General features: G+C 41.8%; 16 protein-coding genes and 9 gene segments (V, D, J or C); 14 read left to right on the forward strand and 11 right to left on the reverse strand.

Annotated features, from left to right (window-relative positions):
• Nucleotides 1–2,097, reverse strand: part of LOC129192727 (Ig kappa-b4 chain C region-like) — a 5,440-nt gene extending 3,343 nt beyond the window's left edge. Inside the window, 1 exon segment of the C gene segment in view lies at nt 1,987–2,097. Coding sequence covers nt 1,987–2,097 — 111 coding nt within the window.
• Nucleotides 2,098–3,134: 1,037 nt separating this feature from the next.
• On the forward strand, nt 3,135–3,572 carry LOC129192728 (Ig kappa chain V region 3547-like). The segment is given in 2 exon segments: nt 3,135–3,186; nt 3,274–3,572. Coding segments are annotated over 2 exon segments (351 nt in total).
• Nucleotides 3,573–6,075: 2,503 nt separating this feature from the next.
• Nucleotides 6,076–7,814, reverse strand: LOC129192731 (Ig kappa-b4 chain C region-like). The segment is given in 3 exon segments: nt 6,076–6,404; nt 7,598–7,679; nt 7,731–7,814. Coding segments are annotated over 3 exon segments (495 nt in total).
• A 322-nt stretch (nt 7,815–8,136) lies between these two features.
• On the forward strand, nt 8,137–8,574 carry LOC129192732 (Ig kappa chain V region 3547-like). The segment is given in 2 exon segments: nt 8,137–8,188; nt 8,276–8,574. Coding segments are annotated over 2 exon segments (351 nt in total).
• Nucleotides 8,575–10,840: 2,266 nt separating this feature from the next.
• Nucleotides 10,841–12,578, reverse strand: LOC129192733 (Ig kappa-b4 chain C region-like). The segment is given in 3 exon segments: nt 10,841–11,169; nt 12,362–12,443; nt 12,495–12,578. Coding segments are annotated over 3 exon segments (495 nt in total).
• Nucleotides 12,579–13,000: 422 nt separating this feature from the next.
• LOC129192734 (Ig kappa chain V region 3547-like) lies at nt 13,001–13,450 on the forward strand. The segment is given in 2 exon segments: nt 13,001–13,052; nt 13,140–13,450. Coding segments are annotated over 2 exon segments (363 nt in total).
• Nucleotides 13,451–19,301: 5,851 nt separating this feature from the next.
• LOC129192735 (Ig kappa chain V region 3547-like) lies at nt 19,302–19,739 on the forward strand. The segment is given in 2 exon segments: nt 19,302–19,353; nt 19,441–19,739. Coding segments are annotated over 2 exon segments (351 nt in total).
• Nucleotides 19,740–22,232: 2,493 nt separating this feature from the next.
• On the reverse strand, nt 22,233–26,715 carry LOC129192736 (Ig kappa-b4 chain C region-like). The segment is given in 3 exon segments: nt 22,233–22,571; nt 23,765–23,846; nt 26,650–26,715. Coding segments are annotated over 3 exon segments (477 nt in total).
• A 1,538-nt stretch (nt 26,716–28,253) lies between these two features.
• LOC129192738 (Ig kappa chain V region 3547-like) lies at nt 28,254–28,703 on the forward strand. The segment is given in 2 exon segments: nt 28,254–28,305; nt 28,393–28,703. Coding segments are annotated over 2 exon segments (363 nt in total).
• Nucleotides 28,704–30,230: 1,527 nt separating this feature from the next.
• LOC129192247 (excitatory amino acid transporter 5-like) lies at nt 30,231–41,662 on the forward strand. The gene is made up of 11 exons (XM_054796050.1): nt 30,231–30,558; nt 32,107–32,186; nt 32,275–32,490; nt 36,694–36,736; nt 36,817–37,030; nt 37,097–37,196; nt 39,434–39,667; nt 39,734–39,928; nt 40,008–40,142; nt 40,226–40,373; nt 41,141–41,662. Exons 1-11 carry the CDS (start codon nt 30,394–30,396, stop codon nt 41,285–41,287), a joined length of 1,677 nt encoding a protein of 558 aa, XP_054652025.1. The 5' UTR covers nt 30,231–30,393; the 3' UTR covers nt 41,288–41,662.
• Nucleotides 41,663–42,978: 1,316 nt separating this feature from the next.
• LOC129192248 (ELAV-like protein 1) lies at nt 42,979–56,988 on the reverse strand. 2 transcript variants are annotated; one of them, XM_054796051.1, is made up of 7 exons: nt 56,721–56,988; nt 55,864–55,923; nt 53,383–53,566; nt 50,178–50,281; nt 45,825–45,978; nt 45,528–45,753; nt 42,981–44,872 (listed from the first exon to the last, which is right to left on the reverse strand). In XM_054796051.1, exons 2-7 carry the CDS (start codon nt 55,897–55,899, stop codon nt 44,563–44,565), a joined length of 1,014 nt encoding a protein of 337 aa, XP_054652026.1. In that variant the 5' UTR covers nt 55,900–55,923; nt 56,721–56,988; the 3' UTR covers nt 42,981–44,562. The 2 variants fall into 2 exon arrangements, with proteins under 2 accessions (XP_054652027.1, XP_054652026.1); XM_054796052.1 differs by lacking the exons at nt 50,178–50,281; nt 55,864–55,923; nt 56,721–56,988 and having other exon boundaries at nt 42,979–44,872; nt 53,383–53,530.
• Nucleotides 56,989–57,598: 610 nt separating this feature from the next.
• On the reverse strand, nt 57,599–76,980 carry LOC129192554 (serine/threonine-protein kinase PAK 2-like). Of its 3 annotated transcripts, none has more exons than XM_054796705.1 (15): nt 76,962–76,980; nt 68,875–69,068; nt 68,216–68,322; nt 67,075–67,222; nt 66,973–66,989; nt 66,791–66,904; nt 66,412–66,535; nt 66,268–66,331; nt 65,051–65,099; nt 62,886–62,998; nt 62,688–62,805; nt 61,096–61,195; nt 60,767–60,963; nt 60,534–60,671; nt 57,599–58,928 (listed from the first exon to the last, which is right to left on the reverse strand). In XM_054796705.1, the coding sequence occupies exons 2-15, from the start codon at nt 69,050–69,052 to the stop codon at nt 58,842–58,844; spliced, it is 1,554 nt and encodes a 517-aa protein (XP_054652680.1). In that variant the 5' UTR covers nt 69,053–69,068; nt 76,962–76,980; the 3' UTR covers nt 57,599–58,841. The 3 variants fall into 3 exon arrangements, with proteins under 3 accessions (XP_054652680.1, XP_054652678.1, XP_054652679.1); XM_054796703.1 differs by lacking the exon at nt 76,962–76,980 and adding an exon at nt 75,702–76,065; XM_054796704.1 differs by lacking the exon at nt 76,962–76,980 and adding an exon at nt 70,771–73,677.
• On the forward strand, nt 76,254–94,194 carry hltf (helicase-like transcription factor). Of its 5 annotated transcripts, XM_054796698.1 has the most exons (26): nt 76,254–76,371; nt 76,620–76,819; nt 77,868–78,034; nt 78,112–78,236; nt 79,282–79,364; nt 80,192–80,263; nt 80,874–81,065; nt 81,146–81,220; nt 81,302–81,326; nt 81,411–81,462; nt 85,398–85,465; nt 85,536–85,571; nt 85,654–85,767; nt 86,998–87,092; nt 87,187–87,330; nt 87,408–87,546; nt 87,739–87,810; nt 87,907–88,042; nt 88,237–88,416; nt 88,493–88,608; nt 91,214–91,395; nt 91,462–91,584; nt 91,672–91,784; nt 91,872–92,052; nt 93,043–93,123; nt 93,226–94,194. In XM_054796698.1, the coding sequence occupies exons 2-26, from the start codon at nt 76,625–76,627 to the stop codon at nt 93,367–93,369; spliced, it is 2,910 nt and encodes a 969-aa protein (XP_054652673.1). In that variant the 5' UTR covers nt 76,254–76,371; nt 76,620–76,624; the 3' UTR covers nt 93,370–94,194. The 5 variants fall into 5 exon arrangements, with proteins under 5 accessions (XP_054652673.1, XP_054652677.1, XP_054652672.1 ...); XM_054796702.1 differs by lacking the exon at nt 76,620–76,819 and having other exon boundaries at nt 76,258–76,371; XM_054796697.1 differs by having other exon boundaries at nt 76,260–76,819.
• Nucleotides 94,195–96,900: 2,706 nt separating this feature from the next.
• On the reverse strand, nt 96,901–106,910 carry gyg1a (glycogenin 1a). The gene is made up of 7 exons (XM_054797473.1): nt 106,769–106,910; nt 103,869–104,004; nt 101,939–102,113; nt 100,665–100,827; nt 100,072–100,198; nt 99,680–99,917; nt 96,901–97,753 (listed from the first exon to the last, which is right to left on the reverse strand). Exons 1-7 carry the CDS (start codon nt 106,908–106,910, stop codon nt 97,556–97,558), a joined length of 1,179 nt encoding a protein of 392 aa, XP_054653448.1. The 3' UTR covers nt 96,901–97,555.
• Nucleotides 106,911–108,056: 1,146 nt separating this feature from the next.
• On the forward strand, nt 108,057–123,637 carry LOC129192964 (plastin-1-like). The gene is made up of 17 exons (XM_054797472.1): nt 108,057–108,413; nt 109,689–109,983; nt 111,672–111,747; nt 113,276–113,436; nt 113,503–113,632; nt 114,425–114,557; nt 115,435–115,516; nt 116,514–116,679; nt 116,839–116,981; nt 117,067–117,159; nt 118,811–119,006; nt 119,087–119,165; nt 121,120–121,234; nt 121,312–121,445; nt 122,785–122,908; nt 122,985–123,118; nt 123,196–123,637. Exons 2-17 carry the CDS (start codon nt 109,978–109,980, stop codon nt 123,332–123,334), a joined length of 1,911 nt encoding a protein of 636 aa, XP_054653447.1. The 5' UTR covers nt 108,057–108,413; nt 109,689–109,977; the 3' UTR covers nt 123,335–123,637.
• Nucleotides 123,638–124,001: 364 nt separating this feature from the next.
• On the forward strand, nt 124,002–153,565 carry atr (ATR serine/threonine kinase). Of its 4 annotated transcripts, XR_008573414.1 has the most exons (50): nt 124,002–124,054; nt 124,125–124,191; nt 124,308–124,399; nt 125,702–125,854; nt 125,941–126,812; nt 128,438–128,580; nt 128,646–128,822; nt 128,902–129,059; nt 129,171–129,323; nt 130,216–130,414; nt 130,491–130,747; nt 131,404–131,600; nt 131,670–131,770; nt 133,523–133,694; nt 133,777–133,935; nt 134,186–134,380; nt 134,468–134,563; nt 134,658–134,747; nt 135,361–135,456; nt 136,598–136,728; nt 136,833–136,976; nt 137,099–137,192; nt 137,271–137,396; nt 137,865–138,071; nt 139,125–139,238; nt 139,302–139,417; nt 139,522–139,642; nt 140,898–141,035; nt 141,268–141,439; nt 141,605–141,771; nt 141,841–142,005; nt 142,082–142,173; nt 143,395–143,486; nt 143,953–144,130; nt 145,511–145,696; nt 145,768–145,927; nt 145,993–146,172; nt 146,242–146,384; nt 147,846–147,943; nt 148,037–148,266; nt 148,343–148,477; nt 149,282–149,482; nt 149,565–149,708; nt 150,140–150,290; nt 150,362–150,518; nt 150,576–150,729; nt 151,326–151,477; nt 152,835–152,940; nt 153,027–153,282; nt 153,394–153,565. XR_008573414.1 is itself a non-coding variant. In XM_054796415.1 (49 exons), the coding sequence occupies exons 2-49, from the start codon at nt 124,139–124,141 to the stop codon at nt 153,198–153,200; spliced, it is 7,791 nt and encodes a 2,596-aa protein (XP_054652390.1). In that variant the 5' UTR covers nt 124,002–124,054; nt 124,125–124,138; the 3' UTR covers nt 153,201–153,565. The 4 variants fall into 4 exon arrangements, 3 of the variants coding, with proteins under 3 accessions (XP_054652390.1, XP_054652391.1, XP_054652392.1); XM_054796415.1 differs by having other exon boundaries at nt 153,027–153,565; XM_054796416.1 differs by lacking the exon at nt 139,125–139,238 and having other exon boundaries at nt 153,027–153,565.
• A 200-nt stretch (nt 153,566–153,765) lies between these two features.
• LOC129192412 (endophilin-B1-like) lies at nt 153,766–159,476 on the forward strand. 2 transcript variants are annotated; one of them, XM_054796428.1, is made up of 10 exons: nt 153,766–154,117; nt 154,230–154,371; nt 154,910–155,038; nt 155,118–155,251; nt 155,327–155,419; nt 155,646–155,729; nt 155,795–155,818; nt 155,900–155,989; nt 156,154–156,254; nt 157,547–159,476. In XM_054796428.1, exons 2-10 carry the CDS (start codon nt 154,353–154,355, stop codon nt 158,025–158,027), a joined length of 1,155 nt encoding a protein of 384 aa, XP_054652403.1. In that variant the 5' UTR covers nt 153,766–154,117; nt 154,230–154,352; the 3' UTR covers nt 158,028–159,476. The 2 variants fall into 2 exon arrangements, with proteins under 2 accessions (XP_054652403.1, XP_054652402.1); XM_054796427.1 differs by having other exon boundaries at nt 153,768–154,143; nt 157,547–159,475.
• An 803-nt stretch (nt 159,477–160,279) lies between these two features.
• LOC129192415 (pentraxin-related protein PTX3-like) lies at nt 160,280–167,883 on the forward strand. 2 transcript variants are annotated; one of them, XM_054796433.1, is made up of 5 exons: nt 160,280–160,466; nt 160,612–160,732; nt 162,726–162,885; nt 165,164–165,453; nt 166,701–167,883. In XM_054796433.1, the coding sequence occupies exons 4-5, from the start codon at nt 165,339–165,341 to the stop codon at nt 167,270–167,272; spliced, it is 687 nt and encodes a 228-aa protein (XP_054652408.1). In that variant the 5' UTR covers nt 160,280–160,466; nt 160,612–160,732; nt 162,726–162,885; nt 165,164–165,338; the 3' UTR covers nt 167,273–167,883. The 2 variants fall into 2 exon arrangements, with proteins under 2 accessions (XP_054652408.1, XP_054652409.1); XM_054796434.1 differs by having other exon boundaries at nt 166,704–167,883.
• Nucleotides 167,884–170,021: 2,138 nt separating this feature from the next.
• On the reverse strand, nt 170,022–174,864 carry slc35g2a (solute carrier family 35 member G2a). The gene is made up of 2 exons (XM_054796426.1): nt 174,630–174,864; nt 170,022–172,208 (listed from the first exon to the last, which is right to left on the reverse strand). The coding sequence occupies exon 2, from the start codon at nt 172,183–172,185 to the stop codon at nt 170,824–170,826; it is 1,362 nt and encodes a 453-aa protein (XP_054652401.1). The 5' UTR covers nt 172,186–172,208; nt 174,630–174,864; the 3' UTR covers nt 170,022–170,823.
• A 14,241-nt stretch (nt 174,865–189,105) lies between these two features.
• stag1a (stromal antigen 1a) lies at nt 189,106–231,105 on the forward strand. Of its 3 annotated transcripts, XM_054796422.1 has the most exons (33): nt 189,106–189,328; nt 189,979–190,143; nt 214,174–214,352; nt 215,712–215,832; nt 215,917–216,072; nt 216,151–216,247; nt 216,316–216,392; nt 216,475–216,679; nt 216,744–216,895; nt 216,992–217,065; nt 217,904–218,027; nt 218,101–218,199; nt 218,278–218,357; nt 219,238–219,345; nt 219,414–219,528; nt 220,283–220,400; nt 220,494–220,597; nt 220,727–220,819; nt 220,993–221,286; nt 221,735–221,805; nt 221,894–222,062; nt 222,462–222,554; nt 222,629–222,803; nt 224,003–224,142; nt 224,222–224,323; nt 224,411–224,559; nt 224,664–224,792; nt 225,203–225,405; nt 225,477–225,645; nt 225,729–225,845; nt 225,917–226,031; nt 226,125–226,205; nt 228,623–231,103. In XM_054796422.1, the coding sequence occupies exons 3-33, from the start codon at nt 214,324–214,326 to the stop codon at nt 228,644–228,646; spliced, it is 3,783 nt and encodes a 1,260-aa protein (XP_054652397.1). In that variant the 5' UTR covers nt 189,106–189,328; nt 189,979–190,143; nt 214,174–214,323; the 3' UTR covers nt 228,647–231,103. The 3 variants fall into 3 exon arrangements, with proteins under 3 accessions (XP_054652397.1, XP_054652396.1, XP_054652398.1); XM_054796421.1 differs by lacking the exon at nt 189,979–190,143; XM_054796423.1 differs by lacking the exons at nt 189,979–190,143; nt 214,174–214,352 and having other exon boundaries at nt 228,623–231,105.
• On the reverse strand, nt 229,791–239,444 carry pccb (propionyl-CoA carboxylase subunit beta). The gene is made up of 14 exons (XM_054796425.1): nt 239,179–239,444; nt 238,551–238,670; nt 238,388–238,456; nt 238,259–238,315; nt 238,070–238,183; nt 236,420–236,530; nt 236,220–236,328; nt 236,031–236,151; nt 234,353–234,434; nt 234,161–234,284; nt 233,866–234,074; nt 232,968–233,066; nt 232,794–232,893; nt 229,791–232,329 (listed from the first exon to the last, which is right to left on the reverse strand). The coding sequence occupies exons 1-14, from the start codon at nt 239,425–239,427 to the stop codon at nt 232,208–232,210; spliced, it is 1,686 nt and encodes a 561-aa protein (XP_054652400.1). The 5' UTR covers nt 239,428–239,444; the 3' UTR covers nt 229,791–232,207.
• Nucleotides 239,445–239,900: 456 nt separating this feature from the next.
• msl2a (MSL complex subunit 2a) lies at nt 239,901–245,637 on the forward strand. Its single transcript, XM_054796424.1, has 3 exons — nt 239,901–240,881; nt 241,421–242,814; nt 243,670–245,637. The coding sequence occupies exons 1-3, from the start codon at nt 240,740–240,742 to the stop codon at nt 243,970–243,972; spliced, it is 1,839 nt and encodes a 612-aa protein (XP_054652399.1). The 5' UTR covers nt 239,901–240,739; the 3' UTR covers nt 243,973–245,637.
• A 2,508-nt stretch (nt 245,638–248,145) lies between these two features.
• On the reverse strand, nt 248,146–255,843 carry LOC129192414 (tumor necrosis factor ligand superfamily member 10-like). Its single transcript, XM_054796432.1, has 6 exons — nt 255,705–255,843; nt 253,741–253,878; nt 252,233–252,278; nt 252,050–252,148; nt 250,555–250,823; nt 248,146–248,482 (listed from the first exon to the last, which is right to left on the reverse strand). Exons 1-6 carry the CDS (start codon nt 255,819–255,821, stop codon nt 248,273–248,275), a joined length of 879 nt encoding a protein of 292 aa, XP_054652407.1. The 5' UTR covers nt 255,822–255,843; the 3' UTR covers nt 248,146–248,272.
• On the reverse strand, nt 253,756–272,176 carry LOC129192413 (neutral cholesterol ester hydrolase 1-like). 3 transcript variants are annotated; one of them, XM_054796431.1, is made up of 9 exons: nt 267,626–268,079; nt 267,382–267,462; nt 266,672–267,099; nt 262,241–262,406; nt 261,330–261,573; nt 261,180–261,249; nt 260,948–261,119; nt 259,690–260,315; nt 253,756–253,878 (listed from the first exon to the last, which is right to left on the reverse strand). In XM_054796431.1, exons 4-8 carry the CDS (start codon nt 262,367–262,369, stop codon nt 259,701–259,703), a joined length of 1,230 nt encoding a protein of 409 aa, XP_054652406.1. In that variant the 5' UTR covers nt 262,370–262,406; nt 266,672–267,099; nt 267,382–267,462; nt 267,626–268,079; the 3' UTR covers nt 253,756–253,878; nt 259,690–259,700. The 3 variants fall into 3 exon arrangements, with proteins under 3 accessions (XP_054652406.1, XP_054652404.1, XP_054652405.1); XM_054796429.1 differs by lacking the exon at nt 253,756–253,878 and having other exon boundaries at nt 255,847–260,315; nt 267,626–268,078; XM_054796430.1 differs by lacking the exons at nt 253,756–253,878; nt 267,382–267,462; nt 267,626–268,079 and adding an exon at nt 270,287–272,176 and having other exon boundaries at nt 255,847–260,315.
• Nucleotides 272,177–272,178: 2 nt separating this feature from the next.
• ppp2r3a (protein phosphatase 2, regulatory subunit B'', alpha) overlaps nt 272,179–284,015 on the forward strand; it is a 73,452-nt gene continuing 61,615 nt past the window's right edge. The window contains exon 1 of one of the 2 annotated variants that reach the window (XM_054796419.1): nt 272,179–272,756. The gene's annotated coding sequence lies outside the window, so the exon portion shown is untranslated. The remainder of the gene's footprint in view (nt 272,757–284,015) is intronic. The other variant, XM_054796418.1, reaches the window with a different exon arrangement.

The following is a 284,015-nucleotide window of genomic DNA, read 5'->3' on the forward strand; positions in this document are numbered from 1 at the left end:
CACCTTCTTCACAGAAGTATCGATGACGTCTCAAGAAGCCTTTCCCTCGTTGGACAACTCCTGTACGACTGAGAGCCTACACAGACACAAAGCTGAGCTGTTTTTTACTTTCAATGCAGTGCTTGACCACAGCTTACAACACTGCTCCTCAAATAGGGGTACTTGAGATTTAAAAAATAAATAAATGGAATATTTGCTTAGTTATAGAGCATAGAAAACCTGCTTATTACCTTCTAAATGCATTTGTTTAGCCCACTACACATGAAATAACACCCCCATAGTCACCTTTACACTCCTATTACCCAATATAGCAGACATCATAAGAGAGAATAAGACATTCGAGACATAAATAAGACTTGTGCTAATATGTGTTGCAATAAATGTGTTCAGGGGCTAGGGGAGTTCAATGAGTGGTGGACAGGAAGTGATGTCAAAGTTGAGTTTTATCTTGCCATGGGTTACTGCAGCAACAGTAGCCCGTGTTTTTAATATTTATTTGGGATTATTGTGCCTGTTGTGAGATCATTCAAACCTGCAATAAAGGCCTGTTGTCTGCCATTTCTCTAGTCACTTTCTTCTTTATGTCTTATCTATTTTCAGCTGAAATGGACCATAAGGACTCGAGGTCACGAGGTCATCGTTCACTAAAAAGGACATCTTTCTGACTGTGTTGGACACTGCGGATGTAGACACTAGCTAAGAAAGTCCTTTAGAGTCGGCCCTCGTGTATCGAGATTAATTGGTTCCAGGCCCGATTATCCAATATTAATACATAGAATATTTTACATGTTTATGACTTTCTTAATGTGATTTTTACCATTACTAGAGTAGTGAAATAACATCCCTATAGTCTCCTTTGTTTACACCACATGGCTCAACTCTAATGCGCAGGCTACGGGATCACTGCAGGGACACAAGAGACGGCCCCTGCTTTAATCATAGCATGCTATCGAGCTAACTAGTTAGCCTCCAATTTGTGTATTATAAACTTAAGAAAGGTTTTAAAACAGAGTGGGGAAGAAGGACAAAGTACGAAGCCAAAAACCTACCACTTCCACACAGAATGGGAGGAGAACTTTTTTCCACCTTTTTTGTATCTTTCTGCTTTGTATTTCATATACTGACACGCTAATTTGAAAATATCTGACCTAATATTGGCTGTTAATGTACGTTGCATCAGTGTAGAAATGAACCACTCTCCCATACGTCAACCTGATTTGAATAAACTACCCTGAATTTGAAAATGTGGGCCACGGGAACCTTTTAGTTGCAGCAACTACAGTTACCAGTAGGGGGTCACAAGATCTCGTGTCACGAGATCTCGCGAGATTAAAGCATAACGAGATTTCTAATTTGGAGAAAAGCTATTTCACAAGAACAGGGCAGCCAGAAGCCAATCACACTGTGAACTATGACATCGCTTCTATGAATGATAATACACGTAATATGGAAGTGGCAGCGTGCGAGGAATTATTGGAACCACACATTGCGTGCTTTACGCACACTTTAAACATTGCAATCCAACCTACCTCAGTGCTCCCAGCATCAGCGAGTGACGTGCGGCTGTCTTTTCCATCAGAGTTGAACAGCTGCATCCGTGTTCATGCCCAAGCAGAATCTGTAGTCATTCTACATTTGATCAAAGTTACTTAAGAGTTGTCAGGTCAAAACACACAGATGGTCGGACTTGTCTGCACCTTTAATCACTCAGCGGTTCTATTTACGGCAACTTCATAACACACCTCATACATACAGGAGATCCGTGTTGACAATTCAGCGTCATGGTTGCTATATTTAGCGAGTTGGGGTGCACATTAAGAGTGAAAGACTAAGAGAGTGTTTCTTGCAGACATTTATCCGGTAATTTAATACAAGGAGACAATAAAGGTGAAGCATCGTCGCGCAAGCAAGCTGGAGTGGAGCTTGCCATGCAACGCAGGTCTGAAAGCTGCATAAACCCCTCCATAATGCAACCCAACCACTTACCAGCAACAAAGCCAAGAAGGCAGAGCTTGGACACACTCCCACATCGCCTGGCAGCACCTCGTCTCGCTGGTAGAACACGCATGGGTGTCCAAAGTGTGGTACAGGGGCCATCTGTGGACCGTGGCTCGTTGCAGAAATAAAATAAACAAAAACCCTGCAACAGTGGAAAAACAAAGCAAAAAAGCATCATATAACGAGAAAAAGCTAAAATGTTGACACGAATAACTCAGTAAAAACACTAAATTAGTCTTTAAATATATGCATAAAATTAATAAACAAATAAATAAACTAATGTGGAATCTGAGACAAAAACAATGAGCTGGCATTGTTCAACTACAAGCTGGAACTATTAATTGTTGACACCCATGTTGAAAAGCCAGCATTTCAAGAAATGCTGCAAATGTTTGACAGACAGGACAAATGGCTGTGAGAAATTCCACAACTTTTCAGAGTAAAGGTGACACACACAAAGAAAATATTACATTATTATGACATATTACTGAATATGACTATATATTATCATAACAGTGGTTTATTAGGTCTATAATATCATTTAGTGTCAATTTCTGGGACAATAAACATTCAAAATGCACCTGCATTGTTTTGTGACACGATGAAATAAATATGACTGGGTGTCTCGTAACACCCCTGCTTACCAGGAACTAAAAGTTCCTGAACTTTTGGAGGAAGTTGTCCAGTTGGCTGGTCTCAGATTATTTTGGAGGTGAAGATGAACTGACATTATCAGGTGAAGATGCTTGAATGGAAGATCTGTCTTCTGTGTCAGGTGTCGTTCATACACATTACGAGTTGAGATTAGGAGTTCTTTCTGAACTTTTTTTAACGTGAACGTCTGTCACAGTAACCAGCTTGAAAGAACAATAAGGAATAAAGAACTTTTTGAAGCCCCAAGCAGTAAAGGTTGAAAGTGCAGAGTGAGAAGGAGCAGACAGATGTGCAACACAAACGTCAAGAGTTTCCATGTGATGGATCAGCAGCAGGAAGAGGTTCTGCCCATGCCTCCCTCTCACTTTCACAAAGACAGGTGCGCTCGCAGCTCATTTGCATGAGCGGTCCGCTTGGCCGCACCGCCGCGTCTTCATAAGTCTGGACTCTTTTCACACGCTGGGCTGGAAAAGTGCATCAGGATGTGGCCTGCACCAGTGCTTCTGCTCGTCCAGTCGGCTCTGCTGATTCAAGGTGAGACAAAGACTCTTTCAAGTGCTCCCTAAAGGAAAAGCCTTGTGTGTGCTGGAGCTTCATCTCATCATCGCCGTCTCGTTTCAGGATCTTTTCTGACCCAGACAGACAAAATCAAGTCTGTCAGTCTTGGTGGGACGGTGACCATCAGCGCCACAGGGAGTTCAGACGTTGGTTATGATCTCAGTTGGTACCAAGTGAAACCTGGACAGGTTCCAAAACTTCTGATCTACTGGGTATCATCCCGCTTCTCTGGAACACCATCTCGGTTCAGTGGCACACGATCTGGCTCTGACTACACTCTGACTATCAGTGGTGTTCAGGCAGAAGATGTCGCTGATTACTACTGTCTCGGTAATCATGGCGGTGGAAGGTTTACACGGTGATTGAGAGCCGTACAAAAACCTCCTTTGATGACTGGTCCACTGAACAAAGATCACCAAGCAGAACCACCATCTATCTACACAAGTCCAACACACTGACAACTTCACTTTTATTTGGTGTTTATGTGAAGGATTCATCCTTTCTTCAATAAAAGTGTCCTCCTGTCTGTGGAGCTCAGCCAGGCGTGTCCACAGTGCGGCCCACATTTTTCCATGGAAAATGATATATAAATATCCAGTGGGGAAAATAAGTATTTGATCCCCTGCTGATCTTCTAGGTTTACCCATTACAAAGATATGAACGCTACAGCAAACATGTCACAAACATGTGCATTTCAAAATAAGGCACATTTGCAAAAAAATCATGGAAATCCCCATCCCTTGGCTGAAAATAGTTTGAAAACTGGCTTGAACCACCTGTCATAATTTTAATAATGATTGTTAAGCATTTTTTTGGAAATCCTGCAAAAATGTGTTTTTAAACTAAAAATGTTACGAATGAGGAATTTGAAAAGTCAATTCTCCTTTTTATGTCCAAATTCAGCTGAGAATTCTTCAGGATTGTTCTAGAACGTAAATAACTATAATTTGATGTCTTCATGAAGAAATAATCATTTTCTTTTTTTTGGTAATGCAGTCCATCTGAAAATGCATGAATAACAATAATATCTTATTTTATTTCATTGTATTTTAGTGGTTAGCATGTTGGCCACACAGTCAGGAGATCGGGAGGACCTGTTTTCGTGCGTGGGTTTTCTCCGGGTACTCCGGTTTCCTCCCACATTCCAAAAACATGCATGTTAGGTTAACTGGCGACTCTAAATTGTCCATCGGTATGAATGTGAGTGTGAATGGTTGTTTGTCTATATGTGCCCTGTGATTGGCTGGCAACCAGTCCAGTCTCGCCCGAAGTCAGCTGGGATAGGCTCCAGCATACCCCCGCCACCCTAATTAGGATAGAAAACGAGTGGATGGATGGATGTATTTCAGCACAGGGGTGTTCAAAGTCTAGCACAGTAAGGTTGTCCTCAGCTATAACAGGGTTGGTGCCTCCCCAAAACTCCCTGAGAAACTGATTTCCTGGAGCATATTTTTTGGCTTTTTCTGCTGTAAACTCTGTTTACTCCTTCGATAAAACTCAATTTGCGCATGGCAATAAATGTGAATTAAATTAGAAATGAGATCAAATGTGATCAAATTAAATTAGATTTGTTTTAACTAATAATAGTCCATCCTCAACCACAAAACAGCGGCCGTTTATTCATTAATTACTTTGTGAAAAACCTTCATATCACGAGGCAGCAATAATCGAACCGCGACTGAAATTCACTCATTCATTTTCCCCGACTGACTTTGGCCGAGAGGCGGGATACCCCCTGGACTGGTCGCCAGCCAATCGCAGGGCACGTACAGACAAACAACCATTCACACTCACGTTCATACCTATGAGCAATTTAGAGTGGCCGATTCACCTAACATGCATGTTTTTGGAACGTGGGAGGAAGCCGGAGTACCCGGAGAAAACCCACGCACGCCTTCAGCGTATCAGTATGTGGAATTAAATGATGGGACGGACTGAGCAAAGAACTCAAACAAGTTCCTAACATGACTGAGTTTAAGGAACAGTACAAGTATATGGTGTCTGCAAAGTACAAAGAAGAAGATACTGAAGCACCGTGTCTGAGATCATTACCCTGAGCCTCATTGCTGAAGATAACATCTTCTGTACTCGTGTATCCTAAGTCAACTATAACTCCTTAGGACATAGTCTTTCATTTCTTTCATTTCCTGATGAGAGCTTCAACCACTAGTTCACAACATTCACCTTTTGGGAATTTTTCCACATTTTATGAGATACTGAAAATGATGAAGAAATGTCACTCTGTGCGTTGTGAATCTATGCAATATAAGAGGTTCGCTTTGTAAACCGAATGACTGAAATAAATGAACTTTTCAAAGAGATTGTACTTTATTGACACGCACCTGTATTTTGCCCTTTAAACATAACTGAAATTAGCTTAGCAGGTTTGGTTTTCTTTATGTTTCTTAAGCTGTTGGCGCCAGAAGACTGCATGGACGGCCTTGCCCCGTACTTTGAAAATGAGCATGAATCATTTGGTGTTCTTTTTTGTTTGTTTGTTTTTCACCCTTTTTGGATTTTATGATTTTAATGTTACGTTTCACACATTTTTATCATTTGTGCAAATAACATTGAGGACAAAGACAAGTCATGTATGATGAAATATATCATCATTCATTCATTTCCGTGCAAACTAGAGTTGGATGTGGTTCTAATCCTCATATGAGGTGTGAGCGGCTCCATTTTGAGTTCCCACTTGAGAAACCACATTTGGTTCCTGGAGAAAAAGACGCTGAGTCGTCATGATAGTCCACATTTTATTGAACAATGCTTAAATGTTGACCTTCTCCACCAAGTTCTCCAGCATCAACCAGGAAGAAACAGGAAGCAGAAGAGCAATCAAAACAACAATCGGCGTCTCAGGTTCTACTCTGAGCAGCGGCCCGGGTCCGTCAGGGTTTGGGTGACGGGGTTCTGCCCCTGCATGGTGGCCTCGCAGATCACCGAGCCGGCCGCGCTCCACCGGTCGGCGGGGAGGCTCAGGGTGCTGGTCCAGCTGTAGCGGCCGTCGCTGGTGGCCTCCTCCGAGCTGTGTGACACCCCCGAGGTGCTGCTGCTGCCCCCCACCTTCCAGCCTAGTTTCCAGTCCGGGGGGAAGCCTCCGCTGGCCACGCACACCGCCGTGGCACTGCCGGTCTGCAGCTGCTCCTTGGAGGGGGGGAAGATGGTCAGCGTGGGGGGCCGCACCTCACCCGCTGTTGGGGGGGAGACATGTTGACACAGACACTTTTAATGTTATGTATTTCATGCTTTAGGCCTGTCAATCAACATGACAACACCTCCTGAAACACTTCAAGCACCCGAGTCGTCATTTTACAACAGGGGTGGGTAACCTGCGGCCCGTCTGGTGAAATATGCCCCCCCGGAGTGTTTGAGAAGTAACTCTATAAGGGAACCATCATAAAAAATTCAAAAATTTAGCACACAATTTCTATTAAGACATAATATCTAAAATCTCTTACAGCTCCCAAAAAAGTTATCAACGTTTCTTCTGTTTATGGCGGCCATGTTTTTCAACCAATCTTGCTCAAATTTGACACACAAGTGCTCGTCAGGACCCTAAAGGTGTGGACCATATTTAGCGGTGATTCAACTAAGCGCCCCAACGCTACAGCGGGTGTTTTGTTGAGCTGTGTGAGACATTTCAACTCAATCCGACTAATGGGGTTTAATAACAGCGCCACCATGTGGTGTACTTGTTTGAAAAATAACAGCACGGGCAACACAGCAGGGGTGCACGTGTTGACACATCTTCACCCTTTTGTGTGCAGCCGCTCAGGAGTGGAAGAGTCGGCTTGCACCGGGGGTGTCCAAAATGTGGCCTGGGGGGGGACTCATTAAATTCTTTATTCTGAAAATACAATTACTAAAAAAAATAAATGGGGACGAAAAAAAGCAGAAAAGGTATAATGCAAAAAAAGTGTTGCTGCTAATAACACAAAGCTTACATGCAGGTTGTTTTGTTCTTTAAATCTATTTATAACTTCTCTGGACACCCCTGGATTACTCATGTACGGTATTCTTACAAATAGATTAAATACATTTATTTATTTTCTATTTATTCACATTATTTGAATATTGTTGATTTATGTCATTATTTTTATACTTTTTTGGTCTTTTGGAAAAAATACATTTAAACACAGAAAGTGAAGAAACTATCAGTCATGGCTGAGATATGGAGAAGGGGTAGGATTAAATGCACTCTGCTTCTTCCTACTCCTTCTCGGACGTGTTGAACATGTGATGTTACTTCATGTAACTTTGTTCAGCATGTCAGAAACAAATAAAGTCATTAGCATGACCACAACAACATGAAATACACAATAATGGCATGACAGGGAAGTTGGCAACAACACTCAGCTAAAAAATAAAAGCGTCTGGTACTCACAGCCGATGACGAGTTTGGTCCCACCGCCGAAACTCAACCACAGTGATGCAAGGTCGTGAGGTGGTCGTACAAAAACCTCGCCCTGGCAGAGAGATCATTTCCTCATGCGAGGAGGCTTTGCGTCACAGCTGACTGACGTTGCTTTGTGCTCCGCTTCCAAAATACGCAATGCTTCAAAAAGATCAAGAAACGTAACAATGACAGGTGACACTGACATGTGACTGATACTTTTTGGAGCATCAATTCTATTATTTCACGACTGAAACCTTTCAGTCAGTGCTTAAACCAGGGGTGTCCATTATTTACAAGTAAATAATACAAATAAATAAATAGATAAATAAATAATGTGCAACACAAACGTCAAGAGTTTCCATGTGATGGATCAGCAGCAGGAAGAGGTTCTGCCCATGCCTCCCTCTCACTTTCACAAAGACAGGTGCGCTCGCAGCTCATTTGCATGAGCGGTCCGCTTGGCCGCACCGCCGCGTCTTCATAAGTCTGGACTCTTTTCACACACTGGGCTGGAAAAGTGCATCAGGATGTGGCCTGCACCAGTGCTTCTGCTCGTCCAGTCGGCTCTGCTGATTCAAGGTGAGACAAAGACTCTTTCAAGTGCTCCCTAAAGGAAAAGCCTTGTGTGTGCTGGAGCTTCATCTCATCATCGCCGTCTCGTTTCAGGATCTTTTCTGACCCAGACAGACAAAATCAAGTCTGTCAGTCTTGGTGGGACGGTGACCATCAGCGCCACAGGGAGTTCAGACGTTGGTGATTATCTCAGTTGGTACCAAGTGAAACCTGGACAGGTTCCTAAACTTCTGATCTACGCTGCATCATCCCGCTTGTCTGGAACACCATCTCGATTCAGTGGCACACGATCTGGCTCTGACTACACTCTGACTATCAGTGGTGTTCAGGCAGAAGATGTCGCTGATTACTACTGTTTCGGCTATCAGGGCAATGGAAGGCATACACGGTGATTGAGAGCCGTACAAAAACCTCCTTTGATGACTGGTCCACTGAACAAAGATCACCAAGCAGAACCACCACCTATCTACACAAGTCCAACACACTGACAACTTCACTTTTATTTGGTGTTTATGTGAAGGATTCATCCTTTCTTCAATAAAAGTGTCCTCCTGTCTGTGGAGCTCAGCCAGGCGTGTCCACAGTGCGGCCCACATTTTTCCATGGAAAATGATATATAAATATCCAGTGGGGAAAATAAGTATTTGATCCCCTGCTGATCTTCTAGGTTTACCCATTACAAAGATATGAACGCTACAGCAAACATGTCACAAACATGTGCATTTCAAAATAAGGCACATTTGCAAAAAAATCATGGAAATCCCCATCCCTTGGCTGAAAATAGTTTGAAAACTGGCTTGAACCACCTGTCATAATTTTAATAATGATTGTTAAGCATTTTTTTGGAAATCCTGCAAAACTGTGTTTTTAAACTAAAAATGTTACGAATGAGGAATTTGAAAAGTCAATTCTCCTTTTTATGTCCAAATTCCACTGAGAATTCTTCAGGATTGTTCTAGAACGTAAATAACTATAATTTGATGTCTTCATGAAGAAATAATCATTTTCTTTTTTTTGGTAATGCAGTCCATCTGAAAATGCATGAATAACAATAATATCTTATTTTATTTCATTGTATTTTAGTGGTTAGCATGTTGGCCACACAGTCAGGAGATCGGGGGGACCTGTTTTCGTGCGTGGGTTTTCTCCGGGTACTCCGGTTTCCTCCCACATTCCAAAAACATGCATGTTAGGTTAACTGGCGACTCTAAATTGTCCATAGGTATGAATGTGAGTGTGAATGGTTGTTTGTCTATATGTGCCCTGTGATTGGCTGGCAACCAGTCCAGTCTCGCCCGAAGTCAGCTGGGATAGGCTCCAGCATACCCCCGCCACCCTAATTAGGATAGAAAACGAATGGATGGATGGATGTATTTCAGCACAGGGGTGTTCAAAGTCTAGCACAGTAAGGTTGTCCTCAGCTATAACAGGGTTGGTGCCTCCCCAAAACGCAGCAATAATCGAACCGCGACTGAAATTCACTCATTCATTTTCCCCGACTGACTTTGGTCGAGAGGCGGGGTACACCCTGGACTGGTCGCCAGCCAATCGCAGGGCACGTACAGACAAACAACCATTCACACTCACGTTCATACCTATGAGCAATTTAGAGTGGCCGATTCACCTAACATGCATGTTTTTGGAACGTGGGAGGAAGCCGGAGTACCCGGAGAAAACCCACGCACGCCTTCAGCGTATCAGTATGTGGAATTAAATGATGGGACGGACTGAGCAAAGAACTCAAACAAGTTCCTAACATGACTGAGTTTAAGGAACAGTACAAGTATATGGTGTCTGCAAAGTACAAAGAAGAAGATACGGAAGCACCGTGTCTGAGATCATTACCCTGAGCCTCATTGCTGAAGATAACATCTTCTGTACTCGTGTATCCTAAGTCAACTATAACTCCTTAGGACATAGTCTTTCATTTCTTTCATTTCCTGATGAGAGCTTCAACCACTAGTTCACAACATTCACCTTTTGGGAATTTTTCCACATTTTATGAGATACTGAAAATGATGAAGAAATGTCACTCTGTGCGTTGTGAATCTATGCAATATAAGAGGTTCGCTTTGTAAACCGAATGACTGAAATAAATGACCTTTTCAAAGAGATTGTACTTCATTGACACGCACCTGTATTTTGCCCTTTAAACATAACTGAAATTAGCTTAGCAGGTTTGGTTTTCTTTATGTTTCTTAAGCTGTTGGCGCCAGAAGACTGCATGGACGGCCTTGCCCCGTACTTTGAAAATGAGCATGAATCATTTGGTGTTCTTTTTTGTTTGTTTGTTTTTTACCCTTTTTGGATTTTATGATTTTAATGTTACGTTTCACACATTTTTATCATTTGTGCAAATAACATTGAGGACAAGGACAAGTCATGTATGATGAAATATATCATCATTCATTCATTTCCGTGCAAACTAGAGTTGGATGTGGTTCTAATCCTCATATGAGGTGTGAGCGGCTCCATTTTGAGTTCCCACTTGAGAAACCACATTTGGTTCCTGGAGAAAAAGACGCTGAGTCGTCATGATAGTCCACATTTTATTGAACAATGCTTAAATGTTGACCTTCTCCACCAAGTTCTCCAGCATCAACCAGGAAGAAACAGGAAGCAGAAGAGCAATCAAAACAACAATCGGCGTCTCAGGTTCTACTCTGAGCAGCGGCCCGGGTCCGTCAGGGTTTGGGTGACGGGGTTCTGCCCCTGCATGGTGGCCTCGCAGATCACCGAGCCGGCCGCGCTCCACCGGTCGGCGGGGAGGCTCAGGGTGCTGGTCCAGCTGTAGCGGCCGTCACTGGTGGCCTCCTCCGAGCTGTGTGACACCCCCGAGGTGCTGCTGCTGCCCCCCACCCTCCAGCCCAGTTTCCAGTCCGGGGGGAAGCCTCCGCTGGCCACGCACACCGCCGTGGCACTGCCGGTCTGCAGCTGCTCCTTGGAGGGGGGGAAGATGGTCAGCGTGGGGGGCCGCACCTCACCCGCTGTTGGGGGGGAGACATGTTGACACAGACACTTTTAATGTTATGTATTTCATGCGTTAGGCCTGTCAATCAACATGACAACACCTCCTGAAACACTTCAAGCACCCGAGTCGTCATTTTACAACAGGGGTGGGTAACCTGCGGCCCGTCTGGTGAAATATGCCCCCCCGGAGTGTTTGAGAAGTAACTCTATAAGGGAACCATCATAAAAAATTCAAAAATTTAGCACACAATTTCTATTAAGACATAATATCTAAAATCTCTTACAGCTCCCAAAAAAGTTATGAACGTTTCTTCTGTTTATGGCGGCCATGTTTTTCAACCAATCTTGCTCAAATTTGACACACAAGTGCTCGTCAGGACCCTAAAGGTGTGGACCATATTTAGCGGCGATTGAACTAAGCGCCCCAACGCTACAGCGGGTGTTTTGTTGAGCTGTGTGAGACATTTCAACTCAATCCGACTAATGGGGTTTAATAACAGCGCCACCATGTGGTGTACTTGTTTGAAAAATAACAGCACGGGCAACACAGCAGGGGTGCACGTGTTGACACATCTTCACCCTTTTGTGTGCAGCCGCTCAGGAGTGGAAGAGTCGGCTTACACCGGGGGTGTCCAAAGTGTGGCCTCGGGGGGGACTCATTAAATTCTTTATTCTGAAAATACAATTACTAAAAAAAATAAATGGGGAGGAAAAAAAGCAGAAAAGGTAAATGCAAAAAAAGTGTTGCTGCTAATAACACAAAGCTTACATGCAGGTTGTTTTCTTCTTTAAATCTATTTATAACTTCTCTGGACACCCCTGGATTACTCATGTACGGTATTCTTACAAATAGATTAAATACATTTATTTATTTTCTATTTATTCACATTATTTGAATATTGCTGATTTATGTCATTATTTTTATACTTTTTTCGTCTTTTGGAAAAAATACATTTGCACACAGAAAGTGAAGAAACTATCAGTCATGGCTGAGATATGGAGAAGGGGTAGGATTAAATGCACTCTGCTTCTTCCTACTCCTTCTCGGACGTGTTGAACATGTGATGTTACTTCATGTAACTTTGTTCAGCATGTCAGAAACAAATAAAGTCATTAGCATGACCACAACAACATGAAATACACAATAATGGCATGACAGGGAAGTTGGCAACAACACTCGGCTGAAAAATAAAAGCGTCTGGTACTCACAGCCGATGACGAGTTTGGTCCCACCGCCGAAACTCAACCACAGTGATGCAAGGTCGTGAGGTGGTCGTACAAAAACCTCGCCCTGGCAGAGAGATCATTTCCTCATGCGAGGAGGCTTTGCGTCACAGCTGACTGACGTTGCTTTGTGCTCCGCTTCCAAAATACGCAACGCTTCAAAAGGTTCAAGAAACGTAACAATGACAGGTGACACTGACATGTGACTGATACTTTTTGGAGCATAAATTCTACTATTTCACGACTGAAACCTTTCAGTCAGTGCTTAAACCAGGGGTGTCCAAAGCGCAGCCCGGCGCTCTCTCAAGTGTATTTCACTGGTTGAATGTCTCTGACAATAACCAACGTGAAAGAACAATAAGAAATAGAAGACTTTTTGGAACCCCAAGCAGTAAAGGTTGAAAGTGCAGAGTGAGAAGGAGCAGATAGATGTGCAACACAAACATCAAGAGTTTCCATGTGATGGATCAGCAGCAGGAAGAGGTTCTGCCCATGCCTCCCTCTCACTTTCACAAAGACAGGTGCGCTCGCAGCTCATTTGCATGAGCGGTCCGCTTGGCCGCACCGCCGCGTCTTCATAAGTCTGGACTCTTTTCACACACTGGGCTGGAAAAGTGCATCAGGATGTGGCCTGCACCAGTGCTTCTGCTCGTCCAGTCGGCTCTGCTGATTCAAGGTGAGACAAAGACTCTTTCAAGTGCTCCCTAAAGGAAAAGCCTTGTGTGTGCTGGAGCTTCATCTCATCATCGCCGTCTCGTTTCAGGATCTTCCGCCAATGAATTTCTGACCCAGACAGACAAAATCAAGTCTGTCAGTCTTGGTGGGACGGTGACCATCAGCGCCACAGGGAGTTCAGACATTGGTGCTGATCTCAGTTGGTACCAAGTGAAACCTGGACAGGTTCCAAAACCTCTGATCTACGATGCATCATCCCGCTTCTCTGGAACACCATCTCGATTCAGTGGCACACGATCTGGCTCTGACTACACTCTGACTATCAGTGGTGTTCAGGCAGAAGATGTCGCTGATTACTACTGTCTCGGCTATCATAGCAGTGGAAGGTATACACGGTGATTGAGAGCCGTACAAAAACCTCTTTTGGTTTGAGTGAAGTGAAAGTGGAGGATGAGGATGACTGGTCCACTGAACAAAGACCACCAAGCAGAACCACCACCTATCTACACAAGTCCAACACACTGACAACTTCACTTTTATTTGGTGTTTATGTGAAGGATCTGGTCTCTAAATTAAAAAAATATCTTCCCTCCTTTATCGTGGTTCCCGACCCGACCGTGACAAGCGAATTTCCAGGAAGTAGGAGTCCTTATTTATAAATGGAATATTTTTGTAGTTACAGCATAGAAAACCCGTTTACGTCCTTCTAAATAAATGTTTTGAAAATGAAATAACACCCCTTTTGCCACCGTTACACTCGTATTACCCAATATAGTAGATATAATAAGAGAAAATAAGACATGTAAGACATAATTAACAGACATAATATGTGTTGCAATACATGCGTTAAGGTGCTAGGAGAGCTGAATAAGTGGCGGACAGGAAGTGACGTATAGGGTTCAAAGTTGAGTTTCATTTTGGTGCGGGGGGCACTGCAGTAACAGTAGCCCGTGTGGGATTTTTATTAGAGATTATTGTGTTGAGAGATAATTCCAACCTGCAATAAAAGCCTGTTGTTCTGGCCATCAAGTCTGGTGCTTGTGTGTCTCATTACAGTAAGATTACTGACACCTAGTGACCATTGTAGAATGCTACATGTCATCAAAACATCTGAATGGGTCTTCTAAATGCCTTATGTTTGTATTTTAGTTCATTTAGCAAGTTTTATGCTTGGAAATGCTTAATTTAGGCAAAAAACATTTGAACACAAAAAAGCATGATTTATGAATTACTATATTTTTGAAAGATGGTGATAGAGTGAAGCCACAAAATTTGAAGCATGAAGTGCAGAGGGATTACTTTACATTTAAAAAAATTGTAGACCATTGTTTCTTCAGTTTATTCATCCATTTTAATGCCTGGTACAACTAAAGGCACATTTGTTGGGACAAATATACTGATGATAACACATATATTTCATAAGAGTTTAAGTTAAGAGCTGATATCTAGCAACTTCCATGGTTTTCTTGATAATAATCACTTAAGTTCTTACATGAATAGCTATAACACTGTACTGCCAGAAAATGTAACTCTTATGAGCTATTTTTATTGTCATCGTTATATTTGTCCGAACAAAGGTACCTTTAGTTGTATCAGGCATTAAAATGAACAAGAAACTGAAGAAACAAGGGTGGTCTAATCATTTTTTCCATGACTGTAAAAACACAGCACATTTGAATGCTAATGCTAACAGGCTAATGCTACAGCGACAATTGAATGTGTTGGTCTTATCGCCCTGAGCTCAGAACTGATATTTTGTCTTTATGTTTTGTTTTTTTTTTTACATTATTGCAGCCTTCTAGACATGTATATACAATGAAGGTAAATCATATCAAATATTCACTGTTTAGTTGTGACATGTATAACAGCAGTCGGCGACACGCCATTTGTTTTGTTACAATAGCCGAAAATACAAATGCTAATTGTAACAGGCTAACACTAAAGCCACATTTGGATGTGTTGGATGTTGTTGTTATCACCATGAGTTCAAACTGACACGCTTTGGTTCGGGGCAACGAGGACGGATCCCAGGATGCAGCACAAGGCAAGCTCAGGTATGATTCATCTCTTTTAATGAGTCTCAGAATGCAAGGAAAACAGCAACTAAAGGCGATGGTGCATAAAAAAGGAGCGGCGTGACTAAATGTACAAAGGGCACAAAAATAAACAGCCTGAGAGTCAGGCGGGCTACAGGGCTAGCAGGAGGGTGAGTTTAGCAGGTAAATACGAGTTGCATAAAGACAGCGATATGTCCACAAAATGTCTAGGAAGACATGAAAGTCATGAAATAACACCCCTATCGTCACCTTTACACGCCGGTTATTCTTTGTTTACAACGCATTGCTCAAATATAATGCGCAAGCTACGGGATCACTGCAGGGACACAAGAGACGGCCGCCACTTAAAAAATAGCATGCTACTGAGCGAACTAAGCTGGAGTGGAGCTCCACCTATGTATCGCCATGCAATGCAGGTCCGAAAGCTGCATAAACCACTCCACAATACAACCCGACCCCTAATCAGCGACAGCGGCAAGAAGACAGAGCTTGGACACACTCCTGCATCACCTGGCAGCACCTCGTCTCACTGACGAAACACGCACGGGTGTCCTAAGTGTGGCACAGGGGCCATCTGTGGAATGTAGCTCAGTGCAGAAATAAACAAAAATGCTGCAAAAGTGGAAAAATAAAGCAAAAAGGATTAATGTAACTAGAAAAAGATCAAATGTTGATATTAATAACTAATAAAAACACAAAGATTTGTCTTTAAATATATGGATCATGTTTTTAATTTATTATAATCTAAATATCAAGGGACAGCTGGACAGCCCTGATGTAAATAGACAAAGACAAGTAGATAAGACAAAAACAGTGAGCTGGCATTGTTCAACTACAAGATGGAACTATTGATGCTGGCACCCATTTTGAAAAGCGTTAGACAGACAGTACACATTGCCTTTGAGAAAATACATGTCACAAGCGCCAATTCCACAACTTTACAGAATGAAAAATGACACATTAAAGGAAATATTACATTATTATGATATGTTATTATTTATTCTTATTAGTGCTGTCAAAGTTAATGGTCAAAGTTTCCTTTGACTGCACTATTTTTTAAAAGTTTTTCTTAGATGCGAGCCGTCTTTGGGCTGATTTTTTGCTTTGAACTGCGAGCTAAAATTTGGGTTGGGAGCTGCTATTTACTGGCAGGCATTGCCGAGGACAGCTATTTGGCAGCTTGTGTCAATGTGACCACGGCTGAAGTCGAGAATGGATGTAAATAGCATTAGCAGTGCTAGCATTAGCACTAACCAGTATTGAAAGATTTTCAATACATGAGCAAAACATACATTTATCTAATTGATCTTATTATATATTGCGTGAAACAATGACAGGAACAGCATCAAATTAAAAGCACTAAATGAATAAAGACCCACCATCCACCAGTACGAGCCTGGAGTTTGTCTTTCAGAGCGGTGCACCACACAAATATGCACATTAGCATTCAATCAGGCCATCAAATCTTACCTTTATGCATTCCCACATAGTATCAGCATTTGGGCCCAAATATGAGGTGAAAGAAAAAGGGGGAAAATACACGATAGTAGTCCATCTGTACACAGTGGGAGAAAGTACGAAGGTGCGTTCAAGGGCTGTCAAATAAAGTGGGACAAATCATGTAAAAACTGTTGGATTTCTAACTGTATATTATTTTTTCAATAAAACCATGGCCCCAATGCCCAAAATTGATATCCCTTACATAAAATTTGATGTAGTTATTGTTGTACAGTCAAACTTGTCTATAGCGGCCACTAGAGGGCGTCTGCAAAAGTGGCCGCTATAGACAGGTGGCCTCTATAGACAGGTTGGCGTCCAGTTTGAATGTTGACCAGTAGAGGGAAAAAAAATGAAAAAAAGGGGAAAAAAATAATAATATTGACCAGTAGAGGGCACTGCGGACTGCGGATAAAAGTTGTACAGCACTACTAGGCTTGTTATTATCATGGTTCATGATTCATGGTTTGAATTCATCCTGAACATGCATATGAGTCAAACAGTAGCACATCACATAGTACAATTCACAATTTTGCATGTCCAAAAAGGAGTAGGAAGAAGCAAAGCTTATTTAATCCTACCCCTCATCAGTTTCACATCAGTTGCAATACATTTATTCACCTCTTGCTCTTCCAAGTGTACTTTGTAGGTCTACATGACAATGTAGTGCAATCATAGCCAAGGTTTTTACTTACTAAAAGGAAGCTAGAGGCTTAATAATAACTGATAGAATATATCCACCACCCACAGAACAAAGCTGTGCTAGTAATGTCTTACGCTTGTTTTTAATATTTTACTTTTTATACGGCAGAGTGTCATTACAGCTTTAGTTCATCAGGAAGTGACGGGAAGTGACGGTGGGCGTCCCGAGCAGGAGAGCTAGGCTCAGTGCTAGCTGTGAGTTTGGAGAGAGTTGGGAAGTGTGTTTATGTTGGCGTGGATGTAAAGTCCTGCAGTGTTCTCCGCTGTTAATAAAGCCATTAAAGTGCATCGGCGACGTGAGTCTCTCCTTCCCCACAACAAGCGGCATTACAGTATTGACCAGCGCACACCAGGAAATAAACGGTGTCATTTCTTACAGGCATTGGCTGGACAGCTATGTAGTGGGGCTTGTTTAACCTTTGCCTTGTGGGCAAGCAGGAAGGAGAGACGATGCTGAGAGATGTGTGTGTGTTCTGAGCTGCTGTCTGGTGGCCGCGTTCAGTAAATAAAGTTGGCAGAAGCAACAGGAGAAGTTTCCTTCTTTGCTTCGGAGCTGAATAACACTGACAAGTTAACAGACTAGTAGCGAACGGAAAAGAAGACTGCTTTGTTTGTGTCGAATACAGAAGATGAGGACTTTGATGGATTTGTGGATGAGGATTGATGAAAAATATCATGAGTACATTCTAAAATACTTCAATTAAGTACAACCGAACTCAGTTTTGCTCCCGCTTCTGCATGCATGCTAGCGTATGTTTTTTTTTTTTATTATTGTAGCGTCGCTGGGAGCACGTCCTGTTCCCAGCCTACTTTGCGGTAATGTTTTGGTGCAAATGCTCTTAAAGTTACATGTTTGACCAGGAAATAGCAAGCTCAAAAGAAGACGGCTTTTTTATGTGGAACAACTGACAGTTTGTGTGGATCTTGTGAATGATTGTGACTGAGCTAGGACTCAGTAATTAAAGTCTACACACGACAGCTTTATTGATTGAAAAACAAAACTTTTTTGTGCATGAAGCTTCTACTTGAGTTGGTAATTTGGCCGCTATATGCAGGCAGTTATTGACCAAGGGAGACAAAATGGGTGGCCGCTGGCCGCGTTGGACAGGTGACTGCTATACACAGGGTCTATAACATGTAAATTTGCTGGGGGGGATTTTTCAGTGGCTGCTATAGGCAGGTGGCCGTTCTATAAAGGTGGCCGCTAAGACAGGTTTGACTGTAGTTGCGTATTGAATCATTTACCACAAACAGATTTACATCCCTACTTATTATAGAAAAAAAATTCTTTCTTTCTGCGATTAACTTTGTACAGAAATTCTTTGGTTATGCAAACTGATTGTTGCAGCAGTTGTCCAGTTGGCCACTCAGACGATTTTGGAGGTGAAGATGAACTGACATTATCAGGTGAAGAGGTTTGACAGGAAGATCTGTCTTCTGTGTCAGGTGTCGTTCATACACATTACGAGTTGAGATTTGGAGTGCTTTCCGAACAGGACAGGACTCAGTTGTGTGTTTTATGGACACATAACCAGCCTGTGGGGGTCAGGATGCTTGCTGCTCAGTGGGGGATCAAATACTTATTCATCTCAATCAAATATAAATTAATTTATAACCTTCATTTGTTTTTTTAACATCATGTCTCTCTTGGTTCCAATGAACCCGGTGAGATGCCAAGTGTATTTCATTGGCTGATTGTCTCTAACAATAACCAGCTTGAAAGAACAATAAGGAATAAAGAACTTTTTGAAGCCCCAAGCAGTAAAGGTTGAAAGTGCAGAGTGAGAAGGAGCAGACAGATGTGCAACACAAACGTCAAGAGTTTCCATGTGATGGATCAGCAGCAGGAAGAGGTTCTGCCCATGCCTCCCTCTCACTTTCACAAAGACAGGTGCGCTCGCAGCTCATTTGCATGAGCGGTCCGCTTGGCCGCACCGCCGCGTCTTCATAAGTCTGGACTCTTTTCACACGCTGGGCTGGAAAAGTGCATCAGGATGTGGCCTGCACCAGTGCTTCTGCTCGTCCAGTCGGCTCTGCTGATTCAAGGTGAGACAAAGACTCTTTCAAGTGCTCCCTAAAGGAAAAGCCTTGTGTGTGCTGGAGCTTCATCTCATCATCGCCGTCTCGTTTCAGGATCTTTTCTGACCCAGACAGACAAAATCAAGTCTGTCAGTCTTGGTGGGACGGTGACCATCAGCGCCACAGGGAGTTCAGACGTTGGTTATGATCTCAGTTGGTACCAAGTGAAACCTGGACAGGTTCCAAAACTTCTGATCTACTGGGTATCATCCCGCTTCTCTGGAACACCATCTCGGTTCAGTGGCACACGATCTGGCTCTGACTACACTCTGACTATCAGTGGTGTTCAGGCAGAAGATGTCGCTGATTACTACTGTCTCGGTAATCATGGCGGTGGAAGGTTTACACGGTGATTGAGAGCCGTACAAAAACCTCCTTTGATGACTGGTCCACTGAACAAAGATCACCAAGCAGAACCACCACCTATCTACACAAGTCCAACACACTGACAACTTCACTTTTATTTGGTGTTTATGTGAAGGATTCATCCTTTCTTCAATAAAAGTGTCCTCCTGTCTGTGGAGCTCAGCCAGGCGTGTCCACAGTGCGGCCCACATTTTTCCATGGAAAATGATATATAAATATCCAGTGGGGAAAATAAGTATTTGATCCCCTGCTGATCTTCTAGGTTTACCCATTACAAAGATATGAACGCTACAGCAAACATGTCACAAACATGTGCATTTCAAAATAAGGCACATTTGCAAAAAAATCATGGAAATCCCCATCCCTTGGCTGAAAATAGTTTGAAAACTGGCTTGAACCACCTGTCATAATTTTAATAATGATTGTTAAGCATTTTTTTGGAAATCCTGCAAAAATGTGTTTTTAAACTAAAAATGTTACGAATGAGGAATTTGAAAAGTCAATTCTCCTTTTTATGTCCAAATTCAGCTGAGAATTCTTCAGGATTGTTCTAGAACGTAAATAACTATAATTTGATGTCTTCATGAAGAAATAATCATTTTCTTTTTTTTGGTAATGCAGTCCATCTGAAAATGCATGAATAACAATAATATCTTATTTTATTTCATTGTATTTTAGTGGTTAGCATGTTGGCCACACAGTCAGGAGATCGGGAGGACCTGTTTTCGTGCGTGGGTTTTCTCCGGGTACTCCGGTTTCCTCCCACATTCCAAAAACATGCATGTTAGGTTAACTGGCGACTCTAAATTGTCCATAGGTATGCATGTGAGTGTGAATGGTTGTTTGTCTATATGTGCCCTGTGATTGGCTGGCAACCATTCCAGTCTCGCCCGAAGTCAGCTGGGATAGGCTCCAGCATACCCCCGCCACCCTAATTAGGATAGAAAACGAGTGGATGGATGGATGTATTTCAGCACAGGGGTGTTCAAAGTCTAGCACAGTAAGGTTGTCCTCAGCTATAACAGGGTTGGTGCCTCCCCAAAACTCCCTGAGAAACTGATTTCCTGGAGCATATTTTTTGGCTTTTTCTGCTGTAAACTCTGTTTACTCCTTCGATAAAACTCAATTTGCGCATGGCAATAAATGTGAATTAAATTAGAAATGAGATCAAATGTGATCAAATTAAATTAGATTTGTTTTAACTAATAATAGTCCATCCTCAACCACAAAACAGCGGCCGTTTATTCATTAATTACTTTGTGAAAAACCTTCATATCACGAGGCAGCAATAATCGAACCGCGACTGAAATTCACTCATTCATTTTCCCCGACTGACTTTGGCCGAGAGGCGGGATACCCCCTGGACTGGTCGCCAGCCAATCGCAGGGCACGTACAGACAAACAACCATTCACACTCACGTTCATACCTATGAGCAATTTAGAGTGGCCGATTCACCTAACATGCATGTTTTTGGAACGTGGGAGGAAGCCGGAGTACCCGGAGAAAACCCACGCACGCCTTCAGCGTATCAGTATGTGGAATTAAATGATGGGACGGACTGAGCAAAGAACTCAAACAAGTTCCTAACATGACTGAGTTTAAGGAACAGTACAAGTATATGGTGTCTGCAAAGTACAAAGAAGAAGATACTGAAGCACCGTGTCTGAGATCATTACCCTGAGCCTCATTGCTGAAGATAACATCTTCTGTACTCGTGTATCCTAAGTCAACTATAACTCCTTAGGACATAGTCTTTCATTTCTTTCATTTCCTGATGAGAGCTTCAACCACTAGTTCACAACATTCACCTTTTGGGAATTTTTCCACATTTTATGAGATACTGAAAATGATGAAGAAATGTCACTCTGTGCGTTGTGAATCTATGCAATATAAGAGGTTCGCTTTGTAAACCGAATGACTGAAATAAATGAACTTTTCAAAGAGATTGTACTTTATTGACACGCACCTGTATTTTGCCCTTTAAACATAACTGAAATTAGCTTAGCAGGTTTGGTTTTCTTTATGTTTCTTAAGCTGTTGGCGCCAGAAGACTGCATGGACGGCCTTGCCCCGTACTTTGAAAATGAGCATGAATCATTTGGTGTTCTTTTTTGTTTGTTTGTTTTTCACCCTTTTTGGATTTTATGATTTTAATGTTACGTTTCACACATTTTTATCATTTGTGCAAATAACATTGAGGACAAGGACAAGTCATGTATGATGAAATATATCATCATTCATTCATTTCCGTGCAAACTAGAGTTGGATGTGGTTCTAATCCTCATATGAGGTGTGAGCGGCTCCATTTTGAGTTCCCACTTGAGAAACCACATTTGGTTCCTGGAGAAAAAGACGCTGAGTCGTCATGATAGTCCACATTTTATTGAACAATGCTTAAATGTTGACCTTCTCCACCAAGTTCTCCAGCATCAACCAGGAAGAAACAGGAAGCAGAAGAGCAATCAAAACAACAATCGGCGTCTCAGGTTCTACTCTGAGCAGCGGCCCGGGTCCGTCAGGGTTTGGGTGACGGGGTTCTGCCCCTGCATGGTGGCCTCGCAGATCACCGAGCCGGCCGCGCTCCACCGGTCGGCGGGGAGGCTCAGGGTGCTGGTCCAGCTGTAGCGGCCGTCGCTGGTGGCCTCCTCCGAGCTGTGTGACACCCCCGAGGTGCTGCTGCTGCCCCCCACCTTCCAGCCCAGTTTCCAGTCCGGGGGGAAGCCTCCGCTGGCCACGCACACCGCCGTGGCACTGCCGGTCTGCAGCTGCTCCTTGGAGGGGGGGAAGATGGTCAGCGTGGGGGGCCGCACCTCACCCGCTGTTGGGGGGGAGACATGTTGACACAGACACTTTTAATGTTATGTATTTCATGCTTTAGGCCTGTCAATCAACATGACAACACCTCCTGAAACACTTCAAGCACCCGAGTCGTCATTTTACAACAGGGGTGGGTAACCTGCGGCCCGTCTGGTGAAATATGCCCCCCCGGAGTGTTTGAGAAGTAACTCTATAAGGGAACCATCATAAAAAATTCAAAAATTTAGCACACAATTTCTATTAAGACATAATATCTAAAATCTCTTACAGCTCCCAAAAAAGTTATCAACGTTTCTTCTGTTTATGGCGGCCATGTTTTTCAACCAATCTTGCTCAAATTTGACACACAAGTGCTCGTCAGGACCCTAAAGGTGTGGACCATATTTAGCGGTGATTCAACTAAGCGCCCCAACGCTACAGCGGGTGTTTTGTTGAGCTGTGTGAGACATTTCAACTCAATCCGACTAATGGGGTTTAATAACAGCGCCACCATGTGGTGTACTTGTTTGAAAAATAACAGCACGGGCAACACAGCAGGGGTGCACGTGTTGACACATCTTCACCCTTTTGTGTGCAGCCGCTCAGGAGTGGAAGAGTCGGCTTGCACCGGGGGTGTCCAAAATGTGGCCTGGGGGGGGACTCATTAAATTCTTTATTCTGAAAATACAATTACTAAAAAAAATAAATGGGGACGAAAAAAAGCAGAAAAGGTATAATGCAAAAAAAGTGTTGCTGCTAATAACACAAAGCTTACATGCAGGTTGTTTTCTTCTTTAAATCTATTTATAACTTCTCTGGACACCCCTGGATTACTCATGTACGGTATTCTTACAAATAGATTAAATACATTTATTTATTTTCTATTTATTCACATTATTTGAATATTGCTGATTTATGTCATTATTTTTATACTTTTTTCGTCTTTTGGAAAAAATACATTTGCACACAGAAAGTGAAGAAACTATCAGTCATGGCTGAGATATGGAGAAGGGGTAGGATTAAATGCACTCTGCTTCTTCCTACTCCTTCTCGGACGTGTTGAACATGTGATGTTACTTCATGTAACTTTGTTCAGCATGTCAGAAACAAATAAAGTCATTAGCATGACCACAACAACATGAAATACACAATAATGGCATGACAGGGAAGTTGGCAACAACACTCGGCTGAAAAATAAAAGCGTCTGGTACTCACAGCCGATGACGAGTTTGGTCCCACCGCCGAAACTCCACCACAGTGATGCAAGGTCGTGAGGTGGTCGTACAAAAACCTCGCCCTGGCAGAGAGATCATTTCCTCATGCGAGGAGGCTTTGCGTCACAGCTGACTGACTGAAACCTTTCAGTCAGTGCTTAAACCAGGGGTGTCCAAAACGCAGCCCGGCGCTCTCTCAAGTGTATTTCACTGGTTGAATGTCTCTGACAATAACCAACGTGAAAGAACAATAAGAAATAGAAGACTTTTTGAAGCCCCAAGCAGTAAAGGTTGAAAGTGCAGAGTGAGAAGGAGCAGACAGATGTGCAACACAAACGTCAAGAGTTTCCATGTGATGGATCAGCAGCAGGAAGAGGTTCTGCCCATGCCTCCCTCTCACTTTCACAAAGACAGGTGCGCTCGCAGCTCATTTGCATGAGCGGTCCGCTTGGCCGCACCGCCGCATCTTCATAAGTCTGGACTCTTTTCACACACTGGGCTGGAAAAGTGCATCAGGATGTGGCCTGCACCAGTGCTTCTGCTCGTCCAGTCGGCTCTGCTGATTCAAGGTGAGACAAAGACTCTTTCAAGTGCTCCCTAAAGGAAAAGCCTTGTGTGTGCTGGAGCTTCATCTCATCATCGCCGTCTCGTTTCAGGATCTTTTCTGACCCAGACAGACAAAATCAAGTCTGTCAGTCTTGGTGGGACGGTGACCATCAGCGCCACAGGGAGTTCAGACGTTGGTGATTATCTCAGTTGGTACCAAGTGAAACCTGGACAGGCTCCAAAACCTCTGATCTACTATGCATCATCCCGCTTCTCTGGAACACCATCTCGATTCAGTGGCACACGATCTGGCTCTGACTACACTCTGACTATCAGTGGTGTTCAGGCAGAAGATGTCGCTGATTACTACTGTTTCGGCTATCAGGGCAATGAAAGGTATACACGGTGATTGAGAGCCGTACAAAAACCTCCTTTGGTTTGAGTGAAGTGAAAGTGGAGGATGAGGATGACTGGTCCACTGAACAAAGTTCACCAAGCAGAACCACCACCTATCTACACAAGTCCAACACACTGACAACTTCACTTTTATTTGGTGTTTATGTGAAGGATTCATCCTTTCTTCAATAAAAGTGTCCTCCTGTCTGTGGAGCTCAGCCAGACGTGTCCACAGTGTGGCCCAGGGCCCGTTTGTCATTGTTCTTCATTGGTGTGGAAGAAAAGGTTGAAATCAGAGATAAACATGTCACAGTAGTACTGATAAGTGTCTTCAATAACACAAAGCTGAGCTAACGAGGGAAAGGCTTCTTGAGATGTCATCTGTACTTCTGTGAAGAATATGTCGGATGTTAATTTGGACCCTGTGTTCAGCAGGTTACTGAGACCAAAACCCACAGCTCTTAGTCATGCAAATGAGGTGGAGCCAGGGCCGAGCCAGAACAATAGATGCTAACGAGCCAGTATCAGAGTCGTTCATACCCAACTACAGGGAGCTACACTTCCCTTTGATTGGAGGTGCTAATGGGAGGAGAGGATTAGACCACCACTCCTCCCAGTCTTAGTGTAAGGAACCAATAGGAGGAGGGCATTGGCACACCAATTCCGCCCACTCTTACTGTATTTAAGGCCTAGGCAACCAGCACTTGTTAGTTTGCTGACGAAGCTCTTCGGATGAGGAGCGAAACGTCCGACACCTTCTTCACAGAAGTACAGATGACGTCTCAAGAAGCCTTTCCCTCGTTGGACAACTCCTGTACGACTGAGAGCCTACACAGACACAAAGCTGAGCTGTTTTTTACTTTCAATACAGTGCTTGACCACAGCTTACAACACTGCTCCTCAAATAGGGGTACTTGAGATTTAAAAAATAAATAAATGGAATATTTGCTTAGTTATAGAGCATAGAAAACCTGCTTATTACCTTCTAAATGCATTTGTTTAGCCCACTAGACATGAAATAACACCCCCATAGTCACCTTTACACTCCTATTACCCAATATAGCAGACATCATAAGAGAGAATAAGACATTCGAGACATAAATAAGACTTGTGCTAATATGTGTTGCAATAAATGTGTTCAGGGGCTAGGGGAGTTCAATGAGTGGTGGACAGGAAGTTGAGTTTTAGCTTGCCATGGGTTACTGCAGCAACAGTAGCCCGTGTTTTTAATATTTATTAGGGATTATTGTGCCTGTTGTGAGATCAGTCAAACCTACAATAAAGGCCTGTTGTTTGCCATTTCTATAGTCACTTTCTTCTTTATGTCTTATCTATTTTCAGCTGAAATGGACCATAAGGACTCGAGGTCACGAGGTCATCGTTCACTAAAAAGGACATCTTTCTGACTGTGTTGGACACTGTGGATGTAGACACTAGCTAAGAAAGTCCTTTAGAGTCAGCCCTCGTGTATCGAGATTAATTGGTTCCACACCCGATTATCCAATATTAATACATAGAATATTTTACATGTTTATGACTTTCTTAATGAGATTTTTACCATTACTAGAGTAGTGAAATAACATCCCTATAGTCTCCTTTGTTTACACCACATGGCTCAACTGTAATGCGCAGGCTACGGGATCACTGCAGGGACACAAGAGACGGCCCCTGCTTTAATCATAGCATGCTATCGAGCTAACTAGTTAGCCTCCAATTTGTGTATTATAAACTTAAGAAAGGTTTTCAAACAGAGTGGGGAAGAAGGACAAAGTACGAAGCCAAAAACCTACCACTTCCACACAGAATGGGAGGAGAACTTTTTTCCACCTTTTATCATTCTATGAATGATAATACACGTAATATGGAAGTGGCAGCGTGCGAGGAATTATTGGAACCACACATTGCGTGCTTTACGCACACTTTAAACGTTGCAATCCAACCTACCTCGGTGCTCCCAGCATCAGCGAGTGACGTGCGGCTGTCTTTTCCATCAGAGTTGAACAGCTGCATCCGTGTTCATGCCCAAGCAGAATCTGTAGTCATTCTACATTTGATCAAAGTTACTTAAGAGTTGTCAGGTCAAAACACACAGATGGTCGGACTTGTCTGCACCTTTAATCACTCAGCGGTTCTATTTACGGCAACTTCATAACACACCTCATACATACAGGAGATCCGTGTTGACAATTCAGCGTCATGGTTGCTATATTTAGTGAGTTGGGGTGCACATTAAGAGTGAAAGACTAAGAGAGTGTTTCTTGCAGACATTTATCCGGTAATTTAATAGAAGGAGACAACAAAGGTGAAGCATCGCCGCGCAAGCAAGCTGGAGTGGAGCTTGCCATGCAACGCAGGTCTGAAAGCTGCATAAACCCCTCCATAATGCAACCCAAACACTTACCAGCAACAAAGCCAAGAAGGCAGAGCTTGGACACACTCCCACATCGCCTGGCAGCACCTCGTCTCGCTGGTAGAACACGCATGGGTGTCCAAAGTGTGGTACAGGGGCCATCTGTGGACCGTGGCTCGTGGCAGAAATAAAATAAACAATAACCCTGCAACAGTGGAAAAACAAAGCAAAAAAGCATCATATAACGAGAAAAAGCTAAAATGTTGACACGAATAACTCAGTAAAAACACTAAATTAGTCTTTAAATATATGCATAAAATTAATAAACAAATAAATAAACTAATGTGGAATCTGAGACAAAAACAATGAGCTGGCATTGTTCAACTACAAGCTGGAACTATTAATTGTTGACACCCATGTTGAAAAGCCAGCATTTCAAGAAATGCTGCAAATGTTTGACAGACAGGACATATGGCTGTGAGAAATTCCACAACTTTTCAGAGTAAAGGTGACACATTAAAGAAAATATTACATTATGATGACATATTACTGAATATGACTATATATTATCATAACAGTGGTTTATTAGGTCTATAATATCATTTAGTGTCAATTTGTGGGACAATAAACATTCAAAATGCACCTGCATTGTTTTGTGACACGATGAAATAAATATGACTGGGTGTCTCGTAACACCCCTGCTTACCAGGAACTAAAAGTTCCTGAACTTTTGGAGGAAGCTGTCCAGTTGGCTGGTCTCAGATTATTTTGGAGGTGAAGATGAACTGACATTATCAGGTGAAGATGTTTGAATGGAAGATCTGTCTTCTGTGTCAGGTGTCGTTCATACACATTACGAGTTGAGATTAGGAGTTCTTTCTGAACTTTTTTTAACGTGAACGTCTCTGACAGAAACCAGCTTGAAAGAACAATAAGGAATAAAGAATTTTTTGGAACCACAAGCAGTAAAGGTTGAAAGTGCAGAGTGAGAAGGAGCAGACAGATGTGCAACACAAACGTCAAGAGTTTCCATGTGATGGATCAGCAGCAGGAAGAGGTTCTGCCCATGCCTCCCTCTCACTTTCACAAAGACAGGTGCGCTCGCAGCTCATTTGCATGAGCGGTCCGCTTGGCCGCACCGCCGCGTCTTCATAAGTCTGGACTCTTTTCACACACTGGGCTGGAAAAGTGCATCAGGATGTGGCCTGCACCAGTGCTTCTGCTCGTCCAGTCGGCTCTGCTGATTCAAGGTGAGACAAAGACTCTTTCAAGTGCTCCCTAAAGGAAAAGCCTTGTGTGTGCTGGAGCTTCATCTCATCATCGCCGTCTCGTTTCAGGATCTTCCGCCAATGATTTTCTGACCCAGACAGCCAAAATCAAGTCTGTCAGTCTTGGTGGGACGGTGACCATCAGCGCCACAGGGAGTTCAAATATTGGTGCTGATCTCAGTTGGTACCAATTCAAACCTGGACAGGCTCCTAAACTTCTGATCTACGATGCATCATCCCGCTTCTCTGGAACACCATCTCGATTCAGTGGCACACGATCTGGCTCTGACTACACTCTGACTATCAGTGGTGTTCAGGCAGAAGATGTCGCTGATTACTTCTGTTTCGGTGCTCATGGCGGTGGAAGGTATACACGGTGATTGAGAGCCGTACAAAAACCTCCTTTGGTTTGAGTGAAGTGAAAGTGGAGGATTAGGATGACTGGTCCACTGAACAAAGATCACCAAGCAGAACCACCACCTATCTACACAAGTCCAACACACTGACAACCCCCTTGAATATTCAAACTGTCAGCCTCTCTCTGTGGACATTCAAAGTGAAACTGAACAGTGGAGGAAGGAAACAGCCAGTAATTCATCGACATTTAAGAACGATCATTTTCACAGCAAAAGCTACTAATAATCATGACTTTTTCTTAAAAAAGGACAAAAGACTCAAACACGATATATGTGTTTGTGTAAGCTCACTCTTCTACTCCTGAGCAGCTTGAAACAAATGGATGAAAATTTGTCAAAACATGCACCCCTACTGCATTGCCCGTGGCATTACCTTTCTAAAAAATACACCACATGGTGGCGCTGTTGTTAATGTGGGATTGAGTTGAAATTTGTCACACAGCTTAACAAAACATCGACAGTAACTTTGGGGTTGTTTGCCAAATCACCATAATATTTGATAAACACCTCTAGGTGACTGACGAGCACATGTGTGTAAAATTTGAGCAAGATTGGCTGAAAAACATGGCTGCCACCAAGCAAGGCGTCTTAGCAATTAATTGTCCAAAAGTCATTGAGGATTTGTCAAATGATGATAAAACTTATGAAATTCAGTTATTACTCTGTATTACATGTATGCTAGCATGTCTTCCAAAACATTTTAACCACAACCCTTAGGAGGCGCCACAAATGTAATTCATGTTGGTCAGTAAAACACACACACACACACACACACACTCACACACACACAGCAAAAAGCAGGACTGCAGACTCCTCCTCTGGGGTTTTTTGGGAGTAGGTTTATAATGTTGTTCCAATCGACTTGTGTCACATGCATTGTTCCCAACGAGGATTAAATGTTATTGGATTGGTCAGCAGTGACGTGGGCGGACACTGCCAGAGAGGCCAGTTTAGGTTTAGTTGCCGGGTCAGGGAAGGCAAAGCAACATAGGAAGACTTAATAAGACATGCCGCGGGGATAATGGGGATTGCCGAGCGCGACGACATGTAATGAATGAATGAGCCCATGCTGAATTTTATTTAAATGTATTACCTGCTGGCAGTGTGTAGTTTATCATAAAAAACATTTAAACTTTTTATCCAAAAGCTAAGCAGTTTTGCATCCTCAAATGAACCAAATTGTGATCTTAAAACCGAGGTATGTACTGAACTGTGACAACGGCATCCCCTTACACCACTAGTGTCTATAGTATAGTACACTGACAAAAGCCTCCGTGTACATTTAAGTCAAAGTCGTTGGTGTAAGAGCTCACAGACGTCAACAAGCCGGCCTGTCTCTTTGTGAATGGAGAGGATAGAAGGTTGGGGTGATTGAACTCTCTAATGATCTATGAATGGAATCAGTCCTTAGCCCTCTTAAGCCTGAGCGTCGGCAAAGGAAGGAGTCTCTCTTGGCATGGAATGGGGATAATCCCATGAGGGAACACTTTACCTGTAATGAGCCAGAGAGAACACTTGCTGTCTTGAGACTGAATGAGCACATCACTGTCGAGAGCAGACAACCAACGGCAACTGTCGTCCCTCTTGTCGACTCTAGTGGACGGCGGCTCTCGCTCGAGGGGACGCAGAGGGCGGGGGTCCCTGGTGGGTCGGGATGGAGTTGTGTAAGAAAATGTTGCCCAACGTGATACCGATGAAGATCAGAGCGTACGTGAACGACTACTGCAGGAGGAACGGCCTACTGACTCTCTCTGTGTTTGCGGTGGTGACGGGCTGCGCGCTCGGATTCATCCTGAGGTCACTCAACCTGTCTACACAGGTAAGGATGGATGGATGGACTGCTGGACAGTTGGACAGATGAACGGATGTCTAGATGTATGACGGATGGATGGTTGATCTGGTGGATGGAAGGCAGTTATGGCGGACGGGAGTGATGAATGAAAAGATGCATGATTGACGGACAGAAGGATAGATTGATGAGAGTATATGCTGATGATGGATGGAAAGATGGATGGTTGGATTGACGGCTGGAATGGACAGATTGATTATGGGCTAAAGGGTGGCTGTCCAAATTTTTGGATTTATGGATAGTAGATGGTTCAACCAAAGGATAGATGGATGGATGAATGCACATGCAGCTGGTTGGTAGTAGTAGAGCTGGTAGTAGAGGTTGATGAGGATCCTTTGACAGACAAACGGACAGATGGATGGGTGGGTTGACAGATAGGATAGATAGAAGGATGCCAGTGTTGGCTGACGGATGGTAGGAGGTATAGATGAATGGAGGGATTGATGGATCAATGGACAGATGAATGGCTGGACAATAAATGAATGAACGACTGGATGAAGACATGGATGGTTGGGCTGACTGACAGGCTGGATGTTTGAACTAAAGCAGCGATTCTCGACCCAAGAGTGGGTCGCAGAGCAATTTTCAGTGGGTCACGGGTTTTTGTCCTGGGCAAAAATATATATATATATATACATAATTTCCTTTTTTCTGTGCTATTCGCTTGCTACGCCAATACAAGGTGGGTGCCATGTTTATGGGCGACTTTGGCAAGTTTGAACAGGAGAGGAAGGACAATGAGTTGGGGACTTAACATGCCTTCTGTCCGACACACAGCTGCAGATATCTGCTGGAAATGAGCGCACCATAAAGAGGGACACAGGGTCTCACCGCTGCAGCTCATGTTGTGTTGTCACAGTCCCTTTAAATATAAGATGTTTGAGAAGGTTGATTTGAAAAATTCCCACAGTCTTGCCATTGAGGGGTGATGGTGGGTCCTGCAGCCAAACCAGTTAAGAAACACTGAACTAAAGAATGGATGCGTGTTTAGGCCACTAGATGGCCAGAGACATGGATGTACAGAGGGCCAGATGGATTACAGGACAGACTAAAGATTGAGACTGATGTACAATAGATGGTTTTACCGATGAACAAATGGACACATCAATGGATGGTTGGACGGACGGAAATTAAATGATGGAGGGGCAGAAGGATGGATAAATGGTCAAAGAGACCAAGGATCACTGGACAGACGAATGGATGGATGGATTGGGCTAGGTCAATGGTTGGACAGTAAGTGAATGAATGACTGGACGGACAGTTGGATGTTGGATGGCTGGTCTTAAGGATAAGTGGATGGAAAGGTGGTAATATAGTTGGATTCATAGGAGCATGGGTTGATAGATCCTTGGACAGACGGATGGACAGACAGTGGTTAGAGCCATGGATCGGTGTTACAAGAGATGGACAGAGGTGGAAAAATGGAAGGCAGTGTTTACTTTTCCTGTCCTTTTTCTGCCTCATTGAGATGTGCCATCAAAGATCAGTTTCATTTTCTGGTGTTTCTCCCTTACACAGGCCAAGATCTACTTCTCCTTCCCTGGGGAACTGCTGATGAGGATGTTAAAAATGCTGATTCTGCCTCTCATCACGTCCAGGTACAAGACGGTCTCTCCTGGATGTCTTCAAAGCGTCCAACTTCCAAACCTCATTCCTAACCGTGCGCCTCCCTCATTTGCACTCCAGTCTTATGTCCGGTTTGTCAGCCATGGACACGAAAGCCAGCGGTCGTCTGGGGGTCCTGACCATCACCTACTACCTGTGGACAACCTTCATCGCCGTCATCGTCGGCATCGTGCTTGTCCTCATCATCCACCCGGGGACAGGCGCTGAGAAGGACGGCCACCACTCGAGCTCGGGTCCTGTTATGACTTCAGCTGATGCTCTTCTGGACCTCATCAGGTAAAATATCTTTGGTTGTCTTGGCTACAGGGCCATAGATCGTGAGAATGGCTCAGGTTCTTACGTTCTTTTGCAAACAGTGTTCACAAGCCTACAGATACAGTATTGCTTGTTTTCCCACTTGTTTTTTAATATAAAAGATAAGAATAATTGTGGAGGGTCCCACCCTGGTCCCTAGCTTTGTGAAAACGTGACCTCCAGAACAATTTAGTTGATTAGCCCTGGTCTATACAAGCCTCCATCTCACCCACAGTACAGGCTCTACTCAAGATATGCCCATTTTTATCTTTTTAAACGTGAGTCTTTGCTCTGTAAGACCCACTAAACGCCTGGAGGCAAAACAGTGCGGCCCAATTAAATCTAGTCCAGATCCAGTTCAAACCTTGTGAACTCACTCTGCCTCAGGATCAGGAAGCGGTCTAATCTTCAGGGATCATATGGATCCCAAGTGCTGATCAGAAGTTACGGGGGACTATGATCTCGTCTTGAACTCTTGCTGCATGCTTTGAATAGGAAAAAGTAGCGCCATCTGATGCACAAACATCAGCTTTTTAAATCGAAAGACAGTATTCCAAATGGAAATTGGAATACGAAAGCTTAGTTTCGTTTATGTTGAGATCAAAGTGGGATTAAAGAACTGCAAATGAGACATTTTTTGGCATAATCATCAAACGTGTCATCTTACGTGTAGCTTAGCCATTTTACATTTTTGCTAAGACAAAAGTGTAATAAAAAAAATGAAATTTTGAATAGTTTTCAGTTGTTACACAAGTTAATATAAAAGTGAGTTCAGAAACGGCATTTTTAACAGATTACAATGTTGCGAGGAACGAAATTTTTGCCTTTTGTGTAGCTTCGTCATTTTCTGTTCCTGTTAATATGAAAGTGTGATCAAAAACAGAATTTCCAACGGATTTCAATGGGAGAGTTTTTGTCACGTGGAACAAGTGTGTTTTTTGTGTAGCTTTGGCATTTTAGCCTTAAGTTAAGATGAAAGTGGGATCACAAATAGCACTTTCATCAGTTTACCGTGGGGCATTTTTTGTCACAAAGAACAAATGTGCCGCTTTTGTGTAGCTTTGTCATTTTAGGTTTATGTTAAGATGAACGTGTGGTCTAAAACGGCATTTCCGAGGGATTTCAATGGGACATATTTTGTTGCGATGAACAAATGTGTCAGTTTTTGTGTAGCTTTGGCATTTTAGCTTCAAGTTCAGAAGAACGTGGCATCAAAAACAGCATTTTCCATAGTTTACAGTGGGACATTTTTTTGTCACAAGGAACAAATGTGTTGCTTTTTATGTAGCTTTGCCATTTTAGGTTTCTGTTAAGATGAAAGTGGGATCAAAAAAAGCCTTTCCAATGGATTTCAATGGGCCATTTTTTGTCACGAGGATCAAATGTGGTACTTTTTGTGCAGCTTTCCCATTTCAAGCTCGTGTTAAGAAAAAAGGGTGATCAAAAATGACATTTTTAACCATTCAATGAGCAGATGATTATTTTATTGTTTTTATGAATATTCTATGGAAACTGTCACATACGGCTAAAAAAACGAAATGGCACAAAATGTCCCTTGGTTCTTATAAGTAAAATAATTGCAGTGTCACGTCCCGTCTAAGAATAGAAGGCCACTTATTGGTGATCTGTTAATCCTGCACTTTCTCTACAGTGGCTTGTGCGGCGGTATGCTTGCTATAGTCCCTGAGTGTGTGTGTGTGTGTGCGCGCTCTGGCTTACGGCAGCACCATTCATGGAAGAGCTCCACTAATAAACTCCTCCGTCTTAATCTGGTTATTCAATAGGTGCTGCGATTGGCCGCTGGGTGCGCGTCCGTCTCTGCGAGCCAAAGGTCAGCTTGTCTTCTTGCTTGCGTGCTGGCCTCGCCGTCACTGATGTCCTGTCTTTAAATACGGTCCTGGCACCTGATGCGGTTTGGATCTTTGCGAGCACCTCGCCTCGTCCCCCATTGCCGCATTTGAACTCGGCGAACGTTCCTGCTCCCGTTCTAAATAAATCAACCAAATCATTACCATTAACATGTCATTAACTTAGCCATGTTGTACTGAACGGACAAGACAGAAATGTCTGCAATGGTTTCTTAAAAACACCATAGCGCTCCTGTCACACAGAGAGGATCTTTGACTTGTGTTTTTGCAGTCCATACTTTAAAACAGCAGAGCACTCCTGTCTGTAGAGGATCTTTGACTAGTTTTTGCAACAGGTGCTTTAAAGCAGTAGAGCACCACTGTCACATATAGCGGATCTTTGACTTGTGTTTTTATAGTCGATGCTTCAAACCATCAGTACACTCCTGTCAAATAGAGGATCTGTGACTAGTGCTTTTGCAATGGATTCTAAAAAAAACAGTAGACGAGTGCTCCTGTTAGGTTCTGAACAGCAGAGTCTGTCAGATATAGAGGATCTTTGACACGTGTTTTTGCCAAAGGTGCAGAGAATTCCTGTCATATAGAGGATCTTTGACAGCAGAGCATTTCTGTCATTTAGAGCAGGGGTCTCAAACTCGCGGCCCGCGGGCCATTTGCGGCCTGCCAAGTCCCGTTTTACGGCCCGCGACTTGACAGGAAAGACTACTGTAAATGCGGGCCGCAAGGTCTAAATTAAGCCAGTGATGCTCACAGGGTTGCTAGATATCAGCTCTTAAATTAAACTTTAATATAAGAGCTGATAGCTAGCAACTTCCATGGTTTTCTTGATAATAACCAAAATTAGACGTATTTCCTGCACCATACCCGATATCGTTATAGATATTATCGTTATCGTGAGTCTTACTCCCAATACTTGATGAGGCCCAGACTCTACCTCCAGTGGCCCCCGGGTAAACTGAGCTTAAGACCCCTGATTTAGAGGATCTTTGACTAGAGTTTTTGCAATGGGTTCTGAACAGCACAGTGCTGCTGTCAGATATACAGGATCTTTGACAGCAGAAAATATATGTCATGTAGAGCAGGGGTCCCCAACCACCGGGCCGGGGCCGAGTACCGGTCCGTGGGCGGGGCCGAACTTGGCCGAGGAAACCTTTCAGGTGAAATGATAAAAAAAAAATACACACACAAAAAAATACTTTGTAAATAAGTAAATACAATTTTAAGTAAATGCATATAAATTTGGGAAATATGAGCCATCGTTTTATTCAATTATTATTATTATTGCATGTTTATGTTGTTGCTAGTGTCCCACTTTGTTTGACAGTCCTTGAACGCACCATTGTACGTGCTCTAGCCTTCTCCCACTCTGCACGGATTGTCAACTATGCTGTATTTTTATCGGGGGTTTTTTCACTTCATATTTGCTCTCAAATGCTGATACTCTATGGGAATGCATAAAGGTAAAGTTTGATTACGTTATTGAGTGCTAATGTGTATATTTATTGTGTGAACAGGTTCTAGTTCATTCATGCTAGCACACTGCTTGTTAGCACACACGTTAAGCAGCGGCGCTGTGGATGGTGGGTCTGTATTCACTAGGTGCTTTTAATTTGATGTTGTTCCTGTCTTAGTTTTACACAATACATACTAAATGACATAAATTACATCGCGATACGACCCCCACCACCACCCCACCGGTCCGCGGAGATTTGTGGGAACACGAACAGGCCCGTGGGTCCAAAAAGGTTGTGGACCACTGATATAGAGGATCTTTGACTAGAGTTTTTGCTACGGGTTCTGAACAGGGAGTGCTCCTGTCACTTATAAAGGATCTTTGAGAGCAGAGCGCTCCCGTCACAGGATCTTTGACTTGATTTTGCAGTAGGTACACAATGCTTCTGTCACATACAGGATCTTTGAGAGCAGATCATTCCTGTCACGTATAGGGGATCTTTGACTAGTGTTTTTGGAGTAGGTCCTTAAAAACAGCACAGCACTCCTGTCATATGGAGGATCTTTGACTAGCGTTTTTGGAGTAGGTCCTAAAAACCAGCACAGCGCTCCTCTCACACATAGAGGATCTTTGAGAGCAGACTCCTGTCTCATTAAGAGGATCTTTGACTGGCGTTTTTAGAGTACGTCCTTAAAAGCAGCACAGCACTGCTCTCATAGAGAGGATCTTTGGCCCGTGTCAACATTGTTTGTGTTTTCATTCATGACTGCTGTCTATTATGCATTTGGTCAACATTTGAAGGTATCGCAGAGCCTTGCGTTGACGTGGTTGATGTGTGAAACTGAGGTTTGTTGTGTCTTACAGGAACATGATCCCTTCCAATCTCATCGAAGCAACCTTCCAGCAGGTCAGCAGATAGTCTGTGGCTTGTTCCTCAACTTGCAGTAAAAAAAACCTCAATCCAGCGCTCTTCTTGTCCACCAACAGTACCGAACAGACCTGGTACCCATCGTGCAGAGCTCCAACATCAAAGAGTCGCAGGCTAACTACGTGTACGTCATGCCCGACTACCACAACCCTCGCCTGGGCCACCCGGTCTTCCTGGAGATCACCCCGGCCCCCGACATCAACTACAAGATTGTTCCCAGTACCAGCAAGGGCATGAACGTCCTGGGGATCGTCATCTTCTCAGCCGCCATGGGTGAGGACGAGAAGGAGTTGGTGGACTGTGCGACACGGGGCGTGACCTTTCCTGCGTGTTCCTCAGGTCTGCTGCTGGGGAAGATGGGAGAGCGAGGAGCCCCGCTGGTCAACGTGTGCCAGTGCATCAACGAGTGCGTCATGAAGATCATTAACGCAGCCATGTGGTGAGGTCACACTCTTATGCAAGGACACACAGCGGTGAAAATTAAACCACAGCCAGATTACTTCTAAAGATAAACGTCACACAGCAGCTCAGCAGCACCTGAAGCGTCTCTGCCAGGAAGGAAACAAGATGTCTACCTTTATGAGAACCATTTTAAAGAGCTGAAAAGTCAATGCGGAAATAACAGGACCTTCCATTCATCCGTTCCAGGGTCAAACCGGAGCTATCGTAGCGCTTTCATTAACAGTGCTGGCATTTTAACACTTGGAACAGTCATACAAGTGTAAAAATAAGTTAACCAGTGTGTTGACACATTGAAAACCATATGGCCATGCGTGACGCTAAAAGTTGTCGCTTTTAAACTTTCTTAACTGTCATACGAGTGCACTTTCATTTCCTGTTTTAGGGTCAAGAAAAAATGAAATATCATGTTTGCTTCAATTATCATCGCTGGTCAGTTAACCCCCCGTAGTTGCCGGGTGTGTGGTCTACAAAAGCAAAGCAGTGCTGGGTCAAAAAACGTCAACAGCTGTAGGCAACCTCCTGATGTGTGTGTTTTTTCAATCCGCTCCACAAGATTGCTGCATTTGAAGTACCATGAGTGGTCCGCCTTTAGCAGCTTTATCTACCTCTGCATGTGCTTTAAAATGTCCATTGGCACTACGCAACTGTCTGTGTGAGTCCTGCATGTTATTTGCTTACAATCAGCTCATCGGTGCTACTAATGCTGGCTGCGCAGTTTGCTCCTTGCCGCTATTACAACATTGGTTCTGTTGCTGTTGTGCAGTATACGTACTCATAAATGACCATGTGGTCAAAGAGAACTAAGTTTTCTTTTCTAGTTTCTCATGCACTCCAAATCATTATTAAAGTGTAACAAATGCACAACTTATATTATGGAACCCGCTTTAGTCGGTCCTGTTTATGACGACAACCCGTCTATGTGGACCAACTCATCAAGTTCTGGTCCACCGTGTTCTTAGTGCCCGCTTAAGTCAACAATGACATCAAATTAGAGCGCCAAAGAGGTCGTTCTCTCTTCAGACTCCTCGTTGCGGCTCCCACACCGAGTTCTGTGATTTTTTTTTTTTTTTAACACCAAAGCAGAGGAAATGTGTGTTTCTGAAAAGAGTAAAGTATCCGCTAGTCCGCGAATGCATCTACACTGCGTTCTGACTGCTGATTGGATGAGCAAGGGAGGGGGGAAGGGGTCAGTTTGAGTGCTACCCCCGCGGTAAGATGCCCATAACCATGAATACGTCCCGAAAAAGACAAATATATGAAGAAAATAAGAGTTTCATTCTGAATAGATAAATTCCTTTGCCTTCACTGCCAATGACGCTGGCGAGAAATTAGCAAACAGAAAACTGACTAGATAGGCTGTCCTATCTAGTCAGTTTGTTCCACCTAGTCATTGGATATGACCTGATGACTAAGGCTGTCCTACCTAGTCAGTTTGTCCCACCTAGTCAGAGTATGACCTGATCACTAAGGCTGTCCTATCTAGTCAGTTTGTCCTACCTAGTCATTGAATATGACCTGATGACTAAGGCTGTCCTACCTAGTCAGACCCAGTCAGTTTGTCCCACCTAGTCATTGAGTATGACCTGATGACTAAGGCTGTCCTATCTAGTCAGTTTGTCCCACCTAGTCATTGAGTATGACCTGATGACTAAGGCTGTCCTATCTAGTCAGTTTGTCCCACCTAGTCATTGAGTATGACCTGATGACTAAGGGTGTCCTATCTAGTCAGTTTGTCCCACCTCGTCATCGAGTATGACCTGATGACTAAGGGTGTCCTATCTAGTCAGTTTGTCCTACCTAGTCATCAAGTATGACCTGATGAGTATGGCTGTCCTACCTAGTCAGACCCAGTCAGTCTGCCCCACCTAGTCATTGAGCATGAATTGATGAAGTCAATCCAGTTGCGATCGATGTCCTGCGAAGTCAACAAACTGCTGTTGGTTGAAAAATCCTTTATTATCTTCGATTCTCATGTCTCTGGCCTAAGTCACAGTTCCATGTTTAAGCAATGGCTACTTTTGGTTAATGCCTCCTCTGTGCGGATTCGGTAAATACGGAGCATTTTCAGTGCATTTGTGATGTGTCATGAAAGTCCCATGAGATGTCCTACAGAAAAAGAAAGTGTACGGATTTTTTTGGGGTCAAATTGAGTGACTTGATGGACACACTCAAACTGCAGGAACATTGCAACACTGTGGTCCTTCTCTGCCGCAGGTACTTCCCTTTCGGAATCGTGTTCCTGGTGGCAGGGAAGATTCTGGACATGCATGACCCGGCTCACTTGGGGGAGAAACTGGGCATGTACTTCATCACGGTTCTGTCTGGCCTCTTTGTGCACGGCCTCATCTTGCTGCCCCTCTTCTACTTCTTCTTCACCCGCAAAAACCCCTTCACCTTCATCAGGGGCCTGCTGCAAGCTCTCGTCATCGCCTTGGCTACCTCTTCAAGGTGAGCCGTCCGACCAGGGGACCCGTGGTCCGATCGCCCATTCCTGACATTATTCTTATCTTTCAGCTCGGCCACTCTGCCGATCACCATGAAGTGTCTGTTGGAAAACTGTGGTGTGGACCGGCAGATTGCTCGCTTCGTTCTACCTGTGGGGGCAACCATCAACATGGACGGCACGGCCTTGTATGAGGCGGTGGCGGCCATCTTCATAGCTCAAGTCAACGAGTATGACTTGGACTTTGGTCAGCTGGTCACCATTAGGTACCTGGAGTTAAACCCGTCAGATCCATCCATGTTTGGACTTTTTAGATGTCTCACATCCCGGCTTCTTGATCCGTAGCATAACCGCCACAGCAGCAAGCATCGGGGCAGCAGGAATACCTCAAGCTGGTCTGGTGACCATGGTGATAGTCCTGACCTCTGTGGGGTTGCCGCCTGCTGACATCTCTCTGATTGTGGCCATTGATTGGGTTCTGTGAGTCCGCACACCACAATGCACTTTGGATGACAAAGCATACTGGGCTGTTTTTTTAGTCTGGTCTGTTTTTCGGTTTCCAGCGATCGCTTCAGGACGATGATCAATGTCCTCGGCGATGCCTTAGCGGCCGGAATCATGGCGCATGTATGCAAGAAAGACTTCGAGAGGGCGGCAGCTACAGCCACCACCGCCTCGTCCGTTGTCAGTAACGGAGGAGGATCCAAAAGGGTAAGCTTGAGTTTTGGATTCTGAGTTCGTCTACCTTTTGAGTCAAGGTCATGGCTCTAGTTAGGTTAGATCAAGGTTGCCACACAGAGAATGGAGTTCTGAGCGTCTGGTCTGGTCTCTGGGTTTGGGCTCAGTACTCAGGAGTTAGCTGAGGGTTTTGAGTCCAAGTTCCAATGAAAGTTTGGCATTCAAAGTTGAAAGATTGGCAAAAGTTGGCGTCGGTGAGACCTAGGGTCCTGGAGGAAGGTAGTTCTGTGCTTGGGTCTTGGGGTAGGAGTTGTAGGTCAAAGTAAAGGTCCTGGATTTGGACCTTAGGGTGGTTTTGGCTTTGGGTAGTTCTAGGGCTACGTCAGGTCATGGGTAAGAGTTTTCAAATTCGAGGGCATGATTTGGCGTTTGTGGGTGTGCTGGAGGTCTCAGTTGGGAGAAGGTAGTCCTGTGGGCGGGTCAGGGTTGGGGGGTGGTCTTCTCGGAATAGGGAAGGGTTTCTTGGGTCAGTTTTAGGATTTAGGTGAGGGTTATTGGTGTGGCATTTTACAGGTGAGGTTAGGGCTCTCATGTAAAGGGAAGGTAGTTCTGTGCTTGGGGAAGGAGTTCTAGGGCTAAGTCAAGTCCTGGGTTAGACTTTTAGGTGCTTGCGGTAGGCGTTCTAAAAGAGGAGTCAGGGTTCAGAGTAAGACATTAAGGGTTCTGGCTTTGACCTTTTGGTGTTTGGATCTTGCCCCACTTTTTTCTACTTGTAAAATCCGCTTGCATCTTTTCACCAGAGAGACACAGTGATCTCGGTGGGTAACCAGAGCGTGACGCTGTCTGACGCGCCCCTGATGGCACACCGCTGCGACTTTGTATTTGAGGTGGACGGGGACAACATCCTGGAGAAACCTGTGACCTGCTACAACCTCTGCCAAGTCTAGAGACACCTACTCCCGCCAGCGGGGCCCTGCCACCGACCAAACACCCACCTGAGACCCAAGCTTTCGCCAGTGCCTAAGAGAAACCTTCACTACTTCATGTACATTTTGCTGTCATTGCACTGCAATTGGAGGATAGTCATTGAGTTTTACGCTTTCACTGTAGGGAGTTTCCTAGTTAGACTCCAGTCAAGTTGCCTTAAAGTGATCTCACTCATACTGAGACCGCAGCAGCTGAATGACAAGCAGTAGACCTAGAACAGTCACAAAAGTATACAACAAAAACAGCAACATTTTCCTAGTCAAGACTGTTTTTATACCAATGGTTGTTTTTTTGTGCGTATGTTTTCCAAATAAAACTTGCCTGACTCAACCTGTCAGATCATGCTTTCAATTTTTACGACTGTTTAGGCAAAATGTGTTTTATTTCAGGTCATCTACACCTTGATTTTATTAACTACTATGCAAAAGTGACTTTTAATGACGTTCTATCAGTAATGTGTCCCCAGAGCCTCGTTATGAACACAAAACATGAGAAAAACAACACTCCTCTCCTCGTTTGCTCCACTTTTGAGAGAAGAGGTGGTAAGTTGGTAAGGCTGTTGAAGTTGCGGCTTTTTGTGATGTGATGAAGGAAAACCCTTCCGTTATGGTCACACCACGTGACCCGCCCCGAGCTAGATGAGCATGCCATGTGTATACGCCATCACTTCACTATAAAGCAGGCTTCACTAAACATCTTAAAACAAAGCCCGGAGGTCTGCCAACTGATCCGTCAGTCAGCGGTGACGTTCATGCTTGCTGGTTGTAATGAACTTCTTTGTTCAAATGGTTTGCCTCATCGGATTCTGCTTCATCATCATCTTCTAGTTTGGGAAGATGGAAGGCCTAAATACACGTCAGGGGCGGGGCAGCAGCCTCGCTCAGGAGCGATGGCACACAGCAGAGCGAGACAGACCTCGTATCAAGATACAAGACAACAGCGCAAAACCAGTCTGAATGGATATGAACCGTATGTTTGTTTTTGACCGAAAACTCATTTCGGCCACTTGTACCCACATTCTTGCCCTTTTGATCATGACCATAAATGAGGGTAGGAACATAGATCAACCGGTAAATTGAGAGCTTTGCCTTTCGGCTTTGCTCCCTTTTCACCACAGCCGATGCAGAGTTCGCACCAATTTGCCTGTCGACCTCACGTTCCATCCTTCCCTCACTCATGAACAAGACCCCGAGGTACTTAAACTCCTCCACTTGGGGCAAGATCTTATCCCCGATGCGGATGTGGCACTCCACACTTTTCCGGGCGAGAACCATGGACTCACAGACTTGAAGGAGCGGATTCTCGCACACAAACATTTACATACAGTATAGTTAAAGGTAAAGCTTTGTGTTATTAGTATCAACATTTGAGCTTTTTTCTTTACGTTGTGCCCTTTTGCTCTATTTTTTCCCCATTTTTGCTGTTTTTTACTGTTCAATTTTTACGATGTTCCGCGGGCCAATAATAAATGACTGCCGGGCCGCAAATGGCCCCGTGGGCACACTTTGGGCACCAATGCCATAAATGATTTTCCTTCAGTGAACAGGCTAACCGAGCATGTTGTTGTAGCACACTGCTGCTAACAGTTGTCTTTTGTACAGAAAGCAGTTGTAATGTAGTTGCAGTAATAAACTATATAAAAATAAATATATACACCCCCCTGAAAACACACACGTTCATGCTTTCAAATAAAAGCCACCATTGTTTTATTGAAATGATCCAACGTTAGAAGACATCGAGCTCCAAGAGGTCGAACATTTTACACAAACACGTCAATAACTGTGACCGCGCACATTAATAAATACTCGGCATACCTCCACCAAGGAACAATACGCCGCATCCTCATTAAATTAAGGTCAAAAGCTACTCCGTAAAAATCAATCACCCCTAAATAAAAAACATTAAGCAGTGGCAGCTGTCAGTAGAAAAAAGGAAAATATATAAAAAAAATAAAGATGATTAAAGTACAACAGGAGATATCGCTTACCTGCTTTGGGCAAGTCAGCACATATTGCACACGTTTCAAGACTACGAGGGGAAAGAAAAAAAAAAAAAAAGACTGTGGCACTTCTCCTTTCGGAAGCAAAGCTTGATTCGCGGGAAATGTGGAGAGTCGCTGCTTGTTGCCGACACAAAAATGTTTAAAACATTCCTAAAAAGGCCCAGAGCACAGCTTCATCTCACACATGTATTCATCCACTTATAAAGGATTTGGGGGGAGGGGGTTGTTTTTATAAATGTATCTATACATGAATCATGTTTAACTATTCACTTTGTTTGGGCCGAAAAAGCAACTAAAACCACAACGTAAAATGTGAAAAGAAACAAACCAAAGCAAAAGTTTCACCAAACAAAAGTAAATTTAATGGTTTAAATTGAAAGGGAAACAACTGAAAGAATCAAACTCAGTAACAAAGGCCATTAATTTCACTCCAAACTTGAGATGAGCACTTGTTAAAACAACAAATTAAAACCTGTCTGCCTCTAGAAAGAAATAAAAAAAAAAAAAACAAAGTAGTGACAAAACAACACAAACGAATGCGTTCAGTCAGTTTGATAGCTAGATCTTAGTACCGCTCTCGAAAAGGAACAAAAAACAAAACAAAAAAGCAAACTAAAAGCCAAAAATCAGTTTACCAACTACTAATTAACCGCTTTTGGTCCGTCACATTTCCCTCCTCGTTGACTTTAGCACAGATAACGATAATAATCCTACAAAGACACACGGAGAGGGTTTCTGGTCATGTTTCAGTCTGCAGGGAGGCCCAGCAAACTTCACATCCAAGACTGATTGATATTTAGAGCAACCGAGAAAGGAAAGAGAAAGTGCTTTGCTCTGGTGGATTACAATTGAAGGCCTCTACGTCTGCATGTGACAAAGATCAGGACCGTGTGCTGCTTTTCCATGAAGCAACCACACCGCCCACAGCCAAACACGGCGCCACGCTTAGACGATAAAGGCCTGCGTGCGCACATTCGCCAAAGAAATGTGGACACAATTGACTGCTTCCTGTACGCACGCATTGCCAGAGGTAACTTTTTGTGTGTTGGGATTTTTGACGCCCGTGCTCCAAATGTGAAAACCAACAACAAACAACATGAAGAGTTCCGAGACACTTTTAGACAAGGTGCAGAAGAGTGAACATCTTAACCGTGTGAAACACCGACCAGACTTGCAGACAACAACGGCCTATTCTCTGCTTGCTTCTCCACACTCCCATGTCCCGCTTCCCCTCTACTTGTGGCCCTTGCTGGTCTTGAAGGACACTTGCAGTGTCTTGTCTCCGAGCCGGTAGCCGTTGAGGCTGGCGATGGCCATGGCCGCCTCCTCGTAGTTGGTCATGGTGACGAAGCCGAAGCCTTTGCACTTGTTGGTGTTGAAGTCACGGATCACCTTGACGTTGGTGACGGCACCGAAGGGCCCAAACATCTGCCAGAGGACGCTCTCGTCGGCATCCTGGTTGAGGTTATAGATGAAGATGCACCAGCCGGAGGCGGGGTTGCCGGGGACACCGCCCATGTGGTCCACGCTCATTGGGGAGAATCTGCAAGACATAATGAGCAACACAAGTTACATTTTCACCTGCGTTTGCAGGTTAGACTACACTATTATTGGTCAAAAACATGCAGATTTAAGCACATTTTACGCATAGGTGTGTAGAAAGCATTAAATCAAACAACCTGCAGGCGAGGGCTATGTGCGTTTTAATGATACGTAATATTCTACACTGGTCACTAGGTGTCAGTAAAGTTACACTGATGAGACGATAGCCACAGCAGAAAGTACTCTGATAATGTGACTGTCACAATGTTAATACATTGGGTAACATGAGTATAAAGGTGACGATAAGGTGTTATTTCATGTCTAGACGGCTTCTAATAATAATAAATAAATAAGAAAAACTGATTTAGAAGGTCCTAAACAGGTTTTCCATATTCAGGTTCCATATTCCATTTACAAACAAGGAATCCTACTTTGCGGAAGCTCACGTATCACGGTTGGGTCTGGAACCAATTAACCACGATAAATGAGGGACAACTATTTAGGATGTTCTGTGCTGTCTCAATTTGCACACTTCTGTATTTACGCTTAGTCTTGTGAGGGCATAAGTGCGTTAATAATGAGCTACAGTGTGCGTCATTACCCACCTAATTGATCATTCATTACCCCACGTACGGCGGTGAACATCAACAACTCACCTGAAGCGCTGGGCCTGGTGGTGCATGGGTCCAGGAAAGCGTCTGGACTGGTTGTGGTAGAGATGAGAGATGATCTGGGTGTTCTTCACCTGATTGGGGTTGGCAGCAAACCTCACCGCGATGGGGTCCGAGGACCCGTGCGGCTTTTGACCGTTGAGGTTTTTGACCGCCTCCTCGGCCTCTGTCCGCTTGTCAAAGCGGATAAACGCCACCCCACGGGACATGCCTACACCGGAAAGGGCAAAGGGGGTGTAATAAGCTTGTGAAACTGCAGCCGGGAAGGACTTGCCGTCATACCTGTGGTCTGATCAACGAGCACACGGGAATTTATGATGCGACCGTAATGCGTAAACATGTCCTCCACGTCCTTTTGGGTCATTGACCTGGGCAGGCCGCTGATATACAGGTTGGCATCCTTGATCGTATCAGAACTGGGCCGTGCATATGACACCTGCAACAGGAAGCAGCGATGGCACAATGAAACCTGATTGATATCTGGAATGCGAGCACTAGCATTTATCAAAGATGTTGCTTGTATTGTATTCATAAGCGCGTATAGCGTAAAGTCTTCAAACCCTCCAGAAAGAAATTGTTAAAAAAAATGAACAAAAGTGTAGCTGTAAGGTGTTTTTATTTATTTATTTTTTAAAAAAGGCATGACGCCCTCAGACTAAATAAACATTTGCACGACGGAGCAAACTAACTATGGCAACAAGTGAGCATGTGGTTAACGGTGCAGTGTTTCCCACGAGACTACAACCTATTTATGTGGGTGTCTTGTCTAATTCACATAATTGGCAGTGATGCATGTGCATGTGATGCTTATGGATGCTCTGGGAGACAAAATGTGAGCAAAAATCACAAAAAGCTAAACATATGCTTAATACATATACATGTCACTTCTTTTCTGTGTGTTTTTTTTTGTCACTAGCAAGACGGAGCCCCCTGTGTTCTCATGTTAGTCTCCACAAGGGCCCAATAAGACCAGAAAAGGGTGGTATTCTGCAAAGAGTTTAGTGGGTTGGCAAGCTGTGCTGAGTGGAAAGCCGGACTTCAGCTATGGTAGTGGTATCACCATGGTAACTTAGGCTAAGCTCATAGTCTGGTTGAGACCAGGTTATGACCAGGCTTTCAGCTTACAATGGGCTATGAAAGTGCCGCTGTTTCAACTAAATCGGAGATGGCGTCACCATTTATTGAGAACCTATGAGGTTCCCGTGGGGGCATGGAGAACATTTTTTTAAAAGAGCATTCGCTGATGATATTATCCATCTATAAGCGAGATTGACTTTCAGCCGAGGGAATTCACTAGATATGCTCATGCAAGCACCAGGAATAAAATGCAATATGAAATATTAATTAATGTTAGCAGATTTAAATGTCACAAGATTCCTTGCCTGAGTACTCAGACCATTAGTCATCTTATGTTACAATATTTGCTCGAGGCATCAATCAATTGTATGAAAACACTTGTTTTATTATAAAAAGGGGGAAAAAATTTAAAGTCGCCACAAAACGCGTCACACGCAAAACACTGTCATCTAGTGGTCACAACGAGGCACAGCAGATTAAAATAGTTCATAAAACTATAACGTCAAAAACCGAAGTGGTTGCTCCAATGTATTTTTTTTTTTTTTAGAAAAGGATTAAATGTTAAAGATAAATGAAAAGACTAGCAGGGTATAGTTTTTATAATAATCAGCGTTAACTTGCGCACTCACACACTGCATGCAGGAATGCCAGCAGTCCTCCCTCACTGTATTGGCTGCAACAGTGTTGCTTTTAGCAATAGTCATAATCTCCTGAAAACTCCTCATAACGCTCCATAATTATGTAGTCATTTTTTGTAAAACACACTGGCTGGTCTCGCTTCACTTTTCAGCCAAAGTAGAATAATATGACATTCATGTGAACGTGCCCAGAGCCAAAAACCTGACTTGACAAAGTAAGTTGATAACCACCGTCGCGGGACCACTTAAGTCTGATTGCGGATGTTAAGTTGTTTTGTAGAGTTGCATCTTGAGCACAAAGCCTGCGTTTGCGGAGCCACTTTGGCCGTGTACCCCCAAAATCTTTAGATTTGTCGCTAAAATTTGTTGCTAATCACTTTTTTTGGAAAAACAATCTAAGGTCTGAAAACTTTCTAAATTTGCAACACTGATCCCTCTTGCTACATCTTCTTACTCTCTGGCCAGTGCGTATTCGAAATAAGCAATATACAATAAAAACGATATAAATTCGGACGATGATGGCATCATGATAATGCATATTGATGGGGCTACCTAGCCGTGTCGCAAGCACGGCAAAAGTATGTTCGGACCCGCTCCTCGCCTCCATGGCAGCAAATAAACTTACTTTCTTGCAAGCATCATTACTACTAAAAGAGGACGAGGAATAGCTAAGATCGGACATAAGCCCGTAACCAGCTATGATCAGGAAATTAGCACGTAGATCAATGAGAGTCTAGAGAGCATAAAACTGCAAGTAGAAAGACGAACTACACTGCAAACGCGGAACACGTCAAAAACTAGTGATGTGCGGATCAATACTGAAATATCGATTCTTCCGATACCAGCTGTTCATGCTCCAAAATCGATTCTCACGTTAAAATATTGATACTTCTTAAATTTGATACTTCCGTCATTTGCAATAATGTTTGTCTGTTGAAAGTGTAACTGGTCATAAACAGAGCCACATGTGAATTGTGAATAAAGTTTTCATTCTTAGTTCTTACTAGCGCTGGGCAATAGATCAATAGTTAAAATATAGATATTTCTTTCAAGCACAGTACCGAAAACAAATAATTACATTGACTGGATTTGCGCGGTTCTCTTGTGCCTTGTATCTCTTGGCAACATATTTTCTCAAAAGTGACGAGCGACAAATCTAGCTACATTTTCTGTGGACGTTGGCGAGTTCTCTGGTATTTGGGAACATAAAAGTGATACGAAAGCTCCCACTGCACAATGTAGTGGGAAACCACGCATCCTCGAGGTGCGATGTCGCCGGGGTGGACCTCGCTGTTTTACAGAGTGGGATATCAAACTAAAATGTTTCTTGATCTTCATTAAATGACTTCTCGTTACACTCAAGGCTCATTGGGACTCTGCCACTTACCTGTCAGCGTGTCAGAAGGTGTGATGGAAGAACGATGTGTGATAAATAAATAAGTAGTCCCAACTACAAGATAAAAGGTGGAGGCTGGAGACGAGTCCAAATGTAATTATTATGGTGTCTAGACTGAGTGGCACTAGCCAAGATAAAATTTTAAAATTTTATTTTGATAAAAGGGATGGCCAATTTTAAATGAACAAACTAACAATGAAGTTTATTTGTAGCTGTAAATATATTGCTGTTTTTACGCACTAGTTAGTCTCTGCTTTCTAAGATAAATAATACCGTTCAAAGTAAATTATTTTTGAGTTGCTACTGACATTTAAACATTTCCTCTTAAACGGGGCACTATTTCATATGTTGTTCGTTTGTGCTTTTGGTATTAGCTGAGGATTTGATCACAGCTAAAGGGTTGTTACAAAGAAGACTGATGTTATATTTGACTTTCTGTATTTATTTAAAAAAAAGAATTGACTATTTTATATTAGCAGCTGTTTTTCTATAAGATTTTTGGAATTTTACTGAAACATCTTCACATGCATATTTGTCTATGACTTTGTCTAAACTCACTTTGTGGAAAAAATCTTAGGATATTTATGGTATATCGATATTCAACAAATACATCGGGACATGAGTTTTGGTCCATATCGCCCAGCCCTATTTCTTAATAATTAATGCTTTTTTTAAAATAGTTTTATTGTTTGACTTGCTTTGTTTATTGTTCAAAATACCATTTTCAAATATTTTATTATTTGATTTTGTCCTGTTTTTTCTGTTGTATATTTGCTTGGCTGTATTGTCAATACATGTACAGTATATACTACCTCTATGTACTTCAGGGTTTAAAATACATAATGTATTTCAATTAATAAACGAGCTTAACCAAAAATGTAATTAATTTCCTTGTATTCTTTATGCAATGATATGAGGTATGCAACTTTTTAAAATTTACCAAACAAATTATATGAATTTGCACAAAGCATTGGTATCAGATCGGTATTGCCGATAGCAGCCTGAATTTTACTCTGTATCGGATTGGAAACAAAATCATTGGTATCACAAAATCTAATCAGAAATGATGCACTACGTTACTGCCTACGTCAGCAGCCAAAGAGCCGACAAGCCTTTATAATCTGCAGAAGCGGTCATATGTATCGCCACATATAACATACATGGGCCATATTGCTCATCCCTAGTGTGTATGAGGTGTGTTAACAGGCAGTGTTACAACGCCATCTACTGTACTGTAATGACAAGCTACATTCACAGACAGTCCTTTATAATGTTTGAGTGATATATAATATATATGCTGGCAGTCCAAAATCATTCATGGCCGGCCGCCACAAATGAACGCATGGTGAATGAATGTATGGAAAACATGAATGTGTGGGAAACACTGCAGTGTCACTTCCTGAGTCTGACACGTACTAGCTAGCTAGTTAGCGCCCAGAGCTGGAACCATAGGTGTGTGTTTGCAAGACATGACAAATCGATGGCATCTTTTTGACAATTGTAGAACACCTTAGTGCACGTTACCTTGATAGTTTTGGACTGTAGCCTTAGTCCGTTCAGTGATTCGATAGCTCTGCCTGCATCACTAGGGTTAACATAGTTAACAAATCCGTACCCTAAACTGTGGCCTAGAGAAAAAAAAAAGGAAAACAATAAAACAAAAAAAACGTGTAAAGTCCCAACCCTCCCCCAAAAAATCTGCAAACAAATATTTTTAAAAACAAAAACAAATCTTGACATTGCATGCTCAGGGCTCCAGACTAACGTTTTTTTAGGAGCACAGTGGCCCCTAACCTACAATTTTTGGAGCGCAAGCAGAAAATTTAGGGGCGCACACTGAAATTGATTTGCAAAGTAAATATTCACAACCTCTCATTTTCACTGCATTACTGATGAATACTCAAACAAATGGCAACCGTCTTCTATAGCCACCCCGTTTCTGTCCCGAGCTTCTGGAGGGCCTCATTGGTGGCTTTGTTTACATTAGAACTCCAATACCGCCCTCTTTCCTTCTTCTTTGGTGTTTGTATACTTTCTTCCTCTTTAGGTGTTAGTGTGGGTTGGCAAACTTCTCATTTGTGCATTACTGTCAACTACTGGGCTGAAGTGTGGAGCACAAGTTTGTCAGCAACAAAATAATATTCAATAATAAAAAGAAAATCAGCAGACTAACTGGTACGGTTGCCAACTTATGGAAAAATAAATACTGTATGTGGACACATTGTTGGCAGGGCCAATAAACTGTTTTAGCCAATGCTAACGGCAGGCTCCGAGGCCTGCTTTGCAGCTAGGCCGCGGAACCGCCTCTGATTGTTTTTGCCTTTGTGTGAAACATGTGTATACTGCTAAAAAAAAATTTAAGGAACACTTCAAAAACAAATCAAATCTAAACTGGGGGAAAAATGATCTTGAATATCTTTCCTGATAATAAGTGGGTGATGTATTAGTAACAGATGCCACATAATTTGATAGAAATGAAAATGTTCACCCTATAGAGGGGGGAAATCAAAGACAGCCTAAAAATGAAAGTGAAAAAATGATGCAGCAGACTGGTCCATTTTGCTAAAATGTCATTGTAGCAACTCAAAATGATTCTCAGTAGTTTGTGTGGCCCCCACGTGTTTGTACGCATGCCTGACAACGTCGGGGCATGCTGCTAATGAGACTACGGATGGTGTCTGGGGGATCTCCTCCCAGATCTGGACCAGGGCATTCATGAGCTCCTGGACAGTCTGAGGAGCAACCTGGAGGCGCCGGATGGACCTAAACATAATGTCCCAGAGGTGTTCTATTGGGTTTAGGTCAGGTGAAGGTGGGGGACAGTCAATGGTATCAATTCCTTCATCCTCCAGGAACTACCTGCATACACTAGCCACATGAGGTCGGGCATTGTCGTGGACCAGGAGGAACCCAGGTCCCACTGCACCAGCGTAGGTTCTGACAATGGGTCCAAGGATTTCATCCCGGTACCTAATAGCAGTCAGGGTGCCATTATCTAACCTGTAGAGGTGTGTGCGTCCTTCCAGGGATATGGCTCCCCAGACCATCACTGACCCACCACCAAACCGGTCATGCTGAATGATGTTGCAGGCAGCATAACGTTCTCCACGGCATCTCCAGACCCTTTCACGTCTGTCGCATGTGCTCAGGTTGAACTTGCTCTCATCAGGGAAGAGCATAGGGCACCAGTGGTGTAGTTGCCAATTCTGGTGGTCTATGGCAAATACCAATCGAGCTCTACGGTGCTGGGCAGTGAGCACAGGGCCCACTACAGGACGTCAGGCCCTCAGGCCACCCTCATGGAGCCTGTTTCTGATTGTTTGGTCAGAAACATTCACACCAGTGGCCTGCTGGAGGTCATTTTGTAGGGCTCTGGCAGTGCTCATCCTGTTCCTCCTTGCACAAAGGAGCAGATACCAATCCTGCTGAGGGTTGAAGGACCTTCTACGGCCCTGTCCAGCTCTCCTGGAGTAACTACCTGTCTCCTGGAATCTCCTCCATGCGTCCAGGTACCGCAGTGATTCCCTGGTCCAGATCTGGGAGGAGATCCCCCAGGACACCATCCGTAGTCTCATTAGGAGCATGCCCCGACGTTGTCAGGCATGCGTACAAGCACGAGGGCCACACAAACTACTGAGAATCATTTTGAGTTGCTACAATGACATTTTAGCAAAATGGACCAGTGTGCTGCATCATTTTTTCACTTTCATTTTTGGGGTGTCTTTGATTTCCCCCCTCTATAGGGTGATCATTTTCATTTCTATCAAATGATGTGGCATCATTTTGTTACTAATACATCACCCACTTATCAGGAAAGATATTCAACATCATTTTTTCCCCAGTTTAGAACTGATGTGTTTTCAAAGTGTTCCTTTAATTTTTTTGAGCAGTGTAGTATTTGACACACACCTGAATTGAATTTGATGCCTGATTTAGAGTAATGCTTATACATGGGAAGTTAATTGTTTGATAATGTATTTTTTAGTTAAGATACTTTGACAAAAAGAAAGTAGAGGGGAACTATTTGTGTTTAGTGACTGACATTTCAAACTGTACTTTATTTACAAAGCACATCTCCACTCATTGCTCATTGTCTTTATGCTATTTTGTGCTCATTTGTCATTAAATACAGGCATCATGTCTGAATTGAAGCGAACGTGACAGCCTTTGTAGATTCCCTGTGGGACAAAAACAAGCTCTGAAAGAACTGCATTGCTTGTTTTAAAGACGAAATGTCACTTTTTTATTTTTATTTTTTAAAGGAAGTCCATGGACCAGAGGCTGCCACCAGGGTGGCAGTGGAGCCAAGCAAAATGTGTAAACAAATATGGTTGAATAGTCTAACTGCAATGCGAGTCAAACGGGAGCAGTGACACACACTGGCATCAATAGGCAATGTTTCATACTTTAGTCTCAAAATGCGGCCATTCAGTCGCAGTCTGGAGCCCTGATGCTAGTCTAAAACAAACAAACAAAGAAAATGTTGACAGGTTATCAGGGCTGTTAGAATGAATTACGCTCGGGGATGTTCTTTCTTGAAAAAAAAATAATCAGCCAGCCCCTTGAGAAAGTGAAGAACAAGTTCTAGATGGAGCGAGAGGTAAGATACGTAAATGAAGCTGACCTACAAAGGGCATATTCAGCGATCCCCGCTTAATCATTTCAAACAAAAGCCTGGGGTTTATTGGTGGTGCCCCCCTCCCCCCTCCCCCGGACGGCCCTCACGTACCTCCAACTTTGTCTCGAATGAGCTTGGCTGATTCCACCTCGCCGACGGTGCCGAACAGGTTGCGCAGGTCCTCCTGCGACATGCTCTGGGGCAAGTAGTTCACAATCAGGTTGGTCTTGGCATCTTTGGCGTCCTCCCCCGCCATGTGGTCTTCGTAACCGTTGGACATGTCGTACACCTCCTGCTGCTCGCAAACAAACATGAGGCAAGTCATAAGCCACACCTTGAAGGAATGCTGGCCTTCGCTGACTTCAATAATTAGCTTAAATGCGCAAATTAACACTGCAATTCAATTAACCGCATCGTCTCCTAAAGTGGTGTTGGTGCTTGTGTGGTCTATAAAAAATAAAATAACCACGGAGGGTCCTTAATTTTCCTTTAAAAACATTGCAATTAACACCTGTGGCTGTAGTTTAAGTAACTACAGTCATCCCTCGTTTATCCATTTTGTCCCCTGCAAAGCAGGCTTCCATATTTACATTGAATATGAAAAAAGCTCTTCAAAGCAATAAAAATAATGCAACCAAAGTATTGCTGAATTTACTTTTTTGTTACACAGCATGACCAACAATATTGTTTGGCTTTTGTAACAAACCTGTGAGTCAGGTCCCTAACCCAAAAAAGCATCCAATAAAAGATAACATTGGAAAAAAATAGGTGTGCAAAAATACTTTTAGGGTAGTACTAGTCATTTCAAGTGGTTATAGACCAATTTGTGGTGTGATTTACAATATGACATTTTTAACAAACTCTCTTCAGCGCCATAGTAATTTATTGATGGTCCCTAGTATAAACAACCAGCAGCTAAAGCAACACTTCCCGTGCGAGCAGTGGCTGAGCCAGAAATTTTTCATCGGGGTGGCAAAGGTGAGACCATTATTCACATAGGGGTACCGATAAGATGATACCTGAACTGTCTAGATGGCCAGAGGGGTGGCCAGAGAGGGACCAAGCTTAGCCGTAGCGACCGCGTAACTCCACCACTGCGTGCGAGCTCCCCGCACAATGACACAGCAGTCCGGGCAGTGAGGGGGAACTACCACTGTAGCTACGGAGCCGAATATCCCACGTCCATCGTGAAACTAACTTCATCACGGTACACCACCAACATGTCTGCATGGTGGTGTTGCCTTTTCTTCTTCTTGCAGGTGGCGGGAGTCGAGTGCCAACCAGCTTTGAGGCGCATTACCGCACCTACCATGTTGGGGTGTGGCCCGCAGTTATCAACGTGATACGGCAACCGGATCGGCCCAATCTTGTGGCGGAAGCTGATATTATCCAATCTTCAAAATACAACAGGTTGGCAGCCGATCCCAATCCTGAAGATCAGATGTGGACATCCCCAATAGAAATCCTATTTACCTTCTAAGTACGTTTTATAGCACTATTAGAGCCCTTTAGACATTAAATAACACCCCATAGTCTCTTTACACTCCTATTACCCAATATAGGAGAAATAATGACAAAATAGGTCATAATATAGACTCACACGTTAGCATTGAGAGATTTTTGGTTTATTATACTTCCAGTACTTCCTGCTGTGGCGATTGTCTCATCTATGCAATATTGCTGACACCTAGTGACCGCTGCACATACCACACCTTGTCTTTCAACGCTTTCTCTGACCGGAAATGCTCAATTTAGACCAAAAAATATGTATATTTTGCTTACACAAGCATATTTTTTCACTAATAGGCCATAGTCAACCACAAAACAACCATCAATTATTTTACATATATTTTGTAAAACCGTAATAGAGTGAAGCCGCCAAATTTGAACCGCGATGTGGCAAGGGACCACTGTACAAGACTGCTGTGTGAGTATCGTGAGTGGTCAGCAGTCATCCGCTTCATCTAGCTCTGCATGCACTTTAAAATGCCACGACACAGCTATTGACGGGAAAACTCATGCCGTACAATGAACTCCTTTGTGGTTTTAATGAAGTGTCAGTCATTTTGCGGCCCACCACAAATGCATTCGGCGGCACCATTCAAAAGGCAATGAAGCTTATTATTACGATTATCACTTCAGTTCTGACTTTGGGACAGCACTACATTGTCAAAAATTACATGCTCAGGATCCAAGTAGACTTACTGAAGTGTACAGAAAAGAATTCATTTGAAACACAGCACTGTATTCGCGTCTAGGGAAGGAGACAGTGGGCTTCGAACCAAAGCAAGTCCTTAACTTATGTATATTTCTCCCCCTTTAAAACTCTTGTGACTAAACCGTGCATGCAAAGTAGGCAGATTTGTGTGAATAGGTTTGCTGTTAGCCGGCACACAATGAGGCCTGAGAAGAAACGCAGCCATGTCACGAGGACAGAGCTCCATTGAGGAAAGAGAAGGCATTTCGCTGGGAAGCAAACCGACTCGACGGTCACATTCGTCCGTCTGGTGACTCCTACATAATCGTCTACCTTTCTTTGCAGATGCTTTGATGGACAGGACGTTTCAACCTTAAAGAGTACTGTCAACTTACATCCAAGTACTGAATGTGTCCTCTACGCACTGCCATGAAGACACTTCACTGCTCCAGAGGCTGAATCAGGATAGGATGAAATCAATACAAGAGCGTCAGACATTCTCACTATTGAGCCAAGATCCAAACAGTATTCAAGGCTGATGCGATTAAGCCAGCAAACATAAAAGGCATGCAGCAATGTTAGCAGCAAGAGTCGAATGTTATGTCAGCAGCACTTGCGGTAAAGTAAAGGAAATAAATATGCAGCTACTCCGATGAAGTGACTCTGCCAAGCTGAGCCATCTTGTTTAATTCCATTCATACCACTCTGACTAACAATTATGTGTACTAGCATCGATAGCCGTTATGTACTACTATATATACATTGCTAGCTCGTCGCAATACGAACCTCTCACAACTGACTCTATATGCATGACAAATGACAAATAATAGACAACAACATTGTTAACGAATCAAATTATTTAAATGTATTCGGAGCCATATTATGTCACAGAATGACTGGGAATGGAAGAACGTAGCCACTTACTAGCATTAGCAACGATGCTAACATTTTCTGTGCATGCTGGTGAAAACTCATTTTAACGCATTTAGTGCGTCACAAAGGCGCTTAAAAATAAACGATGCATTCGTTGCGTAAATCGTTTTTGGCTGTACGCACCGGGGGCTCCATTTCGGTGAGCGGCGGACAGAGGCGGTTCCGCGGCCTAGCTGCAAAGCAGGCCTCGGAGCCTGCCGTTAGCATTGGCTAGCTTCAGCTAGCTCGCGACGTTCACGCGTACACGCCGTTAAAAACACACACACAAAGACTGTCGATAAATGTTAAATAAATGCTGATAAATGGCGTTACAGCTTACCAGTTTTTTTAGGATGTGTTTCAACCTTGTTTTTAAAAAAAACAAAAACTTGCCCCTTCCACGGCTCCTTTCGATCCAGTCAACGTTCTCCTTGCCTCCAAGCTGGTTCTCTCAAGGACCTTGGTGACGCGGCCCACCACGCCCACTCAGCCCGCCTCTAACTGTTGGAGGACCCGGTAGGACACAGAAAACGTCCGCCGTGCTCCACGCGTGTATAGACGTTTGGGAATAAACGCAACGTCGCTTGTAGTATACTTAAACGTGATGTGTTTTTTGTATACTTGTGATGACGTTTTGCCAGGATGGTGAAGTAGACGTCACAGTGCCTGAAGAAATTGCGTGTCACGGTAGACCGATCCCAATATCGACAGTTTCAATGCCAAGGGTAGTATCAGTATCGGCTAGGTACCGTACTTGTCTATGTTCACAAATATCTGCGTTTTGTTGTGTTCTTGTATACAGTATGGCAAAAAGCCAAAGGGTTTTGATGAAGGAAAGTAGTTGTTTTTTATTTTATTTATTTTGCACTTACTACACATTACTACCCCCGATTTTACATTTACAATTTACAAAAGAGAATAATGGTAATATTATATTGTTAAGCAGTTCACAAATAAGTGTTGATGCGTTTGTCTGAAACCTGTCTTATGTGTGAAAGCATCAGTACACTGGTTCTGTATTTACAGTACAGTACTTGGTATGGATTGACATTGTGTCAACGCTAAGTATGCCCCCTAATGGCGATGGGTTATATTTACAGACCGTATTGACCCGACTATGAGATATTCGTGCCAATACGGTATTATACTGTGGTACCGAATACTGCCCTCTAGTGGAAAAAAGGATAAAACAACCAATCAAGACGCAACACAATGCAATTCAGTATTAATAATTTACCAAACGTTTTATTCCGCTCCAGTCACTCGTTTCATGATAAACCACTTATTTTCAATTACTCAATCAGTATACACATAGAAAGACTTTGGTCCATAGCCTCATACTGTGAGTTAATGTGCAGCTTTTTACTACATTTTGCTTCGTTTATCAAAACCTAAATCCGTGGTTGTCCAAACTGACAGGAAGATGAGGTATTTTCAGGGCTAAATTGGTCTAAATTTGAGCAGATAAAATGACACGTATTTGTCAGTGTTTTGGGACACAAACACGCTCACACTGTCTTCTGTGATGTTCGCTGTAAACCAAGTTGTTGTCCGTTACGTAATATACATACCAAAAAATCCAGTTCAGAACATACAATTTGACAAATCTGAATTCCACAACACATCTCACTGTAAGACAAACAGAACTTTTGAAGTTTTTTTTCCTGGAAAGTATTCAAACGGTTGGATGTTTGCATAGTTTGCACGGCTCCTGATTATGGTGACACAAATGACTAGAAAACTAAACATTTAAAAAAATATGCAATGGCTTAATTTAGCACCAAAGCAGCACTGACACATTGCTGCTGTCATGAAAAGTTCGGAGTGTGTCCAATGTATGGCCCCGGGGCCAATTCCGGCCTGCAACTTATTTTTTTTGTCCAGATTCTGAAAATTAAATGGCTGCTTTATTAGATATTAATTACACTAATTTGCTTTGTCACCTGGAACAAAAATCTTAGATGTCAATGTTTTTTTTATGTGCAAAATGTATCAAAGTAGCCCCCACATCCTTTCATTTTTCTGTGTGCAGCCCTCTGTGGAAAAAGTTTGGACACCCAGTCTACCTTGTTTCCAATTGTCCTCATTGCTTTGTGCATGTCATCTGACACCAATGAATCAAATATAACCCGTGTGAATGAGTGAGGGAGGGCTCTGGAGGCCATTAAAATGTGTAGTTCAACTTTGTTCACTGCACAAGTACTGTATGTGTGCTGGTATTTCACCAGGTTTGATCCCGGATATGATGACACGTGTCAGCGTGGCTGTGAAGCAGGGTTAAAACCAACAAGGCACAGAGGTGATGTGAGTTCAACCAGCGGGAGATGAACACTGGCAAAAGTAAAAAAAAACAAACAAACAAAAAACAAAACAGTGTCGCTGATGCTGGTCCTACAAAGAAAAGGAGGAGAAGTCAGCGGATTTAGGGCGTCTTTGGCATAGCCTCCTCTCTGACGTCCACTTAGCGGTTGCTCCTCATGGCCTCCTTGGCCGCCAGGATGAGGGGAGTCATGCTGGACAGAGGCTTGGCCAGCTTCAGGAAAGGATGCTGCAGACACAGATGCAAATATGCTATCTTTTATGGATGGGCATGATTTTTTTTTTTTTTTGTTTACGTTGATTTATTGCATCTTGAAGTAACTGTGACAAGCCGGGGTGCATTACTTGGCTGCAACCAACAGAGGCGCTGCTGATTCAGCCTCAACTCATTTGCTATGCAGTCGGTCCTCGGTTTACAACGTACCATGTTCAGTCTTGATTTAAGCAGTCAGGATCGTAAATGCGAGAATACGTAGTGGCACATACTGTACCTACACTGAGGAAGGACAACAATGATATAAAGGGAAGGAATTGTCTCTTTTTTATTATTACTGTTTTGTTTCATTTTTGTATGTAATCTTTAAGTCGTTGGTAAACCGAGGGCCTATTGTATAAAGAAAAACACCTTAAAAAAGAGCATTTGAGGTTTCATTGTTAAAACAGCTGTTGTACAAATATTAAATAGTAAAATAAATACATACATTAAGAATAAAAATGTAAAAAAAAAAAGGTAGAAAAATGTAATAATTTAATAAATACACAAAAAAAGCATTTTTAAAAATGAGACAATATTTAAAAAATTATAATAACACAATAATTTAATTTAATCGTCAAACTGATGATGTTACTTATTGAGTCTGATCCAAAACCATCTTTATTATCCTTTGCTGGAGGGTGTGTGGTTTTTGACGTAAGTAACGCAACAACACACGTCAGCGGTGAAGCAGACTGGAGAAGGAAAAAATGCAACATTTAAAGGTCCCCTATTATACAAAAGTGACTGTTCTCAGTCATTTGTGTCCCTAGAGCTTGCTAACGAGCACCAAATGGGAGAAAAATCGATCATCTCCTTCACTTGTCTGCTCCACTTTTCAGAGAAGAGGCTCTCAAACGACATCATGAAGGAAAAAAAACCTCCTTCCTCTTGGATGGGCAAACTGCAGCCCGTGGGCCACATCAGGCCCGTCAAGCGTCATGATCCGGCCCACCATTTCCTACTGCACCATGTGGGCACACAAACAGCTATGCGCAAAAAAACACCCATATATTCCCGCCGCAAGGCATGCTAGGTAGCTTGTGGTACTCTTCCCAACATTTAGCCGTGTTTGTCGCATTTTTGCTAGATTGAATATGTTGAAGTCGCCAGACAAGGAATCAAGGAGGAGTTAACATAATCTTGATCTCCAGTGTTTTATTGTGCATAGTTCATATTGTTGTTGCAGCTGAACTACCTAGCATGCTTTGCAGGCATTTGGAACAGAAATTTTAAGTTGTGTGTTATGTTTAGCGCTTAGTTATTGATTTATGTGATGCATTAACTTGCTGTGGATGTGATGTGCGGCCACCACTCGGAGGACATCTTAGTCAACTTTACCCAAAAACAATAATAAAGGCTTCGCTATACATCTAAACATAACCAGTCAGTAAAGTACACAATAGCGCTTCTTGGAGACATGCACATTCTTAGACATGGACTGCTGATTAGCATTAAAGCTTCAGACAGACAAAACGCACACAGAAAATAGTATAATATGGCAGGCACCTTTAATTTCTTAGTCAGTACTCCTTATTTGGTGTGTGCAGTGTTTTATTTAGTAAGCTTCTGCCGTCATACCTGTAGCAGTTCTCTGCCCGATCCTCTTTTCTCCACGTCCATCTCCAGACAGCGGGACAGGAAGGACTTGAAGACAGGGGACAGCTTCTCTGGACTCTGCAGCTCAGGAGTCCCGTTGGTGGCGATTAAATACAACGCCTGAGTGCAGCACAGCGGCGGCACGAGTAAGGAATCGGGCCAAACGAAGGACATTTGCTCAGTAACAAACACACGGACGGCTTCCATTCACTCACCCTGAGAGGGTTCTCGTTGAGATACGGGGGCTCTCCCTCCACCATCTCTATGGCCATGATGCCCAGAGACCAGATGTCCACTTTGGGTCCGTAGGCTTTCCGGGTCACCACCTCTGGAGCCATCCAGTATGGAGTGCCTACCATGGTGCTGCGCTTGCTCTGTTCCGGCGTGATCTGAGCGCAGAAGCCAAAGTCAGCTGGAAAGGGACAGAAAGAGACACGGTTTAAGATGCAGGTCCTATCAACCGTGTGCTCCACAGTCTGATACAAGACCCGTATCTAAAATTCTGCCTTTACAATAATACACATACTATCTTGTGTGTGCTTACTAAGTTTGACTGATCCATCCATTCCCAACAGCACGTTGTCGCTCTTGATGTCTCGATGGATGACCTGATTGGCATGAAGAAACTCCAGAGCCTGGAGGACCTGGATTCAAAGACGTGACACTAATTCATCAATAACCAATCAGACGGATGATCTTCTCCATGTCAGACTGTCACAGCACATGTCGGAAATTTACCCCAATGAACCGCACCTCCCCAGTGGCGGCAGCCCTGGACCCTGACGCTACCACCACCACTCTTGACAGTAGGCAAGACACAATTATCTTGCTCACTTATGTTACCGGTTATTTAGGACAATAAGGGATGTGTGCTGATTTTCAGTGGATGGTAAATCTATACTGCTACACAGGCTGGACACTGACTACTCTAAAGTATATCCAAAGTGACTTCCTATAGCAGGGGTGTCCAAAGTGCGGCCCGGGGCCATTTGTGGCCCGCAGCACATTCTAAAAATATAACTTAACAAGAAAACAAAAAAGAAAAAAAAACCCAACAACAGCAAAAATGGAAAAATCAACAGTACTTTTACAAGACTAAAGTCCAAATATTAGGAGAAAAAAGCTGTAATGGAACGAGAAAAAGTTGCAAACTAAACAAAATAAAGTTGTCATTTTTGACAAATGAGGTTGGGGAAGAAGTTATAATATGATGGGAATAAAGTCAAAATATTATGGGAATAAAGTCATAATTGAAAGAAGTAAATTTAAAAGAAGAAAGTTGAGTAGTGGGAAATGTTTCAACAAAACAGCGGAAATGGGGGGAAAAAATAGCTGTTATTTTATGAGAATAAAGTCAAAATATTAAGAGAAAAAAGTTTTATAAGGACAAACTCCTAATATTATTTAAAAAAAATAATGTAGCAGAGAATTAACATATTAAAGAACAAATACATTATTTTTACAGGTTGTGATATTATGAGAAACAAGCAAAAGAAAATAAAGTTGTAATTTTTGAAACACTAGGTTGGGGAATAGGTTATAATATGATGGGAATAAAGTCAAAATGTGGGAATAAAGCTATATTAGAAAAAGACAATTTGCAAAGATTATTGGAGAAGAAAGTTGAAATATTTGGAAAATTAACAGCAAAAATGGGAATGAAGAGCAGGTTTGTACCAATAATAGTCTTTTTCACATATATTACAAAGCTGAGATGATGTTTTTTCTTGAAACACAGTATATATTACTTCTTTATCATCTTTACAAAATCTCAAAGTGGCTTTTGCATCCTTTCATTTTTCACTTTGTGGCCCTCGCTGGAAAACGTTTGGACACCCCTGTCCTAGAGTCACTGTATAAAAATGCTTGGGGTGTACTGTGCTGCTTCTGTTTGAACTAAAAACAGGCAATGTGTGTGTGTGTGTGTGGAAAAAGAAAGCCACTGACAGCGTTTCCATGACGACACTGAACCGCTGTGGTTACCAACGGAAGACAAAGACTGCTTTGAATCACTGACACGGAGGAAGACGCTCCACTACTGGAGTGAGATCATTTTCCAGCAGCTTTGTGCTGCTTGCGTTGGCACACGCCAACTTGCAAATCAAACTTTCCTCTATTCGTGTGGGTATTGCAAACCTCTCTGCACACGGCGGCGATCTGGGCCTCGTCCATGCACGTCTCCGTCACCACGTCCGTCAGGGAGCCGCCGGCCAGGTACTCCATCACCACAAAAAGCTCCTCCCCAACCAGGAAACTACAAGACACACGTACACACATCACCAAACAGCTCCAGCCGCACGCGTGGTGGCTGCTACTCTGGATGTTTTTTTCAACCTGTCTACAAAGTTGACTATGTTGGGATTCTTCATCTCCTTCATGACCAGGATCTCGTTGATGATGAGTTCTTTCTTTGGCTGCTTCTGCAAGTTGATTTGCTTGATGGCCACCTGCAGAGAAGAGCAAACACCTTTAGAGCTAAAGTGTTAAGAGGACAGGGCGTTCATTGGAAGCAAAAATTGGAGAAAGGGTGTTATAGTATTCTCTTCTAATTAGGGTTTTTAACATTATTAGAGACCTCTGGACATGAAGTAACACCCCTATAGTCACATTTACACTCGTATGATCCAATATAGTAGACATAATAAGAGTAAATAAGCAATTTAAGACATAAATAAGACTTGTGCTCCTGTATGTTACTAGAAATATGTTCCGTGTGGAGGACAGGAAGTGACATTGTGGGTTCAGAGTTGAGCTTCAGCTTATTATTATTATTATGTTATTATTATGGTGCTAGCTGTGACAAAATTCAAAACTGCAATAAAAGCCTGTTGTTCCGGCGATCAAGTCTGGTGCTTGTCTCACCGAACAATTAGTGACCAATGTAGAAAGATCAAGTCTGGTGCTTGTTTCACCGAACAATTAGTGACCAATGTAGAATACTTCATTCACAATCTCAATGGTGATCTAGTTGGCTTTAGGCACCTTTATGCTTGAAAATGGTTCATTTAGGCAAAAAACACCTACAATTTGCTTAAATGTGCATATTTTTGTAATAAAAATAGGTCACAGTCAACCACGTAACAGCAATCACGCATTAATTCATTTTTTAAAAACTGTGCTAGACTGAGAGAGCGATGTTCGAACCACGATGTAGCGAGGGATGACTGTATTTCCCACATTTGAACACTGATATTTTTTTTACTCAAATAATTCTTGGAGTACAGGAAAAAGTGGAAAGAAAAACACAGCTTTCTTTGACCACATTAACTACATAGTATGCTGGCAGCAACAGAGCCCATGTTGTACTAGCGGTATGGCGCAAACTGCTCAGCCAGCATTGTCAGTGCCTTTTCAGTGGATAATGTTGAAATTATAAAGAAAAAAGACATTTATTTTCTAAAGTCGTAATATTATGACAAACATAGTATGCAGCACAACAGCAGCAACAGAACCAATGTTGTAATGTAGGTATGGTGCAAACTGCTCAGCCAGCATTGCTAATGCTGGTGTTATCCAGCAACAGGTAATCGAATTTATTATCAAACGTTACAACGACGTTAGGGTTACTATGCACCAATATCTATATCAGCCACCTGATGCCACCGTCGCTTCCGTCACCATTGTTAACTACGACACAAGCTAAATAGCTAGTCAGCGAGAGTTGTGGTTGCTCACTGCAATGATCACTTTCCCTGGTAACTAATTACATTGAACTAATTCCATTACTTTTTTGGGAAAGTAACTAGTAACTATAAGTACTTTTTAAAGTAATTGTAAGTGTCATGCACATGAATTTCATACAAACAGCTGAATAGCACATACCAACATTTTAAAGCGCATGCAGAGGTAGATCAAGTTGCTGGATGCTGACATATCAAAATACTTCAAAATGAAGTATCTTACTTTAAAAACTACATCAAAAGGTTGCCTGCAGCCACAGCGACCCAACACTAGTTATTACCTGCCGTCGAGTGGTTAATTGACTAGAGGTGTCAATTTGGAGCATTTACAGTACTCGTATAGTAATGTTTTATAAGTTAGTTGAATTTTTTTATATACTGTACAGTGGGGGAATTAAGTATTTGCTGATATATTTAAGGGTATTTGCTTACAAAGAGTGCAACGGTATGTATTGTAATTTTAATGATAGGTTCATTTTGACAGTGAGAGACAGAATATCACCAAAAAAAGTCGGATAAGGCATTGTATGCAATTTTGGAATTTATTTGCATATTTTTGAGACATTGGAGTCTAGTTGTTTGGGTGTGGACAGGTGTCTTTTACGCAGGTAACAAGGTGGGCAGGTGTATTTGATGTAAATAATTTATTGGGATTGGGGGTGTGTCTTACAGGAAGACTAACTGGCTTGTGGGAGCCTGAACACTTCCTGTTTGGTAATTACTTATTTCTCCCACTGTAAAGCACCAGTTTCTCATTTAATAGTACGAAGAAATGTGTCCAAACTTTTGACTGTTAGAAAAAGAAGAAAAAGGCCATACCTCTTGTCCTGTCGCAACATCTATGGCAGTGTAAACAGTTCCAGACGCCCTGGAAGTTAAAAACAACGTGCAATACTATGAAATATCAACGACTAGCACAATTTGATGGTCATTAAGACATGGAAAGACCTTCAAAGTCCATACCCAGAGCTTAGGTTCTTTTTAACGACCACCAGAGAAAGGGTGGCTGTAAAAGCTGACAAAAGAAAAACATCTATTATAATTCTATTAATCTATTAAATGTCTGCGGTCCCTTTCATTTCCTACCTGTTGAGGCCCCTAGAGGACAGAAAAAGTCTACTCCCAAAAGAACTCTCAATCAACTTAAGTTCTAATAAAAAATACCAAATGTGTAATTATTATACAATTATGATTGTATTATTATTATTATATTTTTAACCTGCTAAATACCCCTGCTTAGAAAAATAGATACAAACTGAGTTATTTTCCATATAATAAATGTTAAGGAGCTGGGACACTATGTCTAAGATCAGGTTTAACTATACGTAAGTTTAGTACTGAAACTGATTTTGATGCTTTGTTGTTTTTTTTTTTTTGCAGGGTCAAATTCCAAATTTCCTAACCCTCATTGACTTCCAATTTTCACCACATTGTAATTAGACAATATAAACATGCATTTTTCTACTTTCAGGGTTTCATTTTGTTGAAAAATAGTCCAATCTGCACAATTTTCACATTGTCGGAGAGTAGGCCTGTCACGATAATCAATAAAACGATTCTTCGAACGATAGAAAAAAACGAGGTCGATAATTTTGACGCCTCAATAAATTGACATGTGCGTATGCCTTTTCCATTTCCTCATGTTGCTGTAGCGCACAGGCTGGATGACAGGAGGGTTCACTTTGCTTATGTCTGAGTGCATCAGTATAGTCAAATGAAGGGAAGTTTTCTTCTTGTTGGGATTGTGCAACAGTTTCTCTTCGTAGGCACAAATGGAACTGTCATTGCATGGGTCATTTTTTCCTCTAAGGTACAATCTGCCCCTGCCTGTCGCCCGAAGTCAGCTGGGATAGGCTCCAGCATACCCCCGCGACCCTAATGAGGATAAGCGACATAGAAAATCGATGGATGGATACAATGTGCCATCAAAGCCAAACAAAAAGCACGCCGCGTACAAGGAGGGTTTGAACTCCAAAGGCAAAATTCGATTAAAACGTGGGACTAGTTTAAATCTCAAAGAAAATATTCCATCTTACCCTTGTCCGATCTTCTCGTATCGCGTGTACTTCTTCTTGGGATCTCCAACGCTGACGATAGTTCCTTTAACGCACACACACACAAATTAGTTAGGATTCATGAACTATTTAGGCGTTATTTCAAAATGAATCTGGGACACTTACTGAGTTTCTCCATGATCTCCTCATCCGTCATCTTGCCTCCTTTCTTCTTCTGTCTGTCGGCTGCCTTGGAGGATGCGTCTCCCTCAGGAGGCGGCAGCGGGTCAATCACCGACCTCGTGTAAACCTGATGAAAAACCACAGGAAATTTAAATCCTATATTTACTTTTATTAACTAAAAAAAGTGGCTGTTTCAATGACTCATCATTGTAATTAATATCACCCCCAATTTATTTTAACTATCGAAGTACCGCTCATTTAGGATGTCCTTTTACTTTTTACATTTACTTCCTAGTGTTAGTGAACTAATTATATTATTATTATTAAATAATTATTAATAATAATTATATTATTATTATTAAATAATATAATAATAGCCCACTGATTTTGTGTGCTCCGGCCTCGGCGCCACAACTGGCGGCGGCGCATCGTCGTCATCATCGTCGCCGCCATCTTTTCTCCCTGGCGAGGTGGTGGTTGCGCTCTGCTTGTCCGGCTGCAGCAAGTGAACACATGTTGTATAACTGACCAATGAGAGCGCGGGAAATGAGTTGGACTACTCACCGACTGAGAATCTTTATCTGAAAGTAAACGAGGCAAACGAGTGAGACGGCGCGTGTGGAAGTTCCGAACACGTGACGTGTGTACTTGGGAAGGAAAACCGACCTGAGGCAGAGAAACTGAGGTACTTCTGCTTCCCGCTGGTGGAGTCGTAGAACTTGAGGATGTCGAGGACCGCCTGGGGGTTCTGCTTCTGCTCTGATTTGCTGATGTTGGAGGTTTGAAGGAGGCGGGCCCACTGCTCCGGCATGCCCTGGACAAACACACAAGACTCACAGATCTCATTTCAAGAAAGGGGTGTCCAAAGGCCGGCCTGTGGGCCATCTGCAGCCCGCAAGTCGTTGATATTTAGCTGCTTAGCCTACGTTCACCTACACTGCATTGTTTTTTCAGCACGGAATTAAGTACAGAATAGGTGAAAAAGATCACATAGAGTGGAACCCGCATATTATCATTATTAGCGAAAAAGCGCCCGCTTAAGTCGACATCACTTTTCTCGACATAAAATATGCGACCCAAAGGGGTCATTTCTTCCGTTCACATGATCCCTGCCGAGCTCCTCTACTGTGGATTACAGATGCAATCCACAGCACATTGAAGTTTGTGATGACATTGCCACACATTCTGTGGGGATACCTGAAGGAGAGCGTGTACTGCAACAACCCACAGACCATTGAGGCCCTGAAGACCAACATCCATCAGCAAATTCGGAGAATCCCTCTTAAGATGTGTGGCAATGTCATCACAAACTTCAATGTTCATGTTGCAGCTGTAATCCGCAGAAGAGGAGCGTGGATTGAACATGTCATCAATTATTGAACTGTGTAGAAAACAAGAGAAAAAGTGGGAAACCTTAGGTATCAAATGTTAATTTGATGCTTCTGTTACAAATCTGTAAATACAATTTTTGAACAAGTTCTCATTTCAAAAACTTGTGTATAATTAAAAAGTGGTAAAGTTTTATTGGCCCACCCTGTATTATGAATACAATATAATTAATATTAATATTATAATGAATATTTTCACAGTTAGAACATAGAAAACCTGTTTTGGACCTTGTAAATACGTTTTTTTAATGTTATTAGAGCCCCGTAGACATTAAATAACACCCTTTTAGTCACCTTTGCACTTGTATTACCCAATATAGTAAACATAATAAGATAATACTATAATAATAATTTAAAAAAAAGCATTACGATATAGGAAAGTTAAAAAGAAGACATAGCTTTCAAAAAATGTGCCTTACTGTGAACTCTCCAGTGACGGCATCAAATCCCACGTGGATGGTATGCTCAAAGTCGGACGGGGAAGAGATCTCCGGCCTGTCCTTGTCCCGGTCTTTCTTCCTGCCTCCTGCAAAGCAGTGTTACATGTGAAAGGTTCCCTCTTGTGCAAAAGTGACATTCTAAGAGTATTTGTTTCAAAAGCAGGGGTGTCTTGGGGGCCATTTGTGCCCCGCGGCTGTTTTTTCATTGGCACAGGTATAGATCAGTTTGTGGTTTGATTTAGAATATATGACATCTTTTTAACAAACCCTCTTAGGGCCCGATGAAATCAGTTTCATCTTTTTAGAATTAAGTTTTTTACCTTTGTTTGTGCGCGCGTACACACACACACACACACACACACACACACACACACAGCTGAACTAGCTAAACTAAGCGAACCCCGGAAGCTTTCAATTCACTCGCCGTAAAAGAGGAGTTTCCAAGGTTTTTCGCTGCCGTTTCGACATGTTTAGTAATGTTTGTGCTGCCTCTATTATAGCACCATTTAAAAATAGGCTTTTTCACCTAAATGGCAAAGCTGGGATACAGTTTTTTCTTGAAATAGATATAACTTCTTAGCATATCTACATTCGTTGCTTTACAAAAAAAACAAAGTGTGTGTCTTCTCGCTGTTCACCTTTCTCAGAGGCAAACATGGAGATGATCTTGTTCCTGGACTTCCGCTCCTCCGGCACGGACGGAAGCGGCCGAGAGCTGTGGTTGGTCGACTGGGGGTCCTTGACTCCTCCTCCTTGGCTGCTCATCCTGACAGGGGGGGCTGGGGGCTTGTCCTCACACACTCCGCTGTCGCACATCTACACACACTTGGACCTGAGGGGAGGCAAACAAACACTTAAAAGCTTAAAAGAAAGCGCTAGATCCGCATAAACCATGTACAGGAAGCACGCATCGGGGCGGTTCGGGCTACTAATGACGAGTCGGGTCTCGTTCACGGCGGCGAATGAATGAGGAAGGAAAGACGACAGTCTGTAGCAGTCTGAGGACGGTGCACGGGATGCAAAAGTGAGCTAGCCTTGATCAACAGACACCAGGAAGTGAGACCTTTTTTAAAGGAACTTAGACTTTTCAGTATTTCTATAAAAAATATAGCGCTTTGTGATAGGGACAAAACATTAGGTCAATACAATACCGGGAAGACGCGTTCTGTCTGTTTGTGTGTAGCTTTAATGCTAATGAGCTGTGTGTGTGTGTCAGACAAGCGCTAATTTGTACACTGTAACTCCGCACTTGTAATAAATGCCATGTATCACATACACCAACGTAGCATTAAGGATTAGCAACATTAGCATAGCTATGGGATGCTAGTGTGATGCTACACTCACATCATGCTCGGTTAGCCTTTTTGCTGAAGAAAAACTAAATGATTCAACTTACAGCTCCAACATCTGTAGCTAACAAGCGGAGTTAATTTAAAAACGTAACTTACATTTTTACATTATTTTATATTATTTTTTATATTGTTGATTTATATTTTATATATTAGAATATTTAAACTATATACTGCTAAAATGACATTATTTTTCTTAATAATCTCCTAAAATTGTGACTTTTTTTCTCATTAAACCATTTTCTCTTAATATTTGGACTTCATTTTCATGAAATTACACCTGTCTTTTTCCATTTCTGCTCTTTAAAAAAATGTTTGAATAATTTTGTACACTATAGCGCTCTAATTTATCTTATTTGTTATGTATTGTGTAAAACTAAGACATGAATAACATCAAATTAAAAGCACAAAATGAATGCCGACCCACCATCCACCAGTTCCAGCCAAGTTTTTCCAGAAAGATTATTACATGGCTGTTTGACGTGTGTGGTAAAAGGCAGTGCGCTAGCATGAATTAACTTGAGACAAATGTGCACATTAGTAGCAATAAGTCATCAAAACTTACCTTTATTCCCACAGAGTATCAGCATTTGACACCAAATATGAGGTGAAAGAAAAATGGTAAAAATACAGTAGTAGTCTATTTGTGCGGCATGAGATAAAGTTAGCACACGCACAATGGACATGCGTCAAGTGAGACGGATGTAACAGAGAATCTGTCCACTTATCAAAATAAAACATTAAAAAAATGAAATAATGGAAAAAAAAAATTTCTGTGCGGCCCAGTACCAAATGACCCACGGCTTGGGGACCACTGGGCTATACAGTATGATGCCAACTAAATAGAGGTGCTGCTGTAGGGAAAAGAGGCAAAATAAACATGCTTCAACCATGTTTACCATATTCTTATGCCGTTATCACCACAGGGAGTGTTTTACACAATAAAACACAAGGATCGCATCTTTATGTCAAGACACTATATGAGTCAGAACCCTCTTATGACCCGCAGCCTTCTACTGCGTGACATCACAGACAGGAAACAGGAAGCACTATGCGGCCAGTCACGTAAAAAAAGGCTTTCATTCCACCTATGTCGATTCCGGTACGTTCTCTTAACACGCAGTCCAATGAGCCAAACCGTGACCACCCCCCCAGATGTTCTTCCACCTCGTACCCCACACTCACCTGTCTGCTGCCTCTTCTGTGCCTCACAGAAGACCAGGAGCACGCAAAGAAGAGTTGTCGTCCAAGCCAGTACGCGCGATCCTGTCTCTCACCTGCATTTGCCTCCGAACCGAGTCAGTGCTCTCCACCACCCATCCCCCCACCCTATGTCGGCCTTTTCAGGGCAGGTCTGAGCCGGCTGCCTCATTCCTCAGCGACGGTGCGTGGGACATGTGTATTCTTGCCCAGGCTGGATAAAATGAGTCCCACTGCAGCTTCCCTTCATGTGGAATTTCAAAGCCACAGTGTGTGTGTGTGTGTGTGTGTGTGTGTGTGTGTGTGTGCGCTGGCCAAGCTGGGACACGTTGTCTCCCAGTATAGGAATTTCACAGCTGCAGGGCGATTGCTGCTACCGTTTACTTCATACATGGATATTCCCTCTAATAAAATCCAATAAATATAGATACAGGGTAAATTACAATAAAGTTTAACACATACGCAGAGTTAAACAGCTGCATTAACACCTCCCTCATCGCCGTGCTGGTAAATAAACACTTAGCACAAGCACAGCTTAGCCTAGCCTTTGCGTAGACACTAAAAGGGCATGGTGCTGGGGGTCAGGGGTGTCCAAACTTTTTCCAGTGAGGGCCATTTTTCTATCTTGCCAAGCAGCACAAGTAGATGCGCTCAGAAGTTAGATATATTTCAAGAAAAAAAACTACATTTCAGCTTTGTCATGTAAGTGAAAATGTCTATTCTTAGTAGAAAACATTGGTCTTTCAACTTTCTTCTTAAGCTTGGTGCATTTTCTTTTCGTGACATTATGACTTTATTCCCATAATATTTGTAATATCTTTATTCGCATCATATTAGAAGTTTTTCCCCACAACCTCAATTTTCAAAAATTACAACTTTGTTTTGTTTCGTTTGTTTCTTGTATTATGACTTTCCAATTATGACTTAAAAAAATTTACTTATTTTTTCTTATAATACTTTATATAATTTTTTTGATTATATTCTTGTTTTTATTATAATATTTCAACTGTATGCTGCTAAAATGACATTCTTTTTCTTAATAATCTCATAAAATTGTGACTTTTTTCTCATTAAAATACTTGTCTTAATATTTGGACTTTATTCTCATGAAATTACAGCTGCTTTTTTTCATTTCTGCTGTTTTTCTTTTTAATTTTCCAACTATTTCTTCTTCTTCTTTATTCTCGTAACATTATACATGTTTTTCAGCAAACAAATTTTTCCAAAACTACAACTTTATTCGTTGTTTTATTTGTTTATCATAATTTTCCAATTTAAAAAATAAACATCTTTTTTTTTATATATTGAAACGTTACACTACTAAAACACCGTTATTTCTCCTCATAATATTACAATGTTATTTTTGTAAGATTACTCTTAATATTTAGACTTTATTGTTGTAAAATTTCTATAGGTTTTTCCACTTTTACTGCGTGTTTTTTTTTTTTTCCATTTACTTTTACCTTTAGAATACGCCTATAATAGTCATGAGTTGTCCGTCTGGTGTTTCGCTGCTAGTTCACGTCTTTGGGAACGTTCACATCAAGAATCATGTCTTCACTGAATGTAAAAGTAACCTTAAATGTTTGTTTGTCCCTTTCATTCATCAATTGTATGCATTTACATTTATTTTATGCATGTAAAAGTATAAAAACATATTTTGTGTGAGAGTCAGCCACTGACGACATCATAGACGGGCGACGTAGCTGACTTCCAGTTCCGGTTACCATTTTGTTAGTAAGCTAGCTTCTTTGATAGAAGATACCGGAATCGCTCAAATTCCAACGATGCCCAACCCTAGTGGGCGCTAAGAGAGGTTCCACTGTATTTACTACTTTTATTTTGACTGTTTTTTTCCCCTCTGACTCTGTCTCATGTTTCATCATCATCACTGCGCTTTCTATTCCACCCCCATGTGGGCTGGCGCTCATCCAAGGAAGCCCACTTCCTCAACACCGCACTTGTGAAAGGGGGTCAACTACCCGGAGCACCACACACACACACACACACACAGACTTACTCTAAGCTGTTTACAGGAAGTGGACGGCAAGTCTTTTGTGTTCAGCTTCTATAAAAGGAAACTGTGTGGAGGTCTTCCTGGAAGGAGTGACGATGGGACCCACCCCCCCAGACAGAAAGACACACAGCGTGAGCTCCTCTGACCGCTCCAGTGATGTCTGGCGGTGAGCGAAGCGTAAACACACCTTCACTTCCTGTTATTTCAACGTGCTGTCGCTGTCAAAAAGAATTTGACATTTGGGATCATCTCCCACACTGGCAAATGCGCCAATTAATTGCGTTACGGAGGTCAGAGGTCACCAGCTCATAGTCAATAATTACGACTCAAGGGCAACGCCCCCAATCTACTACTTTACTGATTGAGAGGTGTGTGCAAGTTAACGGCGACTGGCGTACAAACAGGGTTTTCCCATACATTCGTTTGTGGTGACCCGCCACAAATACTGCCTGTTCGCCCTCACTCATAAACACACATTATCACGGGACCGTGTGAACGTATCTTCTGGTTACATGGCTCCAAAACACACTTACACGAATCAGAAGACGTAGCTGGCAGGATCAGCGTTGCCAACTTTGAACGCATATTCAGACCCCTCTGGGTTCTGTTGTTCCAAAAACCGATTTTCGACTTTTGGAGAGTCTAACATGAAAGCACGTATCACTCTTCTCAACGAGCAGCACTCACCGGGAGCTCTGTCCTGTGACATTAAAAAACACACACACACACACACAAAGCGACTTAAGAAAGTTTTGTACAGGCGTCCCTCGCCACTTTGCGCTTCGGCTTTCATGGATTCACTCTATTACGGTTTTTCTAAATATATAATTGAACAAATCATTGCTGTTCCGTGGTTGACTAAGGCCAAAACAAATAAAAAAAAAACATATTTAAACCAATTCAAATCGGCAATGAAAGCCTGTCGTTCCCAGCGATCAAGTCTGGTGCTTGTCTCACCTACCAATTACTGACACCTAGTGACCAGTGAACAATACTACATTCACAATTTGAATGTCTTCTTCATGTGTTATATTCGTATTTTACATCATTTTATGCTTGAAAATGCTTCATCAAATATGCATATTTTTAACTATTAATAAGCTGTACTCAACCACAAAACAGCATGATTTATTAATATATGTTTGAAAAAACGCGATAAGAGTAAAGCCACGAAATTCTAACTGCGATGTGTCGAGGGACGACTGTAAGCGTGTAGTAAGGGTACAGTATTTAATGAAACGAAGCATGTGTCTCTGCACACTGGGGTGTGCATGTGAGAGTTTATATTATGTCTTATTTTCTGTTATGTAAAGGTGACTATAGGGCAGGAGTGCCCAAAGTGTGGCCTGGGGGCCATTTGCCGCCAGCAGCTGATTTTTTTTATTGGCATGCGGCCAAATATAATTTAACGGAAAAATCTGCAGAAATTTTACAAGAGTAAAGTCAAAATATTATGAGAATAAAAAAAATGTCATCAAACAGGAATATGTAAATGTTAAGAATAGAGTTGTACAATTATGAGGAAAAATAACATCATTTTGATAGCATAAAGTGGAAAATTAAAAGAGAAAATAATAAATAATAATAAAAATAATAATAAAATTTTTTAAAGGTCGTGATATTACAAACAAAACAACAAATAAAGTTGTCATTTTTGGAAAATTAAGCTTGCAGAAAAAAGTTAGCACATTGGCCAACACAGTAACAGCCTGGAGATCGGGAAGACCTGGGTTCGATTCTCCCTTGGGGCATTTCTGTGTGGAGTTTGCATGTTCTCCCTATGTGCGCGTGGGTTTTCTCCGGGCACTCTGGCTTCCTCCCACATTCCCAGAAACATGCAGGTGATGTTAATTGGCGACTCTAAATTGTCCATAGGTATGAATGTGAGTGTGAATGGTTGTTTGTCTATATGTGCCCTGCCATTGGCTGGCGAGTCCAGGGTGTACCCCGCCTGTCGCCCGAAGTCAGCTGGGATAGGCTCCAGCATGCCCCCGCGACCCTAATGAGGATGAAGCGGTATAGAAAATGGATGGATGGAATTGGAATCGTGGGAAAATTAAAACAAGAGCAGAAATGGGAAAAACAGCTGTCACTTTACAAAAGTAAAGTCAAAATGTTGAGGGGAAAAAAACTCATCTAACGAAAAAAAAGCTGTAATTTCGCAAGAATAAAGTGACATGTGAAAAAAAAAATTAAGTGATAAAGTTTAAATATTAAAGAAAAATAGTTTTTTTTAAGTTGTAATATTATAAGAAACAAACAAAACAAAGAATAAAGTTGTAATTTTTTAAAAATTGCATTCGGTAAGAAGTTATAATACTATGGGAATAACGTCATAACATTACAAGAAGAAATGTTCTCCAAATAAGTTCAAATATTTGGAAAATATTTTTTTTAAATCAACAGCAGGAATTTTAATAAAGTCAAAATATTAAGAGAAAAAGTAATATTCTACTGAGAAAAAAAGTCATAATTACAAAATTACGAGTTCAAATAGTTAGAAAATTCAAACACTGATATAAGTGTGTTATTATTTTATTTCCATTACAAAAACTGTCATATTGCAACATGTTTAAACACAGGAAGTCAACCGACCAGCTAAGACACGGAGAAGACGGTAGGATAAATACGCGCTGTTTCTTCCTACTCCTTTTCGGGCATGTTGAACTGTAAACATGTCATGTAGTTCAATGTGACTTTTGTAAAGCGTGTTGGAAATAAGCTATACTATTGCCATTGGAGCAATGATTGGGGTTGTGCTGCTCCAGTGGTTGAACTGGGCAAACTTGACGATGACAAAGGTCTAAAAATTATCTCGCTGATGCAGCCGTGTCACAAAAAGCGCCAAACACACCAAATCAGCATCTTGTGAGGAAGAGAAAGACTAAAGGGAACTCACCCGTTTAGGTGTCAACCACAAAAACAAACGGGGTGCGCTCCAAGGAAACTCCGCCCCTTTTTTGCCCCCAGACACGGAAAAGAAAGTCCAGACGAGATTGATGCCCAGAAGGTACAGAAACAACACAACACGCTGTCTTCAACACGCTTCTTGCTTCCGGCTTTTCTCCCCCGACCTCTCCCTGCTGCCTGGCAATACTTAGCTCAGCCCGGGTGGGAGGAATTAGTGCGAGAGGAAGCGGAATGTCGTACAATGTGAACGTAGAGGCTTCCGTAGAAGCAGAATCGGCGCGTAAACACACACAGTGGCGTTCAAACGGCGTCTGAAAATAACCCACACTGTTAGCCACAGGCCGGATAAGATTTTCAAATTAAACGCACGAAGCCATACACTATAAAGACAATATCCTTCAAAACCTCCCACTTAATGAAGTCAGTAAACCTAATCACCGATACATCACACTTCAAATTAAAACATTACTTGCCGAATACATATGGATCTCGTGATTGTTTCCAAATGTTCATAACAAAATGTGTATTGCGAAGTTTGTCGGCGGAAGTGAAAGTCTGACGGTGACGTACACACGCAAACGCGAAAAGAAAGACCCTCCATCATCACCCACGTCGATGCCGCTTTGAAAGGTCGACTGTAAGCCAGGGGGAATACAAAAGTAGGAAAGTGTTCATTACAAACATGCCGCACACTTTATCGCCAGCTAGTCAGACGCCCTGTGAGACGTGCGCGTAGGGCCGCTAACCAAACCCGCAGCTAAGCTACTGCTGCTACTGTCTTGCCTCCACCTCCATCAACAAAGCTTCTAGCTAGCTTGGACTTAACCGTTTCTCCAAGCCATAACCTGCACTCGGTTTGTCCCCTTTCCCCTACATTTGTCAATTTACTTTGCAAACATTCGTGCAGGCGTAATGGCCTTCCGGAGGAGCTGGTTCAGTTGGGACCGGTACAGCGAGGTGGATCTCTTCACCGACCGCTTCGACCAGAACAGCACCCTTTCCCAGGCCATCAGAGCCGCAGCATCCGAGGAGCCGGACGCCGATGGCAACGTGCTCTTCGGCCAAATACAGGGCACTGTTGTCGGCCTCAAATATTACAGCGGGGTGGTGAGCATCTAAAAGATCCACCATCTGTCATCCAATGCACTTAATCCCCACTCACCTAAACCTGCGGCCATTGTTCCAAAATGCTCACAATTGCCTGTGGCAACACAAATCTGTGCTAATCAGTTCCAAAGACTGTACTGACCCGAATATAAGAAGGACACACTTTTCTGTACTGCTTGTCCTCATGAGGGTCACGAGTGAGCTGGAGCGTAGCCCAACCGACTTTGTCATCAGTCAATCGCAGATAGGGTTGCCAATTCCCGAAAAAAGAAATAGGTGACTTCTTGCACACAACTAGTTTTTGGATCATTATGATAACAAGTGAGCACTGTTAAGACGACGCACATACCTATTAAACATGATAGCGACTAGTAGCTTCCCCATAGCACAAAAACAAGCTCCGAACTAACCTAGCATTGCTTGTTTGTTTTAAAGACAAAATATCACTGTGGTAAAAAAAAAAAGACATATTTGGCCACACAAGAATCTCAGCAGATAGCTCTAGTTAGCTAGCCTGCTGCTGTCAAAGTGTATCAACAAAGACACCAGAAAAGGCGAACGGCAATGAGATTGATAGGTTAGTAATCAGACAAGCTGGGATAGATTGGCTTAGCCTCGGACAAGCTGTTATCAATAAAGCCCGCATTTTACAGGCGACAGAAATTTTAATTCTCACGGTAATAAAGGACAAAGTACGTCCCTTGTCAACGCAATACTTTTATTTGTAAATATTGGACGATTCTGTTTTTCAAGGGAGAGTTGGCAACCCTAATTGCAGAACACACATAGACAAACAACCATTCATCCTAATGGACATTTTAGCCTAACATGTAATGAAAGACCTGTCTTGAGACTAGTATTGTCTTATCAGGTTATTGTCTTAAGTCAAAACTGAGTCTCATGTCAAACTAGCACCCATGTTAATTTGTGCAGGCATGACTGCATTTTTGTGTGGCATATATCCCCCTAAATTGTGGTTGAACAAAGATTCTTACATAAAACACTGGCTGCTTTACAGTGTGCTAACATGATGATGTTCTGTGGACAGGTCAACCAAGGCGAAATGGTCGGTTTGGTGCGTGAGCCCCACAATCCGTACGACCGCAACGCCGTCATGGTCGCCAACATTTACGGCAGTCAAGTGGGGCACATCAAGCGGGAGCTGGCGGCCGCCATGGCCAACATAATGGACAACAAGCTGGCTAAAGTGGAAGGGTGAGATATTTTGGTACGAGGTTTAGTCCACGCATTCTAACCCCGCTGACAACCTAATTGTCTTCTTGTTCTGTCAGGGTGGTGCACTCTGGGTCAAAAAACAGATTTTCCATGCCGGTCATGTTGTCCTTCTGGGGGAAAGAGGAGAACAAAAGTGGGGTGACTCAGTGTTTGGCACGCCACGGGTATAAACTCAATACAGGTGGAGTTAGAGCAAAAACTACTAAAAACACTCAACACAACTACACAAAAAAATACACGTAGACACTGGCCACTTGATGTGCATTAGGTACACCTGCAACAATGCATATGTTTTCTAAGCTCAGCATTTTTTCAGATATTGGATCTTAAAGGGTCTACGTTATACGATTTTTCAACAATTTAAGGTAAGTCACAGATGAAGTGTTGTCCAAAATGTAGATAAAAAAAGTGATTTAAGTAAGCTCTTTTATGTCTACTATATCGGGTAATCCGTATGTAAAGGTATAAGGGTGTTATTTCATGTCTAGAGGGCTCTAATAATGTTAAAAACCATATTTAGAAGGTTATAAACAGTGGTTCTATGCTGTATGAAAATATTCCATTTATAAATAAGGAATCGTACTTTGGAAATTCACTTATCACAGTCGGGTCTGGAACCAGTTACCCGAGACAAAGGAGGGATTACTGTATACAGTACACACTGTAGCGCTGCATGTCGTAGATGCCATATATCACATGTAACAATGTAACATTAAGGAGTGGGACAGGAGGGGACACATGTTAGTAACACGAGTATAGCTATGTGATGCTAAAGAGCTAACATTACACATTTTGACAGCTGTCATGCTAGGATAGCCTGTTCGCTGAAGAAAAGCAAAACAATCAAACTCGCAGCTCCCGCGACTGTAGCTGAGCGACACGTAGTTGGCAGAGCTCTGGGCTTTTTTTTGATGCGCAGCGAAGCCTCTTTTTTTTTTTCTCCAACAAAGCTATTCTTAGTGAAGTGGTGAATGTATAAACATGGACAGTTTTGCCTCCATGATGTCATGAAAACCCGCAACTTTCCAAAAGTGTCCGTTCGAGCGCTTCCTTTTTCAAAAGTGTAGCATCTTCATCATCTTAAGCAGGCTTCAGGGACACGCAGTACTGTGAGAACATCATTAAAAATTCACGTTTGCATAGGAGATTGTGCAGGTGTACCCAGTGCTGTGGCTGGTGACTGCGAGTCCATTTGTGACAATGAATTATCTGTGTGTTTAACTCAGGTGCAAGTCAGAAGCCATACAGCTTTGGTGCTGGGATGGCATCAAATAAAAGAGGCGTGACTGTCCCGCTCACGGCAGAGGAGGTAAACCACTTTAATACAGGTTTCACTGCTGATTTATTGATGCTACAACAGGGGTGTCCAAACCTTTTTCCATCAAGGGCCACATACTGAAAAATTAAAGGATGCAAGGGCTGCTTTGAACCCGCGTAGATAAGCTAAGAAGTTATATGTGGTTCGAGAAACAGCTGCTTCTCAGCTTTGTGATGAAAAAGCCCTTTATGTGGATGAACTTTGGTCTTTGCTCGTTTTTTTCCCCCATTTTTTTATTTTTCCAAATATTTAGACTATCTTCTTAAATACTTTTTGTAAATTTTATTTTTGTAATTTTATGACTTTATTCCCATAATATAAGTTTTCCCCTGACTTAATTTTCCAAAAATTACAACTTTGTTTTGTTTTGTTTTTTTTCTCATAATATTAAATCTTGTAAAAAAAAAATGTAATTTTTCTTTAATATTTCATCTCTATGTTTAAAAAAAACACATTTTTTGTTTTTGTTTTTATTCTAATAAAAGTTTAGCTGTTTTTTCCCCATTTCTGCTGGGTTCAGCAATCGTGACTTTGTCATAATAATATAACTTTTTCCACAAGCTAATTTTTCCAAAAATTATAACTTTTATCTCTTAATATTTTGACTTTGTTTTTGTAAAATTACTGCTGATTTTAAAATTTTTGCTGTTGTTTTTTTTTTTTTTTTTTTATTTTTCTTATGAAATAATATATAATAAAAATAGCCACAGGTCAGACATGGCCCCCGGGCCGCACTTTGGACACCCCTGCGCTAGAACGAATTGCAGCGTGTTGTCTGTTGTCATGGCCGCTCAACTCTCGTCTCTCTTCTATCGCAGCTGAAGAACGCCTTCGACAACCTCTTCGAAGGCTTACTGGAAAGTAAAGATGGTGAAAAAGAAGCAGCTGAAGTACGTACATATGTTTGGTTTGTTATGGTGTTTTCATAGGAGAAAATATTGGTAAAGTACGCTGCATATAGATAGGTCATATATACAAGTCCCACTCTCTGTACTGTGGTGTACTAAATGTACAAAAAACATACCTTTCAGCAACTAATGTGACTTTGTTATTGGTCGGTCATATAAGGCCACTTGTTGCTAGGCAGGATTCATGGTTGTGCCCCACAGCCTCGTAAAACCACACCAATCACACTCACATTCGTGTCAAGTTAGATTAGAGGCCTCTTCTGGTCCATACAGCAAAGAAAGGACAGGGAGAGTCGGCCGGAAACAGGAAGTCAGACACACACACACACTTGGGAAATTACTCCAACAATTGTAGAATAATGTTGGAAAGTACTCGGACAACAGTCGTACAATCAGCATTAGATACTTAAAGATTACGAGACAAGTATATTTCCTCACATTCACCAATTCGATCACTGCTTTATACCGAATAGACACGTGCAAAGTCCCTACTCGTCGTTGTGAAAATTCAACCTCCCCGCCTTCTCCACTGAAATACAACATATCCCGTGGAATCTCAATTGATCTGAAAGCTTCCCTCTTTTATCCTCAGTCTGTGGCCACGCCCCTCATGCCCCACCAGAGGCAGGCGCTGTCCTGGATGTGTGCTCGCGAGAACAAGTGCGCCCTCCCGCCCTTCTGGGAGAAGCGAGGCGAGCTGTACTACAACACCCTGACGTGTTTCTCCGCCAAGGAAATCCCAGAGAGGGTCCTCGGGGGGATACTGGCGGACGACATGGGACTGGTGAGCGGCGCCGTCCAACGCCTGCTTCATACCAGTAAACAACTAACATGTAAATAATCCTTTTGGTTTTTTATTTCCAGGGGAAAACGCTGACAACCATCGCGCTGATTCTCACCAACTTCCACGAAGGAAAGCCACTTCCTGTGTACAAGCGTGTAAGTGTACAGGAAACAGTGCGCATACCGATGAAAGGTCCAGATGAGTTGTATTAAATGTTATGTGCTTTCTGTGTGCAGGTGGAGCAGTCTTGGCCTGGAAAAGGTGCTCACACCCTCCCATCGGACTTTCACGAAAGAGAACATAATTAACCGGAGAGTTCATGTCTGTTCTTATATCTCCTTGCAGGTGACGGAGCCGGGCCGAGTGGCACAGCAGCTCACTGTCGACGCTTTGACCCGTACGTATCACGGATACTATTCAATTACAGTCAAACTTGTCTATAGCGGCCACTAGAGGGAGTCTGCAAAAGTGGCCGCTATAGACAGGTGGCCTCTATAGACAGGTTGGCGTCCAGTTTGAATGTTGACCAGTAGAGGAAAAAAAAGGGGAAAAAAAATAATAATAATGTTGACCAGTAGATGGCACTGCAGACTGCTGATAAAAGTTGTACAGCACTACTAGGCTTGTTATTATCATGGTTCATGGTTTTAATCCTGAACATGCATGAGTCAAACAGTAGCACATCACATAGTACAATTCACAATTTTGCATGTCCAAAAAGGAGTAGGAAGAAGCAAAGCTTATTTAATCCTACCCCTCATCAGTTTCACATCAGTTGCAATACATTTATTCACCTCTTGTTCTTCCAAGTGTACTTTGTAGGTCTACATGACAATGTAGTGCAATCATAGCCAAGGTTTTTGCTTACTAAAAGGAAGCTAGAGGCTTAATAATAACTGATAACTGATAAAATACTTCAGTTAAGTACAACCGAACTCAGTTTTGCTCCCGCTGCCGCATGCATGCTAGCGTATGTTTTTTTTTTATTGTAGCGTCGCTGGGAGCACGTCCTGTTCCCAGCCTACTTTGCGGTAATGTTTTGGTGCAAATGCTCTTAAAGTTACATGTTTGACCAGGAAATAGCAAGCTCAAAAGAAGACGGCTTTTTTATGTGGAACAACTGACAGTTTGTGTGGATCTTGTGAATGATTGTGACTGAGCTAGGACTCAGTAATTAAAGTCTACACACAACGCCTTCATTGATTGAAAAACAAACCTTTTTCGTGCATGAAGCTTCTACTTCTACTACAGGGTCTATAACATGTAAATTTGCTGGGGGGGATTTTTTAGTGGCTGCTATAGGCAGGTGGCCCTTCTATAAAGGTGGCTGCTAAGACAGTTTTGACTGTATATGAAAAGTCGTTCACGCATCGCAACATTCCCACACAGTTTCCTGGAACATCCGAGAACATTTTCCTATGTTGAATCCCTTTAGAAACCATGTACCCAATAAATACATGGACGTGTTTACGTGGAGCAGACGTGTCTGTAAAGCTGCCCTTTTATGAGTTTCAAAATTTCAACACTGACCCAAAAAAAATATACAGTGGTCTCTCCTTTATCGCAGTTTATTGGTTCCAAACCCAACTGTGATAAGTGAATTTCCACAAAGTAGGATTCCTTCTTTATAAATGGAATATTTTGGTAGTTAGAGCATAGAAAACCCTCCTAAATATGTGTTTTAATGTAGAGTCCTCTAGACATGAAATAACACCCCAGTGACGTTTACGTGCCTATTACCTAGTATATACAAGTAATAACAGGAAATAAGACATTAAACATAAATAAGACATAACATAGAGTAGAGCCCGACCGATATGGGATTTTTGGGGCCGGTAACCGTTATATCGGTGGATATATGAAATACAAGCATCGATATATACTGTACATGAACATACATTCTTATGATATCCTAAATATAATTCAAGTAACCGATATATCGGTGGATATATGAAATACAAGCATCGATATATACTGTACATGAACATACATTCTTATGATATCCTAAATATAATTCAACACAAAGAAGCAGAAGACTAAATTAAAATAAGGAACTTTTACTTTTAGGTGTTGTCACAAATTTGCTTTCCTTGCTTTGCTGGTGCTGGAAGCCCTGGCTAACTTGCACACTGCACATGTTGTATCTAATGTAACGCTTGTTAAGTTTTTTGTCAAGTGGCTCCACACCTTACTCTTCCCCTCTGCCTATGAAATGAAAATATATGCATGTAGTGCATTTTGGTCATTAGCCTAGAATTTGATACTATACTTGGCCATTTGAAAATAAAACAAGTGTCTGCATTCAGCTGAAAGTGATAATAGATAGACTAATGTGAGGCTTTTAAACTAATAAATAATGTGTCTATAAAAGCCTTATTCACAAAAATGTCTTTCTAATATCAATTAGTCATATTTACTAGCTATTGAAAAGTTTCATCCGCAGCCACTGGGTATTTGCGAACAGCTCCAAAACTAATGCTGAAGCAGATATTAAAAAGTAAAAAAATAAATAAAATTGACGACAAACAAAATAAGAAATAATCAACACATCATGTTACGAGACTGAATGCAAGCGCCGAAACTACATTTTATGTAACAATGTAGCTGCTCTCAAAACATGCAATGTGTAGAAATAAAACTAAATACATTACTTGGAATCTTTTCAAAGTGATTTTTCCCTGTAAATCCTGAATGGAAGTCTGAAGTGAAGTGGGCCGCTGTGTAGTAATCTTATACATGATGGACAAGTAACAGTTGCATATGTCTTTATAAAATGATGTAGAATTGTCTTATATTAGATAATGGTGCACATATGGATTAGCAGTTGCATCTATCTTTGTTTATCTTACAAAGATCATTTATCAACTTTATACGCTTTTAGAAACTTGCATGAAAAAAAAACATTCTCCTTGATGGGCCCCGACAGCGTGGCGCTAAAGTGTCGTGTTATATGACAAAGTCACAGCTTGCCACGGTGTTGTTTCGCCGTTTCTCCCGTCGTATTCTCGGCTGCGGCCGAGTGAGCTGTGTGTTTGTGTTTGAGGGGGAGGGGCCAGGTATTCGGGCGCAGCATAGAAACACGCAGGAGCGGAGTGACAGAATCTCCACACAGCAAAAAAAAGTGAATATATCAGTTACATATTCACCAATGCGGCCCGTTGATAAATTGGTCGGGCTCTAACGTAGACTCGTGTGAGCGTTGGGGGAGGTTTCTGTGCAGCGTACTTCTTGCCGTGGCTATTGTCTCATCAGTGTAACATTGCTGACACCTGCTGACCAGTGTAGAATGCTACATATTACGTCTTTGAATGCATCTTCTAAATGCTGTATATTTGTATTTTTGTTCATTTAGCCATTTGTAAGCTTGAATATACTTAATTTAGGCCCAGAGTGCATCAAATTTGCTTCAGTTTGCATATTTTATGACTAATAATTTGCTGTAGTCAACCACGAAGCAGCGATAATTTTCTAATTTATTTATTTTGAAATACCGTGATAGAGTGAAGCCGTGAAATTCGAACCACGAAGTGACAAGGGACAATTGTAACTATATAAAATAAAATATAATTTAAAAAAATATATATAAAATATAAAATGTGTAAGTGTAGATAATTGTAGTCATGAGTCTTTTATTTTTTGAAATGTGAAAACATTATATATAACAAGTTCATTTTTAAGTTATAATAATGATTTGGAGTGCATGAGAAATTAGAAAGCAAAACCTCTTTTTTGTCCACAATGTCACTTGTTAAAAGTGTCTCGTACAACACAGCAGCAACAGAACCAATGCTGTAATAGCAGTAAGGAGCAAACGGCTCAGTCTGCATTAGTAGCACTGATGAATTGATTGTAAACAACAGTACGGAAACGGGAACACGTATGATTTTCACACAGGTAGCTACATTTTAAAGCGCATGCAGAGGAAGATGCTGACCTCTCATAATACTTTAGACAGCAGCAATCTTGTGAAGTTAATAAAAAAAACTACAAATGGAGGCTTCCTATAGCCACAAGTGTTCACGTTTTTTTAATTAGAGATCTTGACGGTTATTTGCTTTTGTGGAGTATTCACTCCAATTTATTCACTCCTAAGAAACACCTAGTGCTCTTTGCAGCTGAGTAAATACCCATGTCCCATGTCCGGTATATTGCATTTTTGTGGGCATGTATTTCAAAGAATACAAGAATGTCACAGATTGGTTAAAGCCTTAGAACTAGGAGCTGATCCCTGAAAGCCCAAGATGGGAAGACTGAGTCCAATGTTGGCCATCTTTTAATCCGTACTTTAAAGGACGCTGTGATCTAAACATGACTTAATTCTATGTGTGTAAGGACCCACATGGAGCAGCTGTTCGCCCCCATGTCCAATGTAGTGGGTACAGCAAAGATGTCTGAGAAAGGTAAGAGCATAAAGTTTCGTTATCCCGGCTGCCCTGCGTGGCTGTGTCACCACCTTCTCGTCTCTTTCAGGCAAGAGAAGTACCAAAACTAGCAAGAGAAAATTCGGTAAAGGGGATATTGTTTAGTGTACGCACCCATGTCATTATATATGTAATTTTTGTAACCAATCTCATCTCCGACGATGCAGAGTCCTCGCTGTTGCTGGAGGATGCAGACTTTGCCTCAGCGTTGTGTGGAGGCCCGTCATCACCTGCACACTCTTACAAGAAGAAGAAGAAAAAAAAGGCCAGCACAAGTCAAGGTGAGTTGTCACTTCTTCACACACTACATTACTGTGCATTACAAATATTTCAGTAGGCATAAAATATGCCCTCAATCAGCTGCTTGGCTATTCAAATAAATTGATGGGGATGTCGAACTATCCCTTTAAGAACGTACTACAAAAACAATACTCAAAGATCCACTATATGACAGAAGCGGTCTTCTGTCATAAGCTAATACAAAAATACTACTAAAGATTCTCTATATGATAGGAGTGCTCTTCTGTGTTAACAGTCTTTGACAAAAACACTAAAGATCCTTCATATGATAGGAGCACTCTTCTGTTCTTAACAAACGTCTACAAAATCTCTACTCAAAGATCCTCAATATGACAGGAGCACTCTTACACTGTAATAACAACTTACACCAAAAAGCCTAGTCAAAGATCCTCTATATAACAGGAGCGCTCTTCTGAAAGAGCCTTTTTATTTAAGAACCTAACACAAAAGCAACACTCAAAGATCCCCTATATGACAGGAGGGCTTTTCCATGGTTAAGAACCTACTGCAAAAACACTACTCAAAGATCCTCTATATGATAGGTGCGCAACAACCTTCTGCAAAATCACTACTCAAAGGTCCTCTATATGACAGGAGTGATTTTCTGTAGTACGAATTTACTACAAAAACATGAGTCAAAGATCCTCTATGTGACAGGAGTGCTCTGCTGTTTTTAAAAGGCTGACTACAAAAATACTACTGTACTCAAAGATCTCCTATATAACAGGAAGCGCTCTTCTGTAATTAGAACTAACTACAAAAACACTAGTTGAAGACCCTCTATATGACAGGAGCGCTCTTCGTTATTTAAGAGCCTAACCGCAAAAACACTAGTCAAAGATCCTCTGTATGACAAAAGCACTTGGTCGTTTTTAAGGACCGACTACAGTTGAACTAGTCAAAGATCCTCTATATACCAGTAACAATCTGTTGTAGTGAAGGGAGCTCCACAAAAATGCTAGCCAAGATCCTCTTTATGACAGGAGCTCTCTGCTGTTTGTCGGGATCGACCAGGGAAAATAAAAACCTAGGCAAAGATCTTCCGTAGTTTGGAACTGCCCAGGCGAGCCAGTCTGCTGTCCTTCTTCCCCTTGGGAGCATGTTTGCGTTGCTATCTGGGGGTTGCTATGACATGCTGTGATTCCTTCACCGGTGCTGTATTCCTCAGTTCATATCATTTGAATATTGATGATGGTGTTTGTATTGAACAGCCGCTGAATCCTACACCACTGACGGCTACGGCGAGTCTTCATCAGCAGCAGCGACTCTGATTGTGTGTCCGCTGTCAGTGCTCAGTAACTGGCTGGTAAGGTGGCGCATCACCAACGTGTGTTGTTGTGTCACCGGTAAAGGCCATGCAGGTGATTTCACATTTAAAGCGCATGTGTGCATGTTCTCAGGACCAGTTTGAGGAGCACGTGCGAGCCGACGTGAAGCTGAAAGTGTACATGTACCACGGCCAAGACCGCAACAGGAGCACCAAGTTCCTCTCCTCTCAGGATGTGGTGCTCACCACCTACAACGTCCTCGCCGCCGACTTTGCGGTGAGTTTTCTGCGATTGTAGTTAACCTCACGTGAATAGGAATAAACGGTGCTTTAAGTATGTTCTTTCCGATTCAGAGCAAGAACAAGAGTCCCCTGCATGAGATCAAGTGGTTGCGGGTGGTGCTCGACGAAGGCCACGTGGTGCGGAACCCCAACACGCACATGAGCAAGGCCGTGCTTGACCTCAGAGCTGAGCGCCGCTGGATTCTGTCCGGTACACCTGCAGCCACACACACACACACACACCAAACATCAGACTTAGGCATATTCACAATTACCTTCGCCAAGTTAGTTTGCTGCTTGAGCCATTCAACTGTGTTGTCGTCAATTCCACACAAATTGTTACTAATATGTGTATACTGTGTATAACATGTAATAAAGGATGTTCAAAATAACTTTTTTTCAGCTGTACTTTGCCGAGTATTCTTTGACTTGCTAGACAGACAGCCACGTTCTGGATTTTTCCACCTCGGCGGAGGTCTGCGCTCGCCTTGAGTGCCATTGTAGATCTCAGCTGTCACGACCGTCGACAATTGCCATTAACTTACTGCTTGGGTTTTCCATGTTGGTCCAGGCACGCCTATCCAGAACAGTGTGAAGGACCTGTGGATGCTGCTGGCCTTCCTGCGACTGAAGCCGTTCGACGTGAGGGAGTGGTGGAACCGAGTCATCCAAAGGCCTGTGACCCACGGGGACAGGGCTGGTCTACAGTAAGGCATCTTTATTTGAATATCCACACACTATCCACTCTGTGAGCTACTTGTCAATCATTCAGGCTTTATTTATACATCATTTTAACGGAGCCGCTGTTTGTGTTGGTAAATGTTTGAGTGAAATGTAATAACATAAGTACACAAAATCATGACAAACATCAGCTTAAAAAGACGACTATACTGTGCGGCAGGAACCTTCAGACCCTGGTGAAATGCATCACTCTGCGGCGCACGAAGAGCAGCGAGGTGAACGGGCGCCCCCTGGTGACGCTGCCCGAGAAGAGCGTGTGCGTGGAGCAGGTGGAACTGAGCGCCTCCGAACGGGAGGAGTACGAGCTGGCGCGCAACGAGGGGCGACACATCATTAGCAGGTGCGCAAACAAACACACTCACGCTCCGATGAATACCGGACGCCATTGCTTATAGTTTTGTCTTCTTTTTGACTAGATATGTTGCAGAGGGGACGGTGTTGAGGAATTACGCCGACGTCCTGGCTATTTTGATGAGGCTCCGACAGCACTGCTGCCACCCCGACCTGCTGGCAAAAACTTCCGCAGATTCAGGTACGCCTTAAAAAAAACATGCAGTCCTCACATATTTTTACTGAAGACTATGGATCAAGTCATTAGTGATTGGCTGTCTTTTAGCTGGAAAGCGGTGAAAGACTATAAGAAAGTGTGTTCATTGACAATTATATTCAAATAAGTGTGTGGCTTTCATTCTTTTTGTACATTTTGAGAAGATTCCACACCCCTAAACTGTCCCTAGTCTGTCAATACATTCCGAATGTACAGTTGATGTTCTAAATGTTCAAAATTGGTCTTTTTTCACTCAAATATCCTACAAATAACAATTCACTTCATTCACTCAAATAAACTGGCTAGGGTATAAATAATTCTATAATGCTTGAAGTTGTAGTGTGAATGTGAACGGTCTGCATGGGGCGGTCCGGTGATTGCAGGTGGTCAGTCCGTGGTGCAACCCCGCCCCGTTGCCTTGAATCCAAGTCAAAACTACAGATTTGACCATCAATGCTCTAATTATACCCGGGGCGTTTTTTTACCCAAACTGCAAGGAGGGCTGAGCTCATTGTATGCCAAAGTCATTAATGATGATTTAGAGTGCATGAGAAAGCGGAAAAGTAAACGTAGCTCTATTTGACCGTGTGGTCACTTAAGAACAAGCATCATGCAAAACAGAACCAATGTTGTAACCGCGGTAAGGCGCAAACTACTGGATTTTACGGGCTATAAGTCGCACGTTTTTCATAGTTTCAGGTGCAACTTACAAGATTTGTAGCATTTGCAGTGATTTATTGAGCTTGTTGTGATGCAGTTAGCACACAAGGCACACAAACTGAATGATCAGATGATCAGAGCAGTAGTTCCCAAACTTTTTACAGTCGCATAAGGGCAGTTGAAAAATTGCAAGAATTTGCATTTTGCACTTTTGCATCTTAGTTCTAAGTTGAGCTTGAAATGCAAAAAGAAGAAACGGGAGTGACTAAGCAAAAGAACATAGCCTTTAAAAGCCAAAATCTTGGCAAAAATGTGGATTGGATGTCATTTAGTGTCAGGTATTCACGCCGTCATGATCTCTTGATGGCAAAAGCAAAAAAGCTTTCTCTCTTTGAACGCGGTGGGATTGTTGAGCCGCATAAGCAAGGCCCCTCACAGCACGCCATTGCTGCTGAGGTTGGACGCAGTAAGACTGTCATTTTTAAACTTCTTCAAAGATCCTGAGGCTTATGGAACAAGTGGTAGTCCCCCCAAAAAATGTCACCGACCCTGAGCCAGAGGATCACATTGGCTGTCCGTCAAGACACGGGACCAATGAAGGTTGTTACCGGTGCCAAGTGCAGTCCAATAACCGTCAAACATCATCTGCAAGAGAAGGCTTTTAAGAAGAAAAACATCTTCAAAGGCCTCGTCTCCTTCAACGCCACAAAATTGCCCATTTGGAATTTGCACGAGTGCACCAAACATGGGACATTGAAAGGTGGAAGAAAGTTTTATTCTCTGAGGAAAAAATGGAACCTTGTTGGTCCTGATGGCTTCCAACGTTACTGGAATGATGTTTTTCCACACGGCACAGTGGAGGGGGCGCCATCATGATCCTTCAATGGAACAATGGAGCTTCAGGTTGTGCAGGGGCATCAAAAGGCAGATGGCTTTGTGGAGATGTTGCAAGGGTGCATCCCTCATGACTGAAGACGAGAGCGTCTGTGTGGTAATGACTGGCTTTTTCAACAGCACAACGTTGCACTTCACAAAGGACTTCTTCCAGAGGAATAAGCTCACTCTTGGACCATCCTGCATGTTCCCCTCATCAAAATCCAACTGCCAACATTTGGGGATGGATGGCAAGGGTAGTTTACCAAATTGGCCATCAGTTCCAGACAGTGGATGTCCTCCGTGAAGCCATCTTCACCTCCTGGAGCAACATTCCCACGAGCCTCCTGGAAACACTGGCATCAAACATACCCAAACCCATTTTTCAGCTGATTAACAAGAATGGTGCAGATCATTACTGAGTGCTTTTTTGAACATTTTGTTTCTATTTTAGGGGGGGTTTTGGGATTGTTTTTTTTCGCCATGGTCTGAAACGTTTGATCAACTGATGAACGCAATATGCAATAAATTGCTTACTCAAAATGTTTTTTTGTCTCACTCCCATGTTTCTTTTTGCATTTGGAAGCTCTACTTAGAACCTCCTTTAAGCTCCAACATTGCAAAATGTAAATTCTAGCGATTTCTCAACTGCTCTTAAAATTTTGATCAGGAGTGTACATGACTGAGAGAGGTTGTGTTTTAGTTAGGACACTTAGTATGTGTGGTTTGGAGATTGTAGCTGCTGTGCCAACCAGTGACTAACAAAACACACACATGTCATTTTCAGCCTTTTTTCATTCAATTTGTCGGTTTGTATTATTTTATTCTTGTTCCTACTTTACCTCTATAAATGAAAGTCAAGTCATTTCCCCAAAAGGTTCAATAAAAGAAAAAAAACATAAAAATCAGGTAGGTTGCCTACAGCCGCAGCTGTTAATGCCAGTGTTTCTTTCGTTAATTAGACACCCCAACACAAATGCTTGCTTTTGTAGACTACTAGAGGTGCTAATGTGAGCGTTGATGGTAACCGCCATTTTTTTCTCATCAACATCGTTAGGCATTGCGGCCACGCCCGCCGAGCTGCGAGAGCGCCTGATCGAGAAGCTGCGCATGGTGTTGGCCAGCGGCTCGGACGAGGAGTGTTCCGTGTGTCTGGACTCCGTCCGCCTGCCCGTCATCACGCACTGCGCCCACGTCTACTGCCGGCCCTGCATCGCCCAGGTCATCGGCACGGAGCAGGTGAGCCCAGCCGCCTCGCTGCTCACTTTCCTCTCTCCCTGCTAACTTGTCATTTGTGACACACAGGAGAGCGCTCGCTGTCCCCTCTGTCGGAGCGACATCAAGATCAGCGAGCTGGTGGAGTTTCCGCAGGACGAGGCGGGGGAGGAGAGCGGTGGAAGTCCTGGGAAGTGGAGGACCAGCTCAAAGGTCACCTTCGCAGTCCACGACGCATTCACGCAACGTGCCCTGACAATCTCGACATCGTTTCAAGTGTCAACCGTTTTGTCTGCGCAGATACAAGCTCTGATGGGAAACCTGCTCAGGCTGCAACGGGAAGACAGCAGCATCAAGTGTTTGGTCGTCTCGCAGTTCACTCGCTTCCTCACCGTACTGGAGACGCCCCTCAGGTAACACGCACGTACGCGCGCACGCAACGACCTAGCAAAAATGACCTGATGTGACATCCACACTGACCCACATCTCGTCCCTGCCAGGGAGCAAGGCTTCTGCTTCGTGCGCCTGGACGGCACCATGAGCCAAAAGAAGCGCACCCAGGTGATACAGGAGTTCCAGAGCACCGCCGCCAGCAGCCCCACCGTCATGCTCCTGTCGCTCAAAGCCGGAGGGGTGGGGCTTAACTTGACGGCCGCATCCCACGTCTTCCTCATGGACCCGGTGAGTTCAGACCTGACCTCCTATACCACTGCTGACATATTTCCTCGAACGCTATGGAGGATGTTCTTTTCCACGTGTGCCAAAGTGAAATCAGCATCAAGCCGATGAAACAAATCATTTCTTACATGCCCATTCATTGAATGGGGAATTGGTGGTTTTGATATTTATTTTGTTTCAATTATTTGATTGAATTTTGATTTATGATTTTATTTTTCTTACAAATAAAATATGAACTACATAGGTACATTTTTTAATTAAATTGGTAATTGGTGGTTCTGACATTTATTTAGTTGAAATTATTTGATTGAATTTCTTTTTTATTATTTTCCTAATTATCTTTTCCCTATAAATAAAATACAAACTATATGATTAGATTGGTGATTTTTTTTTGGCAATTATTAATTAAATTGGTACGTTCAATATGAAATAATCCAATTAATTTAACTGACCTTGTATTCATTCCATTTTTATAACTGTTTTTGTAGAAATAAAATATGAATTATTTAATTACACTTGTGATTTTTAAAAATGGTACATTAGTTAATAAAATTGGAGGGAAAATATATATATATATATGTATATATATTGTAAATAAATTATGTAATTGGCTTTCTATTATATTTGTATGGCTTTATTTTTCAGATTTAATAGGCTTTGGATTTATTTTGCTTTTGCACATACATAAAAAAACCTCATCGGATGGTGCCTGCATATTTTTATTGTGCTACATTATTGGATATTAATATTATTGCAACTAATTGTACTTTTTGTAGAAGTTGCCTTCTCTTCTGGGAATTCAGTAGTGGGATTAAAGAATGCATGTTTTATTTATTTTTTTTACATTTTTGGATGCTTTGTGGATTATTTTGAGTTTTTCCTTGAAAATTGAGCTGCAGTAGCCACGGTTTCGACTGTAGAGGGCAGCATCTTTCGAAATGTATTTTCTAAAACGTCCACGTTGGTGCTTTATTTACATATTTGTTCTTCCAGGCGTGGAACCCAGCCACGGAGGAGCAGTGTATCGACCGCTGCTACCGTCTGGGTCAGAAGAGAAAAGTCTTTGTCACCAAGGTATGAAAGTTGACCTTTTTAGAGATTTTTTATATATTATATATAAATTATGTATATTTTATACCATCTGAATTATGTGCGTGTGTGTGTGTGTGTGCGCAGTTTATCGTGAAGGACTCTGTGGAGGAGAACATGGTGAAGATCCAGAAGCAGAAGCAGGACCTGGTGGAGGCAGCGTTCGGCTCCATCGGCACAGACCGGAAGACGTCGCGCATCAACGACATCAAGGCGCTGATGGAGTTGTAGTTTTGTTTGTTTTGGGTTTTTTTTTTTTTTTTTTTACAACTTCTACGCATTTTAAATCTGTTTGGGAGTTCTTACGTTTGTGTTTTAGGATCAAGCCTGCTCCAGTAAATGTTTTTATTTTTCCATTCATTAGGGCAGTGGGATGGGCAACCTGTTCATGGTAAATGGCTTTTCGCTTGTACAGCGCTTTTCCACCTCCAAGGCACTAAAGTGCTTTGACACTGATGACGCAGCATGAGGGGCAGTGATACAGGAGTTCAGTACTTGCCCAAGGACACTTGGACACGGTCACGGGAGGACGGCGGATCGAACCCACAACCCTCAGGTTGGTAGACGACCACTCTACCACCTGAGCCATGCCGCCAACATGCCCAATAACCCAACCTGCCAATTACGGCCAGCGACAGCAACTCATCACATTAATCTGCCATGACATTTCGGAAAACAAGCAAAACCTCACATTTTTTTCAGAGCCTGGTAGGAAAAGGGTTGCCCATCCCTGCTTTTGACACATTTCATCAATTACTTTTTACACTCTGCCCTTCAGAACAAATGTTGAGACCAAATGAAACTTGTGTATGGATGTAGTAAAATGACATCTGTGTGTTTTACATAAATGTTGCTAGATGAGACTTACTTTATTCACCATGACAGTCCATTTGGAGATCTTTAAGAAACCCCCCCGCACAAGAGGATGCACTCGCGTGCTCAGATAGTCGCTTTTGTTTCTTTTTGACAAGATTCCAAATGTTACAAAACATCATTGGAAAGACTTCATCTCTTTTCAGGAACAAAATAATAAATGAAAAAAACAACTAATGTTTGTTTTCTAACTTTATTAATATTCCACACTTTTAAACGTTTCACACACCAGCAGGCTCACAAGGAAACAGAATACAGCAAAATAAGGCAACACCGATAACACACGACTACCGGTAGTAAAAAGTGGAAAGCGAAAAACACAAAACATTCTCACCTAAACTAAACTTGCACTCTTAACACAAGTGAGTTGCATCCATCACTTTCTGGGCCTGCACGAGTGCTGCCACCAATGGGGGGAGATGTTCATTGGAGGAACTCGTGTGATGGAATTACTTGCAAGGCTCTGCTACGTGAGATCTCGTAAGGACAAGCAGCTTCTTGGCGGAGTGGCGGCCTTTGACATACAGCGGTGTGGGAAAAAAAGTGTTTGCTTCCTTTCTGACTTTTTTTGGGGGGGCATGTTTTTCGCACTTAAATGTTTCAGATCATCAAATGTAAATATTAGTCAATGACAACACAATTGAACACAAAATGCAGTTTTTATATGAAATTAGTCAATAACAACACAATTGAACACAAAATGCAGTTTTTATATGAAACTTTTTATTAAGGGAGAAAAAAAATCCAATCCTACGTGGCCCTGTGTGAAAAAGTCCTTCCCCCCTCCCCCTGTTAAAACATAACAGATTAATTGAGATCTATCAGTCTGGAAAAGGTTATAAAGCCATTTCTAAAGCTTTGGGACTCCAGCCAACCACAGTGAGAGCCATTAGCCACAAATGGCAAAAACATGGAACAGTGGTGAACCTTCTCAGGAGTGGCCAGCCAATCAAAATGACCCCAAGAGCGCAGCGAAGACTTACTAAGACGTCACAAAAGACCCCACAACATCCAAAGAACTGCAGGTCTCAGTTAAGGTGTTGCCTCAGTTAAGGTCAGTATTCAAGACTCCACCATGAGAAAAACGCTGGGCAAAAACAGCCTGCATGGCAGAGTTCCAGGACCAAAACCACTGCTGAACTAAAAGAACATTAAGGCTCGTCAGGAAACATCTTGATGATCCATTGTTTTCAAGCATGAATGACCATATTTGGACACTGACGTGCTAGGTGGATGCTAAGGTCACTTGGGTACAGGCTTGAAATGATGAGTGCTGTCGAGGATGACACCCGGACTCCTGAGCAGGGGGGAAATTATTGTATTTGTTAACATGAAGAAACATCACATGACTAGATTCAGTCATTTCAACATACCCGAAAAGGAGGAGGAGGAAGCAGTGGGAAAGACAGTAAATGTAAACCTCGTTATGTGAATCTCACCAGCTTGTCTGCATCCATGAACACACACTTGTTGTACAGTAGTCCATGATCATCCAGCAGTGCAGGGTAATCAGCGTCCCAGGTGGGGCAATGGTGTCCACCAGGTGTACTTGATTGACGGTGAAACATAGCGCCCATGTCCCATGTTTGGTGCTCAGGGCCGGTGACATTTGTTTGGGGTCTACCACTTGACTTTTTTGTTCCATTACCCTCAGTTTGCATGTTCTCCCCGTGCGTGCGCGGGCTTTCTCCCACACGCCAAAAACATGCATGTTAGGTTCACTGGACACTCGGTCACACTTTACAATAAGGTACACAAAAATACAGTAGTTACTGAGGAACTAATGACTAAGGCACGTAAATTTAGACTAGTTATTGAGGAACTAATAAGTAGAGTATGTTACTGAGGAACTACTCATTAGTTCCTCAGTAACTAGTCTAAATTTGTGCCTTAGTCAGTTTTTCATTAGTTCTTCATTGAGTAGCTACTGAGCAACTACTCATTAGTTCATTAGTTCCTCAATAACTAGTTTAAATGTGCCTTAGTCATTAGTTCCTCAGTAACTATACATTTATGTGCCTTAGTCATTAGTTCCCCATTAGTTCATTAGTTCATGAATAACTACTGTATTTTTGTGTACCTTATTGTAACGTGTTAGCGGAAACTCTAAATTGCCCATAGGTATGAATATTACTGTGACTGGTTTGTCTATGTGCCCTGTGATTGGCTGGCGACCAGTTCACGGTGTACCCAGCCTCTCGCCCAATGTCCGCTGGGATAGGCTCCAGCATACCCCCTTGACCCTTATGATAGACAGCATAGAAAATAGATGGATGGATGCTTATGAAGTCATGTCCTGCAAAAAGAATGGTTCAGGTCCATTAGCAGCTGCCCACATGGACAAAACAAACCCCTGATGGACAAACCTTTTGCGGTCAGACAGAAAAAAAAATATTCAGCCATTTGGCCGCAATGACAAGATTCATGCTTGACTGGCTTCTTTTTGTGCTCTTACTGAGAATGTGTTTTGTTTCTTACACAGACAAGCTCAGGAAGTATGTTTGGAGGTGGAAAAGGTATACAAAAAACAAGGAGTTTTTTGTTTTCTTCTTGGTTCTTTATTATTCTTAGCAACACAATGATACACTTGTACACTTTTTGGGTGGTTTTAGCACACCGACAAGATCAGAAAGCTGAACACTTTCCCTCGGATCCTGCAAGCGTGGAGTGCATCAAGTGGCGGTTAGGTCAAGTGAGGTGTTGTAAACAGTAAATACGGCAATGTAAGGCAGCTGGTCGGGACAGGAAGTGCAACACGGGACGTGACACAAAAGCGGACGCCAGAGAGGAAAGGACGTACATGCATGTGTGTGTGTGTGTGTGTGTGTGTGTGTGTGTGTGTGTGTGGTGGTGGTGGTGGTGGTGGTGGTGGGGGGGGGGGGGGGGGGGGGGGGGGGGGGGAGCTGCACTTTCGTGTTTAACGAAAAACGACACCCGAGACGGAACTGGACGTTGAAAGTGCAGCAGGAAGGGGTGCACATTGACAGGTTAAAGCAGAAAGAGGAAATAGTTGTGCTACCGTTTGGCAAAAAAGTGTGCAGGATGACATTTTCGGAAGACCGAGGAACCCAAAACACTTCACAGGAATGCATGTCATTCTTAACTTTCTAAACCCCCACCCTCTCCCCCTTACTGTCCTGAACTTATTCCCCTTCTGAGCAGTTGCCAGGCAACCAACCAAAAACTAGCTCAGCACACAGTGCCAAGAACAAACCCAGCATACATGACCCCCGCTCCACTCCAGCCCATTCTGTGTGAGAGTGGCCTTTATCAAATTTCCTACTGTATCCATCCAGTGCTTTTGCTAAGATGCTAATGCTAACTAATTTCAGTTAACAGTGTTTATTTTTCCTTGAAAACACATGCACTCTCATACACACGCACACTGACAAGGTGCAGTTAGTGATGCTCAAAGGCACCGGGAAGGCCAATCTTCTAATTAATCTTCAGTGATTAGCCATGGGGTGGGTGTGTGTGTGTGTGGAGGGGGAATCCATCCCTGAAAAGGCCCCTCTGTCCGTTCAGGCCCTGCCATGCTTCGGCGCTACTTGAGGAAAGCATCCAGCTTGCGCTCGATGTTGACAAAGGAGTCGTCGCCCATGTAGTCGATCTCGCCCGCTTCCCAGCGCTGCTTCCTCTCCTCAGAGGAGATCTGGTGGGGAATGGGAGTGTCCGACGCGGCGCCTGCTGCTGCTGAGGCGGCGGCGGACGGCTGCTCCCCCTTGTCCTCCCGGAGCTTGTCCTGCAATAACAAGGAAAAGTTCTTTTTTTTACTACTTTATAAGGAGTTGTTCCTCAGAGGCTACGCAGCTGGAATCGCACCCTCACCCCCCCCAAGCACATTCCCTTAGGACCACTTCCTGTATGTGCAGGCATTTCATCACAAGAGTCAAAGTGCGAGTGCACATTTTGCAACAGATAAGACGCTGTGATGAAAGTCCTTTATGGGCAACGTGTCGAAACGGCTCTTCAAAGTACAAGAGTTACTCAAGGTGATGCCTGACAAATATAGACGCCCCCTTACGGACTGACGCGCGCAAATCAGCCAAGACCATGCTCAACCCTCGACTGACGTGATAAGGTTTAGCACTGCAAGACTGCACCGCGTCGTCATCCGTTCCTAATAATCTGACACCTTATGTAGCAAAACGTGCCAACCATAATATTAGGGCAGCTCCGGGTAAGATGCGGCGCAGTTATACGCCACCCGTCAGAGACTACATGCTCTTCTTATGAGTGAATCCTAGCGACATTGTGGTTCGAACATCGCTCTATTGTGTGTTTTTTTTTTTTTTTTTTTAAATCAGAAATGAATAAATGATCTGTGTTTCATGGTTGAGTATGGCCTCTTAGTCCAAAAAATATTGTAAGACGAGTCATGTCGTATTCTGGTCACTGGGGGTCAGTAATGTAACATTGATGAGACGTTACGTTACATTACATTACCTCAACAGTGCGTGGAGTCATCTATGGCGTGTCCGACATGATAGAGTGGAAAAACGTTTGTTCGTGTTAAGTGATAGGTTTTTACCATCTTACTTTGTCCTTCCTCCCCACTCTGTTTGAAACATTAAGTTGAAAACAAATACACTGGAGGCTAACTAGTTAGCTCGCTAGCTTGCAATATGCTATGAGCAGCCGCCGTCTCGTGTCCCTGCACTGATCCCGCATCCTGCGCATTAGTGTTGCGCAATGTAGTGTAAACAAAGGATAATAGGAGTGTAAAGGTGACTATACGGGTGTTAATTCATGTCTAGTAGGCTCTAATAATGGTAAAAAAAAATTAAAAAAAAAACCCTATTGAGAAAGTCAAACAGGTTTTCTACGCCTCAACTACGAAAATATTCCATTTCTTATTATTGAATCATACTTCGCGGATTTCACTTATCATGGCCAAGTCTGGAACCAATTAATCCAACTGTTATTTTTTAATGCCCATGGTTTGATGCACTGTTAGTGTAATTTGTAAGCCATTAATAAAGGTGATTGGAAAAAAAAAAAAAAAGAAGTCTGGAACCGATTAACCACAATAAACAAGGGAGGACTACTACTATTAATACTATTAAGAAAATTGTGCATAAAAAAAAAGTACCTGCCTCACACCATTTTTTGTTTGCTACAGTAGCAGACTTGCTTCTTTTCCCGATTTACCGCTCATGTGTGCGGAGCCACTTGTTGCGAGGCAGAATTCACAGGGCTCACACGTGCGCCCACGGGCACGGGCACCCTCCTCTGTCAACTTTTCTGTACGAATGGCACCGACTTGTGTGTGACAGAGGCTTTTTGAGGCTTTTTGAGGCTTAATCGACGTCTTAAAGCCGGCAATGTTGCGTCCTTTTACCCCCGTGTCTGTGTAAAAAGCATTTACACAAAAAACCCCAGAATTCGCTGGCTCTGGAGGTAGTTTCAGAGCTGTAGTATAGCCGGGATGGCACTTGTGTGTTAGGGCAACAAAAGGTGTAACATGCTTCTCCTGCCATGTTGTGTTGAAAGTAATTCTCACATTAATTATCGGATATAATAGAATCCCTTCACCGGGTTCTGTGTGAAAATCACAACTGTCGGGTCTACTGTTGGGAACATTCTGAGGCATCTCACCATGAACGAGGCATGCCACGCAGCAGATAAAGGACAGGGAGAGTCAGCAGGAACAATAAATTAAACTCACGTCCTCTCCAGCCTCCACAAAGCCGCTGTCGAACGGCTCGTCCCCATAGGCCCGCTGCAGCAATGGCATCACCGAGGCGGCGTACAGCCGCCACCACGCCCGCAAGAAGTTTGACTGCAGGCGGCCCGAGTCCGGATCGTCGGAGCGGCCCACCACCTCGCCGCTCTGGGCGTCGTACGTGTAGTTCCAAGGCTTGGTCTTGCCCAGGAAGTGGACCACCTTGGCGTCGCGGCCGAAGCTGTGCGTAGGTTGTAAAAGGAAGGTCGCATCAAGGGCAGCTAACATTGTGACACAACCAGACCACCTTTGAACTGAGCTTAGATAGGCCCCTAACACGCAAACACACTTAATGGCTCACCGCACTACACAAGTGTGTGTGTGTGTGTACTGACTGTTTAACAGCAGGCAGGTAGGAGTAGACGGCGCTGCTGCTGAGGTTGTAGATAAAGGGGAGGTGCTTGGAAATGTCAGCTGTGGCCCACGTGTTGAAGAAACTGTTGAGCACCCCCTGATCTCCACCTGTGGACACCAATGTTTCTGATCAATTCAATCAATTGAGGCCTGATATGAGAAAAGGCCTTTTTAAAAAAAAAAAAAAAAAATCTATACAAGCAAGTAAGGAACCAGTGTGTGATACTAAGTTGACGGCAAAGAAGTACGAGAACAGTCTAAAATCTAAAGGAGTCTGGAATGCGGAGGCTTTACTAAATGGAAGTTGAAGAAAAGCATTCGTGTTGTGGTCATTTACCGTTGCTATGATTAACAAGGTTTGTGCAGGGGCACCACAGGTTACACGTGTGACCTGGCTCAAGGGTCAGAGCGCCCCCCCCTCCCGCCCCAGTAGGGTCAAGGACAGAGTCCGTCACAATGCCACCCACCAAAGTAGCACGCTCAGTTCAACGCTACCGAATGTACCACCATCCAAAATCACAGCAACGACATTAACTTTGCCTTGTTTTATCGGACCGATTTCGGGGACTCTCACCGTCAAAGCTGCCGTTCTCGTCGCAGAACGCCAGCAGCTTCTCGTGCGTCTCGTTGGATGGCCGGAAGACAAACACCCCCGAGTTGAAACAGTCCGGCCAACCGGGATCTGGCGCTGCTGATAGCTCCTCCCGCTCAAAGAGATCGTCGATGTTGGTGAGTGCCTGCATTTGGTCAAAAAAAAAAAAAAAAATCCACCTGTTAAAAAAAAATTATGTTTTGATATGTTCTCACGAGCAGTAGAGTAACGAACATGATCATTTTTCAATATTAAAGAAGACCTATTTTTTCCCCCCTTTCTTTTTTCTTACCTATAAATGCTACAATGTTGTATTCTTGTGTTAAACGATGCCAACACGTCAAATAATGAGGTTTGCACATTTGGAAGGGAGACCTGGAAGCAGTTTTGGATGGCTCTGCAAGCTGTGTCTTAGTTTGTTGGGTTTTTTTAAACCCCGAGTTCCACTGACATCAACGCAACCTGGACTTCCTTATATGGGCAATATATGAATATATTTGTGTTTTTTTTTTTTTTTTATTCTGTAAAAATACAAAAATATACTTCCTAATATTTTGGTTGCCCCCATTTCTGCTAAACGTACTGAAAAGTATAACCACAATAATAAACCAGATTTTAAAATTGCAACAACAAAAAAAAAAGCCCTTTAGAAAAAGAACACTATTTAGAGTTATTTTAAAACATGTTTATTATTGTGGTTATACTTTTCAGTACATTTAGTAAAGTATAATATTTTGTATTTTTATAGAACGAAAAAAAATGCACAATATTCATATGAAAAAAACAAAATTCCCAGTAAAGCGAGAAATAAAATTTCTAAACAAAGTCCTAGAAAGTTGGATTTTGATTTATTTTATTTTATGAATTACAATATATTCACATAAAACACTGAAAATATAAAAGAAAATGTTTGTTTTTTCCAAAATATTTTTAAATAAATAGTAATTTTTAATTATTAAGCAAAAATTAGACAACCAATGTTTGAGAAAGTAGTGATTCTTTAAGAATACATACTGTTACCATTTAATATATATGTGTGATATGTGATATACATAGTGGTAAGTTTCAGTGCATTGCTAAACTATTAGAAAATATACTCATGTCTATCTAGTTTCTATACACACACACACACACACACACACACCCGTTTAAAACGTTTGATTTCAAATCTCACAGTATTCCTACATGTCAAACATAATGCAATGTTTTAACAATAGAACGGCAGGAAGTGTGAGTTATGGCTCGTGCTTTCTCACCAGTGTGTCGGCGTCCATGAACACACACTTTGTATACTGCGTGAGCGTCCAGCAGTGCAGCTTGGTCAGCGTGACTCCCAAGTCGGGTCTCTTCATCAGGGCCAGGTGGGCCACGTCACCAGAGTCCAAGATGTCCACCAGGTGCACCTCATCGAAGATGGAACGCAGCACTTCTCTACATTCAAACAGTGCAATTACAGAAGGTCTTCCCAAGGGACAATGCTATAGAAGGTAAACGAGCTACTTCTAAACTGGCCAAGACCCAAAGAAAGAAATAATAGGAATGGAAAATTGTCCATGGTGACAGCTTTAATCTTACTCTTGAGTTCAATGAGAAGGTTCCCCACCTCATCCCAGACACAGCCTTCTGGCGCTTTCCTTTTGGCCGAGATCGATAGATAAACACTTAATGTATTGCGTCCAGTTAAACATCACAGATTTACAATAAATGAAAATGATTAAGACAATGCCGCCGAAGTCAAGGCAGCATATTAAAAAGGCTTCAGCAACGGGCACACTTTCCAATTAATCATGAAATTATAGTTCAAAAAACGGAAGTGTAGAAAACACACGTTTTCTATAGTGGAGTTCAGAACGTGAAGCAAAGCCAAACAATTCACTTTTTGGTAGTTACTGAGGAACTAATGAGTAACTAATGAGTAGTGGTTAGGAAGGTTCGTTCCTCATTAACTACCGTCATTTTTATGTACCTTATTGTAAAGTGTTAACCACTTTTCCCCCTACGTAAAGTAGCTGCTGCAAATGTATAACTTTCGTTATTGATATATGCATTTAACTGCTGAGTTAGTTTATCCGTAATCAGAATAATAAAGATGAAAGTTGCATCTCTATGTGTGGCTTGAGACGTCTGTTCACCATTGCCGCGGCGAGAGCACCAGCGAATCAGGAGGGGAGCTCAACGTCAGCTGACCAATGTCACATGACATCTACAAAGTGACGTTTATGCGATCGACTGATAGCATAATGGGCACCCCTGGTCTGGAGCACTGAGGGGACACATCAACTCCAACTAGGGATGCTCCGGTCGATTGGCCACCGATCGATATCGGCCGATTTCCGTGATAAAGCATGTGATTGGCATATGCAGACAAATGCCTTTGAACGCCCATCACAAAAGCCGATCACCTCTGGCTCATACTATTGCAGCATGCAGCCTCCGTGCCCACTTTACTTCACACTGCGCAGGCGTGCCAAACCCCAAACAATCATGTTTGCCGTGTGTAACTTACCTGTCGTTTGTGCGACTAATACAACATTTTGCACCCTGCAAAACATGTCACAAAAAATATCTCACCGGGGTAGCGCATTAAAAAGCTTCAATTTAATACGGCATATGAAGAACAAACACTTGACGGAGTACGGCGAGTTTTCGAGGACCAATGGCAGCCAATGGAGCCAACGCTGGACAACACCGCCCCCCCGCCGTATGTGCACGACAGAAGTCTAAAGCAAATAACCGAATTCATGGGACTAGATGACCAGCCTCTCTCAGTGGTTTGCAGACTGCGCTCTCACTGGGAGCTCCGCCGCACGGTACCTGGAAGTGTCCGGCTAGAACGCCATCAAACTATGCACTCTCACATCCAAAGTCTCCTTGAAGAAGGCGTCTCATCCTCTGTCAAATATGTTTTTGTCTAAATGAAGGTGATTTTATGGTTCCCTTTTTCATATCCTTTAGCAGGGGTGCAACCAGGATTTCTGGTTAATGAACTACCTATTTTTTGGGCCCCGGGCAGTCAGGGCACCTTGGAATTGTCCTGACTTGTCCCCTTTATACGGCACCCCCCGGTCAATAGCAAATTTTGAAATTTACACTTAATCTATGTGATTGGTCACACATGGATGATTGTATGGGCAGCATAAAACCCTTAATCATCCCTGATTCCAACATATGAAGTGATGGAATTACCTGCAAGGCTCTCCCACATGCCGTCCGATGAGGACGACCAGCTTCTTGGTAGTGTGGTGTTCTCGTAACGACTGGCCGAGAACCATGGCTCCTTTTGCGTAGTTATCATTAGTGGCCAACGTCACGAAGGCTTCGTCTGAGGAGATTTCAAAAAATAAACACTTATTTGAACTGTTATGGGTTCTTTTCCTGGATGTGACCATATTTAGAAAAGAGCTACTTTACAGGACTTGTAGAATACATTTCATGTATTGAATTGCTTTTTTGTTAGTAAAATATTGCAAAATAGACATTTGACAGTTTTTTCCTTCATGGTTATCTGTCTTATGTTTACTGCTGGTCATAAGAGTGTGAGATCTTTATGACCATTAAGTGTAAAGGAACCTCATTGCCGCAGTATAGCCACTACTCCCAACTTCTTTACTTAATGAGTATGTACACTTAAATAGTATATTAATTTATAACATTTCTTACTCATGTCCGTATTTATTTCATTTTTATCAAGTGTGAAATGAGTAAGGTGGCGGTGGAGACATGTCGCAGCGGCGGTGATGCAACAAGAGCCATTTCCACTTGTGTAACCATGAACACTTCCACCTTGATGATCGGTGCTTCTTGGTTCCCGAATAGATCACAAATTGGCATCTTCATTCTGGATTATTCACTCCTGATCAACATTGTAAGACCAGTTAAAAATAGCAAAACATTACGTTGAGGACTGTTGTCTCGTAAGAAGGTTGTAAGTAGAGCTTCAAAATGCAAAAAGAAGAAATGGGAGTGAAACAACAACAAAAAAAATGGACTGAGCAATTTATTGCAAACAAGCATTAAAGTGAAACGGGCTGTTCGTCAGCTGATCAAAAGTTTAAAACCATAGCTCAAAAAACCCTGAAACCCCCTAAAATGGAAATCAATATTCAAAAATAGCTATGCCATTCCTGTTAATCATCTAAAAATGGGTTTGAGTATGCTTGATGCCAGTGTTTCCAGGAGGCTCGTGGGAATATTACTCCAGGTGGTGAAGATGGCTTCACCGAAGGCATCCACTGTCTGGAACTGATGTCCATTTTTGTGCACTTCCCTTGCCATCCATCGCCAAATGTTCTCAATCGAATTTTGATGAGGGGAACACGCAGGATGGTCCAAAAGAGTGAGCTTATTCCTCTGGAAGAAGTCCTTCGTCAGGCGAGCATGGTGTACTGCAGTGTCGTCCTGTTGAAAAAGTCATTACCACACAGACGAGGGCCTTCGGTCTTGAGAGATGCCCCCTGCAACATCTCCACAAAGGCAGCTGCAGTTTGACGCCCCTGCACAACCTGAAGCTCCATTGTTCCACTGAAGGGTCATGATGGCACCCCCTCCACTGTGACGTGTAGAAAACATCTCAGGTGGGATCTCCTCGTCATTCCAGTAACGTTGGAAGCCATCAGGATCGTCAAGGTTCCGTTTTTTCCTCAGAGCATAAAACTTTCTTCCACCTTTCGATGTCCCATCTTTGGTCCTATCGTGCAAATTCCAAATGAGCAATTTTGTTCCGTTGAAGGAGACGAGGCCTTTGAAGACGTTTTGTGTTCTTAAAAACCTTCTCTTGCAGATGGTGTCTTTTGGTTATTGGACTGCACTCGGCACCGGTAACAACCTTCATTTGGGCCGAGGATGGTCTCGTGTCTTGACGGACAGCCAATGGGATCCTCCGGCTCTGGGCCAGTGACATTTTTTTTGGTGTCTTTTTTTTTGTTCCATAACCCTGAGGATCTTTGAAGAAGTTTCAAAAGGACTTACTGCGTCCAACCTCAGCAGCAATGGCCCGCTGCGAGAGGCCTTCCTTAGCCAACAGCATTCAAACAGAAAAAGCGATCTTAAAGAGATCTTAGCTTTGAAAGAGATTTTGGCTTTTAAAAGAGTGTGCTCAAACTTTTCATCAGCTGCTGAATAGCCTACTTCACTTTAGTGCTTGTTCGCATTACATTGGTTACTCAAATATTTTTTGCTTCACTCCATCTCATTTTTTAAGCTCTACTTTGAACCTCCTTAAAATCCAACAGTGCAAAATTTTAATTCTTACAATTTTTCAACAGGTCTTCAAATTTTGGTTAGGAGTGTATATGAGAAACTTTCCTTCACTGTAGACATGTTTTAAGCTTGGTGTGACAGCAGTAAATCATTTCATTACAATGTCCCCCCACCCCACTGGATAGTAGATGTTAAGAGGGGACGGACAACGGCAAAAGGAGACAGGAATAAATCACTGTTAAAAAAAAAAAACAAAAAAATCACATGTAGAAAAAAAATGTATACAACATAAAAAAAAAATAAAATTAGAATGAAGTTATAAATGAGCAAATATATGCAGAAAAACATGTCAGGATTTGTGTTAAATATTTGTACAACTCTTAAAATAAGTCAATGTTTCCACATGCCTGAACTCGACCATGCCAGAGGCTGCTGCAAAAGGCTCTGGGAGCCATTTTGTTTCAGGCTGTTCTGAAAGTTTTGGGCTTTGAGTATTCAAACGGCAGAACGTTCACATAATACGGTTATTTTATTGTGAAGCGTTTTTGCGGGCCAACACTAGTTGCCAGGTGAACGCTTTAACTTTGAAAATCCTCCCAGGAAGTAGTGCGTTTAATGGCGGACAACTTCACTCTAATCCAAACCGCTGCTGCGGCAACTAATCAGAGCAACCATGCGTACGAAACGCAGCACTTTTCCTAGTGGAATATTCATCTTAAATGTGTCATTTTCTTGTACACTAATTACTTAAATCCCTCCTATACTGCAGGTGGAATATTTTAAAATAACGGCTTCAAATGGTAGAACGGAACCTGTCCGGCACAGCTAGCTAGAACCGAACCGGGTCGAACTTGTGGAGCTATGTGACGCTCGACGCCGGGACTTACCCGACATGGTGCACTCGAGGGAGTCCGCCCGGGGCTCGGGGGTGTTGACGGGGAACACGGCGAGTTTGCACCGCGAAGGGCAGCGTCTCAGCAGCTGGGAGCAATCCAGCACAGGAATTAAAGACCACATTTTCCGGGTCATGTGACCTATGACGCAGGACACGCCCCCTCCACGCTGTTTAAACGAGACGTCAAAAATGGCGTCCTCGACTGAAACAGTTAGCAACATTTCAACGTAAACGCAACACTTTACATATATAAGTACAAAAATTTATATATTGTGTAAGTAATTATATTTATTCGGATTAAAGGTCGTTCGGGTCACCACCTCCCACTGCTTGGGTGTGACATGCGTGACCCTAAGGTAAGGTGGTTACTTTGCGTGATTAATTAGCTTTATTCAACCAAAAAGTGAAAGTTATGGGTCAACAGCGTTGATTTACCGGACACTTTATTCCTAAAATACATAGACACAGGCAACTGGGAATTAAAAACGCTACGAGACGTGGCCTTTATGATGTAAAATGTGAAATTGGACCAAAAAAAAAAGGAAAAAGTCCAAGTTAGTAGCAGGTGTCACGTCAATCCAACACTGTCCCCCAGTGGTCGGAAGTGCTCACTACAGCTGCCTATTTTTTCTCAACATTTCTGTACGCCGTATAAGATATGTAAAGAAATAAAACAAACTGAAAAAAGATTGCACATAGTGAACTGCACATAAGAGCTGCCATACTGCCTATTATCACATGCACGAAAGAAGGTATGAAAGTAAAATTTTAAATTTTTCCTAAAACTTATATAAGGTAAAAAAGGGAAGACTGCGCATAAGAGCTGTGAAGCTGCTTTATAAAATGCCGATGAATGAATGTGTAAAGAAGATTTAAAAAATCTATTAAAATTAAAAATATACTAAAATAAATGGAGCAGTTCCTATATTTTTCTAATATTCAAAACTTGATATAGCCGCAATTAGATCCGTTTTTTTAATAAATAAACTATACAACAACGAGAATAATACTATTTGATTGATTATTAGCAAAATTATGCTAACACTACGAAAAAAATGACCACTTTTTATTTTTGGAGAGGTGGGGAATATTGCCAAAGAACCCCAAGTTTGTGGGTCCAGGATATTTTTCAAGATAGTGACATTTTTTGACAAATTGACCTTAAATTTTCAGTGAACGAATCCTAATAAAACAAAGTGATTAATATAACCAAACTATTAACAACCTCTTTATGGGCAGGTCTGCCTAGTTTTGTGACCAGTGAGTGCACTTCGTAATAATAGATCTGTAAAATATGCATATTTAGAGCATTTACAGTACACTCAATATGTGTACTTCTGTCCACATGCGCATGTGCTCCAGGGTGCCCGTGTGAATAATGCAAGCAGGCTCGTACCAACGTCTTTGGCCTGCTGCTGCTGCTGCTGTTCTACTTCCACATAAACTGATCTGGGTTCAGAACCCGTGGCTGGTGCCACCATGCTCTGGCGGGTGTAGCACTGTCCCAGGACCAGTCATTGTTGCGGAACGCCTGGTAACCGGAGAGCAACTCTTCGAACAAAAAGAGCTGATCGTGTGTCCCACAAGGAAGAGAGGAGCTGAAGAGGAAACATGGATGGCTTGGAGGAAAAATGGAGGTATGAAAATGTGTATGTGTATGTGTGTGTGTGTGTGTAAATGCAGGTGACTGGGCAGTGGACTTTGTCATGTAGATTGTGTATAAGCTCCTTAATGGAGTAAGCATCAGGCGTAATGCTGAGTGTGAAAGAATTCATATTATTAAGCAAAAAAAATCAAAAAAAAAAAATTAAAAAAAAAACTGTCAATTTAAAAAACATAATTATAAAAATATATAATTATATACAATTACAGTATATATATAACTAAATGAATATACAACATATATAAAAATGTTATTGGTCTATATAGTATTTGGATTATCATATATTAATTTGAGATTACATGATTTTATAAAATAAATTTAATGTCTACATATTAATTTCGGCTTTTATTTTAAAAGTTAAAAAACAATTATTGAGAGAAATGTACAGTAATCCCTCGCCATTTGAATTTCGCCGCTTTACTCTATCACGGTTTTTCACAAATATATTAATTAATGAATCATCCCTGTTTTGTGGATGAATATGGCCTATTGTTGGTTAAAAAAATTCATATATTTACGCAAAATTTATGTATTTCTTGCCTAAATTAAGCATTTTCAAGCATGAAAATGGCTAAATGAACTAAAATACAAGTACAGGTATAAGGCATTCAGAAGACGCATTCAAAAACGTGATCATATGTGGTATTGCTCGCTGGTCACTAGATGTCAGTAATGTTACTGTAATGTTCGGTGAGGCACACAAGCCCCAAACATGCTCACCTGAACAACATGCATTTATTGCAGGTTTGAATCGTCTCACAACAGGCACAGTAATCCATAACAATAAGATGAAACTCAACTCTGAACCCATGACGTCACATCCTGTCCACTCAGCTCCCTTAGCACCGTAACATTTACAGCAACGCACACGAACACAATGTTAGCATGTGTGAGTCTATAGTCTTAAATGGCTTATTTTCTGTTATTATGTCTACTATATTGGGTAATAGGAGTGGAAAGGTGTCTATAGGGGTTTTATTTCTGTCCCGAGGGCTCTAATAATGTTAAAAAACATATTTAGAAGGTCATAAACAGGTTTTCTGTTTTGTAAATACTGTGTTTGTCTTTGTTTTTGTGTGTTGTTAATGATATTTAACTGAGTAGCATATCTTGACCGACATTGGAGTGTTTTAGCGTGTTTTAATAAGCACACGTCAAGAATAGCAAGGCGACTCTTGCAAATTTTGGACACGCCTGCTTTCAGTGTAGTCGTCATCCCTTTTTCCCCCTTCTCTTCTCTTGACCGCAGGTTTACGACACATCACACGATCCGATGCCATCACCTCTCTCTGTAGACTATAGCATCGCCGCACAGGTGGCTGCGAGGCGTTAAATGTTAACCGCGTAGTCGACGCCCGTCCCAGGGTCCAACAAGACCAAAGGTCTGCAGATTTGTGAACTCCTTCTCGGAGAGAGATAAGCTCCTCTCTGGGTTCCAGCTTCCTGTCTCAGCGGGCTGAAGCCTGGTCGGGCTGCGGAAGACACACTTGGAACCGGCGGGCGGTGGATTTTTTTTATTTGACCTCACGTCGCCGCCGATGAAGGTAAACGCTTGTCTTTTGATTATTTTTTTTATTTTTTATTTATTTTTTGGCTTAGCCTGGTTCTCCAGGAACAACAATGAAAAAAATGACTAGTATTCACATTAAAAGAGTCAAAGGTGTGGTTTTTAAAGGACCCAAGATGAATGGAGGGTTCACGCAAGAAACCTTTTCATTTCCACCCTTATTTGTCCCGAGATGTTAGCTGAAGTCAAAGATCAGGTGAGGTGGTGATTGCTCAGTAATCCTCCTCCAAACACTTGGTGTCCGTAGTGCAGCCCGGGGGCCATAATCAGCCCGCACCTCATTTTTTATTGGCCCTCGGAATATTGTAAAAAAAAAAAAAAAAAGAAAAATTTATAAGTACTAAGTACTAAAATTTATAAGTAGATGTCAGGGGTTCTCAGATTTCAGGTGAATGAACCTTAAATGCACCCGTGATGGGTCATTCGCGAACGATCCGCCTCTTGTAGTCGGCTCTCTGAAGTGAACCGACTTTTTTTCCTGTTAAAGCCTCCCGTGATTTGTCAAAAATAACACTACAGTTGGCCCCCACCACATCGCGGTTTGAACATTGCTCCCACACTCTATCACGGTGTTTCAAAATTAATTAATTAATTAATAAATGATTGCTATTTTGTGGTTGAATATGGCCTATTATTAGTAAAAAAATATGCATATTTAAGCAAATTTTACTTATTTTTGCCCTAAATTAAGCATTTTCAAGCATAACATTTGACACTTTTTTTTTCCTCTACGTAAAAGCAAGAATCCTAATGGTTGTAATGCTGATTGGCCCAAGGAGGCTGAGTTCAGATCAGGAAATCAGTTCTGACCATCCATCCATCTTCTATGCTGCTTATCCTCACTCGAGTCATGGGTATGCTGCAGCCTATCCCAGCTGACTGTGGGCGAGAGGCGGGGTACACCCTGGACTGGTGGCCAGCCAATGGCAGGGCACATATAGACAAACAACCATTCACACTCACATTCATATCTATGGACAATTTAGAGTCTCCAATGAAGCTAACATGCACGTTTCTGGAATGTGGGAGGAAACCGAGTACCCGGAGATAACCCAAGCACGCACGGAGAGAACATGCAAACTCCACACAGAGATGCCCCACGGAGAATCGAACCTCTTGACTGTGTGGCCAACATGCTAACCACGAGGCCACGTGAGGCCCAGTTTTGATCAATGCACTTTAAAACGTAGACAATGATTGACCGGTATCACAGCAAGAACCCTGTTGATTTGAAAGAATACTGATCCACAAGGACTGAGGTAGGTGAGGTTCCACGTCAGATCAGGAAGTAAATTTCCTGCAAAAACGTCCAGAGGTCATTGCATGACGTCAAAGCAAGAACCCTGTTGATTTTAGGGCTATTTGGCGCAAGAGCACCGGTGCAGCTGAGGTCACACCTCAGACTTGGATCGACTCTGACACTTTTTGTCCAAGCGAGAATCCTGCTTATTTTGAAGGGTTGATTGACACCTGAGATGTGTGAGGCAGCAGAGGTGAAAGGTAAGATCCATTTCCGCAGGTGTGCTGAGGCCAAGCTGGTGACTCTTTGGTCGCGGTTCCACCAAAACAAGCTGACTCTGTATTTGATCCTCCTCATAGCTGCTGTGGCTCTAAACTCACTTCCTCCTGATTTTTAAATATGGTGTGTGCATGTGTGTGTTGCAGGCCGCCATGGACAAACACGTCACCCACATTTCCAGAGAGGACCTGGAAGAGCTCCGAGAGGCGTTCAACAAAATCGGTCAGTTCCTCCAGCTCAATCTGATCCCTCTGCTCAGTGGAGTTTTACAACCACTTGTAAAGTCAGGACTGTTTTTTTATTTTCTATTTTTATTTTTTTATTGCTTGGCGTGCGTAGAGACGTGTACTTTCCTTCCAGATGCAGCCAGGCCTGCTGCCAATCAGTTAATCATCAATGGAAGGGATATTAGGAGACTTACTGGATGCTAGTGACCATCATGTGGTGCTGCATGATACTTACGCCCTACAAATATGCAACATTCTGTACAATAACGGTAATGACCGCACAGGAAAAGGAGTGGCGGAAATCATGAGTACACGTTGATTTAAACGTTATATATTTAATATTTTTTACGCCAAGAAACATGTAAAATAGTGTCACTGTTTTTTTTTTTTATTATATATGAAGGTCAAACTTCACTAAAACAGTATTAAACTAAATGATTATATTATTATTATGTACATATGCTATTTTTTAAGAAGTGTAAAAATAAGTTTCTCGTGCCGATTTGTTAGCATTTTGAAACATTGTTTTCTCATAGGAAATATTGCCAACAGAAATAATCTGTTCCAATGTCAAATTGTCACCATCATAAGTGTCGGCCTTTGTTTTTATAAAAAAAAAAAAAGAAGGAATTATTTGGGTGTAGTTGAATGTGATGTGTGCCGCCATTGTCTTTTTCATTAATTGACTTTTTTCTTAAATAATTCTTTTTTAAAAGCAGCCTGATAGAATTGCTACCCATACAATTAAGATTGTTTTTTTATTTTATTTACATTTTTAAATGTCATACAAGAGTAAAAATAAGCTAACCGCTCTGATTTGTTTCTCTTGAAACATTTGTTTTCTCATAGGAGTGAATGGCAATAGAAATCATATGTTTCGTCGTCTTTATTTTCATTAGTTTACTTAAAAAAAAAAATGTAACCCAAAAATAATTCAAACTGTCAGAATGATAGAACATTTAACTATTTATACAATTTTAAAACATTTGTTTTCTCATAGGAGTGAATGGCAATCAAAGTCATATGTTTCGTCATCTGTATTTTCATTAGTTTACTTTAAAAAAACAACAACTTTTTAACCTAAAAATATTTAATACATGAATGATGTACTCAGAGATGGGTGGAGTAGCCCAAAAACCCCCAACTGTACTCATTTAAGAGTATTGTTATTTTACAACCATTTTACTCAAAAAAAAGATATGTGATGATATCGGAATCGTAAATTGAGAGTTTGACAAAAAAGCCAATATCGGACATCCCTGACATGCTTAATTGCCATAGAAAATAAATCCATAAACAATAAAATTGTCAAATATAGAGAGGGTCGTTTAACATGAGTTTGCTGGGGGTTGCTAGCAATAAAGTAGGTACACTACTGCAATTATTAGATAATCAAGCATACAATATTGATTGGTAAATATTGACCAATCGGCTTCATATTTGGCCCGTCAGGTTTGTATTTGTGAAGCAAACTTGACTCATGTGTGCTTTGCTTTGCACTGCCTGCGTTGATTCGCTCCCAGACATCGATAACAGCGGCTATGTGAGCGACTTTGAGCTTCAGGAGCTCTTCCGGGAGGCCAGCTTCTCTCTGCCAGGGTACCAAGTGCGGGAGATCATCGAGACATTCGTCGCCGGGGACACAAATAAGGACGAGAAGATCAGCTTTGAGGAGTTTGTCTCTGTGAGCTCACGCCTCGGTCGCTCATGTCTGAACGTCTCGACTCACCTGCTCCGGTCTCTTGTTTAGATCTACCAGGAGCTGAAGAGCAAAAAGTTCAGCGAGACCTTCCGGAAGTCCATCACAAGGAGAGATGGCATCCGTTCTTTTGGAGGGATGTCGGGAATATCCAGCGTGGGAACGCAGCATTCCTACTCAGGTGCACAAAATCACACTAAATTCACTTAAAATTTACACGCAAATTTATTTTATCTTCATTTGAAAGGATTTTTGACTTAAATGTTTATGTTAGATGATAGTTATGGTAAAAGATCAAAACAGGAAGTATGAGAAATGCCACAATTAGTCTCCTATACCAAATAACCACCAGGGTTTCTAATTAGCGCTGAGTCAATAAACACAAGCATTAGCAGCTGTGGCTGTAGGCAAACTCCTGATTTAGTTTGTTTTTTGTTTTTGTTTACAAAAAAATGAACTCCACAAGATTTTTGCATTTGAAGCATCATGAGTGGTCAGCATCCAGCAGCTTCATCTACCTCTTCATGCTCTTTCAAATGCCTGTTGGTGCCACCCGGCTGTCGGTGTGACAGTCATGCGTGTTACACTTCATGTGTAACAGTTTGCTCCGTGTAACTATTACAACATTGGTTCTGTTGCTGCTGTGTTGTGCAATATACTTGCTGTTTTTCCAACAGAACTCAAAGCAACAAAGGTGTCAAGTTAAGTGAGTTAAGTCATCATTTTTATGCATGTAAAACTATAAAAAGGTGTTTTGTGTTGACATTCTTGAGAGACAGACGCTGATGACATCATAGACGGGTTACGTAGCTGACTTCCGTGGCAAGCTAGCTTCTTTGTTCCACGCTAAGGACGTTTTCTGACTGACACTTCAAAACCTCCATGAATGATGACCCGATATTAAACCAAGAACCTCCACTTTTCTTACAAGATGTGACCTTTTGCGGTCTGTGTGTGTCTACGGTGTGTGTAGACGAGGAGAAGGTGGCGTTTGTCAACTGGATCAACAAAGCGCTGGCCAAAGATCCTGACTGCCGGCATCTGCTGCCCATGAATCCTGACGACGAAAGCCTCTTCACCTCCGTCCGTGATGGCATCCTGCTTTGGTTAGACACACACACACACACACGCACACACACACACACACACACACACACACACGGGCTCACATATAAACATACATTTAGGGTGCGTTCACACTTGCTCATGTTTGCTTCGGTTTAAAGCAACTCTGGCGGGTTGGCTCTGCTAGTGCGGCTCCCAACCCTGGTGTGAGAGATGGGTCTCAGCCCGCTTGCAAGTGAACTCTGGTGCGTTTTGGCTCACTGGAACTCAAAAGCGAGTGTTGCATGGTCAGTGTTAAAACGGCCGCAAAAAACATGCAGAAATGACAAATATGTACAAGAAAATGCGTCGCAAGTGCTATCTCGATCTGCTTTGCTGTGTGGCGCTCTTTACAAGTATATTTTAGCAGCTTTTGGTGAAATCTAAGCTGGAAAATAAAGCAGTATATGAAAATTAGCAACATATTCAACCTAGCAGATAATGTTTTGGTTTGGAATACCTGAGTTCCGTCATGTCACGAAAGCTCTTTAAAGGTATATTTTAGAAGCTTTTGGTGCAATATAAGCCGGTAAATGCAGCAGAATATGGGTATAACCAACATATTCAACCTAGCACACGGCATTTTGGTTTTGAATATTTGAGCTATGTCACGTAATATGTCATGAAAGCTCTTTAAAAGTATATTTTGGAAATCAAAGCCGATAAATATAGCAGAAAATAACTTATGTATCACAAGTGTGGTTGCAGTCTGCAGACAGCACATGCAATATCTGTGAAGCTCGGTTATGCTGTTACGTACAGTGGATTGGTTACCACAGATGGAAGGGAATAGCAAAATAAAAAAAAAAAAAAAGGAGTCCAGAACATGCCAATAAAGATCTTATCTTACTGTGTTTTTTTGTGCTCGCCCACTTGCAGCAAAATGATCAACCTGTCTCAGCCTGACACCATCGACGAGAGAGTCATCAACACCAAGAAGCTCACCACCTTCACAATGACTGTGAGTGCGTGCCGCCACACGCCAACCAACACAACAACACGCATGAAATCTTGCAATGATTATCTTCCTTTCACACCGTGCAACTCTCCAAAGCACAGTCAGCTTTTGATGCACCGCATGTCAACAACAACACAATACCCGTTACGATAACCGTGACAGACATCAAGCTGGCATCTGCAAATAATACTGTTGCTGATGGTTTAATTCTGACATTTGTAAAATTAAATTAAGCAACGTAGAAGCAAAGCAAGGTAAGGCAAAGTAAGGCAACGTAACAGAAAGCAATATAATGTAAAGTAACAGAACGTAAATGTTATTATTTAATTTTGACATTCCCATCTATAAAAGCCATTTTGTCATTTTGTGTACATACTCTTAAGATTTGGTAGTGGAATAATCAAAAACAGCAAAAGAACTGTGGTAGATGCAATGAAATGAAATGAAATAATTACATTTCTTGTATTAAATTAATACCTATGGACAATTTACAGTCTCCATCCATCCATCATATGCTGGAGCCTATCCCAGCTGCTTTCGGGCGGGAGGTGGGGTACACCTTGGATTGGTCCAATTTACAGTCTCCAATTACTAATTTAATTCTCACATTTTCATATATAAAAGAGTGATTTTTTGTGCACACTGTTAAGTTCTGGTAGTGGAATAATCCAAAACGGGAAAAAGGAGAGTGGCTATTGACATTCAGTTAAATTCAACTCCTGTGAGCAACTTAGAGTTTCCAATTATGAATTGAATTCTGACATTTGCAACTGCAAAACAGTCATTTCAGATGGATCTTCTTAACATTTGGTCATGAAAAATCAAAAAGAGTAAAAGGAGGGTGGCTATTTATATACCATCAAAACACATTCACACCCATGCGCAATTTATATTGTATCATGAACCTAATATGCATGTTTTTAGACTGCGATAGTATCTGCATTTATATCAATCACTTGATTTTATTTTATTTCATTTGCTTTTTAAATGATTTTTTTAGGAAAATCTGGTCCTCGCACTGAACTCCGCCTCGGCCATCGGCTGCACGGTGGTGAACATCGACGCCCTTGATCTGATGGTTGGGAAACCCCATCTGGTTCTGGGATTATTCTGGCAAATCATCAAAGTTGGCCTCTTTGCTGAAATCGAAATCAGCAGGAACGAAGGTCAGCGAACACACACACACACACACACACACATACACACACACACACACACACACACACACCTGTTTAGACTGTGTGTAAAGTTTCAATCTTCAACGTCAGACATGGTCCAGTGATGGATCCATGTTTGTGATGCATGTGACGCTTGTGTGTTTGTAGGCATGATTTGCCTCCTGACAGAGGGAGAAAGCCTGGACCATCTGATGTCTCTCTCTCCCGAGGATTTGCTGCTCCGCTGGGTCAACTATCACCTGCACAACGCCGGCACAAAACCCATCAGCAACTTCAGCGAGGACATCAAGGTTCCTCTTAGAGCGCACACCCTTTTACACACACAAGTGGCCGTGTTGGAACTGAGCCTTCTTGCCTGTGTTGCACCGCTTGCAGGACTCTCGAGCTTACTTCTACCTGCTGGACCAGATTGCTCCCCATGGAGAGCACGACTACAGGAGCGTCAAGATTGACATGAGCGGACTGAATGTGAGTCACAAAGCCTGCACAAACATGAGTCCTCAACTGGTGGGTCGGGACCCAAAAGTGGGTCGCGGATCCATTCTGAGTGGGTTGCAGACAGCGAGTCAAAAATTACATGTAAATATGCAATATACAACCAATGTTTGAGATGTCTGACTTTATTTTAAATGTAAAATTCTGCAATATTTTAGTCAACTTCCTGTATGGTATATATTCATTGCACAGTTATACGCAAAATATGTTATTTTGTGGTCTTATTTAGTGCAATTTTGATATTTAATTTTAATTATTTGTTGCATGCAGTTATGTTCTTCCTCATTTTCTTGACAAAATGCCGTAATAAATTCCTCTGAAATGCACTTCGGACATGTAATTATGGGTATATGTTCTTTCTCATTTTCTTGACAAAATGCCGTAATAAATTCCTCTGAAATGCACTTCGGACATGTAATTATGGGTATTAATGCATCAAAAGATAACACTGGCGATTTCAAAGAACAAATACGTTTGCTTGGTTTGACTAAAAAGTATAAATAAATTGAATAAATACATAATAAAATAATAAATATTAATACATAATAAAGTATATTCATAAAAAATAAAAATATTCCTAAATAAAAGTGTAAAAAGTAACTAAAAATTGTAAATAAAAATGACTTAATAAATGACTTAAATTAAAAAATAAATAAATACAAATAAATACAAATAAAAATGATTTAAATAAAAGTGACTACAAAATGACTATTGAAAAATGTGGGTCCCGGCTGAGACCAGTTGAGAAAGGAGCACTTTTTAAGACCCTGTAAAATGCAAGAGAAGTGTCTTCTATATAACAGAAGTGCTTAGCTATTTTTAAGGTCCTACTGCAAAATGCAAGTCAAAGATCCCTTATATAACAGGAGCACCCTGCTGTTTTCAAGCATCAAAAAACACTTGTCTAAGATCCTCTAATTGACATGAATGCTCGGCTGTTTTTAAGGACTACTGCAAATATCCTCGACCTGACGGGAACACCCTGCTGTTTTAGGGAATTTGCTGCATAAACACCAGTCAAAGGTCCTCCATATGATATTATAAATTACAAGAATGCTCTGCTGTTTTTAGGAATTTGCTGCAAAATACAAGTCTAACATCCTCTACATACTGTACAGGAGTGCTTAGGTGTTTTTAAGGTCCTACTGCAACATGCAAGTCAAAGATTCCCTATAATGACAGGAGTGCTCTGCTCTTTTTAAGCACCTATTGCAAAAACACTAGTCAAAGATCCTGTAAATGACATGAATTCTCTGTTGTTTTTAGGAATTTGCTCCAAAAACAAGAGTCAAAGATCCTCTTGTCAGTGATATTAATGCTCTGCTGTTTTTAAGGACCTACTAAAAAAAACACCAGTCAAAGAGTTCTGTATATAACAGAAGCCTCTGCTGTTTTGAAGGACCCACTACAAAAATACCAGTCAAAGATCCTCGGTATGACAGGAGCCTTTGCTCTTTTATAGGACCTGCTGCAAAAATGCTCGTCGAACATTTTCTAAATGACAAGAATGCGCTGAAGTTTTTAGGCATCTGCTGCAAAAATGTTAGCCACTCCCAGCTTTTGCACGGAACCCCGCTGGCGGAATGGTCCTAACTTACGGGGTCGGCCCTTGTGCACGTCGTAGGAGCGGGACTTGAACCAAAGGGCCGAGCTGATGCTGCGTCAGGCGGCCCGTCTGGATTGCAGGCAGTTTGTGAGCCCTCAAGACGTCACGTCCGGGAACAGCAAACTCAACTTGGCCTTCGTGGCCAACCTGTTCAACTCGCACCCGGCTCTGCAGAGGTCGCAGGTCAACGGCATGGAGGCCGCTCATCTCGAGCGTGAGTCCACGTCATGCTGATCAGTTGTCGCAGCTTCATGTGCAAACAGATGCCAACATCCTGTCTTTATGTCTTTACAGCCGAGAGCAGAGAAGAGAAGACCTTCCGCAACTGGATCAACTCTCTGGGTGTGAATCCATACGTGAACCACATGTACCAGTAGGTCATCATCACCATGGCTATTTTCTCACTGCAACTTTTCTTATTCCAACTTATTTTTATTTTATAATTATTGTCATTAATTCTGTTTACGCCAGGTGCACTACTTTTTATTACATAAAAAAAGTATTAAAGAAAAAAATTAATTTTTAAAAGTTGTAATATTATGAAAAAAATATCAAAGCAACAAATAGTTGTCATTTTTGGGAAATTAGGTTGCAGTCAAAGTTGAAAGAAGAAAGTTGAAATATTTGGAAAATTTGAAAAAACAACAGCAAAAATGGGACACAAAGAGTGAAGTTGACACTAATAATAGTATTTTATATACAGTGGTGTGAAAAAGTGTTTTTCCCCCCTTCCTGATTTATTATTTTTTTGCATGTTTGTTGCACTTAAATGTTTCAGACCATCAAAGAAATTTAAATATTAGTCAATGACAACACAACTCAACACAAAATGCAGTTTTTAAATGAAACTTTTTATTACTAAGGGAGAAAATAAATCAAAATCTACATGACCCTGTGTGAAAATGTGATTGCCTCTGTTAAAACATAACTTAACTGAGATTAATTGAGATCTATCAGTCTGGAAAAGCTTATCAAGCAATTTTTAAAGCTTTGGGACTGCAGCGAACCACAGTGAGAGCCATTATCCACAAATAGCAAAAACATGGAACAGTGGTGAAGCTTCCCAGGAGTGGCCGGCCAACCAAAATGACCCCAAGAGCACAGCGACGACTCATCCAAGAGGTCACAAAAGACCCCACAACAACATCCAAAGAACTGCAGGCCTCACTTGCCTCAGTTAAGGTTGGTGTTCATGACTCCACCATAAGAAAGACACTGGGCAAAAACCACCTACATGGCAGAGTTCCAAGACCAAAACCACTGCTGAACAAAAAGAACATTAAGGCTTGTCACAATTTTTCCAGAAAACATTTTGATGAACCCCAAGACTTTTGGGAAAATACACTGTGGTCTGACGAGACAAAAGTTGAACTTTTCTGAAGGTGTGTGTCCCATTACATCTGACATAAAAGTAACACCACATTTCAGAAAAAGAACATCATACCAACAGTAAAATATGGTGGTGGTAGTGTGATGGTCTGGGGCTGTTTTGCTCATTCAGGACCTGGAAGACTTGCTATGATAAATGGAACCATGAATTTTGCTGTCTAGCAAGCAAAAACATCCTGAAGGAGAATGTCCGGCCATCTGTTGGTGACCTCAAGCTGAAACCAACTTGGGTTCTGCAGCAGGACAATGATCCAAAACACACCAGCAAGTCCACCTCTGAATGGCTGAAGAACAACAAAATGAAGACTTTGGAGTGGCCTAGTGAAAGTCCTGACCTGAATCCTACTGAGTTGCTGTGACATGACCTTAAAAAGGTGCTTCATGCTGGAAAACCCTCCAATGTGGCTGAATGACAACAATTCTGCAAAGATGAGTGGGCCAAAATTCCTCCCCAGCGCTGTAAGAGACTCATTGCAGGTTATCACAAACGCTTGATTGCAGTAGTTGCTGCTAAGGGTGGCTCAACCAGTTATTAGCTTTAGGGGGCGATCACTTTTGCACACAGAGCCATGTAGCTTTGGATTTTTTTTTTCTGATGATCTGAAACATTTTAAGTGTGACAAACATGCAAAAAAAAGAAATCAAGAAGGGGCAAACACTTTTTCACACCACTGTATGTTTCTGTTGTATGTGCAAAATGTGCCGTATTTGTTTCTGAAGCAGGATGTATTTGTTTGATAGGTGCGTTAGTTTTTTTGTAAGGCCAAAATGCGATAGTTTGTGTATGATTTTTTGTATTTGCAAACCACACTGAGTTTGTTTGTGACTCGTTGGGCGTGAGGGAAACATGTTCTGTGTGTTTGTGAGGTTTGGCATGATTTTAACAGCGTACATGTCTGAAACAAACAAACCATTCATCCATCTCACGCTCCACACAGTGACCTTTGCGACGGCCTGGTGATCCTGCAGCTCTACGAGAAAGTCAACGTTCCCGTCAACTGGAAGAAAGTCAACCAGCCGCCTTACCCCGCCCTGGGGGCAAACATGAAGAAGGTTAAGACAACGCTGATGTCTAATTGGAGCGATCACCAATAAATGAGAGAGACATTGTTTTGTGTTTGCTTCTGAAGCTGGAAAACTGCAACTACGCCGTGGGCCTGGGCAGGAACGTGGCTCACTTCTCTCTCGTTGGCATCGGCGGGGAGAATTTGAACGAGGGAAGCCCCATGCACACCTTGGCGCTGGTTTGGCAGCTCATGAGGAGGTGTGTACACTCCGGCCACATGTTGAGAATTGTCTGCGGTTGCGTGGCAAGTTTGTTTTTCCTCAGGGAGACGTTTTTACGATTGGTTTACAAATTTTTTGTTTGTTTTTTCAAATAGTGGACGGATCTTAAGTTAGTGTCATTTCCCACCTCATATTTTAGCTTAATTTAGCAAATACAAACAGTTTGTGTGTCAACATGCCCTTTTTTTGCCTTCTGTGTTTTGGCCTTATGCTTGCCTCTTTTTTTTTGTTACAAAAGCTTTACATCCAAACCCTCCAAATACAGAAATGTTCCAAAACCAACACAGGAAAATGCTGCAGATTAAAAACACTTCAATCTGATTTGAATTTGAATTAAATGTAATTTTAATTTTAATAGCATAAGCTACAATTACAGTATTAAAGATTTGTTTTTTCTTTTAAAAGTCATGCTATTATGAAAAACACACAAAACAACGAATAAAGTTGCCATTTTTGGGAAATTTGGTTGCAGACAAACTTACAATGTTACAAGAACAGTGTCAAAATGTTATGGGACTAAAGTAATAATTACAAGGAGGGAAGTTGAAATAGCTGGAAAATGTAAAAAAAAGAAAAGAAATGAAAACAAAATAGCTGTAATGTTACAAAAGCTCCAAACACAGAAATATGTAAAAACACCATAGAACAAAATGCAGCAGGAAAATACTGCAGATTAAAAACACTGCAATCACATAAAGGCTACAGGATCAAAAAGAAATGCAAAAGAAAATTGCTGTAAATGCCAAAAACTGGGGCTGTCTTCCACGAGGGATTTTTATAGTGGAATCTCATTTGTTCGATTTTGTCCATAGTTGAAACGACAGCAACAGCAAAAATGCACAAATCTACTCCGGTTTCCTCCCACATTGCGTGTTAGGTTAATTGGTGACTCTATATTGTCCATAGGTATGAATGTGAGTGTGAATGGTTGTTTGTCTATATGTGCCCTGCGGTTGGCTGACGACCAGTCCAGGGTGTACCCCCCCTCTCGCCCAAGTCAGCTGGGATAGGCTCTAGCATACCCGCAACCCTAGTGAAGCGGCATAGAAGATTGATGGATGCACAAACGGCCCTATCTTGCAATGTTAAAGAATCCTTTAAAAAAAAAAACAAATCCTGGATCCAGACAGTGATCCAGATGACCCTCAAAATTGAATCAATACTTCCATGTCCCGTTTCCGAAAATTCTTGAAAATTTCATCCATTCAGAATTTTAGTTATTTTGATCACAAACAGATAAACGCCGGCAAAAACTTAACCTCCTTGGCGGAGTTAATAAAAAAGGCTATACAGTACATTTTTTTGTTTTTTCACAGATACACAATGCTGGTGTTGTCAGACCTGGGTGATGGAGAGAAAGTTGGAGAGCAGATCATCCTCAACTGGGTCAACAACACCCTGAGCCAAAAACACAAGGATACTCAGATCAGCAGCTTCAAGGTGTGTGTGTGTGTGTGTGTGTGTGTTAAAGTCCACTGTGTGAGCATGTATGATGGCCGCCATTCTGTTTCCTCAGGACCTCGACATCAGCACCAGCCTGCCGGTGATCGACCTGATCGACGCCATCGCTCCGGGTACGGTCAAGTGGGACATGGTGAAGAGACCAGAGAGAGGAGTGCTGAAGAATGCCGACAAAGTCAACAATGCCAAGTACAAGTTGCAGTTCACACAACTGTACTAACGTCATCGTCGTCATCACATTAATCTCTTTTTTTTCCTTGTTGCAGATACGCAATCTCATTGGCTCGCAAGATCGGAGCTCGCGTCTACGCTCTTCCAGATGACTTGGTGGAGGTGAACCCCAAGATGGTGTTGACGTTGTTCGCCTGCCTCATGGGCTACGGTTTAAAAAAGGCACACCGCTGAACCCACCCAGAAACATCTACTGAGATACATTTCCTCTCAATTTGCCATTTCTGCTTTGATTTATTTGAATAGTTATAAAAAACAAACATAAACCTACACTGCATTATTAAAATCATGTCTCATCCATATTTTTTCATTTTTCATTCCTGTAATTTGATGACAATATTTGTGATTGTTTTTTTTGTCAGTTTTATTTACTGTAATTTGAATTTGAATTTTACAACAGTGTTTATTTACTTGAACATGGGCAGATAAGACAAAAGCAGATTTAGACTTTTGCTGGTGAAGCATTATGTCCTTAAGTGTTGAACATGGCATAAAAAAAAAATACACACAATAAATTATACAAAAGTACTATGTTACTTATTGTTATTTTGAGTGGAATTCTGTGTCAGTAGTAATATTTATTTACATTTCAGTTCTAAGATGTTTGTTTAAACAAAAAAAAATATTTAAAATAATATAGTGTACAGTAGAAAGAGTTATCTATCTGTTTGAAAAAGAAAATATTATAAAATAAAAAGGAAGCAACATAAGCAAGGAAGCAGCATATATACTGCTCATATACACCTAAAATTATTTAATTCTTGCATTATTATGGTGTGACGAATTGTATACAAATAGAACTATGCCTTTGCCATACCTTTTTGACCCTCGGCATTTGCCGTAGCAAAACAGAAACGTCATTATGGAGCGGAACTTTTGACAGCCTCGGTCCAGGTATGCTCTTTCAAAGTCCAATAATTCTTGAATATGACGTCCTAAAATGAATTTATTGTGCACAAAACAGTTGTATTGCCGACAATGGAGGGGCTAGAGATGTCTGCCATGATACCGGCTCTCCAGGAGCTTGCGAGGTAAACTCACCGGCTGGTGGCTAACGGCTATGCTAGCTAAAGCACATTCTCGAATGTCGGAGTGAACAAGTGTTGAAAGTGCGTTTGAATTGCGAATTGCGTTTGTATCACTTCAGTGCCAGTGCGGGTGAATACGACGAAGCGGTGCAGAAACCGCGACAGATCCTGTGTCAGTTCATCGACAGGATCCTGACCAACGTGGATGCAGGTGAGTCCGAATACACTCAACCTATATTGGCTTTATTGTCTTCCGTGGGCTCTGAATGGCGATTATTTGTCATGTTAAGGTACCATAGTTGCACTTTTCGGGATTAGTTAAGTCTACAAAATACCTGTTAAAGTTGTGACGTCTTCCTGGCGCCTAATTATGACGTCATATGTTGGTTTTCGTCACAGTTTGTTAAAGGTTTCCATTTCATTTGTTTTATGACATACAGCAGGCGTGACCAAACTTTTTCCAGCGAGGGCCACATAGTGGAAAAAATGGAAGGAAGCAACTTTGCCACTTTGATATTTTGTAAAGCAACACATGTAGATATGCTAACAAGTTTTATATACAGTATTTCAAGACAATACTGCATCTCAGCTTTGTGATGTAGGTGAAAAAGCCTATTATTAGTGTCAACTTCATTCTGCTCTATTTTTCCCAGTTTTTGTTGCTGTTATTTTTTTGTTTATAATTTTCCAAATATGTAAACTTTCTTCTTACATAATCTTAAGAACTTTTCTTTTTGTAATATGTCTTTATTCCCATCATATTAGAATTTTTTCCTCAACGTAATTTTCCAAAAATTACAACTTTATTTTGTTTTGTTTTTCCTAATATTACAACTTATAGAAAATAACATATATATACAGTATTTTTAAAAAAATTTCTACGCTACTAAAATAACTAATTTTAAAAGTTTATTTTTGTAAAATTGCAACACTTTTCCCATTTCCGTTTGTTGTTGTAATTTTCCAACTATTTCAACTTTTTCTTCTAAATTTTTTTCTCGTAATTGTGACTTTATTCCCAGAATGTTATGACATTATTCTCCTGCTATTATTACTTTTCCCCCAACCTTTTTTAATTTTCCAAAAACTTTATTTGTTGTTTTGTTTGGCTTTTATAATAATTGCAACGTTAAATGTTTTTATTTTTTTTTCTTTAATATTTCAATTTTATGCTACTAAAATTCTGTTTTTATTTCCACGTATTACAATGTTATTATCGTAAATATAAGACCTTTTCACGTTAGATTACAACTTTTTGAAAAAATATTTTGACTTGTAAAATTACTGCTGATTTTTCCATTTTTGCTGCTGTTGTTGTTTTTTTTCCACTGTATTGACTGTTATTAAAAATTACTCAAACAAATAAAATATTTCAAATAATTTTCTGCAAATACATTTAATTTACAGGATTAATTTACAGGAAAGACAATTCGGCTTTCTATTCTTGCGCTCCTGGATGCCTCTTCACACATGTCAACTATTCCTTGGGGGAACCATGTTTGTTCCTTTTCAGTGTCTCTGGGGCTGAACAAGAAGTCCACGTCAGAGCCCGCATGTGTTATGCTGCTGGACTTTGTGCAGCACATCATCAAATCGTCATCGCTTATGTTCACCAACCCCGCCTGCCAGCCTGCCGAGTACCCTGACGCCACACAGAACTGCACTGGTTGGAGACCCGCTCTTCAGTTTCAGACAGGACTAATAAATAAGGGTAATCGGTGACGTCCACTCCTATTTCCTTTTTGTCTCCAGATTTCAGCAAGTGGGTGGCAGTGCGTTTGCTGCGCGTGGCAGCCGCTCCCGACTGCGATGTCATCCACAGCCGCGTGTGCGCCGTGCTCTGCTTCTTGATGAACTCTCTGAAGTTCAGGGCTCCGTTCATCTTTAGCCGCCTCGCACGGGAGCTCATTCTCCTGGCGCAGAACCTCAGTGACATCCTGTCCGCTCACGTCGCCTCCCTCACCGGGAATCGCACGCCCAGCCGATGGCCCGCGGCGCTCTCCGCCTTCGCCCTCTCGCCAGTGTGCGCCTACCTCACCCCTTCGCCTCTCATACTCGACTCACCTTCGGCCTTGGAGACTCTCACCGCCGCGACAGTGAGCGTTTTGACCGACGCCGTGAGGGGAGTCATTTCCCCTGGCGACCTCAGGGCTGCCTGGGAGACCGCTTGCTCCATCCTGGCCAACGGCACCATCCGGCTGAGGAAGGTCGCCATGGTGACGCTGAGGCAGCTGGTGGAGCTGGGGGGTTTTCCAGAGGTGCAGGGACACGAGTTCTTCGCCGCCTTCCTTCATGTGCTGGAGACGAACATGTGCATGGCGAGTGGTCAGGAGCTGTACGACGGAGAGCTGCTTCTCCTGACACGATGCGTGTTTCGCTCACCGGGTAACACGCGCACGAACTTTGAACCCATCTACCTCGCACAGCTCTTTGAGTGCGTGTGCGCCCTCGGCAAGGAGGGCGCCACCCTGGGGACGGAGGTTGCCCAGTCGCTGTGCCACTTGTTCGATTTCGCGCTGTCCGTCACGGTGGGATACGAGAACGGCAGGCTGCCGCAGAGGCAGCGGGTCGCCGAGGTCTGCGGGGTGCTGGCACGCACCGTGGGCACAGAAAACCAAGCTGAGGTATAGTTTCTTCACATTTAGTTATTACTAGGTATGTACTGTAACGCTACATGTATTCGTAACTGGTGCACCGCTTTCCTTTTTTAAAAAAAATAAATTTATTTAATCAACAAAAGAAAGAAAAAAAGAAACAACCCAAAATATACAAAATACAAATACAAAAATATACACAAAACAACCAAAAAGAGAAGACACACAAACACACCAACAAAAAACTAACAATAACAAAAATGATAATGATGATGATAACAATAATCACAACAATAATAATAACAAATAATAAATGATATAATGATAACAATAATAATATCATATTTTTCCCTTTCAAAGCATTAAACCAACAGTCACAAGCCAAAAAAGTCAATTAAAAAAAATTACAATCTTCATCATTATTAACGCCTATAAATGTTACCATCACCACCACTAAGAGTGACAACATCAACACTGCTTTCTGACACGGTTCAGATTAAAAGTGAGGGACAGGATGAGCACCTCCACAAGCTCGGGGAGTGCGCCTAAAAGCGGCCGAGTTCTCGAGATTGATTCTTGCAAATCAGCAGCTGATGCTCGTAGCGTATAGTAGAAATTGATAGAAATTGCCCCGACGTTGTCAGGCATGCGTACAAGCACGTGTGGGCCACACAAACTACTGAGAATCATTTTGAGTTGCTACAATGACATTTTAGCTGAATGGACCAGTGTGCTGCATCATTTTTTCACTTTCATTTTTGGGGTGTCTTTGATTTCCCCCCTCTATAGGGTGATCATTTTCATTTCTATCAAATTATGTGGCATCATTTTGTTACTAATACATCACCCACTTATCAGGAAAGATATTCAAGATAATTTTTCCCCCAGTTTAGATCTGATGTGTTTTCCAAGTGTTCCTTTAATTTTTTTGAGCAGTATGTGTGTGTGTGTATGTGTATATATATATATATATATATATATATATATATATATATATATATATATATATATATATATATATATATATTTTATCTTAAAACATGTTTTTCCAAAAACTGGTCTTGACTGAGAGTTGTCCTATATTTGTGTCAGTACGGTATTGTCATTTTTTTTAAAAATTTGATTGTATTTTACATTTTTATTTTCAAATAACAGTAATAATAACAAATATAACAAATCTTTTTCATACTGGACAAATATCAACATTTTTTAAGAAGCAATTACAACTGAAAAATGAACAATTTTAACATGTCGTGATAATGGAGGAGATAAATAGTGTAAATATTTAAAATTGATAAATAAAAGTTAAATTGTAAAGATAATCGTGTAAAAGAAACTAATTTTGTAAAAATATATTTATAGAAAAAGATTTTTAAAAATTCTGTCGTACTCACAATAGCAATTTACATAACATGATGCCTATTTTTAAATGTTATTTCATATAAATATATGATTAAAAGACATTTGATTTTTGTTTCAAAGAGTGGTTCTCAATTATTTCCTCTTATGCCCCCCTCTAGGGTACAGAAATGTATTCACATTTGTTTGTATGAGTTGCTGGTACCACCCACGGGTCTCGCCCCACTGTTTGAGAAGCACTGGTTTCGAACCTTTACTCTTTTATCTTGCTTAAACGTTTTGTACATGTCTCGCAGTGCGCCGAGGGTTTTCTCCGAGCTGCGCTCAAAGCCGAGGTTGCCGTGGTGACGCGGCAGGTGGACGACGAGGAGCTGGTTCCAAGGAAAGTCTGCAAAGTTGCCACCAATGCAGCCAGGAAGCTGGCAAAAGCGTCATCAAAGTGAGTTGAATGGACCTTTCTGGGGAAGGAAAGTCAAAGTAAAGTTGATGTTTGTGTCGAGGTAGCAAGGTGGACATGCGTGCTCGCAGTCAGGTTTGGGCTGTGGTCAGCAGTCGGCTGGAGGAGCTGTTAACGCTCTTGAACTCTGACTCCGGTGAACCTGAGCCCACGGAGATTCTCTCTGCTCTGCGCGGTCTGGCGCTCATCCTCCATCTGGCGGCTGTCTGCTTTTCACCCGACCGGTGATGCAAAAACAAGCACACACATGACCGGCTCATCAGCAGACTCTAACCATTGTTTTACGTTCCTTGAATCACTCAGACCTCTCCTTTGGGTGTCCGCTGAGAACCTGGGCAGATCGCTAAAGAGCTGCCAGTCAGTGTTGGAGGGTGGAATTAAGTCAGTTTCGAACCAGAACTACTACGAGTCTGCTATCCAGATCACTATCGGAGTTCTTGACTGTATCATCTACCTGACTAGTAAGCATACAAACACATTGAACGTTACTATCTTTATCAAGAAATAATTTCTATTGATGGCTTTCGATTGTGTACCTAATGAAGTGGCTGTCCTGGGTGTTTTACGTGTAGGATGCAGCCACGGCGATGACGGCCTTTGGCGTCGTACATGTGCACTTTTATCGCTCCCATGGGTGCCAGACCTCAAGTCGGCCTCGGCCTTCAAAAGTTCCGGGTTCCCCTCCTGGGTGCCCGTCTTGGCACAGAGGCTCCACTCCTGCTTCTGTGAGTACAATGTGGTGATGTCATTAATTGATAATACACTCCGGATCAAAATTTTAAGACGAAAAAATTGCAGGAATTTACATTTTGCATTGTTGGATCATAAGGAGGTTCTATGTAGAGCTTCAAAATGCAAAAAGAACTAATGGGAGTGAGACAAAAAAACGCTTTGACGAAGCATTTTTTTTTTTTTACAAACAAGCATTAAAGTGAACTATGCTGTTCATCAGCTGATCAAAAGTTGAAAAGCTCAGCCTTTTAAAACCAAAATCTTGTCAGAAGTCCAGGGTGTACTCCACCTCTCACCTGAAGTCAGCTGGGATAGGCTCCAGCATACCTGTGACCCTAGTGAGGATAAGATGATGGATGGATGGATGGATGGATGGATGGATGGATGGATAATCTCTTGATGGCAAAGGCAAAAAAGCTTTCTTTCTTTGAATGCGGTCGGACTGTTGAGCCATTGCTGCTGAGGTTGGATGCAGTAAGACAGTCATTTGAAAATTCTTCAAAGATCCTGAGGGTTATGGAACAAAAACGTCAAGTGGTAGACTATCCTCGGAAGGTTGTTACAGGTGCTGAGTGCAGTCCAATAAACGTCACACGGCATCTGCCAGAGAAGGGTTTGAAAAACAAAAAGGTCTCATCTCCTTCAACACCACAACATTTCCGTTTGGGGAAAAATGTTCCACTTTCTGTCTGATAGTTATCATCACACTCTTCACTGCTACCTTCTGTGCTGACATCGACAATTTTAAATTTACTTTGGAGGCATTTTTATGTGGAAAATATAAGTTGAACTCTGAATTATACCACTTTTGGTGGTGGTCTGTTGTATTATTGTGCAGGTTTGTCTTATACTGTATATGTTGTGTGTGTGTGTGTGTCTTTCCAGCGAGCGAGGTGCAGACGCAGTGTGTCTTGCTACTGGCCCGCCTATGTCCCGGTGTGTGCGAGGTTTGGCGCGCCTGTGTCTTTTCTGCGGCGCTGCAGGGTCAAGATGAGGCGGTGAGAGCGGCGGCGGTTAGAGCCTTCCCTCTTCTCCTTCACCACCTTGGAAGCGCCCACCAGAACCTCATTGACACCGCTCTACAGTACGTTTGTGTGTGCTTTTAATTCATTGGCATTAACCATCCAATTACATAAGAACACATCTGTGCCTATCTGCAGTCCCAGGTTGGAAGATAGTTCGGAGCAGGTGAAGAGGGAACTTGCCAGGATCGTTGGTCAGCTGAGCTGCATCCAGTCTGGCCTCTCGCAGCTCGACGACACGTGCGCCAAAGCGACTTGTACGGAGGAGCTCGTCTGCGTCCGCCTGGGTCTCGCCGCAGAGCATGCTGGGAATGGTCTCCCATCCCTGAAGGCGTCATTTTTGAAACCCTTTCTTCCTCTGCTCCAACCACAAGCCGCAAGTAGTGTAAAACGAGGTGCTTCACGGACAATTCCACACACGACACCTCCAAATCTTAATGCTCCAACTGTCGCCCCTCTTCAGTTAAATGCCAGGTGCACCGTCTGCAAACGCAAATAACCACCGTGGGCTCTGAGTAGTGCAGAGCCACAAAACCTTAGCAGTAACAGCTGTGGTTGGAGGCAACCTCCTGATGTACTTTTTTTTTTTTTTTAATCAATTCACACAAGAAGGCATTAGCTGCATTTGAAATACAGTGAGCATCCAGCAGCTTTATCTAGCTCTGCATGCGTTGCACTTGCTGCACTATTAATGTTCGTAGAGCAGTTTTCTCCTCACTGCTATTACAACATTGGTTCTGTTGTTGCTGTGGCTAAATAGTTATAGTTAGGTAATATAGTTAGTCAATTACTGTTTGGTCCTTACCACTTTCTCATGCACTCCAAATCATTATTCACGTAAAAAAAAAAAATTGTTGTTTTAATTTATATATGTAATGTGTTTCAAATTTGGTATATACTTGTAACAGTCTCTCCAATTAGCGCCACATCCTCTTTCCGGTTTAGGTAAATAAACGCCCGGTTATAATTACAGCATTCACGGTATTTATAAATGAAAGGGTTTGGCTACTTCCCCTGAGTATTAATGTGTTTGTTTCTCCGGCATGTATAGCATTCCTGGAAGCGCTTCCTCACCTTTGCCAACATGTCAGTCTGGCCGGCGACCACAGCGACTCCCGGGAAGTCCTCTGCGCCCTGATTGGCCTCATGGAGGATTCTGACCCGGGGGTCCGAACCGGCTTCAGCCGATCAGTGCGCTTCCTGCTCACAGAGCCCACGCAGAGCTCCAGTGACGGCCCTGCAAGTGAGGTAAGACCTCCAAATATGTACGACTTTGCTTCTTTGACCAAATGCGTGTGGCCCCTCTTGCTGTTTTAGCTCCTGGTTGCTAGTCTCCAAGAGGCCTTCAACAATGCAAAACTCAAACAAGATGAGGACCTGCGCCACACGCTCATCCTCACCACAGGGGAGATCGGCAGGTACACATCATATTGACATATTGATGTTTATTGATGAGACTGAGGTGGAAAGTGTCCTTACCACCTCCATCACTGTTTGGTACGGTAACTGTACAACACGTGATAGGAAGGCACTCCAGCGGGTGATCAAGACCTCACAGAACATTGTTGGGGCAGCCCTCCCCTCACTGCAAGACATTTATAAAACTAGAGTCCTACGCAGAACACACAACCTCATCAAGGACAGCACACATCCACAACACTCATTATTCACACTCCTACCGTCAGGCAGACGCTACAGGAGTTTGAAGTCCAGGACCACAAGGCTCGTTTCACTCGCACACGCCGCACGCAACACACGCACACACTCATAGCACTTTATTTATTTATTTATTTATTTATTTATTTATTTATTTATTTATTTATTTATATCTGTATTAATGTCTCTTCTGTTGTTGTTGCTTAATTTATTGGTATATATGTTTATGTTTCTTATGTTCTTATTCTTTCTTGTGTTTTCTTTCTTTTCTTGGGAGAATGAACAGAATAAGATTTTCATTGCATGGTATAACTGCTGTTTTACCATGCACATGACAATAAAACTCTCTTGAATCTTGAATCTTGAATCTTTAATCTTGAATATTGGAACAAACACGCCAAGGTGCTGAAACCAGTGCACAGAGTGAAGCCTCTTCCTGCCTGTTTTTTTAGGCGGGAGACGAGGAACACGCATGCACATGGCAATATATTGAGGCTGGCAAAATTAGTAGTTATTGTGTGATTAATTAATTTAATTTATTATCGTCCTAGGCCTAGTGCCCATGAGATGTTTTTTTTCTGAACGAGAAATGTTATCACGTTTTATCCTTGCGAGATCTTGTGACACAGAAAGTGACGTCGGGAATACAAGGTTGAGTTTTAGCTGGAGTATGGCCACAACAGTAGCCCGTGTTATGATAATGGTGGTGATGATTGTTATTATTAAAATATTATTATTGTGCCTGTTGTGAGATAATTCCAACCTGCAAAAAGCCTCTTGTTCCAGAGATCAAGTCTGGTGCGTGTATTACTAGTATCACTTGGTGTCACTAGTGGCCAGTGTAGACTACAGCTCATCAACGTTTTTTAACGTTGAAACTGTATTTGTATTTTAGTCCATTTAGCCATTTTCATGCCTGAAAATGCTTAATTTAGGCCAAGAATACGTAGCATTATATTTTTTGACTGGCTGTAGTCAACCATGAAACAATAATTTATTTATTTATTCTCGAAAAAACACAATAGAATGAGAGTGTGATGTTCGAACCGTGAAATGACGAGGGACGACTGTATATTTAATATGTAAATTTTATATTTTTATATTAAATGTATAAATATTTTTAAAGAAACAAACTGTTCCAGGTTAAATCTGTAGATGCCGAATATAAGACGACCTGTCTTTTTTTTGTAATATTTGAAAACTCATTATTATCATTTTTAATGAACTTGAATCATGATTTGGAGTGCATGAGAAAGAGGAAAAGAAACCATCGCTCTCCTTATTGACCACATGGTCATTCTATTAACAAGTATATTGCACAGTGCAGCAGCAACAGAACCAATGTTGTAATAGCGGTAAGGCACAAACTGCTCAGGTTCAATAATCTAGATCTGGAAGACAAGACAACCTGTCTTTTTCAGACTTTTTACCCCAAGGAAAAAATACACAATGAATGCCACCAAATGTCGCATCTTTGTGTCTTCACTTTCTATCTGTCGCTCTTCCTTCTTCAGAGCCTCTCAGGGTAGTCTGGTGTCCTTCTCCCTCCTGCGGCTGCTCCACTGTTTGCTGTCCAAGTCGTCGCCGGTGTCAGTTGCTGCCTACACTCAGATCAGAGCCCTGGCCTCTGCCAAAGGCCTCAAACTCCAAACTCTCTTTAGTCAGTACAAGAACCCCATTTGTCAGGTAAAGACTTTTGTGTGTATTTACAAACATCAGCAAGTAGATCCGGCTTCATCATGCTCCTCCTCCTCGCATATGCGTTCAGTTCCTGGTGGAGTCGCTGCACTCGCGTCACGCCTCGGCCCTGCGGAGCACACCGGATCAGATCGGCAGCGAATCGGCCAATCAGAGGGAGCTGGCTCTGGACATCCTGGCTCAGATTGCACACGCTTTTGACTTCCCGGACCTCTACCTCTTCCTCTCTGTACGTACTTTAAGATGTAGGAAGTCTCACTCCAACACGTATTTCCTCAAATAGTGGCCTCCACTGTAATGGATGCCGTGTATCCTCCACTCATATACTGTAGGGCCAAATGCTTAGTACAAATGCCTGGTGCTCTCTGTAGTTGAGTAATATCGAGCCTGGCCACGATATGAGAAACGGCTCTGTATACTTAAAAGTATGGTTGTTTGACGTCATAATTTAAAAGGAATGCTGCGGTGTGTATGTCTAGCGGACGCTGCAGGTACTCCTGCCCTACTTGGCCGCCAAGGCCAGTGCAACAGGCTCCGTCCTCATCCGCACCCTGGCCAATGAGCTGAAGGCAAACAGGAGGGAGATCCTGATCAACAACTTCAAGTACATTTTCAGCCATCTGGTCTGTTCCTGCACCAAGGAGGAGCTGGAGAGGGCCTTCCACTACCTACAGGTAAAGAAAAAATGATATACGCTCACATTAGGTGCACCTGCACGCATCATTGAATTCCTCGCGTGTAACCCTTGTACTGTACCTAAGAGCGAGACCGATATCGAACTGGGCTCCCTTCTGCGTCAAGACTTCCAGGGTCTTCACAACGAGCTGCTGCTGCGCTTGGGCGAGCACTACCAGCAGGTTGACGTATCTGTTTTCTTCTTTCTTCAAAATCTTCCCAAAGCTTGAATGACTTACTCACTGAAATGGTGTGCTGACACACATTTCCACGTAGGTCTTCAACGGCCTGGCCATCCTGGCTTCCTTCGCTTCAAACGACGACCCCTATCAGGGCCCCCGTGGCATCACCACCCCGGAGCGCATGGTACAAAAACATATTTTTGCCTCTTTTTTCAAATCAACCTAATAATAAAAATGTTATTAATTTCAATAGTATTTTTATTAATTTTTTAAATTATATTAATTTTTTTTCATTCTATTCTTGATCAATTATTAATACAAACTGTATATTTATCATTTATTTACTAGGACAACAACTAGAAAATCAGTTGTGTGGCCTACACAATACAAATTTTATTAATTGCAGTATTATTTTTATTAATTGAAATATTTTATATATTTTAACATTTATTTTTTATTTTTAAGATTTTGTTATAGAAATATTTTATATTTGTCATTATATGTATTTGCAAGGACAAAAACTAGAAAATCAGTTGTATAACCTACACAATACTAAAAACAAGCAACCTAATAATAAAATGTTATTAATTTCCAGATTTTTTTTTTTTTACAAATTTTTTATTAACACAATTATTTTATTAGAAAAATAAAAAAAAGAATGTTGTAATTTTAGAAGAAGAAATCCTAAGTATTGTGAAAAATCAGGAAAAAAATTATACTTTATTATATTAAGAATATGCTAAATTATTGTAGATTATTTTTTCCCTTCATTTCTCATGTCTCTTTTCTACCTGTAGGCAGACTACCTGCAGCCAAAGCTCCTGGGAATTTTGGCCTTCTTCAACATGCAGCTGCTCAGCTCCAGTGCAGGAGAGAAAGACAGGAAGAAGCTGGTGAGCAAGCAAAAATATATACCCTAAATGCTCAAGTTATAGCCTGGGCTTGGCGGTGGAGTGGTACCTTTCGCACAGATGGCACACATTCGATTCCGGGCCCCAACACCCAACTGTTGGAGATGTTCAGTAGCTGTATAGGAGCCAGTTCAATTGGATAATTGGATTATTTCCAAAATGTCATCACTAATTATAGATAACGAGTTCATTTTTTTTAAATTCAGATAATTGTTTGGAGTGCATGAGAAATTGTAAAGGAAAACATACAGTAGCTCTCTTTAACACTTATGAACACGTATACAGTGTTCCCTCGTTTATCGCGGGGGATAGGTTCCCAGCATAGCCCGCAATAAGTGAAATCCGAAAAGTAGCCAACTGTATTTTTGCATAATTAAGTGACTCACACGTATTCACTCCTGATCGTGGCTTATTATTATATGTTATATTCCTCCTCCTCATCCTCCATGAACCGAAGATTAATTTACAGTATTACAGGTGCCCTACAGCCGTGTAACTTCTGCCTTCATTCAGCATGTATGATCACTAGCAACAGGAAATAGGCAGTCATGCACGAAGGAGATTGAGTGACAGTGGTCTACAGCTAATCAGAACGCAGAACATAATGGGCGGGTTCTCCCTTAGCCAGTCATGACTGTTGTGGCTCTATATTTACTGAGACTAACCGGACACATCTTCAACTCTCACATGAGTATACAACACTCTCTACTGGTAGCAGTAGTAAATACAATAACAGACACATGCAACTGAGCACCTATACAGCACTCTAGCACTGTATTGCACAACACAGCGGCAGCAGAACCAATGTTGTAGTAGCGGTAAGGAGCTAAACTGCTCAGCTCACGTTAATACCGATGATGAGTTCATGGTAAATGACAGTGCAGCCAGTGTTACACACATTGCTGGATGCTGACCGCTTGGAATTTTTCTAATGCAGCAATTTTGTGGAGTTAATTTAACAAAAAAACTACATCAGGAGCTTGCCTATAGCTGCAGCTGTTGATGGCCATGTTTTTTCACCTATTGCTTTTGTAGACCACACACCCGGTGGCTGTAGAAGACTAAATTGGAGCATTTAGGTACAAGTATTAGAGGAGCTATAAGTGTATTTTTGCGTGCGCAGGTGCTGACCAGTGTGATGGCTTTGATTAAACTCATGGGCTCCAAACACATCAGCTCAGTCAGAGTGAAGATGATGACCACCCTGCGCACGGGCCTGCGCTACAGAGAGGATTTTCCTCTGCTCTGCTGCCAGTCAGTGCTTTTTATTTATTTTGTTTACATGTCAAACCAAAGCCTTTTGTCCTTTTTTCTCTGAGTGTGAACCAGTTCAATGGTTTATGCAACATGGTCCACAGAGCGTGGGACTGTTTTGTGCGGAGCGTGGATCCCGCACATCTGGGACCTCTCCTGAGTCATGTGATCGTGGCGCTTCTCCCGCTGATCCCTCTGCAGCCCAAAGAGACTGCCGCCATCATCTGCTTCCTGATACTGGACAACAGGTTAGCTCATCCGTTAATTGACTCGTGGCCTCCACTGTACTACTACAGTATAGTATGTGATGTCATGTAATATGATGTAATTTAATCCAATAAGTGCTCAGATTTACCACCATCCCTCACAGGGAAGAAGTCAACGACTACCTCCATGAGATTTACTTCTTGCCGGACCACCCTGAGCTGAAAGACATACACACTGTCTTGCAGAACTACAAAAAGGTACACACCTAATTGGGATACACACACACATAAACTAACACAGCAACGCTTGTTGTTTTTTTTTTTTCTTTTTCTTAGCTGACAGCCAGCAACAGTGACCTGGCATCCATCCTGCAGCTGTCCATGAGAGCCGTTCAGCATGAGAACGTCGACGTCCGCATTCATGCGCTCACCAGCCTGAGAGACATGATGCACAGCAACCAGGTTCCAAATAACTTTACTCTTTTCTTGCATTTACCGACCTGACCTCATGAGTTTTGACAACGACAGCGGCGTAAAATGGGATTTTCCAACTTTAACTTGCCTAACCATAAGGCAGGTATGAGGTTGTAAATGGCACTCTTAGCGCCCCCTATGGTTGGTGGTCAAAATGCTTTGGAAGACATCTTAGCAAACATGTTATACAGATATCTTCAATGTTTTATAATAATTAGACACGTGCTCGATGATTTATGGGCAGTTACCGTAATTTTTCTGGACAATAGCATACCGGCATGTAAGCCACACTAGTTGTTTTGCTTGAGCTATGCTCTTCATCACGCGGTACTTCAGCCTTTCAAAACTAGTTGGTCATAGAGGACGGTTGGCGGTGAAGCTCTATTCCCATCAATGCATCGCAAGACTTTGTACTGAGCTTCAACTGTCTTTTTGTTTTTGGGTTTGGACTACCAGGACTGGCTTCTGAGGCAGGTTTGCGCCAGTGAGGCGGTGGAGCCGGTCATCTCCAGCCTGGTGTCGGTGCTGCTGAAGGGCTGCCAGGACTCGTCCCCAGAGGCCAGACTGCTGTGCGGTGAGTGTCTCGGAGAGCTGGGCGCCGTGGACCCCGGGCGCCTGGACCTGACGCAGTCCCACACCCACGGTGACCGCAACACGTTTGTGGTAAATAATCCTCCATGTCATTCATTTTTTCATTGGCCCGCAGCACATTGTAAAAATATAATTTAACAAGAAAACCCCCCAAAAAAGTAACAGCAGCAAAAATGGAAAAATCAGCAGACATTTTACAAGAATAATGTCAAAATGTTAAGAGAAAAGTTCTAATCTAACGAGAAAAAGTTGTAATTTTCCAAAAATAAGATCGTAATATGAGGAAAAATAACAGAATTTTAGAAGCATAAAATTGAAATATTAGAGTTTAAAAAAATAAAAAAATAAAGTTTTAATATTATTAGAAATAAAACAATATTGGAACTTTAGGTTGGGGGAAAAAGTTATAATATTATGGGAATAAAGTCAAAATATGGGAATGGTCTTAACTACGAGAAGAAGATTAACAAGAAGAAAGATGGGGGAAAAAAACTACAGCAGAAATGTAAAAACAGCTGTAATTTTACGAGAAGAAAGTCAAAATATTAAGAGAAAAAAGTTGGATTGTAACGAGAACAAAAGCGGCAATTTTACGAGAATAAACTCGAAACATTCTATAATTCTATATCTATTCTATATCCATAGTGTCATTTTAGTAGCATAGAGTTGAAATATTAAAGAAAAAAAATGTACTTTTAAAAAGTTGTAATGTGAGAAACAAAACAAAATAAAGTTGTAATTTTTGGAAAATTGGGTTGGAGAAAAGTTAGAATGTTATGGGAATAAAGTCAAAATATTACGAATTTATTTTTACAAAGAATGTTTATAGACAAAGTTGAAATATTTGGAAAATAAATTTTTAAAAAAAGGGGGAATTACAAATTTAGAAAATGGGAAGCACGTCAACACAGCAAGTGAACGCAATTTCTGTGACAAAATATAAAACATATGAATTATTAAGTGTCAAGATAGTGTTAATGAATGATCGGTAGTAGAGATGGAGAAGGGGTAGGACTCTAAGCTCTGCTTCTTCCAACTTTTTTTTTGACCCGTTGAATGCTGTTTGTGATTTTACTTGTTAAGAATGTCCCAAAACAAATAAACCGTGCCCTTTACCATAACCAGAGTGGAGTTGAAGACCCAAACTTCGCCTATGAGCTCCTGAATGAGCTGACGAGAACTTTTCTAGCTTATGCCGACAATGTCCGAGCGCAGGATTCAGCTGCCTATGCCATCCAGGTATGCTAATCCCCCCTATTGTGTGTGCTTATGTTTTTAACGTGTACTGTATTGGCATTATAGGAGCTGCTCTCCATTTTTGAGTGTCGCGAGGGTCGCCTCGATTCGCCTGGGCGCCGCCTGTGGAGGAGATTCCCGGAGCACATCCAGGAGATACTGGAACCCCATCTCAACAGCAGGTTTTAAAAATAAATAAATAAAATTACTTATCACTTCCTCTATCTCCTCATCTATTCACAGTTTAAACGTCACTTCTTCTACTCCCTCCGCCTCCATGGTGCAGGTACAAGAGCAGCCAGAAGGAGGTGAACTGGTCCAAACTGAAGAAGCCGGTCTACCTCAGCAGCAAGGGTAGCAAGTTTTCAGATTGGTCCGCCACATGGGCCGCCTACCTCATAAGCAAAGTAAGTTGCCTTGTTTTTAGTATGCTTTTTGTCAGTTTTGCCAGGATTATCCAATAACAATTTCACTGATTTTCACCAAACTCAGTGGAGGCTCAGTGTTGTTTTAGACCAAGGAAGCACAGATTACATTTTGGTCCAAATCTGGGTAAATGCGCAGCTGTAAGGGTTTTTTACAAGCTTGGAACATGAAAAGAAATACAGCAATATAGATAGAAAGTTGCAGGCACGGAATTAAAAAATTGTATAACCCACAAAATGCAAAACAAAATCAACCTAATAATAAATGTGATGTCTTAAAATTTCAATAATACTTTTATTAATACATTTGTTCTTTGTTTTAACATCTATTATTTTTGTAATTAAGGAATTGTTATTAATGCAAATATTTTATTTTTACCATTAATCATGACAAAAATGACTAAATCAATTAATTCTATATTAATTATAACCTACAAAAAATGAACCTAATAATTAAATGTTATTAATTTCAATAATATTGTTAATAGTTTTATTAATCGAAATATTTTATATGAATTATATTTACTCGTATTGTCTTTATTTTTTAAACATCCTTTATTTATTAATAAATTGTTATTAATATAAATATTTAATTTTGTAATTAATTTTATGTAGTCATAAAGGCAAAAATGTGAACATCAATTGTATCTACAAAGTACAAAAAAAATCAACCAAATAATAAAAAATATTAATTTCAATGTTTTTATTAATACAGCCTTAATAGGAATGGTTAATAGAAATATTGTATATTAATTATATTTACGTATTAACACAGATATTTTATATTTACAATTAATTATATTTCATTACAAGGACAAATCTAGAACATCAATTGTGCAACCTACACAATGCAAAAACAAATCAACCTAATAATAAAAATGTTATTAATGTCAATAATATTAAAAAAAACATTTTAATTAATACAAATTAAAATTGAAAAATAAAAATGAAAAAAGTTGTAACATTTCAATAAGAACAGTCTTGTAAAATCCATTTATTATTTAGCAAGAAAAAAGCCATTATATAAAAATTATCCAAATCAAAAAATGTATAATAAAAACAAATCATCAGTAATTCAAATTCAGTTTTTATTTATTTATTTATTTTTGAGAACAATATGACCTAAACCCTCAAAAAACATTATGAAAATGCCTAAAAGGAGCAATATTAAAGGGCTCTTTTTTTTTTTTCAACCTTTCTGTTTGTTCACGAGAATGAAAGTGAGAACGTGTTCCAGGTGCGACATGAGCTGGCCAGCCGAGTGTTCACCTGCTGCAGTTTCATCATCAAGCACGACTACAAGGTCACCATCTACCTGCTGCCTCACATCCTGCTCTACATGCTGCTGGGGTGTACTCCTGCAGAGCAGAAGGAGGTCAGGCACTCATACGCGTACAACGATGTGGGAGTTGTATTGTAAATATCGTCTGTTGTTGTTGCTTAATTTATTGGTATTTATGTTTCTGATGTTCTTATTCATTTTCTTGTGTTTTTTTCTTTCTTTCTTTTTTGGGAGAATGAACAGAAAAAGAATATACTTAGCAGAACCACCAGTTTTACTGTGCATATGACAATAAAACTCTTGAATCTTGAATTGAATCTTGTAGGTGGCAGAGGAGATCCTGACGGTGCTGACGGATGGGGAGATGCCTGGGGCGGGGCGTGGCCAGGAGACGGCCTCCAGCCTATCGCAGCTCAGCACTCAGACCGTGTTCAGCATGTTGTCTCACCTCACCCAGTGGAGCCGCCACATCCTCTATGCCAAACCCAAACATAATGGTAATAACACCTTCCACTCCGGTCCTGTGGGAGGCAGTAATGCATGTTACACTTTAGCCTGCAACAGCTCAACAGACGAAGGAAAGGTCAAAATAATAACGTGTCCTTGTTGTTATTGATGCCGAGTGATTTATTTTTTCGTGGGGAAATGAAAATGTCCTGCAGAAAGCGGCGAATACCAGCGTGTGGTGGCCTTTCTCAAGGGGATTCCTCAGGACGTCATGGCCAAGGCCTCGCTGCGCTCCAAGGCGTACACTCGGGCACTCATGCACTTTGAAGCCTTCATCCTGGAAAACAAGGAAAACATCCAGGACCACCTCACATTCCTGCAGGTGAGACAGACAAAGAAAATGCTGCTTTCCTGGTGATGATATTTGACTATTCTCCACATATTGCCTCAGACACTGTACGCTGCCATGCACGAGCCCGACGGCGTGAGAGGGGTCAACGCCCTGAGGAGGGAGGAGCCGTCGCTACGGGAACAGATACTGGAGCACGAGAGCATCGGTCTCCTCCGGGATGCCACCGCCTGCTACGACCGCGCCATCCAGCTGGAGTCGGACCAGGTTCTACGTCTGATTTGGAAATATTCCTTCTGTATTCAATGTGCACCTGGCTTATTGTGATCGTCTTCACCGCCAGATCGGTCATTATCACGGGGTCATGACGTCTATGCTCGGCCTGGGCCAGCTGTCCACAGTCATCACGCAGGTTAATGGGGTGCTGGCCGACAAGTAAGTGCTGTTACCTCATTTAAAAACATGTAGATGGAGGTATGGACATTATATGCGGGTGGGAAGGACGCAAACGGCTGACAGGAATATCATGGTTTTGCATCCAATAAAATGATTTGCAGTGGAAGTCATTATTGATGTGCTGTTTGCAAAATACGCACACAATTTCTGCTACATAAAGAATAACAACCATGTACAGGAGCTCTGGAAATCCAATAACAAACCTTACCTTTTGCGTCCACCGCCATCACACGTGTTGGCGTAGGAAGCGTCTTTTGTTTTACTTCCAGCTGCAAAGCTCCAAATGACTTCACATGAATAAAATGCCATTCAGTTCATTATGGATATTAACAATCATGTGGTGTCCAATCATCACGACTGTTACCACCGACATGAATGTTTTGTGCGTGCAAGGGTATTATTTGTCGCTATTTTTCATGAGCTTGTTTTTTATGATGTGGCGGTGGTCGAACACTGCAAATAATAAGCACGTTTTGGATGTCATGTACAGTGGAACCTGCTTATGTCGACGCCTCTTGGGCTGGCCTGCTGCCGTCGACATAACCGAGATCAAAACTAGCTATAGCTTTACTGTTCATTTTGCCCAGAGACATATTGGCATTGGCCGATATTCAAGGCTGCAATATTGGTATTGCATCGGAAGTGAAAAAGTTGGGGCACTCGTAATATTTTATACTCTTATTTAACAGAGCTGCTGTGCTAAATTGGCTGTACAAATGATGATAAAGTTTTTGTACATGCGCAGATTGTTCTTCCAGTGACTAAAAAAAAAATAAAAAATTATTAAATGGTTGAATTTTATAGTTGCTGTGGAGGATCCAGGTTATTACTGCCAAGCTTTATTGCAAATGGGCGTGTCCTGATACAATACATTACAATTATTACACTACATTAGCAATGTGGTGTAAACATAAAATCTAAAGGTAACTATGGGGGTGTTATTTAATGTCTAGAGGGCTCTAATGATGGTAAAAAACGTATTTTGGCTCTAACTTTTATGTTGACAAAAGCGGTCAACCATGTATGTTGATGGCAACTTGAGCAGAAGAAGACCAGGGTGGACCAGGACTTGATGAGTTGGTCAACATAGCCGGGTTGTCAACATAAACAGGACCGACTTTTGCGGGTTTCACTGTACTCACTGGACATCGATGAGAGACACCATAGTGATAAACATATTTTTAATGTATGCACATTTAGACACCAGTGGACGTCGGAACTGAACACGTACAGAGTGGAGGCCGCCTGGAAGCTGGGCAAATGGGACCTGCTGGAGGACTACTTGAGTTCGGGTAATCAAATGAGAGCGGCAACAAACTGAAGATATTTACCGTAAAACTTAACTTTAACTTTATTTGATTAACCGCCAAGTCTTTTATAGTCATCGAGTGCGTGGTCTACAAAAGCAAACAAACCCCCAGGATCTCCAGTTAGCGCCTAGTCAAAAAAAGCATTAACAACTGTGACTGTAGGCAACCTTCTGATGTTTTTTTTTTGTTAACTTAATATAAGGTTGCTGCAGTTTTATTACAAGTGGTCAGCATCCAGCACCTTTATCAGCCTCTGCGTGCGCTTTAAAATGTCAGTCGCACTAGTGGTGAAACTTGTTTGTGTTACATGTGCCGCACTGTTGTTTACAATGAAGTCATGAGCGCTGTTAATGTGGCTAAGCAGATTGCGCCTTACCGCTGTTACAACATTGGTTCTGTTGTGCAATATACTTGTTTCAAAAAGGCAGCTGAGTTTCCCTTCTTCCAGACCTTCAGTCTAGCACATGGGGAGTGCGAATGGGCCAGTTGCTGCTGGCCGCCAAGAAACAAGATGCCGGTACCTTCTATGAGAAGCTGAAGCTGGTCAGGAAGGAGCAGGTGGTCCCTTTGTCTGCCGCCAGCTATGAGTGCGGAACCTACCAGAGAGGATATGAATACATCGTCAGGTATGTCAGCTTCTCCAGGAAGCGCTATTGTACACTTCATCCACTTTCTGCACTTGTCCAACATAATAGATGCCGTATATGACATACAACAACAGAATAGTCGGGAGTGGGACTGGAGGGCAAAAATGTTAGCAACTCTAGCAGAGCTCTGTGATGCCGCAGTGCAAGCGTAGCCTATTTGCGGAAACCCCCCCCAAAATGATCCAACTTAGCTCTCTCATCTGTCATGACAGGATAGTTGGGAAAGGGCCAGGCTTTGGTTTAAGATGTGTTTTTTTTATTTTTTTTTTTATTTTGCAAAGCTGCCCACCATGGTGGACGTCCACTCATGTTTGGTGCTCATAAACAGGATTCTAGGGGACACATATTACTGTTGAAATGATATTTAAGAAGTCAGCTTTGCAGAATGGTTGTTTTTATATACAGTCGTCCCCCCACCACTTTGCGGTTCCGAAATCGTGCCCTCACTCCATTCGGGTTTTTCAAAATGACCACTGTTTCGTGGTTGACTATGGCCCAATATTAGTAAAAAAAAAAAAAAAAAAAAAAAAATGCACATTAAGCAAATTGTTTGTATTGTTGACCTAAATTAAGCATTTTCAAGCATAAAAATGACAATGAACTAAAAGTACAAATTCAGTTTAAAGGATGAAAGGACTTGGATGAACTGTAATCTACGCTGGCCACTAGGTGTCACTAGTAACACACGCACCAGACTTGATTGCAGGAAACAAAAATTACTGCAGGTATGAATTATCTCACAACAGGCACAATAATAATCATAATCATAATAACAACACGGGTACTGTTGTGGCTGTACTCCAGCTAAAACTCAACTCTGTCCACACGTCTGGAAAACATTTATTGAAACACACACAAGCACGAGTCTTATTTCTGTCTTAAATGGCCTATTTTCTCAGATTATGTCTACTATATTGGATGATAGGAGTGTAAAGGGGACTATAGGGGTGTTATTCTATATCTAGAAGGCTCTAATAATATTAAAAAACGTATGTAGGTGGCTGTAAACAGGTATTCTGTGCTCTAGCTATGAAAATATCTGCAATTAAAACCTGTCGTTCCGTGGATTAAGTCTGGTGCTTGTGTGTCAGTAACGTAACTGACACCTAGTGACCAGTGTAGAATACTACATATCTGTCACAACATCTTTTGAATGAGTCTTCTGAATGGCTTGTATTTGTATTTTAGTTCATTTGCAGTGCATAAATTGTCCTTAAATATGCATATTTTTTTAAATTAATAATAGGCTGTATTTAACCACGAAACAACATGATTTATGAATTCATAAATTTTTGAAAAACCGTGAAGCCACGAAATTGAAAATGGCGAGGGATGACTGTAAACCGTTGTCATGATTAGATTGCACATGCTGAGTGAGATGGAGCACACGTTCACAGAGCTGCAGAAACAGGAAGAAGGCTCCGCCCCCAGCCTCAGACAGCTTCCTTCTCATTGGTCGGATCGGCTTGAGATGACTCAGAAATCCTTCCGGGCCAAAGAGCCCATCCTGGCCCTCCGTCGCGCCCTGCTCGGCCTGCAATCAAAGTAAGGATGCACAATTTGTGTATTTAAGTACAATCTGGTTGACTGTTCAAATCCTCTGAATTTGTGTCCAGGCCTACGAGCCAGGAGCTGGTAGGTGAGTGCTGGCTCCAGAGCGCTCGGGTGGCCAGAAAGGCTGGCCATCATCAGACTGCTTTCAACGCACTTTTGAATGCGGAGAACACACACCTGGCCGAGCTGGTCACCGAGAAGGCCAAGTGGCTTTGGTCCAAGGTGAGACACTGTTAGGCAATGGGACATCTTGGAGAACCATCACATTCAACTCTTGTGTCTCTCAGGGAGACGTACACCAGGCCCTGATCGTGCTGCAAAAGGGCGTCACCCAGTGTTTCCCCAACGATCACCCCCAGTCGGACCCTCGCAGTCTGCAGACCAAAGGCAGAGCCATGCTGCTGGTGGGACGCTTCATGGAGGAGACGGCTAACTTTGAATCCAACGCCATCATGAAGACGTATAAGGTGGGACCAGGCGGGGGCATACTGGCATCCAAGGAGTCCGTGATGCTTAATTCTTGCTTACTTCTGTAGGATGTGACCAACCTTCTACCCGAATGGGAGGATGGCAACTTCTACCTGGCTAAATACTACGACAAGGTGATGCCCATGGTGACCGACAACAAGCTGGAGAAGCAAGGCAACCTCATCAGATACATAGTCACCTACTTTGGAAAGTAAGACTTTGTGTATCCGTCGGAGATAAACTTTAGTGGTTCTTTCCTTTTAAATGGATGGCACTGTGTTATTCTTCACTGTCTTGTGTATTAGCATGCAGAAATGAATCCAAAATAGCTGAAGACACGCTTCACATCTCATAACCCTTTATATTTCTGTTTTTTAATGTGGCCCTGATTCTCCATGGAAATATTCTGTTGTGGACCATATTTTCATTTTTGGAATAAGCCACAGGGCAATAAATAAACAAACTGCAGCCTGCAAATGGCACCTGAGTCAGATTTTTGACACCCCTTTGGTATAACATCAGCTATGGGAAGGCTCAATCCAACACTGGCATTTTGAAACAGGAGTTCATCTATGATTCATGACGTCAAAAAGCATTTTCAAAGATAAGATGATTAATGAATTAATCATAAATGTATCAATTTTCTGTTCCATCATGTAAATTTAGTTGAGTGCTCATCCCTAATTTCCTGTCCACAGCTTTTGATATATAAACCTATATTTTTATTAGATATTATTCCGTGCATGTTCCCGTTCAATTTTGTTCAGAATCCACACATTGATGACATAAAAAATTATATTGAAATTTTCTTTTGTAAAAATAATTTCTTTGTAACATGTAAAAAAAAAAAATCTTTTTTTTTTTAAAGTTAGAAAAATATATATAAATGTGTTGTATTCTTATATGTCATTATTCAAAATAAAATAAAAATGTTTAAAGGATAAAAAAAAATAACAATTTAGAAAAAAAATACAAGTTGATGATGTCAGAAATTGTCTGTCTTAGAGTAAAAATGTAAAAAAATATATATATGCGTATATCCCTGTCAATTCTAATCAGATTTGAAGAAAAAGTTACAAAAGTATATTAAAAAAATATATTATGTATATAATTATATCCTGATATATCATTATTATAAAAGATAAAAGGATTAAACATTGTAAAATTTACTAACGTGAATAAAAAAAATAAAGTGCTGAATAAAAGTGGTGAGAATGACAATGTTTAAAAAAAAAAAAAAAAAAAATGTACAGAAAAACGTTATATCCCTGTCAATTCTGATCAAATTTAAAGAAAAGGTTAGAATAATATAATGAAAAAATGTGTTACAATATCCTGCTATGTCATATCATTCTTGGCAATGTAGTTCAAAGGATTACAAATGTTGAAAAATGTAAGAAATTTCAATGAGTGTCTATGGTCAGTTCAATTAAAATGTAAAAATTTAAACCGCTAATAGGCTTATTTATGTTAGATCTAGGTTGTTATTCGTGTGGCAGTTTATTTCATTTTGTACATAAGAATAGAAATACTGTAGTTAGAATTCATATTTATATACATTTATTTATATAAAAAATTGTCAACCTTGATAAAATGTTACCTCAAAAAAACAAATCCTTGATCGTAGCCATCCACTCATTTATCACTGTATCCTCCTATCTTTCCCACCCAGAGCCTTGCAGTTTGGGAACCAATACATCTACCAGGCTATGCCTCGCATGCTGTCCCTGTGGCTTGACTTTGGAGCCAAAGTGTGCGAGTGTGAGAAGGGTAGGTGCCCAGTATTGTATATGTACTGGTATCATTGCAGTTTGCTGTACGCACGTACTGTACATACTGTAACACTGTCGTTTCCGTGTGTAGCCGGGCGGGCCGACAGGCAAATGCGCCAGGAGCTGTCCAAAATCAACACGGCAGTGAGCGAGCACTGCGCTAACTTGGCGCCCTACCAGTTCCTGACCGCCTTCTCGCAGCTCATCTCCAGAGTATGCCACTCCAGCGACGACGTCTTCACCGTCCTCATGACCATCGTGGCCAAAGTTTTCCTGGCATACCCCCAGCAGGCCATGTGGCTGATGACGGCCGTGTCCAAGGTACTAGAATGCCTCCGCGCTTGTAGGAGGACTTTTAGTAACACGTTCTTTGGATGCATTTTGTATCCCCCCCCAGTCGTCCTATCCCACTCGCATGAACCGCTGCAATCAGATCCTGAAGAAGGCCATCAGCCTCAAGCAGTCGCTGGAGAAGTTCATCGGCGACGCCAACAGGCTCACCGACAAGCTGCTGGAGCTCTGCAACAAGCCGGTAGGCACCAAATACTCACAAACCCCTCCCGTTACGGGAGGGGTTGTACAGCGTTCAAATTTTCATTTATTCATTACAACCATGTTCTAATTTAATGTAAAAAAAAAAAAAAAAAAAAATCATAAAATTATTCATAGACACCCTCCATTTTCTATACCACTTCATCCTCATTAGGGTCGCGGGGGCATGCTGGAGCCTATCCCAGCTGACTTTGGGCGACAGGCAGGGTACACCCTGGACTGGTCGCCAGCCAATCGCAGGGCACATATAGACAAACAACCATTCACACTCACAGTCATACCTATGGGCAATTTTGAGTCGCCAATTAACCTCACCTGCATGTTTTTTGGGAATGTGGGAGGAAGCTGGAGTGCCCGCAGAAAACCCACGCGCACACGGGGAGAACATGCAAACTCCACACAGAAATGCCCAGGGGAGAATCGAACCCAGGTCTTCCCGATCTCCAGGCTGTTCCTGTATTGGCCAACATGCTAACCACTAGACCACCGTGCGGCACTCATAGACATCAAATGAACTACTAAGTTCTAATAATAATAATGTTCTATTAAAACTAATAATTATATTTTTTTTTGAGCATCAACAGTCAAATTAAAAAATAATTAATAATCGTGAACCTGCGCAAGATCTCAAATTTGAAAAGATTTTTTTCTTTACATTTTTGCCCAAACAAAGGTGTGTTTTTTTTTTTTTTTATTATCCAACATATGGATTCTCACCAAAACTTCATGGGAACAAATGTTTTGTATTATTATTAAGATGATGTATTTCAAATGGGTTGTGCAGGTGGACGGTAACTGCACCACCCTGAGCATGAGCGTCCACTTCAAGCAGCTGAAACGTCTGGTGGAGGAGCCCACCTTCAGCGAGATCCTGATCCCGCTGCAGTCTGTGCTCATCCCAACGCTGCCCTCTACCGGCGGGGCAAACACGGAGCACGACGCCTTTCCGGGACACTGGGCCTACCTGGCCAGCTTTGAAGATTCTGTAAGGAAAATAACATGAATGAATCAAAGTGGTGTCTGTATTTGTACATTTTAAAATGGTAGCATGATGTGTTTGCATGTAGGTGGAGATCCTGGCCTCCTTACAGAAGCCTAAGAAGATCAGTCTGATGGGGTCAGATGGGCGGAGCTACACCATGATGTGCAAACCTAAAGATGACCTGAGGAAAGACTGCAGACTTATGGAGTTCAACTGCCTCATTAACAAGGTGCCACAACTTTTAAAACAATGTTGCATATTCTCATATGTGGCGGATTTTTTTTTTTTTTTTTTTACTCAACTGCAGTGAGTACCAGGTCTATGCTAATAATAAAATTATACATTATTGTATCTTTTTTCCCCCATATGTAAATAACAATATTAAATTGCAATCATATACTGTATATTACAGTATGATATGTTTTGTGTGTCACGGTCATGCTCTATTTCAGGTGCAGCGTTTATTGATGAAGTGGATGGACAAACAAAGTTCATTTGCATTAAAGCTACAGACACATAAACTTCCAGTAGGGGTTACCAAAAGTCTAAATTCCGGCAGGCCAACACACTGTTGTGGGATGTCTGACACTTATTCATAATTGTTGAAAATACTACAATAGCGACCTTTAAGCGCTATTTACTGTTTTGATGTGCGCTTAGTGCTTACGGAAAGACGCAGAGTCGCGGCGGCGGGAGCTCCACATCCGCACTTACGCCGTCATCCCACTCAACGAGGAGTGCGGCATCATCGAGTGGGTCAGCAACACAGCGGGGCTTCGGCACATCCTCACCAAACTGTACAAGGAGAGAGGTAGGCTTCCAGGACATAAGCTATGAACGAACCAATGAATGAATAAAATTTGCCGTCTGCGCGATGTTCAGGTGTCTACTTGTCGGGCAAAGAGCTGAGGAAGCTGATTCTGCCAAAGACGGCCCCCTTTGAGGAGAAACTTCGAATACACAAGGAGGTGCTGTGCGTTCGACACCCTCCCATCTTCCACGAGTGGTTCCTCCGCACCTTCCCCGACCCGACGTCATGGTAAGAGTCTTTTATGTTGTATACACTCCGACGATATTTAGCATATTTATTTAACAGGTACAGTAGTCGCTCCGCATACTGCCGCTCCACAGCGGTGATGTCCATGGTGGGCTACATCCTGGGCTTGGGGGATCGCCACGGAGAAAACATCCTCTTCGACTCCTTAACGGGGGAATGTGTGCACGTAGACTTCAACTGCCTCTTCAACAAGGTACGCATTGCTTGTTGGGGGGGGGGGCTATGATACTTTGATGTCTTAATAATAATAATAACATAATAATCATAATAATAAATACAAACAACACTGGCTACTGTTGTGGCTGTAATCCAGCTAAAACTCAACCCCGACGTCACTTCCTGTCCACACGCCCGGAAGACATTTATTGCAACATACACAAGCACCAGTCTTATTTATCTCTGAAGTGGCTTGTTTTCTCTGCTATATTGGGTAATACGAATGTAAAGGTGATTATAGGGGTGTTATATCATGTCTAGAGGGCTCTGATAATGTTAAAAACCATATTTAGAAGATCATAAACAGGTTTTCTATGCCGTAACTACGACAATATTCCATTTATAAAGAAGGAATCCTACTTTGCGGAAATTCACTTATCACAGGAACTAATTAACCGCGATAAACAAGGGATTACTGTATATGCTAAGATAGGTCGCAAAGCAAATTAGTGTAATTTCTAATAATATATCTCATTAATAATGAATTCATTTTATTTTTACAATATGTTCAGGGCGTGAACTTTGGACACCCATTGAAATTGATGAAACATCTTTCCCATCCTTCTCCACCAGGGGGAGACATTCGACGTCCCCGAGGTGGTTCCTTTCCGACTGACCCAAAACATGGTCCACGCCATGGGGCCCATGGGCACAGAGGGCCTCTTTAGGCAGGCCTGTGAGGTCACACTGAGGCTGATGAGGGACCAGAGGGAGCCGCTGATGAGGTACCAACACATCCAAACACAAGCATATTTGTGAAACGGGCTACATATTTTAGGCATCAAAACACATAGATGTTCGGACTTGTCTGCTCGCTTAATCACAGAGCGGTTCTGTTTATGCTTGTTACCTTTGGCAGAGCACCAACTCTACAAGCTCCGGCGATCACCGAACACGGTCGCTATATTTAGCGAGTAGGAGGGTGTGCATTAAAAGTGAAAGACAGGAAGTGTTTCTTGCGTCATTCGTTTATTCGGTAGTTAAATACAAGCAGTCAACAAAGATGAAGTATCCACCGTGCAGGCGAGCGACTGTGGAGCTCCACCTACGTACCGCTGTACAATGCAAAGTCTGAAAGCTGTAAAAAACCCTCCACAATGCAAACCAAACCGCTGACCAGCGACAGAGCCAAGAAGGCAGAGCTTGGACTCACTCTTCCATCGCCTGGCAACACCTCACCTTCCTGGCGAAACAGACATGCGTTCCCAAAGTGGCTTATTGCAGAATTTTTTATTTATTTATTTTAACAGCAAAAAGACACAATGTAACAAGAAAAAAGCTCAAATGTTGATAATAATAACTAAAAAAAAACACACACACAAAGGTTTGTCTTTATATATACTGTATGTGTAACATTTTTTTAAAATTATAAATATTAAAGGACAGCTGGACAGCCCTGACGTGAATAGACAAAAACAAGCAGATAAGACAAACGCTGTGAGCTTCAAGGTAGAACTATTAATGCCAACACCCCCATTGAAAAGCCAGCATTTCAATCAATGCAGCAAACGTTACAGTATGAATTGCGTGTGAGAAAATTCATGTCACAAACGGCAATTCCGCAACTTTACAGAGTGAAAGATGACATATTAGAGGAAATGTTGCATTATTATGATATTATTTATAATTATTATTATATATATTATTGTAACAGTGGTGTATTTCGTCTCAAAAAATGTTGACAATAATATTGCTTAGCGTCAATTTGTGGGACAATAAACATTTCAAAATGCACCTGCATTGTCTGGTGACTGTTAAATTAAAAAAAGGTTGTTTGTCCAGTCATATTTTCTCATTGTACTTTTTTTAAATGAATGTTCTCGTGGATCCAATCTCATGCATTGTCTCGTGAGTTGGGTGTCTTGTGACACCCCTATTTACTAGAATATTTTTTCATCTTAATCAAAGCATTATCCTTACTAGAGGCTCGGTATTCTCTGCAATTGTGTAAATAACATCCTACCATTATATGAGGAAACGCTGATGAAGTATTATTTAAAAAAAGAAAAATTAATAATACTATAAATGTTTTTTTTTTTTTGGCAACAGATAATTACTTTTCCATTTTTTTCTCCTTCTCAGTGTACTGAAGACCTTTCTGCACGACCCTCTGGTGGAGTGGAGCAAGCAAGGCAAAGGACTGTGCAAAACGCAGGCTAACGAAACTGGAGAGATAGTAAATGAAAAGGTGCAATTTGCTAACCTCATCTCTGCATGCGCTACCACAGTACATTTTCATTATCATTTTTCTCTATCATCTGTTCAACTTGTCAGGCCAAAACTCACGTGTGTGACATTGAACAGCGTCTTCAGGGCGTGATTAAAAGCAGGAACAAAGTGCTGGGGCTGCCATTGTCCATCGAGGGACACGTCCACTATCTTATTCAGGAATCCACAGATGACAAACTGCTGTGTCTGATGTACCTCGGCTGGGGGCCTTACCTGTAAAGTGCACTTACACATTTACAAATACCATACTTTGACGCATTAGAGTTCAAACAGCCCTCAGTTATCATTCACCTGTTTTCTGGTAAGCAACATTCATGTACATGTTTTTGTAATAAATAAGGATTATGTTTTGTATGCTTTATGCCATTTTGTGTGTGTGTGTATGTGTGTGTATGTGTGTGTTGTTGGTCAGAAATGTGCCGTCTAATCTCTTTAACCCTCCTTTAGAGTCAGACTGTCACCTAGTTTAGTTTAATCCCCTCACAAGCACCAGTTGGAGTTAACGGTTGCAGTGCTGCAGTTTTGTAACCCGACATGACTTTAATAACCCAGAAAGTGACTGTATTTATAGTCATTGCTTTTCTACTTTTTGTTAATGCATGGCTTGTGCTCAAGCTCTGTTTCTGATTTGAAGCTGCACCATGTTGAGGAAAAACTTGTTTTGTTTTGTTTTTTTAAATGGGTGCAAAAAGAACATCTCTCCTGGACATTACAAATTTGACATTTTCTAACAGACAATGTCCAGTAATACAGCACTTCCGCATACGCTTTTATTTTTTAGGTTAAAACCGGAAGGGGATGTCACAATCAGATGCGTCATCTTGGAGCTGTCAAACAGCAACGAGCGAAAGCTTTAAATGTAACATTTATATTTTCCCACATAAATGTAGTATTTGTAGCCATTTAATAGCAACCTCACCGAAGTGAGCAAAAATGGAGGAAAGCTAAACTGACAACACGACGTCGTCATCCTCGTGGGGTTGGTTTGGCTCATTTGACCCATGGCGAGGTCAGCGGGCGGCTCACCTAGCTCGGTTTGCGAGTAGTCTGTCCAGTAGCACCGCCAGTGTCGACCGACAACAAGCTCGACCTTGAGGACGTCGCCATGGATTTGACGCGGTTGGCAGTGGACGCTGGTCAGTTTATTAACCGGGCCGTCCAGGTGAAGAAAAAAAGCGACCAGAATGTTATTTGGGAAGTGAGCGAGCAGTAGTGCGTTAATTTGTTATGTTTCCTGCTGTGCTTTAGTATACCGGAGAGAGTCTTGGCCAGGCCGACAAGACTGAGTTGGACCCCGGTCTGGAGGAGCTCCTTACCCGGGCGGACGCCACCAAGACCTGGACGGACAACATAATCTCACAGACGGAGGCCATGCTGCAGCCCAGCCCAGGTGAGTTTGTTTCCACTACCTGTTCTTGTCCGAGCAGCTGGCTCGGAAAAGCCAAGCCAATCCAGCCCTTGATGAACCCCGGAACTCGCGAACCTAGACTCACTTGCCAACCCAGCATGAGGGTGCCGACAAGTGAACCGTGAACTCGAGTACTCGATTTACTAGTGGGTGACTCTTAAAAACTCGAGTACTTGTTGAATGTCCTGGAAGGTCACTAAAAATGACTTTGTTAGACATACAAATACACTTATATTGATAAACCTATAAATTCACAAGTGCACTTGTGTTTTTGTATCTATCTACACATAGGTAGTTATATATTTTAGGGTAGGGGATTAAAAATATATATTTTTACAGTTTTTGATTCGATCGGGGTCTTGGAACATCACCTCCATGAATAGCGGTGACCTATCCTGCGGGGCATCCTTTTTTTTTTTTCTTTTTTTTTTTTTTCTTTTTTAATGATGCATTACTTGCGCCATAATAAATATCCGGTTGTGCCTCTAAAGTTTGTTTGTATTTATTTTGTAATGAGCAGCAGCACGGCTGGAAGACCGACTATATGAGCATCTGGACTGGCCCGCCCCTCTTCGCCCCCATGCACATGATGTCCTGGGAGACCAAATGACTCAAGCCGGATTGGAGATGGGGACCAACACACCTTACGGTGAGTACCCCATCCAGTTTCTTACCATCTTACCACCCTACTGTGAATTTGAAAGGTTGCGTTTGAATATCTTGCTCAGGAACGGCACTGCTCAGGTGTGGCGAGGCTCAGAAGCAGCTTAGCGAGGCCCAAAGACACTTTGTCCAAAGCACCAACATCCACTTTCTCACTCCACTCCGCCGCTTCAGCGGGTGTGAATACAAAGCCATACAGGTAAAACATCCATGACCACACAGACCTGAAACTGTGTGTTACAGTTCTGCTTCTGTACACATTATATGCCTTTAGGATGAGCGCAGAATGTTGCTGAACAAGCGTTTGGACTTGGACATCGCCAAAAGCAGACTGAGGAGAGCTCACGAGGCTGAACAGGAGTCCAGAGTGAGTCTTAAGTCTGTATTTTTTTCCTAGTGGGATACGTTGTGGTCCAACCATTCATTTCCAGCCCAGGGTTGCAGTAGAACAAAGGATAGGAGAACTTATTTTGTTCCAGCTTCTGAGGTTCCACTGGACTGCTGTTTTGGTGCTGTCATGGTTACCATGGCCAGTGATCATATTTTTAGGTATTGGCATGATTTTAATGGACTGTGTCCTCTTTTTGTGTCAGACCCTGAACTCAAACCAGGTGGAGAACGACTACTTGTCCCACATGTCCTACATGTTGAGATTCGTGCGTGTTCGCTGGCTGAAGGTGAGTGAGCGTCTCATTCGATATCACGGATTCGTCCTCATCCTCTGTCTCTCTCGTCCAATCAGATGTGGGCGCAAGAAATCTCTCAGGTGAGGGAATCGTGTCATGTTGCTGTTTCCTAAACAGTTCAAGGCAGAACTAAAAAAATATATATATTTTGTGTTTTTTAGGCAGAGATGGAGCTGAGAATCTTTCAGTCTTTGTTTGATCGTCAGTCGGAAGTCACGCGTCAACTTCTCGGAGAGCTCAACCACACCCACGTATGTACAAACACACCGTAAACACAATGGAAGTCACACTTGCTGCAGTCTTTCCATATTATTGTGAAAGATGAACACAGCACGTGTTGCCCAGAAACGCCATTGCGTGTCCTTTTTAGTCACGCGCCACCTTGTTTATTTCTTCGTGTCTCCCCGGCCCTTAGAGCAACCACATGCAGAGTCTGACCGACTTTGTGGACGCTCAGACGTGTTACTACGCCCAGTGCAAGCAACACGCCCTGGAGCTGCAGAAACAACTGGCCAGGTTTGTATTTGCACACTGTCACATGTGTACTTCACATTTGATCAAATATGCCATCTGAAAAGACTATGGTGGATTTCTTTGCCACATTTTTCATGTTATTTTTTTCTCTTCTAATTTTGATTAGGACTACAAAGTGGGCAAAAGTAGTTAAAATTAGAGTCATTATTTCAGTCACTCATAAGTTGTTTTAAAACACATTTTAACCTGAATTTTTATGCTGTTTGAAAAAATTGAGGTTTTTTTTTTTGCCTAATTTTATGAATTTATGTACTTTTTTAAAATATGAAAACACTTGTTATAATTTTGATGGGTTAAAAAAATAAACCTAGAAAAAATATTTTTGAAAAATTATGTAGTCATTGTTTATGTGTTAATTTAAAAAAAATAATTCTGTTTATACAGTGGAAATGAGCATTTTAAAAATTTGGGGAATGTTTTTATTTGCTTTTTTTGCTTTTAATTTTAATTTGGATTACTAAGTGGGGAAAAGTACTTAGAGTCATTATTTGTATCAATAACATGTTGTTTTAAAACATTTTAACCTGAATTTTTATGCTGTTTGATAAAAGGTGTGGTGTTTTTTTTTTTTTTGCCAGATTTTGTTACCGTAATTTATTTACTTGATATGAAAACCTTGTTTTAATTTTGATGGGTTAAAAAGAACGCTAAAAGTAAGTTTAATTAATACATTTGCAAATTAGGCAGTCAATGTGTTTATGTATTGATTAATTATTGTTTTGTACATTGGAAAGGATCATTTCAAAAATGTGGGTGATTTTTATTATTATTTTTTTGTTTTTTATCTTAGTAAAACAATAGCTAGACATTTATTTATTTGAGAGTGACATGATTTTTTAAAAATTCAATGTAAATGTTTGAACAATTTATTTCTAATTTATTTTTAAATATCATTTTAAAATAATTTTATTATAGTTTCTTTTAATTATAGTTTATTGCATATGTACTGTTGTACTTTTTGTTAGGATTTGGAATAATATCCTCATTGTTGTTTTTTTTATTTTATTTTTAATTTTTTAATTTTTTTATTGCTATTAATTATTAAGGTGTATATTATAATATTTTATATTAATATATTTATTATGCAATAATAAAAATAATACATAATATATAATTATTTAACATTATACAAATTATACATATATATTATATAATACAGGAACCGTTTTTTTAATTTATATTATTAATGATTTTTAACACAAGCACGTCCTACAGAGTAAAGACATTTCTTGGGGACCAAAGCACAGCAAATATGTGTGGCCTTTTGCTTCCAGCATTCCAGCAGTCTTGTGCTCCAGCAAGTGGCAGTCATCAATTACCAATGGACTTATTATCAATAACAATGAGGCTTCAGCAGACAAGCAAGCTGCAGGCTTAAATCATGTCTCTCCGGTCTCCGTCGTCGTCCACCACCTGCCGGAATTTGACCAGGACTCTTGGACAGCAGAAGCTGCGGCAGCAGCGCCAGCGCCTGAAGAGAAAAATAACAACAACAGCAACAACACACAGGGACCTACGCCAGTGTATCAGCCTCCATCATGCCACCAAACTACCAAAAGTGGTACCAACGAAGACACCCCTGACCCTCCAACCTTAAGCCGGACGTCCTGCGAAACAGCTGCAGTGATCGCTTGCACATATATGGCGCCTAACGACGAGACGTTTAATGGAAAAGATGGGCCAGGTGGTCGGGATGTGACGCAAACGGATGAGGGCGACTGCAGCCAAGAGGAGAAGATGGATAATCATGAGTAGATGTGCTATCGTTGCACAGTATAGCTTTTAGCCATAGCTGTGCTGTATGTCTACATGCCAACTGTTGGTGTCCTAATATGCATTTGTCTGTCCTCTTGTGAGTTTTTTTTTTTTTTGCATTAGCCTAACAAAAAACTACACACAAGACAAGACAAGGGATCCAATACAAAAGCTCTATTAAAAAAAAAAAAGTCTGCATTTGAAGTAAAAATCGCAATGCTCAGTTTCATGTTTTGGTAACATTATTTAGCTGCCTGAGAGGGTTCAAACATCGAAACAACTCTCAGCAGGGTGCCGCAAAGTTCTACGTCACTTTAACTGCAGCTAAAACAACAAACGTTAAATTGGTACAATCAAAACTGTGATTTACTTGTCTCTCTAAGTGCAGATTTTTTTTTAATGTAGGTTTTGTATTGGATTGTGCAGGTGCAGCGAATGAAGGGTATGTGATGCCCATTCTGGTTGAGGTCATTTTTCATTGTGTGTGTGTGTGCGTGCGTGCGTTTGTGTTTAGATGTCAAGAAGCCAAGTGAGGTGAAAAAGGATCATTACACACATGCACATGCATACACACATATCACAATCTCGCCCCCCTAGTGCTCCCAATAGGTGAAATGGGTCTGAGTTTCCACATCCAGATGGAGTTAATTTTCCCTCATAGAGGCAGTTTTGTAGTGTGGTTCCGCTCTGGGGACGCATGCATGGAAACGCATACATGCACATGATGTCATGTTTCTGCAGCAGCTCTACATCATGTAAAGACGTACGTGTGTGTGTGTGTGTGTGTGTGTTTGTATAGGCCCGCTTGTACAACGTAGCTGATGTCAGCGCCCGCTCGGCTGGCATTTGTAAAAGTGGAAATAAATATGCAAACAGTGACGTCAAGCCCTGCAGTTGTCCAATTTTGCGGCACTTGTGTTACATTTGTCGTTAGTTTGCTGGTCCAGATCATCTCAGACCTTCTGACCTCGCAATTGTCTCACGTAGGTTTAAGTTAGCGGAGAACCTCCTTGATACACTGCAAACATTGTGGTTAAGCAACCAATTATTATTAGTCATGGGAGAAATGAATACCGTAATAACCATGAATAATACAAAAGTCATCTTAGTTCAGTAATTAAAACATTCGGTATATATAATGTTTATATAATAAGAATAATCAATTTAGATATTTCATAATCACTTCAACAATTATTAAATATTTTTAAATAAACGTTATAGTTATTTTTTTCTAACATGAATGCAAATAAATTAATTGTATAATATGTAATAAAAATATGAATAAAGTTAATATGAAATAAAGTTTAGTGAAAACGTAAGAAGCAACATAAGTTAAATATAAATATATGTAATTCACACATTTAGCCATTAATATGCCAAGCAATGTAATTAGTTGAAAATAAATCTAAGAATATATCATTTTGCATATTTACTTGTTGGTCACATAATTAATATACAGTATTGTACAGTAAAATATATTAAATATGAATAAAAATAATATGAAATAAAATTATTGAAAAGGTTAATGTAAAATAATTATGAATGTGTAATCAATTTACATATTTAACAATGTCATTCATTAATTGGAAAATAAATAAATAATATATATATATATATATATATATATATATATATATATATATAAATAATCATTTTTCATATTTAACCAAGTCGTTAGCGTGTTGGCCACACAGAATCTCTGCTTGGATATCTCTGTGTGGAGTTTGCATGTTCTCCCCGTGCGTGCGTGGGTTTCCTCCCACATTCCCAAATCATGCATGTTCGGTTAATTGGCGACTCTAAATTGTCCATAGGTATGAATGTGAGTGTGAATGGTTGTTTGTCTATATGTGCCCTGCCATTGGCTGGCGACCAGTCCAGGGTGTACCCCGCCTCTCGCCTGAATTCAGCTGAGATAGGCTCCAGCATACTCCCGGGACCCTAATGAGGATAAGCAGCATAGAAAATAAAGTAATAATAATAATAATCTATACTATTATTAATTACTACTTGCCTAATCTAATAATTTACCCAAATATTGGTAGGGGACTCAACCACAGATAGTATCAGGCGACTGTTCGAGTGATAAAAATGTGATAAAAGTCTTTCCTGTGACTCAGCAAAACCAGAACTGGTACACTTCTAAAATAGATCTCCCTGAAAGTGTTCCTGGTGATTGTGGAACACTGCAGCGACATTTCCTGGCCCACGTTTGTTGTTACGTTCATGTCTTTGCAGGCCTACAGAGACATGATGCTGCTGTGTGATGACACGGGAAGGATGGAGAGAAAAAAAACGCTATTGACTGAATTATAGAAGCGGATGGAACAGAATAAAAAAAAGTTGCTGTGTATACATTGTCATCGGAGGTGGTTCATTTATCGCGTGCAAGAAGAAGACCTTCATGAAGCACACAACAATGGCTGCAACTGTCATCAGGTACATTCACGTCCTTATCCTGCATTTTAACCTTTCGTCACACATTATTAGAGATCTTACCGCATTCATGTTGTACATTAAAGATGCAAAAAGCAATATCTAATTGTATATCTCATTAATAATGTTTTTTTTTTTTTTAAATGAGCTGTGGGCCAAAGATGGCCCCCGGTTGACGCTTTGGACCGCATTGTCTTACTGGAGTCCACCCAAGTAGGACATGACATAGTGCTGGCTGGCTGGTGTCAGTGTTACTATGTGCTTTCTCCGTGAGTAAAACCATGTTGCACTCTTTCTTTTCCATTGTCCTATTTTCCGTCCCCCCATCTACCCCCACACGCTTGCATTTCCACCAACGTCACAGCCAAACACAAGGGAATGGTTTAGAAATGTATTTGCTCTCCAAAAATCCCGCTTTCATCACCTCTTCTCCCGTGGGTTCCCCGTTTAATTTTTTTTTTTTTTTTTGTCAGCAGGGAGTGTTTTTGTTGGAGGTTGAAATGTAGGAGTGTCCTACAGGTGTCAACTCAGCGACACTGGTCCGTTTCACCGACATTACGGGTGTCCAAAGTGTGGCTTGGGGGCCGTTTTCTACCAAATGCTTGGTTTTTATTGGCCCTCAGCATCGAGAATGCAGGGCAATGCTGTGCGTAGGGCCCCCACGATTCATGGGGGCACATTCACGGCACAAATGCTATGAGGCATAGAGCCCGAGGCAGGAGAGAAAAGAAGGGAAGAGTGATCTGACATCGCATTGCCAAAGAACAGAATTCACTCGTTCACCCTTCAGTCTAAGGTGGTGTAATGGTACAGCTGCTACCTTTTCAGGCAGAAGGCAATTTGTTATTTTGCATTTAAAACAATGTATTGAACAGTTAGATTCCCATGTATTCTTACTTGAAAACGTGCACCTAGCTAAATTCAGGCACACAACAATCCCACAACAAACAAGTGTGACGTGGCGAAGGACGGCTGTCTTGTACAAATCAAATGCATTATTAGATGACGCTGTAATTAGCTTTGTCACTTATAACACAAAGCTAAGATATTTTGCTCACATACTACGGGTGTCACAAGATCTCGCCAAATTAAAACTTCTTGTTCAGAATAAAAAGTCTCGTGGGCACTAAGCCTGTGACAATAATAAAATTATGAATTAATCACGTAATAAATTAAATGGACTCGATAAGTTTGCCGGCCTCAATCTGTTGCCATGTGCACGAGTGTCTGTTTTCCTCCTCTCCCGCCTCCCAACAGGCAAGAAGAGGGTTCACGCTGTGCATTGGTTTCAGCACCTTGGCACATTTGTTGCATAGAACAACGGCATGAACGGAGTCGGTCCTTGTTTGTCAGTTATACAGTCTCTTTGTCTCGACGGGTGGAGGACGGGGCGGCTAGCATACACACAGACTGCAGAAGAGTGTAACGTAGTAGAATTAAATTTGTAGATTGCAATATATTGTCATATATTTTAAATCTTTTTTCATTGTACTTTTCTTAAAGGTAAAGGTAACATCTCATCTCGTCTTGCTCTCGCAGACCCAATCTCGTGTATCGTTTCATCCCGTGAACCGAGTATCTTTTGATACCCCATCACATAGCTTAGCATATATTCTCCACCTACAGTACACTGGATTCATTTTAGCATCTTTAACATAAAAAATGTATCAAATGAATTAAAACAAATTCATTATGAATGAATATTATACCATTATGTGTCTCCACTAGGCTTACATTTTCAGGAATATACGGTTTGTGTCCATTATTCCATTTGATTTGACTAATGTTCGTTAGAACCATGCACTAACATACGTATGTATTTCAGCTAAGGTACACATTCTAGTCACACCGACTTGCTATGATTATCTGCTCGAGGCTATGAGGCCTCTTGTCTCCAAAACAAGTCCTCCACATGCTTCTCACCTGATTCAAATAGCTTTGGGTGTCCGGGCATGTGAGTCCGTTCTTCATCCTCTCTGTCCCTCACATTTCTGTGTTGTTTCCCTGCACGCTGCATGCTACTAAATTTGTTAAGTTTTGTGAGTGAACAGACCTGTCCGGTGGGGATTTTGTTAAGAGTCAAGAATGAATTCAACTAAGTTGATACCATGCAAAAAAAAAAAAAGAGCATTTCCTTTGTGGACATTCTTGACCTCCTTTGAGAATTCACTCTTCTTCTTCTTCTGCCTTTGTGTGTTTTGTCGTCCACTGACCTTGACTTTGCAAACGCTCAAAGAGGGCAAATTTTATTTGTTGTTGCAGATGAGGGCCCGGGGTCAACAGGTGTCGGCAATGTCAGGAAAAGCACCTCCACCATCCTGTGTGGGGGCGTCAGCCAGTCAGCAGAGGAGCACGTGGTTCACCCTGATGGCAGCTTGATGTCAGGAAGACCGACACCCTGCACAGAAAAACAAGGACAAAGGTAAAAGGTATTTAATTTAATTTTATTTAATTTAATTTAATTTTAAAAATGCTGATTAAAGTGTTACAATAATTACAAATAATTAATAACTTTTTTAACATTTATATTATAATTTCATTACGACTTATATTGTAAAAAGGTGTGCTAAAAATATTCATAAAAATACAATTAACAAATACAATACAATTAAAAAATAAATAAAATAAAATAAAAAACAATAATGATATTATTCTGTTCTACACAATTAAAAGGGTAACAGTAATGGTTGAATTGATTTTGAACATGCATACAGGTTACGCTGGAATACATTACATAACAGAATTCACATTTCTATCTGTCCAAAAAGGAGTAGGAAGGCGCAAAGCTTATTTAATCCTCCTCCCCATTTGTTTCATATCAATTGCAATGCATTTGTTCACTTCCTGTATTCCAAATGTACTCTTTGCCAGTTTAAATACAAGGAAAATGATAAGGTAGTATAACAATGTGATAAATAATCATGATTGATAATAATGAATATATAATAGTGATAACTGATGAAAGGTTAATAGTTGACAGAAACATAGTTGGATAATGTGCAAGTACAAAGTACAGGCAATGTACCCACAAGGAAAACAAAAAATAAATGAATAATAATAATAGATCAAATTAAAAAAACAAATAATAATAAGAGTCAGTGTAAGTGTGATCAGACATAGCATTGTATGTGCACGGTAATGGTAATGGTTTAATTCATACAGTGGTTCCTTGTACTTTGCAAACATCAACTGCTTGTAATGTTTCTCAAAATGGCTCATTTTGGTGCATTGTTTGAGTTCCCTGCTCAATCCGTTCCATAATTTGATTCTACATATGGTATAATAAGGTCATATTTCTCCTCTCTTGCTGAGAAGAGTTGAATAACATTTTGGGTAGCAGGCTATCGTTTGTTTTATGCATCATTTTAGCTTGAAAATGTACTTTACTTATTTTAATAACTGCGATTTTGGAAAATGAGGGTTTGTATGTTCTCTCTAAGCGGCATTATGGATTACCCTAAATGATCTTCTTTATTAAATGATTGTTAGTGAGTGAAGTGTACTTTTATAGTTATTTCCCCATATATAAGTTAGATATGGCAATACCAGAGAACAATAGCATGGAGTGATTTTCCGTCCAAAACAGATGTAGCTTTTTTCAGTATTGAGGTATTTCTTGCCACTTTATGTTTTATATTTTTAATGTGACATTTCCAGCTCATATTATCATCTATTATGACCCCCCCCCCACACACATTTGTTTCATTCACCCTTTCAATGTCCACGCCGTCAGTTTGTATTTTGCACATAAGTATCCTTTCTGCCATTACCAAATAGCATTATTTTAGTTTCACTTAAGTTCAAGAATAGCCATTTTTTTAATCAAACCATCTTTTATGTTTATGTGTGACTTTTGAGCTTTTTGACCATGAGGTCTTGTGTGCTTTCACCGGAACAAAATGCAGTAGTACCGTCTGCAAGTAATACTGGCTTTAGGTCTTTCGTAACTTTTCAGATGTCATTTATACGGACGGTGTATTTAGGTTGAACAGTTTTGGTCCCAGTATTGACTCCTGGGGTATGCCGCACAACATATTTAAACTAGCAGATGTGTATCCTTCTTCCTCAAATATGACCTTGATCCAACTTCAACTTTTTCACAATATAACAAGTATAATATAACAATATAACAAGTTGCCATGACTATGTTAAGTGAAGTTATTTTTGTTGTGTGTGTGGAGTGTAAAAATGCATGTACAATGAAAAAACAAATAGATACAAATCAAATTTAGGATGAATTTACAATTGTGCATTTTGTACATAAAATTTGACAGAAAAAGATTAGTTTTGGATTACTTTTTCCAAAAAAAGACAATTGGACTTTTTGCACTTACATGCCAGTTACCGCTGCTAAAATGTTATTAAAAAAATGTACCTGTGTAGTCTTTATAAGCTTTATGATGGCGAAAGTTACAACATGACATACATATTTATTCTATTTGCATTATTTCATATGGGAATGGTTTGAAATACGGATTGTCGAATTGCATTTGACCATACTGGGTAGTGTAGTTGTTCACATGGCTGACTTTTATGCAGCTGATCATGCAGTTCCAAGTCATGTGACGGGAGAAATGAATGGATGTGGTCCATCAATGTTTAAGCCCCAATTTCCTCTTCTAGTTACTTGGACTTTTTTGACATTGCCTCCACCGAAGCATTACTCACTTTGCCCCCCTCCCCCACCCCGGTCCATGCAGCTCTGTCACACCCCCGTGACCTCCCCCCTACTTCCGCCGCTCCAGTTATAAGGCAGCATGCGCAACATTGGCTCACAGTGAATAGTTTTTACTGAAAGCAAGGCGCTTCAGGACCTGCTGCTTGCGTACTGAAGAAGTTCTGTGGTCGCGCTGACAAACGCTCCTCAGCTCCATCATGGATGCGTTGAAGGTGTGGCAACTTCTGTGTGTGCTGGGCTGCGTGGGTGCATCACTACATTTGAACCAGGTGGACTACGTGGACGTCTACGACAACGAGGTGCCTCAGGAAGGTAGGTTCTGTCGTCTACTTGTCCACTCATCATTTTTAGTAAGACCAACTTATTTATTCTTTGTCTACTGACCCTAATCCTATTGGTGCAAATACATTTTTTTAAATATAAATTATTATATACACTTATATACACATATTTAATCATAACATAACATTTGTAAATGATCCTTTTAATATATTTTACTGTAGAAAATTTGAAAATAATTTTACATGTTTTATTTATAAAAACGCATTGGTAAAGAATAATTTTAACAGATTTTATTAATAGAAAAATACATTGCATTTTAACAGAAATGGATTTTAACATATTTTATTAATCAAAACACATTTTGAAATCATAAAAGAACAATCTTTTATTGAAACGCACCTTTGTATATTCCTTGAAACATATTTAGATTAAAAGAAAAGCATATTTGAAGAGTAATTTTAACACACTATTGTAATAATAGGAAAACATAAAATACTTTGAACATATGAATAGAAGTGCATTTTGAAATTAGAATTTGAACACATTTTGAAATAATAATAAACAAAATTGTTTTTAACTGAAATGCATTTTTAAATGAATATTTTTGATGTGTTTTTATTCAGTGAAAAGCATTTTTAAAGACTCATTTGAACATATTTTATTCATAGGATCGAATTTTTAAATCACCATTTTAATAGAAATACATTTTTAAGTCATAAGTGGAAGAGATTTTATTGATACAAAACATTTTAAATAAGACATTTAACGTACTTTATTAATAGATAATTTGAGCATATTTTATTAACACATATTTTTAAGAACAATTTTAACATATGGTATTTTATGAATAGAAAACTATTTCAAAATAATAATTTGAATGTTTTATTAAGAGAAATGTGTTTAAATAATAATTACATATTTTATTAATGGAAATGCACTTAAAAAATAATAACTGTGACATTTTTTATTAATAGAAATTCATTGAAAAATAATAATTTGACCATATTTGATAAACAGAAATGCATTTAAAAATAACAGTGTATTTAATTTAAAATAAAAATGTGATATATTGTTTTCATAGAAATGCATTTTAAAAGGCATTAAAAAACATATTACAGTATACAGTAGATATACTGAAGTTAAATTCTTGGAAACCCACACTACGTCTTGGGTGTGAGCTAGTACTTTTGTGGTAGTGCTTTATATCTAGAGTGTTTTTGGTTGAGGAACGTCTTCATTCATTTGACTGGACTTACATCTGTGATTGTCATCCTCAGAAGAGTCCCAGCAAACGCCATGCCTGGCTGCAGAGCTGACTCGATGGGACAAGCTCTTCATCGCCCTGGAGAACTCTCAGATGAGGCAGAACATGCTGCTGGAGTCCTCGGAGAAATGCTGCGGAGGAATGGTGTCCCTCAGGGCGCAGGTGGACCACCTAGCCAGGGCGACGTCCCGTCAGTGCTCACCCTGCCTGGGGCAAGCAGAGCAGGCTACACTGAAGATGCTCCATCGGGGCCTGGCTGAGCTCCGCGAGGAGGCGGCGGAGAGGGAGAGGAGGGTCAACACCACCTTGCAGAAGATCCTGGACAGTTTTCCCGAGGAGGACGGCGGCAAGGAGGGACACCTTCCAACACGAAGACCTGAGGGTAGCTTGGCGGCGGTGCTTGGATTGGGGATGAAGCCTTTCACGTCTGGTCTTAAGGAGCAGGAAGTAACTTCACCTCTGGACATGGCCTCAGTGGAGAAGGCCTTAGTTGCCATAGCAACTGAGCTGCAGCGGGTTCACGTGCAGCTGAGCAGAGCGATTGAACAAGCGGGCACGTTGAAGAAAGACAGAGGAGACACATGAAGATGCAAAATAACACAAAAATGACACTCCAGCCTTGATGCTTTTGCACTTCATCCTGTTTAAGGGGATCTCCTTTTCAAAGACATGTTTTTTTGTTTGGACTATCAGTGTACTTTCATCAATAAAAACACATGGCGACAAGACTCACTACGCCCACACAGCCCATAAGTCCTTTTGTCCAAATCAGACACAGGCCCGCCTCCTCTCATTTGTACCTTGTCAGAGGCTGCTCGCTGTGTAAAATTACATTTCTGTATTTGTTTGGCGCATCACTCAAAGTATTGAAGAAAGCCAATGTTATTTCTTTTATTTTTATTATTTTTTTGTCATTTTTATAACATTTTATTTCATTTATTACATTTTTAAAAAATCATATAATATTGAACATAAAAAATAGTAACATGATCAGAATAGAAATAATTATTTGTATTAAAATTATTTGTATTTTTTTTTAATGAAAGACATTAAATCTTTTTCCTAAAAAATATTTAGCAAAGTTGATGTTTAATTTTTTTCTAAAGTTTTGTTTAATTCAATTTCAATTGAAGTTTTTTATTGGTGTTTTTACATTTTGTTTATTTCTTAACTTCATTAGGATGATCATCACAAAAGTAAGATAATATGTAATATAAAAATGCTTATCGTGACAAAAATATTCATCCAAAGAATTATCCAAAAAATATTTTGTGTTAAATAAAAATTCAATAAATGTTTGTCATAAAATATATTAAGTGACGTCAATGTTTTATTTTTGTTAACATAATATAACATGTTAACATAATATCTAATATGCAAAATATTATTGTGAAATCATCCTAATCTGAAAAAAAATATTTTCCTGAAATTATTAAATTTCAAGAAAAAACATTACCGTAATCAAATGTTTAGTTTCCGAGAGCTTGACTCCTTTTATGTACGTCAGTGTTGCACATATAGCTCATTTATTTTTCACGTCTTGTTATCTTTATTTGGTTATGTTGCAATCAAAGCCAAAATGACCTTGGTGGAGTTAAAAAAAAACAACAAAAAAACAGTGAGAAGCAAATGAAAAAAGTGGAATGTAAGCTTGATTATGGTCTTAAAAAAACATTGCCTGTCCACATTCTTTAATAACAAGAACACGTGTGTGTGTTTGTGTGTGTGCGTGTGTGTGTGTGTGTGTGTGTGTGTGTGTGTGTTTGCATCTCAACTGTGTGAGTTGTTTTTGTCTTCACCAAGGTCACAACTAATGAGATGCTTTGGTGAATGGAGGCTTTGTGGTGTCGTTGCGGTGTTGATGCTTTAAGCAGCTTGCAAGAGACACGCGGATAATGAGAAAAAATTAAAAAGTATGTGGCTAACTAATGATGAGGAAAACGCTGGGGAAGAAGCACTTATTACACATAATCATTGCATGCTTGGTCTTATTTTTTTCCCCATTTTGTCACCTAGCTGCTCCGATCTGTCACTTCTGAGCTACTAGTCATCACTCTTTTTATTTATTTGTGTTTATATTTTATTGTGTCCATTGATCCTTGTTGACGTCAATGGCCGTGATCATTGCTGACTGCGATCCTCGATGGCGTGGATCCGTAATGGGGTAGGTCAGTGATGATGCAGTTTTTTGTCGGCACCGTTCCTTGATGGCGATGATCCTTTATCCGGTCTATTCTTGATGGTGCTGATCCTTGATGGCGTCAATCCTTGATGCCGACAGTGCTTGATAGCATGATTCCTTGATGACGTCAGTCACTGATGGCGCGGTTCCATGACATCAATTCTTGATGGCATCATGTCATGTCATGGATTCTTGATGGCACTGATCCTTAATGGTATCAATTCTTGGTGATCTACGACGTGGATTCTTGATAGTGTCAAACATTAATCCCTGGTGGCGTTGATGCTTGATGGCGTTGATTATTACTGATGTCCATCCTTTATGAGTGGATGATGGTGTTGATGTTGTGGATCCTTGGTGCCGCTGATCCTTGATGACGTTGATCCTTGATGCCATTGCTGACAGCGATCCTCAATGGTGTGGATCCTTAATGGGGTAGGTCACTGATGATGCCGTTTTGTGTTAGCACCATTCCTTGATGGTGACAATCATTGATTGTGATGATCCTTTATCCCATATATTCTTCATGGCGTCCATAATTGATGGCGTGGTTCCATGATGTCAATCTTTGATGGCGTCAATGGCTGGATCATTGATGCCTTGGATTCTTTATGGTGCCGATCCGTAATGGTGTCGATACTTGGTGATCTATGACATGAATTCTTGATGGTGTTAATCCTTGATCCCTTGATCCTTGATGGTATCGATTGTTACTGATGTCGATGCTTGATGTGTGGATCATTAATGATGTAGTTGCTGTGGATTTGTTGGTAATCTGTGATGTGGATCCTTGATGGCGCTGATCCTTGATGGCACGGATCCTTAATGGTGCTGATGCCATGGATCTTTGGTGATCCCTCACGTGGATCTCTAACATGGACCCTTGATGGCACCGATCCTTGATCCTTTCTGGCACTGAACTTTGATGGCGTGGATCCTTGACTTGATGGTGCCAATCACTGATGACGTGGATCCTTAATGGTGTGAATCCTTGATGGTGGCGATTCTTGATTTCATGGATCCTTGATGGTGCGGATCCTCGATGACGTGGATCCTTGACAAGCCAAAGGCTGAGCTGTCAGGGTGAGTGTGAAGTGATGAAAATCCTTCTTTTAAGAAGTAATGATTGATCTGACTTGGAGAGCCAAGCTGTTTGCTGGTCAGCCATACTTTAATGTCACAACATCAAGTGGTAACACACGACAACCAAATGGCACTTTTCCCCACCCCGAGAAATAAACAAAGAGGACGCGACAAATGAGATGAGAATGGCACTCAAAAGTGGAGCAAATACCTCCACCAAGGCCAAACTGTTAAGGAAAAAAAGAATAAATTGCTATGTTTGCAGGCTACTTCCTGGTTCATGGAGATTGCCATTTAGAGTCTGGGCTGGACTGTACCACTCATGACTTAGTTCAGGGCTATTCAACTGGTAAAGGACATCAGATCGGTCGCGAGTGGGGCTGACTTTTACAGTAGATTTCTAAGAACAACTTCTACTGTCACATAGAGCATCTTGGACTGGTGTTCGTACGGTAGGTCTGCTGTCATTTAGAGGATCTTTAACTAGAATTTTTTTTCAGCAGCATCATAGGACGGGTGTTTGAATAGTGGTTTTGCAGTTGGTCCTTATAAACAGCAGAATGTTGCTGTCATCTAGAGAATCTTTGACTAACATTTTTGGCAGTATGTTCTTAAAAACAGCAGTTGTCACATCTTTGACTAGTGTAAACATTGCTTGTGTCCCCTAGAATAATTGAGTTGAATCGCCCCGCCATTGTCATTCAAGTGATGAAAGGTGTGAATTGATCCCTCCAAATGTTTTTCCTTGGCTCCCCTTTTCAAAGTTGCATTGAACTAGCCAACAAACAAACGTAAACATTGTGCTTGGCAGAGGTAATAAAGCTCCAATCAGCATCTAGCAGTTGAAATATACAATAGAGTGTAGAAGTGTCTATTTAATGGGTGAGTCCAGAATCTCCTCATACTCCTCCCGGTGGCGCCGCCCTGCCCCGCGTGAGGGAAGCAGCTTCACGGCCACCAACCAGCCGACGCTCAGCATCACCATCGCGTTCCCGACCACCTCGGCAGCCGTGGGCGCCGTCGGCAGCAAGGCCAGATGCACTATCGTGGCGAGTGCCACCTCCAAGCTTTGGCAGGCCGACACCAGCGCCGGGTGGAGGCGGGTGAGGCCGTGTGTGACCCCCAGGAAGGCAGCGGCTGAGCAGGCCACCAAGCCCAGGGTCAGGCCCCATTCGGGGGTGCTCTCTGGCCAAGACCAGCCCTCCCGGAGCAGAGCCAGTGTCGCCGGGGTCAGCAGGCAGCCCGTCCAACTCACTGTGAACAGAGCAGTGGCCACCCCCACTCTCTCCTTCAGGGAGCGGTACCCAACCAGCGCCAGGGCCATCCACAGCCCGGCAAGTGCAGCCAGAGACCACCCAAAGGCACCCCTCCAGAACACAACCGGGTCAGTTGGTGAATCAGAATTGCTCTCATCTGCAGCAGGAAGTAGCAGAACTCCCAAACCGCACAGCCCCGCCGCAAGAGTGATGCCATCCACCAAACCCAGACGCTCCTCTAGCAGCAGGAAGGCGAGGGTTGCCGACAGCAGTGTGGTTGCTAGGCGCCAGGTGGTGGTGGCATTGTCAGGAGAGACGAAGGTCAGCGAGGAGTAGGCGCAGCAGAGGGAGAGTGAGTAGGCCACACCATAACATGTCAGACGGAGTCGGTAACCTTCTGGTCCAAAGGGATTCTCCCCCTTGTGGAGTGGTACGGCCACGGACAGGAGCTGCACAATGGACCGTACTAACAGAAGAAAGAGGGGACCCAGACTGAAGTGCTCCGAGGCCACACGAGTCAGAATAATCACGCAGCCGTTAGCCAGCGCTGCCCCCAAGAGTCCAACCCAGGTGAGTCGGGACGCGGACACAGACGCCTCCCCAAAACTAGCAAGCTGTTCCCCAACCCCTTTCCCAGATCCCTTCGCAACCCTGGCTCCCCCGTCGCCACCATCGCCACCCCCCTCCGCCTGGGGTTTTGGGGTGGCACCCTTGTCCTTGTCTTTGGCACCAAACAGAGTCAGAGGCCACCTCTTGGGCTCCGTCAGCTGCTTCCTGTCTGATGTCTCCTCCAGGAAGGAGCCGAAGTCTTCGAAAGACGGCGCCTCGTCGTAGCCCTCATCACCGGGCTGAGGGAAGTGTGTGTGGACGCCGGGCTGTGGGGAGTAAGGGGCGTGCGTGGCATATTTGGCGGTGACGGTGTGAGGGTGGATCTTCACTCGCTTCTTTGCGCCACTCAGGAGGTGGGTGGACTCCATCGTCAACGTAGGGCAGATGACACCTGCCAGATGATAAGGAGGATCAGCAGTTATCATACTTTTGATACCGAGTACCACCTCAAAAAGATTTTACTTTGCAAGTACAGGAATCTCTTGTTTTTGTGGTTAATTTGTTCCAGACCCGACCGTGATAAGTGAATTTCAGCAAAGTAGGACTCGTTATTGTGTATGTTGCTATGAATGTGCTTCCTACGGTACCTGAAAGAGAGGTGGACAGGAAGTGACGTTGGGGTTCAGAGTTGAATTTCAGCTTTGCGTGATCAACGACCACAAAAGTAGCCCGTGTTTTTATCAGAGATTTTTACTAGGGTTTTTATGCTTGTTGTAATAAAAGCTGGTGATCAAGTCCGGCGCTTGTGTGTCTCACTGAACATTACAGTAGCATTACTGACACCTAGTGACCAGAGTAGAATACTACATTTCAACAACATCTTCCTTTGACTGCATCTTTTCAATGCCTTATATTTTTATTTTACTTCATTTAGCCATGTTTATGCTTGTAAATATTTCATTTAAAAAAAAAATATGTAACATACTGTATGAATACTTTTGGACCAATAATAGGCTGAAACAGCATGATTTATTAATTCATATATTTTTGAAAAACCGTGATAGAGTGAAACTGTGAAAGTTGAAACGCAAAGTGACGAGGGACGACTGTACCACCCTTTTTGCTATCCATGCTATCTACGCATGAGGAGAACATTTCAGCAAATTTTTGGTTAGTAAATTTGTATTTGCATCACTTTTTTTTTACACCCGTATATGTTTTACTTTTTTTAAATATTTTATTTTATTTTTTAAAGTCTAGTGAGTACCACCAGGTGACGCCTGTGTACCACTAGTGGGACAGCCTACCAGCAGCGGTGTCCAAACTAATCTTTTAATCTGCAATTGTAATTAAATCAATTAATTATTCTTAATTATCCAATTTCCATGGACAAAATACTGTACAAGCCAATACAGTTTTTCTATGTTTTTTTTTTGTTTTGTTTTTTTTACAGTTAATTCAAAATTATATTGGACTTGGCTTCTAACACAACTTCGATAATTTTAATTGTACATGATGATAAACTATGAATAAATGTTTTTTTTAATGTAAATAAGTTACCAAAGTAGCGCAAACATCTTATAATATACTGCAGAAATTTTCATTTTTTATTTTCATCAAATCATACATAGTAAAACTATTAACTAAAAATATATTTAAAAATTTTATTTTCAAATTGTGAGTTACAAAAGTAAAAAAAAATCAGTAATAGTCATCTTAATCATACATAATGAAATATTGATACAAAAATATGTTTTAAATACGTTACCAAAGTAGAACAAATGTCTTATAATGTGGGACAGTAATTGTAATCATACATAATCAACTATTAATAATAAAAATATTTTTTTAAAAATATACATAAGTTACAAAAGTAGAAAAAAATCTCTTAATTTACTGCAGTCATTTGAATCATTTAATTATTATAAAGTATTCATAAAAAAATGAGAATAAGTTGCCAAAGAAAAATGTTTTATAATGTATTACAGTCATATTAATCATACATAATAAACTATTCATTAAAACATATTTTAAAAATGTCAATAAATTAGCAAAGTAGAAAAAATATTTGAGAATTTACCGCAGCAATTTTAATCATACATTTAAAAAAATTAATTTAAAAAATATTTTAAAAATTTGAAAAAAATCTTATATCACTGTAATTTTAATCCTACATAATGTAATATTTAAAAAAAAATGTTTTAAACGTTTAAGTATTTTTGCAATATTTTTTTAATCAAGTTTTTGTGCTTTCGATTGACATGAGCGGAACAACGGCTGATGTTCCTGCTGATGCCGTTTGAAAGGACCTCATCCGTCACCTGGTCTCCTTCAGGGATGGGTGCCTTCCTCTTTCATTCTTGCTATTATTGTGCTCTACATCTGCAATAGCGCTCCATCCGCCCCTTAAAAGGAGATACATAGAGATGCCGGCTGATATTGTGCGCGGTAAACATCTCTTGGAGGACAGGATGTTGGCTTTAGTACAATTTGTATGGTGTTTTTTGTGGTCTTTTACGGGTCTATATCGTATTATAGCAGCATCTTCTGCGCGCATGTGTGTGTGTGTGTGTGTGTGTGTGTGTGTGTGTGTGTGTGTCCTTATGTAAATGTGTGTCTGTCTGACTGGGTCATGAGATCCTCAAGGTTATTCTGGTTGCACCCTTGTAACAGCGGATGCTGTGATGATGACCAGTGCGTGCTTTTATATTATAATATGAAGATCATTTGCATGCAAGCGAAAAGGTGACCTCTGTTGTTATGCAGCAAGCATGTGACCCATTTATGAATGGAGACCAGCACCCCATAGGTGTCCCAGTTATCGCCTGCAGCATTGTCAGTAGGTTTATTTCAGTTGGAAGATCCCGCTTACCTGAAAACTCTACGCCGTTGGTTCATTCACCGAGCGTCCCCGCCGCTCCATCTTCGCCTCTTTTCCTTCCCATTTTCACTCCACCTTCTTGTTAGCCCGCCCTCCTCCTGCATGCAGCGACTGGAATCACCTCAAGGGGCCACCCGGGCAGGGACTAGACCGTTGCTGAGACTGCCGATGTGTGTTTTATGGTGACCCGCCGCTCTTCCATCACTGTCTGATGCAGAGGATGCTCCGCCTCACTAGAGAAGGAGAGGGAGAGAGAGAGAGGAGAAGGGTGGGTGTAGCGAATCACAGAGTGTGAGCATGCGTCAACACGAGCAGTGCAAGAAGCTTGGGTCTTCTTTTGGGTGCAGCGTCTGTAAAATAGACAGAAAAAACAAAAGCAAAGAATGCTTATTGTTATCTGCACAATATTGCGGTGGTATATTTATTTTAGTTAAATATACATTTAAATTATTATCATGAATACATAAGTAGTATAAATACGGTCTTAACTCTGAAGTCTGGTATGATAATAAAACATTTAAAATTAATAGAATGTAATTAAATATATATATGAGTGAAATGATTCTGAATACAAATTTAATACAAAAAATATATACATATATGTCTTCAGTTCTAATTTTGTTTTTATTTCTAAATGCTTTGATGAGAAAGGTAAGGACTGTAACAGGAAAAAAAATTCAGATATATTATTTTTCTAAGTAAATTGATGATTTACAATCCAAAGAAAGTGAGAAAGTCTGGAAGTTTCACTATTTCACCATACGGTAATATCAAAGAATGGAATAAAAATATATACTGCATACAAATAAAAAGTTATAAATACACTTTTTCTGCAGTTACAAATTTTTCTCTAAATATTTTGATGAGAGTCGTAACGCTCATAATGAAAAAAAAAACAACCTTATATTATTCCGGTATTCATTTTCTATGCCGCTTATCCTCATTGGGGTTGCGGGGGTATGCTGGAGCTTTGGGCAAGGCCTATGATTGCACAGCTGTACCTAATGAAGTGTCCTGTAGCTCAGACGAGGGACACCATCTCTATCTTAAAACCATCTAAGTATACAGTATAACCATTCTAATGTTGCAATTTTACATTATCCATTCTTATTGTGTAAAAATTCCAGTTTTTTTGTGCGACGGCATGCAAATGTCTGCAAAAAATGGAAGCAAAAAGCATTCATTTTCTGACTAGAAAGATGCTGTTATGCACATTTTGTTCATGCGAAAGTGAGGCCGGATCAACACTGGATGTTAGAAACTGGTTCAGCCTATTTTGGTTTGACATCCTTGCTCACGTAGTAACCTTTATGAAATGCAGCAGCCTCTCTGCTGTTTGTTCACACCAATGAGAAGCATTACGCTCAGGAGCACTGCGGTACCATCCCCGGAATCACACAGTTAGAAAATACACTCAGTGGCCGCTTCCAACGGAGGTGTGGGAACAGCCGTCGGTTGGCGATGATGACAGATGGCGATGGCGAGGAGGCGTGCGACAGAGGAAGTGATGATATTTAAAGGACAAATCAGCGGACGATAGTCAGATGGTCAGAAGGGACTAAAAAATTGTGAATGATGGTGTGTGTGGGTGTGTGTGTGTGTGTGTGTGTGTGGACCGACAGGATGTGATAAATATTCACAACAGAGCCTTCAATATGAAAGAAGCTATTACATTTCAGTTCAAATCCAGACAAAAATGCACTCTTTTCGCCATTTAAGTTTCCTCACGATATTAAGACTTTTGTCATCGTTTGTCAACATTCTTATAGTTTATTGGCATACGTTTACAACGTTTTCCTCGTGATTTTAAGTCTTTTTGTTGAAATGTATCCACTTTTTTCATTTAGACTTTTTCCAGATTTTTTTTTAGCAGGCCTTTTTTCCTAAAATTTCTAAAATTTGGTTGTGACATTATTGGTGTAAATGTAAAAATATATGTTTTTTTCCCCTCATTACCGTTGTACCCTTTTTTTCATGATTTTTTTTTTCAGAAAAGAGAGTTCTATTCTTTGAAACGGCTTTTTGTCATTCGACTTAATTGACATGAACTTTTTTCTTGTGATAGTAAAACTGTTGTTTTTTCAACTTTCTTCTGGTCTAATCACCGCCTTTTTGCTATAGCTGACACATTATTGCTGTAAATTTACAACATTTTCTTCACAACTGTCATACTTACTTTTTTTTCGGGACGCCTTGCTCCCACCCCAGAGTCCTATCCTTCAAAACGTCTTTTCGTTATTCGACTTAATTGACGTGAACGTTACAACTTATTCTTAACAATATTAAGACAATATTTGCCACTTCTTTCTTCTACAGTTACGACTTTATTGACGTACTTTTATGAGTTTAAAGACGTTTTGTTGTAATTTTTCTCAGTCTGTTTTTGGCATTTTTTTTTAGCATTTTGGTTGGTGTGGTGGTTCACCTAAGGAAGCGAACGGTGGTGACGTTGTTGCATAATGATCGCTTGTCTTACTGAAAATAAGAGCCTGACAAAAACCTCCCATTCCCCCTCTGGTTCCTTTCCATCCTCTCCTTCATGCATTCGCTTCAGGAAGATCTAGCTCGCGTTTCCATGGTGATGGCGGAGAGGAGAGGGGAGGAGAGCGCTGGCCGCTGGCTATTTAGAGCGCACTGGTAAAAATCACATTGACGACTCTGCAGCCAGCCTGTTTGTGTGTGCGGAGGGAGTCCATATGCAGGCAGCCTCCTGAGGGGGTCTTGATAAGACGCTATCGGTAGAAGGGAATACCGTAATTATGCAATACAAAGGGCAGCAAAAACTTTTGGACTATGGTGTTAAAGGCGGTTAAACACAGGAGGATATTTTTTTTACCTACTGCACAAATGTACTGTAGCTCTCCTTGACCACATGGTCATTTATGCGCAAGCATATTTGTGCAACAGAACAGCAACAGAACCAATGTTGTAAGAGCGGTAAGGCGCAAACTAGCATTAGCCAGCAATTTATAGGTAAACAACAGTACATGCATGAGATTCAAAGCAGTGGCTGAGTAGTGCCAACCGACGCTTTAAAGCGCATGCAGAGGTACATAAAGCTGGTGGATTCTAACCACCCGTCATACTTAAATGCAGCATTAAAGGAACTGCATTAAAATGCACTCTACCCTGTTTTTATATCTTAACCCAACCGGTCGAGACGCAGAGCCTGGGTTCTGTTCAAGGTTTCTTCCCCAGAAGGGCTTTTTCCTTGGCTCCGTCGCCAAGTGCTTGCTCATGCGGGGTGTCGGTTGGTTCTCTGTTTTTCATTTATGAATGTGACCTCCATGTGTGAAGTGCCACGAGATAACCCTTGTTGGGATTTGGCCCTATATAAACGATTGATTGACTGATTGATTGATTGACTGATTGACTGATATATGATGAAGATGGTTGATGAGGGATCTTCGGATGTTGGAAGCATTCGCCTTAAAAGCCTCACGGTGAAGCGCAATCCAGCTCATTTATCACAGGTTTAGGAGGGCAGAACCAAGGCCAGGAAGCATTTCAACGGAGAAGATTAAAACTGGGCACACATCACCTCCCTAAATGGAGTGTGTGTGTGTGTTGGAAAGAAAGGTCAAGACGCACCATGGTACCCTGCAACCTGCAATGTGCCAACCTTCATTACGTAACTCCTAAATACAGACAGAAGGTTTGAAATGAGCCAGTGCAGCCCTCATTAAAAAGATAACCGCCCCCCAGGCCTGTTTTGTCCCCATAGAGCCATGTTTATCTTCTCTATAATTGACTTTTTAGACCTGTGTTGTGATGTCTAAAAAAAAAATGTGTGTGTGTGGGGTGGGTGTTGCTTCGCTCCTGTGCTGATGCTTATGTTGCCATGGTTACAGCCTTGGCAAAAAAAAAACCCACACAAACGTCAGATGGAAGATATGCCAGACGGGTTAAATGTGTGTGATTTTTCAGAATAAAAGAGGCTTTGAAGGATGCCACGCTCCGGCGCTTACGTAACTGCGCACTGCAGCATGGCGGACGCAAAAATGAAGACACTGCCCAAATGTCCTCGCTGGAAGTCACATGACGTGATGATAGCCAAAAGGGAGAATCAGATGCTGGACAGCAACACTGCATGGTTGATGTTGAGTCTGATGTTTGTGTGCATTTATGACTGAAACAATATTTGTACTGTGGCTGTAGTTTGCAGTGATGCACTGTATCGTGTGCGTCATGCTGAAACATATAACTTTGCTCCTGAAACATATTGTCAACATACAATAGCCAGATATTGCTAAATTCTATTAAAACTAAGCATTGTTATCTTTGTGAAGGCGGAATTTTTAGTAATGTACATATTATATTATTATAGTATTAATTCTTATTTTACTATTACATTCATTAGAATTATATTCATATTATGATATTATTACAAATATTAATTATGTATTTTAATTGTAGAAACCAATTAATTTTGTTTGGTATTTAATGTAATTGATTTATATTTTTCATAATTATTACTGTTTTAATAATAGCTATGTGACATATATAAGTATTTAATAGAACATTTTAAATGTTAAATTATTTAATTAGTAGTTAAAATTATATCTATAAATGTGTTTTATATATTATATTAGGGGTGTCACCAGATGAGATTGGGTCTATGAGAATGAGACAAGACGAGATTCATAAAAAAATATATAATATTGCAATCTACTCATTTAATTTCTACTAAATGTGTTTTATATGTTATATTAGGGGTGTCACCAGATGAGATTGGGTCTATGAGAATGAGACAAGATGAGATTCATAAAAAAATATATATTATTGCAATCTACTCATTTAATTTCTACTACGTGACCTTGCAGTGTTCCTCACGAGGCTACGCTTCTGCACTGTGTGTGTATGTGCTAGCAGCACCGCCGCCACACATCGAAACAGAGACTGTATGGTCGACAAAAGGGCTCACTCCCTTCATGCCGTTGTTCTGTGGAGCAAGCTCGCCAAGTTGCACAGGCTGAACCCTCAGGGAAGGCACACACATGCAGCCACATGGCAATATATTGAAGCCGGAAGCATTTCATTTTCATTTATTGTGTGATTGATTCATTTATTTGTTATCGTCCCAGGCCGAGTGCCCACGACGCCATTTTTTTTCTGAATGAGAAATCGTGTGACACCCTTATTAAATATACTTTTAAAATATTTATTTTTATAATTATTATATTTATATTAATTATTTTACTATTTTATGAATATTAATTTTTATTAACTAATTTAAGCATTTTAACTTAATTTAATTATCTATGATATTATTATTATTACTACATATTATTATACTTTAACAATGTATCTGCATATGTATTTATTTCTTATATATTTGAATTAATTATAAATTGTTTTATTTATGTTATTATTCTCACTTTATTTGATCATTTGCCATGTTTAGATGTTATTCTTTCATGTGCTCGTCGCTTTGAGTGGGAGACACAGCCGACTGCAAATTGCAATCCATGTAAACATCCAGGCTATTTTCATCAACGTGTGCCAAAACATGATTAACATCGTGTGGATTAACAACACAACACAACACAATTATTGCAGGGGAAACATTCTGCAGGGAGAGGATGCAATTACCGCACCTGCCGGAAAGTAACAATGTGAACAAAAACGTTGCAAAAACACAAACTGCATTTTGCCTATTATCCTGGAGTGTACACAAGCGCTTCTAATACAGGTAGTGTAGGGTATCGACTACTACACACTGTAGCGGTAGTTGTTGTAGTAGCAGTAGCTGTTGTAGTAGGAGTAGTTGTTGTAGTAGGAGTGAATCACTGCAGCGGTGCAGAACCTCTGCCGGTGGCTGTGAATTATTGAGGCTTTCCCTCCAGTGACCTTTATTAAGGGGCTCCTTCAGGGCGGCCCCAGCTGGTCTTCAAACATACTGTGGTGTGAAAAAGTGTTTGCCCCCTCCCCGAGTTCTTATTTTTTTGCATGTTTGTCACACTTCAATGTTTCAGATCATCAAACAACTTTCAATATTAGTCAATGACAACACAACTGAACACAAAATGCAGTTTTTCAATGAAAGTTTTTATTATTAAGGGAGGAAAAAAAATCCAAACCCACATGACCCTGTGTGAAAAAGCCATAATAACTGCTTGGCAGCAACTGCAATCAAGAGTTTGCCATAACTTGCACTGAGTCGCTTACAGCGCTGTGGAGGAATTTAGGTCCACTCAACTTTGCAGAATTGTTGTAATTCAGCCACACTGGAGGGTTTTCCAGCATGAAGCGCCTTTTTAAGGACATCCCACAGCATCTCTATTATATGATGCTTGTTTCTTATCCATAAACTTAACAGGAGAGAAGAAGTGGCAGATGAGTGAAAACTTTAACCATAACAATTATTACATTTTCAAGGTTTTTTTTCTGTTTTGTATTTTTGGAGGAAGTCCAGTAGTGCACATCATCCCTCAGAGCTTTACAGGACATACATTCATTAAACAAATGTTCTGTCCACTCAATACCCCCATCACAAAATAAGCAAACATTATTATCAACAGCAAAACCGTGTCTACTCATTTGGACAGTCGAGCCTTCCTCACACTTCGTGCTCATGTCACATGTTCTCATCCTTACCATGACGTCACGACGGGGAAATATTAAGGGAACAAACAAAATGTGTATATGTCTGTTGTAGCCAACTTCATATGTATACAAATGTCACATCTTTATATCAGGTCAACATTAAAAATATCAATGGACTCAGGAGCTAAAAGTCAGAAATAAAGTAAAGTTAATATTATTATGGCGACAATGTAGGTGGAACTCCATCGCTTGTGGCTGGGGGTGATGATGTAGGTGGAACTCCATCGCTCGTGGATGGGGGTGATGATGTAGGTGGAACTCCATCGCTCGTGGATGGGGGTGATGATGTAGGTGGAACTCCATCGCTCGTGGATGGGGGTGATGATGTAGGTGGAACTCCATCGCTCGTGGCTGGGGGTGATGATGTAGGTGGAACTCCATCACTCGTGGATGGGGGTGATGATGTAGGTGGAACTCCATCGCTTGTGGCTGGGGGTGATGATGTAGGTGGAACTCCATCGTTTGTGGCTGGGGGTGATGATGTAGGTGGAACTCCATCGCTCGTGGATGGGGGTGATGATGTAGGTGGAACTCCATCGCTCGTGGCTGGGGGTGATGATGTAGGTGGAACTCCATCGCTCGTGGATGGGGGTGATGATGTAGGTGGAACTCCATCGCTCGTGGCTGGGGGTGATGATGTAGGTGGAACTCCATCGCTCGTGGCTGGGGGTGATGATGTAGGTGGAACTCTATCGCTCGTGGATGGGGGTGATGATGTAGGTGGAACTCCATCGCTCGTGGATGGGGGTGATGATGTAGGTGGAACTCCATCGCTCGTGGATGGGGGTGATGATGTAGGTGGAACTCCATCGCTCGTGGATAGGGGTGATGATGTAGGTGGAACTCCATCGCTCGTGGCTGGGGGTGATGATGTAGGTGGAACTCCATCGCTCGTGGATGGGGGTGATGATGTAGGTGGAACTCCATCGCTCGTGGATGGGGGTGATGATGTAGGTGGAACTCCATCGCTCGTGGATGGGGGTGATGATGTAGGTGGAACTCCATCGCTTGTGGCTGCGGGTGATGCTGTCGGTGGAACTCCATCGCTTGTGGCTGCGCAGCAAAAGGTCAGCCCCATGACAAAAGACCGCAGCACAGACGTCATCACAGGACCTTTTGACAGGAGGTTTCTGTAAAATAAAGGACACGTTATGTTGTCTTTTATGTCTTCACCAGCTCAAGTCCAGGTATGACCACTTCTGTGTACAACTAGCAAGACAGCAGTAACACAAGGGTTTGTCTGGGACAGGCGTGTCAGCCATCATCTGTCATCTGCGTTTTATCTGTTTTTTATCTGCTTTTTATCTGGATTTGTTCAAAGCAAACCCTAATTTCACTAATTGGACTAATGATTTTAAAAGTCATTAAGTCAAACATTAAAAATAGCAAAAACCCTTAAATGATGGTCTTTATTTAATAGGTTTCATTTGGTTTAGACAAGCCCTGTTTGATGGTTTTTTTTTTGTTTCCCTTTTACTTTCAATTTTAGCAACTGTCTCTATTGTTTGTTATCCTTATCTGTGTAGGTTGTATGGTTTTAGCTTGATATTGAATTTAGTGAAGATATTGAATTGATAGTGCTTTTTTTGTTGTCTATTCACTTGTTCATTCATTTGTTTTTTAACTACTGTCCACATTTCCTTTATCTCTTTCTACGCCATCTCACTGAGGCTGGCTCTCACCCAGCATGCACAACGTCACTGCCCTCTGCTGACCACACCCTGAACAGCAGCTCAGAACCACACAATTCTCCCGTCTATACACTATCACAGATATTTTAAACTTAGATTAAAAATCTAAATAATACAATATTAAACACAATAACTACAATATCATGATTCTATATGCTAGCTCATTGAACCAATTGATGAGTTTTCAGGCGGTCTAAAGGGAAACAGTCTGTGAAGACCTTGCGCGGCCATTTTCCGATTGGTCCTAGTGCTCGTCGTATCTCAATTCACAGTTTTTCTCCATTGGTTTGGCAAATTTTTGAAAAATAAATTACATTTTCAAAACTCTAAGATCATTAGGCCCAACAATCTTACAGTTGAGCACAACTCCTGAGCTCACTTGCAAAAGCTCATATCTCTCTCAAAACTGTTCACTCAATGAATAGTCAGTACCACCAAAATGCAAAGATCCTTCTCAATTACTTTGGAACATTTCCTGACTTTCCCAACTTCCTCAACACTCTTGGTTGTTTTAGCAAAATAAATTAGATGGTTCAGCAAAAGTTCATATCTCTCCCAAAACACTTCACTTATGTGTCAAAACTAAATTGCTTCACCATATAAATAGTCAGTCACCCCAAAATGTGACTTTATGGCAGAGGACCATTGAAATATCCCTCATAGTCTAAGCCCAGTCCTTCCCTGGCAATTGTTGTGGTGGTCATTTTTTGTCTAACTAACAGAATACCATTGTGTATAATTGTGGAAGTTACTTTATGTGTGTGAATACAAATTTCCTTGGCAGCATGAGTGCAATGTGTGATGTCAAACTTTGTTTATCCCAAGAAGAGATCAGTCGGACAGTCTTTTCAGTCTTTTCAATCCTTAGTGAAGCAGTTGTCTGGAAGACGTCACAAAGCTCAGCGCTGGACTTACAGTCCCTCCCAGAAGACAAGTGAGAGAAGCAGAAGGACGACTCCTCGAACTAGGAAGTTACTACTCTGTTATGCTGGTCCGAGTCCCACCCACGCAGGGGCGGTACCCTGTGTGGGTATGTGTCTGCATCTAACTGGCACCAGCTTGTGTCAAGTCCAGGGTGTAGGTGCGTACCTTCTACGTGTGCCAGTTGTAATGGGCAGATACGGTTGCCAAGCAACCTGTCTACACTACTTCTATTGATTAATCCTAGCCAAATCTAACAACTGTTACACTTAAATCCTTTTTTTCTAGATTTATGCACAATTTTATTGTTAGCTAGACAAAAAATAACCATTGTGAAGGAAGGACTGGGCTAAGACTATGAGGGATATTTCAATGGTCCCCTGCCATAGTGACAAAGCATGGAAACCTTTTGACTTGCATTGACTTGGCAATGCATTTTGGGGGCACTGACGATTTATACAGTCAAGGAATTTAGTTTTGACACAAGTGAAGGGTTTTGGGAGCGATATGAACTTTTGCTGAAGCATCCAAGTTGTTTTGCTAAAAGAACCAAGAGTGTTGAGAAAATCTGCTTCGTTTCAGGAACTGCGCCAAAGCAATGGAGAAAAACTGTAATATAGAATAGCGTTGTTTTTGGGGACCAGTTTGGGGACCAAAACTGACTTGAAAAGATTCAAATTAAAATGACATCCATGGGACTTTGAAGTCAAAGGGCTACCGATTTTGCATTGGTGACAAACATTGAACAGCATATTTTCAAAAAAGGTGTACTTTACCTGCTCGTCCTGAACGATGAAGGAAGCCTCGGTTGGATGATTCTTTGATATGAACTCCAGCAGCAAACACATTCAATCCACAATGCAACCAACCAGTTAGCCAGTAGCCAGTAGTGAGACGGGTGAGGGTAGGTTCGTTCCTCATTAACGACTGTAATTTTGTGTACCTTATTAGAAAGTGTTACCACTACTCATTTAAAGTGTTACCACTACTTGTGTGCGCTGACCTGCCTAGCTGGCCTTCAGTTCTGACGGCCGGAATTAGAATGTTTCTGCTTGGCAGAGTAGCAAGCAAGGTCGCACCTGACTTTGTTTTACTGATGAGTGAGGGTAACGGAGGACGTTTCCACTGCAAATACTTCAGAAAGACACTTTAGCGGGGAAAAATACCAAGAAGTCGGTTGGTGTAGTCAGAGATGCTTATTTACATTTGTAGTATTGTCTCTTGTTCTGACAGATCATAGACTGATAACAGTTGTGGGAGTGTGTGTTTGGGTTAGGGAGTTGTCCTTGAAGGATTTGTGCACTGCCAAAAAAATATTTTCCATTCTGTTGTGCTGTATGTAATAGTTTTTATGTTTATTTATAATTATGAGTTTTATTTTTGTGACAGTGTATAATGTTGTGGGGTACGCATGGGGCCGCCCACGGCGCAATTCAGGCCAGAACTGCCACTGAGAAGACACTCCTGCTTCCGGAGGGGGGCCAGCTGGGAGCTAGCGCGGACAGGCCAACGGCAACACATCGAGCTCGGTGCGATAAAGATGAAACAACCATGAGAGGTGAAAAGTTCACACAAAAATAATTGCAACAAAACAGAGCAAAAGTTCATAGAGTGGAAATATTTATTTTGCCACTGCAAGGACAAACTGACCGATCCTCCGAGGGGCTTCAGGAAGGACTGAAGAGGTGAACTGCGGCCCTCTGTCGGAGGCTAAGTCACAGGGAATACCGTGATTGCGAAACACGTCTGATGAGCAATCAAGCCATCTCCAACGACGAGGGGAGCGGGCAGTAACGTGACCATGCTACCTCCACAAACTGGAAGTCCAAGGCGACTTGAGACCAAGGGCGGGCTGGGATGGGGAGTGGATGGAGGAGGCCAGCAGGAGGGCGAGGAGAAGGCGCAGACAGAGCAGGCGGAAACAAACTCCTGAACATCCTTCACCATGGATGGCCACCAGGGCTGCTGCGACATGACAAATGACGTGCGCCCTGCACCCGGATGGCCAGCGCCCTTGAATGATCTTGTCCTCATGTAGCTCGGGATGGGGCCAATGCGATCCAGTAGCAAGTAGTTTCGGGTTCAGATATCACCGTAATTCACGTACAGCAGTCCCTCATTTATTCCAGACCCGACTGCGTTAAGCGAATTTCCGCAAAGTAGGATTCAATATTAATGAATGGAATATTTTTGTGATACAGTATGTAATATCTGTGCTATGGCAAGTGACGTGTGGGACGTCAGCTAGCTAGAGTTGCTGAATGTTGGCGCGGTTAGCATTGTGCAGAGTGCCAGTGACTGGCATGAGTTGTGGCTGACAGCAGCTCCTGTGTGATTGTTCACTGCATATGTGTTCAGTCGTATTCTACCACACTGGCCACTAGACTCTCATAATGTTAAACATATTTAAAAGGGCTTCAAAAGGTTTTCTATGCTCCAACTATGAAAATATTCAATTTATAAATAAGGAATCCTACTTTCCTACGGAAATTCACTTATCGCGGTCGGGTTTGGAACCAATTAACCATGATAAACAAGGGGTGACTGTATTAGCGCCCTCTAGACATGAAATAACACCCCTATAGTTCCATTCCATTCCATTTTGTTACACTTATCCACCTCCTCCAGTTCCACCAGGAGAACACCAAGGCTTTCTCAGGCCAGCTGTGAGACATAATCCCTCCAGCGTGTTCTCAGTCTTCCCCGGGGCCTTCTCCCAGCTGGGCATGCCTGGAACACCTCACCAGGGAGGCGTGCACTTCAACTGGCTCCTCTCGATGTGAAGGAGCAGCAGCCCTTCTCTGAGCCCCTACCGGATGGCTCTCTTAGAGTGAGTCCAGCCACCCTATGGAGGAAACTCATTTCAGCCGCTTGTAGCCGTGATCTCGTTCTTTCGGTCAAAACCCAAAGATCATGACCGTAGCTGAGGGTGGGAACAACGATGGACTGGTAAACTGAGAGCTATTCCTTCCAGCTCAGCTCTCCCTTCACCACGATGGTCCGGTACAGCGACCGCATTACCGCAGACACTTCTCCGATCCGCGTGTCGACCTCACGCTCCAGCTATCTTTCACTCGCGAACAAGACCCCGAGATACGTGACCTCCTCCACCTGGGGCAAGACCTCATTCCCAACCCGGAGGGTGCAATTCATTTAGCCATTTTTATGCTTGAAAATGCTTAATTTTAGGCCAAGAATGAGTACAACTGGCTTAAATATGCATTTTTTTTCCACACCAATAATTTTTTAATTAATTAATTTTTAAAAAAGAGTGAGGGCGCAATATTCAAACTCACGATGTAGCGAGGGATGGCTGTCTTGGAACTTGCCAATATCTCTTGTGAAATTTGCTCCAGCTGCTATCCTGCTGGTAAACAAGCTTCCATATGGAAACGATTGAAATCATATAGAAAATACATTTACAATACGCTTCAGTGGACAATTATTCATCCTTATTTTATGTTATTTTTCGTTTTCGTATTATTCATCATGACAAGCGAGGCTTTCCATATTCCAAAAATTCCACAAATTCGTAATTTCACATTTCCCGGCCCCCAAAATTTCCTATTAAAATGAATTTGTCAGCCGGTTCAAACTATTCCAATGTCAAATTCTTCTTCTCATTCGCGGCATTCTAGCCACCAAATTTCCACATTCTTAAAATATGTTATTCATTCAAGCAAACAATTTTACTCTTTCTTTTTTACAATTTTTGTCTATTTTACAGATTCACAAAAATTCCCACTTTTTTAGTAAGTTGACATTTTCCGTAACACAGATTCCATTTGAACTGGAAAATGTAGGCAACCTCCACATTTCTCGCCGATTCAAACCATCTCCAACATGAAAACATTCACCTCATTTGGGACATTCAAGCTAACAATTTCACTTTATTTATTTTATTTTTACAATTTTTATCTATTTTCCACATTCTGAAAATTCCCACTTTTTTAGTAATTAGACATTTTCCATAACACAGATTCCCTTTGAACTGGAAAACGCACACTTCTTCCACATTTATCACCCGATTCATTCCCTTTCCAACGTCAAAACGTTCAGCTTTTTTTTTGGACATTCGAGCTAACAATTTTAAATTTCTTGACAATTTTAATCTATTTTACATTTAAAAAATTCCACAAAAATCGTAATTTCACATTTTCTGGCCCTGAAAATGTCCCATTAAAATGAATTCAAACCATTCCAATTCCAATTATTCTTGATACTTTCCCATGATTCCACTTTTTCTGCAACACAAAATTTTCTTTGAAAGGGAATGGACAAAATTAACTTTTTAATTTTACTTCCACATTTCTTGCCCAGTTCAAATCATTCCAGCGTCAAAACACTCAGCTCAGTGGGGTAACAATTTGCCTCATTTCTAAAACTCCCACCCTTTCAGTAATTCTACATTTTCCATAAGACAGATTCCTTTCGAACTAGCGAATGTGCGCTACTTCCACATTTCTCAATTGAGTCAAATCATCTCCAACTTCAAAACATTCAGCTCATTTACGACATCTATTTTTGATATTGCCACGCCCCTGAAATTTCCCATTAAAATGACATGTTTTGTAAAACGGTTCAAATCATTCACTTGTCAAATTATTCCTCTCATTCGGGACATAAAAAAAAACACTTTCCAAAAATTCCATGTTTTCTACCACAGAAATTCACTTTGAAAAGCACAAAATGCAATTGTTACCCTTTTCTCCCCCAATTCAAACTATTCCTACTTCAGAAAACAGTCAGGTCAACCTGGACGTTTAGGCTAACAATTTTACACATTCCAAAATTCCCCACTTTTGCCATAATTCCACAGTTTTTGTAACACAAATTCCCTTTGATCTTAAGAATCCTTTCTACTTCCACTTTTCTCAACCGATTTAAATCGTTCAAACGTCAAAACATTCCACTCAATCAGGAAGTTCAGGCTAAAAGTTTTCCACATTCCAAATATTTGCAGTTTTCCCGTCTTTGTACAGTAGATTTCCTACAGATTTTCAGTTCAGCTTCAGCTCCATTGCATTTTCTTGTTTAACTTAACATGTACACTTAACTATCGATAAGCTTTCAGTTATGTGCACGATTGTAAGTGGTTTGTAAAATGGCCTGGAAGAGAAAAGGAGCAGAGGGGAAGTGAGGGTTGGGGGGCTAATGCGTCTCTGGCGGCGTGCTCGTCCCCGCCAGAGTCACGTCCCCCTCCCAACGAGAATGCGCGTCTCCCTGGCTGGCCTCTGCGCGGAGTGTCCGCCAGGGGGCAGCTGCGTCCCGGCGTGAGGCTGCGCCTCTCCCGCTGCACCGCAGAGAGGAAAATACCACCAGATGGCGGTTTAGGATTGCTGCTCTTCTCTACCAGGCGCGGCTCCGCTCTTACGGCCAAATTTTTCCAATATAAAAACACGCCAAATAATAAAAAAGGGATCGATTTGTCGCTTCGGGAGGTGACGCTCGACCCGGGGATGGTCGTTAAAGGTGAGTGCCTGGTGATTTTTGTCGTTGTTTTGTGAGGCGGGAAGAGAGGAGGTGGAGGGGGGGGGGAGAAGAAGACGCACAGATTCAAGATGGTGGACGCGGTAAAAGAGGGAAGGCTGCTGCTTGTGCTGTGCTGTGCTAGGTTACGGGGGGGGGATGGGCGCAATATTGGCTAACGGAGGCCGATGTGCTTTCCCTCCTCCTAGCCTAGCCGCGCTAGTTAGCCCATTAGCTAGCACCACTCTCCGAAAGCACAAAATAACCACTATGGAACTCTGCTCAGTGACCGCCATTGTCCACCTGTCGCTGGAGTTGTCAACAAACACAAACAAGCCACAATGGTCTTTTCCTGCTCCCTGTCTCGTGCATCGCCTGTTCTCATTTGCAGTGTGTCGTGTTTTATAAATGCACACTGTATCGCTTCTAATGTCATGTTTTTTTGTTATTGCTGCTGCTAGGCTCACTGACTGCTGTGTCCCTAAATGTGTTGCTTCCTCTGTATGTCAACATCAGCAGCATCCCAGATCTTTACCTTCCAATCCAAGTTTGCTTCTCACTCTCTTAATGCACACAAATAATGAGAAAGAGGTTGGTTGTCTGTTTGCATCACATGCCATGTGAACATTTTTATTTTAATGTTATCGTGGCAGGTTGTCTCCTCATCCCGCCCCCATCTGTGCAGGGGAAACATGAGTCACATCAGGGTCTGGGGGGGGTATATGGATGGATGGATGCATGGATGGGTTCCTCCAACCAACCTGTCAGCTGCTTGCGCTGCAAACCTCCTGTATGACCTGCATCCGTGTTGATAGTGGGTCAGTGTATCTCTTGAGTGTTGCATAATGGCTTTGTTTACACTCAGCCATGTGACTTTTTATGTTGGCTGACATTCACCTGCCTTCTTTATTTTGACACAGAAAAAAAACTTGATTGAATGAGAAATGTGTTCATTTGGTCACAGGATTTTTTTTCTCTCCCCTTTGCCCTGAAAATGGAGCATATGCATATTTTGTGCTCAACCCAGACTGTTTACATGTTAACTGGCAGAACTACAAATCAATTCATTTTGACCTTTGAAACATAACCGGAGTTCGGTTATTAAGTTTTCTGCCACCTCCCTGGGTTTGCGTAGGCTTGCTCCTCCCCCTCCACACCCTCCTGCGTAGCGTGATGTACACCTCCCTAAAAAAATGTACCTTGTGGTGTGAAACGTAGAGGCTGTGATTGGTCGGCTTGTGCTACATTACTTCCTGTCTGTCGGTGACTCGTTCACCTTCTTTCATTAATGTTCTATGCTGCTTAATCATCATTAGGGTGGCAGGGGTATGCTGGAGCCTATCCCAGCTGACTTTGGGCAGGAGAGATAGGCACAAACAACCTTTCACGCTCACATTCATAGCTATGGACAATTTAGAGTCGCCAATTAGCCCTAACATGCATGTTTTTGGAGAAAACCCACGTACGCATGGGGGGAACATGCAAACTCCACACAGAGATGTCCAAAGGAGACTCGAACCCAGATCTCCTGACTAAGTGGCCAACATGGTAATCACTAGGAATTAGGACCAATATTTGCAATAATAGTTCCAGCTCCAATCGCACTCTCCTTTATCTTTAATTGCCATTGGCTGCTTGCGAAGAAGGAAGCTAATAAATAGCTGTTGAGTGTCAATGGTTGCTGACTGAGTTGACTCTCCAGAAAACGCTGCCGTTTGGCACAGAATTGCATGTCACTCGCTCAATCCAGGCAAAGAGCAATTGAAAGCATACCTCTCAACCCCCGTATTTTGTCCTTCTTCCCTGTTGCCCTCCCTTTTTTTTAAATCATTTTTCATATATTTCCCTTTCCAGTCGTCCCTTGTTTATAGCGGTTAATTGGGTCCAGACCCGACTGCGTTAAATTAATTTCCGTGGAATATCATTCAATGTTAATAAATGAAATATTTTCATAGTTAGCATAGAACCCCTGTTTATGACTTTCTAAATATGTTTTCTTAACATTATTAGAGCCCTGTAGACATGATATAACACCACTATAGTCACTTTTGCACTCCTATTATTAACTGTTTACGACACATTGCGCAACTCTTATGCTACAGGGACTCAAGATGGCTGCTAGCTAGCGAGCTAACCAGTTAGCCTCAAATTTATTTCCTCTGAACGTAAGAAGCCAAAAATGTACCACTTCCACACGGGACGGGAGGAGAACTTTTTTTTGGCTGTATCATGTTGGGCCTGCCTTGGCTGACTTCATGAAGTGTTAAGGTAAGGTAATGCAAGGTAATGTCTCAATGCCGCCTAGTGACCAGAATACTACATATCACTTGTATTTACTAATAATACTAGACTAATAATAGACCAGTCTACCGCAAAACAGCATTTATTGATTATTTAATTTCTGAAAAAAAACTCACTATAGTGAATGAATCGCAAAAGATAGATGGATAGATACTTTATTCATCTCCAAGAGAAATTCACAGCTCTGCAAAAATTATATTGCGAGGGGCGACTGTACTTGAACTCTGGTACTGCAGGTGACAATGGTGACACATACAGACACCAGCGGGATTGTATTTGCACAAGCACAATGCAGTGGTGCAACGCAGACATGTCATGGAATACTGACCACTTGTTAGGCCTGTCACGATAACAAATTTTGCTGGATGATAATTGTCCTACAAATTATTGCCGACATCAATGATTGTCAACATTCATTTGAGGCAATTTTTTCATTAATGTCATGACAATATATTGCATAAAAATGCAAGGACACCGTATCAAAAGCAATAAACTTTAATTTCTCAAGAGTATTTAACATTTGAATTAGAATGTCAAGAGCTTTTAAATAAAATTAAACTGCATAATAAAATAAACAGAAAAGGCAAAAACAACCCAATGAAAATAAAAGTGTCTCTTTTAGCAAAAGAGACAATCCCCCAAGTTCTCATTGGGTGTCAATGCAGGCGTGAGCTCATTTGCATTTCTGTGTGGGATACGCTGTTTACGTTGAATGAGGTGTAACGTCTTGTTGGAGTTTGGTCAAAGTGCATATTTTGGATGCAACGAAATAAGTTTCACCGTTTTGTATTATTTCTTTCACTGTCTTTGTCACAAACCTTTTCATGTCACAAAATGAGGATGCACAAACGCACTGAAATTGACATCAGATGGTGTTTTATACCTGGGGTACGTTCGCTCGCTCATGAGCGCATGCGCAGCATCGACAATCACTGCGATTGTTACTCCCGCCAGTTATTAACGATAACCAGCCACCTGGCATAATAGAAATAAACGCATCCACTCAAAATAGTCCACAGTCAGGAAGTCATATTAATGTGCTGTTGTTTTGGTGATGCCACGCTCAAACTGGCCAAATTTTGAAATGCCGTAGACCAGTGTGAGTGCCCTGACTGGGAGTGGAATGGAAGTTTCAGCACCACAAATGGATTTGGCCCTACCTTTTTGCCCTCGCTCATCAACATATTATAATGGGAGCGTCCGTGAATGTATCTTGTCGATCCAATGCCATGCAGTAGGTGACAATATGCATCTTAAATGCGCTTCTTAACACACCTCATACACACCTGGTCTGCCAGAGAATAAGAGGATGTAGCAGGATGGATGGATGGATGGCGACTTAGTCGCTGTATTTAACGAGCATTCAGAACCCTCGAGATGCTCTTTCCAAAACGTGACAAATATAGTGACTTTCCTATTGTAAGCTTGAATTAACGTTTTGCTCTTCTCATCGGGCAGCGGGTGCTGCTGCGGGCACCTCCCCATCTAAAAACACTCTCAGGCGGCTCCGTCTGGTTTGTGACATTTGGGGGGGAAAAAGACAGAAAGGGTCAACAGGGAAAGTACATTTTGTTCTGTTTTGACTCACCTTTTTGTCTCCTGCCCAACGTTATTCCTCTCACCTGCAGCGTCCGTTACAATTACATGTACACGCATCATGGCCATTAGACTGTGGCGGACTGAAACAACACAGCTATCCAGCCGTTTCAAGTGGCCATACCAGTTTGAGGTACTTCCAGCTGTGTAAGCAGTGCATTGGAAGTTATTGAGCAGCATGTCGCCCTCATGCAATCCTGTACTACACTTGGGCCGCTTGTTACCTGCAGCAGGGACTCACAAGTGTTGGCTTGATTCGGGCCAAACGTCTGGCTGGTAGTGCATATCTTGGCAAGTCCAAAATAGCTTTCAGGACGCTTCCTGTTTGCGGAATATGTTGCAGTTTGCGCCACTGCTTGGGTGATAGCCAATCTCAGGCAGCAACCCCTGGCTTTATCATATGGCATCATATGCCACAGTTTTAGTTGAGTTTCATAAGTAAGTGTGCAATGCCATGTCTGAAATCTCTCTTTAATAGTTGCTTTCCTTTACCACGGCTGGTCCCCACAAATATTTTGCTGCATAAGCTGCCTGTATGTGTACTTGTGATGAAATATGGTTCGCGCCAGTTCAGATTCTTCAAATAATGGTGCTATAGTGATTTAATGATGGATAACAGTCACTCGTTAACAAGACAAACGTGTCGTCCCGGCCATCCGTCATTGGTTTGCAACTGGGTGGCGCTCCAAAATGGACACCCCACCCCTTAGTAGAAAGTGGCTATTGTATCTCATTACAGGGGTGTCCAAACCTTTTCCAGCGAGGGCCACATAGTAAAAAGTGAACGAATGCAAGAGCCACTTTGATATTTGTGAACCAATCCGGCTTTGTGATATACAGTAGATGAAAAAGTGTATTATTTCTATGAACTTTACTACTTGCTCTTTTTTCCCCCGTTTTTGCTGTTTTTTTCCCCAAATTATTATTATTCTATGTATTAAAAATCACATGGAATACAGGAAGTGAATAATATGTACTGCACAAGATGTGGAACGGATGGGGGGTAGGATTAAATAAGCTTTGCTTTTTCCTACTCCTTTTGGACATGTGGAATTGTGAATCGAATCTTGTGATATATTCCATTGTAATTTGCATGTGTGTTCAAATAAAATTAAACCAAACCAAACCAAATATTTCAACTTTCTTCTTAAATAATGTTCGTAAATGTTCTTTTCCGAATATTATGACATTATTCCCAGAATATTTTGGCTTTTTTTTTATTAGTGGGTATGCTGGATTCTGTCCCAGCTGTCTTCTGCCAACAGGCGAGGTACATTCTGGACTGGTTATTCATTATTTTGTTTTTCATAATATTATGACTTAAATTTTTTTTTTTTTTTTAGTATTTCACCTTTACGCTGCTAAAATGACATTATTTTTTCTCAATATTACCGTGTTTTTCTTGTAAAATTATGACTTTTTCTTATTAGATTACAACATTTTCTCTTAATATTTTGACTTTATTCTTGTAAAATTGCAGCTGTTTTTCCATTTCTGCTGTTGTTTTTTTGAAATCTTCCAGCTATTTCTTTTTGTACATTTTCTTCTCAAAATTATGACTTTATTCCCGTAATATTTTGACTTTATTCTCGCAACATTGCAACTTTTCCAGCAACCTAATTTCCCAAAAACCACAACTGTATTCCTGCTCTTGTTTTTCATATTTCAACTTTAAAAAAAAATCATGCTGCTAAAATGACGTTATTTTTCCTCATAATATTACAACATTATTCTCGTAAAATGACTCCTTTTTCATGTTAAATTACAACTTTTTTTTCTCAATAGCTTTACTTTATTCATGTAAAAATTACTGTTGATTTTTCCATGTTTTAGTTTTCTTGTTAAATTTTTAGAATGTGCCACGGGCCAGTAAAAAAAACAGCTACGGGATACACTTTGAACACCTCTGGTCTATTAGATTTATTAATGTGATGCTCCCACCGCACACTTCCACCTCTTTACTGTTATTGTGTGTCTTCTGCCTTCAGCTGTAAAGCCAATCCATTGGTATTTTCTAAAGGAATTATGTCATTCCTGTTATACAGCCATTGAAGGAGGTGTGCGTGTGTGTGTGCATGCAGCTCGGGTTTGCAGACAATTAGTCGCTTGTGTAATACATGCCTGAGAGAGTGTTAAGGCTGTTTTTACATGAGTGAATCTATGTCGATGTAATCCTCTTCAGGAGGCTCCAACAGATGTCCTTAAGGGGGAAAAAAGAGAAGCACTAGCAATCGCACTACGTGCAGGCGAGATTTGTCACTCTTGGTGCGTTGTGCAGGGTGTGATAATGTGTGTTAAGTTGACACACATTCTCACAAATGTTTGGCCACGACTTAAGCAGCTTCCCGCAGCAAAGTCGACACTCGAGTATTCCAAATGCAAACACGATTCACCATCACTTCTTTTGCAGCAGTCACCGTCGCTTCTGTCTTAAAATAGTTTTCAGTCAAGAAAGAGATGCCTTTTTTTATGACCGGCTTCAAGCAACGTGCCTCAGCATTCGCTTCGCCATTGGCTGCGTGGGTGTCTTTGCCAGTCTGTGCCTATTTGTGTTGCTCTTACTTTTTAATATTAATGCATTCACCTGCTGTCAGCGCTCTTTTTACAGAGAAAGTAATGGGAAAAGGATGTCAGAAATGATCCGTCATATGTCAAACTGCTGCCATCATGTCGTCTATTTTAAGTAACACTTTATGCATTAACATTCTTGAGCGTAAAAAGAACCAACGTAAAATACAAAAAAAAACAACAAAACAGTCTACCCTTGCATAACATGGCTGGCTTTACACTACCAATGCCCAATTCCGATTTGATACCTAATTCCCCCCCATCTGCAATAGGGGCGTCAAACTGTTTTCACCATGGGCCACATTGCAGTTATGGTTACCCTCAGAGGGCCGCCTGTAACTGTGAAACCATATCAATGTATAATCACTCGGGATGTCCCGATCCACATTTTTTGGCATCCGATCCGGTACGATCCCTTTTTTTAAATTATTATTTTTTTAATAATAAGCTTTTGTTAAAAACATGAATTTGTGTAATTTAATATGGTTATGAAAATAGCTCTTCAAAGTATTACAAATAATGCAACCAAAGTATTGCTGAATTTACTTTACGCAGTATTATCAACAAACTTCTGTGACCCTAATCCAATCCAATAATCCAATAAAAGTCCATCCAGTAAAAGATAACATTGGAAAAAATGTGCGTGCAAAATACTTTTACGGTAGGACTAATCCTTTGACATGGTTATAGATCAATTTGTGGTGGGATTCAGGAGTATATGACTTTTTTTTTTTAACAAACGCTCTTCAACGCAATAGTAATTTATTGACGTTCCCTAGCGTATACAACCTGTCCGTGGCGGAACCAGAAATTTTTAATCGGGTGGCCAAGGTGAGACCATTACTCATAGGGGTGGCAATAAGTTGATACCGGAAATGTCGAGATCTCCAGTTGGGTGGCCACAGCCACCACGTAGCTCCGCCACCGCTTCCCGTGCGAGTTCCTACTGTGCAGTCCAGGCACAATGAGGGGGACGTACCACTGTAGCTAAGGAGCCGAATATTTGACTAACTTCACCACATTACACAGCAGACATGTCTGCGTGGTGGTGCGTTTTCATTTTCTTGCGGGTGGCGGGGTCGAGTGGCAACCAGCTTTGTGTTGGTTTGTGGCCCAGAGTTACGAACGTTATACGCCAACCGTATCGGCCCAATCTTGTGGCGGAAGCGGATAGATATAATCGGATCTTCAAAATACAGCAGCTCGGCAGCCGATCCCAAAAATCAGGATCAGGACATCCCTAATAATCACCTCATGATATTGTATATTTGATAGTGATCATTTTCATTTTTCATTGTTTTACCAACAGGTGCCAAGCAGAAACTTGAGTCCAGTCGTCCCTCGCAATATTATAAGTACACCATATAAAAAGCAATAAACTTTATTTTCTCAAGCGTATTTAACATATTTTTTTCTCGCTCACTAGCCTGTCTTCTGCCATCCGCCATGCTACGTTTGTCTGCTGGCGTGTGGTGATGATGTCACCGACAGGCAGACTGAATCGAGTAATGTTTATCGTCTTCATCATTAAAAGTGCATTCACATAAAGCCTGCTGTGCTTAAATCCAATGCTTTATTTCCTAGTATTGATGGAACTGGTTGATTACCTTTTAAACGATGTTGGCAACTTGCTGAACACAGATTGATCACAGGAATATAAATCGATACATCGATGTAGTAGATGAATTGTTACACCACTACTATGGAGCTCAAATCTGCCAGTTTATGCTGCAGACGTGTTGATTGTCATGCACTGGGGTAGGATTAAAACTGCTTTGCTTCTTCCTACTCCTTTTCAGACATGTTGAATTTTGCACATGTAGTCATGTGATGTGCTTCAACATCATTTTGTTATTCATGTTCCAAATAAACTAAACCGTTACAACATTTGTAAGGGGCCTGGTTCCAATCCAGTTGTCTTTTTCTCTTTACACCACCATGACAAATTGGGCCATTTGGAGGCAAAGCAATGACAACGGTGTCTTGAAGCAAATCCTGCCTGCTTTTTGAATACTTCAGTGTCACTAAAACAGCCATAATGGCTGTCAGTTGCATTGTAGGGCAGTACCATGTTGGGGAATGTTGTTATGCAATGTTTAATTAGCTGTAATGTGGTGCACTCAATCAAGCAACAAATTAGTTTGTTGCGGATGGACGACACTGTGTCACATGACGTCGGCTATTTTGTTACTGACTTTTATCGCACGTGTCCTTGCAACCACAGCAAAGCAGGTTCTTTTGCGAACTTTGCCACATGTTAGTGTCGCTGCATTTCTTCCTTGTTGTCTCGTCTTCCCAGTTGCGGCTGACATTTGCATACCCTGCCTTCCCCCTAGTTAAGGCTCTCCCTGTGATTCCTCGACTTTGTTTGTTTTGGGTGCCGTGGTCGTGCAACTGACTGCAACCGTGACACTGCTTTGCTTTGACAGCCATGCTCACAGTAGCTCCAAGTTAAGTCCTTGATGTTCTGTTGGTAGTAACAATGGTGCTCTCAAGGTCTTTGTGTGTGTGTGTGTGTGTGTGGGGGGGGGGGGGGTGGTATGCGTGAGAGCGAGAGAGTGAGACAATCAAGCCAAGGTGAGAAAGGAAAATGAGACTGAACAATGGGTCAAACCAGTATTTCTCCTCTTGATGCCACACATTTTCCCTGTCTTCACCACCACCACCACCACTTCCCCTTGCAGCCCCATTTTCACCATCCTTGCTGTCTTACCTTGTCTTTCCCCCCTTATGATGTATTTATTTTTAATTGGCAGACACAGTCCTCCAGAGGTAGGTGTGTGTGTGTGTGTGTGTGGAGGAGGGGGAGGGAATCCATTTTTCAGCACAGATCTTGTCACTTAGTGCAGCATCCCCTCCTCCAGACTTTGCGCCTAACAGAAGAAATGACTGCACAGTCGTGGTTTGTGGCACCAGCAGATGGCTGTGTGATTATGTGTCTCAGTCCGTGTTGGATCGCTGATCTCCCTGTGCGACACGGCCATAATCTTGTTAAAGTAAGGCGGCCACAACAGGCCTCCGAGGCGTCCGTCTCGCCGCTGCACAATATAAGGACATTGCTCTTTGCTCTCAATATGTGTGCAGGCTGGCAGCGTGATGAAAGGGCAATGATTGTCTTGATGGCCTCGCCGCCCAGCGGTGGTTCACGATCTCCTAGTAAAGCTTTATTTGGCCATTTTTACGTGAAAGGCTGCTACTTAACACATTTCTGCAAAATCACTTTTGTACAGGAACAGATAAGCAAGTGCAAGTGGATATATTTAATTTCATTCCAAGTGTGTTGGCCTTGTCTTGATGCTGGAATTTAGAGAGTTTAATATGTTGTCCTTTTGTGCCTTTAGCTGTAATTCTAATGAGCTGTGTTTGTCCACGACTATCTCTGACAGAGAGTGTGTCCCTACTTTCTGCACTTGTCCAATGCAATAGATTCCATAAATCACACACACAGCATTAATGAGTAGGACAGGAGGATGCAAACATTAACAAGTAGAGCTTCACAAATTAATCGATGATTCATCGATTATCCAATTAATTGACAACATTTTGGTATTCAGTTAATCATTTCTTAATTTAAAAATGTAAATATCCTCTCAAATGTGAATTGTACATTATAGCGATCTAATTTATCTTATTATGTATTGTGTAAAACTAAGACATGAATAACATCAAATGAATGCCGACCCACCATCCACCAGTTCCAGCCAAGTTTTTCCAGAAAGATTATTACATCCCTTTTACCGTGTGTGGTAAAAGGCAGTGCACTAGCATCAATTAACTTGAGACAAATGTGCACACTAGCACTCAACAAGTAATCGAAACTTACCTTTATGCATTCCCACATAGTATCAGCATCTGACACCAAATATGAGATCAAAGAAAAATGGTAAAAATACAGTAGTAGTCTATCTGTGCGGCATGAGATAAAGTTAGCACACGCACAATGGACATGTGTCAAGTGAGTCGGATGTAACAGAGAGAATCTGGCCACTTTTCAAAATAAAACATAAAAAAATGAAATAATGGAAATTATTTTTTCTTTCTGTGCGGCCCCGTACCAAATGATCCACGGGTTGGGGACCACTGCTCTAGGGAACACATTTAATATGACACTGCTCGGGCAGGAGTTTTATTTACGTCTTAAAAGGCTTATTTACTCTTATTCTGTCTACTATATTGGGTAATCCGGGTGTAAAGCCCTTCAAAGCCGCAGGGAAGTACGCTGTCCAGAAAAAAAAAAAAAGGAACTGCTGTCTGAATGTATGTTATTGTATTTATGTCTAATATGTCTTATTTTCTTTGTTTATACAGTAGCTACTATATTGGGTAATACAAATGTAAAGGTGACCATAGTGGCGTTATTTCATGTCTTCTGTCATACTTAGAAGATTGTAACAGGTTTTCTATGCCGTAACTTTGAAAATATTCCATTTATTCATATTGAATCCTGCTTGGTGGATATTCACTTATCGCGGTCGGGTCCGGAACCAAGTAACCGCGATAAACGAGGGACAATTGTTACAGTCACGTTTTAACAGCAACATCATGCTAGGTTAGCCTTTCTGCTGAAGAAAAACAAAATGATCAAACTTACAGCCCCCGTGTCTGTAGTTGACCAATTGATCAGGCTTTATTTTCAGATGTGTAGTGAAGCCTGTTTTTTTTTTCTATGTTCATAATAAAGCTGTTCTTCCTGGGATGGGACTGTAGTATTTCTTTAGATGCGTCTGTGTAGGCTCTCAGTCGTACAGGAGTTGTCCATCGAGGGAAAGGCTTCTTGAGACGTCATCTGTACTTCTGTGAAGAAGGTGTCGGACGTTTTGCTCCTCATCCGAAGAGCTTCGTCAGCGAACCAATAAGTGCTGGTAGCCTAGGCCTTAAACTCCAGAGGATCATATGGCAACACAAAATTCCTTCCTATTTCAAACCAGTAAATACCCTGAGACAAAAATTAGTGCATCCTAAAGACAAGGCTCCAAACCAAAAACAGAGCAATGTGGTCTATTCCATCCACTGTAAAGATGAGGAATGCAAAGAGCACTACCTTGGGGAAACCAAGCAAATGCTCCAAAAAAAAGGCTTTATCAACATCGCAGGGACAATTCTAGTGGTCCTCAATCAGCAGTAAATCTACACCTTAAAGCAACCAATCACTCTTTTGAGGACAGCGAGGTAAAGATTTTGGCCAAAGAAAACAGATGGTTTGAAAGAGGAGTAAAGGAAGCTATTTTTGTCAAACAACAGAACCCATCATTGAATCGGAATGGTGGTGTGAGGTTTAATTTGGACCCTGTGTTCAGCAGGTTACTGAGACCAAAACCCACAGCTCTTAGTCTTGCAAATGAGGTGGAGCCAGGGCCGAGCCAGAACAATAGATGCTAACGAGCCAGTATCAGAGTCGTTCATACCCAACTCAGGGAGCGACACTTCCCTTTTATCGGAGGTGTTAATAGCAGGAGAGGATTATACCACTACTCCGCCCAGGCTTAGTGTAAGGAACCAATAGGAAGAGGGTGTTGGCACACCAATTCCGCCCACTCTTACTGTATTTAAGGCCTAAGCTACCAGCACTTATTAGTTTGCTGACGAAGCTCTTCGGATGAGGAGCGAAACGTCCGACACCTTCTTCACAGAAGTACAGATGACGTCTCAAGAAGCCTTTCCCTCGATATTTCTTTAGCTGTTTCTTTGACTCCCCAGATCAATATAGCGCAAAGGTCACTTGTCTCATCACACAAAATTTGGAATGGTCTTTATATTCATCACTGCCAAACTCAGCTCCGCACCATTTGTCTTTCTTTCTTATGCACATGAATAAAACACTTCTTTCTATGCTGTTGCGCCTCGCAGACTCAACGTAATAGATAAACGGCATCAAGCTGTCGGAGATTGTGTTGCAGGGAGCCGTGCTCAGTAAAAGCTTAAATCACAGCGCCGTTAAAGTGACACAGACATAACCAGAAGTAATGTGTCGGAGGTAAACGTTGACCTTTTTCCTTAAGTTTGCAAGCCTTTTGCAGCTATATGTGAAGCGTGCTCACACTTGCATTTTGCCCTCTGTGATATTTTTTCCCCCTTCTGATGCATTTTACAGATCTGAGCTGTGAAACAGCTGCGCTCCTCTCCTGCAGTGAGAAACCCAATAAGTGCATCCGTATGTGATCCAGCAGTGATTGATGCTGTTGTAGTAAAACATAAGCAGGCATCACATGACTGGGAGAAACGTCTGGGACTTAAGGGGCTGTTAACATGAGACCATTTTTAAATGAAATGTGTTGTCTCCATATACAACATTGTTGTAGTAAAATAATTGTTCATGCTAATATACTTCTCATATACTTAATGTGAGGCACATTTTGCAAGTCATAATTTGCAGTAATTCGCCTATAGTCGTTGGGTGCTTGGTACTTTGGACTACAGGGTTTCCCCTCGGATTTTTTGAAGCTGTGGTGGTGGGCTGCATGGGAGGGCGGACTGTGTTATGCTGCTGCTGCGTTGCTAAAGAGCACCGCCAACATTTAAATGGCACTTAATTTACAAAGCACAAATCCACTCAGTGTGCTCATTCGTCATTAAATACAGGTGTCATGTTTGAATAGAACGCTTACAAAATACAAAGAGGTGAAGCAAATATTCTTTGGTGAACTACTCAGTAGTAGCTGGTGAGCTATTGCTAGCATACGAGCTACCTGTTGGAGAAAGTGCTGTGATAGCTCATAGCGTCACTGTCAAAGCTGTACACACTACGTGTTTCTCTTGCACAACTTCATTAAGTATTGTAATGAGAACAAGAGAGCAAGATTGTGAAGTGACACTTCAAAAAAGTACTTTGTGATGATAATCTGACTAATGTATCCCATGAAGGCAATAGTCAAGTGTAGCGCCGAGCTAGCTAGATGCGCCCAGCCAGGCATGTAAACAAAGATGCCAGAAAGTGGAATGAGATTGAAACGTGAGCGATCACACACGCTGGCATAGATAGACTTAGCATGTGACAAGCTGTCGTCAATTGTCTGCACATTTTACGGGCTATTGTTCATTTGCCCGATAATAAGAAACGACGTGAAAGCCAACACAGGACGTGTCGCCTATCTGGTCACATGCGCAAGTGCCAGCAAGACAGACAGGCGATTCCGGTGAATTCTTATCAAAATAAAGCACAATGAAACATTTTTAGGATATTTTAAGTCATTTTCAAAATAATTGTGGTCAATATGTGCGTAAATAATAATCTATATATTTATCCATATAGCATATACAGTATATCCATTCATACAATATATGACTTAAAATTGTTTTCGAGTTTTTAAAAAAATCATTTTTAAGGTGTGGCAGCTTTTATTTTGTAGTGGCGCACCGCCACGATCAGTTACATGTAGCGGAAACCCTGGACTGGTAATGCAGGTAATGCTAAATTCATATCTGGGAATGATGAGCTCCAGTGCTGAGCGTGCAGCCATGACATCTAATTAATATAGTTATTGCAGTCGTACCTCGCAATAGTAGATTATTGGTTTGATTATCACTCCCTCGCTATATCGTGTTTTTTTCAGAAATTAATTAATTAATTGTGGCTGTTTTGTGGTAGACTTTGGTGTACTATTACATTAGTGACAACATATTGAAATACCAGTAATATGTAGTATTCTGGTCACCAGTCGGCAGTAATGACACAAAACACAGAGACACTACCTTCAATTACATACCTTACAGGGTTTCCCCTAGGATTTTTTGAAGCCATGGTGGTGGGCTGCATGGAAGGCGGACTTTTTTTTTTAAAAATATTTAAATTTTACTGTCGGTAATAATGTCAACATTAGGGTCGGTTTCACAGGCGTCAACAACAAATGCATTTATTAACTTTAAACACCTTTCTCTCTGCCTTTTCTTCCACTCCTTATCTGCCAAGGGAAAGTGCCAACAGGGCAGACGGGTGATTCCGGTGCATGTTTTTCAAAATAAAGTGCAGTGAAACGTTTTTATGATATTTGATAGATATCTTATTTCAAATTAATTGTGGTTAATATGTAAATAATAGGCTATCCATGTATCTATACAGCACACGGGTGCTCACACCTTTTCAGCCTGTGGGCTACTTTGTCCCAAAGATCTACCTCCCTCTACAAACATAGAGGAAAAAAGCACACACACAATATATATATATATATATATATATATATATATATATATATATATATATATATATATATATATATATATATATTTGTGTAATAAATATTAGTATTTATGTACATTGTACGTGTAGGGGGCACACAATCAAAATGATGTACCTCTTCTTATAAAACATATAGCATATATAAAATCTAACCGGTAAACTTTGCAACTACTATACTAAATACTAATGATTAGTATTTCACATTCACAATTTCAAGGTTTATAGGTCATCAGAGTAATTGGTATCATGCAGTAATTCCCAATACAAATCAATATGCAATAAAGATAATTACACATACTTCCTCAATAGTTGTATACAGAAACGGAGTAATATGTCTAATATGCTACGTAGCGTTCATCACGTATTACGTCCAGTTAGCATTTGCTATACGAGATTACAGATACTGTATGTACGAAATTAAAAGGATTACGCAAAAGACAATGCAGCCGTAGTCTAAGCAACATATTAAAACGCTTTCAGCAATAGGGCACATTTTCCAAGTCATCGTGAAATAGTCGTTTAACAAACAAACTTGGAGAAAACGCATAGAGTAGTTCATGGCTGCGAAGCAAACAACTGCGCTACAAGTGAACGGATAACTTTTGTTATAGATTTAGGCATCTCTCCGCTGATTTAGTTTGTCCATAATCGGAATAATAAAGATGAAAATTGAATTATCCGTGTGTAGCTTGTTCTCCACATCTTTTATGCCACTACCGCGGCACGAGAGCGAATCAACACTACCTTCACGATCGCCGTAATGGACACCCCTGATAGAGCATATATGTCCATCCATACACTCTATTACTTAACATTGTTTTCACGTAAAAAAAAAAAAATCATTTCCAAGGAGTGGCGGCTTTTACTGAGCCATGGCGCCCCGCCACGATCCATCACTTGCAGCGGAAACCCTGCCTTAACACTGCATGAAGTCAGCCATGGCACGTCCGACATGATAGAGTGAAAGAAAGTTCTCCCATTTCGTCTGCAAGTTTTTGGCTTCTTAAATTTAGAAGAAATACATTTGAGGATAACTGGTTAGCTCGCTAGCTTGCTAGCTAGCAGCCGTCTCAAGTCTCTGCAGCGTCAGTTGCTCAATGTGATGTAAACAAAGAATAACAGGAGCGTAAAGGTGACTATGGGGTGGTATTTCATGTCTACAGGGCTGTAATAATGTTACAAACCGTATTTAGAAAGTCCTAAACCGGTTTTGTATGCTCTAACAAAAAATATTTATTAACACTGAATCCGGTGTTGCGGAAATTCATTTATCGCGGTCAGGTCTGGAACCGGTTAACCGCTATAAACGAGGGACGACTGTATATATTTGACTATGTATATTTTTTGTGAACAAGAAGTACTGTTTCTATGCGTGACCTTTTAAACATTGTATGCTAGTGGTTTGCGTTTTGACACTCCTGGCCATGGGCCTGCCCACAGACCCTTCCACGTCACTCGTGTTGCATGTCATGTAACCGTCCCGCAGGCCAGGATGTCGACCGAGGCTCATGTTAACTGTATCTATTTAAATCCATACATCCAGCCCAGTGCTCTCCCATCAACCCCTTCACCTCATAGACAACACAGCCTTCCTGACAGTGCCAGAAAGTGTGCTTGTTAAAATAAATATAAGCGAGGAGACAGCAAAGTATGGTTTAATTGCTTCCAGAACCATTGAAATGTCCCCCCCATGAAAATAATACATGTGGCAAATGACAGGTAGGGGGGATACATAATTTGAGGTCTGCACAGGGCTTGTCGCCATGGAAACCTTGCTTGTAAAGTGCCATGTGGCAATGACACTCTTGACTTTCTGTAACATTTGTCTAGACTTTCTATGCGTCGTTTGGTTGGTAATAATGGAACCTGCGCTCATGCACAGGTCGACTTCAGTGTGACTGGATGTAACATTACCTTTGGCAGCCGGATAGTGATAATATACAGAAGGCATTAGCTTGTGTAAGTCCCCTTTAAGCACAGCAGGAATGCACTTCTGCCAGGCATATGGCTGTTTTGTGCAAAGTACATTGAAGAGGTGTTGAAGCGTAAATTCTCTGCTGGCATGCGCGGTTATTTTCTGTTTCTGCAACCTCAGATATAATGTAATTGCTGCTGGCCGTTATCTTTTACAACTGCAAACATTTCGGCCCATTTGGATGAATGTGCTCATTTGGACCCTAGACAACTGTCAGCATGAATAGCTAGAGTCTATTAACTTAGCCATGAAGCTGTGCTAAATATCAATACAGTGCATTGATGTCATTGTGAGCTGTGTAGAAACGTGCAGTGGAGACAAGCACCAACCACTCGTTATTGTTTATCATATGCAACAGTATTCATGGGAGGGCGCTATGAAATCCGTTTTATTTTTTCCCAAATTCTGATTTTTAATTTTTTTTTTTTAACCTTGTACACTTATTTTACCAGCATAAAATGTGTACTTTTGTGACAGTAAATAAAATGTCCGTTAATTAATTCCCACTCACATTCATACCTACGGACAATTCAGAGTCGCCAACTTGAATGTGGGTGGAAGCCGGAGTACCCGGAGAAAACCCACGCACGCACAGGGAGAACGTGCAAACGCCACACAGAGATGTCCAACGGAGATTTGAACCCGGATCCAGATTGCCTGATCACCGTCCGCTAATTAAATGCAAAAATCATTACATTGATTGATGCAATACATCATTGGCCAATTTTGCCTGGCATTTCAGAAACGGATGTAGCTTGGCTAACGTTTCTAATACCATTTCAGCCTCTACACACATTGCTACAAAATCCTCAACAAACTGTAATGCCCGTGCTTGTAGTTAAGGAAGACGTAGTTGCCGATGCAATTGTAATTTCAGTACTGATGTAAGATATTTTTTTATGACACCCTTATTTTGTTTACACAGTTAGACGGTAAGTGGCGAACCGAACAAAGCTCTTATTTTGATGGCTGGAAGTGTATTGTGTGTTGAAAATGTCTGCTGGGAGCAAGATTGAATGTGCCTCCCGTCCTTATTTCACTCAGAGCTTGCATGATGTCAGTGGGAATCGTAAAACACTCGCTGGCATTAACAAGCGGTAAAACACAACACGGTGTAAACGCAATCATGCAGCCTGAGTCGCACACACCAGCCGCACTAGCCTGCGCTGCTAAACTAAGCTGACAATGCTAGCTTCCATTCACTCTCGGTAAGAATGGAGTTTCAAAGATTTAGCTCACGCTGTATAAACTTAAACATATCAAAGCATCCAACTGTATTGTATTGCAGTTATTGTGCAACATTCTTCACATGTAAACCATTAACTGCAACTACTGCACGTGATGTTTTTTCTTAATAATGAACAAATTCAAACATAGCTCTACCTCCTCTTATACCTTTTAGGCCCTGTCCACATGGGAAGCCTCCTGAAATTTGTTATGGTGGGGTGAAAAAAATCTGCGTCCACACTGTGCCGGATTAGTAAATAGTTGCATCCAGATGGGAACGGCTCACTGAGTGAAAATGGTGTAGTACATAAGGCACGCCAATGTGTGGCGCTGTGAACACCCACGCAAACGGAACCACATGACATACCAAACCATAGAAGACAGGGTTTCCCCTAGGATTTTTTGAAGCTGTGGTGGTGGGCTGCATGGGGAGGGCGGACTGCCGCCGCTGTGTCGTGCTGTTGCTGCGTCTGCATTTTTTTTTTTAATGACAAATGGCAATTTTTTAAGAATTATTTCTAAACTCTGCCGCAAGATTAAACTCACAAACACAATCAGTCACTTTTTGTGTTTTCCAGCTTTATTAAAGTATGGCAACATAGAAAAAGTGCCATTCCAATACTTTTGTTTTGTTTGCTTTTTGAGTGATGTAATACATTCCCAGAAGTAAATAAATCTCCTGAACATTTAAAGTGCTGCTGATGCTGTGCAGCACATGATCTGCGTGTTTTAGCACCTAGCATCGCTAGAGAGATGAGAGCAGATGAGTGTCCTGAAATAACTTTGCCTGTGAATGTCTGCAAGTCAGATTTTTTTTTTTATTTTTTTTTATGAAGCAGTGATATGATCTAGCCTCTTACAAGACCACCACCCCTCCTTTTCTCACTTTGGTCCCTCCTGCCTCTATTCCACCCAATCAAATAAGCCGTAACCGCTGGGCTTATGACCCAGGCTGGTTGCTATAGCAACGTAGGCCTGCCTCCCTGAGAACATGTCATGCATGTTAAGTGCTTCTCAGAGGCTTCGCTCGCTGTCTCTCCCCTTCTTGTACTGTCTTCTATGCACACTAAAGACAGTTGTGAGGGATTACAGCAGCCTACACTCAAGACAGGTCCTATGTCTGTTTTTGTTGGGTTGTGCTGAGAAAGATGAAGGACGCAGGCACACACTTTTTTTTGGCAAATTACATTTTGAGTCATGTTTGGGTTTTTTGGGTTTTTTTTTCATTATTTACAGTAGCGTGCAAAAGTGTTTGCCTCCTTCCTGATAAATTTGTTGTCATGTTTATCACACTTAAATGTTTCAGATCATCAAACAAATTTAAATATTAGTCAGTGACAACACAACTGAACACAAATGCAGTTTTTCAATGAAACTTTTTATTATTAAGTGATTGCCCCCTAAACCTAATAACGGGTTGGGCCACCCTTAGCAGCAACAACTGCAATCAAGCATTTGTGATAACTTGCAATGAGTCTCTTACAGCGCTGGGGAGGAATGTCGGCCCACTCGTCTTTGCAGAATTGTTGTCATTCAGCCACATTGGAGGGTTTTCCAGCATGAAGCCTTTTGAAAGTCATGTCACAGCATCTCAATAGGGTTCAGGTCAGGACTTTGACTAGGCCACTCCAAAGTCTTCATTTTGTTTTTCTTCAGCCATTCAGAGGTGGACTTGCTGGTGTGTTTTGGATCATTGTCCTGCTGAAGAACCCAAGTTGGTTTCAGCTTGAGGTCATGAACAGATGGCCGGACATTCTCCTTCAGAATTTTTTGGTAGACAGCAGAATTCATGGTTCCATTCATCACAGCAAGTCTTGGGGATCATTAAACTGAGACGAGCCTCATGTTTTTTTTTTTGTTGTTCAGCAGTGGTTTTGGTCTTGGAACTCTGCCATGCAGGACATTTTTGCCCAGTGTCTTTCTTATGGCGGAGTCATGAACACTGACCTTAACTGAGGCAAGTGAGGCCTGCAGTTCTTTGAATGTTGTTATGGGGTCTTTTGTGACCTCTCGAATGAGTCGTCACTGCGCTGTTGGGGTAATTCTGGTTAGCTAGCCACACCTGGGAAGGTTCTCCACTGTTCTGTGTTTTCGCCATTTGTGGATAATGGCTCTCACTGTGGTTTGCTGGAGTCCCAAAGCTTGAGTAATGGCTTGATAACCTTTTCTAGAGCTCAACCTCAGTTAAGTTATGTTTTAACAGGGGGGGGCAATCACTTTTTCCACACAGGGCTTGTAGGTTTGATTTTTTTTCCCTCCCTCTTTCATTTAAAAACTGCATTTTGTATTCAGTTGTGTTGTCATTGACTAATATTTAAATGTGTTTGATGATCTGAAACATTTAAGTGTGACAAACATGCAAAAAAAAAGAGAAAACAGGAAGGGGGCAAACATTTTTTCACACCACCGTATATGAATATGGCAATATATTTGATTAGGTTTGCAAAAATGAAGGAATAAGTGAAGAGAATTGTGTGTAAATGATTTGCCTCCATTATTAAGTTACATTGCTGTCTTTTCAAAAGAAAAAAAAAAATGTACCGAGCGGGTGTCACCTTATTGAGAGTCGGACGTTTTTGCCTAGTCAGTCATCTGAGGTCATCGTCATGGACTCTGCTGCTGTCTGTGTCGAACATAGATGAATTCATCTGCCGCCTGAATGATGTGAGGGAAAATCACTGAGATGAATCTTAACCTGGGACAGAAGTTCTGTCAAGACCAGCTTGCGTCAAGACGCTTAACATTTCATTCAGGAATCTGCACTAGATCGTGTTAAATTGCTGGAAATATGCCAGGATCTGGCCATTAATACACATATACAGTGTTTCTCCTACCATTACATACAGAAGGTCAAGTTAATCTGTAAACACATATTCGTCATGCAATGTTAAGTCAGATTTATTCATCGAATTACTTATTTGTATCACTTTTATTTGGACTAAACTCAGTAATTACATGTATCTTAAACCAATCCAATGTACTGGAGAGCAACATATGCTAATTTATCTGAACAAACATTTTAGCTTTGTGTTGTAGAGGTGACAAAGCAACCTATTGTAATAGATGATAATATACCTCATTAATAATGCATGCATGTCAAGAGACAATTAAAAAAAAAGAGCTGTAGGCCAGAAATGGCCCCTGGGCAGCAGTCAGGCATTAATTGATTAAGACGTCTTTAATTCCATCCAGGAAGCCATTGGTTTTGATTTACTTGATTACAGTGGAACCTCGTTTAGCGTTTTTTTTGGTTAGTGTTGAAAATTTATGCCCAAATTTGGCCTTTGTTTGCGTACATTTTCCGGGAACAATATGGTGCGTGTCTGTTATTAATACACTGCATGAGTCCAACTGTGTTCTTAATGTATTTTTTTTTATCACAAATGTCCTTGTTAGCATCCTTAGCTTGCTAACAAAATGGCAACCGGAACGGGAAGTCCGTTACATCGCACCATCTATGATGTCATCAGCGGTTCACTCTCAACTATGTTACCACAGAACATGTTTATTTTTTACAATTATAGTTTTTTTTTACATGCATAAAACAATTCTAAATGCATACAAATGGTGAAAGATAGGGATAAGCGAACATTTAAGGTTGCTTTTGCTTTCATTGAAGACGTGACTGTTCCCAAAGACACAACGTGGCAGCGAGATCAACACCTTCCTCTTCGGTGCCACCTTTCTGTTTTGTTATGAGTTATTTCTTGAATTCAATAGTGTTTCCCACCTTCGTTATCCAAATGCTGGCACTTGCAACTTTGTTTGGCTCCATTTTGGGTTACTGAGGTGAGAAACATTCAAGAAATAACTCATAGCAAAACAGGAGACTGGTGTTGAAGAGGAAGGTGTTGATTTCGCTGCCACATCATGTCTTTGGGAACGGTTGTCTAAAGAATCACATCGTCATTGAAAGTAAAACTAACCTTAAATGTTCATTTATCCCTTTCATTCATCATTTATATTTGCAGTGTTCCCTCGCTATAACGCAGATTTTTTGTGTGTGTGTGCGATTTTTTTTTTTTTTTTTACAGTGTAGCATGCATTTTTTTTTTTTTTTTTTTTTTACAGCGTATGAACGCATTGTGTTGTGCGTCCTGATTTGCTAAGGGAGAACCCGCATTGTCTTCTGCGTCCCGAATCTGGCTAATGGCTAATCAATCTCCTCCATGCCAGGTGTCCTGTACAGTACAGAATGCGTTCAGCGTGCCTAATTTACATAATTGTTCAATCACCAGCAGTGTGGCTCTTTAGTGCCGTGTGTTTGCAAGTTTTCTCCCCGACAAAACTCACAATGTCGACTAAACGCACAGCACTGACAAACGCACCTGCAGTTGCACCCAAAAGGCAGAGGAAGATGCGAACCATTGCACAAAAAGTTGGAATTCTGGACATGCTGAAGGAAGGTAGAACTTACGCAGCTGTAGAGCGCCATTACGGAATAAATGAATCTTCGGTTCGTACCATAAAAAAGGAGGAAAATAACACAAGGACGACAGCAGCGATAAATTTTAACAAGGATGCAAAAAAGGGCTATAAATGTCTGCAACAAGACCACGTTGAGGCCGCCTCTGCGGATGCCGGGGCCGAGGCATCCGTGAACTAATTTAAAGCCATTATATGCCCCAGAACAAGTTTTTAATATGGATGAGACAGGATTATTTTAGAGCCAAAGCGTGATCCGCGCTTTCAGGGCCCTCTGTATGTGCAACATATACATTTACTCATGTCTGAGAAAAGTGTAAGAAGTGTGTGACGAGGGGTTTTACAGCCTTAAAACATATATAATAAATGAAAAAACATATACTGTAAATGAAAAAAACATGCACTGTAAAGGGAAAAAAAACATGTATAATAAATGAAAAAACATATCCTCTAAATGAAAAAATATGTAATGAACGAAAAAACGTAAAAAAACGGGGGGAAAACTTCTACTCCACGAAATTCACTTAGCACTGGTATTTTTTTGGAACCTAACTAACCTGTGTTAAACGAGGGAACACAGTATTTACATGCATTTTTCAAAATTGTTTTCTGCATCTCAAACTGTAATTTGTAAAGCTATAAAAATGTAGTTTGTGTTAAAATTGTTGGCCTTCTGGAACGGATTAATAGGATGTATAGGATTTCTTAGGAGAAAAATGGATTTGGTTAGCATCCGTTTTGGTTGGAGTCGGACCTTCTGGAAGGAATTAATGACACTAACCAAGGTTCCACTGTATTTTGGAGTCTTTCTATTGATTTTAGTTGTGAAAGGTGACAGTTATTATTGCATCACAGTCATTTTGTGACGCTTTCACTCATCTACATGTACCCTGCGATTGCCTGGCGACCAGTCCAGGGTGTACCCCACCTCGTGCCAGAAGTCAGCCTGGGTAGGCTCCAGCATGAGAATAAGCGACATAGAAGATGGATGTAGCAGAAATGGAGGAGTGGGAATAACAAATGATTACATTTGTAGCAATACTAATATATAATAAGTACTTTAATTCACCGTGTAATAATATTACATAATGGTTCGATTCTCCCCTGGGCATTTCTGTGTGGAGTTTGCATGTTCTCCCCGTGTGTGCGTGGGTTTTCTCCGGGTACTCCGGCTTCCTCCCACATTCCAAAAACATGCATGTTAGCTTCATTGGAGACTCTAAATTGTCCATAGGTATGAATGTGAGTATGAATGGTTGTTTGTCTATATGTGCCCTGCGATTGGCTGGCGACCAGTCCAGGGTGTACCCCGCCTGTCGCCCGAAGTCAGCTGGGATAGGCTCCAGCATGCCCCCGCGACCCTAATGAGGAAGAAGCAGTATAGAAAATGGATAGATGGATATTAAGAATAATTACCCCGTTTTTGCTGAAATTTCTATTCCTTGTAAAGCCACTATTTTTTTTCCATAAAATGTATATATAAATATTTATATATGTCTAAGGAGGCTGGAGCTTCTCTCATAATCTGCAGCTGGAAATAAAAGAAGCCTGAAGGTCAACTCCAATTTAACAGTAAAATTGCTCACATTTAATCTCACATTTTCCCCCTGAGTTGGTTTGGATGGCTATGTGAGTAGTGCGTGCGTGCGTGCGTGCGTGTGTGTTTCTCACTCCTACTCTTGCCATTCCTCACCACAGTGTGCGAGACAGTATTTAAATACATACTCTCTTAGCCTGCCCCCTACTGTTGCCCAGACCTACTTTCAAACACACACGCATGCACTCATACGCACTGTGGGTAAAAACAAGTGTTATAAGCCATCAGAAACACACTAGAAGTTTTCAAGGCGTTTAATTCGTGTTCTAGGATTTTTTAAAAACCCATTTGCTTTCCAATTAACCCCCAATTATGCAGTTCGTGCTTTAGGTGAAAGATTTTGTGGATCACACTGCCTCAAGTGGTTGTGCTCTGTCACTGCAACAGCTTGGCACTCATTACCATATAAACAAGTAGACAGTCAATGTGGTCTTCAACTCAGTTGCTAGTCTTCTGAATTAGCTTCACTGTTAGCTATAGATTGTATGACTGAATTATCTACACAGTTGGTGGAGGAATTGAGGTACATCTTTTTATTAAAATGTAGAAATAGTCACTTTTTTACCTTTTGTTTTTCATTGGAGAAGTTTATTGACGTATGGGTAACTCTTGACATGAAGATGATGTTGTCAAAAGTGTTGTTAAAAAAAAACAACAAACCGTCCTTTATCGCAGCTTCTTTAGGTGCCCCAGAATTATTCTGGCTGTAGTTCCTAAAGTGGCCAGTTGGTGTCATCGTTTCGCCTTTTTCATCCTTTCATACTTTCTGTAAAAGACTGAACTGTCCCTCTTTGTGGTTAGTGGCAAGTTACAGACACAATGGCTTAATTATGTTGGAGACATACCCATTATTAATTGATCCTCTATCAGTAAGCAGTCAATAACCAGTCAACCCATTTTAGCTTGAGAAGAGCTGCTATCTTAATTGTTAAGTGATATTTTTGATACCCACGTTCTTAACGTCCTCTTATTTGGTTTTCCTCCAGGAACAGAAGAAAGTTAAGAGCCAGAGCGCTGTCAGTCGTGGAGACTTTCTGCCCCTCCAGATATCCCTTCCCCCCCCATCCAAGCATCAGACCTGTTCCATTGAAACCTAAAACGTACACATTTGACAACCTCACCCCTACACTACCAGGATGATCACCTCAGAGCTTCCTGTTCTCCAGTGAGTGGACCTTACAATATCATATCACCTTAAAAGTCCTATATTAGACTATTTTTTTTTAGCAATTTTGAATAAGTGTCATAGGTCCCAAAATGGTGTATTGGAAGTGTGTTGGCCAAAGTCCAGTCTTTATGCTGGAATTTAGACAATTTTAAAAGTGCTTATAGTAAGCAAATAAGCTCTTTCTTTTTTTTATTTAAAAAAAAAAAAACAACAACCAGAATCTCAACTTTGTGTTATCAGTAACAATGTGCATTATTAGTGTGAACCTTTTCTCCGTACATGACCCTTTCTTTCTGTTTTGTTTTTAATTTTTACAAACATTCTTAATTATTATAATAGTATGATTTTATTCTCAGAATATTTTGGCTTTATCATAGTATTGTAACCTTTTACCAAAAATTGCAACTTTATTTTGTGTTTTGTTTGTTTCTCATATTACAGCTTTTTGTACTTAAATTTTTCAAATTGATGCTATTTTTTTATTTTATTTATATAATGACTTAATTCTCCTAAAATGTAATCTTTATTTTTGTAAAAATCACTGCTCTTTTTTCCCATCTTGGCTGTTTTTAAAATTCTCTAGTTTAATTGTATCTTAGAATCTAACGAGGGTCAATAAAATAAAAACACCACAGGCTGTAAATGTCCCCCGGGTCGCACTTTAGACACCCCGCCCTGCTGGGAACATGCCAACTTGTGTGTGTGAAGCTTTAACCCTGACAAGCTTTTGTGCATTTTAGCACTTTCGACATATACACTGTAACTTTGCTCTTGTCCAAAGTATTTCACATACAACAACGTAATATTAAGCAGTGGGGACAGGAAAACACAATGCTAGCATAGCATGTGAGCTAAAGTGGTAACATTACAGTCAAATTTTAAGAGCAACATCATGCTAGGTTAGCCAATTCACTGAAGAAAAACAAAATGATCAAACTCACAGCTCCCACGTGTGTAGCTGATTCAGGCTTTATTGTAGTATGTGTAGCAAAGCCTGCTATTTTGTCCTTTCCCGTGAAGTGGTGGGCGTATTCATGGGGCGGGTCACAGGCGGTGTCACGTCCATGAGAGGTTTTTCCCCTTTCTGACGTCATTAAAAGCCCCAACTTCAAAGGCACCTCTTCCCTCAAAAGTGGAGCAAACAAATGAAAGAGATGATAGATTTTTTTTTTTCACATTTTTGTTCTCAAAAGCAGGCTCTACAGACACATTAAAAAACAGTTTGTTTTACGTAACAGCGGACCCATAAGTCCTATATTTAAGCCTTCTGTCGCATAAGAGGTGCAGGTGATGAATGTATTTTGACATTTGTCCAACTATTTTACTGAAGTTCATTGTCATTCATTGTGTTTCCAGGGACTCGTCCAATGAGTCCGGAGCAACAGACGCAGTAGGCCTCAGCATGAGCATGGGAGACATGGAGGACCCGGAGGTGAAGGGCAAGAAGAAGAGAGGGAGGCCTGGGAAACAAGCTGCGGTAAGAGTCTACTTTTGTTGAGAAAGAACCGTTGACACATTTGTACAAGTAATTCTTATGTTATATCACTGTCCCTCTCTGCAGACAGCCAATAAGAAGCCAAGGAAGTCGCCAGCAGAGAAAGGTATGGGCGGGGCCAGAGGGCGAGGCAAAGCCAACGGCGTGGCGCAACACAATGGAGACGGCATGGATCCCATTACCCTGTTTGAAGTTGTCAAACTGGGCAAGAGCGCCATGCAGGTTCAGTCTGATTGAAGCTATGCTGCATGATAGCTTCCCACGTTGGTAACTGACTGGAATTTGTTGTTGTATGTGCAGTCTGTCGTGGACGAGTGGATCGAGTCGTACAAACAGGACAGAGACTTGGCCCTGCTGGACCTCATCAACTTTTTCATTCAGTGCTCTGGTTGCAAAGGTAAAGACAACTCCAGTCAAACCTCGGCACACAAAGTCCACAAACGTCATACTTGTTGTTTTCACCAGGCACGGTCAGGATCGAGATGTTCCGGAACATGCAGAACGCCGAGATCATTCGCAAGATGACTGAGGAGTTTGACGAGGTATCTCCTCGCCCACGCTACGCTGCAGTGAAAGACGACGGCAAGGCTTTTGGTTCTCTTAACGCAACGTTCGTATCAACAGGACAGCGGCGATTACCCCCTCACCATGCCGGGCCCCCTGTGGAAAAAGTTTCGCTACAACTTCTGCGAGTTCATCTGCGTGCTCATCCGCCAATGTCAGTACAGCATCATCTACGACGAGTACATGATGGACACGGTCATCTCCCTCCTCACCGGACTGTCCGACTCGCAGGTCCGAGCCTTCAGGCACACGTCCACGCTAGCGGGTAAGGAGAAATAAAAATTCCCAATGTACGATTTTAAAGTATAACTTCAACGTTCTCGTCGTAGCCATGAAGCTCATGACGGCGCTGGTGAACGTGGCTCTAAATCTGAGCATTCACCAGGACAACACGCAGCGACAGTACGAGGCGGAGAGGAACAAGATCGCCGGCAAGCGTGCCAATGAGAAGCTGGAGCTGCTGCTGCAGAAGAGGAAGGAGGTATGCAAAAAAACACAAAAAAACCCTTTCGTTACGTTCGTTTTTACAGAGAGCGTGTGCAGAGTGTAAAATGTCTTTGTGTTTGTGTCTGCGCAGCTGCAAGAAAACCAGGATGAGATCGAGAACATGATGAACTCCATCTTCAAGGGCATCTTTGTGCATCGCTACAGGTGCCAATCTGTCCACATACACAAAAGTGCATGGACAAATATTAACATTCTTCACCTTTTGCATATTAAACATGATAAAACAAATCCAATAAGTCAAGCGCTCAATTCTATACCCTCGCTGGGCCAATCATACCGTGCATAGGCCACTTCACAGCTAAAGTCAGGCACGTTGGGCTCGTGTGAGCGCTCGGATTCACGATCAAACACGGCACGACTGGAAAAGCTGAGCCAGGGCCCGGCACGATTCCAAAGATTGTTAATGCTAACTCAGCGCATCATAACAAGCCAGATGGGAATTAGCTGCCAGCACTAAGGCCGGCTACTATGGAGCATATTAGAGAGCAAATGTGGATTGACTTATTGCTACCTTGGCACGCTTTTTCACAGTTGAACGTCTTTGAGGTTTGGACTTTTTTCCATCTGCAAGGCAGTGTCGAAACATTTGTCCCATGAAGTTTGCCGATCATCTGACGAGGTGAATGGTGTCTTTTAGAAATATGAACAAGCTTAATACGTCTCCTCAAGTGTCCCAGCAAAAAAGCGGGCATAAAATAAATAAATATATACTGTAACAAACTCACCGAAAACTGGAGCATAATAACAGGCAAACACAAGTTCCGGTGTGGGCGTCACTTGTGAATTAAAAGTCAATTTTTTAAAAATGGTAAATATTTCAGTAAAAATTAACTGCAGGCTGCAGATGGCCCCTGGGCTCCACTTTGGACACCCCTGGCTGCTCGTCATAAGAATATCATCACCGCTGACTTTGACTGCGTTTGCTTAGTTCCTTTCTTTCCTTCTTTGGTATGACATCGTTCTTATGATCCTTGCTCCCCAGAGATGCGATTGCCGAGATTCGAGCCATCTGCATCGAGGAGATCGGCGTGTGGATGAAGATGTACAGCGATGCCTTCTTAAATGACAGCTACCTGAAGTACGTCGGATGGACGCTGCATGACCGGGTGAGCTCAGTAGAAAACACTGTGTTGTTGTCATATGTTGCAATGCTTGAGTTGTACCACTGTCTTATTTTAGCAAGGCGAGGTGCGTCTCAAGTGCCTAAAAGCTCTGCAGAACCTGTACACGAATCGCGACTTGTTCCCCAAGCTAGAGCTTTTCACCAACCGCTTCAAGGTAACGACAAAACAGTACAGCCAAGCAGCAAAATTAGTAGAATTCCTATTGATGCCGGCTCTTCCTTTGTCATAACAGGACCGTATCGTATCAATGACACTTGACAAGGAGTATGACGTGGCTGTAGAGGCCATCCGACTGGTCACTCTCATCCTACAGTAAGTAGTTATTAACTCATTCAATACCAAAGACGTATTTACACGTCTTTTACGTTTTTGTGCGCGAGAGGCAGAAAGAGGTGGTGACGCAACTGCACACTAATAGAAGTCACTGTCACTGCACTTTAAGTCATAAAAATGGCCACAAGGTGGCAGAAGTGCATTTGATAAGAGCTTGGCATGGATCTTTTGCATGTACAGTATATACGCACTCGACAGCAAGTAGGCAGTGGAAGCGCATGGAGGAGTGTAGCATGCAGAAGGTTACGCATTGTAGGGAAATTTTAACGCATGCACACACACCACGTGCACGCACACACGCAGTTTAGTTCCAAATGTTAAATTGTAAATAGTTCATGGTGTTATATTTGTAAATAATTTGTTATTTCAACATAAAACAACCCTTTTTTGTGTTGTTTATGTTGCGGTGTAATTTAGATACTTGAGCTGTCACAAAAGCAAAACGTTTGTGTCAAAGTGAAAGATCTGCTTGAAATGTATCTATGTTTTTCTCCCTTTTCTTGTTGGGAACTGATATGTTCCTGAAACTTACCTATGTTCTACTGCTGATTACTAAAGAACGGAGAAAGATAGAAACAGACTTTTTTTCCTGATGAAAGACGAGAGTCTAATCTTTCTTTTGGTAGCTTCCATGTTTATGTAGCCATACAACACAATATTCCGTGTGCCCTGAAAAATCTGTCAAAATCGTCTAAAATGGCCGGTACTGAAGGGGTTGTGATTGAATGAGTTAAATATTCATGCACCCTTGGGATGTTATTAGAATTTGGTCTGACACAGAGCTGCGGTATTCCCAATATTACCATACAGAAAGTGCACTACACTCATTTGAACGCTGTTGTGCTCGTGTTATCTGCAGGGGCAGCGAGGACGCTCTGTCCAACGAGGACTGTGAGAACGTCTACCACCTGGTCTACTCTGCCCACAGGCCCGTGGCCGTGGCTGCCGGCGAGTTCCTGCACAGGAAGTGAGTCCGTGTCAAATAATGGGATCTTGACAGTCTAACTCACAGACGGCTTTCCCCGTCTTTTGCAGGCTGTTTAGTCGTCATGACCCGCAGGCGGAGGAGGCCTTGGCCAAGCGCAGAGGCAGGAGCAGCCCTAACGGGAATCTCATCCGCATGCTGGTGCTTTTCTTTCTGGAGAGTGAGGTAACGGTTCAGCCTGTCCTGATGTCAGAAAGGCTTTAAAGTGGTGATAACAACAGTATGTTGTGCAGAACTGCACTGCATCATACAACAACCCTTGTCTGTCATTCATTAAAGGGATAGTTTGGATTCTTTGACATGAATTTGTATGACATCCCCATCAGCAGTGACTTACCACCACATTTGGTCCCACAAGTTCTGATCTGGTCGGTATGTGATGAAGACGCTCGCATCTTCTTCTGCTGTGGAACACACGTAAACAAGATGGCCGCGGCTCCCCGACGCAGATGAAGATGCGAGCACCTTCCCCACATCCATACAATGGAGAGGCGACAGTGCGCGGGGACACGGCGGGAGACAAATATAACGCCGAGCAATTTGTGAGGTCTGATTTTTTTGAGGAGGCATTTTTATGATGCAAATGTATTACTGTTTTGAACCATATCGTTTTGAGAAGCGTAACTCTTTACTTAAATCACCCAGCACCTAAGCAGAACTACATTCCTCTTCACGGGAATCCAACCAGAATTGGACTCACGGGACCAAATTGGGGGATAAGTCACTGCTGATATAGTCCACTGCTGATGGGGATGTCATACAACTTCATGTCCAAAAATCCAAACTATGAAGCGGTGCAGTTGCAAATGAATACATTTCTGACTGCATAAAGTGCATGTTTTCCCCACAGCCTGCTTGCATGGTGACTGTTATTTGTGTGTGTGTGTGTGTGTGTGTGTGTGTGTGTGTGTGTGTGTAGCTCCACGAGCATGCAGCCTACCTGGTGGACTCCCTGTGGGAAAGTTCTCAGGAGCTGTTGAAAGACTGGGAGTGTATGACTGAGCTGCTGCTGGAGGAGCCCGTGCAGGGAGAGGAGTGTAAGACAACCCCTCGACACAATTTGCACTCTTTATCTCGCTCTTTTTTCAATTTTTTTGGGACATTGGGACTATTAATGACCTTCTCTGCAGTGCTTTCAGACAGACAGGAGAGCGCACTAATAGAGCTGACGGTGTGCACCATCCGACAGGCAGCAGAGGCCCATCCTCCTGTTGGCAGAGGCACTGGCAAGCGGGTGGGTTGCATTTTATAAGAGAAACGACTGCTATCAGGATGTTATCATCATTTTATTTTGTATCCTTGGTTTTTTACCCTATTAGTCCACTCATGCTGACAGTGATGTATTGTGTTTGTGTCTGTCCAGGTACTTACAGCAAAGGAGAGAAAGACCCAAATAGACGACAAGAACAAACTGACAGAGCATTTCATCATGGCATTGCCCATGCTGTTATCCAAGGTAAGGGGCTTCTTCACTCAAGGACAATGACACTAAAATGTTATTCAAAAAATAGTCTGTGCAGTATTAAAAAGGTTTCCATTATGTCTCATGGGGGAAATTAATTTTGTGGACCCATCCTGCTTGAAATATGTGAGAGAAGGCAATTAATCGCAACTTGTTCCTCCTGACAGTACCAAGCCGACTCAGAGAAGGTGGCCAACCTCCTGCAGATCCCCCAATTCTTCGACCTGGACGTGTACAGTGCCGGACGCATGGAGAAGCACCTGGACGCGCTGCTGAAGCAGATCCGTCATGTGGTGGAGAAGCACATTGAGACGGACGTGCTGGAGGCATGCAGCAAGACCTACAGCATCCTCTGTTCGGAGGAGTACACCATCATGAACCGCGTGGACATCGCCCGCTCGCAGCTTATCGACGAGATGACCGACCGCTTTGCGCACTCTGTGGAAGAGCTGCTACAGGAGGTATGAATGTGGAAATACCATAAATCCTACTATACTAATACTTTTAAATGGGGTGCGCGATGCATGATAATTATCAAACTGTTAATTATCAGGCTATGAGTGAATTATGACATCACACTGATAAATCCAATAACGTTAAAAATAGCTCCGATAACCAATAATTTAAAAAAAAAACACGCTCCAATGAGGCGAGACTACTCGTACTGTGCTGGTGAGCAAATCAAGCGCTATTTTTTTGTTTTGTTTTTTTTCCTCCTGACTGTGACGTTAATGGCCTGTCGTACTGTAACTTCCCCTGACCTCCCTTGTAAACAAACATTCACTTTCCTAGGATTTTGTGTGCTAATTGTACCAAATGCTTTGTGAGGAGAGGAAAAAAAAACCCATTGAGCACACAAAAAACCTGAAATGCCAGTTTTTCCAAGAACTTATGCTTATGAAATCACAGGCTGAGGAGGCAGACGATGACGATATCTACAACGTCTTATCCACCCTCAAGAGACTCACAGCCTTCCACAAGTATGACTCTCTCTTCCTAGAAGATAATTGAAAGTGTCTCCTATATCAAGTTTTTGTGTAAAGATGTTCTCTCCTCCGCTTGCTTCAGTGCTCACGACTTGACACGCTGGGATCTGTTCGGAAATTGCTACCGACTACTGAAGGCGGGCATCGAGCTGGGCTCCATGCCTGAGCAGATAGCCGTGCAAGCGTTGCAGTGCTCCCACTACTCCATCCTCTGGCAGCTGGTCAAGATCACAGAGGGGGCTCCCAGCAAGGTGCTCCACAATGCACACACTTCACTGATAGCGCTGAGAGAGTCGACTTGGAGATAAATCAAATATGTGATATCTCAATGGATAGAAGAGAAAACTCCGAACGGTATAGTACAAAATCACCAACACATCATACTCCAAGGGGAAATGCATGCCTGCTTGATTAACGAGGCACTTTATGGACTATTTATACAATTGACTTGTCTCCAAGTCATTTGGCAGACGCTACCTGAGGGCAGCAAGTAATTTGATTAATTATCCTGCCGCTGTGAAGTCGCTCAATAATGGATTGACATCAAGTGTGATTATCTACACACGCACTCTGGACCTTTTTACAGCGATTAATTCCCTGATGGAGTGGTTAGTATTTACAGCACTAACTGTGCGTGTGTGTACTTGCAGGATGACTTGTTGGCCCTCAGGAGAGTAGTGAAGTCTTTCCTTGCCGTGTGCCAGCAGTGCCTGTCCAATGTCAACACGCCCGTCAAAGAGCAGGTAAGGGCACAACGCACCTCGGTTTTGTTGTTTCCATCTTGTCCAAACGTCTCTCATGTCGCCTCTTGGCTCAGGCCTTCATGCTTCTCTGCGACCTGCTGATGATCTTCAGCCACCAGCTGATCTCCGGCGGGCGAGAGGGCCTCGAGCCGCTGGTCTTCAACCCGGACGGCACGCTGCAGAACGAGTTGCTCAACTTCGTCCTGGACCACGTCTTCATCGACCAGGACGACGAGAACCAGAGCATGGGTGAGATTACAGAGGAGATTCACGGTATTTTTTTATTTTGTTTGTGTCAAACTGGGGTGTCCATAGTGTGGCCCGACCGCCGTTTGGAGGCTGCATCTTGTTTTTACTGGGCCGCTGCGCATTCTAAGAATACCATTAAAAAAACACGTTACATTAAAAATAAATAAATAAATAAATAAAAACAGCAAAAAGTAAAGTAACAAGACAAAGTTGAAATGTTGATAATAATACACTTAATGCAAAGCTGAGATGCAGACATTGTGTAAACAATGTAAATGATATTAATTATATGTAATTATATATATATATATATATATATATATATATATATATATACATACAGTGTATATATATATATATTTGGTTTGGTTTGGTTTAGTTTATTTGAACATGAAGGTTACAATGGAATACATCTCGTGAATCATTCTTTGACAGTTCCACATGTCCAAAAGGAGTAGGAAGAAGCAAAGCTTATTTAATCCTACCCCCCATCCATTCTACATCTAGTACAGTACATGTAGTTCACTTCCTGGATTCCATGTCATGTTTTCAGTGATAGTCAGGATAACACATAATAGATAACGGTGAGATATATATATATATATATATATATATATATAAAATAAAAAGTCTGTTAGCATGCCTACGTTGGATTGGTTTTAGCCGACTATAAACAACCAACAAAAATTGGCCCTCACATCTCTTGATTTGTCAGTATGTGGCCCACATTGGAAGACGTTTGGTGTGAGCTAACACTGAACTGCGGCACATAAAACGGTGAAAATGTGCCAAAACATGCACCCCTGCTGTGTTGCTTGTGCTGTTATTTTTCTGACAAATACTCAGCTCAATGCACTCTGCAGAAGCACCGCTGTAACTTTAGGGTGTTTAACCCAATCACCACAAAATTTGGTACACGCCTTCAGGGGACTGACAAGCACATACAGTATCTGTAAAATTTGAACCAGATTGGTTGAAAAACATGGCCGCCATCAAGCAAACTATTTATCTAAGTATAAAACTTTGAGGGTGTATATGTTACATATATGTAAGCATTTTTACGACAGCCCACAGGAGCACCACAAATGTAATTTACAGCCATGAGAAATAAATATGGCTAACTCTAAAAGGACCCCCACAGCACAGGAAAGCCAGCTGTATGTCAAATAAATGGTATTTCTCTGTGTGACGACTCGCAGAGGGGGATGAGGAGGACGAGGCCAACAAGATCGAGGCCCTGCACAAGAGGAGGAACCTGCTGGCAGCTTTCTGCAAGCTCATCATCTATGACATCGTCGACATGCCCGCTGCTGCCGACATCTTCAAACACTACATGAAGGTAGCTGTTCAGTCGGTCTCCCTGCATCTTATATCACCTCAGTCTGCTTCCTTATACACTTCACATTTCCGCCCTCCAGTATTATAACGACTACGGCGACATCATCAAGGAGACTCTGAGTAAAACGAGACAGACAGACAAGATCCTCTGCGCCAAGACTCTCATCCTCAGTCTGCAGCAGGCAAGGCCGTGACACTAAATGCATCACATACAAGACCATCTGCACCCATAAACACTTTGCTAACTGGTTAATTTGCTTGTATTGTAGCTCTTCAATGAGCTGCTGCAGGATCAGGGCCCCAACCTGGACCGCACGTCATCCCATGTCAGCGGCATCAAGGAGCTGGCGCGCCGCTTCGCCCTCACCTTTGGCCTGGATCAGATCAAGACCAGGGAGGCGGTTGCCACGCTGCACAAGTATGTTCACAAGCGGGTTAAAAAGTCTTGTTAAGTGTCTGAAAAGTTACATTTTTATTCATTTTGCTGACAATTCTTTTCTGTCTTTCTCACTCTCGTGTCAGAGATGGAATCGAATTTGCCTTTAAGTACCAGAATCCTCGCGGACCAGAGTTTCCTCCGATCAACTTGGCCTTTCTGGAGGTCTTGAGCGAGTTCTCCTCCAAACTAATCCGCCAGGACAAAAAGACAGTGTAAGTACCTCCAGCCCTTATTCTTCATACTACCATAAATACTGTAATTATAGCTGGAGAGAGGCTGTTATTGGCCTCAGTCAGCATCAGTAGTGCTGATGAGTTGATTGTAAACAACAGTACGGCAAATGCAACACACAATAGTTTGACACCGAAAGCTGAGTTGCCACACTTTAAAGCACATGCAGAGCTAAAATAAGTTGCTGGGGCCTGATCGCTCATGCTACTTCAAACCCAGCAACTGCCATCTTGTGGAGTTTGAAAAATTACACCAGGATGTTGCCTACAGTAACAGTAAAGTTTAACAGCAATGTTGTTTTCATGAATGGAGGCATTAGCATAATTATTATATGAACATTTTAAGCAAATACTAGGGAAGTGTTGTAGCTAATGCACGTGTGTCTCACCAGGCACTCGTACCTGGAGAAGTTCATGTCAGAGTCCATGTCGGAGCGCCGGGAGGACGTGTGGCTTCCGCTGATCTCATACAGGAACAGCCTGCTGACAGGCGGAGACGAGGACCACATGTCAGTCACGTCGGGCTCCAGCAGCAAGACAGGCTCGGTCCGCAGCAAGAAGGGACGACCGCCGCTTCACAAGAAACGGATAGAGGGTGAGCATTCCATCACCATGGAATGCCGTGTTTGCGAGCGCGGTAACAACTTTCTTTTCTGGCCCACGCAGAGGAGAGCAGCGTAGAGGGCTCGTGGTTGATGCGTAATGACACCTTACAGACACCGGGGGCGCTGCAAACTCCTCAGCTCACCTCCACAGTCCTGCGAGAGAACAGGCCAGCAGAACACATGCCAGACCCGGATTCGGAACCCGGATCGGAAAACGACTACGTGCACAAGTACGCACACACCGCACGTCCACATTGTTTTTGCTGCACCTCCATGATCTCACACAGAATTAACAGGAGCGTGTGTCTCGCAGCCCTCAGATGCAGATGTCATGGCTCGGCCAGCAGAAGATGGAGGAGGTGAGCAGGAAAGACCGGACGGCCATGAACTACATCAAGTCACGCAGCAATCAGGGCGTCAGGCAGACCGTGTAAGTTGGACTTCCAGAGACACGCGTACGTTTCTGAGAAATGAACATGGCTTACAATGGACTTCTCTCAGGCGCGGGCTGATGGAGGATGACGCGGAGCCCATCTTTGAGGACGTGATGATGTCGTCGCGGGGCCAGCTGGAGGACATGAATGAGGAGTTTGAAGACACCATGGTGATCGACTTGGTCAGTGAGGTTGCCCTCATCTGGAGCCACATTTGCATTGTGTCACATTTCTTATTCTTCATGCAATGTTTGTATTTTTAATGTTCCTCGCAGCCGCCATCGAGGAACAGACGTGAGAGAGCGGAACTGAGACCGGACTTCTTTGATTCTGCAGCCATGATCGAGGATGAGTCGGTAAGGCAATAACAAGGCTGGAGGGGGCGTGGCCTACTATTAATAACATTCAATGTGACCTTATAATGGCACTATCAGAGATATCCACCAGAAATTTGTCACTGAGAGTCCTGCGTTATTCACCATTCATAATTTATGGAAAATTTAAACGATTTCATCTATGTTGAAGTTAATATATAGTGTAAAATATTATATTTCAATATAATAATCAAATATTATAGTCAAATAAACTCATATTACTCTGGTATGTCACTACTATAAATATAATAATAAAGTTTACAGATTTTTTTAAAATGATGATAATGTTCTGGGTTTATTTTATTGTAAGTCAGTGACCTATAAAGTGTTAAGAATAGTCATGCATTGAGAAAATTAATATTTTTGCGGGGTCAGCAGCCTAAGCAGGGAAGCCCAGACTTCCCTCTCCCCAGCTACTTTGTCTAGCTCCTCCCAGCGAACCCCGAGGCGTTCCCAGGACAGTTGAGAGACATAGTCTCTCCAACATGTCCTGGGTCTTCCCTGAGGCCTCCAACCGGTCGGACATGCCCTGAACATTTCCCAACAGAGGCATCCGGGAAGCATGGCTAGGTCCTGCAGAGGAGCAGCGGTTCTACTCCGAGTTTCTCCCGGATGACAGTGCTTTTCACCTTATCTCTCAGGGAGAGCCCCGCCATCCTACGGAGAAAACTCATTTCGGCTGCTTGCAACCATGATCGTGTCCTTTCAGTCACTACCCAAACTTCATCACCATAGGTGAGGGTAGGAACATAGGCCGACCAGTAAATTGAGAGCTTTGCCTTTCGGCTCAGCGCCTCCTCACCACAATGGACCGATGCAGAGTCGGCATCACTGCATACACCGCACCAATCCACCTTTTGATCTCACGTTCCATCCTTTCCTCACTCGTGAACAAGACTGAGGTACTTAAACTCCTCCACTTGGGGCAGAATCTCATCCTTGACTCTGAGATGGCACTCCACCCTTTTCCGGGTAAGAACCATGGACTCGGCCTTGGAGGTGCTGATTCTCATCCCCAGTCGCTTCACACTCAGATGAGAACCAATCCAGTGAGAGCTGAAGATCACAGCCGGATGAAGCCATGATCTGTAAAAAGACCCAATCCTGAAGCCCACCAAACCAGAACTCCTTAACACCCTGGCTGCAGCTAGAAATTCTGTCCATAAAAGTAATGAACAGAATTGGTGACAAAGGGCAGCCCTGGCACAGTCCAACTCTCACTGGAAATGAGTCTGAATCATTGCCGGCAATGCGAACCAAACTCTGACACTAGTCATACAGGGAGCAAATTGCCTAAATTAGGTGGTCCCGTACCCCATACTCCCAGAGTGCTCCCCACAGGATTCCTCGAGGAACACAGTTGAATGAATGCCTTCTCCAAGTCCACAAAACACATGTAGACTGGTTGGGCAAATTCCCATGCACCCTCAAGGACCCTGCTGAGAGTGTGGAGTTGGTCCACAGTTCCACGACCAGGGTGAAAACCACCCTGCTCCTCCTGAATCCGGGATTGAACTGTCCGACGAATCCTCCTCTCCAGAACCCCTGAATAGACCTTACCAGGAAGGCTGTGTGTGAGCTCACAATAGTTGGAACACACCCTCCAGTCTGCCAATCCAGAGGCACCGTCCCTGATGTCCACATGATGCTGCAGAGTTGTGTCAACCATGACACAACCACAGCATCCAGGGCCTTAAGGAACTTCGGGCAGATCTCATCCACCCCAGGTGTCCTGCCACTGAGGAGCTTCTTGACCACCTCGGCAACTTCAGCCCCAGAGATAGGAGATCCCACCGTGGAGTCCCTAGATACAGCTTCCTCATTGGAACACGTGTCGGTGGGACTGAGGAGGTCCCTCCACTGGTCCACATCCCCTTGTGCCAAAGTCAGCAGCACACTGTCCCCACCATACACTGTGTTGACAGTGTACTGCTTCCCCCTCCTGAGACGGTGGATGGTGGTCCAGAATCTCTTCAAAGCCGTCCGGAAGTCATTCTCCATGGCTTCCCGGAACTCCTCCCACGTCTGAGTTTATCTATATAAGGCAATAGTCTTTTACATTAGATAAAGTGAACAGAAGTGAATAAAAAGGCACTGTTTGTTTTGTTTGATTATATATGATGTAAAGTTAATGATTACATGTTTTTAAAATATATTACTGTAATGTGTTTATTGTGGCCACACAAGTGGGAGAGAAAAAACTCTGTAAAATATAGTTTAAAAATTATATTTTAATAAATATATGCAAAATCTAAAAACATTACAACAAATGTTCCAAGTCTAAAGGTTATGGAGTGTAGCAGGTTTTATTATGTAACCCTGTAGCCAAGGCTAACCATGGCTACAATGCCATCTAGTGGCTGTGTGAGGAATTACATCACCTTCTCTTCTCTTTGCAGGGGTTCAGCATGCCCATGTTCTGATGTGGGGGGGTGAGATTGAAACCAACAATCCTTAACAATCCGGATCCTAATCAGGCGTAAACAGAGGTGATGGTGGTGGGGAGGGTGGATGACCTGTCAATCACTCCTTTCAGAAGAAGCAGTTGTCCTTCACTCGTCCTTATAAGAGACGATGGAGGCGCCACGTGTGGACACTCTGGAGCTTCACGGTGCTCCTCGCCAGTTGCTCGGCGCCAGGTTTGGGAAAAAAGTGTTCCACAGGTGTTCCCTTGCTAAAACACACTCTGTACAGCCCCGCCCACTTAACCCCAGAACCCCTTCCCTCCCTTCTTCTTCTTCTGGTGTCGCACTTTGGTCCATCCGCTTCAGTTGAAACATAAAGAGCGGTTTTCAGCTCTACGTGTTCTGTCTTTTGCTCTTATGACCACCAGTTCTAGCCAGTTCCAGGGAAGGCAAAAGGTCCACATGGAAGACGCAACTGCGCCCTCTTGTGTGCAGATAGGGACTTGCCCCGCCCCGCCTCAGCTCTATTCTGCACCCTCCCAATATAGCAGTTTTTTTTTTTATATTTGTTTTTTCTTAAAAAAAGACATTTTGATTAGTAGCTTTAGTATTAAAGGTTTAAATCCAGTGTGCTTTTTGTTTGTTTGTACAGTGTTTTCTTCTCGAATGTGTATTCTTGTTTGTTGCCAAATGGTGGCCTACATACTTCTCTTCCAGATCTTCTGGCCGTCACGACTCACTTTTTCTTTCGTTGTTGTTCTTTTCTTCACTGCTTCCGTATTTGCAGCTTTTATCTCCTCTCTGTCTGTGTGCCACTCAGTCGGCCGCGCACTGTTGTTTGACTCGTGTATTGATGCGTTATTACGTATTTGTTTGAATGTGGTTTGAATGTGTCTTCTTCTCTCGCCGTTCACCGTTTGTTTTTTTTCTCCTGTAAATATCCAGAGACAGTCGCATCTTTTCTGCAGAGCCCTAAAACGCTCTCTCCCCCCTCTCCCCCTGTCAACCTTAAATTGTTTTTAAAGAAAATAAAATCTGTAATCAGTTGATGGACTTAGACTTTTAATTGTATTTTGCACATTTAAAACGTCCCAGCTTACTAATTAGTACTTTCAAATTATTGTAATATTAGCACTTTTTTTGGTTTCTACAATTATTTTTATTCATTCAAAAATACCTTCAATCAAAATGTAGGCGATAGTTACCATGCTGTAGACTTTCAGGCCCTGTCCACACGGAAACGTTTCTGCAACATTTTTTTTTGTTGAGTTGGAAAAAAATTGTGTCCAGACTGTGCCAGATTAGTAAATAAATAGCTGCATCCACACGGAAACAGATCACTGGACGAAAATGGTGAAAACACAAGGCATACCTGCGTGTGGTGCTGTAAACAGACACGCAGACGGAACCACATGACACACCAAACTATAGAACATCGGTCTTCAATTCAAATTGTGTAAGGTCCGTTTATGCAATTTTTTTCAAAGCCAAGGTCTGAACCTTATTTTGCCTAAAATTGCATCAAACAGACTAGCTTATGGGAATATCAAATGTAACGAAACCCTGCACATCACCCAACACCACAATTATTTGGGCACCTTAATTGCATTTAAAAGAAAACGGGACCAAATTTCACATCAATAATAAAACGTTTGCACAAACACTGAACACAGGAGACTTCTCTTTAAGTTAAAAGAAACTGCACCGGTTTCTCTGAAAAAATAATAGTTAATGTTTTACTCCAATATCCATACAATCCTTAGTGAAGACTCATTTGCACGTCGATGTGCTGTAAATGTGTTTGCTATGACGCTCGTAGATTTTTCATACTGGAATATAAGCGTTATTTTCCGCGCACCTACATCAGACGTGGGAGGATACTTCCCCTCGAATGATGTGTGTGTCGTCAAGTTGTCGCGTCACATTTGTACTTTTGAGCAGCGCTAGTTTAAGAGAAATGTAAGAATATGAGAAACAGCAGTTTGGCATTGAATTCTGGGGAAATGAACACATATATTGGTCCCTCCGTTCACTTTTAATGTTCACTTTTTTATAAACTTTTCAGCAAGCCGTGGTTGTCATTCGAGGATTAAGGGCATAGAAAGTGGAGGGATTGTTCTCATTCACGCGGCAAGTAAACAAACGACTTCATTGGCTAATTGTTAGTGACGTCATTGCATTCGCTTTCACGTAACCGTAATAACTTAAGTAATTACGCACGCAAACAGCCGCCGCGATCGGTCCGCGAGCATGTTTGTATATTATACTTCCCATTCACTTTAATTGGTCACGGGTAGGCAAAGGGCCATCACTGGGTCCGGCTCCAGACCGAGGTCTGCCATTTAGCGTCACATATAGAAGAAAGAACGTATGCGCGTAAATCCGTCGTTTTATGCTTTCTAAGGCTCATCTATACTTGGGAGGAAGTGGAATTATTTCTACGAGTCATTTTGGAGAAAAAGACAACAAAATATCAGGAGAATGTTGACTGGGGTGAGTCATGCCAGTCCACATATTAAGAGAGAGGTTGGATTGTCAAAGCTTACTTCTGCTCACGTGATGTCATCGTTTTTATAAAGCAGCGGTTTGCTTGTCTACACGGAAATGACAAGCTGGCATTTTCAAATTTTCCCACTCTGGAAGCTGTTTTCAAAAAATATCATTTCAGCGGACCCAGAACGCCATTTTTGTGTGGATGAAAGGCTGAAACGATAAAATACGTATGACCTGAAAATGTTTCAGTGTGGATAGCCCATGTGGTAGGCCCATGTGATCTCTCCCAGCCAATCAGTAAATTCCAAAAAGTCTGAATTTCTAATAGCCACTTAAGTTGTTCAAAAATCTAATAGTTTCACAAAACATTAATTAGCATTGTCCAAAAAATCTAACCCTGCTCAAAATATTTGTCCTCATTTTGTGATACATGAACCTGAATTTTTTATGGAACTTGCCATTTTTAAAAATGCCAACAATGTGAGAATTCACACATTGATGACATTAAGAGGAAATTCGTATATTATAATGAATGCTATCAATTCATTCAAGAGGTTACTAAAGTTGAAAAAAACTATTGTAATAAAAAATGAGTTTAGTGAGTGCAATATTGAGTAAAGGAGTATTTTCCCATTTATTATATTTCATACTTTACAGCCTAATTATCTCCAGTTATTCTAAAAAAAAATCTAGATAACTTAACTGAAGTGAGTAAAAAATGCAGTTTTTTGTAATTTGATTTATTTGACTTAAAAAGGCACCGTTTCTGCTTGTGACAATCCTTGACCTAAAAATGTGAGGAGTGAAGCTATTTCACACGAGGAGCCTGAACACGACACAAAAAAAAATATGACAAGTACATGACTTTTTGGATTTGCATTGAAATGTAGTAAATTGTTGCATATAATCACCATTGTATTGCTTCATCAAATGCAATCGTGATGATGATGACGATAACCACAAACATGGGCGCCAAGTATCAAAGCATCCAGGGATCACCCACTTTGCAGCTTAAACAGGCTGGACCGGAGAATCCCACACCACGGACACACACAGCGAGAGAGACCGAGAGCGCCACAGGATGTTTCACAGAGGAATGTTGGCGTGCTTCTTCCAGGGGTTGACCTGCTTCTTGCTGGCCAACACTTCCAGGTCTCTGCAGATCTTCTTGCGAGTGGTCGCCGGCTCGATGATGTCGTCCACAAAGCCTTAAGAGAACGCGTCAAGTCAATATTCACCTAAGCAAGTACAGACATGCTTTTAACTAACTGTGCTTCGTGAAATGTGGCTTTTCGGAAATCCTTTAATTAGTGTGTGCGTCCAAAGGTCATCCATCCATTTGCGGCACGTAGCTAATTTTTGTTGGCACGTGGCATATTTAAAAAATTAAAAGAGCCTGCATCAGAACATTACGCACACACTAAAAACTATTAAAAAGGAAAGTTTTGCTATGTAAAATAAACATTGGCCTTAATAATTTAAATAAAATTGTAATTTTTAAACTACGTAGTAATTTTTTTTCAATTGCTCAATTAAATTTAAATTGTAGATTAAACTTTTTTTTTTTAAAGCAGATAATCAGGAAAAATATTAATGAAATTGTTACATTTATTTTTTAAAAAGGCAGCCAAGCAAAGAACAACCATGCAAATGTGTGTTTTTTTTGTTTTACCTCTGACTGCAGCCGGGAAAGGGTTGGCAAACTTGTCCACATATTGCGCCTCTGCCTCAGCCTGGTTTTCCTTCCCTCTGAAGATGATCTGAACGGCTCCCTAACAGGACACACGACCAGACTGAAAGCTTGGATGATGGAGGCGGGAGGAAGGAGAAAGGGTCATCGTCCTACCTTGGCACCCATGACGGCAACCTCAGCTGTGGGCCAGGCGTAATTGATATCTCCCCTGAGGTGTTTGGAGCTCATCACGTCGTAGGCGCCACCATACGCCTGAAACACACACACACGTAAGTATAATGTAGCTATTTCATCTACAGTGCTGCTTTTTCAACATTTAAAAACAACTGTCAAAAGTGACCTTAAAATATTTATTACCTCACCCAAGGAAATTGGATTCAAAAGGATTCAAGGGCCTTATAGTTATGTGCATTGATTATTTTATATATATATATATATATATATATAATTTCTTTTAATAGTCAAAAAATACAATAAAATAGTTCAAATATAAGTCTTCTACTCAAAATAATTGAATTATCACTGACAAATGATTTTTTGGTGAGAAATTCCACAAATATTAATTTGTTTGAAATTACAATTGTCAAAAATCATCTAATAAAGTGCCCCAAAATATTAATTTGTCATGAAAGCCCCCCAAAATTTAAGGACATCGTGAATTATTAATATTCAATTGTAATTGCTAAATAAAATCAAAATTGTTTTAAAATGACCATTGTCTAATAAACAAACAATACAATTCCCCAAAACATTTAATTATAATTGACCCCAAAAATATATGTATCAAGTTCTAAAATATTTGATATTTTGGGTATTAGATTTTTTAAAAAGTTACTTGGATTTATTTTTTATGAGTGTACCCAGGAATTTAGCAAAGTATAATCCCATCAAATGTTCATACATGAATGATGAAAATATTTTGAATGATCCCATCAAAATATTTTGTAATATTAAATCAGCTGCGCTTCTTCCTACTCCTTTTCAGAAACAAACGTAATCCTGTTGGAATCAACTAAATGGTTATGCAGTGTTGGACGCTGTAATGTCCCACCTTCCTGGTGATGACGGTGATTTTGGGCACGGTGGCCTCCGCGAAGGCAAACAGCAGCTTGGCTCCGTGTCGGATGATGCCGCCGTACTCCTGAGATGTCCCCGGCAGGAAGCCCGGCACGTCCACGAAGGTGATAATGGGAATGTTGAAGGCGTCGCAGAAGCGGACGAAGCGCGCTCCTTTTACGGACGAGTTGATGTCCAGACAACCTGACGTTGGACACGGCGTCAATCAAAACCTTTGCGGACTGACGTCTTGCGATGTACTTAATGTTGTGTCCAGAGGGTGTCCTCACCGGAGGCCACTTTGGGCTGGTTTCCCACGATGCCCACGGTGCGTCCGTTCATGCGGGCGAATCCCACTACGATGTTTTTGGCGTAATTGGGCATGATCTCAAAGAAGTCCCTCTCATCCACAATCTGGACAGACAGGAGACAGACAACCACTTTTAGACTCACTATTGTCCCCATTTTAATCAATGTCTTACCGCGTGGACGATGTCCAACATGTCGTACGCTTTCGTGGACTCAAAGGGCACGATGGTGTCCAGTGACGGGACCAGGCGCTCGCTGAAAGAAAGGACAAAGCAGTCAGACGGGAGCAGTGTCCAACCACATCCAGCAGATGGCACTGTAGTAAACAGAATGGCATCTCAATGTGGAGATAAATGTCAAGCGTGTGGCCTCCTGCTGCTCTCCCTGTCCTTTCTTTGTTGCATGAGGCAGCAGAGCACTCAAGTTGTTGAGGAAACAGCATAGTAAGCATGACTCCAATAATCCTTGTATTGCTGTTGTTGGAGTACCGCAATGTCCCGGGTGTGTGTTTGAGTGGAGCAGGGGTGTCCAAACCTTTTCCACCGAGGGCCGCATACTGACTGAGAGGGCAGTCCGAGCCTCCCAGCTTAGGTTGCTGCCCCTGCGACCCTACGTCGGATAAGCGGAAGATGGATGGATAAAATCTTTTTTTTTTTTAAACGCCATCTCAGCTACCTCTTCCAGTTCCACCAGGAGGACCCCAAGGCGTTCCCAGGCCAGCGTGACATAATCCCTCCAGCGTGTCCTCGGTCTGCCAGGTGGTGATCAGTTGACAGCTCCGCCCCTCTCTTCTCTCGTGTGTCCAGAACATGCGGACGCAGGTATGATGATACAACTACAAAGTTGGATCATAGACCTGCGGCCTAGGGTGTCCTGGTGCCAAGTGCACTTGTGGACGTCCTTATGCTCAACATGGTGTTTGTTATGGACAAACTGCGGTTCGCACAGAAGTCCAATAATAATGTTATCTTCATTTTCATACAAATTACTGCTTTTTGCCATTTTTGCTGTTTTTTTTTTTTTTATTCCTCTGGTTTAACTGTATTTTTAGAATGTGCTAAGGCCCCCGGGCCACACTTTGGACACCCCTGGCCAAAAGTACAGGCCAAAAGCTTGGACACACTACAACCCCGTGGTCCCAACCCATTAATAAGGCAAGACATGCCACTGAGTAACCCTGACAAGGCACACCTGTGACGTGCAAACCATTTCAGGTGACTACCTCATGAAGCCCTTTGAGAGAACACCAAGGGTTAGGGTTAGGTTATCATAAAAGCTACTCTGAGAAATCTAAAATATAAGACATATTTAGAGTTATTTCACACTTCTTTAAGTACATAATTCCACGTGTTTATTCATAGTTTTGAGAATCTACAATGTAAATAGTCATGAAAATAAAGAAAACGCATTGAACGAGTGTGTCTCCAAACTTTTGGCCTGTACTGTATGACTTCCTGTTCCGGCCGGCTGTCTCTGGCCTTGATCTGCCGTGTGAGGCAGCAGAGACATCTAGTTGCCAAGGAAACAACACAACGAACAGGCAGGCTTCTTTGGGGCCATTAATTCTGGCTAGCAACAAGTCAGAGGAGGACATTGAATAGATCGCCGATCAGACAGGAGATGCAGGGATCGTCCTCTTGGGGCAGGCGGGGGGAGTTCCATCCCACATCCAGCAGATGGCGCTGTAATAAACTTTATACGTCCTTGTGTGTTCCTGCCGACTCTTCTTGTCCTTTCTCTTCTGTGTGAGGCAGTGGTGCCCAATTTCAATTGGCCTTTGGGCACAAATTCTGCCCAGCAAGTTGTCAAAGGACATTTTGTACGTTTTATCTGAATTTCCAGCTCGTCTACCTGGAGTCGTGACACTCCCTGACGGGCGCGGGATCCTGATTGCTGAGCGGCAGGAAGTTGAAGAACTCGCGTAGGTGCAACAGGGCCTCCACGTCGTTCTCGAACGCCCGGTGCGCCACGCCTGAGGAGGACATGAGGGTTGCCGCCCGCTCTTGGAAAATCTCAAAACTGGTGGCATGGTCGGCTGACCTGAGACGGTGGTGTGCGTCTTGGCTCCCCCCAGCTCCTCCTGAGTGACGTCTTCGTTGGTGACGGACTTGACGACATCCGGACCGGTGATGAAGAGGTACGACGTGTCCTGTGTGTGACAACACCTTCTCTCACTCGCGCTGAAGTAGACAAGAGCGCATGTGTGCGGTTTTAGGGTTAATGTAGCACATTGCCCTCACCTTCACCATGAAGGTAAAATCTGTCAGGGCGGGTGAGTAGACGGCGCCCCCCGCACACGGCCCCATGATGAGAGAGATCTGAGGGACCACCCCTGAAGCCATCACGTTCCTCTGGGGGGGTAAAAAGGAGAATGCTGCCCTTAAAAAAAAATGGAAATCACACAAATGATCTACTTTTTCTTTTTTTTTTTTTTTTAACATGCCCCCTGGGACATCAGGATTATGTCATGCATTCCCAGACACAAGCAGATGAAAGCATACTTAAGAGTGTTTGCTCTACCTAGTGTTGTTTCTCCGCTCCAAGCACAACTTATTTCCTCATATAGCGTCCTGGGACATTTATTTACTCAACTACAGAGACTACCAGGCATGTGTTGGGGGTCATTTGTTTATTGTGAAGTGGCCTTGATTTGAACAAATGCATTTTTGTAACAATATCATATAATGTTATTATTGTTGGACAAAAACTAATAAATATTAAATATATACCTATGCAAAAAACTAAAATTGGACATAATGTTAAATTCTGTTTTACACTATTATACTATTCAATTTAAATAAATGCTGTTTAAAGTAAATATGAAATTTTTTAGCATTTTTTCTACAGTACATATGAATAATGATAAAATACAGATACAAAAATAGAATATAACATACAAAATACAATTACATTTTAACAAATGCATTTTAGAATATTCTATATTTTCAGAATTTTTTTTTCTACACTTGTGCAACAATAAATATGATTTATATGGCTACAAGAAATTATATAAAATATAATACATACATGAGCCGCACTGTGGCCGAGGGGTTAGCATGCTGGCCACACAGTCAGGAGATGTGGAAGACTTGGGTTTGAATGTCCACTTGGGCATCTCTGTGTGGAGTTTGCATGTTCTCCCCGTGTGTGCGTGTTGTTTTTACTCCGGTACTCCGGTTTCCTCCCACATTCCAAAAACATGCAGGTGAGGTTAATTGGTGACTCTAAATTGTCCATAGGTATGAATGTGAGTGTGAATGGTTGTTTGTCTATATGTGCCCTGCCATTGGCTGGCGACCAGTCCAGGGTGTAACCCCGCCTATCGCCCGAAGTCAGCTGGGATAGGCTCCAGCATACCTGCACAACCCCAGTGAGGATAAGCGGCATAGAAAATAGATGGATGGATAATTACTTCATTGCATGAACTACGAAACAATCCTTATTGGTTGCCATACTCAAAATAAATAAAGTACTTTTAATATGTATGAAATAATTACTAATTAATTTTTCCATTTTCACGTGCATTTTACCATCATACTTGTGATAAAATTACTACTTACCTAACATATTTTCATCTAAAATTTTATAGAAGGAATGATAAAATGTAAATTGCATACAGTATACGGCAGATAGGAGAAAATACAATAGAGTGACATGAGTCTATACGGTAATCCCTTGTTTATCACGGTTAATTGGCCGACCATGATAAGTGAATTTCCGCAAAGTAGAATTCCTCTATAAATTTCATATTTTCATAGTTAAAGCATAGAAACCCTGTTTACGACCTTCTAAATAGGGGGTTTAACATGACAAAAGGTATTGTGTCATGGCCTCCGTCCCTTGCTTTATTACTTTTTATAGGACACTAACTCTGTTGTGCTTGTTCTTACCAGGAATATATCTGCATATCCCGCCAGAGACTCCACCCCCTCTTGGATGCGAGCACCTCCCGAGTCATTGAGCCCGATGACGGGGGCTCCCACCATCATTGCCTGGTCCATGATCTGTGCACAAACGACAATTAATGGAGGTAAAAGGCGACCATTGCTGTGCATTTCTAAGCACTTTGTAATGTTTACCTTGCAGATCTTCTGTGCATGAGCTCCTGACAGGCTGCCACCAAACACCGTGAAGTCCTGAGAGAGACAAACATCACCTTAAACAGCTGCTCGGCATAATCAAGTCATAGGCCGCACCCATGTTTGTACCTGACTGAAGACGTAAACCAGGCGGCCATTGATCCTGCCTCGTCCCGTCACCACGCTGTCACCCGGGAACTAACGACAGAAGACAGGAAGCGACACAGTGACGTCACATACCAAACAGAAAGAAGCACCTTGAAGGGAAGCGGCCAGAAAGCTGGCGGTTGACCTTGTTGTTATCCTGCTCCATGCCAAAGTCGGAGCAGCGATGCTCCACAAACATGTCCGACTCCACGAAAGACTCCGGGTCCAGCAGGAGGGCCACGCGCTCTCTGGCGGTCAGCTTGCCCTGCAACACGCACAGCGAACATTTACATCAGTATATGCCCATGTTCATTATTAAATAATTGTTCAGTTCTCCTCTATGTTTATGTTCACAAACTATTCAAATTTGAATTTGAATAGTAGTTTTTGCTTTTGTTTTGTTATTTTGCACTACTGACTTTATTTTGGTTAAATAAGTGTAAGTAATATAAGGGAATAATTGTATTATTTTGTTGGTATTCTTACAGTGACTTATATTGTTGTATTTAATTACTGTTAAATGTTCACAAATTAGTTTGGTCATTTTTGCAGTATCACCAATACCCTCAACGTACCTTGTATGTACTTGGTATCGAATAGATACCAAAATGTCCAGTAACAGTTTGTATGCTAGCCTGCTAACTGTATTGTTAATGAACATACGGGTATTTCAATGACAACTAAACAAGAGGCAACCTAATTGTCGCTATATTCGCTGTAAGCATGTCGTCACAACATCACGAGGACGTAAACAAAAGTTATCCAAACTTCACCCGTTTGTGTTGTGCATCAATCCTCTTCTGACCTCCCCCGATTAACGCCGCCTTGCGTTTCTTCTCGATCCTCTCTTTAACGGACAGGTGGCTGACACAGTACCAGCGGCCGGACGGGTGCAAGCTCGTCTGGGGTATTGTCGCAGCTGCTGCCGCGCCATGTTCGACTTGGGCCAAACTCCGAAACGACGGACGCAAGCTACTGAATAGTCTGCAGCTGCCTCTAGCTACACTGTAGGCCGCCATCATGGTAGCGTCTGTTCTCAGGTGACAGAAAGACGATAAAAAGAGAGGCGGGCATAAGAGCCAATTGCAAACAGGGGGCGTTTTCAAGTAACCAATTAGCTTGAGGATGTCACCCAAAAGAGGCGGACCTTGTGCTATTTTCCAACTGCTCAATTTAACATGGCAACGTTGTTACCCGATTTTAGCCTGTCAGGCATAACTTTTTTCGTTTTGATGTAAACCGAGTTGAATGTTTCAAGTCCAAACATATACTAATGACTTTTCATAATGAATAGTTTGATTTTAAGCCTTAAAAAGTTGCTCATTTTGTGACAAGTATCGTCCTTACTCCGGTAAACCGCCACAACTTATTGAATCAAGTCCTACGTTGAGCCTTGCTCCCATTGTGTGTGTTGACTGCTGCGTATATATGTGGGCACAAATCACCTAGATTGGGCGCTGTGGCGAGACAAAAAAATGACGGTAACCACAATAACACGACGAAATATCGCGTGACTTCCATTACCGTCGAGAGGGGTTGATGCGAGGAAGTGGAAATCAAAATGATTGATGAAGCTTTTTAGAAAAACACATAACAAGCGATGTTTACTTTCACCAACTGTCGACCTATCGAGTAGAACGCGAGAGAAACAACCAAGCCATACGCTACCGTTCGGCTACCCCCAACGAGCACGGTATAAGGCAGCCCAAGGGAATTTTTACATTTCCGATAGCTGTTTTTGCTAAATATGCTAACGCTAGCGTTAGCTTTGTTTACATCAAGCGCGCGCCAGGGCTGACTTGCTAGCTTACTTGCTAACCAAGCAATATATCCACTTTAGTAAAACTCCGACGTATATATTATTCAACAACAAAGAGTCATCTGGAACGTGACTATATTAATTCCATGGCCGTGTTGAGACTTTCGTGCGAAGCGTTTAGCTGACACCGCGAGCTAGCTACGCAATGCCAACCGTCCCTTTGACGATGGCTCCGTTTACGTTCGCTGTTAATGTCGAGCGGCGCTACGGATAATGTGAGCTAATTATGACAACATCTAAGTGACTTCAACAGGTACTTTTTTGCATCAGAAGGATCTCTTGAAGCGAAGCTCAAATAAAAGGGGGACCGGCGATGCTAACGCTAAGCTAGCCACCTGCTGAGCTAGCGTGCAGCGATCACCGCGTTAGCATGCTAGTTCCCACACGATTGTGACACGAAACGCTCAAGTGAGTGCCTGCTGTTTATTTTTTTTATTTCTTCCCATCCACCCCGATACTGGACTAGCTTTAAAGCCGGCAGTGAGTGTGTGAATATTTGACTTCCGGAGGTGGCGATGAACCCAGTCAACGCGGCCGCCCTGTACGTGTCCGCCAGCCGGGCTGTGCTGCAGTGTGACCCGCGGCAGCCGCACACTTTCTCCGACATGTACACCCTGCTGCCCTTCTTCCGCCAGTCGCTTGCATGCCTCGTCTGTGGTAAGCGCCATTTATAATGTCATGCATGTGCTGTTTTGTTGTTTGCCTAAAGGCCACCGTGGAATATTAACCGATCGGTGGGTGGGCGTGTGTTTGTCATAATTAGCCGCGTTGGTCTCCTTAGCAACCGGGGCCATCTCTGCAACCGTCCTCCTTGTCGAGACAGATGACTCCGCTGGTGTGTTGTTGTGTGACATGTGTTTGCTATTCAAGCTTTTATTTACAACCTCTTCCTCGGCTTCGCTCAGAGCTGTTAGCAATTAGCATGCTGGCACACTAGTAACGCTACAGTGTTATTGACATCAGTCATGTTTTTTTTTTTTTTTGCTTTTATATTTTTCTCCATAATTTACTCAGACCCAACAGTGCGTTGTTGTTAAAATTTAGCCTTGATCCTGGAATTTTAACAGTTTTGTGTTTCCCATGCATTCAGTTATTTGTGGTGGTCCGCTGCAAAATAGATTTGGCGCTAACTTTTGCATAATCGAAGGCTTTAAGTAACTTAACTCAAAACTAAAATATTTGTTTTTGTGTACCAGGTAAGCTGCTGCAGGATCCCATCTCTCAGATGCATCCCGAGTGTCAGCATTATGTGTGTTTGGGCTGCAAAGGCCAGAAGATGCAGATCAGGCCGTCGTGCAGCCGCTGTAAGGACTATTCCGGCTTCCAGGAGAACAAGCAGCTCTCCCTGCTGGTGCAGCTCTACAGGAAGCTCTGCTTCTATGTCACACACTCGCCTCTGCTGCAGTCCATCAGTAGCCACGCCGGCGGCAACCCCGAGGTCATGGCCCTGCTGGAGGAGGCACTCACGTCGCACGACCAGGAGATGGAGGACGCCGGCCTGGATGAGCCAGATCACTCCGCTGTGGAGTCCCTGACCCCCACGGAGGCGCCGCCCGTTCCCGCCGAGCTCTCGGCTGTGCCGCAGAGCTCCTCGTCTGACCCGCCTTTCTCCAACGGACCGCAGGAATGCAACGGAGAACTCCTGGAGAGCCTGGATCCCTCCTCTCCTGAGCTGGAAGTGTGCGAGCTGATTGAGGAGCAGCCCCCGGTGGGACTCTCCGTGTCCGACACCGCGACCCTGGAACTGAGTCTGACCACTGGACCCTTTGCCCCCACTACGGGCACCGTGTGCTCACTCAGGGATGGGGACTTGGGCAGCAGGGAGCTGGAGGAGGGCGAGGTGCTGCTCCTCAGCGTGGAGGAGGTCCTACAGACGCTAGATCCCCTGCAGCCCGGCCCCGACGCTCCTCACGTGCCGCCACAGAGGACACACACTCACACGCACATATCCACGGACAGAACGCAAATGTACCTGCAGCTGGAGCCAGCGCACAACTACACACAGGTGCAAACAGATAGGACTCACAGCCACGGAGCCCCCGCATACTCCTCTGCCTCATTTGCTCCACCTGTGGCTTGCAAACCGCCACCCGTGCGCCTTAAACGCAAGCGATCGCGGTCAGAGAGCGACAGGGAGAAGGTGAAGCCCCTCCCCATCGCCTCCATCCTGCAGGGCTCGTCCTTGCCCGTACCGACGCATCACGCCACTCACGCCCTGCACGCTCAGCACCCCCCTGCCACGCCCTCCTTAATCGCACCAGCGCACACCTACTCCTCCCTCCCGCTTAACGGGGCGCCCCCCAAGAGCAGCCGACCCGCCCAGAACCACAACAAAGGGCCCCGCAAGCACGGCGACCTGGGCGGCAAGAAGCCGCACGCAAAGGCGCGCTCCAGCGGCGGCGCCAAGAGCAAGGAGCGCAGCAAAGACCAGCGACTGCAGCTGTCCAGCTGTCTGGTGCCCCCGGCCCAGGTCAGGCCCCCCTACAAGAAACCTGTGGAGAAGAAAGGCTGCAAGTGTGGCCGCGCCACCCAGAACCCTTCTGTGCTCACCTGCAGGGGGCAGCGCTGTCCTTGTTACTCAAACCGCAAGGTGAGACGATGGACATCTTTTGTTTATTGATGGATGGAGGTTATCTGGTTCATCATGATTGTCCAATGGCAATCTTGAGAATTAGGGTTCCGTTCCATGTGGTCATTTCTCCAGACAGGTTATGGCTATTTGTATTTATTGTACTTTTCACTTGAGCTCAGAGGCTCAGAGGTGTCATGTTTATTTATTTTTCTTCATCCCATAGAAGCTTTTATTCAGATGAAGCCATTATTTTTTTCAGAATTTTTTAATAAATTTTTATTTTATCCCATAAGTTGATAACAAATATTTTTTAAAGATTTTTTTTAATGGTTTTTATTTCATACTGTAGAATTTATTTATTTTTTTTCAGATTTTTTTTTTGTTTTAGGCATAGCTGTTTTGTCTGTTAAAAAAAAAATCTTTAATTAAACAAAATCCTATACATAATTTTCAGATATATGTCGTTAATTTAGCCAATAATTTATGACTTTTTAGTGTAGTGCATAGAAGCTGTTTTCCTGGACATAGAAGTTTTTCTTCTGTTTCCTTGCCATGTGAAGTAATGACATGTATGTCGTTTAAAAAGTAATGACAAGTATGTCGTTTAAAAAGTAATGACAAGTATGTCGTTTAAAAAGTAATGACATGTATGTCGTTTAAAAAGTAATGACATGTATGTCGTTTAAAAAGTAATGACATGTATGTCGTTTAAAAAGTAATGACAAGTATGTCGTTTAAAAAGTAATGACATGTATGTCGTTTAAAAAGTAATGACATGTATGTCGTTTAAAAAGTAATGACATGTATGTCGTTTAAAAAGTAATGACATGTATGTCGTTTAAAAAGTAACGACATGTATGTCGTTCTTCCCAGGCGTGCTTGGACTGCATCTGCCGCGGCTGCCAGAACTCCTACATGGCAAACGGCGAGAAGAAGCTGGAGGCCTTCGCCGTGCCCGAGAAGGCGCTGGAGCAGACGCGTCTCACGCTGGGCATCAACCTCACCAGCATCACGGCAGCAGCGGCGCTCCGCAGCCCGGCCGGGAGCAGCATCCGGGCCAACACCCTTCTCAACGTCGCCACGGCCACCGGCACCCCCGTCACCACCGCCTTCCTGTCACCCAGCCCGCCGCGGGACCCCTCCTATGAGGACAGCCTGGAGCTGCTTATCGGCTGAAAGGCGGGGGACTCCTTTGTTTTTTTTTTTGTTTTTTTTTAAACGGGAGAACTCTCGGTGCTGATTGAATGTTACTTACACAGCCTGCACCTCCCCTCCCTGCCTGAAGGGGGCGTGGGAGGCATCCATGGCAGCTATGGCTTGTCCTGTCATCTGCTGCTCTTCTTCTTCTTCTTCTGAGTAGTGAGACTAGCATGGGTGTGCCAAAGCCTCCTGTATTGTGCCTGTGTGTGCGTGCGTGCGTGTGTGTGTGTGTGTGTGTGTCGTCTGTAGTTAATGGTTATCCTAGAGGTGCTTTAGTTTTCTTTTTTTTTTTTTTTTTAGTTTTTTCTCCTCACAGGCTACCGTAGGAGGCAGAAGGACCCTCACACCAGGTGTCATTGTAGGGCTGGACTTTTCCAGTGCATCCATGTCATCACAGCACTTGACTGACCCGCAAGCACTTATTGTCATTTATTATAACGAGCATTGGTTACCAGAGCAATAGCAACACACACACACACACACACACACACACACACAGCTGTTTACAGTACTTGCCTCTAAATGATTACACTGCAATGTTTTTTCCAGCACGAGATTGTACACCGCTGTGTGTCTGTAGATTCAACTCAAGCCATACATGAGTTAAGACACCGCTATGTTGTTGCGGCACGGCCGTAAGACCGCCACATGTTTTTTTTTTTATGTCTGCCAAGAGATTTGGTACCATTTTTCTGTTTTAAAGCACCTCCAGGTTGTTTGTTTGTGTGTGTGCGTCTTGTCGTCTTCACTGTAACCGCTACATGTGACGGTCCCAAAAAAAAAAAGACTGTAAATGAGCGACAGAGTGAGGACTCTTGCTATAGAGCATCTTCGTTCTCTACTTACAAGACGTAGCTGATCAGCAGATTTAATGTAATCTACCCATATGTGTGTCTGTGTGTGTGTGTGTTTGTGTTTCTTTTTGGGCATTACTTGAACCCCCACATCCCCCCAGGTTTAGTTTTTAGATCTTTTTTTTTTTATTGCTAAAAACTCTTTTTGTTCAAGGAGTGCTGAAACATTCACTGCCATAATATGGAAACATGTCATGCAAACGGGAATTAAATGATAGTTTTTTACTTTTTCAGTCGAGCGTCTCTGTGTACACGTTGTTTTCATGCGCAGCACACAGGTGCGCATTTGCAAAATGAGACCTAAACACCACACCTCAAGTATATAGTGATAATAGCAATAAATGTCTACATTCAAAGAGACCGGAGAACATTTGGTGACCGCTAAACATGCTTGTAAAAACTAGTTTGATGCCATGCCTCCGTTAAATCTCTGCATCCATTTGAATGAATAAATGCCGTGCCTCAAATAGATGCGTAAATTGCCCATGTGTAAATTCTAAAACATTGGAGAAAGGTTGGTGACCACTAAACATTGTAACACTGCTCTAATTGATGCCATACCCCACACAAATCTGTGGATACATCCATTTGAATAAATAAATGCCACACCTCTGCTAAACATGGTGGATAAAAAATAGAAAAGAGGTCCTTAATTGGTGGCCTCAGCTCTGTTAGCGCCACGCCTCAATTAAATGGTTGTTTGCATGCATTTGAATCAAACACTGCACCTCAAACAGGTGTGTAAATTGGTCATGTGTAAATTTAAAAAACCTGAAGAAACGTTGGGGACCACTAAACTAAAAATGCTGATAAAACGATTGTTATAATGTGACCTCCATGAAATCACTGTATCATCTGCTTATCCCCATAGTGATTGCTGTCCATGCTTCAAATCGCTGGATGCATCTATTTGAAAAAATAAACACCATCCATCCATTTTCCTCCGCTTATCCGTGCTCCAGACTTCCCGGTGCCCGGCCACCTCCTCCAGCTCCACCGGGAGGACCCCAAGGTGTTCCCAGGCCAGCTGTGTGACATAACCCCTCCAGTGTGTCCTCGGTCTGCCCCGGGGCCTTCTCCCGGCTGGGCATGCCTGGAACACCTCACCAGGGAGGCGTCCGGGAGGCATCCGGACTACATGCCCGAGCCACCTCAGCTGGCTCCTCTCGATGTGAAGGAGGGTGAGGGTGGGAACATAGATCCATCGATAAATTGATAAATCTCTTCACCATGACGGTCCGGTACAGCGACCGCATTACTGCAGACGCTGCGCTGATCCGCCTATCGACCTCACGCTCCAAGCTTCCCTTACTCGTGAACAAGACCCCGAGATACTTGAACTCCTCCACCTGGGGCAGGACCTCATTCCCAACCCGGAGGGAGCAATCCACCCTTTCCCGACTGAGAACCATGGTCTCACATTTGGAGGTGATGAGTACCATCCCGGAAGCTTCACACGCAGATGCAAACCTTCCCAGTAAACGCTGAAGGTCACAGCCCAATGAGGCCATCAGGACCACATCGTCTGAAAATAGCAGAGACGAGATCCTAAGGCCACCGAGCTGGACTCCCTCGACACCTTGGCTGCACCTAGAAATTCTGTCCATGAAAATTACGAACAGAATCGGGGACAAAGGGCAGCCTTGGCGGAGGCCAACATTCACCGGAAACAGGCTTGACTTACTGCTGGCAATGTGAACCAGGCTCCTGCTCCTGTTGTAGGAGGACCCGATGGCACGTAGTAGCGCCACCAATCCCGTACTCCCGGAGCACCCCCCACAGGACACCGCGAGGGACACGGTCGAATGCCTTTTCCAGGTCCACAAAGCACATGTAGACCGGTTGGGCAAACTCCCAAGTACCCTCCAGTACCCTTGCAAGGGTGTAGAGCTGGTCCAGTGTTCCGCGACCAGGACAAAAACCACATTGCAACGGTCGTACTCTCCTCTCCAGCACCCCGGAATAGACTTTCCCAGGGAGGCTGAGGAGTGTGATCCCCCAATAGTTGGAACACACCCTCCGGTCACCCCTCTTGAAAAGGGGAACCACCAACCGGTCCGCCAATCCTGAGGTACTGTTCCCGACTTCCACGCAATGTTGAAGAGACGTGTCAGCCAAGACAGTCCCTCAACATCCAGAGCCTTGAGGCATTCAGGATGAAACTCATCCACCCCTGGAGCTTTGCCACTGGGGAGCTTTTTGACTACCCCAGATACCTCAGCCACGGTGATGGAACTGTCCGCGTTGTGTCCTCAGTCTCTGCTTCCTCTATGGAAGGCATGTCAGTGGGATTGAGAAGGGCCTCAAAGTATTCCCTCCAAGTATTCCAAAAAATAAACAACCCCCCTCAAATGGAACAAAATGAGTAACATGCGTACATTCAATAACACATTAGAGAAAGGTTGCTTGAAAAAAACAAAGCTCCTTAAATAGCGTCCTCTGATCTAATCAACGCCATGCCTCAATTAAATCACTGGGTCCATCCATTAATTTAAGTCGAAGCATCGCCTTCACCTTTACTGAACACGCTGATTAAAAAAAACATAGTTCCCGGCATGGAGCCTTAGCTCTCATACTGTAGATGCCTTGCCTCTACTCACACCCTTGAATAAATGCCACGCCTTAAATAGAGGTGTGAATTACCATTAAAAGTGTAAAATAAGACATTGGAGACCAACATTGGAGACAGGTTGGTGTTTGGTGGTCTCCGCTCTTATAGACACCATGCTTCAATTGAATCACTAGTTGCATCTGTTACGAAAAAAAAAGAGTAAATGAAAAAAAAGAGTAAATGAAAAAAAAAGAGTAAATGAAAAAAAAAGAGTAAATGGTAAAATCAGGAAGATTGGTGATTATGGTGGTGAGGAAACATCCTTAAATAACAGCGTAGCTCATCAGTGGGTGCATCGTCCACTTAAATAAATAAAAAACTACATGCCTTTGTAGAAATAAAAGCCTCCCCCTTGATAAACGCCTTACCCCTAATAGAAGTGAAATACAACAGGCACGACATGCAATAACTTGACCTCATCAAATTCGTGTTAAAGGCTTGTCTAAGTCCAGTCCAGTCACCATGGCAACCACGGTACAGCATTTCAAGGTAAGCTACACGTCCGAACAGCAGGGGGAGCCCTGGAGCTGATTGGCTGCACATTTCATTCCAGCTCTGCGGTTTCCCCTGAAAGCCACAGTGGAGCGTTGAGTCTCGTCAACCTCAAGCGTTGCCACATGTCATTTTTCAGAGAGAGTCATGTGACCGACGTCATTGTTGTCAACAACGGCAGATACTCCCAACTTCTTCACCATCTTCAGCTACGTAATCCACTTTTTGCGAGTGCGAGCAACATTTGGGACTATCCCGCTCTTCTGGTTCTGTTTACCAAGGCCGGGGCGGCCTCCTTCTTGGAAGCTTCTCGTAGCTCCTAGCCCACAAGGAAGGCTCCAAAGTAGCTGGCCCTGCCGTCCATCTCCATGGCGCTGGCGTTGCTCACCGTGATGAAGAGGCGGTCCGTGGGCTGGAGGAAGGCGGTGCCCGCCTGGTTGAGGGAGAACAGGCCGGGCTCCTGACCCCGGGGCCAGCAGGCACTCCTGGACGACTTCATGAGCAGGATAGGAACTGTGTAGGAACTCATCTACAGGGAAATCAACAACGATACTACATTATTATTAGTTCCCCTTCAGGGGAGGTGGCGCAGCTTCAGAAAAACTAAGAAAAACAACATTTTTTTTTCAACTTTTTTTTACCTGCCAAACTATCGCAGCTATGATAAAGACATCGGGGACCCAGATGTTGAAAAAGAAACACAAAAGATGCTCTAGCACTCTCAGTTGAGGCAGATGGCCGCCCCATATGTGTTCCATATGTCTTATTGTGTTATTGTGTTATCTTATTGCGTTATCATCCTGGTCAAAATGTGTTGTTTTGTTCAACCGTGTTTGTGAATCTGGAATAGAAATTGTCAACAAAATAGTCCAAAAATTAATTAATTAAAATAATAAATATAATTGTTTTTTTCAATGATACAACTTAATTCAATTAAAACAAAATATTTTATTAAATATCTGCTTTTGAATAAAATGATGTTATATTTAAAATGTAATACATTTAATCATCAATAAAAATGTATTTGTTTAATTAAACATATACCTGTATATTATAAATAAATCCATAAATATATATATACATTTATTTAAACTTTAGTCAAAGCTACAGATTTTATGAAATATTTTGTTTGTATTATTTGTAGTTTGTTTATTTGAATAATATGCATTTCTTTATTTGTTAAATATTTCTTCATCTAAAACATACGTAACGCAGTAAAATTAAAATGCAATAAAATAAAATGTAATAATAAATAAATAATAGAATAAATAAAATCAAATGTAAAAAATAAAACAATTAAAATCTTTCAATAAATAAATAGTTACATTTTGGTATTTTTGGTGAATTTAAAACGCTAATATGTGACGGTAAAAGTGACGTAAGAACACTAATAATACAGTAGACTACCATGCAGTTGTGTACGACTGAGTTTTAGGGCCGCATTGAAAAAAATCTGAGATTTCAAAGATAAAGTCGTAAATTTACGACTTTATTTTCATAGATTTATGCTTTTTTTTCTTGTTAAAGAATAAAACAATAAAGTCATAAATTCACAATAAAAAAAGTTGTAATATTACGGGAATAAAGTAGTAAAATTTATGAGAATAAAGTAATAAACTGACGATAAAAAAGTTGTAATATTACGAGAATTATGTCGTAAATTTACAAGAATAAAGTCATAAATTTACAAAAAAAATACTGTAAGTTGAAATTTTACAGGAATAAAGTCGTAATAAAGTCATGAATTTACCATCAAAAAAGTTGTAACATTACGTCGTAAACGTACGAGAATAACGTGGTAATATTCCAGGAAGGAAGGAAACTTTCCTCTCGCTTCAGGCAGGCTTTTATTTGTAACGTGGCAGCAAAACAGAGAAGTTGAGCACAAACAGATTAGCATGGCTAGCTAGCCCTTCTCACTCCCGCCTTCCTTACCCCGCCCCCTCCACATGCCCAAGACCAAAGGTCACATAAGTCCCCCCCTTTTCGTAGCTGTCTCAGGCAACGCCTGTAACGTAAGGTCACCAGTTGCTTCTCGTAAATTGACGACGTTATTCTTGAAATCTCAGATGACTTGAATGCTCCGTGGTAACATGCTTTGCCCGTGACAGCTGTGAAAAGGGGAGACTTACGTGACCTTTGGCCTTGGGCGAAGGTTATGTAACCACTTTTTTTCTCGTAAATGTACGACTTTATTCTGGAAATCTCAGATGTAGTTGTTTCAATTTGGCCTTTATACTCCTTCGTAGTTTTGCGTTGTATCTTTACGAATGAAAAAGTCGGTGAAGCTGTCACCCCTATTTTTAGCAGAAGATGGAAAAAAGTCATTTCCGAAAAGATAAAGTGAATGATAATTCCAAACTTACGATAAGAAAGAAATGATGAAATAATAAATAATAATATCAAATAAATAGCATATAATAAATACAATAAATTGCAAAATATCATCACCATTTTACAGTGATAATTCACACATAAAGCTGAAATATTTCAAAAATTATGAATTTTTAATAATTTGACTTTATTTTAAAATAAAATAAAATACAATTTTGGACGTTTTGGACCAATTTTGTTTTGAAACCATGATGCTGGATGACGGACCTTCTTGTAAATGTACTGAACCAGCTGAGCTCCGTCCTGCTCCTGTGGCTCCTCCCCCTCAGCCCCGCCCTCCTCCTCCTGCTCCTCCTCCTCCGTGGGCCAGGTGGAGGTGAGTCTGAAGTACGTCTGGGCGTAGATGTAGTAGAGGCCCGCTCGAGGCACCAGCAGCTCTCCTCCCCTCAGCTCCACGTTCTGCAGGAACGACTGACCTCTGCGACCTTCCCACGCCGTGACGCGCTCGCCCAGGTAACCTCGGCTGCTGCTGGCGCCTGAACGCACCACCAATAACAAAATGACACCCCGCCTCTTTGAAGCCTTACGGCTTGTCGCTCAGGTGGAAACCTTATCTGACATTGAATGCAGCGCAATGATTCAGTGACAAACGTTTCCTGTCCAGTGGGCGTGGCCAGCATACGCTACTGTTGCCATTGGCCAATAGGTCTTGTTTGACTGGGAACTCTGACACTGAACAGATCGTTTTTTTTCTTACAAAATACATATTCAGAAATGTGGAAAATAATAATTAGCCCTATGCGAGATATTTTTATGAATATTTTGTCTAATTAATTTTTTTGAAGCATTTTTAAATGCTGTAAATGTTAACATAATATAATTATTTTTATAACATTTTTGGACTTTATTGTTCCAGTTCTGACTTTAAATCGAACTAGAAATAAAAGGTTTTTAAAAATTTTTTTTTTTATTATTGTTAATTTAATAATTTTTAATTATTTATATATTTGTATTAGCTATTTACATATTTTATTAATTGTTTATTTATTTTTAACATTGATGAAATTATTCTTTATTTTTTGTTTGTCAAGTTATTTCCCTAATATGCACGTCATATTTAATACATATTCACGTATTAAATATGCACTACTTTGAAGTCCAAACTAACTTCATTACTTTGTTAAATGTGTATTAAAACAAAATGCATTAAATAAAATATAACCGTACATGTATGTATTTGTTTATTTCTTTAAATAATAAATACATATTTATTTATATTTTTTTAATTAAATAAAAAGTAAATATTGCATAAACTATTTGTTGCTTGAACTAAATTGCGTTGCATTTAAAGTACTGTATACGTTTGTATTGTTTATTTGTTTATTGTTTATTTGTATTTGTTTATTTGTTTGTACCGCTATTTTATGCATGCTATATATATATTCATACATTTATTTAAAATGAAATAAAAACTGCTTATTTTATGAATTTATTTCTATTTATTTTTTGTTTTTGTTTATGTTTTGTTTATTAATACGTTTTTCTTCACTTAAATATGTCTTCATCTCACACAAAATGCAGTATAAAATAAAATGCAATGCAATGAAATAAAATGCAATAACATAAAAAAAATATATATATACATATATGTGTGTATATATATATATATATATATATATATATATATATATATATATATATATATATATATATATATATATATATATATATTATATATTGTTTTTATTGCTGTCTTATTCACCTTCTGTCTGCGAAGAAGCGACGGCGGCGGTGACGTGGGCCGCCACGTCGGCAAGGGCCGCATCGTCGCTCAGGAAAGGCGGGACTCCAGTCTGCTCATCTACGCAAAGAACGCACGTTTTTAAAAACATTAGACTCGTAACGCAAAATGCCACTTGGCGGGTAAGGCTGACTGTGCTCTTACTAGTCACAGCTGACGATATCTGCGCCTGCAGTCGCTCCGTCGCCGTCTAAAAGAAAGATTAATAATCATAATAACAATAACAATACACCATATTTATAAAATCCAGTTTTTATTATTATTAATTTAGATTATATGAATAATAATATAAGAACAATATGTTCTTTTATTGTTATTATTACTATTAATACATTTAAGGCATTCATTCTTTCATCTTCTATGCCGCTTATCCTCATTAGGGTCGCGGGTATGCTGGAGCCTATCCCAGCTGACTTTGGGCAAGAGGTGGGGTACACCCTGGACTGGTGGCCAGCCAATGGCAGGGCACATATAGACAAACAACCAATCACACTCACATTCATACCTATGGACAATTTAGAGTCTCCAATGAAGCTAACATTCAAGATTCAAGGTTGAAGAGTTTTATTGTCATATGCACAGTAAAACTGGTGGTTCTGCTATGCAATGACATTCTTGTTCTGTTCATTCTCCCAAGAAAAGGAAGAAAACACAAGAAAAAGAATAAGAACATAAGAAACATAATTACCATCATAAGAAACATAAATACCAATAAATTAAGCAACAACAACAGAAGAGCCATTAATACAGATAAATAATATAAATAAAGTGCTATGAGTGTGTGTGTGTGTGTGTGTGTGTGTGTGTGTGTGTGTGTGTGTGTGTTTAACATGCATGTGGGAGGAATGTGGGAGGAAACCGGAGTACCCGGAGGAAACCCACTCAGGCACGGGGAGAACATGCAAACTCCGCAAACTCCACACAGAACTGCCCTTGTCAAAATGCCCTATTTACTGTAATAATAATAATAATACAATAACAATAATATCAAAGTATTTACTATTGGTATTCTAATAATATTATTATTGTAATATTATTTGAAAAAATGAATAATTACTATAACAATTATTACAATATGACATTATTAGTATATTATCATTATTATTATTAATATTAAATTAATAAAACATTAAATTAGATCAAATTTAATGTACATGTAATCATAATAATAATAATATTATTATTATATTAATAAAATAATATATAATTACAGTAGATTTAAAATAATAACAATTATAGAAAGAAATTGGTATTGTAATGTTGTAAAAATTATTATAACAATTATTACAATATGACATTATTACTAAAATAGTCCAATAATAATAATAATAATAATATTAACCATGTAATATTAATATATATCTTAATATAATATTAAAATGTTATTGCTCTAATATTATTAATAATAATAGACTATCAATAAAATAAGGTAATAATAATTCTTCTATATTATTATCGTTAGTATATTATAATTTTATTGTTCTAATTTATAATTAATAATAATAATGCCATTCACTATACAATGTTAATACAAATATTTTAAAAGAATCAAATATACATAATATCGTATTATTATTAATGATAATAATATCACATTTAACAGTAAGAAGAATGAATGACAAGCTAATAAATATTACAATAGGCGGCCAAACCTGTTCAATGTGGTAGCGGAGCTGTTCCAGCACTTGCCAGCAGGGGTCAGTCTTGTCAACCTCCGCCGCTAAAGCGCCATAATCGGAGCGAAGAAGATTTGGGTCGGCCAAACACGACGGCACGCTGCCGCCCTGCATCTGGAAGGAGAAACGTGAAAGCACCCATTTAGTGTTACTTCTTTGCCTTACTGGTGTTTCTTTACACATTTCCCCCCAAAGGCGCCCCTCTTTGCCTGTTTTTTTTTACAGCAGTCCAAATTTTGACGATTGAAGGGAAAAAAATTCTCCAGTACGTCATGATTTCACCACACATTCAAGTAAGTTAAACAAGCATATCATAGATAATCATATCATTTATGCCTTCATGCAGTACACATAAATATTACATTAAATACTAATAATACACTATAGTATTATGATTTAAAACGTTTTTGGAATGTGGGAGGAAACCTGAGTACGCGGAGAAAAGCCACGCACGCACGGGGAGAGCATTGCAAACTCCACACACAGTGACCCAGCGGGGATTCGAACTGTTTGGCCAACATGCTAACCACTCGACCTCCATGCAGAACCCAAATAAAACATAATAAAGTTCAATATTAAAACTAATCACAAAATAATAATAATCATAATCAGAGCACATTTAATTACTACTAAAAATATGCATTAATAATAAAAAACAGCCTTCTTTTTATTATTCTTATAGTTCAAATTCATTTGCAAATATAGATATCTCCATTTGTATCATTTTTACCAGACTCTGTTCTGTTAAATATGACCTGGAATCCACAGTGAAGAAATATTTTTCAATTAAAAGTGACCAAAACAGTTTTTCCGTGCCGTGAAGTGGTGTGGTACATATTCAAATGAGACGTGTAGCTTTAACACGTCCTTTTTCCTGCCATTGTTTGCTTCTGGCCAAGTGCAAAGTTTTCCCAGCTTTTCCTTCCTTCTGGCAGGCATTCCTGCTTGATGAGGTTCAATACCACACTTGAATTATTACCCAGAAAGGAAGTTTTCATGGTGATGGTTTAGTCGATCTCAAACATGCTTAGCAAGGATACGTTCAAGGACATGGCAGGTTTGCATTTGCACCGTTGAACGTGTCCAAATAGGAGCAGGACGAACAAGCGTGTATATCACTGATACAGTACATCACGAGTCACTCCCTCTATTTAACCTTTGCAATTTTACAACAGGGAAAAAAGAATAACCATGTGTAATATCAAAGACATGGTGATACATTAAATGATGAGGGAATTCAGGAATGGATGATATCAGACACTGTGATACATTAAATGATGAATGAAGTCAGGAATAAATGATATCAGACACTGGCATTCATCAAATGGCAAATGAATTCAGGAATAAATGATATCAGACACAGTGATTCATCAAATGATGAATGAATTCAGGAATGGATGATATCAGACACTGGTATTTATCAAGTAATAATAAATGAATTCAGGAATAAATGATATCAGACACCGGCATTCATCAAATGACGAATGAATTCAGGAATAAATGATATCAGACACTGTGATACATTAAATGATGAATGAATTCAGGAATAAATGATATCAGACACTGTGATTCATCAAAGAATAATACATGCTATGAAGAATAAATGATAGTTTATGATAATGGTATTCATCAAATAGTAAGGAATAAATGATATAAGGCACTGTGTTTGTCGGGGCTGTGATTCTTTCGTGAATGTGATATCGGTACCTCATTAGAGTTGCTTAGTGACGCCGTGAGAGTTCTCGTGGGCACAGCGGGCACAGTGAGTGGAGTGCGTGCATGGAGCTGCGGCCCGTCAGCCAGCACGTGTCAGTAAGTAAGTTCATACGCAACAAGTGCGTGCGTCCTTGCTGTGTTTCCAGCCCTCGCACACAACTTTTACAGCTGCGATGCTGTGATGTAAGCCCACCCACTTGATCCAGAGAAGAAGAAGCTCTTACCGTGTGGAGGACTCTGTTGAAGAACACGAAACTGAGCACCACAGCCAGGCTCTGCACGAGCACGGCTGCCAGTATGACGAGCCAAAGACACTGCAGGGAGCCTGAAGAAGTGGCCATCGTGTGGCACTCTTTAAAAAACAAACCAAAAAAAAAAGCCCAACAGGGGAGAAGTTTCCACGGCAGTCAGGACGAGTCTGATCAGGCACAAAGACACAGACGCAGAAGAGCGAGAGAGAGAGAGAAGCAGTTCGCATGGAGGAGGAGCAGCAACATGTCACCGTGCAGGGGCTTGACTGCCTGCGTTATTTTTACTTGAACACCACCTCACTGTACTCACAAATGGGGGAAATGCAAGTTTTCACACCCCCGTGACTTGCAGGAACGTGAGAAGGTGACACAAATGATCAGTGTAAAATCAGCGGCCATTACATTAGGTACACCTGCACAGTCTAATCCTGGGGTGTCCAAACGAATGAAAGGATGCAACTCTGACACGCTGATATGTTGTGATGTCCATACAGCAGGTGAATAAGCCTGTTATTAATAGGAACGTGCAGCAGGGCTTTGCTTGTCCATTTTTGCCTTTTTATTTAAATTTTCCAAAATTTTTCAACTTTCTTCTTAAATAATCTTGTTCTTGTAACACGACGACCTTATTCCCGTAATATTATGCCCCCCCAACCTAATTGTCCAAAAATGACAACTTCACTGTGTGTTTTGTTTGTTTGTCATAATATCCGCGACTTAAAAAAAAAACATATTTTTACTTTAATATTTCAACTATGCGCTACTAAAATGACATTATTTTTCCTCATCACATAAAACTGTGACTTTGTTCCTGTTTTTCTTAACGTTTTGACTTTATTCTTGGAAAATGACACCTGTTTTTTTCCCCCCCATTTCTGCTGGGTTTTTTTATATTTCAACTTTCTTCTCGTACTCATGACTTTATTCCCGTCATATTTACACTTTATTGATAACATTCCACCTCTTTCTGCAGCCTAGTTTTAATCGCCTAAACGGTCATCTTTGCTCCGTTTGTCTCTCAGAATATTACGACTTAAAAAAATAACTTCTTTCTTTCGTGGGTCAACTTTATGCTACTAAAATGACATATTTTTCCTCATTATATTACGACGTTATTCTCCTAACATTTTTCTCATAACTTTTTTGTCTTAATATTCTGACTTTATTCTTGTAAAATTTTTGCTATTACTTTTTTTTGTGAAATTATATTTTATTATATATGTGCTGCAGGCCAATGAATGCTTCTTCTAACGTCTTATTTTATTTTCTTATTTTCACTTTATGAAAGTGAGCAAATAATAAGCGTTGATAAGTCATATTTTGGGCGGCTTTTCAGCATTCATAGATTTTCATACTTGAGCGCTTGTGGGAAAGTCGGATTTATTTCTGTTTTGACCAAAGTTGCCGTACACCACCTACGTACTGGAAACCCAACGTCTGATGTACCAGCTTCAGTCAAGCACCTGAAGGCACCGTTCCCATTTGCAGCCAGGATGAAAAAGTGTTTCCTGCGATTGTGTCAGTGATCCAGGATGCGTTTTACACCACATGACCCTCCTATTGTTCCAGTAACCCTGAATGACGACGGCGTTGTCGTTCCTTCAACGTGTTTTAACTGACTGCACAAAAGCGCTCGGGAGAAAAGCGAGTCACTTCCGAGGCCTTTCGGGATGAGGAGGAGGAGCTGATACGTGGGGACTATTTCCCCTCTGGGAGGGAAGTCGACACCCTGAGAGAGGCGCCCGTCTCCAACGTGGGGGCGAGTCTGGGCGTGTGCGGACATCAACATCTTTTTAGCTGTGACCTTTGAACTCACACAAACTTGTCTTATTTGACATGGGATGATATATTGCGTGAGCACAGCGGCTCCGCCACTGTTGAGCATTTCAAAACTGATCTTCATGACCACATCCAAGCAAGAGCGATGTTGTCTTCATCGCCGTTTGTTTGTTCGTCAGCAGGACGACGTGAGAAACTACACAACAGATGTTTGGGACACTTTTTGGAGGGGTGGTGCAAGTGCAGAGAAAAAAAACATTTAAATCTTGGTGAGGTTCTGATTGAAGGTGCGGATATGCGAACTTTGTTTCATTTTTTTTCCTGTTACAGTCCACTTGCACTGAGGCAAAAGGGTTGCAGTACCCAAGCAGAACCAGCAGATGGAGCTATAAGACATTGTATGAGCTAAACCCGGGGTGCCCAAAGTGCGGTCCGGGGGCCATTTGCAGCACGCTGCACATTCTAAAAGTGTAATTTAACAAGACAAAACTAAAGAAAAAAACACATGCAGCAAAAATAGAAAAATCAGCAGTAATTTCACAAGAATAAAGTCAAAATATTAAGAGAAGAAATTTGTAATCTAACAAGAAAAAGCCCTAATTTCAACAAGATTATTTTTACGTAATATTGTGAGGAAAAATCATGTCATTTTAGCAGCATAAAGTTGAAATATAAAATTTTTTTTACTTTTTTTAAAGTAATATTATGACAAAACAAACAATGAATAAAGTTGTAATTTATGGAAAATTAGGTTGCGGAAAATGTTATCATGTTACGAGAATACAGTCAAAACATTATGGGAATGAAGTCATAATTATGAGAAGAACATCTACAAGAAGAATGTTGAATAGTTGGAAAATTTAAAAAAAGCAACTGCGCAAATGGAAAAAAGTTGTCCTTTTAGGAGAATGAAGTCAAAATATGAATAGAAACACGTCGTATTCGAACAAGAAAAAAAAGAATAAAGTGAAAATATTATGAGGAAAAAATAAGGTCATTTTTAGTTGCGTAGAATTGAAATATTAAAGGAAAATGTATTATTTTTTAAAAGTCATAATATTATGAGAAACAAACCAAAACCTTCTAATCCTAACCCCGTAACCCTGCAGCACTACCCCTCTAACCCTAACCCTAACCCTTGATACTGTTTTTCACCTATATGCCAAAGCTGAGATGCAGTTTTGTCTTGAAGTGTATCCAACGTGTTAGCATATCCACATGTGCTGCTTTACAAAAAAGTTGCATCCTTTCATTTTTCACAATGTGGCCCTCGCTGGAGAAAGTTTGGACACCCCTGCTCTGTTACTGTACAAGTAACAGTATGGTCTAAATAAAGTATACCTACATATAAACCTCAAATGTGAAATCATTCACCAAAAATGAATTAAACATAAATAAAACCACGCCCCCTTCCATCTGGATAACATCCACAAAGTGGATCGGGATGGCCGGCATGACGCTCCCTTTTCCCCCCATCCATGCCTTTAATTGCATTCTTGGAGGGAAAAGTCACAGAACCTCCCAGAACTTGTGAGGTCATGCTGAGATGCTGAGATGTTTCATTGCGAGCCAAAGGATGTTCAGCCAAGATCCTCACAGCACCTAATGCTGTCTGTCCCATGATGGAAAGTGCTTGCGAGGGGGCCTGGACACGCCACATGTAGCTGCTAACCCCTCATTCTTACCATCTGCTATGTGTTTCGGCCCAATGGAAGACATACACTACACGGACAAAAGTATTAGGACAGGTGGCCAACACCTACATGGAGTTCAAACAAATCAGGGAAGATTTTCTTGTTGTGTTTGTGAGATTCTATTTCTATTTTTTGTCTCCATGCTTTTTTTTTTTTAAATTAAAAACACAACTTAAATTTTTGCTGAATTATTTTGATTTTTTTTAAATTTAAAGTTTGCATTTCTTTAATTAAAAACATTCATTTTTTGTTAAAGAGGAAAAAAAGTTAGGAGATGGCGCGCAAGGGCAGGCAAGGAGCTGATTGGCTGGACACGACAGGAAGGAGGCAGGGCAGAGGCTAATTAGAGACCCCGTGGCTATTTGCTTGTTTAGACCAGACATCTGCTGACTATCGGAGATTCTGTGTTTAACAGCATGGAGGTGTGCATTGGAACACTTTCCATTACGTGCTTATTAAAACAATGACAACAGAATAGGACTCACAAATCAAATTCCTACAAGTTGTCGTTGAGCCAGTGGATGTACCGCCTGAGCGCCCTCACCCCGACGTCAAACTGGAAGGGCCGCAGAGTGAGGCTTAAGCATCCGTGGAAGCCGTCCTTGTAGTGGTCACTGGTGACCGCCACGCCCGCGTCCTGCAAGCGGCGGGCATACATGAGCCCGTCATCTCTCAGCACGTCATACTCGCACGTCATGACGTACGACCGAGGGCACCTGGCCAGCACCTCCGTCCTCGCCAGCAGAGGCGCCGCACGCACATCCCGCAGGCCCCGCACCTCCTCCCTGGCGGCGGCGTGTGATCCTTCGCCGTGCACTGAAACCGGTTTGTAACCGTCCTTGTATTTGGGCGCCAGAAGGGCGGTCCAGTCGACGTGCGCCATCAGGTCTTGTGGCATGGTCGACTGGTGGCCGTTGGACAGAAAGTGGGACTTGAGCGAAGGGTCGGCACCGAGGTACTGCAGCCAGAAATCCACCATCAGTGGGCGTCTGAGGATGGGCATGGCTTGGTTCTGCAAATAGGACGGCGTGTTGAAGTCCAGAGCTTGGACGACCGGGTAGATCAAAGCCTGCACGCTGAATTTGACCCTCATGCTGTCATCCATGGCAACCTGTGAGAGGAAACACACACACTTTTTATGTTTCACTTTCAAATCAAGTTTTGAGGCCAAAACTTTCAAAAGCCGAGCAAACCTCGGAATACAAACCATCATCTCATCAGCAAACCTCATGAGATTCAAGCTGGAGTGCGTTTACGGAATATTTTTGTAGTTAGAGCATAGAAAACCTGTTTACGACCTTCTACATACGCTTTTTAACGTGATTAGAGCCCTCGGGACATGAAATAACACCCCTATATCACCTTTACACTTGTATGACCCAATATAGTAAACACAGTCAGAGAAAATAAACCACTGGTGGCTATTTACCAAATGTTGGTAAATTGCATGAACTGCTTTTTTATGCAGCAAGGAAGGAGGTGTTGGATGAAGACCAAAGAGAGGTGTGACAAGGGCAAACCGGTTAAACCAGTTTTTAACAGGTTTGACCAGCCCATCCCACACACAGCAGCCCCCACACAAGTCATTAGCACAGAAACCTCCCCCACTCACACATAACCTACAACAATAGCAGCTCAGGTACGTGCGGCGCTGCGCCCCAGCAAAGCTGCAGGAACCGGTGGACCGAACTTCAGGTCGTTAGCGATGTTGATGGTCAATAGGAGTATTCCTGCGTACTGTACCTCCTGGGCAACTGCTGCCGCCAGGTTGCCCCCCGCGCTGTCACCAGACACACCCACTCTGCACGGGTCGACACCGTACTTGGCGAGCACCTCCGGGGACAGGAAGTGTTTGGCGGCCGCGAGGCAGTCCAAATACTGTGTGGGAAAGTGGGCCTCTGGATACAGACGATACCTGCAAAGACGACGCGGTGGAGCGTCAACGTGTCTTACATTGGAGATGACTTGGACTTACTCCACAGAGACCAGAACCATGTGCAGCTCGTTGGACATCAGTCGGCTGTTTTCATCGTATGAGCCCACCTCTGTGGATCAGCACAAAAGCACCTGTTCATTAACCAGTCCTGCAAATGTCCTAGAAGTCCAAAAACACAGGACCACTAACTGGCACTGCCGAAGGCCCAGCCTCCCCCGTGGAAGTACAGCAGGCCTCTCCTCGAACGGCCCTCCCCGTCGCATGCGCCGGGCTCGTAAACGCGCACGGGGATGCCGTCAAAGGTGACGTCGCTGACCCGCAAGACCCCCGAGCCCTGCTTGATTGAGTCCTTCATGGTGTCCTCGAAGCCCTTGGAGATCTGTCGGATCAACGTGACGTGGTGGTCCAAGCCCAGCCGCTCCATCAGCAAGGCCTGGCGGAAGAAAATGGACGGACGGATGGATTATTTTCTGTGAGAAATAACTTTTGTTGTTTATTTTGTTGCTCTATTGTAGTTTCTAATCAGGTTCTATTGCGTTATGTGATTTGATTTTATTAGTTACATCTATGCATCTCCATGAGGATTTCACCAGACTTAAATAAAGCATAAATCCCTCAGAAATGCTGCATTTGGTTACCATTTCTACAACCACTGGCTCCTTGAGGAAACTCAATCTAGGAGTGGTGGTTGCTTGGCAATGGAGTAAGCAGCCTTTCATATTACATAAGTACAACTGCAAAAACTACTGTAAGCTCACACAGCCTAAAACAACGGTAGTACGACTTCAATCTAAAACCATTACAGTGTTGGTGGCAACAATACTGTGTAGGCTCCTCATCCGAAGAGCTTCGTCACGCTGACGAAGCTCTTCGGATGAGGAGCGAAACGTCCGACACCTTCTTCACAGAAGTACAGATGACGTCTCAAGAAGCCTTTCCCTCGATGGACAACTCCTGAACGACTGAGAGCCTACACAGACGCAATACTGTACATGGGTTTTCATTTTCTAGTAAAAACAAGGCTGCCCCAATACCTCCCCCCCATTTGAATTACAGTTTCTCTGTCATTCAATAAAAATAAATAAAAGAAACAAAGTTACCAGGTGGAAGACGACTCTGCAGACAGCATCCAGCAGCATTAGCTTCCAGGGCTGCCGGATGCCAGCAGGCAGCGGGGTGTACAGGTAGTAACAGGCCACAGCCACGGACAAGACGACGAGCAGCCACATCTCGGATACGTGGAAGTAGTGGCAGACTTGGGTCCACCTGCAAAGTGAACCACAGTGACAGTGAAAGGGGGCGGGGCTAAGATGGCCGGCAAACGGCACGCCTCCAAATTGTTACTGCTATTTTGAAAAGTGTAATGAGTGAATGTCCACACTGTATGTAATTAAAAAAGTTGAAAATAAAACATTAAACCCGACTGAAACCCACGTCACGTGACTATATTCATTCAAAAACTAACGTTTCATCTTATTTGTCAGAGTTTATTTACTCGTTCACGTATGCAGTCCCCGAGGGGGACATGGAGAAAAAATATATGATGGGTAAAAAAATATAAATAAAGAACGTCCGTTTTTTTTTTTAGCTAAGTTGTACTACACCTTGTTGACCACACGAGGGCGTTATACGACCAGTGACTGCACCTCCAACAGTGTTTTTTTTTTTTTTTTTTTTTTTTACAGCTTCAGTCACCCGTCTTGGTTCTATGCTGGCATGGACAACTTTAGCTGTGTTAGTGCGTATCGAATGGACTTCCTCAAGGCTGTGGACTTTTTTTTTTCTTTTAAATATCACAAATAACCCTGTGTACATCTAATTATACCACTTGACTCTACTGTATTGTAGCCATTTTGGCCAATTGAAACTACGGCGGCCACTATGAAGTGTTTTGGATCATTCCAAACACAGGAATCATCCAAAACCGAAAGCACCCATAAAACAAATAGAAAGAAATGCTGCAAATTAAAAATGCTGCAATCACATAAATGTTGCAAGATAAAAAGCAAACCCCTAAAATGAACTGCATGAGAGAAATGTTGCATGTTCATTTCACAAAATGGAAGTTTGACAGGTTACGAGGGGAGGCAGACATGCGCTATGTTCATAGTTGTCCATTTTGGTGTGCAGATGCCATTTTCAGTTTTTCTTCGTAAAGAGCAGCCATGCTTTATTTTATCTGTAGGAAAAAAACAAGCCATGGGTGGTAAATGGCCTGTCCAGTGACTGTCCAAAAAGCGGGTGCCACTTTTCAGACTCTTTCGTCTTCCCACGGGTTCATTGTGACCATGACTTGGCCAACTCTCCGTCCCTGGTGGTTTCCCCTTGTGAGAACATAAACAACGGCGACAAGGATCTGACCCCTTAGACCCGCCGGGCCCCGTTTTCCAAAACACGGCTAAGCTATAAGCGAGACCGCCCGACCGTGTCAGATTAACCTTTTTGGTTCCCAGTGAAGCCAGACATGACAAGTGAAATAGTGAAAGGCTGTGAAGAGGGTTGCTAAAAAAGGGAATCAAATGTGATGGTGGTTGGACTTCCTTTTGGCTGCATGGTGATGCTGAACAAATGTCACATACATACTTAAGTCTAGCGTATTTTGTGTGTGACCCCTTTTTGCCCTCCATAATCCACATCTTAAGCCCCATGCTCCACTCTTGACCTTTCTTTAACATTTTAACAACAAACATACAGTTGTCAACCTCTGATTTGTTCAGACACAAAACAGTCATTAAGTTAAAGTAATATTTTCACAGACCTACATGGGATACAAGGGGAAAAATATGTTCATCACTGTTAGGGGCGCTGGCCCTGTTTGGTTCCAAACTACACTTGAAAAAATAATAAAAACAGGAACACCACCACTGGCTAAATGACCATTCGAAAATGTGGGTCCCAGGTTGAGACCATCTGAGAACCCTTGCGCTAAACACTATAATACGCTTCTGACAGTTAGTTAAACACATGTTGAATTCGGTTTTACACATGAAGAAAGAAGGGCCGCACGGTGGCCGAGTGGTTAGCATGTCGCCCAGACAGTCCGCTTGGGCATCTGTGTGGAGTTTGCATGTTCTCCCGTGCGTGCGTGCGTGGGTTTTCTCTTCTATTAAAAAATATATGTATTTGCAACTTAAAGCAGAGAAAAGAAATTCCCGGATATGCGAATGCCAAACCGCAAATAAGCGAGGACCTACTGTAAAACACTCCCGCTTTACTGTAATGAAATTATTGTGGCAAATGCACCTGCAGCAACTGCCATACAAGTGTAAAAACAAGTTAACCACTCTTTTTATTCATTAAAGGTAGCAAAAGTAAGAAGGCATAGGATCATTCATGTCGCAGAGCAACTTGATTTTTTTCAACAAATGTGCCCTCACCTCATTTTTTTTAACATTTTCAAATATAAAGTGTAAAAGGATGTTAACCGCCGTAAAACATAAAAACGACAACCACAAAAAAGCGTCAAGCTTAAAAACAATAAATGCTGACTTACTGTTTGGAGTGTGAGTCTGCTTCCTTCCCACAACTTGTGTCTATTCCTACCTTGTGTTGCAAAGAAAACCAAAGAAAAAGTGAATAGCAGAGTGCACAGAGTTAATCATTGGATGCTCACTTAACTGGGCTTTTGTGCAGTACACACGATTAAGAAGCTTTAAGCAACTTTAGAGGCATTTCTTGGTCTAAATCCAATATTTTGAGCTTCCACTGTATTACTTATAATAATACTAAAAATACTGTTCATAAGTCCATTAAATGCCGACAAAAGCTGCATCGGGTACACTTGACGCCTGTCCTGACTAGACGTCCAATAGCTGTTGTGGCCATCTTGAAATCCTAAACTTAGGGTACACATTGCTCCAAAGAGCTCTCTGCTGATGCCAAAAATCTGTCCGAATAAGAGCGTCAGCGGAATGCCAAGAGTGTAAACTTGAATGTGATATATGGCTATATGTATGTGTGTGTGTGTGTGTGTGTGTGTGTCTGAGTGCTGAGCATTAAAAATGGAGTCAGTCTGTGGTATGGAGGGCCTCTCTTGTGTCGCTGACTGGAATTACACTTCTTACGGTCATTTAACTGACTCAAATGCAGGAGGCTTGAATTTCATGTCATTCCTTGTTGTTAGGAGCCCGTTATTCCCTCCACCCCAAAACTTCATTATGGATGAACTTCTCAAGCAACATGTAGAAATGAGCGGGAGTTGACTGGAGCTATGTTCACACTTGCGGTTCGGTCCTCTGGTCAGGACCAAAAGAGAAACAAAAAGACACAAGGTTCGTACTTTGGACTTGATTGGACGGCTTTCGTGGCATATTAGGTGATGTAACTCAAATACAGTGGAACCTTGGTTAGCAACACTTCGAAAGTCAAAAACATACACAAAAATGTTTGCCTCGGTTCACGTACATTTCCCAGTGAGCATACCGGCTGTTTGATGTGTGGTAACAGGCACAGTTTGCTAGCAAGAATGAACTTCAGTTTGTGCACCGAGCAAATATGCACATTAGCACTCAATAACGTCATCAAACATTACGCATTACCAGGTAGTATCAACATTTGGGACCACAGATAAGACGGGAAAAATACAGTATAGTATTTTATAGCGGGATGGGAGACAGCACGCGCACTATGGTGAGTTCGAGGACCGTCGAACCAAGTGGGATGGGTTGCCGCTCGCCGAAACACAACGAAACAAAACAACATAAACTTGCAAAAACTGTGGGATTTCTAACTGTATATTACTTTTTTTGTCTCATTTGAGAATATATTGCTAAAAATAAGCATCACGTGACTATACATGACTGTATGTATGCCTATTCACCAAAGTTTAAAAATTCTTGTGACGATTATGATGCTAGAAATGCATGTCTTTCAAATCCCTGATACAAATAAGGATGGCAAATTGACATATGACATAAATACGACATGCATTACATGATGCTAGGTGGATGTACAAAGTTAATTGGTTAATTTAGTAAACAACGATCATTGTAAAAACTATTCAAATGTAATTGGTTTGGTTTGGTTTGGTTTAATTTTATTTGAACATGCATGCACGTTACAATCACATGAGTACATCACATGATTCATTTCACAATTCCACATGTCCAAAAGGACGCGAGGCCTTTTTAATCCTAGCCCCCAACTGTTCCACATCTTGTGCAGTACATATTATTCACTTCCTGTATTCTGTATGTGATTTTTAATACATAGAATAATAATAAGATAATGTAACAATATGATGATGATTTCACGATTAATATAATAATCAGTATAATAATAAATTATGATTAATAAATAGAAACAAGCATAACAGAACAATAAATATAATCAGTATAAATAAAGTATAAATAAAATAAAGACAAGCATTATACAGCAAGTTCAAGACTCTTCTGCCTTGTATTTAGCAAACATCAACTGCTTGTATTGTCTTTTGAATTCCATTTAGTTGATGTTTTTGCTTTGAAATGATTGACAATGTCAGCGATTTCCTTTTTAGTTACGTCAGTGAGGAACATGGAATAAGGACTTACTGCTAAGGCTTCTGCTTCTGCACCCACAGTCTGAAAAAGCCATCCATCAGTCTGTGCCCAGAGGGTTCACGGGTCATGAATCAGATAGGAACTGATGAGGACAACTGCATGCCTTAACCATGACCTTTAACCTGATGATGCACTGGGGGTTTGGGGGGACAGTTGGCACTGTAAAAGCCATCAAAAGTGAAGCGTTAAACACAGTGGTCATTGAACACAACACACAGCTTCACACTTCCTGTGCACCCTCCACCCCCAGCAAGCCTTTTTCCAAACGGGATCCTGATGTTCCATTCAAACCCCCCTCCCTCTTCTTCCAGCCAAAAGAGAGCTTGCTAAGCTGGATGTCGCCCTCCTTCTCCTCCATCCTCCCTTTTGGCCTCAGCTGCTGCACAGTCACCATGACAAGAGGCAGCTGTTGCAGCCAACTACACGAGACAAGAAGAAGTACATAAGCAGACATATGGTGGTGGGAGATGCACTTAATTGAAACAAGCTTTCCAGCATTCAATCAGCCCTTAAGAGAGGTTTGGGGGTTCCTTGCAGCAAATGTGTACTGCTATGAGGGATCTTTAGCACAAGTACCCTTACATTTCATTTTAACAAGCATTTTTAGCTTATCAAAATGTCTGAGTTCCACAAGGGATGGCAGAGATTCTTTAACTGTTTAACACATAGAGAAACTACTATGGGGAATAATAAACAACCACCATGTTAGTTGTGCCGCAAGGCATTCTGGGAAGTCGGAAGCACTCCCAGAGACGCTCTGTAAGAGGAGCACTGGCAGGTCTCTGGTAGGAAGGAATAAGCAAGAGAAGCCTATGTTCTAAAGAACCGTTCATGTTCTGAACTGCTATTGATAAAGATGAAAAAGATATACTTTCTTTATACTTATACTTTTTTTTTTTTTTGCAATACTTAAAACGTGCAATACTTGATGCGGCCCAGCCTTACCTTCAGTGGCTCCCAAGTAAGTTGCGTTTCAGACTCCTGCCATACCTATAAACCCTAAAATATGCCTCTCACAGTTACTAAACACACATTAAATTCAGATTAGCAGACAAAAATGTGCAGTTATACAACATCAGGTCTTGACAAAGCATCTTCCTGCTGGAAATTATTACTGGATTCGTAGCTGCAGCACTCTTTTTCTCCTGCAGATAATGTCATTAAACCATTTTATAGTTACAATAAAAAAAGTTATTCGTTTTGAAATCAAAACAAATCAACTTGACCAGTAGAACTCCACTGCACGATTCCTATTTCCCTTGAACTGCCATTTGTTATCTTGCGCCTTTTCCGGCAATGACTTTTTTCAGGCCTCTGGTTGGCTATAATGGCCGTTTCATGTTAATTTTATGGAGCACTTCTTTGACAAATATATCCTGTATGTCTAGACATGCCCTGCAGATGATCATGTGACACTCCAATATGTCCCATAATGACAAACCTCACTTTAAGATGCATAGAGCTAAAGGAAGCAATAGCAAGCTTGCCTGAACCCAATCACTCTGTTTGTGTATGTGTGAGATAGCCATCGCGCGTCCTGCTTGTCCTCAGCGCCATATGATGTCGTATTCCAGGCATCCGAGGCTTTCAGCGGCGCCGGCTCACATGGAGGAGTGTGTGTCCTCAAGGCGAGCTCATGTGCGCTTTGTGTGTACGTTAGCTGGCTGGGGTGCTGAGTGACGCTCTCTGTTGCATTCTGTCAGTGTGTGTGTGTCATCACCCTCATCTCTCATTCTTCTCATCCCGCTCATCCCCTCTGGCAGTTTTCCTCCACAGTCTCTCATCCTTGCTTCTTTTTAAGAATCATGGATAAGGTGTTCTTTGTTTCTTTCTCTGATGGAATGACTACTTGTGTCCTTTTGTTGACCTTTTACAGTGATAACCGTAGTCTATCTGCCTAACAATTGAATTTTTTCTTACTTATGGATCAAAAATACTGAAGCGTCACACCTCTAAGCAACAAAAGATTTGCACTTATTTACTATAAAATAGACCCTCAAGCCATTCATTTTTTTTTAGCTACAGTAGATGAGTCCATGGTGGACGGCTTTGTGGGGAAAAAAAAGCAGGCTTCGCTACATGTCTTAAAATATATGCTGGAGCTCTGCCACTAACCGTCAGATTGCACTGTTGGATCTTAAGGAGGTTGTAAGTTGAGTTTCAAAATACAAAAAGGGGCAGTGGGACAAAAAATTGTTTGAATAAGCAATTTATTGCAAACAAGCATAAAAGTGAAATAGGTTGTTCATCAGCTGATCAAAAGTTTAAGACCACGGCCAAAATCTTGGCAAAAATGTACAGTCATTGTCATTTTGTGTCAGGTATTCACACTTGTCATTCTCATGATCGGCTGAAATGAGTTTCCTCCATTGGGTGGCTGGACTCACCCTAAGTAAGAGATAGGGTGAGGGACTTGGTCATCCGGGAGGGGCTAAGAGTCGAGCCCTTCACGCCAAGAGGAGCCAGTTGAAGTGGCTCGGGCATCTAGTCCGGATGCCTCCCAGACGCCTCCCTGATGAGGTGTTTCTGGCATGCCCAGCCGGGAGAAGGCCCCAGGCCAGACCTAGGACACGCTGGAGGGATTATGTCTCACAGCTGGGAACGTCTTGGTGTCCTCCCTGTGGAACTGGAAGAGGTGGCCAGAGACCAGGAAGTCTGAACTTCCTTACTAAGACTGCTGCCCCCGCAACCCGGAAAAGTAGAAGAAAATGGAATGTAATGATCTCCTCATGGCAGAGACAAAAAAGCTTTCTCCCCTTGAACGTGGTGGGATTGTTGCTCTGCTTCATCAAGGCCTCTCGCAGCGCGCCATTGCTGCTGAGGTTGGACGCACTAAGACAGTCATTTGAAACTTCTTCAAAGATCTTGAGGGTAAGGAAACCAAAAAGTCAAGTGGTAGACCCAAAAAAATGTCACCAGCCCTGAGCCGGAAGATCTCATTAGCTGTTCGTCCAGACATGGGGCGATCCTCGGCCCAAATAAGGATTGTTACTGGTACCGAGTGCAGTCCAATAACCATCAGACGGCATCTGCGAGAGATGGTTTTTAAGAAGAAAAAAACGCCTTCACAGGCCTCATCTCCTTCAGCGCCACAAAACTGGCCGCTTGGAATTGCATGAGAGCACAAAACATGGGACATTGAAAGGTGGAAGAAAGTTTTATCCGCTGAAAAAATGGAACCTTGACGGTCCTGATGGCTTCCAACGTTACTGGCATGACAAGGAGATCCCACCTGAAATGTTTTCCACAGCGCAGCGGAGCGGGCACCATCATGATTGGGGCTGCTTTTTCCTCAAGAATGGAGCTTCAGATCGTTGCTGGCATCCCTCATGACTGAAGGTCCTCGTCTGTGTGGAAATGACTGACTTTCTCAACAGGACAACGCTGCACTTGACAATGCCTGACTGAAAAAGGACTTCTTCCAGAGGAATAAGCTCACTCTTTTAAAAATTGAACAATGTAGAACAAAATTACAAAAAATATATAACATATTAAGGCAAAGTCGATGAATCATTTCAGTGACCCTTTAAATCATGCAATATACAGTATATTTTAACACCCAAAAGGTACAGTTCAACATGCACACACACACACACACACACTTACTATCATGTGATGTGTGCCTTGTGATAGTTGATGTTGTTACAGGACACACATTCCAGCAGGATTTTGCCAGGCCTCTAAGGTGTGTGTGTGTACCAGGGTGCTCTAAATCAAATCCATCACACACCATCCATCAGCGACTCTCCCTGTCACTCCTCACTGTGGAAACTTCACACCAGCAGCAGTTGCAGCGGGGGGGACCACCGACCGTGTCCCCATTTAGATGTTTTTAACCCTCCAGGGTCACGGGCTTTAACCTTGACTTTCAACTTCACCACCAAGTGGCAATCACAGGTAAGAGGTCACGTAGACATCTCTTAGTGCTCATGTTTTATTGTACAGGTATATACTTAGCAACCCTGCACATTATAACAAGAAAGCTGCATCGAGAAATTACTTCTTTGTAATGCTTATTATTGTGGTTGTAGCTTGTTGGAGGGCTGTTTCTTATATTTTTGGCACTCTGATGTAGCTAAATAGGATACTAGAAACAGCTCTCGTGCATGTATACTATGCATTCTATAACAAGCAATGTTAAAACTGAGCATTGTTACCTTGATGAGGGCAGTTTTGTTTGATATAACTCTTGTTTTCATTTCCTGCTCTGCTGTTTTTATGAACCTACTGCAAAAACACTCGTCAAAGATCCTCTATATCCCCTTTTACGGAACCAGAAACTTTATCCCGGAACTAAGCGCTTTTGGACTGCAGAAACTGGGCCTGAAGTGAAGTTCCTGGACATTTTGGAGGAACTAAATTCAGACCACGTTTGCACATCGTACTGTTTAATATCCTGGCACCTTTAGGCGGGGTTTGCAGTGCTGAACATATGGTATCTGATTGGATGACGACTTTGAGCTGTATAAATGTAAATGCAATGCTGCAGAAACCTTTTAGTTCGAGGAACTATAGTTACCAGGAACTAAGGCCCTGTATACACGCAGGGGAACGTTCCTGGGATTTTTTTTTGGTGGGTTGAAAAAAATTTGCGTCCACACTGTGCCGGATTAGTGAATAGTTGCATCCAGACGGGAAGGGATCACTGGGTGAAAACGATGTAATACACAAGGTACACGTACGTGTGACGCTGTAAACGTACGTGTGACACTGTAAACAGACACGCCGATGGAAACACGTGACGCCAAAACTATAGAAGAAAGAACGCATGCGCATAAGTCCGTCGTCTTCTGGTTTCCAAGGCTCATCTAGACTTATGACAAAGTGGAATTACAAAAAGACAACAAAATATCAGGAGAATTTCAACTGGGTTGAGTTATTTGGAAATATGCAGATATTTTGTTTGCTTGTCGTCAAAGCTCACTTCTGGTCACGTGACGATAACGGGATGACGACGGGTCGGTGACTTCATCGTTTCTGAAGAACAGCGGTTCGCCTGTCTACAAGAAAACGTCAAGCCTGCGTTTTCAGATGTTCCCCCTCTGGAAGACGTTTTCAAAAAATACAGTTTCAGGGCACCCAGAACGCCGTTTCCGTGTGGATGAGAGGCTGAAATGATAAAATACTTTGCTGTACCCTCTGCAAAATATTTTTTGTACCATTACACCGCTGGCGTAAAAAAACAAGCTTTTTGCACATAAAATAATTACCAACTTAAACTGCCCCCATTTGGGATTATAATAAAGATGTGGCAAATGCAAATTAACGTATAAATGTTATATAAGAACCCCAGTGTTACAGGAGCACTCTGCTGTTTTTAAGGACCAACTGCGAAAATGCTAGTCAAAGACTCCTTTGGAAATTATAGGAATCTGCAGCAAAAATCTTAGCTGCTTCCAAGTTTTGAACTGAACCTGGCTGGCTGGACTGACGTCATTCATGGCTCTCATTTGGCCCACGATCAGTCTGCTGAATTGATCTACCATAACAACCGGACCGGCCTGCCACTCTCGACGAGCCCCCGCCCCGGCGCGCAGCTCACGGGAACTCCCCCTAAGTTCCCCCCCGGTTCTATCATCTCTCTCTCTCCGGGCTCAGTCTCTCAACACTAGCTGTCACACACTAACACAGTCACGGGCACGGGCACTCACTAGCAACAAGCCCCACGCGTGTTAGCGAATCCTCCATCGCTTCTCCCCGCTAAAACGAGGGTCGGCTGTGCGATTTGCGGGTCTGCGGCGGTCGTGACACGAGGAAGGCGGCGGAAGGAGCGGTCGCCGGTGGAGGTATAGGTGGAGGTTTGGAAACGACGAGGAAGAAGGTAAGCGTGTGTTTTACCTTTCCGCAGCTCTCAAACTTTACGGCGGGCTTTTGACGTGTCTTACCCTGCGGTGGTTCCGACAGGGAGACAGTATTTGTGAAGTATTTTAACCCGGCTCATGTATCGTTTTGTACGGATATTGTTTACGAGTGCCCGCGCTAGCTCTTTGACATCAGGGGGGATTCTCCTGGTGTGTTCAAGTAAGTTTGGAGATTCGACGATCACTTCATTCAGGACTCGGAGAGGCCATGACATGTAAGTGATATGTTTCCCTTTTTGCTCAAGTGTTTGTGTCTAGTTGGACAAGATAAATAATAATCCAGCTTTGGACACAGCTCACCCCACTTTTTTAATTATCAAGATATTATGACAGGTTTGACTACACCTCATAGAAAATCCCTCTGACACCTAAATGCCACACAGTTGCATTACTGTACAGTTAAACTGCAGGTGTGTCCTCAAAATGTGTTGCCTTCACACTTCTGTTTCCTTCAATTATGTGTTATTTTTATGATGTGTGTTGTTGTATATGCAAGCATGTATGCATGTGTGTGTGTGTGTAAATGTATGTGCATGTGTGGTGATATCTTGTCAGATCCTGGGAGGTGGGGGTCAGTCACTGGGTCTCCTCTCTGGAATTCTCCTAGAATAGAATCCACACGGGCACACACACATGCACATGCATACACAATGACTGACATCTTCAGTTCTCGGAAATGCCTTTTAACGATGACCCCGACGTAACCTTGGCTGAAGTCCTCTTGACTTTATGCAGAAGGACAGTTTGAGTCATGGGTTTCTATTTCTGCTAATCCTTCAGTGCTTTTGTGCTCGTCTTTAGTTGAACTGGTCAAAGTTGCCTACTTTAAATGTAACCTAGATCTTTTCTTTAGCTTGAGAGCACTCCTGCAGATGAAAAAACATGAAACATGACAACGGATGTCTTTATCTGACAGTGGAGAGTGGCACGCGTGAGTCAGAGAATGCGTCAGAAGGAAAAACAAAACCTGAGTTCAGGGTCTCCTTCCTGGCAGTAGATCTGTCCCTAAAAGATGATGGGAGCCTCACAGTGTGTGTGTGTGTGTGTGTGTGTGTGTGTGTGTGTGTGTGTGTGTGTGTGTGTGTGTGTGTGAGTGTGTGTGTGTGCATGTGCTGTAACCTGAGACCGGCTGGACACATCTACTCTGGGAAGGCCACAAAGACCACGCAGCCTGTGCTGTGGGGGAATGTGGACGTTTGTTTGGGACACAAGCCAGAATTCCCGACTGGATAGAAGATTTTCTACACAAATTGCTTCACAAAATACTACAGGAAGCTAAAAGTATCAGTGAAGTGCTGCTGTGGTGCGTTTAAGGCTCATTAGTGGTGGGAAATCAGATGTAAACTAGCTTGAGGGCATACCACTAGTGCTATGTAAACTTTTCTGCAGTACAAACCACTCGGTGTGAAGGAGTATAAATGTGTGAGCGAGACTCCTCCTTTGCATCATTGGATTTGTTTTTGTATTTGTAATGCTTCCAAAAGTGCATTTAATCTGCAGTACAGGTATTATACTGTACTGAGCAGCCAGGACATAAGAGTTCCCTTTCAGTTTTTATGTTTATCATCTTCAAAGTAATCAATACAAGAGCCAATACAACAAATCAGTAATATATGTCACTGTCAAGTCATACAAGTGTAAAAATAAGTTAACCGCTGTAAAGGGGGAGATGACTGCCTGTGCTTGGGAGGTGAGTCATTTCAGATTGTAGTGTACATTCCATTCTTATTTGTAAATTATTAGTGTCACCTTATTTTTACTGAGCAGCCAGGACAAGTTTCTAATGCGTTCCTTTTCAGTTGCTATGGTTTTCATCATCATGGTTAATCAGCTCTTTGTAAGGAACAAACATACAGTCGTCCCTCGTTTATCACAGTTAATTGGTTCGAGACCCGACCACAGTAAGTAAATTTCCATGAAATAGGATTCATTATTAATAAACGGATAGAGCATAGAAAACCTGTTTATAACTTTCCAAATACGGGTTTTGCTATTATTAGAGCCCTGTAGACATGAAATAATACACCTATAGTCACCTTTACACTCCTATTCTTTGTTTACACCACATTGCGCAACACTAATGCACAGGCGGTGGGATATAAGAGACGGCTGCCGCTCATAACATATAAATCTACCGAGCTAACTAGTTAGCCTCCAATTTATTTGTTCTCAACTTAATAAGGTGTTTCAAACGGAGTGGGGAAGGAGGACAAAGAAGCCAAAAACATACCACTTCCACACGGAATGAGAGGAGAAGTTTTTTTTCACTATATCAAATCATGCCATAGTTGACTCCATGCAGTGTTACGGTAATGTAATCTAAGGTAATGTCTCATCAATGTAACATTGCTGACGCCTAGTGACCAGAATACTACTTATGACTTGTCTTTCAATATTTTTTTTTTTACTAATGATTGACCAACTCATCAACTGCTGAATAATAATAAACATAAAAAGTGCCCGCTTAAGCCGATGTCAACATACATGGTCGACCGCTTCTGTCGACATACTGTACAATGTGAGCGCCAAAGGGGTCATGTGTTGTAGTATTGTTAACTTCATCATTGTCGCTAAACAGCATGATACCACAACAGCAACATAACGAGTGTCTAGTCATACGGCATTAAACCATGCACACAGTGACAGTGCAAAATAAAAGAATGGCAGTTTAACCTGAATTCTACGAAAATGCACGGATTATTTTTCAGTTTTTTTTTTTACTTTATACTTCTACTTTACACTTCTACTATTTTTTTTTATCTTATACTTCTATACTACATATTATGTTTTATTTCCAGTGTTTACACCATTACTGTGAGACACCCTCCTTTGCTTTCATCAGCTGTTTGTGGAGGATGTTGTTTATAACTTTATTTTTTAAGTATGGGTGGCGCTGAGGCGACCTTTCCTCGTGGTTAGAGCGAGTCATCTGTGGGCTGACGGACGGACGGATGGGCGGGCGACAGATTTTTGCAAGCTGTGTTCTTTACAGATGTCCCCGTGTGATTGTTGCAGATGTTTGCTTGTTTGTCTCCATGATGCTGCATTTACATATTGTCGGGTATTATCCATTATCTCGTATAAGTTGCTTTTAAAGTAGGTGAAATGATAAAATCTCTATTAACTGTACACGTACCATAAGGTAACACATTTAACAGTCATACAAGTGTGAAAATAAGTTAACCCACTATAAATGCCTATGCTTGGGAGGTGGGTGTTTTCACATTGTGGTGTATTGAAATCACTTAACATTATTTCACATTGCTTTAAAAAAACGGTGAGATGATTTTCTTCTATTGTTATTGCAGTTTCTTCTATTTTTAGCAGCCAGGACATATAAGTTCCCTTTCCGTTTTTATGGTTATCATCGCACTTTGCCATCACTGCTACCTGTTTTTGGTGGCATCACCACTCACACACACACACACACACACACACACACATAAAACAAAATGCGTAGTGGATCCTTCAGACGCTCACAAAGCTGAAGTCCCGCGAGATTAGCTGAAGTCTCACGGGATTTGCTGAACTTGCAAAATATACAAAGTTCTCCCACGACGGGCAGTTCCAACTGTGAAGCTTTGTGTGATTTTGGAGGCGTACTGTTAGGTGTAATGAGTTGCATTATATATACTGCAAATAAAACCATAAAGTGTATTTACTACATAATACACACTCTTCTCAGTAGCCCAGGAGTTATGTAATGTTCTCAGTAACAGGCAAATAATGGAGGCGCAGTGCAGTTTGAACTAAAACAGACACACCCTCATGATTCAGTCGGGACCCCTCCCTGATGTGTTAAACACACTGATGCGACTTTTATCAATGTGCTGGGATGGTAAAAATATATAACTTTAATGGCCACACTTTTGTTGATTGTCTCACGTGGGACTAGCAGTGCATGTTTTTGCCTTCTCATGGACTCTTGCAGTGATTTATGGAGCGCTCACTCTGCACCATTAATAGGGTATCACACACATACACACACTCTTCATGCAGAGTGTTACTCATCAGTGTAGCACAGGACTGTTATTGTGTTTCGTATCTTCATGCCACTTTCAGAGACATAAGTCATTCACATTTCCCGGCTCTGTGTGCGTGTGCGTGTGTGCGTGTGTGTGCGTGTGTGTGTGGGTGGGTGGTCCTCTCATATTCCATGCCGCCTGCTAAAAATGAAGATGTGAAAGGGAAAGCGAGTGTGAAAGAGCGAAGCCAGTCCAAGTGTGTGTTTGTGTGTGTGTGTGTGTCTTTGTTTGTTGGTCTTTTAGCTGCCAAAGTTGTGTTCCTCATCTTGGTTGTCATGCTGAACATGGCTTGTGTGCAGAGGACGTAGCTTTTCCGGCATATACAATATATTGTGACTTTGTAGTGTACAGTCAAAGCAAATGTTCCCATAGGAGCGCTCATGTGGTACAGTATAGAGGATCTTTGACCAAGAGTTGGTGCAGTAGGCCCTTAAAAAACAACAGAGATTTGATGTTATGAACAGTAAAGAGGATCTTTCAGTTTTTGCAGTCGGTCTGTAAAAATATCAGCACGCCCATGTAGCGGTGTCATGAGGCACTCAACTCATGAGAGGAGACGATGCACGAAAGTAGGTCCACAGGAATGAGATGAGACAAGATTTTAACATTAATTTTAAGAAACGTACAATGAAAAAATAGGACTGGACAGACTTTTTTATTTTTTTATTTAACCGAGTCACAAAACAATGCACATTTTGAAATATTTATTGTCCCACAAATTGATGCCCAAAGATATTATTGGCATTTTTTTAGACCAAATAAACCACTGTTATGATAATATGGGGTATCATACTAATACTGTGTGTTTATAGAGGTTCTTTGACAAGTGCTTTTGCAGCATGTCCTTAAAAACAAGAGCTTAGATTTTATATACAATATAGAGGATCTTTGACTCGAGCTTTTGCAGTTGGTCCGTAAAAGTACCAGCACGCCTATATTATACAGTATAGAGGATCTTTGACTGTAGTATGTGCAGTAGGTCCTTAAAAACAACAGAGCTCTGATGTTATGTACAGTATATAGGATCTTTTGACTAGAGCTTTTGCAGTTGGTTGCAGGGTTTCCCCTAGGATTTTTTGAAGCTGTGGTGGTGGGCTGCTGGCTGAGTCGCTGTAATAGCACTTAAAAAAAGAATGAATTAAATATTATATAATATTATAAATATATCTAGATGACTTTTTCTCTTCAATTTCGCATTGGATTTATAAATGTTGGACTACCTCGAGTCCTACTACTACTTTGAATGTTAAGTCCAACTTTAAGCCTTTCAAAATCACGGATGGGAGTTTCAGGACAAGATAAAAGGTATGACAGATAAATTCACTTTAATATCTATCTGCAGATGAAATTTCATTAAAATCTGACGCGAAATATGTTCACTGCAAATTGCTGTGTACATGCAATTTGCAGTGTGACGTAGAAACCAATACAGCGTGCTGCTGCACAGTGGCGGAGCTATCAACTTATCAGGTATCAACTTATTGCCACCCCTATGTGAGTAATGGTCTCACCTTGGCAACCCCAATGACAAATGTCTGGCTCCGCCACTGCTGCTGCACTAAGAGTGCTAGGCCTACATGAAAATTATGACACTTGATTTTCTTCCCTGGACTTTTTGATGATCAAAAAATGTAAATGGCTACTCTGTTGACTTTCAAAACAAATGTCACAGCCTAGGCGTAATCGCAAGTACTTCTCAGATGTTTTACAATGCTGTTTACAGCCACGTTGGCAAGCTAATTGATGATGCAGTGTGCATTAGCTTCACAACAGATATGTGTTCATTCCACCCCAGAAGACACAATCATGGAAAAAATCATTAGACCGCCTTTGTTTCTTCAGTTTCTTTTTCATTTCTTGTTGTAGATGTAGACATTTTATGGCTCAGTTAGTTCATCTGTAATCGGAATAATAAACATGAAAGTTGCATTATCCGCGTGTGGCTGCGGACATCTGTTCTCCACTTTTTTTGCCATGGAGACACAAGAGCAAATCAGGATGGGGGCTTAATGTCAGCTGATAGATGCCATATGACATCTACAGAATGACAGTTATGACGTTGGTGACACGACCCACACTACATTCCCGATCGCCATAATGGGCACCCCTGATATAGCATATACAGCATGTCCATGCATACAATCTATTACTTCACATTGTTTTAAAAACTCTTTTTTTTTTTTTTTACTTTGCCATGGCGGGCCGAATTACATGTAGCGGAAACCCTGGGTTGTTAAAAACAACAAAGCGCTCACGTTTTGCAGTATAGAGGATCTTTGACTATTGTTTGTGCAGTAGGTCCTTAAAAACAACAGAGCGCTGATGATATGTACAGTACAGCAGTAGGTCCTTAAAAGAGTGTTCACATAAAAAAAAAAAACCCAACAACTAGAGGTTTTGTAGTCTGTACTTAAAAACATCGGTGTGCTCTTGTTAGACAGTATAAAGGATCTTTGACTTATGTTTTTACAGTAGGTGCTTTAAAAGATGACAGAGTATTTGGGAGTAGGTCTTTAAAAACAATGTAAGGCTCCTGACATCCAGCCTGGGAAAAGAGGATGAAGGAAAGAATGAATGAAGGCTAGGAGGGAGGGAAATACGTAAATAAGTGAGACAGGGGTGCCGAAAGCAAGACATGTTGATTCACAGATTCCCCCCGTCTCTCTATGCTCTGCTTCCTCATTGACTAGCTCCATTGTGAACGTGGCGAAGTTTTCTGATTGGCCAGTCGGTTGCCTCTGAATGTCACCCCTGCTCGTCCCTGCACACTGGAATGTGTGTGTGTGTGTGTGTGTGTGTGATGGGCTACTAGCTAGTATTGAGTGTTTGATTGTATTCTGTTGTCCACACTGGCTCTCTTTGTCCAGACGACACACACACACACACACACACACACACACACACACACACACACACACACACAGTATCTGAAGCAAGAATTCCTCCCACCACTAGCAAGGCACTTGCCAAGAAGGAGAGAAAGCAGTAAATAGCAGTACCATTCACGGTCATGTTGGTGTGGTTTCTCCTGGCCTCACGTTGAGACATGGCTGGCTAAAAATATTTTATTGCCTTTTTTTATGCTCTCACTCTGTTCATCATGTCTGATGCACTTTCATTTGCCAGATGCACTTTCATTTGCCAGATTATCTTGTAGCCTAAGGCTCTATTATCGTCTAATAAAAATCATAAATATCCAACCCATACTGTACAAATTGGTCAACAATTCCCGTTGTTGTCGGTAGTGCACATATCTGTCAAAACAAATCAAGAAGAAGAAGACAGTAACGTTCCGGCTGCCTGTGAACCTGGATTGCTAATGCTAATAACAATGGCAACAACAAAACAAAGTGCCATCCTTAGTATTTGTGCTTTACTTTGTGCCAAACCCAATCAAAGAGACACACAAAAATGTAATTGTCTGATATCAGAGGAAAGATTAATTTACCAGCTATGGTACCTACTCAGGCTACTGCTAGATAGCTAGACCTTCCCCAAATGATTCATTGGTTTACCTAGCTAACACTATTTACTAGCCCCTCTTGAGTGGACTGGTTCCAGAGCCCTTGTGAGTCCGACTATATCTAGCTAGTAACTTCTGCACCTCGCGCACCAGCCCAGGCTCCTTCCCCATCAGAGAGGTGACATTCCATGTGCCAAGAGCTAGCTTTTTCAGCCGAGGCTCGGACCGCCACGGTCCCCGCTTTCGGCTGCCACCCATCTTTACAGGGACAGTGCATTTTAACTCATTCAATTCAAGCCATTTTTCAAAATTGAACCCCTTCAGTACCAGCAAGATTTTTCAAATTGTGTTCTATGGCTATATAAACATGTAACCTACCAAAAGAAAGATTAGACTCTCGTCTTTCATCAGAAAAACAAGTTTGTTTCTACCTTTCTTTGTTCTTTAGTGAGGTTTAGTGAGCAGTAGAACAGCTATATTTCATCTGAAGTCCAAAAAACAGTGAAGTGTTGTTGGCTGTCTCCACCGCCATCTATAGCTAGCATGAATTACCTAAATTACAGTTTTGGCATCAAAGGGAGATTATGAAGTGGTGTTTTTGTTAATAGTACATATAATTGCTTTGCAATGGCAGTAAAAGTCACATGGCGTCAACTGAATACAAACGCATGGCGTCAAATGAATACAATCGAGTGTCCAGTGCAATCAGAGCAGCTAATCTAATCCTCGTAATTCGATTTGGTTGTCGCTTTGTCGCTGGCGGTCAGTCTGTGGGTTTTGTTGTTGTTTTTTTGTCTCATGTTTCATATGTTAGCAGGAAGTACAGAAGAAACGAGTAAATAACCATATGAAAGAAACGTTTTTAGGGCATTTAAGGACTCTGGCAGCAGGCCCTTCAAAACAGCAAAGTGCTCCTGTCAAACAGAGGATCTTTGACTAGGGTTTTTGCAGTTGATCCTTAAAACAGCGAATCACTCTTGACATACAGAGAATCTTTGACTGGTGTTGTTGTAGTACGTCCTCAAAAACAGCAGAGCCCTACTGTATTATAGAGGATCTTTGTCAAGCGTTTTTGTAGCATTTTCTTACAAATAGCAGAGCGCTCCTGACACTTGGAGGGTCTTTGACTGGTGTTTTTGTAGTACATCCTCCAAAACAGAAGAATGCTCCTGACATAGAGCGTTTTGGTGTTTTTGTAGTACATCCTGAAAAACGGCAGAATGCTCCTGACATACAGAGGGTCTTTGACTGGTGTTTTTACAGTTGGCTCATTAAAAACAGCCGAACTGCTCCTGTCAAATAGAGGATCTTTGACTGGTGTTTTTCACAGTAGGTCTTCAAAAACAGCAGAGCGCTCCTGTCATCTAGAGGACCTTTGACGAGAGTTTTTGCAGTAGTTCCTCCTGTCATATAGATAATCTTTCACTGGTGTTTTTGCAGTAGTTCCTTAAAAACAACAGAGTGCTTCTGACATAGTGTATAGAGGATCTTTGATTGGTGTTTTTTGCGGTTGGCTCGTTCAAAACAACAGACACAGAGAGGATGTTTGACTAGCGTTTTTTGCAGTACTTCCTTAAAAACAACAGAGTGTTTTTTTTTTTTTCAGTTGGTCATTAGTAGTACATCCTCAAAAACAGCAGAGCCCTACTGTATTATAGGGGATCTTTGGCAAGCGTTTTTGCAGCATTTCCTTACAAATAGCAGAGCGCTCCTGACACTTGGAGGGTCTTTGACTGGTGTTTTTGTAGTGCATCCTCAAAAACAGCACAGTCTTCCTGACATATAGAGGATCTTTGACTGGTGTTCTTGCAGTTGGCTCATCAAAAAGAGCAGAGTTGCTCCTGTGATATAGAGGATCTTTGACACGTTATTTTTGTTTTTTTTGCAGATGGTCTTCACAAACAGCAGTCTGCTCCTGTCATATAGAGGATCTTAGATTGTTTTTTTTGCATGTTTGGTGTGTTAGGACAAGGAGGTGTAAAAGTAATTGAGGAGAATGGGTGATATATTTATATCTCTGTACTATAAATACTTGACTATATGGCCGGGGGGGGGAAAGAAGCACCGCTTTTAGGTGGTTTGAAGACCAAGTGACCTTTGCCCTGTGAGACTGAGGGATGCCACATCCTGAGATGCATAACAGACGCTCAGTGACTAAACGAGGCCGACGGCTCTTGTGCTTTTATTGCCCGCTGCGGGTAGACCATTCGTCTCACTCGCCACCACAGAGGCAAGAAAGATGGTGCAAAAAGCGGGGGGGATGGATGGAAATGAGGAGCAATGATAAAACGGGGCAGGGAGAAAATGACAGTAAATTTATGAAGTCGGAGAACAGAGACGAATCCTTTGGAATTGGCTTTCACCGCAGAAGTCCGCCGTGCAGCATGGGAACTATTTGAGGCTTTGGTGCTCTTTATTATGCCAGTCAGCATCTGAGGGCAGAGCGAGCAGACAAGGTCTTTAAGTACATTAACATGTGAGGTGGGAGGAGATGAGGAGCAGCAGGAGGGTTTCTCCCAGCAGCACACCCTTGCTAGTTGTTTTCCTCCCAAACTAAAACCATTTAAAAGTCTTTTATTGGGAGAGATAAAGATTGCTTTGACATGTCGAAGGCTTAATTGCTTTGATTGTTGGCTGGAGTAGGAAGTAGGCTGGTGGTAAGATAGGAGTGACAGCCTTTATCTCGGTCAGTAAACACCCACACGTCTTGAACGCCACACTCCTATTTAGAGGATGCGAATGCAGTCACTCATACACGATAACGCACTAGGGCGCACAAATACTATAATTATCCACGCTTGTTGATTTGCAAAGTAGAGCTACACTATGTGTGTCTCTTTACTACGCTCTACCAGCATTGGAATGCAAAATACCACCACGTGATGTTACAAAAAACACCACGCCAAATGTAATGGAGTTACTTCTTTACAAATTTCATCCGAGCGGAGATTGAGGGCAGCCAAAAAAAGGAGTGCTGCAGAAAAAGGGAGAGTCTGGAGTATAATACCGCAGCATACATAGCTAAGGCCCAGCAGTAGGAGAGCAATAGGTATTTTCTAACTGTGTACTTCACACATACATTGTATATTGGCATCTGTCTGACTCGTTTTATTCAAATGGAGATTGAGGACAGCAAGGGAACGCAGCTCTGCAGCAAAGTGGAGACTGTGGAGTACAGTACTGTGTAGTGGAGACGGGACGTTTCTTCTTACTTGCAGCTCTACAGCAAAGTGGATACCATGTCGTGTAATACTGCAAAGTCCAGAGCTGTGGCACAGCTTTAGGATTAGCTAAAAGTCACACCGATGACCCGTGAGTGATGAGCAGTGGGTTACATCACATACTTTAATTTAAAATTAATTTAATTTAAACGAAACCTCCTAGTACTTGCTGTGGTGCAAAGGAAAGCATTAATGGCAATTAGAGTGTGTCTGACAGGTTTTATTCAAATTGAGAAAGAAAATGGACCACTGCGGCAAAATGGAGACTGTGGAGTATTACACTGCAGCGTCCAGAGCTATGGCACAGCTTTAGTTTAAGCTAAAGGTAACACCGATGACCAATGAGTGACCAGCAGTGGTTTAAATCACGCATATATTAATCAGAAACACTGGCAGACTAAGTACTATACCCTACAAGTAGTATTTCGTAGTACCAAAGTAATAGTAGCTTCCAAGCGAGTAAGTGTAATTAAGTGGAGAAGGGACATGACTTCACATTTAATTATTGTTTGGCTAGTTTTATCCAAATGGAGATTGAGGGCAGCGAGAAAATGGAGCATTTGCAGCAAATTGGAGACTATAGAGTAAAAGAAAAACAGCAGCAAAAACGCACTTACTGTGTAAGTTAATGTTAGCATGTGTATTTATTCTGTCATTTATTCCAGTCATGTATACACAAACAATGCAAAATACTTGAGAAATGCGCCGTCCCCAAAAAGGGACAATTGGAAGTAGACCACGGTTCAAGATGCTGACTTTCTACAT

The sequence above is a fragment of the Dunckerocampus dactyliophorus genome, chromosome 13 (genome assembly GCF_027744805.1).
Source record: "Dunckerocampus dactyliophorus isolate RoL2022-P2 chromosome 13, RoL_Ddac_1.1, whole genome shotgun sequence".
NCBI lineage: Eukaryota > Metazoa > Chordata > Actinopteri > Syngnathiformes > Syngnathidae > Dunckerocampus > Dunckerocampus dactyliophorus.

Coding starts and splice junctions, on each gene's coding strand:
- LOC129192414 (XM_054796432.1), bottom strand. CDS start 255,821: ATGGCCACTTCTTCAGGCTCCCTGCAGTGTCTTTGGCTCGTCATACTG. Junction 250,824..252,049: donor CGCTTCTTCGCAGACAGAAG/GTGAATAAGACA, acceptor TGGTGCGTTCAG/GCGCCAGCAGCAGCCGAGGT. Junction 248,483..250,554: donor TTCAGTACATTTACAAGAAG/GTCCGTCATCCA, acceptor ATTTCCCTGTAG/ATGAGTTCCTACACAGTTCC.
- hltf (XM_054796698.1), top strand. CDS start 76,625: ATGGCCTTCCGGAGGAGCTGGTTCAGTTGGGACCGGTACAGCGAGGTG. Junction 81,327..81,410: donor GCAGTCTTGGCCTGGAAAAG/GTGCTCACACCC, acceptor ATCTCCTTGCAG/GTGACGGAGCCGGGCCGAGT. Junction 91,396..91,461: donor AGGTCATCGGCACGGAGCAG/GTGAGCCCAGCC, acceptor TGTGACACACAG/GAGAGCGCTCGCTGTCCCCT.
- pccb (XM_054796425.1), bottom strand. CDS start 239,427: ATGATGGCGGCCTACAGTGTAGCTAGAGGCAGCTGCAGACTATTCAGT. Junction 238,457..238,550: donor TGGAGCAGGATAACAACAAG/GTCAACCGCCAG, acceptor TTCTGTCGTTAG/TTCCCGGGTGACAGCGTGGT. Junction 232,894..232,967: donor TTGCCGTCATGGGTGCCAAG/GTAGGACGATGA, acceptor GTGTCCTGTTAG/GGAGCCGTTCAGATCATCTT.
- LOC129192964 (XM_054797472.1), top strand. Junction 113,437..113,502: donor GCTTTGAGGAGTTTGTCTCT/GTGAGCTCACGC, acceptor TCTCTTGTTTAG/ATCTACCAGGAGCTGAAGAG. Junction 117,160..118,810: donor TTGACATGAGCGGACTGAAT/GTGAGTCACAAA, acceptor TGCACGTCGTAG/GAGCGGGACTTGAACCAAAG.
- atr (XM_054796415.1), top strand. CDS start 124,139: ATGGAGGGGCTAGAGATGTCTGCCATGATACCGGCTCTCCAGGAGCTT. Junction 131,601..131,669: donor GTGACGGCCCTGCAAGTGAG/GTAAGACCTCCA, acceptor TTGCTGTTTTAG/CTCCTGGTTGCTAGTCTCCA. Junction 145,928..145,992: donor CCAAGTGGCTTTGGTCCAAG/GTGAGACACTGT, acceptor TGTGTCTCTCAG/GGAGACGTACACCAGGCCCT.
- LOC129192247 (XM_054796050.1), top strand. CDS start 30,394: ATGGAGTTGTGTAAGAAAATGTTGCCCAACGTGATACCGATGAAGATC. Junction 32,187..32,274: donor CTGCCTCTCATCACGTCCAG/GTACAAGACGGT, acceptor TTTGCACTCCAG/TCTTATGTCCGGTTTGTCAG. Junction 39,668..39,733: donor GCCTTGGCTACCTCTTCAAG/GTGAGCCGTCCG, acceptor CTTATCTTTCAG/CTCGGCCACTCTGCCGATCA.
- slc35g2a (XM_054796426.1), bottom strand. CDS start 172,185: ATGGAGTCCACCCACCTCCTGAGTGGCGCAAAGAAGCGAGTGAAGATC.
- LOC129192413 (XM_054796431.1), bottom strand. CDS start 262,369: ATGTGGCTGCTCGTCGTCTTGTCCGTGGCTGTGGCCTGTTACTACCTG. Junction 261,250..261,329: donor CTGGGCCTTCGGCAGTGCCA/GTTAGTGGTCCT, acceptor GCTGATCCACAG/AGGTGGGCTCATACGATGAA. Junction 261,120..261,179: donor ATGGTTCTGGTCTCTGTGGA/GTAAGTCCAAGT, acceptor TCGTCTTTGCAG/GTATCGTCTGTATCCAGAGG.
- gyg1a (XM_054797473.1), bottom strand. CDS start 106,910: ATGACCCGGAAAATGTGGTCTTTAATTCCTGTGCTGGATTGCTCCCAG. Junction 104,005..106,768: donor CCTCGAGTGCACCATGTCGG/GTAAGTCCCGGC, acceptor AAATCTCCTCAG/ACGAAGCCTTCGTGACGTTG. Junction 100,828..101,938: donor TCATGGACGCCGACACACTG/GTGAGAAAGCAC, acceptor GACCAAATGCAG/GCACTCACCAACATCGACGA.
- LOC129192415 (XM_054796433.1), top strand. CDS start 165,339: ATGGATGCGTTGAAGGTGTGGCAACTTCTGTGTGTGCTGGGCTGCGTG. Junction 165,454..166,700: donor CAACGAGGTGCCTCAGGAAG/GTAGGTTCTGTC, acceptor TGTCATCCTCAG/AAGAGTCCCAGCAAACGCCA.
- LOC129192248 (XM_054796051.1), bottom strand. CDS start 55,899: ATGGCAGTGCGTAGAGGACACATTCAGTACTTGGAT. Junction 50,282..53,382: donor CATTCGAGACAAAGTTGGAG/GTACGTGAGGGC, acceptor TTTTTTCTCTAG/GCCACAGTTTAGGGTACGGA. Junction 44,873..45,527: donor CACCAGGCCCAGCGCTTCAG/GTGAGTTGTTGA, acceptor TATGTCTTGCAG/ATTCTCCCCAATGAGCGTGG.
- LOC129192554 (XM_054796705.1), bottom strand. CDS start 69,052: ATGTGCGACAGCGGAGTGTGTGAGGACAAGCCCCCAGCCCCCCCTGTC. Junction 62,999..65,050: donor ATGTTGCGACAGGACAAGAG/GTATGGCCTTTT, acceptor TCTTCTCTGCAG/GTGGCCATCAAGCAAATCAA. Junction 60,964..61,095: donor GGATGGATCAGTCAAACTTA/GTAAGCACACAC, acceptor GTCCCTTTCCAG/CTGACTTTGGCTTCTGCGCT.
- LOC129192412 (XM_054796427.1), top strand. CDS start 154,087: ATGGATTTGACGCGGTTGGCAGTGGACGCTGGTCAGTTTATTAACCGG. Junction 154,144..154,229: donor TTATTAACCGGGCCGTCCAG/GTGAAGAAAAAA, acceptor GCTGTGCTTTAG/TATACCGGAGAGAGTCTTGG. Junction 155,252..155,326: donor GTGAATACAAAGCCATACAG/GTAAAACATCCA, acceptor ATATGCCTTTAG/GATGAGCGCAGAATGTTGCT.
- stag1a (XM_054796422.1), top strand. CDS start 214,324: ATGATCACCTCAGAGCTTCCTGTTCTCCA. Junction 216,896..216,991: donor TGCTGCAGAAGAGGAAGGAG/GTATGCAAAAAA, acceptor GTGTCTGCGCAG/CTGCAAGAAAACCAGGATGA. Junction 221,806..221,893: donor AGACTCACAGCCTTCCACAA/GTATGACTCTCT, acceptor CGCTTGCTTCAG/TGCTCACGACTTGACACGCT.
- msl2a (XM_054796424.1), top strand. CDS start 240,740: ATGAACCCAGTCAACGCGGCCGCCCTGTACGTGTCCGCCAGCCGGGCT. Junction 240,882..241,420: donor GCTTGCATGCCTCGTCTGTG/GTAAGCGCCATT, acceptor TTTGTGTACCAG/GTAAGCTGCTGCAGGATCCC. Junction 242,815..243,669: donor CTTGTTACTCAAACCGCAAG/GTGAGACGATGG, acceptor CGTTCTTCCCAG/GCGTGCTTGGACTGCATCTG.